The sequence below is a fragment of the Narcine bancroftii genome, chromosome 3 (assembly GCF_036971445.1).
Source record: "Narcine bancroftii isolate sNarBan1 chromosome 3, sNarBan1.hap1, whole genome shotgun sequence".
NCBI classification, from domain to species: domain Eukaryota; kingdom Metazoa; phylum Chordata; class Chondrichthyes; order Torpediniformes; family Narcinidae; genus Narcine; species Narcine bancroftii.
In genome coordinates this window covers 14821504-15109861 of record NC_091471.1, presented here as the reverse complement: position 1 = coordinate 15109861, position 288358 = coordinate 14821504, and the positions used below count along the sequence as shown (strand labels likewise).

The 288358-nt window shown below is 43.2% G+C and overlaps 2 protein-coding genes and 1 pseudogene across 8 annotated transcripts in view; all 3 read left to right on the top strand.

Moving 5' to 3' along the window:
- Positions 1-5121, top strand: part of dnaaf9 (dynein axonemal assembly factor 9) — a 194391-nt gene extending 189270 nt beyond the window's left edge. For all 7 annotated transcript variants that reach the window (XM_069923517.1, XM_069923521.1, XM_069923518.1 and 4 more), the window contains one exon: positions 4905-5121. In XM_069923517.1, coding sequence (XP_069779618.1) covers positions 4905-5011 — 107 coding nt within the window. In that variant the 3' untranslated portion in view covers positions 5012-5121. The remainder of the gene's footprint in view (positions 1-4904) is intronic.
- Positions 5122-135903: 130782 nt separating this feature from the next.
- Positions 135904-282548, top strand: slc4a11 (solute carrier family 4 member 11). Its single transcript, XM_069922730.1, has 19 exons — positions 135904-136065; positions 169675-169824; positions 182438-182481; positions 199059-199296; positions 201399-201480; positions 216389-216512; positions 220312-220515; positions 226541-226625; positions 230764-230889; positions 235160-235273; positions 241189-241321; positions 247435-247508; positions 248279-248480; positions 266988-267094; positions 271006-271174; positions 272819-272992; positions 275030-275225; positions 278042-278211; positions 281749-282548. The coding sequence occupies exons 1-19, from the start codon at positions 136029-136031 to the stop codon at positions 281810-281812; spliced, it is 2493 nt and encodes an 830-aa protein (XP_069778831.1). The 5' UTR covers positions 135904-136028; the 3' UTR covers positions 281813-282548.
- LOC138759641 (U1 spliceosomal RNA) lies at positions 228791-228945 on the top strand (annotated as a pseudogene).
- Positions 282549-288358: the final 5810 nt, after the last annotated feature.

The following is a 288358-nucleotide window of genomic DNA, read 5'->3' as shown; positions in this document are numbered from 1 at the left end:
GTCGTGGAACCCTGCGGAGCAGCGCTATTTCTGCTCCCTGCTCTCCCAGGACCGCACCAGTGCTGCTGTTACAGCAGCTCTGGCAACACCTCCATTTTTCTCCTGCCACCTTTCAATAATCCTACCTGGCATTGCCTATCAGATAGCAAGTGTTACAGTGTAATATTCTGGGAAGCCCAGTCCTGGTTGTTTTGTAGAAGACCCCTTGTAGATAGCGAGGGTAGGCTGAGTGAGAAGTCAGAGGAAATGGGGGAAATTTTGAATGATTTCTTTGCCTCGGTATTCACTAGGGAAAAAAATGTTAAACCAGTTGAAGTAAAGAAAAATAATGGGGAGGTAATGAAGCATATAAGGATAACTGAGGAGGTAGTGATGGCTGTGTTGAAAAAGATAAAGGTGGATAAATCTCCGGGACCGGACAAAATATTCCCAAGGACACTCAGGGAGGCTAGTGGACAGATAGTGGGGCCATTAACAGAGATATTTAGGATGTCACTGGTCACGGGGGTAGTGCCAAAGGATTGGAGGGTGGCGCATGTGGTTCCGCTGTTTAAGAAAGGGTCCAAATGTAAACCTGGGAATTATAGGCCCGTGAGTCTGACGTCAGTGGTGGGCAAGTTGATGGAAAGTGTTCTGAGGGATGGTATTTACAAATATTTGGAGGTACAGGGATTGTTAGGGAGTAATCAGCATGGTTTTGTCAGGGGTAGATCATGCTTGACAAACCTGATTGAGTTTTTCGAGGGGGTTACAAAAAAGGTTGATGAAGGGAAAGCTGTGGATGTTGTCTATTTAGACTTTAGTAAAGCTTTTGACAAAGTTCCCCACAGGAGGTTAGGAAAAAAAGTGGAGGCATTAGGTATAAATAAGGAGGTAGTGAAATGGATTCAGCAATGGTTGGATGGGAGGTGTCAGAGAGTAGTGGTGGAAAATTGTTTGTCCAATTGGAGGCCGGTGACGAGTGGAGTTCCTCAGGGATCGGACCTGGGTCCACTATTGCTTGTTATATATATTAACGATCTGGAAGTAGGGGTGGAGAATTAGATAAGCAAGTTTGCGGATGATACAAAGATTGGTGGTGTTGTGGACAGTGAGGAAGATTCTTTCGTTGGCTTGGCTTCGCGGACGAAGATTTTTGGAGGGGGTAAAAGTCCACGTCAGCTGCAGGCTCGATTGTGGCTGACAAGTCTGATGCGGGACAGGCAGACACGGTTGCAGCGGTTGCAGGGGAAAATTGGCTGGTTGGGGTTGGGTGTTGGGTTTTTCCTCCTTTGTCTTTTGTCAGTGAGGTGGGCTCTGCGGTCTTCAAAGGAGGTTGCTGCCCGCCAAACTGTGAGGCGCCAAGATGCACGGTTTGAGGCGATATCAGCCCACTGGCGGTGGTCAATGTGGCAGGCACCAAGAGATTTCTTTAAGCAGTCCTTGTACCTCTTCTTTGGTGCACCTCTGTCACGGTGGCCAGTGGAGAGCTCGCCATATAACACGATCTTGGGATGGCGATGGTCCTCCATTCTGGAGACGTGACCCACCCAGTGCAGCTGGATCTTCAGCAGCGTGGACTCAATGCTGTCGGCCTCTGCCATCTCGAGTACTTCGATGTTAGGGATGAAGTCGCTCCGATGAATTTTGAGGATGGAGCGGAGACAACGCTGGTGGAAGCGTTCTAGGAGCCGTAGGTGATGCCGGTAGAGGACCCATGATTCGGAGCCGAACAGGAGTGTGGGTATGACAACGGCTCTGTATACGCTAATCTTTGTGAGGTTTTTCAGTTGGTTGTTTTTCCAGACTCTTTTGTGTAGTCTTCCAAAGGCGCTATTTGCCTTGGAGAGTCTGTTGTCTATCTCGTTGTCGATCCTTGCATCTGATGAAATGGTGCAGCCGAGATAGGTAAACTGGTTGACCGTTTTGAGTTTTGTGTGCCTGATGGAGACGTGGGGGGGCTGGTAGTCATGGTGGGGAGCTGGCTGATGGTGGACCTCCGTTTTCTTCAGGCTGACTTCCAGGCCAAACATTTTGGCAGTTTCCGCAAAACAGGACGTCAAGCGCTGAAGAGCTGGCTCTGAATGGGCAACTAAAGCGGCATCGTCTGCAAAGAGTAGTTCATGGACAAGTTTCTCTTGTGTCTTGGTGTGAGCTTGCAGGCGCCTCAGATTGAAGAGACTGCCTTCCGTGCGGTACCGGATGTAAACAGCGTCTTCATTGTTGAGGTCTTTCATGGCTTGGTTCAGCATCATGCTGAAGAAGATTGAAAAGAGGGTTGGTGCCAGAACACAGCCTTGCTTCACGCCGTTGTTAATGGAGAAGGGTTCAGAGAGCTCATTGCTGTATCTAACCCGACCTTGTTGGTTTTTGTGCAATTGGATAATCATGTTGAGGAACTTTGGGGGGCATCCGATGCGCTCTAGTATTTGCTAAAGCCCTTTCCTGCTCATGGTGTCGAAGGCTTTGGTGAGGTCAACAAAGGTGATGTAGTGTCCTTTGTTTTGTTCTCTGCACTTTTCTTGGAGCTGTCTGAGGGCAAAGACCATGTCAGTAGTTCCTCTCTTTGCACGAAAGCCGCACTGTGATTCTGGGAGAATATTCTCGGCGACACTAGGTATTATTCTGTTTAGGAGAATCCTAGTGAAGATTTTGCCTGCAATGGAGAGCAGCGTGATTCCCCTGTAGTTTGAGCAGTCTGATTTCTCGCCTTTGTTTTTGTACAGGGTGATGATGATGGCATCACGAAGGTCCTGAGACAGTTTTCCTTGGTCCCAACAAAGCTTGAAAAACTCATGCAGTTTGACATGCAGAGTTTTCCCGCCAGCCTTCCAGACCTCTGGGGGGATTCCATCCATACCTGCTGCTTTGCCACTTCAGGCTGTCCCTCTGCTGAAAAAGGGTGTTTGTAATGACAAGCCGCTGTTCTGCGCAGAGCTCCAACAGGAGGCGCCCATTGTCGTTGCACTTGCCGACACCATGCTTGCCCAGGATTCCTGGCCAGGTTTCTGAGTCTTTGCCGACGCGAGTGTTCAAGTCGCCAAGGATGACAACCTTGTCGGCTGTAGGGGTGCGTTGAATGAGATTGCGCAGGTCAGTGTAGAACTTGTCCTTTTCTGCTGGTTCTGCCTGGAGGGTTGAACATAGACACTGATGAGGGTGATGCGGCGCTTGTTTTGAAGGGGGAGTCGCATGGACATGATCCGGTCCGAGTGGCCTGTTGGGAGGTTTTCGAGCTTGGAGGCAATGGAGTTCTTTACCATGAAGCCTACACCTGAGAGGCGTCGTTCATCCAAAGGCTTGCCAGACCAGTAGAGTGTGTAGCCTGGCACCGCGTTCTTGGAGGCTGCCTACATCTGCCAGGCGGACTTCACTGAGAGCGGCTATGTCAATGTCAAGTCTGAGGAGTTCATGTGCAATGAGGGCAGACTGACGTTCAGGTCGGTGGCTGTCAGCCTTGTCTCGCATGGTTCTGATGTTCCAGCATGCTAACTTGAGTTTGTGAGCATCTTTTGAGGGGGAGGACGTGGAGGGGGAGGACGTGGACCTGTCCTCGGGCCTGCACAAAGGAGCTTTTAGGTGGAGTGCAGTGTGCGCAGTACTGGCCCCACCCTTTACACCCATGGTTGGTGTGCCGTGGCCAAGCAAGCTGGGACGTGGCAGCGAGGTCCTTGGGTCGTAGGTTTTATATCGGAGTGGCCTTCTCCTATGCAGTTTTCTTACCTGGGCTGGAGGGGCCTGCCTCCCCTCCTAGGTCGGCCCATACTGCCCGGACTGGGGCCGCTGCCTCCAACTCTCTGCCCGGACCGGGCCCTCCGTCTGCCTCACTCGACTGAGGCCGGGGCCTCCCCTTGCTCCTGCCCGGATTGGGGCCGCCGCCGCCTACCCTCTGCTTGGACCGGGGCCGGGGCCGCCGCTGCTCTCCCTGTGCCCGGACCGGGGCCGCCGTAGATTAAAAGGTGATTTAGGAAGGCTGGAGGTGTGGGCTGAGAAATGGCTGATGGAATTTAATACAGATAAGTGTGAGATGTTACATTTTGGAAAGACAAATCTAAATAGGTCATATGCATTAAATGGTCGGCTATTGAGATGTGCAGAGCAACAAAGGGATTTTGGAGTGATGGTAAATAGTATCCTCAAGGCTGATACTCAGGTAGATGGTGTGGTGAAGAAGGCATTTGGAATGTTGGCCTTCATAAATCGGAGTATTGAATTCAAGAGTAGGGAGGTTATGATGAAATTGTACAAGGCATTGGTGAGGCCAAATTTGGAGTACTGTGTACAGTTTTGGTCACCAAATTATAGGAAAGATATAAACAAAATAGAGAGAGTGCAGAGAAGGTTCATGAGAATGTTGACAGGATTTCAGGGTCTGAGTTCCAGGGAAAGGTTGTGCAGACTGGGGCTTTTTTCTCTGGAGTGTAGAAGATTGAGGGGGAACTTGATAGAGGTGTTTAAGATTTTAAAAGGGACAGACAGAGTAAATGTGGATAGGCTTTTTCAATTAAGAGTGGGGGAGATTCAAACTAGAGGGCATGGTTTAAGATTGAAGGGGGAAAATTATAAAGGGAACATGAGGGGAAATTTCTTTTCGCAAAAGGTGGTAGGGATGTGGAATGAGCTTCCGTCAGACGTGGTCGAGGCGGGATCATTGGTTACATTTAGGGAAAGACTGGATAGTTACATGGATAGGAGGGGACTAGAGGGGTATGGACCGGGTGCTGGTCAGTGGGACTAGGAGGGTGGGGATTTGTTACGGCATGGACTAGTAGGGCCGAACTGGCCTGTTCTGTGCTGTAAGTGGTTATATATATGGTTATATATGGTTAAAATAACCATTTTTCATCCACTGAGCAGTTAATGGTTGGATTGTAATTATGGAAAGATGACAAAGACAAATTTCCTTCATGTCGTTAAATAATCAGTGATGGACACATTCATACAAGAATATCTGTCAGAGGTCAACAAAGACATTGAGAAATACAATGCAGAAATTGAACAACGAGGGAGCCAAGACCTTTTTGAGCCATAAAGTCTGATGTGAATTACACTCAACTGGACAACAGTGCAGATAATGAACAGCTCGTCATAAGCTGAATTAGATCTGGTAAAATAAATCTTGTGCATTGAGGTGTTTCAAAAGTGTAAATCGTTTCGTAGAAAACCTGTAGGAATTTACAAATATTTATACCTGCAATCATATGCACAGATGGAATTTTCCACTGTTGATGGTAAGGTGCAAAGGGAATTCAAATCGATGCAGTTCCCAGTTAATTTTAATCCTTGGGACACTTTTAACCCACAAAATGTAAAACTTGACACTTTATTAATCTTTATGCTGCTTGAAGTGAACACAGCCTGTCCCAGAAGAAATTGAAGTTAACATTATTTGCTGTTCTTTTAAAAAAAAAGTGCAGTGCATATGACTTCAAGCTGAAATAATAAACAGGTGTAACTTGAAAGGAACACTAATACATTCGTTGTTGAAATTAATGCAAATTTTGTATTTTTTTAAATGGTAATTCCACCTTTCCAATGGCACACTGGTTTTACTTGTATTTTTCATCCAACTAGGTTGATTGGAATTCATGGTTTACTTTTCTTTCCAAAGTTGTCACTAGAATTCTGTTTAACTGATGCAAAATCTTTGATTAGCATTAATTACTCCACATAGTGGGCCCACATAATTTGGTACACCCTTCATTACAGATTTAGTTTATAAGTTGTTGACAAAGTTATAAATAGGAGTGTGGCTTCAAGAGTGAACTCATGAGCTTGACTAACAAAAAAACATTTAATTTCTGCTTTGGTGCATACTTTTCACACCACATTTGTGTATCTTTATGGTATGAAAGAGAAACATCTGAATCGCTTGTTCTATATGAATTTTTTTTTTCAAAAATACTTTCTTGCACTTGAACTTGTCGGATGTAGTAATTTTACCACAATCTTACCTGGCTCCAACCCTTAATAGTTATGATCAGAAGTGATTGAATTTTGCTGGAGAAAATGGGTTGCCTTCTTGTGAAGGTAATGATTGCTAGAATTTTTTTAATTATTGGATCGGAACCAGCTATTCTTATGAATAAAGTTTAGGATACATTTGCAACAACTTTTTTATTCACAGTCAAAGCTTTCCCTCACTCTTGAGAAGCCTGTAAGTTTTATGGTTTGTAAAATTCTTTAAAGGATCTTTTTCCCATATATATCATTAACTAGTGGAGCAGAATTAATGCTCAATTTCATGAATCCTTCACAATAAGGGAAAGAATAGAGAAGAAAAATGAGATAGAGACCAGGTACAATAACCTAAGCAGTTGGGTTGATGGAATTACTATTTTGCAAAGTCAACTGAAAATTGTGTTCCTGCCCTATTCTCCACAAATAATTTGAATAATATTGTGGCGAGTGGCCTTAACAGCTTCCAATGAGAAGTGATGTATTCAGGTTAATTTGTTCCACATTTACACAATTCCTTTTGAAAAATGTGAAGAAGAAAATGTTTTGGCTGCACTTTGTATCTTGTAGCTTGTGTTATATATGTCAGCTACACTATTCTAGTTAGCATTTGGTTCCCACGGTTTGGAATTTACAAAAATGTGATTGTTTCCTAAAAATAAGCCCTAGTCTGTCCAGACGAAGCTTGTAAAACTGCTATGCATCGTGTCAGAAAATGCACTTATAAGTGCTGATGGTACTCAGCAGGTAAATAACATAACCATATTATCGACCTGTAAAGTGTTTTTATTCATTTACTTGGTTCAACTGTATCCATCGAAGTTGGGACTAGAAATATTAAGTAGACAGAAATTACCTTGGTGTTTGTATCCCAAGTTAAACAGCTGTCAGTTAATGCTGGAAAATTTGATAAATGTATGAGCTTTTGAAAGATTTGCCAGCTTAATAGAGTAGTTATGGATAGATTTTGAAATAATGCAGGAAAGATTTGATGCATCATATAGCTAATATGATCAAGAATTAAAAAGATCTATTTGAACTGCAAGTTTCCCTTGTACTGAAAAATTGCCATGCAGGGAACAAAAATCTTTGCATTTTATATTATCCATTTAAGGACTTAAATGGAAAAATAGTCTTCTCGAATTCAGTATGCATCTCTTAAGGTGTTCTTGGGCTCTTGATTATGCATGTAAATCATCTATATGCACGAAGGAGTGTAGAATACACGAATCTTAATTTAAAAAGTAAACGCGTTCAAAGGGAATGGCTATTAGTGTAGGATCAAGGTGCCATTTACTTTAATGTGCCAGATGATAATACACAGAGAATTGGTTACCAATTACCATTGAATTTCTTCAAGTTCGAACACTTAAATTTAAGTGAAACAAAGTACTGTTACGAGGCTCCTTCAGTATTTTGTTGATTTAGGATGAATTATATCCAACAAACTTCTGAGTTAAATTAATATTGATGATTTAGAATGTGTTTAAAGTGTACAATTTTAAGTGTGACACCATTGACTCCAAATTACTCCAGATTTTTCAAACATTAAATCAATTCAATACATTTAATTACAAAGTAGGAAAACTGCATTTCATTATTAAAAAAACCTGTTGTTACTGGGTTTTGGTAATTGTATACATTTCAACAAACGATAAATGTTTATTTATCCAAGGTTCATGGCAAATTTTAATGAGAAAATAGCATTTCTATTCATCAATACTTGAGGTTAGTACTTCAGGTACTTTTCATGTTTTGCTGCCTTGATGTGATGAAGAATGCTTCCACTTTGCTTCTAAATATATACTGCACATTGAATGTGAATTAAAGTAAATGTTGTACTAACGAGAAAGTTTTTGTTCTAACAATGAGTAAATGGCAGCCGATCAGACCAAGCAGTTCGTGCATGGTTAGATTTAAAAGTAGGCAACTGTAGAAATGTTTTGAAGCCTTCCCCAAAATGTAAACTTTGCATCTGTGCTGTGTTGATATCCTGATGGATTTGAGTGTTTGTTTACCACTATAGCTACAATTATTATTAATGTTTCTGGGACTGCAAAAAAAACTAGTTTTTGTGGGTCCCAATGTAGAGTTGTGATGGACGACTTCAACAGTTTTGATCTGAGATAATATAAGCTATAATAAATCCACAAAAATATTTTTGTGCCACTGAGCTAGACAGCTTCTCCAAAATTTGAGGAGCGATGGATGTCAACATTAATTGGAGAGGTTGCAGGATGATCAAGTCGATCTAAAGGAGATCATTACCCTGCTGTAATAAATCTCTTTTGTGATTTAATCTGAATTCTGGGTTTATCAAAAGAGTGGCACATGATCTGTCTCTATGCATATGATAAAAGATATGATTTTACAGGGATTTGGAAAGGTCGTCCATCACAAAAAATTGATTAGATAAGATGCTTACACTAAGATGGATCTGTGTATTAGGCTACAATAAAACGTTAGTTTAACATCAATTACTTCTGTGATTATAGAGACACAAAAGTGGTCAGTGTATGATGTACCTAATATTTGTATTTCATAAATGAAAAGAATGGGCTCGCTGTGAAAATTTGCAATCACACTTGATCCTCCATCAATGGAGACAATCAAAATTATACCAGATCTTGGCTATTACTGATTTGGTTAGTTTTCTGCAGTGTTACACTGGATGAAATTTTAAATAAAAAATGAAGTTCAAAATATTATGCAAGACATCATTGCTTGCACTTAGGCAAGATAAATTATTGTAAGCTTTATATTTTATGGCTTGCCAGTTGATTAATGGCAACAAACCTTGGGTGTAAATCACCTTTTGGTTTAAAAGGAAACCATGTTTATGATGCCATGTCCAATAGTACTCACATTATAGGATACTGTAAGCTATTAACAATTCTGCCCAGAAGACTGGAGACCCACATTAAAAAATTATTAGGATGTCAACATGTCAATGTATAATTTAAAGTGAAGGGTTTTTTTTTAAAAACTCACTTCTGAAGAATTTGAATTCTTTAATATTTGAGCCTGAAGTTTAACAAATATAAAATTTATTGGTAGAAGTCTCAAAATATCTAGTGTGTGATTTTATGAAGCACAATTAAAACCAAAGTAAAACTTCTAGTGTGCAGATGTGTTAGGCTACTGTAGTTTCTGAGGTTATTCGGTGCTACTGGCATTTGACAGGGCTGAAATTGGAATTCAATGCTAGGTCTGTTAAGTTACTTGCTCCTTCAGTGACTAACAGAAGCTTCTTCTTGCATTAATATGCTTTGGGTTCCTGTGTCTCTTATAATCTGACTTTTAAAGCTTACAATTAAAAGATGGCGTTGGTGAAAAGAATTTAATATCAAGGGAGCAGATGATTTAAAAAAATCTAAATGCCAAGCAGGTGTTTTGATGTTAAACTATTAGCAGGCCTTAACAGTGCGCTTGCATTTTTATTGTTGGGAGAGTGTCTTGTTACTGGTCACTGAAGTTATGGGACATGTATTTGTTGATAGGGACACTGCAGCTTAAATTAGCCTACATTCCCTGGTTAACTTGACCTGAGGGTTAATTTAAGTTATTATTTAATTGTTCCTATTTGGAATTCTAACAATATTTGCACATAATTCAATTAAAGAATTGGTATTCAGTAAAAAGGGAACACTTTATTTGTTGATAACTGTACCGTAATTTGCTACAACTTGTGATGTGATTTTAAACACCAGATTGTTAGCAAAATGACTTACCTCAAATCATAAATTGAAAAAAACAATGGATTTTTACACAATTGCTTGTTCAATTTTTCAAGCTAATTTCTTCATATAATTGAAGAGTCAATTCAGGAATTTATTTGTTTGACTTGAAAGTGTGCCAAATTTATAATTTTCATACTAACTTTAACCACTTTAGTTTGTTTATGGATGGGGGGTGTAATGTCTTTAAATTTAAAAAAAATATTTGCACAAAACTACTGTAACTTCAGTTAAACTGGTTTTGCGTGTGACTGAAGCTTTTTGCATTTCTTGTATTTATTACATGGCAAAAATATAATTAATCCAATAAAGTGTATAAAATAAGTATTAGTTTTTCCATTTATTTTTGTATTTGTTGATGCATTTTTACCTGTAGTTGTGACGTTTTGCTATTTTACATGTAATTTCAAGCAATTGCTTTTCAATTCAACTTTTAATAAAGTTTAAGTTTCACCTGAAATGAAAAGATGTGTCAATTGACTTGCTTTGTTCTGACCTGTGGTACCTCTGTTTCTGTACTTTTCTGGGTGAGGTATTTCCCAGTTTAAATATATTTACATTTCTATTTGTCTGGGTTTTATTCTGGTGTTTGCTTCTTCTAAAATCATAACCCTATGGTATAACCTTGATTCTGGGAGAATTAAATGATGGAAGTGCGATTGGTTGTGAAGGAGGTCAGAAGGCTTTTGAATGCAACAGGCAAACACTTTTTCAAGTTGAAAATAAGGGGCCTGTACATCGACAAAAGTGTGAATAGGAGAAATTATTTTGATTTAAAATTAGTGAAAGAAATGCAATTGGTGTTTGAAGCTCAAAGTGAAGTTTGTGAGTTTCTAGAACCTCAAGGGTTTTAATCACTGGATTACTCCCAGCACCACTTTTTTCTAAGGAAGGTAGGAATAGGTGGGTAGGACAGGTGAAAGTAGATGAGGAGTTGGTGCAGCAGGTTCATATTCTTAAACCCTTGGGATTAATTTTGGGACAGAGGTAACCGTGTAAGAAAGATTGCAACTGAATTGGAAGAAAACCAATATCCTGGCAGAGAGGTTTTCTAGAGCTACTTGGGAGGGTTTAAGCTAGTCCAGTCGGGAGTTGGGACCTAATCTGATAGTGTGGATGATGAGGAAGTTGAGGCAACCATTAGAACTTAAGGCAAGCAAGTCTAGTAGATGGAAGCAGGATGGAATAAGGAACAAAAAAGAATCAGCTGAAGGAATTCAGTGGGTTGAACACCATCAATGAGAGAAGGGGAATGAATTTTGGGCCAGAACCCTTCATGAGAACTGGATGCAGAGGGGAGAGAGCCTGTACAATGGGGACAGGATGGGAGAGGTTGGACAAAATTAGCTGGAGATAGAGGATGATGCCAATACCATCCTTTAGAAATTGGTGAAAAGATCCTTGATTACATAAAATTATTATTGCTAAGTTTACAGATGATGCTGTGGAGTTACAGAATTATATTCATTTATTGACATAGTGAGCAAAGAAATGGATGATGGAATTTAATCTTGAAAGGTGTGTGATGAAAAGTTTTGGGAAGATTAAAGTAAGGCGAGAACATACAATGGTATGAACCTAGGGGACAGAACACTCGCAATCTTTTTTTTTTGTATTACAGTCGTGGAGCTTCCTGAGCTCTTAGGCCCGCTTCTAGAGTTTTTGCTGGCATCTCTGAATGAACAAAGGTGGCCCTTAGATCCTTCGCATCTCTCATCTTAAACCTATGCCATCTAGTTCAAGGGTCCTCTACCCTGGGGAAAACAACTAAGCATTTACTTTATCCATGCCTCATGATGTGTGTATCTCCATTAAAGGTCACACCTCAACTTCCTACATTTCAGGGAATCAAGAACCAGCTCATCTAACCTCCATAACTCAAGCCCTGGTTACATTCTGCTGAATATCTTCTGCGTCCTTTATAATTTATTGATGGTCTTCCTGTATCTTGGCAACCAGAACTGCTTTCTTTTTTAAATGTGGTCTCACCAATGACTTGTACAGCAATGTCTTAACACAAAGTTCCAATTTTTGTACTCAATACCCTGCCCAATGAAGGTTAGCATATCAAACACCCTGAAAACCTGAGTCACCAGTTACAGGGACCTGTACTCTTGGGTCTCCCCTACAACATTCCTTGGTCCTGCTATTTACCGTGCAAGTGTTGCCTAGTTTGTCTAAGCAAAGCGCAACGTCTCACACTTGTCAGTGTTAAGTTCCCTTTGCCATTCTGTGGCCTACCTTAAATGATCCAGATCCCATTGCACACTTGGATAGACTTCCTTACTGACAGTTATACCATCAATTTTGGGTCTGCAAATTTACTATGTTAGCTACACTTCATAAATGTTAAATTCTGTGCAGAGTATAAGAAATGCCTGCCATCATATTAATTTATCACCAACAACAAGGATCCCAGCACACCTCCGGTAATTGGCCAAAACTCAGAGAAGCAACCTTCCACTACTGCCTTTTGCCTTCTTCCTCCAAGCCAAGTTTGAATCTAATTGGCCAGCTCTCCTTACATCCCATGTGATCTAACCTTTGCACGTGCAACTTTGTTAAAATCCAAATAAATGGTGTCTACTCCCCTGCCCACATCCTTCCAGTTGGTCACCAAAAAAAAATCAAATTAATGAGATGTGATTTTCCATGAGCAAAGCTATGTTTACTATCTCTAAACACTCGTTGCCAGGGCAAATGCATGTAGGTCCCATCGCTCAGAATTCCCTGCAATAACTTTCATGCTCTTGACGTTAAGCTTACTATCTTGCTGTTTCTGGGCTTGTCCTTTGTTTACATTGAGCATTGTGTCAGGCATTAGACAATTTAAATGCAGTTCATGAATGCATATATAACTAGTACTTAGAAGGTTTGGCTATACCTGAACAAAGAATCTGGAGGGACTTGATGGGACAGACAATGTTTAGACAGAACCCTTTATCAAGACTAAGGAAGGATGATAGTGGGTATAAGAGGGGGGAGAAGGATGTGAAGGCCGAAGAGGTGATGTATTGGACAGCAGGTGGGAGAGGTGGAGAGGGGGGGTGGTGGAAGAAGAGGGGTTAGTGAGGAATATAAGAATGATGGTGGTAAAGATGAGATGGAACCAGATGGAGGTAGGGATTCACAGTTTTACAGGCCCAGAGGACCACAAAACCCAGCAGCTCAGAAATTCACCAAGACAAATGGGTTACTTAAACAAAAGTTGCTTTTAATTATCGTTAAACATGAAAACAGGATCAAACTCTAACTTATTACTATTAACTTAACCCCCTTCTGATTCTAAGTGCATGTGTGTGTAAGTTCAGAAAAGTTATTTGATTCACAGTCCATTCTGACTTCTCACTCCTCCATGTTCATTGGTTGCAGGCAATTCTTATACTGTGCACAGAATTTAACATTTATGAAGTTCACCAGGCTTTGGTGCTTGAAAGGTAAATGGTTACCGCTCAGGAAGGTTCTTGTCAGTTTTCAGAGAGAGAGAGATTTGTTGCTCGTTGGACGCAAACTGATTCCTTCCAATCAGCCATGTCGGTGTCTTGCCGAAGAAAATTGCCCCATCAGGGTTTTCTAGATGATAACCTCTTTCTCTCAGGTCACCACAGAGTTCCTTTTTGTTTCCCTTATTTCAAGTGAAACATACAACCAGTCATCTCCTCTTATATAGACCACAAGGGCTTTGACCAGGCTGAACTAAACTCACAACCCATCTTCAAAATGGGGTTTTTTCACAAGCTTGCCAGCTTTTCATTTTCCAGTCCCAGTTGTTACTGTAAAACTGTAGAACTCAATTTTTCTCTCTCTGAGAAAAGCCTGCTTGACCAACCACATTACCTTCCCAGAACAGCAAACTGCACTCAGACAGACTGCAGCACTGGACCTAATCTTCGAGTCTGTTCATCAAAACAATAATCCATTACTCCACAGCACACCCAATTAACACCTACCTGTAAAGTTTCTATAGGCATTTTTTAAAGTTTTTTTCTTGCAAAGGCACTCAGAGCCTGGACTGTCCAGCATTTTAAATGAGATGTCTTTTGAAGTGTTTTTGTATCTGTTTGTGACCTAACTAAAACCCCCACAATTTATCTATATACAATATAATTTAATCTGTCACAACAGGCTCTGAACTCTCATCCATATCAGGCATCTGATGTGGGCTCTGCCTCAAGGATGCAGCCAATGTCATAAAGGACCCCTGTCATCCTAGTCACAACCTCATCTCACTGCTACCTTTGGCCAGAACTTACAGAAGACTGAAAACCAGCTCCACTAGCTGCTTCAAGAAGAGGTTCCCCCCCCCCCCCCCAATAGCTATCAATCCCTCTAGGTACACTTATCAGACTGTTCCAACAGCACAGAATATAGGACATGCACGGTAAATGGTATTGCACGGAGGAGTGTGGTAGAGCAGATGGATCTGGGAATACAAGTAAATTACTCTCTGAAAGTGGAGTCACAGGTAGATAGGCTTGTAAGAGGTTTTGGCATGTTGGCCTGCATAAATTTTGGTCATTTGACTACAGGAAAGATGAATAAGATTGAAAGGGGACAGTGAAGATTAATTACGATGTTGCCAGGATTTCCGGAACTGAGCAAAGGTTAAACAGGTTAGGACTTCATTTCCTGGAGCGTAGAAGAATGAAGGGAGATTTGAGGGGTATAGACAGAGTAAATGCAAGTTGGCTTTTTCCATTGAGGAATAGGTGAGATACAAACCAGAGGACATAGGTTAAGGGTTAAAGTGGAAAATTTTGGGGCGAACTTCACACAGAGAGTCGTGGGAATGTGGAACTTCACACACAGATACAAACACTTCAAAACAGATCTCATTTAAAATGCCAGAGCTCTGCTCAAGCCAGACAGCCAAGGCTCCAAGTGCCTTTGCAAAAACTGAAGAATGCTTATAGAGACTCTATAAGGAGGTGTTAATTGGACATGCTGTGGAATAATGGATTATTGTTTTGGAATGCAACAAATGAACGGACTCGAAAAGTAGACATAGACTAGAAGGGCCGATTTGTTTTTTGAGCTGTAATGTTCTACAGAAAGGACTACACCATTGCAAGAAACTTTTTTTGAATATGAATATCATCCATCTTGTGTATGTAGTGTTTTTAATTAGTTTACTATTAGTTATTATTTAGGCTGCAGCAAATGAGAATTTCAGTGTGTATGTACATTGTACAATGTATATGACAATAATTTCAATGTCATTGTCTGAAATTAGAAAAATCTGTTTGTGCTGTTAGGTTTAAAGCCATCCAGAAGGAATAGGATGTGTTGATCCTTAAATTTATGTTGAGCTTCACCCGGACAATGGATGAGGTCAAGGTCAGGCAATGATGTGGGGAATTAAAATGGTTGTCAACCATAAGTTCTAGCTTGGAGCGAAAGATAGATTGCAGGTACATAGAATGTTATTACCTCGAAGGAAAATCAAATAGAAAAAGTGCAGCTACTGAAATTGCAACAGAACATGCTGGAAACATTTTTTTAACTGATCCCGTGAACACAAATCAAAAGATGTAACCTTCCCGTGCACCAATTAGATTTTACTTGGTATTGTAAAGCATTGTTCCAAACGGTAGCATTTGTTGTTTCTTATTTCTCTTGTCACCAACTTTCCTTCAGGTCTTGGAAATGTGTCTTAATTATTGGTTTGTCAATTACTGGCATAGTACATGGCATCCATTGGAGCGCTTTCATCCCTAACGTCGAAGTACTCGAGATGGCAGAGGTCGACAGCATCGAGTCCACGCTGCTGAAGATCCAGCTGCGCTGGATGGGTCACGTCTCCAGAATGGAGGACCATCGCCTCCCCAAGATTGTGTTATATGGCGAGCTCTCCACTGGCCACCGTGACAGAGGTGCACCAAAGAAAAGGTACAAGGACTGCCTAAAGAAATCTCTCGGTGCCTGCCACATTGACCACCGCCAGTGGGCTGATAACGCCTCAAACCGTGCATCTTGGCACCTCACAGTTTGGCGGGCAGCAACCTCCTTTGAAGAAGACCGCAGAGCCCACCTCACTGACAAAAGGCAAAGGAGGAAAAACCCAACACCCAACCCCAACCCACCAATTTTCCCCTGCAACCGCTGCAACCGTGTCAGCCGTCCCGCATCGGACTTGTCAGCCACAAACGAGCCTGCAGCTGACGTGGACTTTTTACCCCCTCCATAAATCTTCGTCCGCGAAGCCAAGCCAAAGAAAGACATGGCAGCAGCAACCTTATCAGAAAAAAATTGATGCATTTAAAGAAGTTTATTTGACGCTATTTTCTCAAGGGCAATAAAAATGTTGTGCTTTGCCAGCAATGCAGAATTAGAATTACGAGAAAATGCGAAGTGGAACTTGCCTTTAACAGTGTTAAATCTTTGAACTAATGCCCTGAACACAAGTCAAAAAAATCTAACCTGGTCATATACCAAGTAGATTTTTTTTATTTGATCTGTAAGATGGTCTACTTGTTCCAAACAGCAGTGCAGTAGCTTTGGGCCAGATATAATAAATACCGGTGATAACACAAGTTCTTATTTGATGGGAATGTAGAACTGCATTCTAATCCTAAAACATAATTGTAACTCACTGGATTTTAAATTTTATTCACAACACAGTAGAAGGTGATTCCAGCCATTTACACTCATGCTGCTCAATTACACCCAAATTAACCTCTCCCCCACCCCCCACCCCCCATACGTTTTAGAGGTGGGAGGAAACTGGAGCACCCGGAGAAAACCAATACTGGCACAATGCAGACTGTACTGGATTCAACCACTTTAAGCTTAACATTGCTTCATTCCATGAGCAATCTGAAAAGTCAACTCTTAATATGCATCCAGCAGTAAAAACTTGAAGACCAAGACCATAATTACAGAGTAGTGTTACAATTTGTACAAGGGCAACTACAATCCATTCAGGACCTGATGGCTGCATCTCAGAAACTACCTTTGAGCCCATTGAAGTGTGATTTTTGCACTCTTGAACCTTCTCGATGGAATGCTGTGTCCAGGATGGGGTGGTACAGGAAGTGTTGATGGAGGGCAGGGAAATTTGTGGAATCCTCGGAGTCGCATTCATCATCTTCCATAGTGTTTTCCAGTCTTCGGCACAGCAGCTCCTGTGGATGCTGGGGTTAAGTGCAATGCACAAAAGTGCCAGAGAATCTCAGCAGGCCACACCGTATGCATTGGAAGTAAAAGGTAACCAATGTTTTGGGCTTGAGGCTTTCACTGGAAACAAGAATTAAACACACCTGAATAAAATGGTGGAGGAAGGAGGAGAAGAGCAGACTTACAAGTAAGAGGTAATAGGTGGATTCAGGTGGGAAAGTAGAAGAGAAAAGCTGAGCAGTGCTAAGAAGGGCAGCTAACAGATAAGAAAGTGGTAGAGAGCTGGAGGAAAGGAGATGAGAAGGAAGAGAGGGTTAATGGAAATTAGAGGTCAATATCAATGCCATATACTTCCAAACCCATCCTGTCTTTGTATCTAATTTTTTAAAAAAATACAATACTACCTGCTTCAACCAGTTATGGTAGCCTCATCCAGCTCTTCATTTCCTCTTAATGAAGCACAGGCCAAAACAATTCACCAGAAGGTTTGTGAACAGAGATTCTGGAATCCATGCAGGGCCCAGGGACCACCTCAGATGGACAACTTAGTCGAAATGGAGACATTGGACCATGCTATGATTCCAGTGCTTTAAGTCGATTGGGGAAATATGGAGGTGCTTACAAGTTACTTAATTGCTGAGATTTAGAAGAACAAGAGGGGATCTGAAATAAACAAAATTATGAAAGGCATAGATAAGATAGAGGTAGGTAAGTCGATTCCATTGGTGGGGGAAGACTAGAACTAGGGGACATAAGCCACTTTCAAGTGGAATAGCTGGGAGGATGCAGCTGTGTGCAAAGTGTCATTCAGGTGGCAGCGCTGAAGGCGCTGTTCTGGCACCTGAAAGGTTCGTAGCAGGGAGAGGTGCCATGGAGCGAGCGCTGGCTCCTGTCGACTATGGCTGTAGTCCCAGGCGCTTTCAGGTGCCTAGGAGGAGCACTCGGAAGCAGAGAATACACCTACCCGAGGAGGGTTGGGTAAGTACTCTGCGGGTCAGGGTTCTCGCATTCAGGTGGCCCCCCCAACAGCCACATTCGGGTATTTTAGGCAGCTTTACGTTGGGGTATTCTGGCCACCTGAAAGTGGCTATAGTCTCAAGATTCAGGGTAGTAGATTTAGGACGAAAATAAGGAGGAATTGCTTTTCCCAGAGGGTGGTGAATCTGTGGAATTCGCTGCCCATTGATGCAGTGGAGACGACCTCAGTCAACATGTCGACATTGGATAGATTTTTACATAGTAGGAGAATTAAGGGATATGGGGAAAAGGCAGGGTGATGGAGATTGAGCTGATCATCGGAACAGCTATGATCTCATTGAATGGCAGAGCGGGCTTGACAGGCCGGATGATCGTCTTCTGCTCCTATTTCTTATGTAAGTTGCATAATAATTTCAAACAAGGACACAATGACCTTGATTAAGCCAAATTCAACTAGTTCAGCATTTCTTCCTGAATTAGCTTGAGGGGAAAAAGATTGTATTTGTCCCTATTTGTTGCCAATTTATTATCCTGGTAATAATAAAACTGTGTCATATTACATGATTCTTTTCCCCTGCTTCAAGGCAGACAGATTCACCACTGGCAGGAATTGCCTAAGCGCCTCTTACAGTCAGTCAAATGTACAGTGAGAGAGAGAGTCCCCCAGAGTCACTGAGTGCCCCCGCAGCCACACAGAATCCATTCCAGACCATTGGCAACCCAGGCTCCAGATGCAAACCTCTGACACTGTCAGTGCCCTCGGCACCTCCTCCCATCTCAGATCCAATACCTGGTACCCCTGCAGCCAGTTTCGAGCCAGTCTCCAGCTGTCCGCAGCCCGGCGTGAGTCTCCCGACAACCGTCTCCACCAGCCCGCATGTGCACAGGCCCCTCAGTTGCAATGCCCCTCCCCCCCTCACTTATCCGCACCCGTGGTCACTGTCCCCACGGGTCAACTCCTCACTTCTCCTCCTCAGGCGGTGCATGATCTTCCCGTCCTCTGGTGCCCTGCTCCAGTCCTCCGCTTCCACAGAACGGGCTGTTCAAAGCCTGTGTGGAGCCTACGGCAGTCGACTGGGTGGTTGGACCCTGAAGGGGTGCTGCATCTCCGCTCCCTCACTCCCCATGCCACCATCTTTATGTTACAATGCAATTGTGCTGTTAATATATTTTGCTGGGCTCTTTCATTCAGTTATACTGTGTGTTAAGATCAAGACGCTGAGATTTGCTTAAACGTCTCATAATTCCAGTCCAAAATTAACGTGAAAGGCTCAGCCCTTGCAATACATGTTAGGGAATTTCCTTGGGGTTTTGACTGCTCTTTTCCCTTCAGTCGTCATTTCAATAGGGACATTTGCACTAGAGGAGTAGAATGATGTGGAGAACAAGCAGGAATTCAGCCTAAGAGCAATTGGTGCAATCATTTGTTATGTAGAGGTACAGAGCCATAGCTCCTCGGAAATGGCAATGCAAATAGATATGATAGTGTCCTTACCTTGTTTGGACAGGCCATTAAGTATAAAGGTAGGGATGAAGATTTCAGCCCGAAATGTTGACCATTCTTCTCCTCTCTCTGAAGCTGCTCCACCAGCGGAGTTCCTCCAGGAGATTGTGTTTAGCTTGGTTAGAAGTAAATAAATCATGTCATGGGGTTTATAAACCATTGGTTCGGCTTCACTTAAAGTACTGTGTGCAATTGAACTTTGAAAGGGTAGAGAAGAGGTTTACCAGGATGTTGCCTGGATTAGACGGGATGAGATCTGGGGAGAGTTTGGACAAATTGGATTGTTTTCTTTGGACAGTCAGAGGCTGAGGGGAAACCTGAAAGATGTTTATAAAATCATTGAGGACAAACAGAATCGTTCTTACAGTGTAAAAGTGGCAAATGCAGGAGGACATGTGTTTTCGGTGAGGGGGAGGTTAAAGTGGATGTGTGGGACAAGCTGCCAGGACTAATAGTGGACGCGTATACAATCCTAGCGTTTAAGGTATTTGTAGAGAATGAAATGCTGGAGGAACTCAGCAGGTCTTGCAGTGTCCTTAGGAAGCAAAGATGTAGTGCCGATGTTTCAGGCGTGGGCCTTTCTTCAGGATACAGCATGAGTAAAGAGCAGGCGGGCACCTTGGGGAGGGAAGAATGGGCAGGGGGAGGAGTACAGACCAACAGATAAAAGGTGGTAATTGGATATGGTTGGGACACAGGAGGCAGGGAAGCTGAGAATTCACTGGAGAAGGGGGTTGTTTAGTGCTCTGTGGAAGCAGGTTTAGGGGAAATGAAACTGAGGGTAAAAAGACAGACAGATAGAGTTAGAGGAAAGGAGTCATAGGGAAAGATTGTGGGGTGGGTGTGGAATGCTAATAGAAACCAGAGAGACTATGTTAATGCTATCTGGTTGGAGGGCGTCCAGATGGAATCTGAGGTGGTCTCAATCTGGTAGTGCATGAGACCATGGACAGACATGTCAGCAAGGGACTAGGTGGCTACTGGAAGATCCTTGTTACTATGATGGACAGAACTATTCGATACGGAGGCTGGTGGGATTGTAGGTGAGGGCAACGGGAATCCTGTCCTTGTTGTGCATGGCATCGGAGGGGGCCAGGGCAGATGTGTGGGTGATGTAGAATATGCAGGTGAGGGCCGAGTTTGTGGTAGAGAGAAAGCCACATTGTTTGAAGGAGGATATCTCCCTTGATCTGGCATGGAAGGCCTCATCCTGAGACCAGATGTGATGGAGATGGAGGAATTGAATGAAATGAATGGAATCCTTACATGGGGACAGGGTGTGAAGAGGTGTAGTTGAGGTAGCTGTGGGAGTCGGTGAGTTGGTAGATGTCAAGAGATTGTCTCCCAATGTAGAGACATCAAGAAAGGGGACAGTGTTGCTAGAGATGGACCACGTGAATTTGAGGTCGGGGTGGAAGTTGGCAGCAAAGTGGATAATGTTGACGAGCACATCATGGGTTCATGAGGCAACACCAAATTAGTTGTTGGTGTAGTGGAGGTGGAGGGAGAGTTGAGGGGCATTGCCTGTGTTGGGTTGCAGCATGGACTACTCCACGTAGCCAAAAAAAAAGATGCTCCTGCTGTGGTCTCCTCTACATTGGAGATACTGAATGCAGGCACTTTGTGGAGCACCTCAGCTCTGTCCCACTGGGATCTCCCAGTGGCCACCATTTCAATTTCCCATCTCATTCCCTGAACGACATGACTGTCAGGATGTCTTAGATAAAATGGTGTTTTTACTTTCTCAGTAAAGGCACTTTTGTGATTCCTGATCCATTAAGGATGACTGTTAATCACAATCTGAAACAGCCACGCAAGGTTCCAGTTTATGTGCAATTAGTGATGGTTATTAATCCCTATCCTCACCGAGGATTCCCATATTCCAGGAAGTAAAAATAACTGGTTGGTTCCATTGAATAGAAAGTAACCAAACATGTTCAGGAGTATGTCCAGCGGCCAATACCTGGCACACATTTCGCACTAGTGTACAAATACAAAACTGTCCGCTCAATAGATGCATATATAAGGGCATAATAAAGTTGGGGTAGGAGTAAGTCTCATAGCTCCTAATTTTGTGATCATTCCAAAAAAAAATACTTTGTCTCAAAATAAGCCCAATGAACTGACCACCGTAATCTTCCAGGATGTCCAATTACAGCGATTCACCACCCTGTGAAAAAAGAAGTTGCTGTGCACCAGAATTATAAATACCCACACCTGCATCTTACCAGGACTGGAGGATTTGTGTTTCACGAGGGTCTCATAGGGACTGGAGGGTTTGAGTTCTACGAGGTTCTCACTGGGACTGGAGGGTTTGAGTTCCATGAGAGTCTCACTGGGACTGGAGAGTTTGGGTATCACGAGGGTCTCACGGGGACTGGAGGATCGGGGTACAGGGTCTCACGGAGATTGGAGGATTTGAGTTTCACGAGGGTCTCACTAGGGCTGAAGAGTTTAAGTTTCACGAAGACCAGAAGGTTTGAGTTTTGTGGCTGGATAGGTTGGGACTTTTTAACTGGAGCATGAGATTCTGAGGGGGTACCTTGCAGAAGTATACAAAATAGTGAAATCTAAAACTGGAGGGTATTGATTGAAGGTAAGGGGAGAGGATTTAAAAGGATCCTGAGGGATAACTTTTTCCACACACTGCATGTGGGACAAGTTGTCAGAAGGAAGTGGTAAAAGTAAGTAAAATTACAACATTTTAAAGATCATGTGAACAGGTGAATGGATAAGAAACAGGCCAGTGGTTCTCAACAATTTTCTTCCCACTCGCATTCCACTTTAAATAATCCCTATGCCATCGGTGCTCTGTGATTAGTAAGGGATTGCTTAAGGTGGCATGTGAGAAGGGAAGGTTGAGAATCACTGCTCTAGACCCAATTACTACTGAAATATCTTGCTTGAGAAAAATTGTCATTGGCCCATTACCTTTGGAGTTCTGAAATAGTGCACTTAACGAGTCAATTAGGTACGATTAAAACAGTGGTTTTCGACTATTTTCTTTCCACCCAGATACCCCCTCACTAATCACAGAGCACTTATGGCAAAGGGAATATTTAAAGTGGTATGTAAATGGAAAGAAAAAGGTTGAGAACCACTAGGCTAGAGGGATGTGCCAAGCGCAGCCAAATGGGACTAGCCCAGGTGGCCAACTTATTTGGCATGGAAAAGTTGGGCTCAAGGATCTCTTTCTGTGCTGTATAACTCTGTGACTCTAACAAAGCCTCTTCATTCAAAATTCTCCCTCTTGTGAAAACAGCTCAATATCTACCCTGTTATGCACCCTCAGGATATTATGTTTCATGAAAGGGCGACAGGGTTAGCATAATGCTGTTACGGCACCAGTGATCCAGGTTCAAATTTGACGCTAAGTTCTCCCTGTGACTGTGTTAGTTTCCTTCCGGTTTCCTCCCACCCTTCAAATGTACTGGGTGCTGTTGGTTAATTGGGCTCGTGGGCCAGAAGAGCCTGTTACAATGCTGTATTCCTCAATTTAAAAAAATAATTAAATCATCCCTTATTCTTCCAAACTCCAAAGAATATAGATAGAACATTTTACAGCACAGTACAGGTCCTTCAGCCCACAATGTTATGTTAACCTATTCCACAACAATATAATTTTCCCTACCTCACACTCATTACCCTCTATTTTACTTAAATCCATGTACCTGTCAAAGAGTCTTTGAATGTGCCTATTGTAACAGCCTCCACAACCGTCCCCGGCAATGCATTTCAGGCCCCCACCCTTCTCTGTGTGAAAAAAAGTACTTCTGACGTCTCCCGTAACCTTATCTCCACCCACCTTAAACAGACAACCTCTAATTTCTTTGGCCCCTTGTGATCTGCCAATTCTCCCCTCTAAGGAATTAGCCTAGTGTATACAGGGGACGGAGAGCGAAATCGCAAGTCAGCTATTAAATAGTCAACAGCCTTCGAATAATTAGAATGTCACATCCGGATGGAATTCGTCCAAGAGTACTTCAGGAAATGAGGGCTCAGGCAACAGCACTGAGGCTGAAATACTTCGCAGTTCATTGAGTACAACGAGAGGATAACTGGAAAATAACAAATGTTGCTGTAGCTTTGTACAAAGGTCAGAAGGGGGATTCTGGAAGTTGTAGAGCTATTCCCTTGACCTTAATAGTGGGAAAGTTATTACAACCCATTCCGAAACAAGTTACTTAAGAGCTTTTTAATGAGACTACAGGCAATATCACTGAGCCAACATCACCTTTTCATAGCTGCGTGCTACTTAACAATTTTATTGCGTGAACGGTATTTAGGTTGCTTTTTATCAGTTAGAAACTGTGGAGCTGTACAGTCCAAGCTTAGGTCCTTCAGCCCATCTCGCCCAAACTGACTACAACCATCCAGTTACACTACATTGCTACCTTAATCCCACTTCTTCTTTTGTTTTCATAGAACCTGGGGAGATTTACAACAGAGGGGAGCACTCAGTCATGGAGTGTGCAGATGCTGTGATTGTAGAGTGCTGGAGAAACTCAGCAGGTCACTCAGCTTCCATGGGAAGCGAAGGGATATAACCAATGTTTTGTGCCTGAGTCCTTTGTCAATCTATGAGTGGGTTAGGGTAACTCAAGTTTATGTTTGGAGATGGTGAGGGGAATTGAAATGGATGGCAACTGGAAGTTCAAGCTTCAAGCCAGATGTTGGGCAAAGTAGTCACGCAATCTGGTTTTGATCTCACTAGGCCCTTTCGAACTGTCATGTAAAATGGGGTTAACTGGGCAATTTGCCTGGTTAGCACCCCAGTTACAAAGCAGTTTGAAAGGGTCCAACCGGGGTCCCTGACCAACCTCAGAGGTAGTCAGGGAACCCAGTTAAACTTACCTAGGTATCGTAGAAAATCTGAACAGGAAAATGGACGACCCGCTTATTCCGGCGATGTCAGCACTTGCGTGCATGAGTCACCGGACAGCCAGCGTCTGAAAATCCAGCGGTACTTCCGGAGAGTGCGTGATATGTCATTGCAGGGCAGGGATCCCCCTTAACTCACCAGGTCAGCGATTTAGTGGGTCGATCCCCCTGCAATTTAAAAAATACCCCAGTAATCGCACTCATATCCCAGGAGGACTACCCTGGTGCTGCAGTTTAAAAGGGGCTATTGATGTAGAGGAGGCCACACCAGGTCACGAAATGCAGTGGAAAGATTAGTTGATGTGCAGGTGAAGCTCTGCTCACCATAAAAGGCAGAGCTTCCCCTGAATAAACTCAGTGTCGAATGTACTCTACTGATCTGCATGCCTTCTTTCCTCCGCAAGTTTCGAGCTACACCGCAGGAGTTAGAACAGTGAGCTATAACCTGGCTGTAGCAATAGTGACCCCACTACAACTTAAACAAAAGTTGCTTTAAACATAATAATAAGATCAAACTTTAACTTATTATTAATAACTTAACCCCCTTCTAATTCTAAGCACATGTGTATGTAATGTGTATATGTTCAGGAAAGCTCTTTGATTCGCAGTCCAATCATTCATTTCTCACTTCTTCAAGTTCACCAGTATCAGGCAATTCTTATTCTGTGCACAGAATTGAACATTTATGAATCTTCACCAGGCTCTGGTGCTTAAAGTTAAATGGTTACCGCTCAGTTTCAGTGAAAGATTTGTTGCTCATTGGACACACACAACTTTATTTCCTCCGATCAGTCACTTCAGTATCTTGCCAAAGAAACCTACCCCATCATGGGTTTTCCAAATGATAACCTCTTCTTCCAGGACACCACAGAGTTCCTCATTTCCCTTATTTCAGGAGAAACACTCTAGCCAGCCATTTTCCTCTTGTAAGGACTACAAGGGTTTTGAACAGGCTGAACTCTGAACAGGAAAATAGATGACCCGCTTATTCTGGCAATGTCAGCACTTGCATGCATGCATCACCAGGCAGCCAGCATCCGAACATCCGGCAGTACTTCCAGTGAGTGCGTGATACGTCATTGCTGCCTTGGGTAGAAGCTGCATAAAATCGCCATTGCCATCCTCTAATGTAAAAACAATTCAATAGCCAATTGCTTCTTCTTGCGTGAAAAATTCCCTGCTGTAAGCTGGTCTACAGCCACCATACAAATATTTTTACACTGGTTGTGACACGAGTTATTGCTCTTGCTTGAAGGTGGGATGGGGTGGGGGTATTCAAATCCATTGTTCAAGAGCTTCAGACTTCAGATGGGTGCGATTAGGAGAGATTTAATCAGGGTGGAGGTTTTGATTTAATTCATTCACTGGTTGTAGGTGTTGTTAGCAAGGCCAACCTTTAGTGCCTTCCTGTTATTGCCCTTGAGAAGGTGGTGATGAGCTGAATTTTTGAATAACTGCAATCCATCTGATAAAGGTACACCAGAGTTCTGTTGGGAGGGAGACTTACAGTTTGGGCACAGTGACCATGAAGGACCAGTGAATATTTCCAAATCAGGACCAGGTGCAGCTTGGATAGGAACTCACACATGATGAACCCTAATTAATGAAAATGGCAATAAATATTCAAAACTGCTGGAAGAACTCAATCTATTGAGCAATGTCTGTGGACGGAAAGGAACTGTCAAAGTCAAGACCCTGCACTGGAGGCCTCCATTGGATAAAATGTGCATGTGTGAATTAGAAAAACAACAAGGAGAAATTCCATGGATCAATTCCAGAATCTTCAAGTTTATGACTTTACCTGGTTACAGTTCACAAGAGGATGGAAATGGGTATTTTCTTTTTGAGAAGTCTCTTCTGTTCTCCACATTGTTCTGTTTTGCTGAGACTGTGATGAGAGAGGGTGGTTCACCAGGTTGCTTCCAGAGGTGAGGGGGTTAGCCATTGAGGAGAGATCAAGTCGTATGGGACTGTACTCACTGGAATTTAGAAGAATGTTAGGGGATCTTAAAGAAACATGAAAAAATTATGAAAGGCATAGGTAAGTTGTTTACCTTGTGGGGGAGAGCAGAACTAGGGAACATAGCCTCAGGATTCAGGGTAGTAGATTTAAGATGGAGATGGAGGAACTGCTTTTCCCAGAGGGTGTGAATCTGTGGGATTCACTGCTCATTGAAGCAGTGGAGGTGACCTCATATTTAAGACAAGGTTGAATAGACATTTACATAGTCAGATAATTAAGAGATATGGGGAAAAGGCAGGTAGGTGGAGATGAGCCCATCATCAGATTGGCCATGATCTCATTGAATGGTGGACCAGGCTTGATGGGCCAGATGGCTGACTCCTTTTCCTAGTTCTTATGTACTGATGAGAGAGTTCAAAATTACTACAGCGCCAGCCACCCGGGTAAGAATACAGTGCTATCTGCAAGGAGTCTACATTCTCCCCGTGTCTGCAGGGGTTTTCCCCTGGTTTCCTCCCACTCTTCAAAATGTACAGGGTTGTAGGTTAATTTGGTGAAATTGGGCGGCACGGGTTTAAATGGTCAGAATCAGATTTCACCAAGCTGTAAATAATTTTAAAAAAAATGACTGTACAGTGGAGATAGAAATTCACTCAATAGCATGGTTCATTCTGGAAAATAAAAAATAAATTGACCTGATGTGGGGCCATAGCAATGCAGAAGCCACCTGGATCGTTCTGGAGCATCAAGGGATTGAGAGTTAGGTTCCTGTTCCTGTTCCTGAAGTAATAAAATAATGCTTCTCACTTTCAAAGTTCAGATTTATTGTCAGAGTAGATGCGTGAAATTGCAAAACAACCCTGATATTCTTCTTCCTGCAGGAAATGCAGAATTTTCTACTGATCGGTAACTGTAAACAGGACTCAAGAAAAAAAACAATATACAAAAGAGAGAAATGTAAACAAAGAAATAAATATAAACAAACTGACTGTGCCATACAGAAGAAAAAAAATATTCAAAGTATTACTAAGGAGGTTGACGAGGTGAAGGCTCTGGATGTTGTCTATATGGATTTTAGAAAAGCCTTTGACAAGGTTCCACACAAGAGGTTAGCTAGGAAGGTGAAAGCATTGGGTATTAATGTTGAAGTAGTGAAATGGATTCAACAGTGGTTGGATGGGAGATGCCAGAGAATAGGGTGCAAAAAATTGTTTGTCAAGTTGGAGGCCAGAGACTAGTGGAGGGCTTCAGGGATCGGTACTGGGACTATTGTTGTTTGCCATACATATTAATGATCTGGATGATAGGGTGGTCAATTTGATTAGTAAGTATGCAGTATGTTGTGGACAGTGAGAAACGTTTTCAAAGCATGCAGTTGGATATACGCCAGTTAGAAGAGTGGGCTGAAAGATGGAGTATAATACTGAGAAGTGCGAGGTGCTATGTTTTGGTCGGACCAACCAGCAAAGGTTATAACATTAAATGGTAGACAATTGAGGAGAGCAGTAGAACAAAGGGATATAGGAATTCTGGTATTCAACTTCCTGAAAGTGGAGTCACATGTAGATAGGGTGGTGAAAAAAGTTTTTGGTGTGTTGGCCTTCATAAATCAGAGTATTGAGTACAGGAGTTGAGATGTTTTGTTGAAGTTGAATAACGCATTTGTGAGGCCAAATATGGAATATCGTGTGCAGTTTTGGTCGCCAAATTAGAAGAAGGATATCAACAAAATAGAGAGAGTGCAGAGAAGATTTACAAGAATGTTGCTTGGGTTTGAGTTACAGAGAAAAGTTAAACAGGCTGGGACTTTATTCCATGGACCATAGAAGATTGAGGGGTGATTTGATAGAAGTATTTAAAATAATGAGGGGGATAGATAGAGAAAATGTGGACAGGTTTTTTTTCCATTGCGCATGGGGAAGATTCCAACAAGAGGACATGGATTGAGATTGAAGGGGAAAAGTTTAGGAGAAACATGAAGGGGAATTTCTTCTCTCAGAGAGTGGTGGGAATGTGGAATGAGCGTCTGGCCGAAGTGATAGATGCAGTTTGATTTTAATATTTAAGGAAAAATTGGATTGGTATATGGATGAGAGGGGTATGGAAGGTTATGGGGTGGGTGTGGGTCAAAGGGATGAAGTGTTTGGCCTGGAGTAGAAGGGCCAAACTAGCCTGTTTCTGTGCTGTGATCATTATATAAAAATAAATTTTCGAATGTGCAAATTAAAAATCCTTAAACAAGTCTCTGATTAAGTTTGTTGTTTAGGATTCTGATGGTGGAGGGGTAAGGGTAGCAATTGTTCCTGAACCAGGTGGTATGAATCTCATGGCACCTATACTTTTTTCATGATGGCAGTCATCCTGAATGGTGTGGGTCCTTGATGATTGCTGCTGCTCTCCAATGGCAGCATTCCTAAGAGAGCTTCACCTGTGATGTACTAGGCCATGTCCACAAGGCCTGAGGTATTGGTGCCTCCATACCAGGCTGTGATGCAGCTGGTCAGCACACTTTCCACTGCACATCCATAGAAGTTTGCCAAGGTTTCTGATGTCATACCAAACCTCTGCAAAATCCTGAGCTTGACTCACAATTCTTGGGTGAACTGCTTTCTTGTATCAAGCAAAGCTACAGCATTCAACACGGGAATAAGCTAGTCTAAGCCAAGATTGCAAATGTCCAGTGAAAACATTGCCCTCTTAAATGTGGGAGCCACTGAATGTCAGGAGCGTCTTAGACAAACCAATTAACAGGACCCTTCCAGTTCCAGAAATGTGAACTTGGAACTTGATGGGTGGAGGAAGGGAGGCAGGGATAGGGAAGGAAGGAGACTGGGGAGAGGATTAATGGGAAGTGGAGAAGTCAACATTGATGCAATCTGGTAGAAGACTGCCAACAGCTTTAAGATGATCCGCCAATTTGAAGCTGGCCTCAATTTGACAGAATGAGGGCATGGACAGTCATGTCAGTGTGGCAATGATGTGTGGAATTGAAGTGGTTGGCCACCTGGAGGTCCTTGTTGTTCCAGTGGACAGAGCTTAATGAAGCATTCTCTCAATCTGTGTCCAGTCTCCCTGATGTCGAGGAAGTCTCATTAAGCACTTTCAGGTGGCCAAATGCCCCGCTTGTAAAGCCACATATTTTGGCAATATGCAGCTGTTCGGAAGCCATGTGAATGTGCAGGAGGCGCTTGCAAGGCGAACTTTGTAACCCGCCTTCGAGAGGGACAATCGTCGCAGCACAGTGACCACCCCAGCCATCTGAATGTAGCTGCCTAAAAGCGCACAGGATGACAGTCAGCTGATGGGCACCTGACAGCTCCTCTCCCAGCTGCTCCTACACCCGGCAGGGGCAGCTGGCTGGGCTGTCAGCACGGGGACTGCGGGGCTAGAGCGGCCGGCGGGGGAGAAGGGGGCCGGAGCGGCCGGCGGGGGAGAAGGGGGCCGGAGCGGCCGGCGGGGGAGAAGGGGGCCGGAGCGGCCGGCGGGGGAGAAGGGGGCCGGAGCGGCCGGCGGGGGAGAAGGGGGCCGGAGCGGCCGGCGGGGGAGAAGGGGGCCGGAGCGGCCGGCGGGGGAGAAGGGGGCCGGAGCGGCCGGCGGGGGAGAAGGGGGCCGGAGCGGCCGGCGGGGGAGAAGGGGGCCGGAGCGGCCGGCGGGGGAGAAAGGGGCCGGAGCGGCCGGCGGGGGAGAAGGGGGCCGGAGCGGCCGGCGGGGGAGAAGGGGGCCGGAGCGGCCGGCGGGGGAGAAGGGGGCCGGAGCGGCCGGCGGGGGAGAAGGGGGCCGGAGCGGCCGGCGGGGGAGAAGGGGGCCGGAGCGGCCGGCGGGGGAGAAGGGGGCCGGAGCGGCCGGCGGGGGAGAAGGGGGCCGGAGCGGCCGGCGGGGGAGAAGGGGGCCGGAGCGGCCGGCGGGGGAGAAGGGGGCCGGAGCGGCCGGCGGGGGAGAAGGGGGCCGGAGCGGCCGGCGGGGGAGAAGGGGACTGGCCGAAATAATGCCAGTACCTGACTCAAGCGCCGTACTCATCTGCCAGCTGCTCCACCCTCCTTCTCCCCCTCTGGCCGCTCCAGCCTCCTTCTCCCCCACCGGCCGCCCCAGCCCCCTTCTCCTCTGCCGGGTGTCAGAGCGATTCCACGGGGGATGTCCCCACGCTGAGAGCCCACACTGGCTGTCCCAGCTGACAGCCAGCCATCCTAACTTTACAGCTTAAGGGACAGGAGCCGGAGTGCACTCAGATGTACATCCCGGTGCGGCTGTCCTTTCAGGTTGCCAGCACTACGCTTTTAGCGCTGCCATCTGAATGGCAAATCAAAGGGCCGCTTTCTCTTCTTCAGGCACATTCTTAGCAGAGAATCCACCTGAAGAAGGATATTGAGAGTACCAGATGCAGTAGGTATGAGACCCTTCCTCAGCTCCCCACTCCCTTACCATCCTTCCGTCGAGAGAGCCTCTCTCCTCATCACTTCTCAGTTTCCTTGGTTCTCCCCTCCCACCTGTATCAAACCATTACCTCTTACCTGTTATCCTGTCCTCCTCCCTCTGTCATCCCCCCATTCCAAGAACTCATTATTCAGGTTTTTCAATATTCTTGATGAAGGGCTCAAGGCCGAAACCTCGACTTCCTTTTACAGCACTAAATGGTGTGTGACCCGTTGAGTTTCTCCAATACGTTCGTGCACTGCATTGCACCCCAACAACTGCAGACTTTATTTATCAGCTGCTCTACTCGCTGTGCCCCAGCGACCCTTACGGTCAACCTGTGCCATAGGAATAGTAGAGAATCGCAGCCTTTTGGGTCCTGGCAATTCTTTCTCAAAACAATATTGATTTAGTCCCACTCAGATGAATCCAATTGACACATCATGAACAGCTCCTGTTGAATGTGGGTATTACTCCACAGAGAAGTGTAATCATTTCCAGCCTAGCTCAAGGCTTTTTTCATTTGGAGCTGATGAAATCCTTTCCTCCCAACATTACCTAATCACTTCCAGAAAGAGGGCATTATTACTTTTCTGCTATACTTTTGATTCGAGTTCAAAGGGCTACACTTTCAATTTGTAAATCTCTTAACTCTATATTGGCAAAATAAAAGGCTCATCCAAATCGGTTTAATCGGGGCAGGTCAAGTTCCCTGAGAATAAAAACACATAGCCTTGATGCTTCCACCACTCAGTAGATACGATTTGGTGTTAACATAACATATAACATAACAATTACAGCACGGAAACAGGCCATTAGGCCCTTCTAGTCCGCACCGAACCAAACACCCCTTTCTAATCCCACCTCCCTGCACAATGCCCATAACCCTCCATCTTCTTCTCATCCATATACCTGTCCAACCTTTTCTTAAATAATACAATTGACTCCGCCGCCACTATTTCTCCCGGAAGATCATTCCACACAGCTACCACTCTCTGAGTAAAGAAGTTCCCCCTCATGTTACCTCTAAACCTCTGCCCCTTAATTCTTAACTCATGTCCTCTTGTTTTAAACTTTCCTCCTCTTAACGGAAATAGTCTATCCACATCCATTCTGTCTATCCCTTTCATAATCTTAAATACTTCTATCAAATCCCCTCTCAACCTTCTACGCTCCAAAGAATAAAGACCCAATCTGTCCAATCTCTCCCCATACTCCAGATGCTTAAACCCAGGCAACATTCTGGTAAACCTTCTCTGCACTCTCTCCACTCTGTTTATATCCTTCCTATAATTAGGCGACCAGAACTGCACACAGAACTAAAAATTAGGCTGCACCAACGTCTTATACAATCTCAACATCACCTCCCAACTCCTATATTCCATGCAATGATTGATAAAGGCCAGCATACTAAAAGGCTTCTTCACCACCCTATTCACGTGAGTTTCTACCTTCAGGGAACGATGTACCGTTACTCCTAAATCTTTCTGCTCTTCTGTATTCCTCAATGCTCTCCCATTTACCACATATGTCCTATTCTGATTCTTCTTACCAAAATGAAGCACCTCACACTTATCAGCATTAAATTCCATCTGCCATTTTTCAGCCCACTTTTCTAAGCAGCCCAAATCCCTCTGCAATCCTTGAAAACCTTCTTCATTATCCACTATTCCACCTATCTTAGTATCGTCTGCATATTTACTAATCCAATTCACCACCCCATCATCTAGATCATTAATGTATATAACGAACAACAATGGGCCCAATACAGATCCTTGAGGCACACCACTGGTCACCGGCCTCCAACCTGACAGACAATTATCCACTACCACTCTCTGGCCTCTCCCTTTCAGCCAATGTTCAATCCATTTGACTATCTCAAAATTTATACCTAAAGACTGCACCTTCCTAACTAACCTTCCATGTGGTACCTTATCGAAGGCCTTACTGAAGTCCATATAGACAACATCCACTGCGCTACCCTCATCCACATTCCTAGTCACCTCTTCAAAAAATTCAGTCAGATTGGTCAAACATGACCTTCCTCCCACAAATCCATGTTGAGTGCTCCTGATCAGACCCTGTCTATCCAGATGTTTATAAGTACTATCTCTAAGAATTTTCTCCATTAATTTACCTACCACAGACGTCAAACTTACAGGCCGATAGTTGCCAGGCTTCCTCCTTGAACCCTTTTTAAATAACGGAACCACATGCGCAATGCGCCAATCCTCTGGCACTATCCCCATATCTAATGACATTTGAAAAATTACCGCCAGAGCCTCTGCTATTTCCTCCTTCACTTCTCTCAATGTCCTGGGGAAGATCCCATCTGGTCCCGGAGACTTATCCACCTTTATATTCTTCAAAAGCCTTAAAACTACACCTTTTGTAATCTCTATATTCCCCATATTTACCCAATTTGCTTTTTTTATCCCACATCTCCCAATATCCTTCTCCTTAGTGAATACCGAAGAAAAGAAACTGTTCAATATCTCCCCCATTTCTCTAGGTTCCACACACAGTTTTCCACTCTGATTTTCTAAGGGACCAATTTTGTCTCTAGCTTTCCTCTTACCATTAACATATTTGTAGAACTCTTTTGGATTAGTTTTCACCCTGCTTGCCATAGTTTTCTCGTACCTTCTTTTAGCTTTCCTAATTCCTCTCTTAAGATTCCTCTTACATTCAATGTATCTTTCAAACATCTCCTTAACTCCATGCTTCTTATATCTAATGTACGCCTCCCTTGTTCTTCGAACCAAGTTTCCAATATTCCTTGAAAACCACGGCTCTCTCAAACCTTTTGCCCCTCCTTTTAACCTAACAGGAACATAAAGCTTTTGCACTCTCAAAATCTGATCTTTAATCTGATCTTCTGCCTTATCCAAGCGGCTGTTCCGTAGTAACCCTGGCGCGAGGTTCACCTGGAACAAATTTTCAAAGACTTACCTGCACATTTCTTTGGAAAGGCCGGTGTATCCAGAGCCATCAGCCCTTCTTGATTCCAGGACCTGTTCAGAAGTGTGCGCCTGCTCTGGGATCATTCCTACTGAAGTTGGAGCAGATAAAGTCTTCTTTCACAGGACCAAAATCAATTCTCACCTCTCCTCCAATTAACATCTTCTGTTGGTCTGGACTCCTCCCCCAGCCAATCTTTATTCAGATGCCTTCTTGTTCTCTGCTCATACCTGAAGAAGGGCTCATGCCCAAAATATCTAATCTATCTTGACCTCCTGTGCACACTATGAGACCAGCTGAGTTCCTCCAACACTTATGTGCATTTTTACTATAATCATAGTATCTGCAGACTTTTGTTTCACTCCAAAGTATTTTTTTTAAATAAAAAAAAATAGACTTTATTCACAATAAATTATTTACAAAAGAGAAAAACATTTTCACAGCTACAGTATCAATTATATCTATACATTCACACCAATGTATGTTGTTACATTTGTTCTCTAAATACACAATTACCACCCTTGAGGCACCTTGTTGCCACTCTCCGCTCTGTTCATTGAGGGGTATCCCCCTCATTCTCAATCCCTCAGTGCATCTCTCAGCGCTTTCTCCTGCAGCCTGGATTGTGCCAGTTGGCAGCGTTCCCTCACCGATATCTCCATGTGCTGAAAGCCCAACAGGTTACATGATAGTGGAATTAGGGGATATGGGGAGAAGGCAGGTAGGTGGAGTTAGGTCATAAATTAGATCAGCCATATTGAATGGCGGAGCAGGCTCGATGGGCCATTTTTGGCTACTCCTGTTCCTACTTCCTCTGTTCCTATGAAGTGTGTCTTTCACCGAGTTGATGGTCTTCCAGCTGTTCTGGATGTCCCAACAGAGTACCTGGACATAATGTCACAAACTTTATGCCCAGACCACTAAGATTGGCAATCCTACCACACCAACAACACATTAACACTATGGCCAAGAAAATGTACCATTGTAGCAGCTGCTACACATAGAAAACACCACTGGGCTCAGTGGGGTTTCCAGTAGAACTGTTTATTTGAATTTTGTGCGCACCCCTTTAAGGCTAATGGGAATTCCGCCCCATGCAACGGTGATGTCATCACGTGGCCCGGGACACGAGCTGTGGCCCAAGCCACGAGGCAATGTGCAAGCCCTGACGATGCCATCTTTTACAGCTGCCCCAACAGCACGGCAGTACAAATGGGGTTGGTTCACTCACAGAGATGTGCGCCGCCACACCATCTCCTTTACTTCCTTGGACACCCCAAGGTCATTTGACACATCCTCTGTAATTTTTATTTATTTATTTACTTTAAAGATTTTATTTATAAATTTTAAAACCACAAAAGAAATTACAATTATATAATACTACAAATCTGTTACAATCAGGTGTTATCTATATATATATAGAAAGAAAAAAAACCCCTCTATTTTCTCCCTCCCCCAGGATGTGAGACCCTCAACAGAAGTACTCCTTACTACAAAATTTCCTATAATATGTGGAGACCAATTAGGAGAAAGGAAATGTCAGAGTTTAATTTAAATATTTTTACCAGTACTTTGTAAATATCAGCTCCATATTTTATAAAATATAATATTTATCTCTTAAATTATGTAATTTTTTCAAGTAGTATACTACTCCAAACTTCTGCATGCTATCTCTCCAGTCCCAAATCCATATCTGATTTCTAAGTTAATGCAATACATTTTCTCACTATTGCTAAAACAATTTTAACAAATTTCACTTGGAACATGTTCAATTTTAATTTGGGTTCAACTCCCTTAATATCACTCAGTAAAAACAATATTGGGTCCTGTGGAAATTTAACTCCAATTATTCTTCCTAATAAGTTACCAACCAAAAAGATTTAATTGTAGGACACTGCCAAGTAGAATGCAAAAAAAGTAAAAAGGAAGTTGGTACATCTAAAACATAAATCTTCAGTAACTTTTATTGACACACCATTTGCAACAGACTTCCCAATGGCTCTGCCCAACAGTTACAACAACACTGAAGAGTTGTGAACACAGCTCATCCCAACCAACCTCCCCTTCATTGACTTCATCCACACTTTCTCAGGAATCCAGCCAACATATTAAAGGACTCATCCCATCTGGCAAATGATGCACGAGTTTGGAAACCAATTTCTCTCCTCCTGTTATCAGATTTTTGAATGGACTTCTCATGAGTAAAAGATGACCTCTTGACTTCACAAACCTGCTTTTATTTCGGCTCTGGTGGTGCTGGCTCGGATACTCCTGTATCTCTTTCCTGATGGGGGCAGCTGAAAGATGCTGTGTGCGGGGTGGAAGGGGTCTTCAATTATTTTGTGCACCTCTTCAGACAATGATTCTGGAAGATCACATTGATGGGCAGGTGGTGGATGGGAAGGGAGGGAGGTGCCAGTGATCTTCTCAGCCACTCTTATGGTCCTGTGGATTGACTTCTGATCCATTTCTCTGCAGTAACCATAGCACTCTGACATAGCTGGCCAAGATACTCTCAATAGAACTCTGTAGATGTCCTCAAAAGAGCTCCTATAGAATGTTGACACCCCCCCACCCACCCACCTTGAAGGGACATGCAAAATTATCAAGAACCCTCTTCCTCCCTGCACACAGCATTTTTCAACTGTTCCCATTGGGAAAGAGATACAGGAGTATCCGAGCTAGCGCCACCAGGCTGAGGAATAGCTTCTTCCACAGGCAGGGAGAATGCTGAACGACCAAAGGAACTGTTCACACTAACCATCTGACACTCTAATATGAACAAAACAAATATTTATCTGTATACTGTAGATGAAATACTGGTCCTGCAGATGTATTGATTGTCATGTCCAGTTGAGTGTCTGCATATCTTGCACTGAGGACCAGAGAACACTGTTTCATTGGGTTGTACTTGTGCAATCAGATGACAATAACTTGAGCTGGGAGGCAACACGTCATCCCAAATCTTGGCCTAATCCATAAAATCTCCTGACTGTTCTTCTAACCATAATCACCATCACTCCCATCTTCTCCCCACTTCCCTTCTGAGCCATAGAGCTGGACTCTGTGCCAAAGAGTGGGCTGCTGTGGCTTCTCGCTGGAAGATCATCTCTCTCAACAGTTTCAAAATGGTGCACTTGTTATTGAGTGACAGCTAATGGGGTACCTTACACTGACTGCCTATTCCCATTTCCCTCTCCTGATGGTCACCTAGTTACCTGCATCCCAGGTGTGACTGCCTCCCTGCAACTCCTGCCTATCAATAAAAAGACACAAATGCTGGAGGAACTCAGCTGGTCTCAGTGCTCGTAGGAGGTGAAATATATAGTATTACCAATGTTTCAGGCTGGAGCTCTTCTTCAAGGTACGAGATTTCAGATTTATTGTCAGAGTACATACATGCCATCACATACAACCCTGAGATTCCATTTTCCTGCAGGTGCGACAGAGTTACCGCTAATTGGTAGTGCAAAAAAAAATGCACAATGTAAACAATCAAAAGAATTGTAAGCAGACAACGAATGAACCACCCTCCATTCCTCAAGCACCTCATTTTAAATATTTCTGGCAGAGCCCCCACTCTTTGTACATTAACCTTCCTCAGGGTCCCAGGGACTATCTTGTCAGGATCTGGAGATTTATCCACCTTTATTCTCTTTATAATAGCCAATTCTACTTCCTCATTAATCTGTATATTATCCATGACCTCCCTACCAGATATTGTTTTACTTAAACCTGGCTCAATATTCTTTTCCTTAGTGAATACTGAAGAAAACCATTTAAAAATTCCTCCATCTCTTCTGTCTCCTCACATACCCTCTGATCCTCAAGATGCCCAATTTTATCTCTCATTCTTTTATTTTTAATGTACCTGTAGAAACCTTCTTGATTTATTTTTACCTTGCCTGCCAAATCATCCTCAGATCTCCTTTTAACCTTTCTAATATATTTAAAAAAAAACATATTCCTCAAGCAAATCATCTATTCCCAGCTTTTTATATCTATTGTACGCACCCCTCTTCCTTTGAACCAAATTCCTAATATCCTTTGAAAACCAAGGCTCCCTATATTTCCTAACTTTTCCTTTAATTCTCACAGGGATATACCGACTCTGTACCCTAATAATTTCCCCTTTGAATATCCTCCATTTATCTGTTACATTCTTCCCTGAAAATAAATGATCCCCATCCACACCCTCTAAATCCTTTTGTATCTCTTTGAAATTTCCCTTATTCCAATCAAGAATCTCAACCTTAGGCCCAGCCCTATCCTTCTCCATAATTAATCTAAAACCAAAGTGTTCCCCAACACAAACTTCTGTCACCTGACCTATCTCATTTCCTAATAGGAGATCCAATATTGCCCCCTCTCTAGTCAGTTCTTCTGTCTACCAATTTAGAAAATTTTCCTGAACACATTTGACAAACTCCAACCCATCCTGCCCTTTTACAGTATGAGCATCCCAGTCAATGTGTGGAAAATTAAAATCTTCTACCATCACCACCTTATATTTACTACACACATGCATGCTATCTCTTTACAAATTTACTCCTCTAATTCTCTCTGTCCACTAGGGGCTCTATAACACACCCCCATTAGTGCTTTCATGCTTCTCCCATTCCTCACTTCTACACAAATAGTCTCACTGGACAAGCACCACCGTAATCTTTTCTCTAACAAGCAATGCGACTCCTCCACCTTTTATCCCCACTGTTCTATCACCCCTAAAACAGCAGAATCCTGGAATATTTAGCTGCCAATCATGCCCCTCCTGCAACCAAGTTTCACTGATGGCTACAATATCATAATGTGTCAATTCATGCTCTAAGTTCATCCACCTTTCTTTCTTACAATGCTCCTTGCATTGAAATATATACACTTGAGAGAATGTCCCCACAATCACTCCTTTGATTGCCTTCTACTTTTACCACCCCACCCCCCCCCACCCCCCCCCCCCCGCAACTCCATCATTAACTTTAAACATTCTGGTTCCTCTTTCCTTTCAAATCCAGGTGTTCTTCCACTCTAATCTCTGCACTCTCATTCTGATTCCCCCGCCCCCCTGCCAACTAGTTTATTTTCAGGTGAGTTGGTTCCCCAAAAGCTCCAGTAAACCTGCCCGCCAAGATATTGGTTCCCCCTCTAGTTTAAGTGCAGCCCATCTCTTCTGTACAGGTCAGACCTTCCCCAGAAGAGAACTCAACGATCCACAAATGTGAACCCTTCTCCCCAACACCAGCTCTTTAGCCACGCATTCATTCGCCACATCTTCCTGTTCCTACCCTCTCTGTCATGTGGCACAGTCAGCAATCCCAAGATTACCACCCTTGAGGTCCTGCTTTTTAACATCTCCCTTAACTCTTTCTTCAGGATCTCATCCCCACTTCTATCTATGTCATTGGTCTCCACGTGGACCACAACAGCAGGTTGCTCATCCTTCCCCTCCAGAATGCTGTGTACTTGATTAGAGAGATCCTTGATCCTGGCACCTGCGAAGCAACATATCAACCAGGAGCCCCGATCTCATCCAGCAAACCTATCTGCTCCCCTAACCAGTGAATCCTCAATTACAAGTGCTCTCCACTTTTCCCTCCTTCCTTTCTGAGCCGGGGCCAGCCCCGATGCCAGAGACCTGACCCCAGCAACTTCTCCCTTGTAGATCATCTTTTCCCACCCCCCAATCCCATCAACAGCATTTAAAACAGTATACTTATTATTAAGGGTCACATCTGTAGGGGTACCCTGCACTATCTGTCTCCCTCCCTTCCCTTTCCTCACAGTCACCCAATTAACTGACTCGTGTCTGTTTGGGGTGAGTGTCTCCCTGTAACTCCTATCTACCACTGCCTCTGCCTCCTTTATGATTCAAAGATCATCCATCTGCAACTCCAGTTCCCTAATATGGTCTCCCAGGAGTTGCATTTGGATGCACCTTTTGGCAGTGTAGTCATCAGGAACATTTGTGTTGTCCCTGGCCTCCTACATCCTGCAATTAGAGCACAGGACTTCCCGAAATGCCTCCATAAACTACTCTTAAATTAAATGAATTAAAATAAACTTACTAACCTTACCTCACTGGGAGCATTACATCAGCCTCTACTTGCCAAAGCCTCAAAGTTCCACTCCTACACTGTGCCACTCACACACTGGGCTGCTCCTTCAACTCCCCACTTTTTATTGGTCCTTGCCAATTAACTCAATTACCCAATTACTAACTCTCCCAAATCAACTCTAAATTGGCTTATCCATTTTGCCCTACACTCCCTTTTTAAACATTTCCCCCCCCCAAAAAAAATTCAAACAAATCACTGTTTACTCACCAGCCACTTGGCCCACTCCACCAACTCACCTGAAAATAAAACTCTTACATTGGGACAAGACTAAGTTGAATGTATGAAAGATCCTTCACCTTCACCACACCTAAAACATTGATCTGATAAATCTGATTTCAGTCTATTCATCTTCTGTGGTATCAGATAAAACTGATGTAAAAAATTATATTGGACTAGTCTATATCTTACATTAATAGTATTAGTCAATCAATCCCTAGATAAATCTTCCCATATTTGTACATCAATTGTAATATTTAAATCTGTTTCCCATCTCTGTCTAGATCTTCAAAGTCCTTATTTGGGAGTTCCTGCTTGTAATAATGTTGCACAAATGACATTAATTGACCCCTTTCATAACAATCTTCAACATTTACAATACCCTCATGAAATCAGATATTCAAAAACTGATTATCCCTTGAAAAAGCTTTTAGGTGATTTTGGATCAATGGAATTTTATACAATAGAGACTCTCTTACACCAATCTGATCATTTATTTTGTTCCCAGTGTTAAGCAAATATTTTAATAATGGTGTCTCCTTGTCAGCAAACATCAATTTCAATTCCCGCTTACATACAAATCCTTCTGCTTTCCTCTCTCCTACTTTATTCAGTTCTATATTAATCCATGCTGATTTTTTTACTTTCAAAAAAAAGCAAGAAATCTCATTTGAGCTGCTCAGTAATAATTTCTAAAATTATTACTGTAGACTTCCCAGTTCATATTTCCATGTTAACTTCTCTATAGAAACCTTTGACATTTTACCTTTCCAAAGTAATTTCCTTTCAAGTTTATTTTCTCTAACAAGAATCCTTCTCCATATATCTATTAAATTCAAATCTGTCATCAAAAACCAATGTAGCTTTAGTTGCTTTTGTTCTCATTGTTGCTCAGGTCGATCTATCTAACAATGGATTGAAATAAAAAATGAAAATCCCCCTCCTATTAAAATATTTTCACGTGCTTCTGCCAAGTTAAGAAATGTGTCTTGGATGAATTTCTCTTCATCAACATTTGAAGCCTACAAATTCCAAAAAGTCCACATTTTCAAAAAGGTTTGGCAATGCACCATTACATATCTCCCTGCTGAGTCTGTAAACACATTTTGAACTTTAATCAGAAGATTCTTTTTTTTATCAAAATTGCCTCACGTCTTGCCTTAAAATTAAATGAAGATGACATTACATATCCCTTTTTAATTAATTTTGAATGTTCTTTTTCAGTTAAATGTGTTTCTTGAAGAAGAGCTACATCAACTCCCAATTTCTTAAAATATGTTAATACCCTCTTTCTTTTTATTGGCCCTATTCCTCCTGATCTCTGTCCTAAATTTATTCCCCTGAATCATGAAGCTGTGTCCCCGAGTTCTAAAGCCCCCCATCATTGTGAACAACTTACCTACCTCTACCTTATAAAAGCTTTTTGTTGTTTTATACATTTCTGTAAGATCCCCACTTATTTTTTTAAATTCCAGCGAGCACAGTCCCAGATGACACAATCACTCCTCAGAGGCTAACCCCCTTATTTCTGGATTCAAGCTGGTTAACCTCCTCTGGTCCCAAAGGAGACCAGAACTGCAGGCAGCATGCTAGTTGCGGCTTCACCAAGACCTTGTAAAGATGCAGTATAACCTCCCTGTTATCAAGGAAATCAGGATGGAGAAGGAATGTGGGTTTGAGTCAGAGGACCTGGGGTGATCACACGGAGGGATGGGACAGGCTTAGCAGCAAAGGTGGCCCACTGCTCATTCTGATTTGCATGTTTGTTATTATTATAATACAATATAGGTCTGAGGCTGTGAAATTTTCTTCCCACTCGCTCTCCTCTGTGAAACCACTTCTTATAACCTGCTTGTTCGGCCTATCTTTTGATCATAAGTCCCATCTCTCCCAAAGAATTATGTCTTATCAATGTCCTTTTGAAGTAAAATTGGAGGTTGAATAATGATACTGGCTGATAATTGGAAGAGTGACAAGGATTTAAATGATCCTGTTCTCCACTCAGTATTAGTGTACAATCAATCTCTATGTCACGGAAGAAGGTGACATTTCAATTTGTCATTTCATTTTTCTTGTGAAGCCTTTGAGGGAAATTAGCAAATAATCGAGATAGTTGCATGAGCCATTTTTATGCTTCCTCAAAGTGAAAGTGCAAGTTACCCACAGAATTGTCCCTGGCTCATATAACTTCTCAAAGCACAAGGTCAAGAGGAATTATTTTGTTGTCGGCTTTTCTGGAATAATCATAGTTTTGTTTTTCATCAGGATGTCACTGTAAAATATTGCCCACCTGGAGAACGCAAGAACACCAAAAAATTAGACCAAGAGTAGGCCACCAGGCCATCAAAATTATTCTGGCGCCGATATGATCATAGCTGATCTAAGCTATGATTTTCACTTCTCCTGACTGCTAGACTCAATGGTCTGAATTAAAGTGTCTTTTCCCAGGGCAATGATAGAAAGTAGCAGAGGACATCTTTTGCAGGTGGGTCGAGGAAAGTTTAAATTTAATTTTTAATTAAAAAAAATAGACCCTCAACAGAGCAACAGGCCATTTCAGCCTGAGTCCGTGCACCCGATTTACACCCAATTAACATATACCAGCATATGTTTCGAACAGTCGGAGGAAATCTGAGTCTCCAGGGAAAACTCACATAGTCACAGGGAGAATGTGCAAACTCTTTACAGATCGCTGGTGCCATAAAGGCGCTGTGCTAACTTCTGTGCTGCCCCAAACATCAGAGAGAACATCTTTTACACAGAGAGTGGTGGCTGGTTGGAATGCATTGCCGGGGGTGGTGGAGGAGGCTGGTTCAATATGGGCATTCAAAAGACACTTAGATGTAAGAAAAATAGAGTTATGGGTTAGAGATAGGGAAAGGTGGGATTGTTGTGGAGTAGGTTTACATATTGTTATGAGCCCAGAGGACCCATAAACCTAATAGATATTCACCAAGAAAAATGGTTACTTAAACAAAAGTTGCTTTTAATTATCTTTGAACATGAAAACAGAATCACACTTTAACTTATCACTATTAACTTAGTTAATCTAACTTAACCCCCCTTCTAATCCTAAGCGTGCATGTATGTAACGTGAGTGTAAGTTCAGAAAAGTTCTTTGATTTACAGTCCAACCTCACTTCTCATTCCTCCAAGTTCACTGGTTGCAGGCAATTCTTATACTGTGCACAGAATTTAACATTTATGAAGTTCACCAGGCTTTGGTGCTTGAAAGGTAAATGGTTACCGCTCAGGAAAGTTCTTGTCAGTTTTCAGAGAAAGATTTGTTGGTCGCTGAACACCCACAACTGATTCCTTGTAACCAACCACTTGCTGAAGAAACTTGCCTCATCAGGGTTTTCCAGATGATAACCTCTTTCTCTCAGGTCACCACAGAGTTCATTTCTGTTAATTTTATTTCAAGTGAAACATTAGGCATCCAGTCCTCTCCTTTTGTATGAACCACAAAGGCTTTGAACAGGCTGAACTAAGCACTCACAATCCATCTTCCAAATGGGGTTTTTCCACAATCTTGTCAGCTTGTCCTGTTCCAGTCCCATCTCCTGCTGCTGAACTGTAAAACTGCAGAACTGAATTTACTCTCTCTCTCTCTCTCTCTCTCACACACACACACACACACACACACACACACACACACACACAGAGAGAGAGAAAAGTCTGTTTGACTCTCTCCGCTTGCAAAATCACATGACCCTCTAAGAACAGCAAGCAGCATTCCAGACAGCCTGTGGCTCCAAACTCTTCCTCCTATCTCTTTCACCTGTTGCTTTTCAAAACAACAATCTATCCCCAGAGATTTTGCAAAGGCACACAGAAGGTGCCCTCTCTGGCTTGAGCAGAGCTCCAGTATTTTAAATGAGATCTGTTTTAAAGAGTTTGTATATGACCTACACTAAAAATCCTGCCCCAATTTATCTCCCAAAATCATATCTATACTCTGACACAATAGACAAGCCCATTGTGGGCCAAAGGGCCTGTTTAGTTTTATAACGTTTGGTGTTATATCGTCCAAAATCAGGTAAGGATGAAAGATTTGGAAAACAATTAAAATTGCAGATGTGGGAATCCAGACCAAAAACAGGAATAGTGGGAGAATTTAGCCAGTTGAACAACATCTCCAGAAAGAGAAACCTGTCAATGCTTTGAGTCAGGGACCTTTCCTCTGAAAGTATTTACCTTTCCCAAAGGAAATTTTGCAAATCCATGGGTTTTTACAACAATTTAGTGGTCTTATAGTTACGGAGATTGAATTTCTGTTGACGTCAGATTCGTAGAATGACTTGAATCTAAATTCTCCAGCTGATGTTGTGGGATCAGTAATTTAATCACTGTTAAACCTTAGCCTGTCGATATTACTATTTGTCTAAAATTGAACCCCCCCCACCATGACTTACACTCAAAATGTGCTCATCGATTGGAGAGAAGTTTCTTGGATATAGAGAGAGCTCTCTCTTACCCTCTCCTTTGTGTTGTGATGGCCTTTGTGCGGTTGTGATATTCTTTGTCTTTGGAGCTACTGATTTATGAGTCCTTCCCTCTCACAGTCTGACCTTTTGATCATTGAGCAGGACTGGATCCTGTCAGAATAATGTAGAGGCATAGAACACTACAACACAGAAACATCCTTGTGGCCTCTATGGTCTGTGCTGAACTATCAGTGTCTTCTCTCAAGTGCAACACCTCGTACTTGACCACATTAAATTCCATCTGCCATTTTGCAGGCCCTTTTTCCAGCTGGCCCAGATCCCTCTGCAAACTTTGAAAGCCTTTCTCACTCTCCACAACACTTTGCTGATCCAATTTACCATTTAATCCTCCAGATTGTTGATATAGATGAGAAACAACAATGAACCCAACCCCAATCCCTGAGGCACACCACTAGTCACAGGCCTGCAGTCAGATATGCAAGCATGTACTACTACCTTGGCTTCTCCTGCAAAGCCAATGTTTAATCCGATTTACTACCTCATCCTGATTACTGACCAACTGAACATTTTTGACCAAAGTTCCATGTTGGACCTTGTCAAAAGCCTTTTTGGGATGTATTTCAAATGGAGATGCTCTTCACTCTCTTGGGTTCTTAAAGTTCCCCAAACTCAATCGGTTCTCCGACAGTGTGCATTCATTTTAAACTGGAACCCTCCTGACTTATTCCTTCTTCCTGGAACTTTTAATAATATTGTCTGATGGGCACTACCAGTAACCACAGAGATTACCCTGAGGGAACGATAGGCTCTAATATACAGAAGAACTTTGCTGGCCCGGATCCAGGTATAGGAATGGAGGGAAGGGAGAGGTGGCTTGACCTTTATGGCCCAGGACCACGGGGGAGAAGTCATAGGTATGTCATCAGTGGGCGGGCCAGCTCCATATATACAGTGGAGGAAACATATACTCACTCTGTCATCTTCCGAAAGGTCTTTTTCCTACATGCTCATACGTGTTTTTTTTTTTGGCTGCTCTTTCTGAAGAGTGCCAGAAGATATTTCATGGAGGTTTTTAGGATTTAAATTGCCAGGCCTGAAATGTCTGTAATATATCTTTACATCTTATGGATACTGCCAGACTGATTGAGTTCCTCCAGCATTTCTATGTTTTGACTGAGAATTGATTTGATAGTGGTATTTAAAATCATGAGGGGGAAAAGTAGAGTAAATATAGATAAGCTTTTTCCCACTGAAGGGAGGTGAGATACAAACCAGAGAACATGGGTTAAGGTCAAAAGGGGAAAAATTTAGGGGGAACACAAGGGATAACCTCTTCACACAGGGAGTAGTGGGAGCACTTCAGTGCTAGCTGAAGTAGTGAATGCAGGCTCAATTTTAACATTAAAGAATTTGGATAGGTACATGGATGGGAGAGGAATGGAGGGCAATGCACTGGGTGCAGGCTAGTGGGACCATGCAAAAAAAAAATTAAAAATTGGTTTGGCTCACAATAGCAGGGTCGAAAGCGTCTGTTCTTGTGATGTAAATATTCTATGGTTCTTAGACATCACAAATATCTCTGAGATTGTTTTTCCTTTGGGCAAGGCAGAATTACCACTTATTTGTACCGCAAAAAAATACTCAGTGTAGACATGCGGACAAATAATGAAATGTATACTGTTACGAGCCCAGAGGACCCCAAAACCCAGCAGCAATAGATATTCACCAAGACAAATGGTTACTTAAACAAAAATTGTTTTTAATTATCTTTAAACATGAAAATAGAATCAAACTTTAACTTATCTCTATTGACTTATTTAACTTATCTTAACCCCCCTTCTAATTTTAAGCACACGTGTATGTAATGTGTGTGTAACTTCAGAAATGTTCTTTGATTCACAGTCCAATCTCACTTCTCATTCCTCCAAGTTCACTGGTTGCAGGCAATTCTTATACTGTGCACGAAATTTAACATTTATAAAGTTTCCAGGCTTTGGTGCTTGAAAGGTAAATGGTTACCGCTCAGGAAAGTTCTTGTCGGTTTTCAGAGAAAGATTTGTTGGTCCTTTTACTTCCATCAGGCACTTCAGTGTCTTGCTGAAGAAACTTGCCCCGTCAGGGTTCTCCAAATGATAACCTCTTTCTTTCAGGTCACTACAGAGTTTCTTTTTGTTTCCCTTATTCCAAATGAAACATCAGACAGCCAGTCCTCTCCTCTTGCATGAACCACAAGGGCTTTGACCAGGCCATCTTACAAATGGGCATTCCATAAGCTTGCCAGCTTGTCCTGTTCCAGTCTCAGCTGCTGTCTGCTAGCTGTAACACTGTACAAGTGATCTGTCTCCCTCTCTCTCTCTCTCTCTCTGAGAGAAAACCTGTTTGACTCTCTCTCTGCTTGCCAAACCACATGACCCCCTTACAACAGCAAGCTCTCTTGCAGTCAGCATTGGCTCCGACTTTCTCTTTCCTCTGTTGCCTTTTGTAAACAATCCATTAGTGAAGTCTCTTGAGCACTCTTCAAAGCTCTTGCAAAAGCTGTGAGGACCCCCCCCCCCCCCCATATGTCTAGCATTGGGCAGAGCTCCAGTATTTCAAATAAGATCTGTTTTAAAGTGTTTGCATGTAACCTACTTTAACAAACCTTTCCCAATTTATCACCCAAAAACATCGCTATATATCCTCTGTCACAACACAAACTGATTATCCACAACAGAGAGGAAAAAAAATCAATAAAGTGCAAAAGTAAGAGTCCTTAAATGAGTCTCTGATTGAGTTTATTGTAGTGGAGTGTGTTGGTGGGGGTGTAGCAGCTGTTTCAGAACCTGTTAGTGCAAGCCTAGTGGCACCGATACCTCTTTCCTGATGGCAGCAGCAAGAACAAAACATGTGCTGGGTGGGGCGGATCTTTGCTGATTGCTGCTGCTCTCCGACAGCAGCGTTCGATGGTGGGAATATTTCTGATTTCTGTTCTATGGGCTGTTACTTTTTCTTGAGTCTCCTGCTGGTTGGTCTCCATGTTACCATTCCACATGAAGCTGCATTGGTATTTGCCTACTTATCACCAGAAAACTCTCTACCCTGCTCCAAAACACATCTGTTCCCTGCTGTGTATAATGTGAAGTAGAATAACCTTAAGGAAATATGTACTCTAATTTAAAAAAAAAGTCCTGAATTGCAAAGCACACTTCAAAGATCTCTTGTAGTTATCACTGTGGAAATATACAACCAAATAAAGGTGTAAACCCTGCTTTTCCAAATATTCGTTTTATGAAAATTCACTTTTTCGAAGAAACCTATGTTCACTTTTTTGAAAGAATTTGAATGTGTTTTTGCTTTTATGGAAATAGCCTTGAATGGTAGTGAATTCTTACGAAAGGTTTCATAGGAGCCCTCAAATTTTGTAAAATGAGGCATTCTCATATACCAGAATTTTACCAGCAAAGCAATGTTCCTGTATGGTTTTTTTTTGGAAAACTTTATTTATAAGTTTAAGATACATGCACAAGAAAACCCCTCCCACCCTCCCTCCCCCAACCCCAAATAACCCCTCAAGGGGATCAAAAAAAGCATATATCAATTAATACGCTGTGTGATGTGTCAAAGAAAAAAAATAAGATATTTCCAAGCCCATAAATTTCAAATAAGGAGACCACATCTTAACAAAAAGGGGTCATTATAAATTATACGTTATATTCTCCAAATAAATACATTATGCATTCAATTCCACATGATCTTTCCATGTAATTGCAATACATTTCCGCGCAACCGCCAATACCAGACGAACAAATGTCATCTGAAACTTATCCAACCTTAAACCAGAAGTCAAAGATACAGTGTAACCCAACAAAAAAGAATAATGGAGCCAATGGTAATTTAATTTTAAATAAATCTTCCAAAAAGTTTTTAATTTTTATCCAAAATGGTTGAACTTTGTGACAAAACCAAACTGCATGTAAAAACGTTCCAGTGTGAATCCCACATCTGAAACACAAACCTGAATGACTCACATCATATCTTTTTAACTTTTCAGGAGTCAAATATAACTGGTGTAAAAAATTATAATTGACTCAACTATATCTTAATATTAATCAATTTAGTCACACTCTCTTGAAACATAACTTCCCACTCCTCCTGGGATATATCAAAAGATAAATCATTCTCCCATTTAATTCTAGATTTACTTAAATCTGGTTAACTCATCTTGTAACAAAGCATACATTTCTGAAATAAATCCATTTTTTGATGCATCCAAAATTAACGTCTTGAACTTAGTTAATTTAGGTAGCATAATTTCTCTTCCACAATTATCTATCACTAATGCTCGCACCTGATAGTATACAAATAAAAAATTAGAAGGTATCCCAAACTTCTCCCTAAGTCTAGTAAAGAAACTGTCCATCTTCAAACAATCATCCACCATTTAAAACCCGTTCCTATCCAGTTTAGAATGAGAATCAGAATTAGAATCCGGTTTATGATCATGAACATGTGTCACGAAATTAATTGTTTTGTGGCAGCAGTACGGTGCATAACAGGTCCAAAAATGATTATAAATTACATCTTATTAAATACACTATTTGAAAATAAATAATTAGTGCAAAAGAAGGGTAAAAAGTGAGGTGGTGGCGGTGGTTCTTCGTGCATTCAGAAATCAGATGGCGTTGGGGAAGGAGCTGGTTTTATAATGTTGGGTGTTTGTCTTCGGCCTCCTTCCTGAAGCAGTGAGAAGAGGGCACGGCCTGGGGCCTTGAAGATAGAGGCTTCTTTCACCATCTCTCAAAAATGTCCTGATCGGGATTCTGATTTTTATTCCTTGGACCACAGGAGGATGAGAGGTGATTTCAGAGAGGTGTACAAAATCATGAGCGGAATTGATTGGGTGAATGCAGGGAGTCTTTTGACCAGGGTGGGGGAATCTATAATGAGAGGAAGGGAGAGAGAGATTTAACAGGAACCTGAGGTGTAACTTACTTACACAGAGGGTCATGAGTGTGTGGAACAGGCCGCCAGAGGAGGTGGATGCTCAAGAAAGAAAACTGGATTCAAAGTTAATAATTGATGTGAAGGAGGCACCTTTGATTAAACATTTGGAACAAGATAAATTATGAAATCTGAACAATAGAAAATATATCACCTAAAGCACCAAAACAATCTTTACGAAAGATAACACATTTAAAAATATCTGGTTTTGCAACGGTATTAAAAATGTAGAAGATTGTTATGGACAAGGTCAATTGATGTCATTTCAGCAGGTTAAGAAATAAATACATAAGAATTCCAAATACACTTTTTTGCTATCTTCAATTTTTCAATTACAGGAAAAATTAGGTCCAATAATATATTTATCGGCTTGTAGGGATTTGGAGGTTCTTATCAGGGAGAGGTTATATTAAGAAATTTTTTTCCGCAATGTATCGTTTACTACAAGCGGGTAACTATTAACAAGGGAATTCCTACACCAGACAGAAATGGGAGGTTGATTTAAATATTACAATTGATGAGAAAAGATGGGCAGAACTTTGTCAAGATTGTGTGGCGAATATTAAAGATACAATTTAGTTCAATCTAATTATTTACATCAATTATATTTAACACCGCAAAAATTGCACAAATTGAAATTGGATCAAAGGTTTGATAGGTGGTGAAGAAATAGGAACCTTTTTGGCACTCGTCTTGGTCATGTTCTAAAGTTAGAACCTTTTGATGGATTTAAGAAAGTTTTTAGAACAGACTATTGGTATTGTTATTTCACAATACCCAGATTTACTTTTGTTGGGGAATATAGAAGGAATAAGACCTAAATTGAAACCATAATTTTAATCAAGTCAAATTTATCAAAATAACATTAGCGGTGCCAAGGAAGTGTATTGCAGTGCCTTGGAAATCAGATGCACATTTGGGTACAGTGAGATGGCATTCGGAAATTCAAAGTTGTATTCCTTTGGAGAAAATTACCTATAATTTGAGAAATAAATATTCAAATTTTGTATAAATTTGGAGCCTGTATATGCAAAGTTTAAGGATAAATATGTAAAAATTTCCTTCTGGCCTCTTAAGACCTTTAATAATCTTCTTTTCTAAAGTCGTTTAATATAAATACTGTAAGATCTCAGTGAGGGAGTTAATCCTTTGTGCAATCTAGATTAATATGATTTTTTCATTATATTTTTATTTCTATTTTTATATAATTCTTTTCTATAATAATATATTGTATCTACTGTTATTATTATAATTTTTATAGTGGAGGGGTTAAGGGGGGGAGGACAGGTAAGGAGGAGGGGTTGATACCATGTAATCATTGCAATTTTAAATTTTAATTGAATATTGACACTACAGTTATAATTACATGGATGAACATTTGAAATTTTAAAAAAATAGATGGATACATAGAGGATTATGGGCCAAATGAAGGTAGTTGGAATGAGTAAAAGTGAAACATTTTGATCATGGGGAAGTTGGGCTGAAGGGCCTGATTCCACACTGTGTGACTCTGAATCTAATAGATGACACCTGGTCTAAATGCTCCAGGTATACACAACATAGGACAGAACAGCACAGAAACCCTTTCAGCCCACACTGTCTGTGCCAGCCATGATGCCAGCAATTCTTTATCTGCTCAAGATTCCACCATCTGCAGCCTTTCTGTTTTTCTCAACTAAATCTCTTCTGCCTGCACATGATCCTCATCCCACCATTCCCTGCATATTCACCAACCCCTCATCATTTTCACATTGTTCCTCGAGGGAGTACACTGCACCGCAGTCTGGTATGCCCCTGAGCATTAAAAAGACTATGAAAGGTAGTGGACACAGCCCAGGACATCACAGCAAAAACCCTCCCCACCATTGGGAACATCTACAGGGAACGCTGCTGTCAGAGAGCAGCAGCTATCATCAAGGATACACACCTCTCAGCACATGCTCTGTTCTTGCTGCTACCATCAGGAAAGAAGTACAGGTGCCGCAGCACTCGCACCACCAGGTTCAGGAATAGCTGCTCCCCGTCCACCAACAGACTCCTCAACAACAAACTCAATCAGGGACTCATTTAAGGGCTCTTACTTTTGCATTTTGTTGATATATTTTCTCTCTCTATTGCACAATTTGTTTTCATTTCTTTATTTGTTTACATGGGTACATTGAGTACAGTTTTTTGTACTACCAATTAATGGTAATTCTGCCTCTCCCGGAGGAAAAAGAATATCAGGGATGTATATGATGTCATGTATGTTCTCTGACAATAAATCTGAAATCTGAATCTGAATCTGAAGGAACACCCAGCAGCACAAGGGACAGTTTCTTCTCTGCCATCAGATTTCTGAATGGACAATGAACACAGACACTGCCTCAACTAAATCCTCTTTATTTTGCACTACTTATTTATTTTGAAATGTGATTTATAGCGATATTTGCCGCAAATCAACACATTTTGTGACAGGTTTGTGCAATAAATTCTGATTCTGAATGCAAATTGGCAGCCTCGTTTCTCACAATTCATGTCTAAAGCACTTCCTTGGAAGTCAGCCACTTGGGGAAGCCGAGCTCTGGAGAGGCAGTTTTTTTTTTCCCCCTCTGGTCAGCTGAGACCCTGCTGATGTTACCTGTGCAGTCATGGGAAACCCACAGGCAAACTGAAATCATCACCTACGTCTGTATCTGTTGTGAGGTTAGACCTGCTACCTGCCTTCAAACTCCTTGACCCTGATCCTAACAAGTTCCAGATTATTAGCAAATGATTGTACGTATACAACCTAACAAGGAACAGAATATAAGATCAGGGGTGTGATGTTGAGACTTTAGAAAGACCTGGTGAGACCTCGCGTAATATTCTGAGCAATTTTGGGCTCCTCATTTCAGAAAAGAGCTGATATTGGAGAGTCTTCAAAGGAGGTTCACAAGGATGATTGCGGAATTGAAATGTTTATCATATGATGAGAGTTTTACAGCTCTTGACCCGTATTCGTTGGAATTTAGGAGAATGAGGGAGGATTTCATTGGAACATTTCGAATGTTGAAAGGCATGGGCAGAGTAGATGTAGAAAGGTTGTTTCCCATAGTGGGAGAAAATTGAACAAAAGGGTACAAATTCAGGATTGAAGGGTATCCGCTAAGAACAGAGATGCAGAGGAATTTCTTCAGCCGGCAGATGGTAAATCTGTGGTATTTACTGCCACAGATGGTGGTGGAGGCCTGGTTATCGGGTGCATTTAAAACAGAGATTGATAGATTCTTGATTAGCCAGGGCATCAAAGATTATGGGGAGAAGGCCGGGCAGTGGGGCTGAGTGGGAAAATGGATCAGCTCATGATTGAATGAAGGGGCAGGCTTGATGGGCTGAATAGACTCTTTTTGCTCCTATGTCTTCTGGTCTTATGGAAAGAGCATATCTCCAGACCAGAGACACACAGTACACCCTACACAAATGATGTATATGATGCAAAATAAATATATGTAAAATAATTTTTGAAGTTCTCAGGTTGTTCAATGGTCTCACCGCCTGTAGGAAGAAGCTGCTTCCCAACCTGACAGTTCTGTTTTTTATGCTCCTGCACCTCTTGAAGGTTATGTACTGTCACCACGAGTTGTTTGCTCGGAGTGATGTACGCAGGAAGTGGTACTCAAACCAAGCCGACTGCCATCGGTAATGTGCAGCCTGTCACCATTGGTAACACGTACGCTCAGTCAGAGCAAGGGATTGTGATGATGTGTATGTGGATGAGCCAATATGCAGGAAAGGGTGGTGCAAGGGATGTGGTGGGAAGAAGAAAGGAGACCGTTGAGAATGGTTGCAGAGCAGAATAAAGAAAGGCAGGCACCCCCCATCTTATGGATGTTAAAACTTGTGAGTATTTGCTTTATTTTTGGAGGGAAATTTAAAGCTGCATGACTTGAACATGCAGCTTTCTGATCTGATTCTTTCATTAACACAGGTTTGCACCTAAAAGATGTTCGCCTAGATGACTCGGGCGAGATATTAGCGTGTGACTTTTCCACAGGTCGACCAAGGCCTTTTGAACCCATGACAATGCAGCAAGAGGTTTTCATGGCCTCCAGGCATAAAAGCATTGGTAATGTTGATCACAGAACGCTTTACCTGGCCTCGTGTCAAGCGGGATGTTAGAGCATGGGCAAGGACGTGTCTGCCATGTCAGCATTCGGAAATCTCGAGACATGCAAAGTCCAGGCTTGGGAATTTTTCTGTTCCAGATGTTCATTTTGCGCATGTGCACTTGGATTTGCTCAGTCTGCTCCCTCCATCCAGAGGATTCACTTATCTACTTAAATGCAAGGACTGAGCTGTTAGATGGCAGGAGACCATTCCTATCATAAACATCTCTGCGGAGACCGTGGCTCAAGCTTTCGTTGGTCATTGGGTTCCTTCTTTTGGGGTTCTAGATGCTATTACCACAGATCGAGGAGTCTAGCCTGGATTGGCATTGCTTCGAGCTCTCACAGATCTATTTGGCACCACCCGCTTTCATACTACAGCCTACCATTTGCAATCCAACAGACTGGTGGAGCGTTTCCACTGACAATCGAAGGCCGCATTAAAGGCAGGGGGCGGTGTGTCTCTTTGAAGTGAGCTTTGGCCTGTGGTTCTCCTTGCCATGCACACGGTTATAAAAGGGGGCCTTGGGTGTTCGGCATGGAAGGAACCACACTAACTCTGCCTGATGAATTTGTTGAGCCATGCATTGGGACTCTGTATGATCCATCAAGTTATGCCCATTCTTCAGGAAAATATGAGGGCATTAAGATCAACTCCTGCCCGATGTCCATCATGTACGGCACGATTTGCAAACCTGTACGCACGTGTTCATGTGTCATAACACGGGGGTTTGGAGGCCACTCCAACAGGTATATGAGACATGAAATGACATATGATCCAGTGGAATGGTAATGCTGACTGTTTCCAATTATTGTTTCAAGTCTGCGAGTATTGACGCCCCGTTCACTTTATCACTGCCAGCATTGGAGAGGCATTTGAACCTCTGCCTACCTGGCAGTACTGGGCTAGATTCGGATGGATTGTCTGCCCACCTGACCAATTTGTAGCGGGGCAGATCCAGTCAGTCGCCTCCTAAAGACTCGGAGTCTGGGGTGGGCTGTCGCGGTCTCGTAGCTACCTGGGCCTGGCGCCACGAGTTGTTCACTTGGAGTGATGCACCCGGATGGTGATGCGCTTCATCCATTTGAGGCCTAATTCCCGGATGGTGATGCGCTTCATCCATTTGAGGCCTAATTCTTTACTTCTTATATTACTTAGAAGAAAGTTCTCTGGATTTTTTGGTATGTTGCTTTTTGTGATTTTATTTAATACCTGATTTATATCTTCCCAAAACTTTTCCACTTTCTCACATGCCCAAATTGCATGTACTGTTGTTCCCGTTTCCTTCTTACAGCGAAAACATCTGTCTGATAATGTTGGATCCCATTTATTTAACTTTTGGGTCATGGTATATAATCTGTGTAACCAATTATATTGTATCATGCGTAACCTCATGTTTATTATATTCTTCATAGTTCCAGAGCATAACTTTTCCCATATTTCAATTTTTATCTTTATGTTTAAATCTTTTTCCCACTTTTGTTTGGGTTTATAGCTTATTTCATCATTTTCCTTCTCTTGCAGCTTGATGTACATGTTTGTTATAAATCTTTTAATTATCATTGTGTCTGTAATCACATATTCAAAGCTGCTTCCTTGTGGTAACCTCAGACTGTTTCCCAATTTGTCCTTTAAGTAGGTTTTTGTTGATGGTATGCAAACATTGTACCATGAGTTATTCCATATGTACTTCATTTGTTCAAATGTTAATAAATTATTTCCCAAAAAACAATTTTCTATTCTTTTAATTCCTTTTCTCTCCCATTCTCTAAAGGAAAGGTTATCTATTGCATCAATACTAATTTTGGTAGTTGGTAATTTGTTTTTTTCCCTTTCAACGTGAATCTTCTTCCATATGTTGAGTAAATGATGCAATACTGGTGAACTTTTATATTGCACCAGTTTTTCATTCCACTTATAAAGTATATGTTTCGGTACCTTCTCCCCCATTTTATCTAGCTCTATCTTAGTCCAATCTGGTTTTTCCCTTGTCTGATAAAAATCTGATAAATACCTTAATTGTGTTGCTCTACAATAATTTTAAAGTTTGGTAACTGGAAACCACCTTGTTTGTACCACTCTGTTAATTTATCTAACACTATCCTCGGTTTCCCCTCTTTCCATAAGAATTTCCTTATTATTCTCTTTAGTTCATTGAAGAATTTCTCTGTTAAGGGAATTGGTAATGATTGAAATAGGTATTGTATCCTTGGGAAGACATTAATTTTAATGCAATTTACTTTCCCTTTCAATGTTAGTGGCAATTCTTTCCAAAGTTCTAGGTCATCCTGTAATTTCTTCATTAATAGCTGATAATTTAATTTATATAGGTGGCCTAGATTATTATCTAATCTAATACCTAGGTATGGGATTGCTTGTGTTTGCCATTTAAATGGTGATTTTTTAAAAATTCTGTGTAATCCGCATTATTCATTGGCATCGCTTCACTTTTATTTGCGTTGATCTTGTACCCCGATATTTCTCCATATTCCTTCAATTTCTTATATAGTTCTTTTATTGATATTTCTGGTTCTGTTAAGTATACTATGATATCATCTGCAAATAGACAGATTTTATATTCCTTCTCTTTCATTTTTATCCCTTTTATTTTATTTTCTGTTCTTATCAGTTCTGCCAATGGTTCTATTGCTAAAGCAAACAGTGAGGGAGATAGTGGACATCCCTGCCTAGTTGACCTACTTAATTTAAACTGGTTCAATACATATCCATTTACTGTTACCTTCGCCAATGGTCCCTTATATAATGCTTTAATCCAATTAATATATTTTTCTGGTACGTTGAACCTCTATAATACTTTGAATAAATAATTCCATTGTACCCTGTCAAAGGCTTTTTCTGCATCTAAAGCAACAGCCACTGTTGCTATCTTATTTCCTTCAACTGCATGGATGAACTTACAGACATTGTCCGCTGTTCGTCTTTTCTTAATAAATCCAGTTTGATCTAGTTTTACTATCTTTGGTACACAGTCGGCCAATCTGTTTGCTAATAGTTTTGCTATTACCTTATAATCTGAGTTAAGTAGAGATATTGGTCTATATGATACTGGTGTTAATGGATCTTTCCCCGTCTTTGGTATTACTGTAATTATTGCTGTTTGACATGAATCTGGCAAGTTTTGTGTTTCTTCTATCTGGTTCATTACTTCCAGGAGATGAGGAATTAATAACTTTTTAAATGTTTTATAGAATTCTATTGGGAGTCCATCCTCTCCAAGCATTTTATTGTTCGGCAGCTTTTTTAATATATCCTGTAATTCCTCTATTTCAAATGGTTATAAATTTGTTTTGCTCCTCTTGCAATTTCAGTAGGTAAATTTTAGCTAAATACTCATCTATTTTGTTTTCTTTCCCCTCATTCTCAGTTTGGTATAATTGATCATAAAATTCCTTAAAGTTTTCATTAATCTCTGTTGGTTTATATGTAATTTGTTTGTCCTTTTTCCTTGATGCTAATAGAGTTCTTTTAGCTTGTTCTGTTTTAAGTTGCCAGGCTAATATTTTGTGCATTTTTTCTCCTAGCTCGTAATACTTTTGTTTTATTTTCATTATGTTCTTCTCCACCTTATACGTTTGTAATGTTTTGTATTTTATTTTTTTGTCAGCCAATTCTCTTCTTTTTGTTGTATTTTCCTTGTTGCTAATTCTTTTTCTGTACTTACTATTTCCCTTTCCAGATGTTCTATTTCCCGATTGTAGTCCTTCTTCATCTTAGTTACATAACTTATTATCTGCGTTCTAATGAAGGCTTTCATTACATCCCATAGTATAAATTTGTCTTTCACTGATTCCATATTTATTTCAAAATACATTTTAATTTGGCGTTCAATAAATTCTCTAAATTCCTGTCTTTTAAGTAGCATGGAGTTTAATCTCCATCGATATGTTCTTGGTGGGATGTCCTCCAGTTCTATTGCTAATAACAGGGGTGAGTGATCTGATAACAATCTAGCTATATATTCCGTTTTCCTAACTCTCCCTTGAATATGGGCTGACAACAAAAAAACATATCAATCCTTGAGTATGTTTTATGCCTACTCGAATAATATGAATATTCCTTCTCCCTTGGGTGCTGCCTCCTCCATATATACATAAGTTTCATTTCCTGCATTGATTTAACCATAAATGTAGCCACTTTATTCTTTTTGCTAGTCTTTTGTCCAGTTTTATCCAACTTTGGGTCCAAATTAAGGTTAAAGTCCCCTTCTATCAATATATTCCCCTGCATATCTACAACCTTAAAAAAAAACTTGCATAAACTTTTGATCCTCCTCATTAGGTGCATATTTATTGATCAAATTCCAGAATTCTGAATATATCTGACACTTTATCATTACCTCCCTGCTGGATCTATTAGTTCCTCCTCTATTTTGATTGATACATTTTTATTGATTAATATAGCTACACCTCTGGCTTTTGAGTTATATGATGCTGCCGTTACGTGCCCTACCCAGTCTCTCTTTAATTTATTATGTTCCACTTCAGTTAGATGCGTTTCCTGCACGAATGCTTTATCTATTTTTTTCTTTTTTCAGTAAATTTAATAGCCTCTTCCTTTTGATTTGGTTATGTATTCCATTAATATTTATAGTCATATAGTTCAACGTGGCCATCTCATACTCTGTTTACACTTCATTTCCGCTTCCTCACCACCACCTTTCCCTTTTTCCCCATTTTCGTCTCTCAGTTTTCCCTTTTTGAACTCAATGTATGACAACACTTCTAAAACATAAAATACTTCAATCACTCCCACATCTAAAATTCCCATAACCCCAAGTGTCCCCCCCCCTCTCTGAGTTGCCGCTTGTCCCACAACTCCCCTCTCCATTTGGGTTGCGAACCTGCTCGCAAGTGACTGTTACTGTCTCCCTCCCAACCCCCTCCAGAAAAGACTTTTATCTTCACATAACAAAGTTCACCCTCTTTTTTCCTCCTTTTTTTCTCCCCCTTACTTCCCTTTTCATTCCCTTCTTTAGTTCTTACTTATACATTATTTTTCCATCTTTATATGTAGTTTGTCATCATTCTTCATTCTTGTTACATCTCCTCATTTCTCCTTCTGTCCTGCAGGCGTTCTGCAAATGCTCGTGCTTTCTTGGGATCCGAGAAGAGTCTGTTTTGTTGCGCTGGGATAAATATTTCAAGCACAGTTGGATATCTTAACATAAATTTATAGCCTTTTTTCCATAGGATTAATTTTGCTGTGTTAAACTCCTTCCTCTGCTTTAGGAGTTCAAAACTTATGTCTGGGTAAAAAAATATTTTTTGACCCTTGTATTCCAATGGTTTTTTGTCTTCTTTAATTTTATTCCTTGCCCTCTACAATATATTTTCTCTTGTCATGTATCTCAGGAATTTTACCAAAACGAAACTTGGTTTTTGTTGTGGCTGTGGTTTTGGGGCTAATGTTCTGTGTCCCCTTTCTATTTCCATTCCTTCCTGTATTTCTGGCATTCCCAGGACCTTTGGGATCCATTCTTTTATAAATTCTTTCATATTTGTGCCTTCTTCATCTTCCTTTAGGCCCACTATCTTTGTGTTGTTTTGTCTACTATAGTTTTCCATTATATCCATCTTCTGAGCTAACATCTCTTGTGATTCTTTAACTTTTTTGTCACTGTCTTCCAATTTTCCTCTTAAGTCATTCACTTCCGTTTCTACAGCCGTTTCTCGTTCTTCCACATTTTCTAATCTTTTCCCTATTTCTGTTACGACCAGCTCTATTCTACTCACTTTTTCTTCTGTACTTTTCATTTTTCTTTTCATTTCACTAAATTCTAATGTCAACCATTCTTTTAATGCTTTCATTTGTTCGTGAAATTTTTTTAAATCCCTCTACTGACCATCTATTTTACCTTCTATTCCTCTGTGCAGAGCTTGGTCTTCCTCTTCTTCTTCTGTGTCTGCTCTTGGGTTTGTGTCTTCTACTTCTCTTCCTTGTATCTGTGTCTCCTCTGACTTTCTTGTTGAGCTGCTTGCCTCAGTTTGTTGGGTGTTTTTTTGCATAGCTTCTTCTGGGCTAGTTATCTGATGGGCCTCCTGTTGCTGTTTTGCATCCTTTCCTGTTCTCTCAGCTGGTTGCGCTGTGTAAGTTCGCTCCTCAGCTGGGCCCCTCTCCCGTTGGTGTTTTCTCTTTCCTTAGTGTGCGCATTGCGCACTTCTGTTTGGCTCAAAGAGCCATTTTTGCAGTCCAGTGGTCGGGAGGTCGCGACTCTGCAGGGTCGCCACTAACCTCGGGAAGCGGGCTCCTCTCTCCATGATGGCTCCTTTCCTCTTCATGCAGGTAAGGCCTTTCTCTTCCAGCGTCTTTTCTTCTTTTTTTCCCATTGTTTTTGGTTTTTCATTCTTGGGTGCCATTTTCTTTCTTTTCTCCACACCTTTATCTTTTATTTGTTGTGTTTTGTGTTTCTTGAACTTTGTGTTTTCTTCACTTTATTTCTTCTTTTCTGGAGAGGGCTGGTATTCTCCTACCGGCCACTACTCCATCACGTGAATCCACCAAATCTTGTCTTATTAACTCTGCTAAAGGTTCTATTGCTAAAACAAACAAAGCTGGAGATAAAGGACATCTAAAAACTCTCTTAGAAGAATGTGGCCACGTCGAATAACAAGTGTACAACTGTGATGAAACAGGCCTCTGCTACAAGATGACCCCAGACCGTGCGCTGTCTAGCAAAGATGGCACCCATTGAAGTGAGGGGTTCAAACAACGCAAAGATCGCATGATGTTGTTTTGTGTAAACACACAAGCTAAAACCTCTTGTGATTGACAAATTTTGCTCACCCCGCTGTTTCCACCATGTCAATATGAAGTCCTTACTGTTCGAATACACGCACAGCAGCAATGCTTGGATGACAAATGTCATCTATGAGGGTTGGTTTTACATAACGTTTGTCCATGTTGTCTGTACTTAATTCCATAAGCAAAATCTAGAACTCAAAGCTCTTCCTTTGCTTGACAACTATCCTGCCTTTCTGGCAGCTGCCAATCTAGTAAGCCATGACGAAAAGATCTGAGTTTCTTATCTCTCAAAGAACACTACATCTAAGATCCAGCCCTAGATCAGGGGAATCATCTTGTATGCAAGCAGAATTAATCTGTAGAATTGCAGTCGAATCAACAACGCTGGAAGACTATCTGATAAAAATGAATGTTAAGGATGTTTGCCACTTAGGTGGGAAGGTCTGGGCAGCAGTCAGCTCATCATGTGTAGAAAAATGCTGGGAGAAGAGTTTTGGTCTAGGCTTTTCAGCATGTCAATCCACCAAAGAAGATGAAGAAGATGATAATGAGCAAGAATTCTACGGCTTCACAGATGAAGAGGTGGGTGTGGCGCAGAGGCTGATTGAAATAAGCAGAGGATTTTCACCACTGATACTTTGCCCATGACAAATGCCCAACATACGAGCACCTGATGGACTCTGAGATCTTCCATAACATTACTATAGCACCTGTGGTGAACTGCTGTATTCCTGATCACCTGGTTCCACCCCGTCCTGTGACTGTACCTTTGGCCCCTCCCTCTTTTGACCTTATATAAAGCCTTTAACGCCTTGACCCTTCCCCAGAAAGCCCAGGTCTCGGCACAGGATGAGGTCCTTGTCCATTGTTAATAAAACCCTGTAGATCAGTGACACAGTCTCAGCCTCTCGGGTTATTTACTGCGTGTCAGCACTGGTGGAGGCAAGTGACACCGATTCTCGAACTACAAGAGGATGATAATGAAGAACCTCCAGCCCCACCCCCAAAAATGTCTGAAGCCATTGAGCACCTCATGGCTAACCTCCGTTAGCTGGAGAACCAGGAGGTGGGCCACATAAAAATCCTCCAACTCTGAAGCATTCTGGAATGTTGATTTTCTTGAATCCCGATTTAGCGCGACCCAAACGATTGTGTTATAACAGGGTTTCACTGTACATCCTGTCTTTTATGTGGCATCTTATCGAATGCCTTCTGGAAATCCAGGTAAGCAATGTTCATCTCCTCCTTTCTATCTACCAAGCTTATTAGATCGCCAAAGAACTCCAGTAAATTTGTCAAACAGGACCTGCCTTTGTTGAATCACCCCCTCAGCTTCCTTGACTCTAGAGAAACCAAGCCCAACCTGTTCTCTCTTGCCATAACTGAACCCCTCCAATTCAGCCACCATCCTAGTGAAAGAAAATTGGCACCCGGAGGAAAACCATGTGGATATGGGCAGAATGTACATACTTCCCACAGACAGCGGCGGATTTAAACCTGGGTTATTGGTGCTGTAGTAGTATCATGCTCACCCCTATGCTTACTGTACTACCCCCATCCTCACATCAAGCCAAGACTATATATAGGAGCAGAATTAGGCCATTCAGCCCATCAAGTCTGTCCTGCCATTCCACTGTGGTTGATTTATTACCCTTTTCAACTGCATATGCCTGCCTACCTCCATAACCCTTGATTCCCTTCCTAATGAAGAACTTATCTACCTTGAGTATAAATTTCTTGGTGTCCATACAGGGGGCCACCTATTCTGGACCCACAACACCTCTTTATTAGTCAGGAAAATGTAGCAGTGCCTACACTTCCTAAGGAGGGTGTGAGTTACTTTCCCCCATCTTAACAATGTTTTACAGGAGTACAAAGAGAGTGTCTTGTCCATTTGCATCATTGTGTGGTATGGTAGCTGCAAAGCATCAGATCAGAAGTTAATATTGTTACAAGCCCAGAGGACCCCAAAACCCAGCAGCAATAGATGTTCACCAAGACAAATGGTTACTTAAACCAAAGTTGCTTTTAATGATCTTTAAACATGAAAACAGGATCAAACTTTATTTTATCATGATTAACTTAACTAACCTAACTTAACCCCCTTTTAATTCTAAGCGCACGTGTATTTAATGTGTATGTAAGTTCAGAAAAGTTCTTTGATTCACAATCCAATCTCACTTCTCCTTCCTCTAAGTTCACTGGTTGCAGGCAATTCTTATACTGTGCACAGAATTTAACATCTATGAAGTTCACAAGGCTTTGGTGCTTGAAAGCTAAAAGGTTGCCACTCAGGAAGGTTCTTGTTGGACAGAGATTTGTTGTTCACTGGACACCCACAACTAATTCCTTTTTAATCAGCCACATCAGTGTCTTGCTGAAGTAACTTGCCCAGTCAGATAACTTCTTTCTTTCAGGTCACCACAGAGTTCCTTTTTTTTTCTTATTTCAAAGGAAACATCAGGCAGTCTGTCCTCTCCTCTTGTATGGACCACAGGGGCTTTGACCAGAATGAACTAAGCACTCACAACCCATCTTAAAAATGTTTTTTTTCCACAATCTTTCCAGCTTGACCTTTTCTAGTCCCAGCTGCTGATTGTAAAACTGCAAAACTGATCTCTCTCTGAGAAAAAGCCTGTTTGACTCTCTCTGCTTGCAAAGCTACATGACCATCTTAAAACAGCAAGCTGCATGCCAGACAGCCTGCAGCACAGAACTACTCCTCTGTTCTCTTTCATCTGTTGCTTTTCAAAACAACAATCCATTAGTGAAGTCCCTTGAGCACTCCCCAAAGTCTTTCCAAAGGCCCCCCAGGAGCCACCCTATCTGGCTTGAGCAGAGCTCCAGTATTTTAAATGAGATCTGTTTTGAAGTGTTTGTATGTGACCTACACTAAAAAACCAGCCCCAATTTATCTCCCAAAAACATATCTATTATACAATACAAACACAACATAATCTGTCACAATACAGAGGATCATTAATACAGTAAGGAAGTTCACTGGGGGCTCCCTTTACTCTATTAACGATGTATATTGGGAATGTTGGTTAAATAGGGCACAAAGAATTATTGAGGATCTTTTTCATCCATCACCCAGGATCTTTGACCCACTACCATCAAGAACGAAGTTCAGGAGTATCAACATCAGATCAGCTAGGCCGGCAAATGCTTAACTTGTTCCCACAGGCTGTGAGATTGATGAACAGTATCCTGTTACTAAGTAAATAGTTCAAAAATATTTATATTATTTATTTTAAATTATTTGCTGTGCGATTACTATGTGCTGTGTATTTTTTAAATTTTATTTACAGCACAGTAAAAGTTAATTCCAGCCATTTAAACCCTTGCTGCCCAAATGCATGAAAATTAATCTATAATCCTATTCGTATTTTTTTGAAGGGTGGAGGAAACCATATCGCCCGGGAAAACTCATTCTTAGTGTATCTTTATCTTTTAGCCACTTTCAGGTTCTCAGACGCAGATAATGCGCCGGCAGACGCGGCTGGGGGACTGCAGCTGGGACGTTCAGGTGGCCGCAGAGAAAACGCCTTTCTGTCACCTGAACGTGGTGGCTGAAGGAGAGCCGTGTCCAAGCAAACATGGCTCCTGTGGACTGTGGCGGTAGTCACTGTTGCGTTCCCTTCCCCTCTCCAAGCCCTGTATCTCTCTTGAGATATCTTCAGATCTTTAATTTTGACCTCTTATTTATGTCAGCATTTAATTGTGCCAACTTTTGCAGCTCTGCCTTTAGCTGTCAAGGTTCTGAGTTTTGGAAGCAATGTACTATTTGCTATTGAGTTTTTGGTTATGTAATTTAATGCCCCAAAACAGTTTTTTTTAAACCTAATAAATGCTTTGTGACGCAGCCCCATAGTCGTGCGTTGGCCGCCCCAGCCCCATAGTCCCATGCTGGAGGGCTGTCAGGCAGTGGGGAGGGTATGTGTCGGCAGCGGAGATGGTAGCTTTGCCTTGCTGCTTTCAGGTGCCTAGATGGAGTTCTCCAAGCTGGAGATTATACCTCCCCAAGGAGAGTTAGTTAAGAGCTCATAGGGGCTGGGTTCTCCACTTTCAGGTGGCCTCCCGACAGCCGCATTTGGGTATTTTAGAAGGCTTTACATTCGGGTATTCTGGCCACCGAAAAGCACCTTCTGCCATATAAAGTTCACTGTTTGACCTGCTGAGTTCCTCCAGCATTGTGTTTTTACTTCAACCATGGTGTCTGCAGACTTTGCATTTTACTGCAAACACGGGGAGAACATAGAGACACCGTCGGATTTGAACCCTCCCCGCCATCGAGAACATCTGCCATCGGAGAGCAGCAGCAATCGTCAAAGACCCTCACCACCCAGCACATGCTCTGTTCTTATTGCTGCCATCAGGAAAGAGGTCTAGGTGCCACAAGACTCGTACCACCAGGTTCAGGAACAGCTGCTCCCCCTCCACCATCAGACTCCTCAATGGTGAATTCAATCAGAGAATCATTTAAGGACTCTTACTTGATTTTCTTTTTTTAAATTCTCTCTGCATTGCTCAGTCAATTTGTTTATGTTTGTTATCTGTTTATGGTTCTTTATTTGTTTTGTGTGTACACGCTGTGCACAGTTTTTTTGCACTACAAATAAGTGGTAATTCTGCCTCGTCCACAGGAAAAAGAATCTCAGGGTTGTATGTGATGTCATGCATGTACTCTGACAATAAATCTGAAATCTGTAAACTGGTATGACAATAGTGTTGCACTACCTAATGTGTGAGCATGTGTTTGCAGCATGGTGCACGGAAACACTGTTTCGTCTGGCTGTATATCTATAGTTGAAATATACCCTAAATATTCTATTCCTTATTATTGAGGCTTTGATCCCTTTTTCAAATAATGGGGAAACCTCCAGGAGGCACAAGAGCCTGCAGAGAAGCTGTGGGAGGAGCTCAGCAGGTGGCGCAGTGTCAATGAAGAGAAAGGGAATTGTTAACGTTTTGGGTCAAAACTCTTCAACATGACTTCCTCCCTGCTTTGGCCCTGTCGATCCCACTGAGAATCAATCCACTATGGCTCAGAGTGGAGCACTCCTTGCTGACGCTTCCCCTACTTCCCCTGCTTTGGAATGTTTGACATAGCCATGGCAGACCAAGATTTTGAATTGGAAAAGTACAGGGCAATTGAATGAGCAAGTGGTGGGGGGTGGGGGGGGGGGGGCAAGGGCAGGTGACGCTTCTACAAAATGACTATTAACTTATGATCTAACATCTCCCCAAACTGCCTCTGCTAATCTAGAGAATAAAAATCTTGTTCCTTTAGCCAGTCTCTCCAGTGATTAAAGGCCATAACCATTTAAAACAAGTTAGTCATTAACTGTACTTTTAATGTAGCTGCTGAACCCATCCAATAATCCACTGCGTAGGTCAATTGCATTTTACCATGACTAACAGTCTAACAGAATTGATGGACAGCAGGACTTTAACTCTGGAGCTGCCAGACCCATAGTGAGTTGAGCTGGTTGGCAGGCAGAGAGTCATAGCCCTTCGGCCCAACTCATCCATACTGACCAAGTTGGCATTTTGGGCAAGTCCCACTTGCCTGCATTTGGTTTATGTCCTCTAAATCTTTCCTATCCATATATCTGTCTAAATGTATTTTGAACATTGAAATTGTACCCACTTCAATTGGTTAAACCAATGCAGGACTTACTCGGTGAGGGTAGGATGCTGGGGGTGGGGTTGGTGGTCTTGTGGAACAAAGGTACTTGGTGCTCAACTCCTCCAATACCTTCTTTCTCCCAGGGCATGAATAGCAAACACTAGAGGACATCTGTACAAAGTGAAGGGAAGAAAGTTTAGTGGAGATGTCAGGGTAGGTTTTTTACACAGGAAGTTGTGGTTGCCTGGAATGCATTGCCAAGGGTGGTTGTGGGTGGAGGCAGAACATAATGTGCCATAATGTTCTATTTTCTCTGTTTTACAGCTTGATACAGGTACAGAATACCCATTATTTTTTAAAAATGTAGATATACAGCACGGTAACAGCCTCTTTTGGCCCATGAGTCCATGCTGCCCAATTACATCCAATTGACCTACAAACCCTGGTACATTTTGATGGGTGGAAGGAAACCGGAGTACCCGGTGGAAACACATGCAGACACGGGGAGAACATACAAAATGGTTTCCTCTCAGGCCCTCCCCGCCCCCCATCCCGAACCCCTTCCCTCTCCCAATCCGAACCCTCTCGGATTGTCTGCCCTGTGAAAAGAAAGACTGTGGCATTCACTGGAACTACGATTCTCCTGACTTTATGAGGTCACCCCTCAGCCTCCTCTGCTCCAGGGAATAAAGACCCAGTCTGATTCTTTGAGAAACCAGGTTCTATCCAAATTGTAGTTCTATTATACAGGACTAGTTCCTCCTCTAGCAGCCGCCAGAGTACGTTAATGGCTTTAATAGCAAGTGGCAGGTTTTGCTCAGCTGCAATCAATTATCATGATTAATGTCAGTTATGTACAGTAACGGGCCATTTCTGCCCACGAGTCTGTGCCGCCCAATTAACCTACACCTCGGAACGTTTCGTATGAATGATAGGAGGAAACCAGAGCCCCCAGGGAAACCCATGCAGACATGGGGAGAACGTACAAACCCCTTACAGATGGCGTGGGATTTGAACCCTGGTCCCAATCGCTGGCACTGTAAAGGCATTGCACTAACCACTACCCCAACTCTGCTGCCTGTCTCTTTATCTTTGCTATATCAAGGACACTGTTTGACCTGCTGAGTTTCTGCAGCATTGTGTTTTTATTTCTTTTGCAGTCAATTTCTCTCTGATTCAGCTGCATATGGCTTCAAATCCTATCCAGGGCTTTTTTTTTATCCCAGTGCAGAGGGAATGATATTTTGTCCTTTGAAAGTTGAATAAAAGTTTACTTAGGTTCAATTTGGATTATTAGGTACAGTTCTGGTCAACAGAAAGATATGTAGGCTTGCAATGGGCACAGAAGAGTTTCACCTGGATGTTGCCTGGATTTGAAAGTGTTATTTACAAGGAAAGGTTAAACCGATGCAGGACTTACTCAGTGAGTAGTAGGACCTGGGGAGGGTTGAAGAACACAGATACTTGAAAGTATTATTTACAAGGAAAGGTTAAACCAATGCAGGACTTACTCAGTGAGTAGTAGGACCTGGGGAGGGTTGAAGAACACAGATACTTGAAAGTGTTATTTCCAAGGAAAGGTTAAACCAATGCAGGACTTACTCAGTGAGTGGTAGGACCTGGGGAGGGTTGAAGAACACAGATACTTGAAAGTGTTATTTACAAGGAAAGGTTAAACCAATGCAGGACTTACTCAGTGAGTGGTAGGACCTGGGGAGGGTTGAAGAACACAGATACTTGAAAGTGTTATTTACAAGGAAAGGTTAAACCAATGCAGGACTTACTCAGTGAGTGGTAGGACCTGGGGAGGGTTGAAGAACACAGATACTTGAAAGTGTTATTTACAAGGAAAGGTTAAACCAATGCAGGACTTACTCAGTGAGTGGTGGGACCTGGGGAGGGTTGAAGAACACAGATACTTGAAAGTGTTATTTACAAGGAAAGGTTAAACCAATGCAGGACTTACTCAGTGAGTGGTAGGACCTGGGGAGGGTTGAAGAACACAGATACTTGAAAGTGTTATTTCCAAGGAAAGGTTAAACCAATGCAGGACTTACTCAGTGAGTGGTAGGACCTGGGGAGGGTTGAAGAACACAGATACTTGAAAGTGTTATTTACAAGGAAAGGTTAAACCAATGCAGGACTTACTCAGTGAGTGGTAGGACCTGGGGAGGGTTGAAGAACACAGATACTTGAAAGTGTTATTTACAAGGAAAGGTTAAACCAATGCAGGACTTACTCAGTGAGTGGTAGGACCTGGGGAGGGTTGAAGAACACAGATACTTGAAAGTGTTATTTACAAGGAAAGGTTAAACCAATGCAGGACTTACTCAGTGAGTGGTAGGACCTGGGGAGGGTTGAAGAACACAGATACTTGAGAGAACAGGCGCTTAATTCCAAACACAGGCGTGCCTACACTTACTAAGGGGTTGAGCCACTGGCTCACATTTTGATGACATTTTATGGGAGCATAATTGAGAGTCCTGTCTGGCTGCATCATTGTGTGGGATGGTAAGTGCAAAGAATTGGACTGGAAATTAATATAGAGGGTCAAGAAGATCACTAGGGTCTTCCGTTCCTCTCTTGGTGATATTCACCCAGTCTGTTGCTTAAATTGAGCTCAAATAATTATTTTTGAGGATCCCTAAGATCAATTGCACAGGATCTTTGACCAATTACCATCATGAAGGAGGTACCGGTGCATCAAAATCAGGACTGCCAGGCAGGGAAAGGCCTTCTTCCCGCAAAGTGTGAGATTAATGAATGGTATCTGTTACCATGGGTCTGTTAGAATTGAAACGGAGTGAATTATTTCTGCATATTTGTTTTGTCTAATATTGTTATTGTACTGACAATAACCACACCAGCAGTGCGAGTATAAGGCAGTTATAATAAACTAATATGTCCACTAAGAGGTCTTGTCTCTCTGCAAGACGAACCCAGAAGGCTAGACTGTCGCTCTGGACTGCTTTATGGACAAGGTCACCGGGATGACCCCTGGTGACCTAGTGGTATAATTACATAGCACTACCGGTGTGCATGTGATTATTATGTGCAGAGCCTGTGGGGAACATATTATGTGTGTGCGTGAACCGAGGTCTGGAGAAACACTCTCGTCTGATTATATAGGTGATAATAAACTTGAACTTGAAAATGGTGATGTGGGTGGACAGGGTGATGAAGAAGGGGTTTGGCATGCTTGCCGTCATTGGTCAGGACATTATGTACGGAAGCGGGGAGGTCATGATGCCACGCAGAGTACAGAGTACAGGTGAGCCTGCGCTTGGAGCATTGTGTGTATTTCTGGTTGCCTAATCATAGGAAAGATAATATTAAGAGGGAGATGGTGCTGTAAAGAGTCACAAGAATGTTACCAATGTTATAAGGAGAGGCTGAATCAGCTAAGATCTTTTTAGATCAGATGCATTCATGGGAGACATCAGAGGTAGAGTTGTGAGTGCCTGGAATGCATTACCAGGAGTGAATGATGGTGGAGGCATTTAAGAGACTCTTAGACAGACACACAGATGAAAGAAAATAGAGGGTTGTGAGATAGGGATTTTTTTTGTAGCTCAGGACAACATCATGGGCCGAAGGGCCTGTACTGTGTTGTAATATTCTATGTTCTATAGAGCTTTAAAAAATCATGGGCATAGAGAGTGACCCCATCCTGACAACATTTTACAGGAGCGCCACGGAGAGGGCCCTGTCTGGATGCATCATTGAGTGGTTCGGTAACTGCAGAGCATCGGACTGGAAGTCAGTACAGAGAGTCGTCAAAACAGCCAAGAAGGTCACTGCTGTCTCCCTCTCCTCTACTGATGATACTTATTAGGAGCGTTGCTTAAATAGGGCTCAAAGAATTATGGAGGACCCTTTCCATCCAGCACACAGGATCTTTGACCCACTACCATCAAGTAGGAGGTACAGGAGCATCCAAATCAGGACGGCCAGGCTGGGGAACGGCTTTTCCCCACAGGCTGTGAGATTGATGAATAGTATCCTGTAACTGAGAAATCATCCCAAAATATTTAAGTATATTCATTTTAAATTATCCCTCCATGTATATATGTAATTATCATGCACTTTGTATTATGCGTGCATCGCGGTTCGGAGAAATGCTGTTTCAACAGGTTGCATATGCAAGGACTGCCTAAAGAAATCTCTTGGTGCCTGCCACATTGACCACCGCCAGTGGGCTGATATCGCCTCAAACCGTGCATCTTGGCGCCTCACAGTTTGGCGGGCAGCAACCTCCTTTGAAGAAGACTGCAGAGCCCACCTCACTGACAAAAGGCAAAGGAGGAAAAACCCAACACCCAACCCCAACCAACCAATTTTTCCCTGCAACCGCTGCAACCGTGTCTGCCTGTCCCGCATCGGACTGGTCAGCCACAAACGAGCCTGCAGCTGACGTGGACTTTTACCCCCTCCATAAATCTTCGTCCGCGAAGCCAAGCCAAAAAGAGAAAAAAAAAGATATGCACAGTCAGATGGTTATAAACTTATTCTTTTTTTGTTAAAGTTTGGAACCCGTATATGAGGTTATATAGGATTGAATTTGTAATAGGTTTTTTTCCCACAGTTGTTGGCTTTGCACTTAACCGTGGCAATAGCTGGAGGTTGTTCTGTAAGTTGATCTCTTCTATTCTCTTTTTTCTTAATTTTGGGGGAGTTGGGAGGGGTGGGTGGGTAAAATATTATGTATTTTTATTGTGTGACTTATTTTGATAAATAAATAAAATTTGCAAAGAGAAAAGATGGTAATAAACTTGTAAATGTATATAGTCATAACTTATTACCTAGAACAAGTGAATCTAAAAGTAGGTGAGGAGGGTAAAAGATTTAAAGGGGACCTGAGGGGAACCTTTTTCACCAAAGGGTGCATGGAATGAGCTGAAGGAGGAAGTGGTAGAAGCGGAGACAGTTGTAATGTTCAAAAGGCATTCATAGGGACGTTTTAGAAAGATTTGGACTCGCTTGGTCAGCATGGATGTTGGGCTGAAGAACTCTAAGGGTAGTCACCATCGGGGTAACGTAGAGTTAACACAAGATGTTACAGTGCCAACAGTCGAGACTGGGGTTTGAATCCCAGACTGACTGTAAGGTGTTTGTATGCTCTTCCCGGGTCTGTGTGGGTTCTCCCTGAGGACTCCAGTATCCTCCCACCTTTCAAAACGTACTGGGATTGTAGGGTGTAATTGGACGACATGGGCTCGTGGCTGAAAGGGTGACTAGAAGCCTTGACCTAAGATGCAGCATAGACTGAAGCCCTATCTAATGATTATGTACATGGATATGAATAGTGTTGAGAGAGAGAAAGATACCCTTTACCTTCAGCACCATATTGATCAGTTGGAAAGATGGAGAAAGAAAATACAGATGCAATCTCATCCTGAAATATGCGAGGAAATTGAGTTATACATATGCAGTGGCATTCCAGGAAGTTCTGAGGAGCAATGGGGTGTTCATGTGTGTGGAACAGTACAGAACAGGAACAGGCCCTTTGGCCCACAATGCCTGTGTTGATCACAATGCCAATTTAAACTACACATCTGCTCACACCTGGTCTATGTCCCTCCATTCCTTGCCTGTCTACGTGCTTGCGTGGCACAGTTAGTGTAGCAGCTAATGCAACACTATTACTGTGCCGGTGACCCAGGTTCCAATCTGGTGCTGTCTGTAAGGAGTTTGCATGTTCTCCTCTGACCTGTGTGGGTTTCCTCTGGATGCTCCGGTTTCCTCCAACTATCAGGATTGGTTAGCTAATTGGCTGTAATTGGCCAGCATGGTTTCATGGGATGGAAGGGCGTTTTAACGTGTTGTATTGGTAAAATTATAAATAAAATTAAGCTCCGTCATCATATCTGCTTTCACCACTTTCTCCTGGCAGCGAGCTCCTGACTCTCTCTAGGGTAAAATAAAGCATTTTGTGGCTCTCCTTTAAACTTGCCCCCGCTTACTCTGGGAAATCACTCCAACTCTCTCATCTATATGGGCAAGGATTTCCCAAAGCTGCGGTGTAAGCAGGTAAGTTGGTTGAGAAGGATTACGGGATCTTTGCCTTTATTTTCCGGGGCATTGAATACAAAAGTTGGGACGTCTTAAATCATTAGATTTCAGATTTTTTCAGCTTTATTGTATGACCACATACAACCTTGAGATTCTTCTTCCTATGGGTGAGGCAGAATTACAAATTTTTGGTAATGCAAAAAAACTGTACTGAACATACATGTAAACAAATAAAGAGCTGTAAACAGATAACAAATGTAAACAAACTGACTCTGCAGTATAGTGAGAATTTTTAAAAAAGTACTAAGAGTCCTTAAATGAATCCCAGATTGAGTTTGTGGTTGAGGAGTGGAGGGGGAGCAGCTGTTCCTGAACCTGGTGGTGCGAGTCTTGTGGCCCTGACACCTCTTTCCTGATGGCAGCCACGAGAACAGTGTGTGTGTGCTGGGTGGTGTGGATCCTTGATGATTGCTGCTGCTCTCCATCAGCAGTGTTCCCTGTAGATGTTCTCGATGGTGGGAAGGGTTTTGCCTTTTTCAGGGCTTTATGCTCAGGGGAATTGGTGCTCCTGTAACAGACCCTGATGCAGCCAGTCAGCACGTTTTCCACCACACCTCTGTAGGAATTTGCCAGGGTTTCCGATGTCATACCAAGCCTCCACAAACTCCTGAGGAAGTAGAGGCTTTTTTCACGATGCCATATAAATATCTATAGATATATGTTTATACTGGCCAGTCTCTGAGCTGCATGACTCTATGGCTCTGTAACTTGAAAGATAAGTTGGTGTGCACAGGGTTAAGAGAGAATTAATATGGCTATTTCTATTGATGGCTAACAGGTTGATAATATTCCAGGCATCTCTGTGATTGGCTGGCTAGATTCCCCTTGTATTTAAGCTGGAAGGTCTCAATATTGTTGTTGCTTTCCCATGTGCCTTGACCGGGCCACCTTGAGAGTTCGACCTGAGGTAAGATTGTGCCCTTCGGGGCTTATTTCTTTTCTTCTTTAAATGGTACTCTTGACAGACTAAGAATGTGCCTCCTCAGGAACAAAAACAGCCACAGAAGGAGCTGACGGCGGGGGTGTCACTGCACACGGTAAAGTTTCTGATAAAGAATTATAGCCCAACTTTTCCCCAGTACACAATGACAGCCCGGGTCAAAATAATGCTCTGCGATGAAAGGCCAGATTGTTTGAAAAGAACGTTTCCAATGTAGGTCTTGCAGATCTTCTGTTTCTGGTTGCATTATGCTGTCAGTGGGAGTTGAATCTGTCTGGACAAAGGTGGAAATAATTAATTGAAGGCTGTGCTGAATTGTCAACACCAATATATGCTTAGTCTCTATAATTAGTGGTAGGTATGCTGAATGTATCAATCTATATTTTCAAAGGTAATTAGGCTGGATCTGTATCCTCATGTTCAAGTTTATTTGTCATCTGATTGCACCAGTACACAACCCGACGAAACAGCGCTCTCCAGTCCACGGCGCAGAACAGTGCAAAACACACCTTCTGTCATAATGTACATTACAAACATATGTACATATATTAAAATAAATATTCTTAGTAAATAGTAGAGTTACGGAGAGTTGGTTTTTTTTTACAGTCATTCAGGAATCTCATTGTCCGTGGGAAGAAGCTGTTCCTCAGACAAGTCATTCTGGCTCTAATACTCCTGTATCTCTATCACGACGGGAGTAGATGGAAGATGCCGTAGGGGTCCTCAAGTGTTTTGCATGTCCTCTTTAAACAACGATCCCAATAGATCATGTCAATGGGGGCAGGGGGTGTCCTTTGGATTAACCTTCAATCCAATTCTCTACAGCAACCATACCACACTGTGATGCAGCCGACCAGCACACTCTCAATAGAGCTCCTGTAGAATCAGTGGTGATTATAGCCCCTTTTCCATGGGCATCCCAGTTAATTGGCTGTGCAGTGCCCTGGGATAGGAAGCCCTTTGTGCCATTTCCACAGGGCCACCCTTAACTGGAACACTAATTGCTTTTCCACCGAACACACTCATCCCTGGGGATCGGAGTGTTCTACCTTCAACTGGAAACAGGTGACTTTCTGCTGCCCCTTTTCTACTGGTTTTATCAGCACGTTGGCATCAGCAAATAATGGGGATACAAGTAGGGGTAGAGGCGGTTAATCCCCGGTGTGAAACTAGGTCATATGATGCTGGAGTTTGGACAGTGTTCCTTTTCCACTGGACCCTGTCCCAGTAAATTCCCTGTTAATTCCTGGGACAGGGTGCCTATGGAAAAGGGGGTCATGTTTTTTCTGAATTTGTTTTGTCAGTGCTAGTTAAGCTGAACCATATCATCAATGCTAATCATACTTGATCCATATATCCACTGTGGTTATGCTTCCCAGCCCTTCATTTGTTAGCTTGAGGCTCTAAGCATTGAAGATAATCTCCAGGTTGATAAACAATTCCTGGAGAAAATTTGAGGCATAAATTCATAAATTCATTGATATGTTTGTGTTTTGCAGTTGAACTACAGGGCTTTTAAGATCATAAGGAGCAGAAATAGGCCATTCAGCCCATTGAGTCTCTGCTATTCAATCACAAGATGATTCATTTTCCCACTCAGCCCCATTGCCCGGCCTTCTCCCCATAACCTTTGATGCCCTGGCTAATCTCTTCTTTTTCTCTTTCTTCTCTTTGGCTTGGCTTCGCAGACGAAGATTTATGGAGGGGGTAAATGTCCACGTCAGCTGCAGGCTCGTTTGTGGTTGACAAGTCCGATGCGGGATAGGCAGACACGGTTGCAGCGGTTGCAGGGGAAAATTGGTGGGTTGGGGTTGGGTGTTGGGTTTTTCCTCCTTTGTCTTTTGTCAGTGAGGTGGGCTCTGCGGTCTTCTTCAAAGGAGGTTGCTGCCCGCCGAATTGTGAGGCGCCAAGATGCACGGTTTGAGGCGAGATCAACGGTGGTCAATGGGGCAGGCACCAAGAGACCAAGAGATTTCTTTAGGCAGTCCTTGTACCTCTTCTTTGGTGCACCTCTGTCACGGTGGCCAGTGGAGAGCTCGCCATATAACACGATCTTGGGAAGGCGATGGTCCTCCATTCTGGAGACGTGACCCACCCAGCGCAGTTGGATCTTCAGCAGCATGGATTCGATGCTGTATCAATCTCTGCCTTAAATGCACGCAATGACCTGGCCTCCTCAACTGTCTGTTGCAACAAATCCCATAGATTTTGCACCCTCTGGCAGAAGAAATTGCTCTGCAACTCTGTTCTAAGTGGACACCCTTCAATCCTGAAGTTGTGCCCTCTTGTCCTAGACTCTCACACCTTTCTACATCTACCTTTATACATCTACTCTGTCCATTCCTTTCAAAGTTCAAAATTAAAAATAAATATATTTATAGTTTATAGATTCGAACTTTACAAACTTTATAGGGGATCAATCCTCCACTTTTACAGATTGTTCTTTATTGAGTCTTCTGTTTCTCACCCCCCCCACATTTCCTCCCTCCATCCTTCACCACCCCTCACTCCAACATCAACAAAGACAAATATATCAGTTATTATAAGTAACGATACAAATGTGTGAAATAAAAACAAAAAAAAAGAGGGTATCAGCCAGGTCTCCAAATGATCTCCTCATTCTCAGCATTTCAGGACTTGTGTGAGCCTATTGTCCACTATTTCCTTTTGTCTTGCAAGTATGGCTGCATACCTTAACGAATGTGTCATATTTCCCTCTTAAGCTATAAGTGTTGTGTTGGGTTCACATACACACAATAAAGACCACTTTGAACTTAACGTTCAGAACCTTTACTGAAAACATCCCCGTCGTACACTTTTCATGCGAGGCCCTTCCTTCAGCTCCATCGTCCTCGTCTGGCCTGGAAAAAAACACAATACTGAAGCCCGTCAACAGGTCAAATGCCAAACTAATAACATTGCACCATATCCCCCTTAAGCTCACAGTTAACCTTAGGTGTGGCTTCTGCTCACTTCAATTAACACGAAAAACATTCACAATACATATTTCCTTTGAACTCTTTTTTTCAGTCTCTCACACGCTAAACCTCATTCTCATGACACCAGACGTACTCTGGAATTTTGTTGCTGGTAACAGAGTCCCTGAACCTGCTTCTGCAGAAGTGTCCAATTCTGGCATGTGCTCCTGTATATTCTTGCCCTGAGACTCTGGCGTTGGTGTAGACACGAGATGGTGACGATTCCTCCTCAGTGTTCCTTTTGGTCCACTGACCAGGTACAACTATGGTTGTGGTGTATGGACGTCACTGTGCCTTATGCTCTTGAATCTGAGATTTAAACCTGGTGTCCGGGTGACAGCTTTGCAAGGTCGCTTGTTCTGTGGCTCTTATTGAAATGTTTGGCATCCATCCATCATTTCTCCCTCTCCTTGTGATGGAGTTGTAGCAAGCCTGGGAGAGCTGGCTGCAACCTCTCTGGAAGGGTAGGCAATGTGGTGTGAAGACGACATCCCATGAGTTACTGCACAGGGCTGTAACCGTTGCTCAGAGGCTTGCAGGCCAATAAGGCACGACCGGGATCTCTGGCCTTTTTAAACAAGTTTTTAATAGTTTGAGGAGCGCGTTCTGCCTCACCATCACTCTGGGGATATTTAGACTGCTGGTTACATGCTTAAAGCCATAATCAGCTGCAAAGTCCTTCATTTCGTGTCCAGAGAATTGTGATGCATTGTCACTTATGAATGTCCCTGGGATTCCATGTCGTGCGAACACAGATTTCAGATGAACAGTTACATCTATGGACCTTGTTGGACTGAAGAGCACTATTTCTCTTTTTTCTTCTTTGGCTTGGCTTCGCGGACAAAGATTTAAGGAGGGGGTAAAAGTCCACGTCAGCTGCAGGCTCGTTTGTGGCTGACAAGTCCGATGCGGGACAGGCAGACACGGTTGCAGCGGCTGCAGGGGAAAATTGGTTGGTTGGGGTTGGGTGTTGGGTTTTTCCTCCTTTGCCTTTTGTCAGTGAGGTGGGCTCTGCGGTCTTCTTCAAAGGAGGTTGCTGCCCGCCAAACTGTGAGGCGCCAAGATGCACGGTTTGAGGCGATATCAGCCCACTGGCGGTGGTCAATGTGGCAGGCACCAAGAGATTTCTTTAGGCAGTTCTCTACATCTAGAGAAATAGTCCACCACTAGCAAATAGGTACTGTCTCTGCACCTAGTTTTTGCCAGGGGCTGTCCTGGAAGTTTTGTTGGCATCAGAGTTCTTTTGTATTTGCCCTTTCCTTAATACATTCTCTGCATTTAAGGACAAGCTCACTTATCTGACTGTTTAGTCCAGGCCCCCACGCGTGTTCCCTGCACTTTACTACCCCCTGGTGGCCCTTGTGTATTTTCTCAAGTACATGATTTCTCATGTTAGCAGGAATAACTAACCTTGTGTCACGCAGGCGAAGTCCATGATGCACCCTTAGAACTGCCCTCACATGCCAGTAGTGTTTGACTGGTCCCTGTGCCAGCTTTTATGAGGCTTTTTCCAGGTGTGTGTGAGATTGTGTACCTCATCTAGTGCATCCCAAACCTATATTTGGCATTAATGACTCCTGTCCTGCTGACCCAATAGAAGTTGGACCAGCATCGTTCATGAATTGATGTTCCTAAGGCTGACTCCCATCTTTGCTTCGATTTATTGAGACCCGGTTCTGAGCCCACATTTTGGGATGGTAGATACATAGCAGAGATGAATTTACATGTGATCTCCTTTCGAATTAGAGTCTCCATGACAGTATACCACAGCAGCACCATAGATGGGCTTAACTTATCCCTGAAAGAGGATCTTAATTGCAGAAGAAGGTCTTATTTGATAAATCAAATCTGATTTTTAATTGCTCGAATGACATGAGCTGCCCCTTCTCATAACAGTACTCAACACAGTTGATCCCTTTCTGTCACCAGGTGTCCAGGATCTTGTTACTCATTGTCATAGGAATTAATTTATTCTGGGTTAGGGTTATTTTGGGGGGCAACCCTGCTTTTGGCCGAATAATCTGCTTTATATTTTGCCATGTTTGAATTATATGCTTTACTACAGGGCTGTTTGTTTTATTTTGATTATTGATTTAGTATCCCATTTTTATATAATTTCTCCTGCTATCTTCTCCCCTACCGTGTGTAGATCACTTTGTGCCCAGGAAGGTATACCATTGCCCTCAAAGAATGAGGTGATAATCCTCGACTGGGCCACCCTATAGTATTTTTTGAAGTCTGGGAGCCTCATTCCTCCCAGGCTATAATCCCAAGTTAATTTCTCCATGGAGACTCTAACTACCTTGTTCCTCAAGAGAAGTTTCTGACACATCTGTTAAGTGTCTTAAAGAAACTCTGAGGCATGGGCAAAGATTGAAAGAGATATTGTAGCCTTGGCATCATGTTCATTTTAATGCAGTTAACCCTGCCCACCAAAGTTATGGGCAGGATTGTCCATCTGTGGAGGTCCTCCTCAATCTTTCTAAGTAGCAGGAGATGATTCAGTTTATAGAAATATTGTAGGCTCCTGTCTACCCTTATCCCCAGATACTCAATCCCCTTTTGTATCCAATTAAACATACTCTCTTATTGATATTCCTCATTATCCCCTTTCCTTGGTGGCATAATTTCACTCTTATCATAATTGATTTTGTATCCAGATATTTTACCATAATTCTCCAGTATAGTCTGTAACCTCACCAATGACCCTACCTGTTCTGTCAAATATCATCCGCAAATAAGTTCATTTGTGTTCTTCCTGGCCCACTCTAATCCTTTGATGCCTGGGTCCCAGCAAATGACCTCTGATAATGGTTCAATAGCCAATGTGAATAAAGCCAGGGATAGTGGACAACCCAGTCTGCTAGATCTGGTCAGTGCCCATTAGTGACAATTTTAACCCTGGGTTTATGACATAGTACCTTCACCCAATTTATGAATGATTGTCCCAACCCAAATTTTTCCAGCACTATCTCCAAGAAATCCCACTCCAGTCTATCAAAGGCTTTTTTCTGCATCCAGTGCCACAGCTATACTTGGGTCCACCCTTGACTGTGCCATATGTATTATATTAAGTAGCCTACTCATACTGTCTGATGATTGCCTTTTCTGCACAAACCCCACCTGATCTGGATTTATTAACTTTGGTAAATACTGAGCCAGTCTGTTTGCCAAAGTTATTTTATAATCCATATTCCGAAGTAAGATTGGTCTATTAGGAAGGTGGATTTAATGGATCCTTGTCCTTTTTAGAAATTACTGTAATTATTGCCATTAAAAAGACTGCAGGAAAGCATGAGTCTTAGCCGCCTGTTCCACCATGTCTATGAACAGTGGCATCAATAGGTCCTTGAATTTTATGTCAAACTCTGGAGGGAAACCATCCTCCCCCGGAGACCTGATAGTTTGCAGTGAGCTCAGTGCTTTTATTATTTCTTCCTCGGAGAATGGAGTATCTAATCCTTCCCACTCCACAGGCTTTAAATTTGACAATTCCAAATTAGGCAGGAATTCCTTCATTTTATCAAAATCACCTGTTGACTCAGATTTATATAATTGCATATAAAACTACCTAAACCCTTCATTTATTTATTTTGGTTTATAAGAGGTTCTGTCTGCCTCTTTCTGGATTGCTTTAATTGTCCTTGTGGTTTCCTCTGCCCTCAACTGCCAAGACAGTACCCTATGGGCTCTTTCCATCACTTCGTAATACCTTTGTTTAGATCTTAATATCGCTTTTTCCATCTTATATGTTGGCATAGAGTTGTATGTGAGCTTTTTGTTATTAACATTCTATATTTTCCCTCAGGGCCCAATTTTTTGGTAGTTCTTTTCTAGTTGAGTTATTGCATTCCAATTTGTTGACCTCCCTAATGTACTCTTTTTTTTAATGCCTTTAGTATATCCAATTATAGATAGGCTTTTAATGTATCGCATATCAGAAATTTGCTGGCAGTAGTGGTACAATTTGTCTATCAAAATATTTCCTTTTGAGCTCTAATTAATTACAAAATAGCAACTGGTTGAGGTGTCACCTGTGCACCATAGCTTGTTTGTCTGGCATGGCCATGGTTAAAGTCAAAGTTTCTACAATTCTGCCCTTTAGCTGGGCTGCGGCTGGAAATAAGTCAATTCTAGTGTAAGAATCATGTTTCAAGTAGAAATGTTTCAATGAGGTCCCCCTTCAATAAATTCCAATGAATATGGATCAAGAGCTATCAAACACTCCTCCTATAATAATTCTTTCATTCCCAGAATCATTGCTGTGAACCTCCTCTTATCTCTTATGTCAGGAATTCCTTTCTCAATTGAAGAGCCCAAAACTCCTCACACTACTCCAAGGGAGGTCTCACTGGTGCCTTATAAAGCTTCAACATCACATCCCTGCTCTTATATTCTATTCCTCTGGAAATGAAGGCCAGCCTTGCATTCACTTTCTTCATTCCTGACTCAACCTGCAGGTTTCCCTTCAGGCTGTCCTGCAAGAAGACTCCCAGGTCCCTTTGCGTCTCCCATTTTAAAAACAGTCTGCCCACTTACACTTTCTGACATTGTACTTCATTTGATCGTGTTTAGTCTGTGTGCTTCTGCACACAGGAGCAGCCCGCACATTAAGGGCATTGATTGGGTGATACACAGGACACTGTGAATGCTGCCATGGGTTGAGGAGCATCAGTGGGAGAAGAATCAGTCAGGATGAAGTTTTCCGGCCCACAATGCTGATTTTTTTTTCTCCCACTGATGTAGCTCGACCTGCTGAGCTCCTCCAGCAGATGTTGCGGCTCCTGCTCTATTGGGCTGCAGGTTGGTGCTGAGGTTAGAGGGGAGGTCCATGAGTGAAGGAGGAGACTCAAGCAGAAGGAGTGAATACGGCAAAAAACACACACAGGAAATGCTGGAGGAACTCAGCCAGTCTCGTGGCATCCAGAGGAGGCAAAGATGTTTTGGGCCTGACCCTTTCTTCAAGCTATAAGCAAAAACCAGGTAGGAGTTTTAAGATTGAGAGAAAAAGGTGGAAGAATGGGAGGGGGAGGAATCCAGACCAACAAACAAAAGGTGTTAATTGGATATGATAAGAGAAAAGGTGAGAGTACCTTGTGAAAGAAAGAGGGAAATGGGGAGGGGGGAGGGGGGTGGAGAGAGACAGAGAGAGAGAGATTTATATGGAAACCAGAGAGGTCAATGTTAATGTCATCTGGTTGGAGGGTGCCCATATAGAAGCTGAGGTGATATTCCTCCAATTTGTGGGTGGCAGTGTATGAGACCATGGACAGACAAGGGAATGGTATGGGGAACTGAAATGAGTGGCCACTGGGAGATCCATGCTATTGCAGCGGACAGAGCTGAGGTGCTCACCACCCAGTCTCTCTGATATAGAGGAGGACTGCAACGGGAGCACCGGGTGCAGTAGATGACCCCAGCAGATTCACAAATGAAGTGTTGCTTCACTTGGAAGGACTGTTTGGTGGAATGGTGGTGAGGGAAGAGCTGTGGGCGCAGGTGGAGCATCTCCTTTGGTCGCAGGGGTGGGTGCCAAGGGGCGGAGAGGGAAAAGTGCAGGAGGGAGTCATGGGGGAGCAGACCCTGCAGAAGCAGAGAGGGGAGGAATGGGGAATATGTGACTGGAGGTGGGAATCATGTAGTAGGTGGCAAAAAGCAGAAGGAGGCCTTGTTTGAAGGGCTTATTGGTCTGGGGCTTTTCTCCCTGGAGCTTATGAGGTTAAGGATACACCTCTTAGTGGGATGTAAAATCCAGAAGAGCAAAGATAAGGTAAATAGTCTTTTTGCCAGAGTAGGGGAATCTAAAACTAGCCTGATAGCTGTTGGGGAAAATAATCTAGTGGTCCCAGATTTCAGGCTTCTGCACCTTTTGCCTGAAAGTAGCAGAGAGAAGAGGGACCAGGGGAACAAGGCTCCTTTATGATGTTGGCTGGCTTCTTGAAGCAGCGCCTCACATAGATGTCTGAAATGAATGAGAGCTTGGAGCCTCTGATGGACGTGGCCATGTTTGTTCCTTCCTGCAGCCTTTTGAGTTCCTGAGCACTCGAGTTCCAAACCAGGCCATTACGCAACCAGTTAGGGGACCCATAGAGGTTCGGTAGATATTTGATGGCATGCCAAAAATTTTCGCAAAGCCTTCTTCATGGTTGCCTCGACATGCTGGCTCCAGGAAATGTGGACTCCCAGGGACGTGAAGGTACCAAACCCTCTCAGCGCTGTCCTGTCAATGAAGGAAAATGCGTGATCCCTCAATCTCTGCTGCCACTGGCATGGACCCAGGAGAGCAGGGAGTAGAGATGTAGCACTCTTCTGTGGGGTCCTACTGCCCAGTCGTTTTGCTAATGGCCCTGTACAGGCTTTAAAGAGACTGTCTTTTTTAAACATAAAACCCACTGACGTCCATGCCCAAATGATGGCAAGCAGAAAATGAGGGATTGTGAACTTTGGGGATCAGTGGACCAGAGCAGGATATCAGAGTGGGAGAACATCCCCACTGTGAAGACACCTGGGAGACGATCCTACCAAGAAGGTGATCACAACAGCGGACCTGTGAGGGGCTCGGTGGCCGCAAGACCCACGCAGCCTACGGGCTGCTGGAGACCAGCTTGCAGGATCAGGTATCGGGACAGAAATTCGAGAGGGTGCTGAGGGCAAGCAGGGCTCCCTCATGGTCATCAGGTGCTGAATGTATCATAGATTTGGATCTGGCAGCTTGGATTCGCCAATGGATTAAACAGGAGTTGAGTGACTTGCAGAGGCTACGAGAACACAGGAGGCAAATCTACAGACACTCGATGACTCTGAAGGAATCCTTTTCTTTTTCTTTCTCCTATTGCTGGAGGCACCAGGCAAATGGCACCTCTTTTATGGCAGGATTTTGTGGACCGTTGCATTTAGTGTGTTAGTACATGGCAACAAAGGAATATGGAATCTTGAAACTCCTTGGTGCTGCTGACGTTGAGAACAAAATAGTTGTTCTGGTACCACCCAACCTGATTTTCGATCCTCATCCTGTATCCTGTCTCACCATTACTCGTTATTTGGCCAACAACGGTGGTGACGTCAATGAATTTATAGATTGCGTTAGAGCTGAACTTGGCTCTGCAATAAATCACTCTTTGTATAAAATAATTTCCCATCAAATCTCTTCATAACTCCTTCGTCTGAACTTAAAAATTTTCTCAACCGCCATCATGGAAAAATGTTCTGTCGACCCTGTCTCTCCCTTTTATTATTTTATAACAGGTAGTTGCCGACTTACAACCTATTCGACTTATGGCTATCCGTACATATGTCCAAAAAGTAAAATAAAATAAAGAAAAAATATATGTACATATAAAAATAGTAGTGGCCTATGTATGGAAAATAACTTCTCCTGTCTACCCCTCCTACATGACCCTACCGTAGCACATAAAGCCACTGTCTCCAACACCATCTCCAACCTCATCACTTCTGGTCACCTCCCCCTCATGGCCACCAATCTCATTGTCTCCCATCCTGCACTGCTCACTTCTACCTTCTACCCAAATACACCATTTGGGTAGATCCATTGTTTCTGCCTGCTCTTACCTCATTCAAGTTTCGTCTTACCTTGACTATCTATTTTCTCCTGGCCCAATACCTCCCCACCTACATCTGCAACACCTCACATGCCCTCCATCTCTTCAATGACTTCAGAATTCAAGAACTGGACCACCTCATCTTCACGATGGATGTCCAATCCCTTTATACCTCCATTCCCCATACCGCAGGTCTTAAAGCACTTCGCTTCTTTTGGACCAGAGACCAGACCAGTCACCCTCAACCACTACCTTCCTCTGTCTGGCAGAACTTGTCCTCATTTTTAACAACTTCTCCTTTAAGTCATCTCACTTCCTCCAAATCAAAGAAATAGCCATGGAACTCACATGGGTCCCATCTACGCCTGCCTGTTTATTGGGTTTGTGGTGCAATCCATGCTGTAAGCCTACACAGGCAAGACCCCTCAACTCTTCCTCAGGTATAGCAATGACTACATTGGCCTGCCTTATGCACTCATGATGAGCTTGTCACCTTCCACTTCATGATCAACTTCCACCCCGATCTCAAACTCACTTGGTCCATCTCCAACAACACTCTCCCCTTCCTGGATCTCTCTGTCTCCATCTCGAGAGACAAGCTTTCCATCAATCTATACTACAAACCCATCAATTCCCACAATTACCTGGACTACACTTCCTCACACCCTGTCCCCTGCAAGGAATCCATCCCCTTCTCTCAATTTCTCTGTTTCTGCCGCATCTATTCCCAAGATGAGGTCTTCCGGTCCAGATCTTCCAAAATGTCTGCCTTTTTTCACAAACGTGGCTTCCCGACCACCACCATAAATTTAGCCCTCACCCTTATCTCCTCCATTTCCAATTCATCTGCCCTCTGCTCCCAGACGCAGAATCTCCCTCAACCTCACCTACCACCCCACCACCCTCCGCATCAAATACATTATCTTCTGGAATTTCCAGCACTTACTTCATGATCCCACTATAAGACACATCTTTCCCCTCCTCCCCTCTCTGCATTCCATAGGGACCGCCCATTCTGTAAGTTCCTCGTGTAATCATCCCTCCCCACTAATTGCTCCCACCCCGGCACCTTCCCTACTTTATATAGGTATTCTATCAGAATCATATTGTAATAATAGACTATGAACTGAAGCTCCTCTAATTAGTCTTTCTTATTATTAATACGATTAATGTATATTGTAATGAAATACTTGGGAAATAATTGGTAAAATTAGAGTAGGTTACATACATACACACATATTGAGGTGGATCTTATTTGAAATGCTGAAGAATTCATATTCAGTGACTACAGAAACTATGGAGAATGCTATGCACATTTCACAATGTGCTATGCACATTGCTAATTGAAATGACATCATAAAATGAATAGACCATTGTTTCGGAATAGAGACACTCTGGCTGTTTGCAAGTATCTTTAGTGCTCACAGAAAGATCACCCCTGGGTTTTATTTACCTAAAGTAACAGATGGGAGCAGGAAGTCATGTGATGGAGCAGTGACTGGTAAGAAAATACCAGCCCTCTGCAGAAAAGTTAAAAAAAAGTAAAGAAAAAGCAAAGCCACAAACACAGAAACCATAGCAAATTAAAAATAAAAATGTGGTGAAAATGGTAGCAAAGAAAGAAAAACTAAAAACAACGGGAATAAAAGAAGGAAAGACGTTGGAAGAGAAAGGTGAAGGCCTTACCTACACGAGAAGGCCCGCTGTGGAGAGAGAAGCCCGCTCCCTGAGGTCAGTGGAAACCCTGAATGCAGGACTACAAAGATGGCTCACGGAGCCAAACAAAAGTGCACAACCGCGCTTGCGCGAATCCTTGCGCTTGCGCAAATTCTCGTGCATGCACAATGCACAAGACAAAAACAACACCGACAGGAGGGGGGACCAGCTGAGGAGTAAATCTTCCCAGATTAAACAGACAAGAATAATACGACAGCAAGACTCCTAACAGGAAAACAGAAAATAACGGGATCAAGAAGAGAATAAAAACAAGAAATCAGAGAAACAACAGATGACCAACCCAGAGGAAGAAAACCAACACCAAGACACCTTTAATAAAAATAATAAGAACAAAAATACCCAACAAAATAAAATCAACAACCCAACATGAAGATCAGAAGAGACGAAGGTAAAGGACACAGATCCTGGAGTGGACTCAGAAGAAGAGGAGGGAGTGTTCTACACAGAGAAATGGAAGATGAATGGATAAAAATTTTTTTAAAGAATATATGGAAACATTAAAAGAATGGTTGACACAAGAATTCAGTGAAATAAAAAGAAGAATAAAAGGTACAGATGAAAAAGTGAATAGATTAGAGATGGTCATGATAGAAATAGGAAAAAGAGTAGAGAAGGTGGAAGAACGAGAAACAGCCATAGAAATGGAGGTCGATGACTTAAAAAAGAAATTGGAAGAATCTGATAAAAAAGTTAAAGAAACACAGGAGCTGTTAGCTCAGAGATAGATATAATGGAAAATTATAATAGAAGAAACAATATAAAGATAGTGGGCCTTAAGGAAGATGAAGAAGGCAAAAATATGAAAGAATTTATAAAAGAATGGATCCCCAGGGTCCTAGGAATGCCAGAATTACAGGAAGGAATGGAAATAGAAAGGGCACACAGAACATTAGCCCCTAAACCACAACCACAACAAAAACCAAGATCCATTCTAGTAAAATTCCTAAGATATACAACAAGAGAAAACATATTGGAGAAGGCAATGAAAAAAATAAGAGAAGACAAAACAACCACTGGAATACAAAGGCCAAATTTTTTTTTCTATCCAGACATAAGTTTTGAGCTCCTGAAGAAGAGGAAGGAGTTTAATGCAGCAAAATCAACCCTATGAAAAAAAGGCTATAAATTTATGTTAAAATATCCAGCGGTGCTTAAAATAGTTATCCCGGGGCAGAAAAGCAAACTGTTCTCGGATCCGGAAAAAGCACGAAAATTTGCAGAACACCTACAAAACAGAAAGAGAGATGAAGAGATGTAACAAGAACAAAAATGACAACAAACTATCTAGAAAGAAGAAGAATAAAATATAAGTAAGAACTAAGAAGAGAAAGAAAGGGAAGAAAGGAAGTAAGGAGGGAATTAAGAGACTAAGCTTTGTTATATATGAAGATTAAAATCTTTTCTGGGGGGCTGGGTTGGGAAGAATAACAGTCACTGTGATTTGACGCTTGCGAGCGGGTTCGCAATCCAAAGGGAGAGGGGAGATGTGGTTGCCCGATAAGGGACAAAGGGCAACTCAGAGAGGGGAGGGAATAATGGGGTTAAAGGAATTTTAGATGTGGGAATAGTGGAAATATTTTATGTTTTAGAAATGTTGTCTTACAATGTGTTCAAAAAAGAAAGCAGAAATGGATAAGAAGGGAAGGTGGTGATGAGGAAACGGAAAGGAAAGGTAAACAAAGTATGAAATGGCCATGTTGAACTATATGACTTTAAATATTAATGGAATACATAACCAAATCAAAAGGAAGAAGCTGTTAAATTTACTGAAGAAAGAAAAAATTGATATAGCATTTGTGCAAGAAACACATCTAACTGAAGTGGAACACAAGAAATTAAAGAGAGATTGGATAGGACAAGTAATGGCAGCATCATATAATTCAAAAGCAGAGGAGTAGCTATATTAATCAATAAAAATGTACCAATCAAAATAGAAGAGGAAATAATAGATCCAGCAGGGAGGTATGTAATGATAAAATGTCAGATATATTCAGAATTTTGGAATTTACTCAATGTATACACACCTAATGAAGGAGATCAAAAGTTTATGCAAGATATCTTTTTAAAGGTCGCAGATACACAAGGGAATATACTAATAGGAGGGGATTTTATCCTTAATTTGGACTCAAACATGGATAAAACTGGAAAAAAGACTAACAGAAAGAACAAAGTAACCAAATTTATAATTAAATCAATGCAGGAAATGCAACTTTTGGATATATGGAGGAAACAACACCCAAAGGAAAAGGAATATTCATATTATTCGGGTAGACATAAAACATACTCAAGGATAGACCTATTCCTGTTATCAGCCAACATTCAAGGAAAAGTTAAGAAAATGGAATATAAAGCTAGATTTTTATCGGATCATTCACCCCTGTTATTGGCAATAGAGCTGGAGGACATCCCACTGAGAATGTATAGATGGAAATTAAACTCCATGCTACTTAAAAGACAGGATTTTAGAGAATTCATTGAGCGACAAATTAAAATGTACTTTGAAATAAATACGGAATCAGTGAAAGATAAGTTTATACTATGGGACACAATGAAAGCATTCATCAGAGGACAGATAATAAGTTAGGTAACTAAGATGAAGAAGGACTACAATCGGGAAATAGAACAGTTGGAAAAGGAAATAACAAATACAGAAAAAGAATTAGCAATAAAGGAAGATATAACTAAAGGAAGAGAATTGACAGACAAGAAAATAAAATATGAAACACTACAAACATATAAGGTGGAGAAGAACATAATGAAGACAAAACAAAAGTATGATGAGCTATGAGAAAAAACGAACAAAATACTAGCTTGGTAGCTTAAGACAGAACAAACTAAAAGAACGGTATTGGCATCAAGGAAAAAGGACAAACAAATTACATATAACCCAACGGAGATTAACGAAAACTTCAGGGAATTCTACGAACAACTATATCAAACTGAAAACAAAGGGAAAGAAGACAAAATAGATGAATTTCTAACTAAAATTGAACTACCGAAATTGCAAACAGAGGAGTAAAATAAATTAATAAAACCATTTGAAATAGAAGAAATACAGGAGATATTAAAAAAACTACCGAACAATAAAACACCGGGAGAGGATGGACTCCCAATAGAATTCTATAAATCATTTAAAGACTTATTAATTCCTCCTCTCCTGGAAGTAATGAATCAGATTGAAAAAACACAAAACATATCAGATTCATGCAAAACTGCAATAATTACAGTAATACCAAAGATGGGGAAAGCATTGTATAGAACAATATCTCTACTTAACACAGATTATAAGATAATAGCTAAACTTATAGTAAACAGATTGGCCGACTGTGTACCAAAAATAGTAAAACAAGATCAAACTGGATTTATTAAAAGACGAACAATGCACAATATCTGTAAATTCATTAACTTAATCCATACAGTACAAGGAAACAAAACTCCTACAGTAGTGGTTGCTTTAGATGCAGAGAAAGCCTTTGACAGAGTAGAATGGAATTATTTATTCAAAGTACAGCAAAAATTCAACTACCAGTGAAATATTAATTGAATTAAAGCATTATATAAGGGACCATTGGCAAAAGTGACAGTAAATGGATATATATCAAACCAATTTAAATTAAGCAGATCAACAAGGCAGGGATGTCCACTATCTCCCTCACTGTTCGCGTTAGCTATAGAACCACTAGCAGAACTGATAAGAACAGAAAATAAAATAAGAGGGATAAAAATAAAAGAGAAGGAATATAAAATCATTCTATTTGCAGATGACGTTATAATATACTTAACAGAACCAGAAATATCAATAATAGAATTACATAAGAAATTGAAGGAATATGGAGAAGTATCAGGGTACAAGATCAATGCAAATAAAAGTGAAGCAATGTCAATGAATAATGCGGATTTCACAAAGTTTAAGGAAGAATCACCATTTAGATGGCAAACACAAGCAATTCGATACCTAGGTATACAACTAAATAATAATCTCGGCCATCTATATAAACGAAATTATCAGCCATTAATGAAAAAATTACAAGACGACTTAGAGCACTGGAAAGACTTACCACTAACACCGATAGGAAGGATAAACTGTATTAAAATGAACATCTTCCTAAGGATACAATACCTATTTCAATCATTACCAATTCACCTAACAGAAAAATTCTTCAAGGAGCTAAAGAAAATAATAAGGAAATTCTTATGGAAAGGGGGGAAACCGAGGATAGCAATAGATAAATTTACAGAATGGTACAAACAAGGGGGCTTACAACTACCAAACTTTAAGAATTATTATAGAGCCACACAATTAAGATACCTATCAGATTTTTATCAAACAAGGGAAAAACCAGATTGGACCAGATTAGAGCTGGATAAAATAGGGGAGAAGGTACCTCAACATATATTATATATATATATATATATATATATATGGGATGAAAAATTGGTGCAATGTAGGAATTCACCAGTATTGCACCATCTGCTCAACATTTGGAAGAAGATTCATGTAGAAAGGAATAAAATAAATTATCAACTACCAAAATTAATATTGACACAAAATCAACTAATCCCTTTCACAATAGATAACCTTTCCTTCAGAGAATGGGAGAGAAAAGGGATCAAAAGAATAGAAAATTGTTTTTTGGGAAATAAATTATTATCTTTTGAACAAATGAAGGACAAATATAGTATAACTCTCGGTACAATGTTTGCATACCACCAACTGAAAACCTACTTGACGGACAAATTGGGAATCAGTCTGAGGTTACCAGAAGGAAGCAGCTTTGAATATGTGATTACAGACACAATGATAATTAAAAAATTTATAACAAACATGTACATCAAACTGCAAGAAAAGGAGAACGACGAAACAAACTGTAAACCTAAACAAAAATGGGAACAAGATCTGAACATAAAGATAAAGAATGAAACATAGGAAAAGCTATGCTCCGGACTATGAGAAATACAATAAACACGAGGTTACGCATGATACAATATAACTGAATACATAGTCAATACATCACACCCCAAAAGTTAAATAAATGGGACCCAACAGTATCAGATAGATGTTTTCGCTGTAAGAAGGAAATGGGAACAACAGTACATGCAATTTGGGCATGTGAGAAAGTGGAAAAGTTTTGGGAAGATCTAAACCAGGTATTAAATAAAATCACAAAAAGCAATATACCAAAAAACCCAGAGATCTTCATCAAAGTAATATAAGAAATAAAGAATTTGGACTCGATTTGAATGGAGCACAAAAAAGATTTATTATGATAGCCTTAGCTGTAGCAAAAAAATATATTATGTCAACCTGGAAATTAGAAGAGAACCTGAGAATACAACAATGGTACATAGAAATGAATAAATGTATTCCATTAGAAAAAATAACATATGATTTAAGAAATAACATCACAATATTCGAACAAATATGAGAACCGTACATGAAACGCAATAGAGAAATCCTACCCGGACCTCCACCCCCTAAAATGACAGAAGGAGAAGACAACAAAATGAACTGACTCAGTGGGTAAAAACAAAGGAAATCATTCTGGACTTCAGGAAGCACAGATCTGACCCGCTCCCCCTCTACATAGATGGTGACTGTGTGACGAGGGTCCACAGCTTCACCCTCCTGGGCATCAATATCTCAGACGACCTCTCCTGGACTGTAAACACTTCAGCAGTCATCAAAAAGGCCCAGAGGCGCCTGTACTTCCTGAGAATGCTCAAAAAGAGCAAGGTGGGTCAAAAGCTGCTGATTACCTTCTACAGTTCCACCAGACAGAGCATCCTGCTGTACTGCAATACAGTATGGTTCTCCCATTGCACTGAAGAAAAGCGGCAAAGACTTCAACGGGTGGTGAGGGCAGCAGAAAAGATCATTGGATGTCCCCTACCCTCCCTGAAGGATCTCAACACCTCTCGTTGCCTCAGTAGAGCACAAGAAATAATAAAGGATCCCACCCACCCTGCCCTGCATCTGTTTAACCTACTACCCTCTGGCAGACGCTACAGGTCAATCAAGACAAGAACAAACAGACTCAGAAACAGCTTTTTCCCCCAGGCTGTCACTACACTGAACACACAAATTCCCCTCTCTGTCCTCCACATCTATTATACATACAGCCGACACCCCCCCTCCATTCACATAAAGGACATATACGGCACTGTAAATAAAATTTTTTATTTAACTTCTGTGGTGCTGCCTGTGGTTGCGTCGCTGCATTGGTAACCTTGTACTTCTGTCATAAATCTCGTTGTATAACTTGTACAATGACAATAAAAAGCTATTTGATTATTTGATTTGATTAAAAGACAAAAATTTCTTGTTTATTTTTATTAAGTGACGACATTGTTTAACGGGTTTAATGTATCATATAGATTGAACTTTGAATAAATGGGAAGGGGGGTGAGGGAGGGAGGGAAGGGAGGGGGGAAAAATGGGAGAAAATGACACTGTATATATTCAAGAGAAAAATGTCTGTATGTACTTTGGTCAGTATGGTTCAGAGTGTGAAAAATAAAATTTTGTTTAAAAATAAGTAACAGGTGGGAGCAGAAGAATAACTTCTGTTGTTTGCTAAAGAAGGTGAGGGTTTTGTGGCAAGTGATAGAATCACATGGGCTTTCTAGCAGTCTCAGTTGGGGGCGGTGAGAGTGAGTGAGAGAGAGAGAGAGAGAGAGGTGAAACAAGCTCTCTCAGCTAGTATGTGTGACACCGAAAGCAGTTGAACCGTGGAAGCCAGGAGAAAAAAACTGGTTGGAAACAGAATGCTCCAGAGAGGTGGATGGCTAGAAATGCTATCTGTCTGATGTTTCTCTTGGAATAACAGATCTAGAAAGGAACTCTGTGCTAGCCTGAAAGAAAGAGGTTATCATCTGGAGAACCCTGATGGGACAAGTTTCATCAGCAAGGCATTGAGGAGACCAACGGTGGTACCTCAGTTGTGGAAATCCTGGAACAACAAATCTCTCTCTTCAAACCTCCAAAGAACCTTCCTGGGCGGTAAACATTTATCTTTCGAGCACCAAAGCCTGGTGAACTTTATACATGTTGAAATCTGTGCACAGTATAAGAATTGCCTGCAACCAGAGAACTTGGAAGAATGAGAAGGGAGATTGAACTGTGAACCAAAGAACTTTTCTTATATTTACACACACATTACATACACGTGCGATTAGAATTAGAAGGGGGTTAAGTTGGGTTTAGTTAAGTTAATAGAGATAAGTTAAAGTTTAATTCTGTTTTCATGTTTAAAAATAATTAAAAAACAACTTTTGTTTAAGTAGCCATTTGTCGTGGTGAATATCTATTGCTGCTGGGTTTTGGGGGTCTTTTAGGCTTGTAACAATATATTACATGGCTATGTAATATTACCTTTGCCCTACTGAGTTTCTCCAGCATTGAGCTTTTGCACACTCAACCACACAGGAGCTGGTGAATTCTGTGGCATATCATTCAAGTTTGAAGACGAGTCCTGGTATCTGGTCCAGTCCACATCCAACACATTGTCCTCCGCTTCCCTTGCCCACCACTAGTGCTGTAAATTCAGTCTCTGATTGTATGCTGAGAGGAGTATAAATACAGCCAGGTGATCAGACTTGTTAAAGTGTCGTCGTGGAATCGCTCGGTAGGCATTCTCGATGGTGGTGTAGCAGTGGTTAAATATGTTGGCTCCCCTTGTGCATGGGTAACGTTGAACGGGTGTTGGAGAAGGGATCAAGTTGATTGGAGATTATATAATTGTCTGAAGCAGCTTCTCCAGTATTATTTTCAGCCACTCTGATCTGCATGAGTCAGCCTTGTAAAACTGATCTGGTGCTTCATGGTCCCTGAAGATTCTTGTCCTCACTTGAACTTAACTCCCATTCTGTCAGCCCAGCTATGAATAAATATTGAGGATCAATCATCAGAAATTGACATTGGTCTCGTTGGGAACTAATGTTGGGAACAAAGCCTCCACTTTATTAGAAAATGACAGAAGTTCAGCCATGACCCCCTTGTCCCTTATCAACTTTTACAAATGCACCATGCATGGTACATCATTGCTCAAGCTTGAAAGAAGTTACAGAAGGTGGTGAATGCAGCTCAGAACATAAAGCAAGCTTTCCTTCCCTCCATGGACTCCACCTACATCTCCGGCTGCCTGGAAAGAAGAGGTAAAACACTGAAGGACCCATCATACCCCTGATACACTCACTTCTCCCTCCTCTCATTGGGGAGAAGAGTTGGATTTTCACTATTTCCTATGAACAGGCAGCTCTTCCTCACAGCCATCAGGCTCCTGAATGAACCCCACAACTGTGCCATCGAAATTCCCTTATTTGGTGCTAATTGATGACTTTTTTTCCTTGTAACTCTCTACCCTGGAAATTGTGTTATTTACATAGAAATAACCCATTAGTCTGTTTGAAAAACAACCCTTCTCACTTTACTGGGTGGAATGTGACATATGGAATGAAACATGAAGACCTGCAGATACTGTGATTGTGGTAAAAACACATAGAAATTAATATTTAAGAAATTAACATTGAAGAAATTAAATTTAAAATTTAAGAAGAATTTTGACAGGTTCATGGATTGGGAGAGGTATTGAGGGCTATGGACTGGGGGCAGGTCAGTGGGACTAGGCAGAAAAATGGTTCAGCACAGACTAGAAGGGCTGAAGGGGCCTGTTTCCATGTTTCTATCTAAATGCTGGAAAAACCGTTGGTCTTGCAGTGCCCAGGCAAGTAAAGATACATTACCGATGTTTCAGTAATGAGCCATTCTTTGAAGTAAAAGCAAAGAATAGGAAGGGATCAGAATAAAGACTGAAGAATGGTAGGGGGAGGAGTCCAGACAAAAAAAAGGTGTTAATTGGATAAGATAAGAGGAAAAGTGAGAACTGATGTTAGCTCTGTGAAAGGAGACAGAGGGGAAAGGGAAAAGAGAAAGAAAGAGAGAGAGAGAGAGAGAGAGAGAGAGAGAGAGAGAGAGAAAGAAAGAGCGAGAGAGAGATGGGGAAAGGCAATGCAGGACAAAGGGGTGGGGTGGTTTGAGAAGTCGATGTTAATACTATCCGGTTGAAGGGTGATGAGGTGTTCTTCCTCCAATCTGCAGGCGATCTCAGTCTGGCAGTGCATGAGACTATGGACAGACATGCTAGCAAGGGAATGAAATAGGGAATTGAAATGGTTGGCCACTGGAAGATCCGCGTTATTGTGGCAGACAGAATCACAAGGCGATTTCCCAGTCTGCGCCCAGTCTCTCCGATGTAGAGGAGTCCACCACAGGGAGCACTGAATGCAGTAGATTACCCCTTTTGATTCACAAGTGAAATATGACATATAATGAACATCAGGCTGTTTTGCCTGTATATTAAGCCTACTCTATCAGATGCCATTTCTCCTGAGACTGGAATAACTTGCTTTGTAACTCAGACGTGTTGTAGGAATCCAGACCTCCTTCATTTCTTTTAGCAAATAGACTGTGTACTTTCCCCATTGTGGAAAACACAACATGTTCTGAGTCAACTGGTGATAACTGCTTCCTGTTTGGAAGTTTGGGTCATGATTAATTTTTATTATCTGAACAAGAGGTTGGGAAGCAAACAAACTAATAGAAAATGTATAGGTCTGGCGAGGCATTGATTTCTCAACCCCTGACCATACTGACCCAGACAAGAAAATAAACCCTTCAATTCCTCTTTGGAGAAAACATTTACTTGGTCAATGCGTGATTTTTCACATATTGAGCTTCCTTTATTAACAAAGATGGAAATTGAATCACATTTGCCTTTTTTAATAGCATCAGAAAGATGTCACAATGCCTAATTCTAGGAACCTGTGGTGGCTGCCTGGGACCCATACCAGGTTAGTAAGAGAGTGCTCCCCTATATGACGCACTTCCGGAGCACCTGGAGCACCAAAGAGCTTGAATACGCCTGAGATTGTCTCATCTCGGAAGATAAGCAGGGTCAATACTTGGAGGGGACACCGTCAAGGAACATCAGGTGCTATAGGTTTCTGTGAGGGGCACTGGACAAAGTGGTGACTCTGTCTGTCTTATGATGGGAAAAGTCCAAGAATGTCATGCATATTACCTTCTAAATGTAGTATTATGTGACAATAATGGAACTTTTACCTTTTACTTTAAATGGATCCCAAGGATTTGGTCAGACCCACCATAGATTGTGGTTTTGAAACCACCCTTCATCATGATGGAAAATTTGGGGTCTGGGAATTCCTTCTGTTACGAGCCCAGAGGACCCCAAAACCCAGCAGCAATAGATATTCACCAAGACAAATGGTTACTTAAACAAAAGTTGCTTTTAAACATGAAAACAGAATCACACTTTATCACTATTAACTTAACTCACCTAACTTAACCCCCCTCTAATCCTAAACACATGTGTATGTAATTTGTTTTTTGTTATTTGAGGTCCAATCTCACTTCTCATTCCTCCAAGTTCACTGGTTGCAGGCAATTCTTATACTGTGCACAGAATTTAACTTTTATGAAGTTCACCAGGCTTTGGTGCTTGAAAAGTAAATGGTTACCGCTCAGGTAGGTTCTTGTCAGTTTTCAGAGAGAGATTTTTGTTCCTCAACATAAACTGATCATTTTTAATCAGCCATATCAGTGTCTTGACAAAGAAACTTGCCCCCTCAGGCTTCTCCAGATGATAACCTCTTTCTTTCAGGTCACCACACATTTCCTTTTTGTTTCCCTTATTCCAAGTGAAACATTATGCAGCCGTTCCTCTCCTCTTGCATGAACCACAAGGGCTTTGACCTGGCTGAACTAAGCACTCACAACCCATCTTCCAAATGGGGTTTTCCACAGGCTTGTCAGCTTGTCCTGTTCCAGTCCCAGTTGCTGATGCTGGCTGTAGCAGTGTAGAACTGAATCCCCTCTCTCTTTCTCAGAGAAAAAAAAACCGTTTGAATCTCTCTGCTTGCAAAACTACATGATCCTCTTAGAACAGCAAACTGTACTCCCAGACAGCCTGCGACTCAGAACTACTTCTCCGATCTCCTTCATCTGTTGCTTTTCAAAACAACAATCCATTAGTGAAGTCTCTTTGGTACTCCCAAAATGTTTTGCAAAGGCCCCCAGGAGCCACCCTGTCTGGCTTGAGCAGAGCTCCAGTATTTTAAATGAGATCTGTTTTGAAGTGTTTGTATGCGACCTACACTAAAAAAAACCTGCCCCAATTTATCTCCCAAAAACATAGCTATTATACAAACACAACATAACCTGTAACACTTCACTCAACTCAAAAGAGCCACATTCTGTTTTGCAAGACTCTATAAGTATTTGAACTGTCGGTTGACTCAAAAGGAAAAGTGAAATGCGGGAATAGTCAACTAATAATGGTAGAATCTTGCAGAACTGAGAGTGGCGATTTGGTTCATCATATCTATGGTGATCCAATTCATCCTGAAACTTTCCTTCCTCCAGCACTGAGATTGTTTTTGCTTTTCATATATAAGTCCCATTTCTTTTAATTAGTTTCTGTTGATTCATTTTCCGGTGTGAATGTTTTGAGATCCTAACTTGCTGTGTGAGAAATAAATTTCCTTTCCTTTCTCCTTTGTTAATTCCCTTAAGATTTTACAATGTAACAAAGTATTGGAAGTACCCAGCAGGTCAGGCAGCATCCGAGGAGCAGTCTTTCAAAATGTTCTTGTTAACTTTAGCAACTACAAAGGACACCCGGAAGTGAAGAAGAAAATATCCCTGGACCACTCTTTAGCTGGTGTGCCTTTGTGTGTCAACCACAAGTCATACATTTACAATAACACAGAAATTCAGCCAAAATGATCCATTCCAGTTCACAAGAGAATAATTTGCCTTCTCCTTACTTAGACTACTTCCACTTTCTGTCTCTTTCGCATCCCCATCAACTCCCCTCAGCATCCACCAAGTCTCTGGGAACCACACTAAGGGTCCTGTGTGGGGACGCTGATGGAATCTACAGGGGCTACACTGAGGGCCCTATGGGAAAGGCTGATGGAATCTACAGGGGCTACACTGAGGGTCCTGCGGGAGAGGCTGATGGAGTCTATAGGGACCACACTGAGGGTCTTGTGGGATATGTACGAAAAGTCTATCCACGTCAAGCATGATGGGGGAAGACGGTGATGGAAGACGGTGTTAACAAAAAGAGCCTGATGACAGACTGGGAAGGGGGGGGGGACCAGAGCCAGGGAATTTATGGGTCTAACCAGAGTAATGATCATGTCATATTCCCCTTGGGAAGCCACTGTTATTTTTGATGTATCTGTCACGTTCATGTTCATGCTAATATTAAAGTTGAATGCAGCCGTCATCAAGATGAACCTTGTACCATTTTTTCCCCTTCTGCTATTTCCACCACGTCCACCTTACTCTGTCTTCCCAAAACAGAATTGCAATAGAACTTGGAACATTATAGCAGAGGCCCATTACCTACGATGTGGTGTCGATATGCTCTTCAATCCAAGCAACTTCCTGGTATGTCTCCTCTGCACCGTCACCAAAGCATCTACATTCATCCTATAATGAGGTGACCAGAACTGAACGCAATACTCCAATACTCTTTACCCTACCTGCCTTTTCATGCAGCATATTATCTTTCACCATTTCCACCAGTTCCAACATGATCCCATCAATGGCCTAATTTCTCCTCCTCTCTCACTTTCTCCTTTCTGCAGGAACCACACTCTTTGTGCCTCCCTGATCCATTCATCCCTCCCCATCCTCTGGCACATTACTCTGCAACCATAGGAGGGCAACACTCATCCCTCCACTTCTTTTCACACTAACCTACGTGGCTCTTTCCACTGAGGTAGAGGTTCATTTGTGCCTCTTCCAACCAGGTAGACTGGAATCGGTGCTCACCTTGGGATCTTCTCTTCACTGGAGAAACCAAGGTGGATGAGGTGACTGTCTTATGGTCTGTCTGCAGCAGCCAATTCAACCTTCCCATTGTATGTCATTTTAACTCTCTTCGCCTCTCCCACACTGACCTGTCTGTCGTTGGCCTTCTCCATGCTGTGGAAACTCAGATTGGAAGAACACTATCTAATTTTCTGCTTGGGTAGATAAACAATACAGTGGTATGAATAGTGAACCCAGCCATGAGTGTAGGAACTGCTGCACGTGCCCACACCTCCTCCCTCACCTCCCTTTGGGACCCCAGTCCTTCTAAGTGAGGCAACACTTCACTTGTGAATCTGCAGGGGTCATCCGCTGCATTCGGTGTTCCTCTACATCAGAGAGATTGAGAAGTCACTACATGGAGCACCTTCACTCTGTCCACTGCAATAGCAGGGAGCTCCCTGTGTCCAAACATTTCAATTCTGTGCCCCACTCCCTTGCCAACATGGCCTTATGCATTGGCAAAATGAGGCCACCTGCAAATTGGAGGAACCATACCTAATATTCTATCTGGACACTCTCCAACCAGAAGGCATTAACATCGACTTCTCCAATTTCAGTTAAGCCACTCCCTTCTCTCTTCTCTCCTACCCTCTATCTCTTTTCCTACCTCTCCCAACCCCTTTCCCTCTCCATTTAGAGAGCTATCCCCCTCCTCATCACTTTCCAGCTTTTTTTCTCCTGCCCTCCCACCCATGACGTATGTATGACCTGTGACCCTGTGCTCCTCCCCTGCCCCTACCCCTACCGTTTTAATCAGGCTCCTGCCTGCTTTTAGCTTATACCTTGACAAAGGCCTCAGGCCCGAAACATTGGTTATGAATTTGCCATAAAAAACGCTGAATGTCCTGTTGTGTTTTTCAGCAATTTCCTGTTTTGAACTACAATCTCTGTGTCTGCAAACTCTCTTGTTTAACAACATTGAACCCACATCTGGGGTTCTTTGCTCATTTGTCCACAGTTCCTTCTCCCTTTGCTCACCTTTCCATCCCATTCAATCTTCTGCCCATTTTCTGGTTTCACTTACCCCCATCAGCCCCTCTCCCTCATGTTGTACCCTTGTAATCTGTCCTCTTCCCTCTCGATCCTGATGCAGGGTCTCGAACTGAAATGTTGACTTACACCTTTGGCCTCCATGGATGCTGCTCGACCTGCCGAGTTTTTCCTGTGTTCTTTCTTTTTATCCCAGATTTCTGCATTTATATTTTCTATATATTCCTCATCTTGAAACCTTACCCTTGTGTGCTGTGATTATGGTACATTCTGAGGCACGGTCTGTTTTCTGGCAATGCTTGTACATGAATCATGAAAAGTTGGGTTGCAGGTGCAACAGCGTATCAAGAAGGCAAATGGAATGTTCGTGTTCATTGCTAGAAGGATTGAATTTAGGAACAAGGAGGTGGTGCTGCAACTGTATAAGGTAATGGGGAGGCCGCACTTGGTCTACTTACTTGAGAAAGGATGTACTGGCTTTGGACATGATGCAGAGGATGGACTGCAGAGATGAAGGGGGTTAGCCTACGAGGAGAGATTGAGACATGCACTTTCTGAAATTTAGAAGAATGGGAGGGGATCTTATAGAAATGCATCAATTTGTGAAAGGCATAGATGAGTTGTTTCCGTTGGTGGGCGAGACTAGAAGTAGGAATAAAGCCTGAAGTTTCAGGGGAGTAGATTTAGGATGGAGATGAGAAGCCAACTGCTTTTCCCAGAGGGTGGTGAATCTATGGAATTCACTGCCCATTTACATATTTAAGACAAGGTGGATAGATTTGTACATAGCAGGGGAATAAAAAAAAAGTGCAATGCCTTTACAGTATCAGCGACCAGCACTTAGGTTGCATATCCTCCCTGTGACTGCATGGGTTTTTTTTCTGGGGGCTCCAGTTTCATCCCACCATTCAAAGCACACTGGGCATGTAGGTTAAAGGGGTGTAATTTGGGTGGCAAGTACTCATGGGCCATGTTACCATGCTGCATGTCTAAATTTTTTTTAAAAATTACATTTAAGGGATGTGGGGAAAAGTCAGGTAAGTGGAGATGAGCCTAATCAGATCTGCCATCATCTCATTAAATGGTGGAGTTGGATGGCTGACTCCTCCTTCTTATGTTCTGTAGGTTGGTATCGCAACAATTTGGCAGAGTACAGACTCAAAAACATTAATGAGATCAACAAGCTTTGTGTGGTGTGGTTGCAGTTGTGGGGGAATAGTGGGGAGAGGAAAACTTCAAAAAACTTTCTATTCTTTCAAACAAGATTTGATTCAACCCACCTCCACCACCAAAGCATTGCAAGGAGCTTTGGATTCAATTAGTCCATTTCTTTCATTTCTTTTTGGACCCACATGCGAGAGCGCTGGAATGTGGAGCATGAAACAATCGTTACGGGACAAGTTAGAATAGTTATGGGTAAAATATGTCTTTAAAAGGGATAGATTGTGGGGGTTTAGTGTAGGTCACTTCACAAACAGAGTAACACTTCAAAAGACATCTCATTTAAAATGCATAAGTTTTGTTGAAGCCAGACATGAAGGCCCTGGTTGAATTTGCAGAAGCAATGAAGAATGCTGATCTATTGTGTATGGGCAATAATGTCCAGGTTCCGAGATACTGATAAAAATCTTTCAACGATTGGGTTTGGAGACTCGTAAGAAGTAATTTGGTTTTTAGAAGCAGAGAGAAACACAAACAGGTGATTTCTCTTTTAGAGAGAGAGAATTAGTTGAGGCTGCAAAATGGCATGCTGGCAGGCTTGTTGAAAAACCCCACTTTGAAGAGTTCTGAGTTTAGCCTGGTGAAAACCCTTGTAGTCCTTACAAGAGGACATGGCTGGCTAGAGTGTTTCTCCGGAAATAAGGAAAACAAGCAGAACTCTGTGGTGACCTGGAAGAAAGGGTTACCATTTGGAAAACCCATGATGGGACAAGTTTCTTTGGCAAGACACTGAAGTGACTGATTGGAGGAAATCAGTTGGTGCGTGTCCAACGAGCAACAAATTTCTCTCTGAAACCAACAAGAGCCTTCCTGAACGGTAACCATTTAACTTTAAGCACCAGAGCCTGGTGGAAATTATAAATGTTGAATTCTGTGCACTGTATGAGAATTGCCTGAAACGGTGAACTTGGAGAAGTGAGAAGTGAATGACTGGACAGTGAAACAGAGAGCTTTCCCGAACATATACACGTGCGCTTAGAATTAGAAGGGGGTTAAGTTAGGTTAAGTTAATAGTAATAAGTTTAAGATTGATTTTGTATTATGTTTAAAGAAAATTAAAAGCAACTTTTGTTTAAGTAACCATTGTCTTGGTTAATTTCTATTGCTGCTGGGTTTTGGAGTCCTTTGGGCTCATAACACAATCTTCTGCAGGAACTCACAGGCAGCAGAGCAGCATCAGTGGGGAAAAAAAATGGTCAAAGTTGCGGGCCAGAACTCTTCATCAAAAAAAATCTTCCAGTCTGAATCTAATCCCACTGATGAAAAGGAGACCGCATCAGGGTGATTCCACAGTAATGCTATTTGTTCCATTTGTTCTGTCTCTGTGTGTATGGCTGGCCCATCTCCTTGATGACTAACCCTGTGACTCCTCCCCCTTGGAATTCCCTAATAAAAGTGCTTATGTCCAGTACAAACCCTGGAACCAGGCCAGCAACAGGAATGCACATTCAGTCTTATGGGAATAAAAGCCTGTTGTCTGGCAACTTCCAGTCTTTGAAGTTACTGCTGATGGATCAGTAACATAAATATTTTTAAGGTTTTTGTATGCAGTCGGTCGGAAAGCAGTACAGAAGAAACCAAAATTGAACTGCTCCACAGGGAAGGGCTCCATAAACTTTGAGCAAAGTCCAGGGGTGGGTGGGGGGGTGGGGGACATTACCAGAAAAAAGGTTGAGAATAGCTGCAGTATATGACCCCTGCAGATTCACAAGTGAAGTGTTGCTTCACTTGGAAGGAGTTTTTGGGGCCCTGAATGGTAGTGAGAGAGGGGGTGTGGGTGTGATTGTAGGTTTTAAGGGGGCAATTCATGAAAGCTCAGGAAAGCGGAGAGGGGAAGACGGGTCTGGTAGTAGGATCCCACTGTAGGTGGCAGAAATTGCGGAGGATGACATGTTGGATTGTTTGCTGCTCTTTATGGATACTTTATTGCACTGATTGCACAACCTTGGCTGCGTGTGAGGAATGATTGACGTGCTCTGTCAAAAGCATTATTGAGCTCTTTGGAACTCAATGAAACAGCCAGATGAAGAAACAAGCTGTAGTGGCAGCTACATGGCTACTGAAAGAACACACAACCAGATGGGTTGAGCTCAGTGAGCAGAAAACTGGTTTATCGCTGGCTGCCGGGCTGGGTTTATACTCCCAGCCCGGTCCTGGCTGAGAACCGCACTGGGGGGGGCACCGACGTCATCACTCAGGCGTCACGTGGTCCCCCAGTGCGGGCTTCTGAGCCCGGTGCTGAGAAGAAGGGGAAATCCCCCACCAATGGCGCCATTTTGGCCGGCTGCCCTGCCGCGTGGATTACAAGCGGGGCCAGTTCGCCTGCCTAGTGCCATGCCGCCACACAGCTCCCCCCCACCCCCAGAACCGGCGCTGACGTACTTTTTAGCTGGGTGGCCTCACTTCTTGGGCTGGGCCACAATCACTGGTTTGGTGGGGTCGAGGTGAGCTGGCTTCAGCCTGTCCACAGTAAACAGCTCCCACCTGCCGCCTATGTCCAGTGTGAACGTAGACCATGAATGCTGGACAACTCAGTACGGCCCCTCATAAGGTCTCTGGGCCCCATCAAATAAAAACATACTCTGCGGAGTGCAGCTCGCTGGAGACATAAGATGGTCGTGTGCTGTTCTGGGTGGCGGTGGGGGTGCAAAAGAGTCCAAGTGGGCCCGGAGGTGGGGAAGTAGCTTGTGCGGTGACCACTGGGGGTTGTGAGGTGCGTTGATGAAATACTGTGCAGTGCCAGCGGTGCGCCATAGACCAGCTCAGCTGATGACGCCTGTAGATCCTCCTTGGGCGTGGAGCGGATGCCCCGGAGCACCCAAGGCAGTTCGTCCACCCAGTCGGGACTGGTGAGTCGGACCATCAGTGCCGACTTAAGGTGGCAGTACAGACCCTCGACCAGCCCATTGGCCTGCGGGTGATAGGCCATAGTGTGGTGTAGCTCTATCCCTAGCCTGTTGGCGAGCTGTGCCCAGAGTGCAGAGGTGAATTGGGCACCCCGATCGCTGGTGATGTGATTCGGAATGCCGAACTGGACGACCTAACCATGCAATGGTGCTCAAGTCCAGGAGCCCGTGGAGGCATCTGGCATTAGATTCGCCTCGGGCCAACGAGTGGTCCAGTCTACCACTGTGAACAGGTAACGGTTGCCCCGGGAAACTGGTAAGGGCCCAACTATGTCCACATGAATATGGCTGATCCGTTCCCGGTCAGAGTCAAACTCTTGCACGGGTGCCCTGGTGTGCCAGTGCACCTTGGACATCTGGCAATGGGTGCATGTTCTGGCCCAGTCCACGATCTGCTTCCGCAGCCCATGCCAGATGAACCGCTCTGCCACCATACAGACCGTGGACCTGATGGATGGGTGCGAAAGGTTGTGGATGTGATGGAAGACTTGCCTGCGCCACTGCTGGGGAACCACTGACTGTGGGATGCCCATGGAGACATCACACAGGACGGTGCTTTCACTGCTAGGAGTCGGGAGGTCTCAGAACTGCAGGCCCGTGATGGCAGTCCTGAAGGCTCGTGTCTCCTTGTCAGACTTCTGGTCCCGGGCAAGCTGGTCGAAGTCGAGGCCGAGTGTTAGCGCACAGATGGCCGGTCATGAGAGTGCATCGATGACCACGTTGTGCCGAATGTCGGTGGTAAACTCCGACACGAAGGAGAAATGATGCTGCTGGCGGGCTGACCATCGCGAGTGCCTGAATGAGGGGTTTATGGTCAGTGAAGATGGTAAAAGTCCTCCCCTCCAAGAAATAGTGGAAATGCCACACCGCCAGGTACATGCCCAGAAACACATGGTCAAAGGCGCTATACTTGCGCTCTGGTGGGTGGAGAAGCCGGCTGATAAATGCCAGCGGCTTCCATTGTCCATTCACCTACTGCTCCAGGATGGCGCCGACGGCTGTGGCAGAGGCATTGACGGAGAGCGCCATATGCAGGTCGATGTGCAGGTGGGCGAGCATGGTTGCCTTTATGAGGGCATCCTTGGTGGCTTCGAATGCACTACAGGCCTCTGGGGTCCAGGTGAGTGTTTTGTGCTTGGCTGTGATGTGGGTGAATAGCAGCTGCATGATGCTTGCTACTCCTGGGATGAATCAGTTATGGAAGTTGACCATACCTGTGAACTCCTACAGCCCCTTGAGGTTGTCTGGGTGTGGGAACTCCTTGATAGCGGTGACGTTCATAGCGGCGGGTGTGGCTCCTTCGGCCGTAATGGTATGGCCCAGGAACTGCATGGACTCTTTCCCGAAATGGCATTTGGCTGGGTTGATGGTGAGGCTGAAGTCGGCCAGCTGGGAGAAGAGGGTGCGCAGGTGGGCCTTGTGTTGCACCTGATCCCTGCTGGCAACAAGGATGTAAATGAAGATGAAATCCATGTCCCTGCCCACTGAGTCCATGAGGCACTGGAAGGTCTGAGCAGAATGGCATTTGAAGGAATTCGAACAAGCTGAAGAGGGTGATGATGGCCGTCTTGGGAATGTCCTCAGGGTGCACCGGGACTTGGTGATACCCGTGCACCGTCAACCTTGGAGAGAACCCTCGCACCATGCAGGTTGGCTGTAAAGTCCTGGATGTGAGGGATGTGGTAACAGTCAGAAACTGTTGCCTCGTTGAGCCATCGATAGTCTCCACAAGGGCGCCAGTCGCTGGAGGCTTTTGGGACCAGGTGGAGTGACGATCCCCATGGGTTGTCAGAGTGCCGAATGATCCCCAGCTCCAGCAGATGCAAAAACTCTTCCTTCGCCATCTGGAGCTTATCAGGCAGGAGCCGGCGTGCCTTTGCGTGAACTGATGGACCCTGGGTGGGGTTGTGGTGGAACACCCCATGGCGCGGTGAGGCAGCAGAGAACTGTGGCCTGAGGTGGGCCAGGAACTTGTCCAGGATTCACTGGAACTCATCTCTGGGTGTGCTGATCATGGCCATCTGCGGCTGCTCTGAGCGGGAGGCGTCAAGGCGAATGGCCTGGAAAGTCCGGGTGTCTTCCAGGTGCCTACCTCGAATGTCCGCCAGGAGGCCATGGGCGAGGAGGAAGTTGGCACCTAGGATGGCAGTTGGAAGGGACGAGAGGGTGAACCTCCACGAGAACTTTCGCTGGCTGATCTGGAAATGGACTGTCTTGTTCCCATATGTCTAGATCTCTATTGCGTTGGCCGCACAGAGGGGAGGTCCTCAAGGTCGGTTCCTGGACTTGATAGCCACGGCCGGGTTGACATTGATCTGGGCCCCAGTGTTGACGAGGAAGCGCCGGCCGCTGACTGAGTCCCACAGGTAGAGGAGGCTGTGTCCTTGGCCAGACGCCGCGGCCATTAATAATGGCTTGTCTGCTCGTTTCCCTGGACAAGCAGGGCTGATGATACTTCCAAGCCTTGGCCCCCCAGAGTTGGTGGTAGAAGCAGAGGCCCGGAGCGGATGCCGTGCCCCTGGTTATGCTCTCGGTGGCCCCTGCTGGGGCCAGGTATTCTACCGCAGAGCTAGGGGTAGGCTTGGCATGGTCATGCCCGTGCCTCGTGACCTGCTGGACCACCGAGCCCTCCGGGAATCGCTCAAGCCATAGTACTTAGGTGTTCTGAGCAACCTTCCTCAGGTCGGTAAAGCTCTCTTGGGCCAGTAACGGCTGGATATCGTCGGGCAGATGCTCGAGGAAAACTTGCTCAAAGAGTGGGCATCTCGTCCATCAGCTCCACCGGGGCCCTGTGCCCCAAGGCGGCGATGTGCAGCATTTGAGCGGCACGCTGACGCCTGGATAGTCCGAGGGATCCGGTAAGCATTCACTTGATGGTCCCATATTTGTCTTGAGCGGGCGGGTGTTGAACGAGGTGCAGCACACATTTGGCAGTGGCCTGGTCCAGGGCAGTGACCACATGGTAGAATTTGGTCATGTCGGACGAAATCTGGCGGACGTGAAACTGGGCCTCCATGTGGCTGAACCCGGTCTCCTGCTCCTGAACCCAGAAGTGAGGCAGCTTGACGGCTATAGCACTGATCTCAGGTTTGCTCATGTTGGGTTTAAAGATGTTTGAACCAGTTGGGGTCACCAATTGTAGCGGCAGCTACACTGCTACTGAAAGAACCAACAACCAGGTGGGTTGAGCTCAGTGAGCAGAAAACTGGTTTATTGCTGGTTGTCGGGCTGGACTTATACTCCCAGCCCAGGCTGAGAACCGCGCTGGGGGGTGCTGATGTCATTCGGACGTCACGTGGTCCCCCAACGCGGGCTTCTGAGTCCGGTGCTGAGAAGAAGGGGAAACCCCCGACAGCGCCATTTTGGCCAGCTGCCTCGCCGCGTGGATTACAGGTGGGGCCAGTTCGCCTGCCTAGTGGCATGCCGCCACAAAGCTTTCATTTTGCAGACGTCTGACTGATTCATGGCCCTGCTGTGTAACAATGATGGATAAGTGCCAGTTGCCTCTATAGCACGCTGCTTTGCCGAGATTCTGTCCACAATGCATGCACACACGTGCACTGTCAGCTCCTTGCTCTATGCACAAACCTACTGTTGTAGTGACCTGCTCAAGATCAGCATTCAATCTGAGATGCCCCAGAGGAATTCTCATGCCCCGAAAGAATTTTTAACTTTGGAAACCTGCTTGAGATAATTCAAATAAAAGTAATTAACAACAGGTCACAGGGTCACATCCTTTTGAACCACTCTGTCGGTTGGGGCTATGTCCGACTACAATATGTTTAAAGCAGCTTATGGAAACTCGATCTACACAAGATGTCATTTTCGATTAAATGTTCTCACTCTTTTCTGCCTGATGAGGTCAATTTTCGATGATATGTCAGCTCAATATAGATCTATCACCACAGCCAATCAGGTCACGGTGGGTCCAAGGTCCAGTCTTTAGTCCCTTGTATCTGCTCACCCTTCAGTGCAGTACTGAGACGTTGTGCTAGGGAAGGTAACATTTTTTGTGACTTCCACAAAAAGCACAAGATGGTTAGCGCATCACTATTAAGGAGTCAGGTTCGAATTTGGTGCTGCCTGTTCCCATGTCTGTGTGGGTTTTCTCCCAGATGCATGGTTTCTCCCATGTTCCAAAGTCATACGGGCTTGGCTATTTAATTGGATGCATTTGGACGGTGCAAGCTCGAGGGCTGTACCTCTAAATTAAGAATGGTTATTTGCCAAAGATCCATCAGCAAGGAACACCACCAACTGCAGTTTTCATACCCCAAACATCTCATTGTTCCTTCATCATTGCTGGTTTAAGGCCTGAAACTCCTTATTCAAAAGAACCTTCACCAGGATTTCAATCTCATATCTGACCACATCCTTCTCAAGAGGAATCAGGGTGGTAGGTGTTTTAAGAGTGGCACTGAGGCACAAAGAGGACAACAGTTGTCTCACAGCCCCAGCCACCTGGGTTCAATCCAGTTCACAGATATTATCAGTGTGGAGTTTGCCGGTTCTGCAAGTGACCGTGTGGGTTTCCTCCGGATGATCCTGCACATCCCAAAGTTATGCTTGTTGCCAGGTTAAAGTTGGCAGCTGTAAATTACATCTGGTGAACGTGTGAGTGGAGCGAAAATAACGTACGAAATTAAGATAGGATTAGTTAATGGGTGGTTACTAGGTGGGATAAAGGCCCTATTTCCATGCTGCATCCCTCTGTGGATAACTCTGAATGCTGGCTTTGATGGAGACAAGCAAAGAAAATAAATTGAAGAGATCTCCAACCGGATGGCATTTGTTATGGTCACGTACATAACGTTCGTCGAGAAAAGGAGAGCGAGACTGTCAGGATCACCCATGCGGTAGTGAGCCAATATGAAGGTCAGAGGAGTTTAGCTGGATGGCGTTTGGGGAGTTGAAGAATCCAATGTTATGCCTAGTGAATAATAAAATAAGAAAATTGACTTTGTGGTGTGCAGAAAGAAATGAGTGAGTGTATTCTTTAATTGTTTGTAAGCTGTGGTATATCAGTGCAGTTACAAGAGGTGACCCCGTGAGTTTCACAGTACCTTCTAACTTAAAATGGAGAGTGATGAGAATAAGCCCCTTACAGGAGCGGTTGGGGAGGGGGGTCAAACTAAAGATTCACTCCTTTTTATTAATAATGCACCAGGGTGGTTCACAATCCTCAAAGTACGTTTCTCTGTGACGAGTCAGAAGACGAAGCACGGGTTTACTTGTGGAGCATCTTCCAGAGTAGTTTGCCTGTGAAATGGAGGATGTCTTAGTGGATCCGGATGGTCATCTCCCATACGACATGCTTAAGGCAGCTATTCTACATCGTGTTCAGCCATCGAAGGGAGACTCATATTGCCCAATTACTAGCTGAAGACAGCCTAGACGATAGGCATTCATCACAGATGTTGAGGAGGTGGTGAAGGCTAGCTGGAACAGACCCTGTTGAAGGCGAATTTTGGAAACAAAAGTTCCTTCGATCTTTACCTCCTCATGTTCAAGAGCATTTGGTGAGTGCCTTTCAAGTGTCCATCCTTGATCAGTTGGCGGATCATGGCGACTGTGGTAGAACATTTCGGGTTAGGACTCTTCATCGAGGCTTGAGTAAAGGGGGTGATCTTATGTTTCTAAAGGGGGGAAGCCAAGTGGTGTGAAAGATGAAGAGACAGGGAGAGGAAGTTGGGAGGAAGGTTAGAGAGGGTCAGCATGGTTAGCAGAGGGGGTGGCACAGTTAATATAGTGGTTAATGCAACACTATTGTAGCACTAGTGATTGGGTTCAAATCTGGCATTGTCTGTAAGGAGCTTGTATGTTCTCCCCATGTCTGTGTGGGTTTCCTCCCATCTTTCAAAATGTATGGGGGTTGTAGGCTAATTGGGGTATTGGGAAGGTGTGACAGAATATAGATAAGTTTTTGGGAGATAAACTGGGGAAGGGTTTGTTAGTGTAGGTCACATACAAATACTTTAAAACAGATCTTATTTAAAATACTGGAGCTCTGCTAATGCTAAACATGTTGGGGCCTCAGAGCCTTTGCAAAAGCTTTGGAGAGTGCCCAAGAGACTTCACTAATGGATTGATGTTTACAAAAGATAACAGGTGAAAGAACTTGTCGGAGCCACAGATTGTCTGCAGTGTGTGTGTATGTGTGTGTGTGTGTGTGTGTGAGAGAGAGAGAGAGAGAGAGAGAGAGAGAGACACACACACACACACACACACACACACACACACACACACAAACACACACAGATCAGTTCTACAGTTTTACCATCAGAAGCATCAACTGGGACTGGAACAGGACAAGCTGGCAAGCTTGTGGAACACCCCATTTGGAAGACGGGTTGTGAGTGCATGATCAAAGCAAGAGAAGAGGACTGGCTGTCTAATGTTTCACTTGAAATAAGAGAAACAGAAAAGGCACTCTATGGTAGCTTGAAAGAAAGAGGTTATCATCTGGAGGAACCTGAGGGGGCAAGTTTCGTTAGCAAGGCATTGGAGTGGCTGATTAAAAAGGAATCAGTTGTGGGTGTCCTTGAACAACAAATCTCTCTCTGAAAACTGACAAGTACCTTCCTGAGTGGTAACCATTGACCTTTCCAGCACCAAAGCCTGGTGAACTTTATAAATGTTAAATTTTGTGCGCGGTATAAGAATTGCCTGCAACCAGTGAACTTGGAGGAGTGAGAAGTGAGATTGGACTGTGAACCAAAGAACTTTTCTGAACTTACACACACATTACATACACGTGTGCTTAGAATAAGAAGGGAGTTAAGTAAGTCATTAGTGATAAGTTAAAGTTTGATCCTGTTTTCACGTTTAAAGATCATTAAAAGCAACTTTTGTTCAAGTAACCATTGGTCTTGGTGAATATCTATTGCTGCTGGGTTTTGGGGTCCTCTGGGTTCGTAACAAAGGCATGTAGGCCAGAAAGGCCTCTTACCATGCTCTATGTCTAAAAAATAATTCAGAAGTATACGGAGGAGTGGGTAAGGAAAAGATACAACCTAACATAAGAAAAACCAATGTTTATGCTGCTAGTTTTCAGGCTGTCCAAGAGGAACATGATGCGTTATTCCTTAAATTTACATTCATAAGGCATTTGGATAAATATTTAGATAAGAAAGGTAGGAGCACTGCAGTTGGAAGAATTCAGACACAAAGTTTGTAGACTGTACAAACAGGCTTTAATCTGCTTAAACTTGTGCAGGATAAGGTCTCTGTACCTTCCTGGCTCCACGTGCTTGACTGACTACCAAAGGGACCGGCATGAGTCTTTATATGGGCCGGTGATTGACAGCGAGTAGGTGGGGGCTAGCCTCCCAGGTTCCCTACCCGCAGGTACAGTGATTGCTCGCTGCAGTCGTCCGGTAGGAGTGCGGCCCGTGTAGTAGTTGGGATAGCAGAGGAAGATTGGCATGGTTGAGGTAGACAGAAAGAGCCTGTACTCAATCATTCTATGATTCACTTGGACTGAAGGGAGATCTTTCTTTGGTGTTCCCTGAGGATATGTTGCAGACATCAAATATCCACTGCAATTGTTAACGAACAATTACAAAGGGAGACTCATCTGTAAGTGTTCAGAAGTTGCGTCTGAGGGTTTTCTGATGTCATGGTGGTGGAGATCTCTTGTTACTCAATTGTTTAAGCCTGATACAGATAGCAGCGATAACTTGGCAGGCAGTGGTCCTCCCTCAGATGGAAATGATGTTGTCATTTGGCCTGAAAATAAACAAAAATACGGATGATTGAAGAGCGGCCAAATATCCTGAAGGAAGGACAAACATCAGACAATGATAATGCAATGTAAAATTGTTCACTTATTTCTAATGTACCCTTCCGAAGTGGAATGTGGATAAAAGTTCAAGCATAACTGGTTCAAAGATATTAAAAGACATGAACGCAGACTAAAAGACAATGCTCATCCAGCGTTAAAACACGATGCTGGAGGAACTCAGCAGGTCTAACAGCGCTCTTTATATAACGAAGATAAAGGTAATATAGCCGATGTTTTGGGCTTGGATCCTTCATCAAGGAATGAGCAAAATATAAGCAGGCACCCAAACAAAATGGTGGGGGCAGGGGCAGAGGGAGGAGTGGGAGGGCACAAGAGAAGAAAAAAGCTGAGGTGACAGGGCGGTGGTACAGCTCTTTGAATGGAGAGGGAAGGGGTGGAGAGCTGGGGGAAAGGGAGAGGGATGAGGAAGAAAGGGAGCTAGGGGAGTGGTCTCACAGAAACCAGAGAGGTCAATGTTAATGCCATCCAGTTGGAAAGAGCCCAGATGGAATATTAGGTGTTGCACCTCCAATTTATGGATGGCCTTGGTTTGGCGGGGCATGAGGCCATGGACAGACCTACTGGTGCAGGAGTGGTGGGTGGAATTCAAATGGTTGGCCACTGGGAGAACCTTCGCCATTAGATGGATATAATGCAGGCAAATAGGGCGAGGCAGTTTGGTTGGCATGGATAAGCTGGGCCACTCTCCCTGTGGTTGTGCGTGATCATCTGGGTTATCCAGTTTCTTCCCACAGCCTAAAGGATAGCAGTTTCATTAGCTACTGCAAATGATCCAAAGAGTGAGTAGACCGGGTGAGTCTGAGAAAGAGAATGAGTTGCAGGGAGCAGATGGGCTGAATGGCCTCCTTTCATGTTTGTTAGAAAATGTGAGTTGATTGATAGTTGCTGGTTGAAGAAAGACCCCGGCTTGCACTGCAGACTGACAGAAGATCATAACCGTGGGCACCTCGATTAGCGTGGCTATTGCAGCTCCAGTGTCCAGGGGTCTAATCCATCGCTGTCTGAAAGGACTTTGTACATCCTCCCCGTGACCTCCATAGGTTTTTCCTGGATGGTCCTCCAAAACGTATGAGGTTGTAGGTTAATTGGGTGGCCTGTGTGTCACTAGCCAGAATCAGCTTCTGTAAATAATTTTTTTTTAAATTGCAGAATTTGGTTCCATGAGGAAAATCTCCCAAAATGATGACTAAATACATTTATCTGATGCCTCGAACAAAGCAAAATATATCTTAAGCCAACTTCAAGTGACATGGGGTAATGTTGCAGCTCTGAAAATCTCTGGTTAGACCTCCGCACTTGGAGTATTGTGTTCAGTTCTGTCCACCTCATTACAGGAAGGATGTAGATTCTTTACAAAGGGTGCAGAGGAGATTTACTGGGATGTTGTCAGGAATGGAGAGCAGGTCTAATGAAGTAAGGTTGATAAAGCAAGGGTTTTTCTCTTTTGAACGACAAAGGATGAGAAGTGACTTAATAGCAGTACATAAGATTATGAGGGGTTCCGATAGGGTGAATAGCCAACATCTTTTCACTGGGACGACAATAGTACGTATCAGAGGACTTATTTTAAAGGGTGAGTGGAGGAAAGTTCAAGGGAGATGTCAGTTGTATGCTTTTTACTCAGAGAGTAGTGGTGCCTTGAATTTTCCCCTGCAGCCGCTGCAACCGTGTCTGCCTGTCCCGCATCGGACTTCTCAGCCACAAACGAGCCTGCAGCTGACGTGGACTTTAACCCCCTCCATAAATCTTCGTCCGCGAAGCCAAGCCAAAGAAAGAAAAGAAAGTGGTGCCTTGAGTGCATTGCCAGGTGTGGAGGTGGAGGCTGATACAATAAGGACTTTCAAAAGTCTCTTAGATAGGCACATGGATGTGAAAAAAATAGAGGGCTATGGGTCTGAGGTAGGAAAGAATTAGATTGCTGTAGGTTTACACAGGTCAGCACCACATCATAGACTGAAGGGCCTGTACTGTGCTGTAATGTGATCAGTTCTGCATTGTGGACTGAAGGGCCTGTACTGGGCTGTAATGTGGTCAGCACCACATTGTGGACTGAAGGGCCTGTACTGTGCTGTAATGTGATCAGTTCCGCATCGTGGACTGAAGGGCCTGTACTGGGCTGTAATGTGGTCACCACCACATTGTGGAATGAAGGTCCTGCAATCTGAAGCTAAACACAAATTGTCCATGTTTTGGGCTGAAACCCTTTATCAGCTGAAACCTCGACAATTCTTTTTTCTCCCGCTGATGTTGCTCAACCTGTTGAGTACCTCCAACAGATTGTGCTTAGCTTCAAGTCGCAGTGCCTTCAGTCTCCTGTGTGTCTCCAATAGGAGATCAATACTTCCATTTGCAGACTAAGTTCCTTGGATTTCGCTTAACTACTGGTCTATCGTAGACACACATCTTCCTCGCTCGTCGGGAAAGTGCACCATTGACTCCACTTCCTGAAAGGTCAGAAGCAAACAAAGCTTTCTACAGGAGCTCTATCGAGAGCGTCCTGGCTGGCTGCATCACTGTGTGGTACGGTTGTCACAGAGAAATGGATCAGAGGTCAATCCACAGGACCATGAGTGGCAGAGAGGATTACTGGAGTCTCCCTCTCCCCCACTGACATGATCTACTGGGATTGTTGTCTGAAGAGGGCGTGCAAAATAATTGAGGACCCCTTCCACCCTGCACACAGCATCTTTCAGTTGCGCCCATCAAGAAACAGATACAGGAGGATCAGAGCCAGCACCACCTGGCTGATGAACAGCTTCTTCTCACGGGGTGTGAGAATGCCCAACGACCAAAGGAACTGCTCACACTGACCATCTGAGACTCCCATATTCATGAAACAAAATGTAATTGTTTAGTTATATGAATATTTGTTGTGCATATGTATTGTTTCTCTGTCTGGTTGAGTGTCTTCGCGTTTTGCACCCATGGACCGGAGAATGTGGTTTCGTCAGGTTGCACTTGTGCAATCTGATGACAAATAAACTCGACTTGACATATGACACTGAATAACTAATACTCCAGAGTGACTCAAAGCACTTTATAATTTCTTTAACTACGAAGATTTTTGTGTGTAAAATGAAGCTAATCGTAAAGGCAATCACAGCAGGTGATGGAAACTCCTCAGGTCAGACAGTGAGTCTGTAACTACGTTTGAAAGCAGTGATTGAGTGAAGGCAGATGAATCAGGATTTTCATTGAATAATGTCAAGGAATTCTTTTCAACATCCAGCTGATAAGGAGGGGACTGTAAAACATCCAGCAGTTAAACTCCTGCACATAAAATTATGAAATAAATTCCTGAGTGCAAAATCTTGGCACGTGGATGGCTTCCTTTTGACCTGCCTTGTAGCACATCCACAGAGCTAATGCCAATGGTGGTTCTTTTCTGGGATTGACTCAGGTTTTGTAGAATATAAATCTGTGGGGAATTTGTGTGGGTTAGGAAATCAGAGCCTTCTGCTTCAGTTAAAGGCTTTATTGATCAGAAGACCCAGATGTGCCTCTACACGCTGCTGGCTCACGTCCAAGGCAGGTATGAGGGAGGAGACTTTTGGCTCTTGGCCTTTATTAGGAGATCTTATGGGGAGGGGATACAGGTACAGCAGGCGGGCCAGCCTGCCCAGCCCAGTGAGGACATGCCTGGACGAGCCCGCAGTACCATGTTCCACCACATTCACCCCTCCTTTTTTGAATGAAGTCCGGCGGGTTGCTGCGGGGCATGCCCATCAGCATGGATTTTGTTGTCCATACAGTTCAAAGGTTCAGCCGCTCCGGCGGTATTATTTTGAGCTGAGCTCTCTGAAGTACCACTGGCTGTATCTTTGGTTCCAGTAGAACGGTGGCTTGTTTGCTCAGCTGGGTGTTGGAAGGCTGAACAGTGTCTATGTCTACCAGGTCCATAGGGGGTGGGGAATTTGTTTGTAACAGTGGGGTGGGGGAGACACTCCAGTGATGGGGAGCACTCAGGGGGCCATGTTCGAGATGGGATCACTACTTCATCTATCAAGGTGATCCCTGGTGATGACTGGTCGCTGCCTGGGGGATATTGGGTGCACCTCCCATGCCAGTGCTCCCACACACACCAGGTCCCGAATGGACACTGTATTCTTCTGTCTGTCTGGGTACCTTACCAGCACATACTGGGGGCTTCGCACACAAGGGGTCCCCCTTGTGTATTCTAACATGCTTCCGGAGAAGCACTTGCCCCAGGGTCGTCAGCCAGACTGGCAGCATAATTCACGATGCCGTCCTCCTAGCGAAGGAGAATAATTTTTCACGTGGTCTTGCATTAGTTGCCATGCAAAGAAGGGACCTGGTGGCATGCAGCGCTTCTGGAAGGACCTCTTGTCACTGGGATACAGGCATCCCTTTCGACTTGAGAGCCAAAAGGACTGCCTTCCAGATCATTCTCCCTCTCCACCTGCCCATTCCTGTGGGGTTGTAGCTGGTGGTTCTGCTCGTAGCTTTGCCCCTGGAAAGGAAGTATTGCCGCAACTCCTCACTCAAGAAGGCGGATCCCCGGTCACTATGAACATAACTGGGATATCTGAACAGAGTGAATACTGTGCTGAGTGATTTAATGATCATTGATGTGGTCATGTTGGGGCAGGGGATGGCAAATGGGAAATGTGAGCACTTGTCCACAACGCTCAGGAAATAGATGTTCCGATTTGTGGGTGGGAGGGGCCCCTTGAAGTCCATGCTGAGATGTTCAAAGGGATGAGTGGCCTTGATTAGTTGGGATCTCTTTGGTCTGTAAAATTGCTGCTTGCATTCTGCACAGACCGGGCAATTGCGAACCAGCTCCCTAACTTTCTTCAGTGAGGAGGGGAGGTTAATGGCCCTCACAAAATGGTAGAGGCTATTGTGGAGAACATGGAGGAAATCAACTTGCACCTGGTGCAGGTTCCTTTGGACAGGGCATCAGGTGGCTCATCAAGCTTGCTTGGTCAGCACAAGATCTCATAATTATAGGTGGACAGCTCCATTTTCAACCTCGTGATCTTGTCATTTTTGATTTTACCCCACTGCTTATTGTTAAACATAAAGGCGACAGCTCTCTGGTCCATCAGCAGAGTGAATGGTCTGCAGGCCAAGTAGTGCCTCCAGAGGCTCACAGCCTCCAATATAGCTTGTGCCTCCTCCTTGATGGCTGAGTGCCTGCGTTTGGGGTCTTGGTGGGTGCAGTAAAAATGCCACTGGCCTGCCTGCTTGGTTCAATGTGATGGCCAGGGCAAAGTTGGAGGCATCACTTTCCACTTGGAATGGGACGGATTCATCAATGGCGTGCATGCCTTCCTTGGAAATCTTGTCCTTGATGCTTTCAAAATCCTTACATGCCTCCACCAATGGGGGAAAGGAAATGGTTTTCACTAGGGGTTGGGCCTTGTCTGCATAGTTGGGGATCCATTGGGCATAATTTGAGAAGAGCCCCAGGCTCCTTTTTAAAGCCTTGGGGTTCTGTGGCAGAGGTAATTCCAGAAGGGGCCACGCGCTCAGGGTTGGGGGTGATAACATCATGCTCCCCAGGATTGCCAGCTACTTGGTGCTAAACACGCACTTTTTCTTATTATATGTGAGACGGCGGGTCTTTGTAGTGGTCAGGAACCTCTGCAGGTTTTCGTTGTGTTCCTTCTAGTCATGGACACAGGTGGTGACATTGCCCAGATATGGTGACATAGCTTTGTCATCCACCATGCGGTCCACCGACACCCCATTCATGAGCCCAAATGGAACCCATAGGAAATGGTAGAGTTGTGTATGGCTGGTCTTTTGAGCGAATTGGGATTTGGTGATACGCTTCTCCCCACTCTTCACCACCACTACTTATGGCTTCCAGGGATTGTTACTCCATCTTAATGAATTCCCTGTCCTCGGGGCTATATTGCCTGCCCTTAGTGGCCACAGGTTTGTAGTCCGGAGTAAGGTTTTGGAGCAGCGGAGGAAGAGGGAAAGAGGGACCTCGAGGGTGGCCAGGCTACAGGTTGGGAGCCAGCCCAGCATTCAGCTGCGTTATTGGGCCTCTTTGGGGGGACCGGAGGGTCCTCCCGGACTTGGTTATTACTGATGGTTGGGGGGGGGGGGAAATGGTGGGGCCAGTCAAACTGCATCAGCACACCCTTAAGCTGGGACTGGAAATCCACCCTCAATATGATGGATGTGCACAGAGGTGGGGCATCAACAGCAGTTTGAACTTTTTATATTGTGTACCCCCCACAGTTAGGGTGATGGTGCATCTCCCGTGGATTTCCATAAAAATGGATTTGGAGGCTAGTGCTATCTTGCACTTGGCTGGGGACAAAGTCAGAGAATAATGTTTGGCCGTCCCTGGGTGTATGAAGCTCTCGGTGCTTCCCATCTCGAACAGGCAGCCAGTGGTGTGACCATTTAACTCGATGTCCCAGCTGGTGTGGTCTACTCTGGTCCAGCACCATGGAAGCTAACATCAGTTCACTGTCTGAGTTGTTGCTTCATGTTGCTGGTTTGGCTGTCACCAAGATAGCCACCCGGGAGATCGTGAAGATGGCTGCTCCCATTGATTGCACGTGGTGGATTCTGGAAGTGGAGCCAGTTGTGACATCCCTCCATGTCATCGTACCCTTAGCCCAGAAGTTCAGTTCTCAGCAATTGGAAATGGCAATGCAGGTCGCGGTCCGCACGTGGCACTCCAAGAGTGGGGCTTAGAGTGACATATCCTGGCATAGTGTCCTTTCCTCTGGCAGTTCGAGCAGGTCACGCTACGGGCCAGGTGGTACTTTCGTGGGTGTTTGCTTTCACCGCAGTAGTTGTACCTCATGTGCTCGCCGGTGGCAGCGGGAGTCAGAGACCCCTGAGTCCCAAGATGGTGCCACCCATTCTCCACACATGGTGGCCGTGTGGCCAGTTGAGTAGGCCTCCGTGTTCTTTTGGGCAGTCTTCATCGTTCGGGCCATCTGCACCACTTTCTGAAGGGACCAATCGCGTTTCTATTTGATGGGAGCGGAATCCAGCGACTAGCTCGTTGCGGATGAGCTCCTCCTGGTAGGTCACTGCAGTCATGTCCCAGCACCCACAGTCTCATCCTAGCTCCTACATGACCCTCACAAAATCGTCGACCGACTCACCTGGCATTGGGAGACAAACTGGGAGAGTAGGGCCATTGTCTCTTTGTATGCGGTGCAGTTGCAAATTAATTGGTACGCTCAATGGTCCACCGCTGTGAAGAGCAGGTCGTACCGATCATCAGCTGTGATTTCGTAGCACCTCAGGTAGACCTTCAAACAGTGTAGCCGCATATCATACTTTACCTAGGCCTCTGGTTCCTTTGGATCAATCTCCAGCTTCTCCAGATCGCCTTATCCATGGCACTTTAAAATTCTGATCAATAAATGGTGGCGCAATCAATGACCACTCACAAACACAAAGCATGTAGTCAAAGGCTTTATTGAGCAGAAGACCCAGACATGCCTCTACATCCTGCTGGCTCGCGCCCAAGGCAGGTATGAGGAAGGTGTCTAGGGCTCTCGGCCTTAATTAGGCGATCTTATGGGGAGGTGGGGGGCTACAGGTACAGAAGTTATGCCAGCCTGCCCAGTCTAGTGGGGACATGCCCGCAGTACTGTGTTCCACCACATTTCCAATATGAGATCAATACTTCCATTTGCAGACCAGGTTCCTCGGAGTTCACTTATTTATCTCCCCACTTCTCAGTAAGGCCCAACAGTGACTGCACTTCCTTCGAAGACTGAAGTGGGTAAGGCTGCTGCCCACCATTCTGTCAACTTTCTACTGGAGCTCTATTGAGAGTGTCCTTGCCGGCTCCATCACAGTGTGGTATTGGTTGCTGTAGACTAGAGCATTGGATCGGAGGTCAATCCACAGGATCAGAGGAGTGGCAAAGAAGATCACTCGGGTCTCCCTACCCTCCCCCATCAATGGGATTTACTGGGATCATTGATTAAAGAGGGCGTGTAAAATCAGGGAGGACTCCCTACCATCCCGCACACAGCAGTTTTCAGCCACTCTCATTGGGAAAGAGATACTGAAGTATCAGAGCCAAAACTACCAGGCTGAGAAGCAGCTTCTTCCCACAGGCAGTGAGACTGCTGAACAACTCCTAAAACATCTCTGGTACTCTCCTAATTAGTAAGAATACTTATTTTAATATAGTACATATGCAGTATCTATATGTATCGTTGCCTGTATGTGTGTCATGTCTGGTTGCACCAAGAACGCTGTTTTTTTCAGGATGTACTTGTGCAATTGGATGACAAATAAACTTGAACTTGAAGCTGAAGTCAGGAGTAGCCAGAAACATCATAAACAGTTCAGGAAGGACACCCCCCCCTCCCCTCCACCCCCCTCACCAATCTTTACGTTCCTTGGAGTAACTTTAAGTTCACAGGGGTAAACACCCACATCAACATAATGGCCAAGAGAGGGCACCAGTGACTATACTTCCTTAGATATCTGAGGAAATTTGGCAAGTCACCTGTGCCTCTCAACAACCTTCTCAGAAATGATCCTGTCAGGAGGTGGTATGGGAATTGCTCCACCCAATTCCACAAGAACCTTCAGAGGAGCGGTCTAGAATCACATTTAGATATTGATGTAGGTTAAAGTTTATTTGTGACATATCTGGAACAGTGAAAACCTTTTGCAAGTAGCGTAACAGATTATCTCTAATATTTATACAGCTATATAAAGTAGAAGGGCAAGAACACAGTTACAGAGCATAGAGTTACAATGAAAAAGATCATTTAGTGTAATACAGAGGGGGTAAGAGGGCACTCTATGGGGGGGGGGGTCATTCAGGATCCTGATGGCTGTGGGGAAATGGCCTTGAAGCATGATTTCACACTCTTGAATCTTCTCTACATAGAGAGGATGAAGAAGAGAGCATGCCTGGGATCTACAAAAGAGTTGGAGAAAGAATGCAAGGTCCATGTATCATCTATTGGAAGAAAAAGGCAGTCAACATTTTGGGCTTTGCTAAGGGGCTTAGGCCTGAAACATCGACTGCCTTTTACTTCCAATGGATATTACATGACCTACTGAGTCTCTCCACCAGGTTTGTGTCCTGCACTTGACTTCAGCAAATGCAGATTTGCTTTTTTTTGTGGTACAATGGGTTCTTTGGTACAGTGCTTAGGTCAGATCAGATGAAGATGGTGGTATTCCTTTCTCGAAGCACACGTGAGACAAACACAGATGCTCCTCAACTTACGAAGGGGTTACGTTACGATAAACCCATCGTAAATGGACAAACTGTAAGTCGAAAAAGACTGCTGAACATTGTAGCCTAGCCTTCCTTATATGTGCTCAGACCACTTACCATAGCATACAGCTGGGCACATTTATCTAAACAAAGCCCATTTTATAATTAAATGTTGAATTCCTTTTATTCCACATTGAAAAAAAGAACTTTTAATTATAAAATATAGCGCCAGCCAAAGCATCCATTAGCTGTTATTGCGCGGAAACCAATAACGCCAGTCACACCAACACCATCATGTGGCGAATTGTGAAACTACAGAACCAAGTGACCATGGACAGATATTTTCATTAGAAAGTGTATCGCTACCATACCATCGTAACTTTGACAAATCGTAAGACGAACCATTGTAAGTAGAGGAGCATCTGTACAAAAGAACATGGCTCTGAAATGTCAATTGTTGCTCCTTCAACAGAGACCGCCTGATTTGGTGAGGTTTTTCCTGCATTTCCACCTTTTGTTTCAAATTTCCAGCATCGGCAGTTTTTAAAAAAATGTAGATTTCTCTTCCCAGCTCTGTGCTACAACGGTGACCTTTGCAGGCACGGCTTGCAACCCACCCGAGATTTGATTACCCTTCTGTTGAATGGATCTTACCTTTAGCCTCAGGTGGGTCTTGGGAGCTCTGAGCTTGGACATCAATAAGCGGAGCAACTCACCGATCAAAAATAAAGGAAGCCAGTGCACCCATGTCCAGTAATCCTCCTTGTCTTGTCACTGAGCAGCGCCAATAGATTTTGTTACATTTTTGATTACTTTAGATTACTTCTTACTGTCATGTACTAGAACACAGAATGTAATTTTATACACAATTTGTCAACCTTTACCTGCCTTAAAAGCAGCCCTAGAATTTCCCAGTACCTGCAATAATAAGAGAAGCAAAGTGAATCCCTTCAGAGTCAGATTGTCCGCGGATTCTCCTCCAGTGCTTCCGCACCCTCTGCAATCCGCAGAGACTCCTGTTCGATCCATTGGCAAGCTGAGCTCCAGATCCAACTCTCCGAGATAATCAAGGAAGCCTTCAGCTCCTTTGGAGCCCTTCTTGTCTTCAGCACCCTCTTGAATCCCAGCTCTGATACCTGCTTCCCATGAACCAGTCTCCAGAAGCTCGCAGCTCAGTTTGATCCTTCGGCCACCAGTCTCCTGCAGCCTGTGTAGGTCCTTTAACTGTTGTGCCCCTTGCCGATCCACTGGCATTGACCCCTTCCCTGTAGGATCATTACCCAGGCTTCTCCTTCTTGGGGGTGGGTGGGGGTGGGTGGATAATTTTCTCCACTCTGGTGCCCTAAACCTGTCTGCTGATACTCCAGAGACTGCAATCTTCATAGACCGTTGCCAAGCATGGGAAATACCACATTGGGTACTGACCTATGTGGTTTCTAGATGATAAAAAAACACTGCCCTTTTACCAGGCTGTTTAATTCCTGTTTAGGACCAGAGACACTATAACCAGGCCAATGGTTCTCAACCTTTTTCTTTCCACCCACATACCACTTTAAGTAGTTCCTATGCAATAGGTACTCTGCGATTAGTAAGGGATTGCTTAAGGTGGGATGTGGGTGGAAAGAAAAAGGTTGAAAACCACCATTTTAATTGTACCTCATTGATTTGTTATGTGCACAGTTTCATAACTCCAGAGGAAATGGCCCATTGACAATTTTTCTCGAGCAAAATATTTCAGAAACAATTTGGCATAAAAATAAACCAAAACAGGTGACTCAACCGTGGATAACAAGGGAAATTAGAGACAGCATTAGGTCCAAAGAGAGAGCATATCAATTGGCCAAAAAAACTACCACAACCGAAGACTGGGAGCAGTTCAAGATGCACCAATGGAGGACAAAGGGATTAATCAAGAGAGCAAAAATAAATTACGAAAGTAAGCTTGCGGCAAATATAAAAACCGACTGCAAAAGCTTTTATAAATATGTCAAGAGGAAAAGATTGGTGAAATCCAGAGTAGGTCCTTTGCAGTCGGAATCAGGGGAATATATAATGGGGAATAAGGAAATGGCAGACCAATTAAATTCTTACTTTAGTTCTGTTTTCACAAGAGAGGATACAAATAACCTCCCAAGGATGTTGGGAAACATAGAGACTAATGCAAGGGAGGAACTGAAAGAAATCAGTATCTCTAAGGACATGGTCTTGGGGAAATTGATGGGATTGAAAGCAGCTAAATCCCAAGGGCCTGATAATCTACATCCTAGGGTACTTAAGGAAGTGGCCATTCAGATAGCAGATGCTTTAAGAATTATTTTCCAGAACTCGATAGACTCAGGATCAGTACCCATGGATTGGAGGGCAGCTAATGTTACCCCACTATTTAAAAAGGGGGGTGGAGAAAAAGCGGGGAATTATAGGCTGGTGAGCCTTACATCAGTAGTGGGCAAAATGATGGAATCCATTATTAAGGATGTAATAGCGGAGCATATGACTAGCAGAGAAGGGATTGGACAGAGTCAACATGGATTTACAAAAGGTAAATCGTGCTTGACAAATCTATTCGAATTCTTTGAGATGGTGACAGGTAAAATAGATGGGGGAGAGCCAGTGGATGTGGTGTACCTGGACTTCCAAAAGGCCTACGATAAGGTCCCGCATAAACGACTGGCTTCCAAAATCAAGGCTCATGGGATTGGGGGCAAAGTATTGATGTGGATTGAGAACTGGCTGGCAGGTAGAAGACAGAGAGTTGGGATAAATGGCTCATTTTCTGAGTGGCAGGCGGTGACCATTGGGGTGCCACAGGGATCTGTACTGGGACCTCAGCTGTTCACAATTTACATTAATGATCTGGATGAGGGGATTGGATGTAATATCTCCAAATTTGCAGATGACACTAAGCTAGGAGGGGTTGTGTGCATGGAAGAGGGGGTCAGGAAGCTCCAGTGTGATTTGGATAAATTGAAGGACTGGGCAGATACATGGCAAATGCACTACAATGTGGATAAATGTGAGGTTATCCACTTTGGTAATACAAACCGGAGGGCAGATTACTATTTGAATGGCAATAGATTAAGAGATGGGGAAGTGCAGAGAGACCTAGGGGTACTTGTACACCAGTCTCTGAAGGCAAGCATGCAGGTACAGCAGGCGGTTAAAAAGGCAAATGGTATGTTGGCCTTCATATCAAGAGGGTTTGAGTATAGGAACCAGGATACCTTACTGCAGCTGTACAGGGCCTTGGTGAGACCCCACCTGGTGTATTGTGTACAGTTTTGGTCACCTTATCTAAGGAAGGATGTTCTTGCAATGGAAGGAGTGCAGAGGCGATTCACCAGGCTGATACCTGGAATGGCAGGAATGACTTATGAGGAAAGATTGCGCAAATTGGGATTGTACTCGCTGGAGTTTAGAAGATTGAGAGGGGGATCTCATAGAGACATATAACATTCTGGCAGGACTGGACAGAATGGATGCAGATGGGATGTTTCCAAGGATGGAAAATCCAGAACCCGGGGCCATGGTTTGAGGATAATAGGCAAACCATTTAGGACCGAGATGAGGAGGAATTTCTTGACCCAGAGGGTGGTGAATCTGTGGAATTCATTGCCACAGAGGGCAGCAGAGGCAGGTTCATTAAATCTATTTAAGAGGGAATTAGATCTATTTCTTCAGTATAAAGGTATTAAAGGTTACGGAGAGAAGGCGGGGACGGGGTACTGAACTTTAAGATCAGCCATGATCTCGTTGAATGGCGGAACAGGCTCGAAGGGTCCAATGACCTACTCCTGCTCCTATCTTCTATGTTTCTATGGATCTAGAGCAGTGATTCTCAATCTTCCCTTCCCACTGACATCCCACCTTAAGCAATCCCTTACTAATCACAGGACCCTGATGGCATAGGGATTACTTAAAGTGGGATGTGAGTGGAAAGAAAAAGGTTGAGAACCACTGCTTTAGATTGAAAAACATCACTTCCTTTTTGATTCTTCAATCTTGATTGGATGATCTTGTCTTTGATTCATCCAAGTACACCACTCAATTATGTTCCATAATGAAATGTTGTGGGTCAAACAGGTGGTTTCCATCATGACAGGTAGGATGAACGCTCACCTCTCTGTCCACTACTTATGAATACATTATGTTAGACATGGTTGTGTGTTGATCTCTTGTAAAGAGGGGTGGAAAGGAATTGGGAAGCAACAGGAAAATTAAGGGAGAACTGGTTTATTCAAAACTTAGTGTCAATCAAAATGGGACAAATGAGAACTAAAGCACAGAAACAGGCCCAATGACCTTTCCAATCTGAGCCAAACCATTAATCTGACTAGTCCCACTGACCTGCACCATTCCATATCCATCCATACCCTCACACATCCATGTACCTCTCCAACTTTTTCTTAAATGCTAAAATTGAGCCCGCATTCATCAACTCAGCGGGCAACTCATTCCATACTCCCACCACTCTCTGCGTGAAGATGTTCCCTCCCCTGTATTTCTCCCCTTTCACCCTTAACCCATGTTCTCTGGTTTATATTCATCTCGCCTCAGTGGAAAAAAGCTAACTTCCATTTCCAAATAATTTGGTCACATAGATATAGGAAAGATAATGTAAAGTTGGAAATTTGTTGGCAGAATTAGGGAAGTTGAGTTATCATGAGGGACTGGAAAACTTGACTTATTTTTCTTCGAGTGTAAGATGTTGAGAAGGATAACATTGCGGTCAATAAAATCATGAGGGGGCATAGACAGGGCAACTAGTGATGGTTTGTTTCCTAGAGAAGGAGAATTTAAGATGAGAGGGTAGAACTATAAAGTAGTGGGGGAGGGATTTAGAAGGAACGTGGGGGGGACAGTTCCTCTTAGGATGGTGTGGATAGTGCTGCCAGACCAAGTGGTGGAGACAGTTTGTTACCTTCTTGAGGAAACATTTCGATAACTATGTAGAAGGGAGGGGCTTGGTAGGGACCTAATGTGAGCAAATGGGACGAAAACAGAAGGGCCTCAGTGTTGCAGGACTCCAATGACACAAATCATTAAGGCAACAGCTGCAATATAATTTTATTGAATAAAGAGATTTTTAACTGCAATTTGAAAAAAAAATCACACAGCTAATCTTTAAAATATGAGCCATAACATTTTTTTAAAAATGTATATATTCTTGAAATGTAGTTGTGTGACTATCTACTCTTGACTGATTTCAAGGTAATTAACGTTGACCTAGAATAGTTGGAGGAGTGATGAGTTCCAGTCCCTGAACTACATTCAAGTTTATCATCATTTCACTGTACAACCCGTTTAAACAGTGTTTCTCCAGATCAAGGTGCACACACAGATACCCACAATTCAGAGTACATAATCGCACGTGTACATAAAGATGAGAGTTAAAATAAATATATATGAATATTTTGGGATGATTCCACATGATAATTTACTGGCATGGTGAACTGGAATTATTGAATATATTTTCACAGCTGATGTAATTTTTAAAATTTTTAATTAGAAAGATTACAAAAAGCAGGAGAGCTTTTATAAGTTGGGGGGTGGGGGGGGGGAAACAAAGACATTTACACTGAGTATACCAGGCCTGAGAGAATTTAATAGGCCTGGTCTCCTTTTTCTCAAACAGAGAAAACCAAGAGGTGGCCTGTGTATTTTACACCATGAAAGAGGTTTGGTAGAGGAATTCATGGATTGCCCAAAAGCATGACATCAGCTTTTATGCCTTAATGTAAAAATACCGATATCACTGATCCAATGCACTCTCACAAGCTGCCCAATCCGCAGCTGTCCCCTGCACAATCAAGCTGAAGCTCTGGAACATCTGTGTATTTCAACTATTAACAAGTTCGTCTACTTTAAGATATTCAAAAATCTCATCCTAAGTGGTGTAAGAGGTTCATGAATTCTTAATGTCGTAATTCACTCACTCCCAAATAAAAGATGTGTATTATCATTTTTGACGATTATATCAAAATCTAATTTTTTAAAATTTATTTGTACTAAGTTTAAGTATGTGGTTTTGTGGAGATCAAATGTAACCAACTCATTCAGTGATATATTCTGACCCCTGAACGTCAGATCGGGATCTCCCAGATATTCATTGACCTCCTTTCTTCTGTAGATCATAGGCCTCCATATCTCCAATTTTACCTTTTAAGGATTAGGCTAGTTTGCACTTATTCTGATTTCAGAACATTTAATGAAAATTCTTTAAAAAAAAATGTCCTCTCCAATTCTATGAAACATGGAAATCTGCAGACACTGTGACTGTAGTAAAACACATTGAAGAAGGGCTCAGGCCCGAAAAATTGGTTATATATCTTTACCCTGTGTAGATGCTGCGAGACCTGCTGAGCTCCTCCAGCATTTTACTGTCATCCTTTTATTCTTTCCATTTCTGTTCCTGTGCTTACAAGACGACACTTCAGACCTGGAGATACAATTCCTTTTTGTCAAACATAGAAAGTTAAAGATGGTCTAAGGATTTTACATCATGAAAGAGAATTTGGTAGAGATATCTATGGATTGCCCAGTAGCAAAACACCAGCATTTATACCTGCAGGAGATGTATGGGTACAGTTCAAATTCCACCCAGTTCGCTATCTTCAGAAAACCGTTTGAGGCAGAAAATCTTATCAGGCGGATGCAGAAGGCTGCACCTTTGGAACCAAGTCAATGTAGTCAAAACAATGCAAACCAGGCTCCTTAATTTCCTACCCATTCTAAGCAAGATACCACACCTTCTGTTGCAAACCCACGGAGCAAGTTTGCATTCCCACGGTTCCTCAAGCCGTCAGTGGCAAACTGATCTGGCAAGTTGCATATTAGTTTAAAAAAAAACACTTAAAAAAAAAACAATTGTTTTCAATTATTCACAAGGGCCAAAATTACCTTGAGAAGGTAATGAGGAGCCATCTTCTTGTCCGTGTGGTAAAGGTACACCAAGAGCTGAAATGGAGAATTTCACTGGGTCGAGCAGCATCAGAGGGAGAAATAGCAGCATCAAGATAAATAGTTCCGGCCTGAAGCGTTGATAATCCTTTTTTTTCCCCCCTCCCATTGATGCTGCTCGACCCAGTGAGTTCCTCCAGCAGATTGGGTTTAGCTTGAGATTCCAGAGTCTGCGGCCTCCTGCGGGCCCCGAAGGCACTCCTATAGTTCTCTCGGATTGAGGAGAGCTCGGAATTTGTCCAACATTGATGTAGGATTTAGTGCTTTATGATTTGGAGGCAAACTTGCATTCCCATTCACCTGATGACCTTCCAGGCAGGAGAGGGCAGGGGTGTGTGGAAAGGATAGTAGCCAGTTGTGGCAGTGGATAGTGGCAGGGGATCACCTCTCATTCTCTGGCATATTTCAAACTTTTCATAAGTTGTCCCGGGAATAAACTGGGTGAATATTATCTCCATGATCTCTGACACCAGTATATCTTTTAAATGAATATGGAGTACAAAAACTTATATAATACTCCAGCCATGATCTCACCAATGTCTTGTAATATTTACTTTAACATGTTTCTCCTTGCATTAAATGCCTCCATTCCGTTACGATGCCCTAGGTGCTCTGTGGTTAGTAAGGGATTACTTAAGGTGGTATGTGAGTGGGAAATAAAGGGTGAGAACCTCTGAATTAAGTGGTATCAGCTGCTCTCAAACCCTGGCAATTCACTGACTGACATATTTATTATTTGGTTGGCCACTTTCTCTTTATATTTCCTTCCTTGTTTAAGGGAACGGGGACAAAAGAGACGGCAGGGAAGTTGGTTAATTTTACTTGAACTCATTTCAAATGCACTGCCTGACCAATAATGAAACCGGATTCAGCAGGAACTTTGTGAAAGGAAATTGAATGAATATTTGAGCAATAAAATTGCAGGACTCCAGAGGAGGGATGATTGTTCAAGTGAATCATGGTTTCAAAGAGGCAATCCAGGAAACTGATGCACCTTTCGTGCTGTGTCAATCCGCGAATGTCATCTTCCTCTCATTCTTGGTGACAAGAAGATCCTTCTCAACCCTGGCTAGGAAAGAGTTGAACCCTTTCACACTGCCAACCCTTCTAGGAAATGGGTAAAGTTACCAGGCATGCTGCACCCGGGAGCCCATTGCACTGATTCATCAGGAACCCGGGATTTTAAGGAGGGTCCCAAACTCCAGCAGCAACGTCACGAGTGACGTATTACGTACTCGTAGGGCAGTGAAATCGTACAGGGAATAATCTACTGCAGTGGACTGTTCAAACTTTGGACAAACCCACAGCTTGTCATTATTACCTCAACAATAAAGTATAACAAATATTTACATAGCATTACATTAGGAATTAAAAGTTGTGATAATCTAAAGCACAGGTACGTGCCAATAGCCCTGTCGGCTGCACTCTGACAGCCCCACTAGCTGCACAGTTACATTTCACAGTGTGGCTGGCCGCGCTCTGACAGACTGATGCAAACACACAGGAACTGATGGTGCCTGATAACTTGTTCATCACACTGCCATGGAGTGATGAACGAGTTAACTCGGCCGGGCTGATGCTTGCCTCCGCCAAGAATCAGAGCCCGGTTGATTTTTACTCGCCCTGCCCGGGTTGGTACGTTTCCCACCGCACGATTACCGGGTACAGACCCGCTAAATTACCCAGTGCAACCCACATGTACTTAGCGGTGTGAAAGCGGCTATTGTCACAGTTGATAATTATTCCTCAACCATAAACATATACTTTGGGCACGTCTTGAATTATTATTTGTGGGTTCTTGCTGTGTATACCACTTGCTTTACCTTTGTTTTTGGTTTAATATTTGCTGCTTTTTAATGACAAGATCATCTGTGTATGTTGCTCCATCGGGTCATAAAGTCACAGTCATGCAGCGTGGAAACAAGTCCTCCAGCCCCGCTTGCCCACACTAGTCCCACCTGTCTGAGTTTGGCCCCCTAAACCCATCCAATCCAATTTTCTTAAACATTGTAATCGTCTCTGCCTCAAAAACCTCCTCAGGCAGCCCTTTCCAGGCACCTACCACCCTCTGTGTCAAAACATTACACCTCAAGTTCCTGTTTAATCCATCTCTCCTCCCCTTAAACCTACATCCCCTGGTTACTGATTTCCCCGACTCTGGGCAAAAGACTCTCTGCATTCACCCAATCTCTTCCTCTCATGACTTTGCTTAATGAAGTGTAAAAAGCCTGAAAAACAGCGATAATTGACACAAATGGACACAGCTGGAAATCAAAAGAGAAACAGGACATGCTATAAAGTTAGGCAACACCTCCACAAAGAGGAACACAGCTAAAGACCCTCTCTTAGAACCTATTTTGGTCCCTTATTTTGGATGGCCTAAACACAATTGGGTGAAGGGGTTCCTTCAGATCCCTACATATTTGAGACTATAAAAAGTTCATTCTTTCTTTCAACATCAACTATGCTCTATATGACATCCTGGCATTCTTTAAATGAATAAGTCGATGACAATGCCTCGGACTCCCTGGAGACACTCTTGAAGGAGTATTTCTGCCAAAGTCTTCCAGAGGAAGCATCAATCTTCTGCTAGTGTAAACTTCCAAGTAGGCGATATGGGGCAGGGCATTGTGAAGAGGCAATTTGCACCCGATATGTACCTGAGAGAGAGACATAGTGGCTGACAAGCGCCATTGTGAATGGAATGCTGGAAAGAATGGCTTGTTTGGATGTTGCTCACTTTGCTTTTTTCATCTTATTCCTCCCGGTAACTGCACATCTCAAGATTCGAAACTATTTTATTGTCATGTAATAAAACAGAAATTGGGATATTACAGGAAATTTCCTTTAGTCCACTGTAAGGCAGTCAAACCATGGGAGACACGGTCAGTGTAGAGGTTGACGCCACGCTGTTACAGCGCCAGCGACCAGAGTTTGAATCCAGCCTTGTCTGTAAGGAGTTTAAACATTCTCCCTGTGTCTGCTCTGGTTTCCTCCCATTATTCAAAATGTAAAGGTCAATTGGTCGGCACGAGCTCATGGGCTGGAAGAGACTGTTATCGTACTGTATGTCTAAATTTAAATTTAAAGATTTACCATCGGCAGAAATTGCTCGGCACCCCTGACTTACAGGGAAAGAGAACACCCCCCCCCCCTCCAAAAGTCTGCGAGTGCTGTAGATTTGCCAGCAGTGCCTCCACAGCCTTGTGTCCAAATCATCAATGACCTGAGCTCCAAATCCAAACCTTTGACACTATCAGGAAGGCGTCAGGGTCCTCAGCTCCTTCTCGCATCCTGATTCCAATACCTGGAATCCCTTCAGCCAGTCTCGAGCCAGTCTCCAGCAGTTCGCAACCTGGCCAGAGTCCCTTGACTGCAGTCGCCATTGGCCCACAACCTGCATGGCTTCCTCTCTTTCCTCTTCCCCTTCACTCGGCCGCTGCTGTGGTCACCATCCTGTGGGCCATTGAGGCCCAGGATTTGGAGTTTGCTGATCAGTTTTTTTGGGGATGATGGTGTAGAATGCCGAAATGTAGTCAAGGAAGAGCAACCTGACATATGTGTTTTTGTTATCCAGGGCTTTGTGTAGGGCCAGTGAGATAGGCAATTTGCAATGCATGATTGGCAAATTGCTGCTCAGACAGGAGCTGATATGCTTTAGCGCCAGCCTCTCAAAACACTTCATTACTGCGCGTGTGACTGCCACTCATTTAGGCAGGTTACCACACTCTTCTTGGGTACATGTAAAATTGAGGCCTGTTTGAAACATATAGGAACAATGTACAGTTGGAGTGAGATGTTGAAGAAATCCATGAATACAATGGGAAATTGGTCAGCACAGATTTGCAGCATTTGACCATCCAGACCAGATGCTCTCCTGAATGCAGCCCATACATCATCCTCGGATACTGACAGTAAAGGGTCATCAGGGACATAGGGGTGTGCAGTGCTCTGGTGGTCAAATCAGGCATTGAGCTAATGATGCAATGAAGCTTTGCTGTCTCCTATTGTCCCGGATTTAGTTTTGTGTCAATTGTGTCATTGAGGCCCTGCCACAGCTGTCAAGTATCCTTTGATGCTTCCATTTTTGTCCAGAATCTCCATTTTTGCCCAGGAGATCATATACCAAAATTCCTTGGACTCTGGGCAGGTCCCGGCAGACTGGAAGACAGCAAATGTCACGCCACTTTTTAAGAAGGGATGTAGGCAGAAGACTGGAAATTATCGGCCAATTAGCTTGACGTCTGTAGTTGGAAAAATGCTTGAAGCCGTCATTAAAGATGAAATAGTGAAACGTAAGGGTTCAATCAGGCAGACGCAGCATGGTTTTAGAAAGGGAAGATCTTGTTTGACAAACTTGTTTGGATTCTTTGAGGATATAATGGGTGCGGTGGATAGAGGGGAACAGATTGATGTTGTGTATTTGGATTTCCAGAAAGCGTTTGATAAGGTGCTGCACAAGAAACTTATCAGTAAGTTACAGGAAAGTGGAGTCCGGGGAAGTCTATTGGCCTGGATTGAAAATTGGTTGTCTGACCGGAGGCAGAGTCGGGATAAGTGGGAGTTTTTCAGGTTGGCAGAGAGTGGTAAGTGGGGTGCCACAGGCGTCAGTGTTAGGCCCACAACTGTTCATCATTTACATTGATGACTTGGAGGAGGGGACAAAATGTGGTGTAGCCAAGTTTGTGGATGACACCAAATTGAGTGGAAGAGCAAATTGTAATGAGGATGTGGAGAGTCTGCAGAGGGATAGAGTTAAGCTGGATGAGTGGGCAAAGGTCTGGCAGATGGAGTACAATGTTAGTAAGTGTGAGGTTATCCACTTTGGCAAGAAAAATAAAAGAGCTGAATATTATTTAAAGGGTGAAAAACTACAGCATGCTGTTGTGCAGAGGGACTTGGGAGGGCTTGTGAATGAATCGCAAAAAGTTAGGTTGCAGGTGTAGCAGGTTATTAAGAAGGCAAATGGAATGTTGGCCTTCATAGCTAGAGGAATTGAATTCAGGAGTAGGGAGGTAATGTTGCATCTGTATAAGGTACTGGTGAGACTGCACCTGGAGTACTGAGTCCAGTTCTGGTCTCCATATTTGAGGAGACGGTCCAGAGGAGGTTTACTAGGTTGATCCCTGGGATGAAGGGGTTGACTTATGATGAAAGATTAAATCGTCTAGGATTGTATTCGCTCGAGTTCAGAAGAATGAGAGGAGATCTTATAGAAACATATAGGATTATGAAGGGTATGGATAGGATAGACGTAGGAAGGTTTTTTGAGCTGGCCGGGGAAACTAAAACGAGAGGACAGTCTCAAGGTTCGGGGGAGTAGATTTAGGACAGAGATGAGGAAAAATAGTTTTTCCCAGAGAGTAGTGAATGTTTGGAATTCTCTAACCAGGGAAGTGGTTGAGGCTGCCTCATTAAACATGTTTAAAATTCAGTTAGATAAATTTTTACATGATAGAGGAATTAGGGGATATGGGGAGAAGGCAGGTAGGTGGAGTTAGGTCATAAATTAGATCAGCTATGATCGTATTGAATGGCGGAGCAGGCTCGATGGGCCATTTTTGGCCTACTCCTGTTCCTACTTCCTGTGTTCCTGTTTCCGTATGTCGTACCTGCTCCTTGTGCCGTGTTCTGTATCTCCGGAATTAAATGGCTCTCAGCAGTTCCGGATTTTGATGTCCATCCAGGGTTTCTGTTGGGGGGGGATGGGGGAAAACCTTGAGTGATTTTGGCGGGGACAAACTCGTCCACAGTTGTTTTGATAAAGTCTGTACTGACCCTGGTTTAATCATTCAGATCCTTAGCTGAGTTCTTAAACTCTGCCTCGAGGCAGTGGGATGTAGATGAATGAAACCAAAGAATAAATGAACAGGGAGAACATCGCATTTACATGCCTGATAGACTATATTTTAATGTAAGAGGCATTGATTGTATAATTATATTGCAGTGGCTACTACGGTAGAGCTACTAAAGAAATACAAACACACGCCAGATTAGTCAAATCTCAAGACTGATTTATTCAGGGTTTACAGGCTTCTTTTATATACTGTGTGTCCCGGGCTCCATGGGACAAGGTGGGATGTCACTACGAATTTGCTACTGATCCGTGGGACCGACAGGTTTAAATTCAGCCCTGTAAGTATCCCGCGCCTTCCAGCAGGAGACTCAACAGCTCAACGTGCTGTTCCTCGGCACTCAGTATCCCTCGCGTGCGGTCCATTAGGTAAGTAGGGTTTCGCACGCCCGCAGAACCGTGCCGGCGACAGTTTGCTTGGCTGTGCGCCCGCTCGGCCCGCTGTAGTATATTCAACATCTATGACGTAATGAAATATCAACTTGTTTGATATAGACAAATTGAGCCAATGGGCCTATCTATATCCACGCTTTGAAGCTCTATATGCAGAGCTATACTGCATGGAAAAAAAGGCCCTTTGGCTTAATTTGTCCATATCTGCACAGAACACAGAGCATGTGTCTGTGCTGAACTAAAATTCTGCCGCTTGCATTCGATAAACATTCTTCCATTCCCTTCACATTTATGTTTCATAATTTTTAGTATTTTGAGGTTCATTCAGTGTTTGTGCTAATTTTTGGAGACACTGACCATTAATTAATTTATTTCAGGTACCCGTATTAACAGATTGCAGATAGAATTATCTAAACTGCATCAATTAACCAATCTTAACTGAGCTCTTGGCACCCTGCTAGTTGCAAAACACTTGAGGTCATTTGGAGGTTAGAACAGGCGCCCTGTCAATCCAAACCTCATCAACCTGTCCTTCTGCTTTTAAAAAAATAGTTTAGACATACAGCATGATAGCAGGCCATTTCGGCTCACAAGTCCGTCCCACCCAATTACTCCCCACTCCCAGTACGTTTTTGAACAGTGGGAGGAAATCGGAGTCCCCGGGGGAAAACCCACACAGATGCAGGGAGAACGTAAAAACTCTTTACAGACGTCGCGGGATTCGAACCCCGGTCCCAATCGTTGGTGCTTTAATAACGTTACACTAAGCGCTATGCTAACCGTGCTACCTGTGACCACATAACTCAATGGGTACTTCCCCCTGGATAGAGAAACACAACCCCAACTTAGTCAAACAAGTGAGATGCTGGAGAGTTACAATGGGTCAGTAAAAACAAAATGCTGGGGAAACTCAGCAAGTGAAACAGTGTCCTTTATACAGCAAAGATAAAGGGGTTTCGGGTTTAAACCTTTCATCAAGATACAAGCAAAATGTAGGCAGGTGCCCAAGCAAAATGTTCCGGGGATACAGGCAGGGGAGAAGCACAGTCCCACAGGCAGAAGTTAACAGGTGGATAAGGGAGGGAGGGCACACCAGCAAACAGGAGGGGAAGGGGGGATAGTTCCGTGAATGGAGAGGGAAGGGGCTGGAAAGTAGGAGGAAAGAAGACAGAGGGATAGGGACGAAAGGGAGAATGAAGAGTAGGCTGGCCAAAACCAGAGAAGTCTATGTTAATACCATCCAGTTGGAGGGTGCCTGGACGGTGTTGCTCCTCCAATTTACAGATGGCCTTGGCTTGACAGTACAAGGTCATGGACAGACATGTGAGTGTGGGAGTGGGGCACATGATTGAAATAGTTGGCCACTGGGAGGTCCTGGTCATTGATGCAGACAAAGCGAAGGTGCTCAGCGATCTCCCAGTCGGTGTCCACTCCCTCCGATGTAAGGAAGGACACAGTGGGAACACCGCATGCAGTCGACAATTCCCGCAGATTCACAACTGCTTGCGGCCCCAAGAGGCGGCGAGCGAGGTGGCGTGGGCGCAAGTGTGGCACTTTCTGCAGCCGCAAGGGAAGGTGCCGAGGGGGAGATTAGTGGGAAGGGATGAGCGAGTTACGCAGGGAGCCATGTCTGGTGGTGGGATCACGCAGGTGACAAGACATTACGGAGGATGTGGAGGCTGGGGGAGTGGTAGGTGAGGAGAAGGGGAATCCTGTTGTTATTGTGCCTGGGGACAGAGGGGAACCAGGGCAGATGAGAAGGAAATGGAGGAGATGTTGGGAAGGGCTCAGTTGATGGTGGTGGAGGGGAAGCCACGTTTCTGGAAGGAAGAAAACGAGTTTCAGATCAGTTCTCCTGATGGACACGATTCTCTTTAACTAGTTTCATTAACTGACATCCCCAATTAATCGGCCGCCTCCTCGTTAACTCGAATCATCCGCCTGCAATGCTCCTTTCGCCCATCCCATCTTGCCTCGTGGTTCAAATTAGCAGAGACATTTGTTTTTTTTCATTTTCACGCGAGCTTGGGTTCGAGGGTCGCTTATTACCCAACGCTGCGGCCCGAGAGCCCATGCAGGGTTTACGAACGCCAGCCAGCCCGTCGATTTCAGGTCGGGTCCACTGAACCCCGCTCGCCCAGTTCCCGAGACACAGATGCGGGAAAACCTGAGCACACCGCGAGGAACTCAGCGGGCCAGGCAGCATCCGCGGGGAGAGCTGGTGGGCGGGCGAGGGGGATGCCAGAGAGGGGTTAAAAAAAGGGTCCCAGACCCCCACCCCCCAAATCGTTGACTGGACCCGGTCTCCAACGTCTCACTGGGTCGTTCACAAGGTCCCAAGCCTCCAAATCAAGTTTCTCCACCTTGGCATCCCACTGACCTCCATTAGTTCAGTAAAAATGGAGTTACCTTGGGCTTTGGAACCTGAGAGGATGAAACCTCTTTCACCCGCGATGTTTGAAGCTCCACATTGAGTTGGGTTGTTACACACGTGGTGCAGCCACTTTCGTTTTGTGGCACCGGTTTTATTCCCCCCTCCCCCACCCACCCTTTCATTTCAGGGGAGGAGGAGGCGGAGGTTAGACCCTGGGGCGTTGCTTGGACCATGCGGAGCGTTCAGGGCTCGGTGCTGCTATTAAAGGGCGCCGGCGGTGGGCTGTGAGGCTGATCGTGTGTGCGGAGCGCGGCGCACCCACCCACCCACCCTTCACTCACTCACTCACTCACTCACCGGCCGGCCGGCGGGCGGGCATGGATCACACGAGGCTGGGTCACCTGCCGCTCTCGGGTAGGGCGATGTAGTGGTAGTATTCCCACCCGGGTACATCCCAACTCGCTACATCAGTGCCGCCACGGCGCGGGAATGTTTCCTCCCAGCGAACGGGGGTGGGGGGGGGGTAGTGTCTTTAACTTAATGGGTGGGTGGGGGGGGGAGAGTGTCTTTAATTTAAAGGGTGGGGGGGAAGTTTCTTTAATTTAAAGGGTGGGTGGGGGGTAGTTTCTAATTTAAAGGGTGGGTGGGGGAAGAGTGTGTCTTTAATTTAAAGGGTGGGTGGGGGATAGTGTCTTTAATTTAAAGGGTGGGTGGGGGGGGAATAGTGTGTCTAATTTAAAGGGTGGGTGGGGGGGGAATAGTGTGTCTAATTTAAAGGGTGGGTGGGGGGAGAGTGTCTTTAATTTAAAGGGTGGGTGGGGGATAGTGTCTTTAAAGGGTGGGTTGGGGAAGAGTATCTTTAATTTAAAGGGTGGGTGGGGGGAGTGTGTCTTTAATTTAAAGGGTGGGTGGGGGGAGAGTGTCTTTAATTTAAAGGGTGGGTGGGGGGGGAATAGTGTGTCTAATTTAAAGGGTGGGTGGGGGGAGAGTGTCTTTAATTTAAAGGGTGGGTGGGGGATAGTGTCTTTAAAGGGTGGGTTGGGGAAGAGTATCTTTAATTTAAAGGGTGGGTGGGGGGAGTGTTTCTTTAATTTAAAGGGTGGGGGGGATAGTGTTTCTTTAATTTTAAATGGGGAGGGAGTAATAGGTTAAATCACGGGGCAATTTTGTAAAACAAAAAGGAACACTATCTCCGACGCTTTGTGGAGGTGTTAAACTCCCTTTAGACGAGTTTGGGGGGGAGGTTGAAATTAACACACCAGTTCGCGGCGGTGGGGTTGAGAGAGGTGGCGAGCGGGAAAGGAGTGAGCCAGCAGCCCGACCTTGTGAGTTACATCTCCCCCTCCTCCCCGGGATAGAGAGAGAGGAGTGGGGGGAGGTGGGGTTAAATATTTTTTTTGTGGGGGGGGAGTGGAAGTTTCCTAATTGCGAGATCATCCCGTATTGAAGCCCCAAAGACGGGTTAATCCTACCTGGGGGGGGGGGATGGTGATGGAACCAGGTGAGTCCTGAGGAAGGAGACTTCTGAGCGGGCTCTTTAAAACACACACAGTCGGAGCTGTTGCCTCCTGCACAAGGTGCCCAGTCAAGTGATTTTTTTTGTTTTAGAAACAATTGCAGGTTTTCAGAAGTTTTGTAAAAAGTTGTTGGCTTTGAGGTGCTTTGCTTCACCCTGACAGAACTTTGGAAGCGTTTTTAATGGGTGTTTGTGTCTAAACAGTGATAAGGAGGGCTGAGGGCACTGGTTGAGATATGAATGACCTTTGGTGTTGACAGATGGCAGGTTTGGGGTGGCCCTCTTGCCCTGGGGAGTGATTTGCTTCTCCCCACTGATGTGGTTTCACTGGGTCTGAGCTTTGCAGCCTGGAAACAGGCTGGTGGCTCATCCCAACTCGTCCAGGTTGACTTGCCTCTGCCCGCCTGCTGCCCCATTATCCCTCCAAACCTGCCCAAGTGTCCTTTGATGAAGTTATGCAAGTCATTGAGACCGAATTCGGGGCATTGTGAAAGTTTCGGCTGCCTGACTCGGGTTGACCGAGAGCAGAGAAGGTTGACAAGGATATTGCCTTGACTTGAGGAGCTGAGTTACGGGGAAATGTTAAATCAGTTAGGGCTTTATTTCCCTGGAGTGTTGGGGATTGAGGGGCAATTTGATAGAGGTATAAATAGAATAAATGCAAGCCTGCCTTTTCCACAGGTTAGGTGAGACCAGGTGCGCTAAGGGTAAAAGGTGAAATGTTTAAAGGAAATGCAGAGAGTGGTAAGAGCTGCCAGTGGAAGTGGCAGATGGGGGCTCGATTTCAATATTGAGGAGAGATTTGAATAGGGATGTGGATGGGAGGATGTGGAGGGCTGTGGGGCGGGCGCATGTCAATGGGACCAGGCAGAATGATTTGACTAGATGGACTGAAGGGCCTATTTCTGATTTTGTGTTCTCTGAATGTTATAATGGCATTTGTCCCTACCCACCTCAGCAATTGCCTTGACAGTAATGTAAGGAAAAATTTAGGAGACATGTGTCATTGGAGGAGTGTTATTTTCAAACTCAATGAGTGATGGGAGTGACACAATATTATTATAGTCCATTAGTAGTGGGGTTTGTCACATGGGAGTGAACCCTAAATTCTTTTGAAGCTGTAGTTTGCATCAGTAGTGAGTTTAATGGCTGTTGATTGAACTCGATAAATTGATGAGGGATTATAGAAATGTAAATAGTCAAAACTTTCTCCAATGGTATGGGTATCGAAGCAAGAATGCACATATTTAAGTTGAGAGGAAGGAGCTTTGAAGGTGATTTGACAGGGTAAATTTTTATTTGCACAGTGATGGACCTTGTGTGGGCACATGGGATTAGTGTAGATAGACAAAATGATGGACCAGCTTTATGTGCAGTGAAATGTACGACAATCTGGGCAGCAAGCGAGCTTGTTCTGAGTGGAGTTTTGAACCTCCAATTCCTCTCATGCAATAAAGGAAGAAAGACTCGTGGCTTGGTGTTGTCATTGCTTCAAGGCAGAAAACTGACAGCCCACTTTGTTTGGTGCAAGAGGTTCTGGAATGGATGCAATAGGCATCTGGTAGATGCTTACAATCTGAGCTGAAGAAGTTCACTTGTGGTTATCAATCATTGGAATTCTCGATTTCCCGAGGGTTTTGGTTGGGTGCTCTGTCATTGAGACCGATTTTTTTTTTTTTGTGAAGAAAATGAATTATTTGAAATGAGGGCCAAGCAGGGAAATGGAGTTTGTGTCGAGGTTCTGATCGACAATGATCTTGTTGAAGAGTGTGGCATGCTCCTATTTCCTGCTTTCTCTCATAGAAACCAAGTTGAATGTTTATAATACCCTTCACCAGCACCTGCATGTTAGAAAAACTTTGCAGTCGATAAATTTTATTTTTGGCATGTAATTGCAAAAAGGAAATGTGGTGTTAATTTGCATATAACCATGTGCAATAAATGGTCGGTGATATTAACTCCATCAACCTTATTTAGTGGTGAATTGAGAGATGCAATATGACCAAGGCAATGAATTTTCTGACTTTGTGAAATCAGATTCTTTTTTCCACTCTTGAGGGCAGAAGTGTGGGCCCTTCTGGTGACTGTTCTGGCCATTCTGTTACCTTGACTGATCTACCAGATGTGGCCAATCGAGAGTTTCCATAATTTTTCAGAGGATTCACTCAAAAAAAAATCTCTTACTGTCGATTGTTACATATTTGTTCTTTATGCATTGGGCAATAGGTTAACTATCTTGCAGCAAAATGGCTTCCAGCACGTTTGACCCGTGCAGGGTGACTTTGACATCTTGAAGACTAATTTCAAACTTCCTTTATTTTAATCTAAGAAAAGACAGATTCTCCATCAGCAGAAATTGCCGGGTGCCTCTTGCAGCCAGATTTAGAGATGCAAAAGAGAGTCTCCCCAGAGTTACCAAGTGTCTGTGAATTAGCTTCCAATGCTCCCACAGCCTCTGCAACCACACAGACTCGTGTCCAAACCATCAGCAACCCGAGCTCTGGATCTGAACCTCCGACACATTTCCGGACCCTTCAGCGCTCTCAGCATCCTGGTTCTGATACTCCTTTCTGACAGCCTCAGTGAGGATCGTTTCCAGAGGAAGATTTAATGATACGAGCAAAAGGTAGATCACTTTGTTCCAGGAAAGGACGGCTTGAGAGGACTGTGGCTCAGAAGAGTGTTCAGTCCACTGTGGTCTGCGGTGCCTCTTGGAAAGTAGCTTACATTAGTTTCATGCTCTCTTTCAAGCCAAACCCAATCTGCTGGAGCAATTCCGTGGGCCGAGCAGTGTCTGTGAGAGAAGAGCGGTGGATGTCATGGGCTGAAACCCTTCAAGAAACCTGTTCCCTCTACATTGTCATTGTTGACAAAGGGCTGAAACATAGACTATGCTTTTCCCCTGAATGCCACTCAATCTATTGAGTTCCTCTTGCAGATCTTGTTTCGCTTCAGATTCCAGCATTTGAAGTCCCCTGTGATTTCCTGCTCTCTACTTGTTTTTTTTGATGTATATCTATTTTTTTTCTTTTAGATGTTTCTCTTTAATCTGCTTCCATTTCCAGCTGTGTATTTTAACGACAGTGGCTTATTGCATTAAAATAGCCCTTGTACTATTTTCTTAAAAGCCTATTTGAATTTCAACACCAGCAGGGTGAGTGAGCTTTTTGAAACATTTGATAATTGGCAGTGGGCAAGAACAGAGAGGTAGGGTACTTTTCAGAGCGTATGCAAAAGCCTGGATTAAGCCTATTGGGCGATGTGTGCCTTCTCTGTTCTGTGGTTCCACATTGTTAAAGGGTCAATAATGAAGATAAATGGGTTGATGGGGGGTGGGGGGGGGGGAGGGAGGCAGGTTTGGGGAAGGGGGGTGGGAAGTGGGGGAAGAGAGGACAGGTTGGCAGAGTGGGGTAGTAGTGAGTGGGGAGAGGCAGTAGAGGGGTGGAGGAAAGTGAGGGGGAGGTCAGTGGGGGGGGGGCGAGTTGGCAGGGAAATGGGGAAGGGGAGGGAATAGATCATGGTGGCCATTGAAGGGGAGGGGGCCATTGAAGGGGAGGGGGCCATTGAAGGGGAGGGGGCCATTGAAGGGGAGGGGGCCATTGAAGGGGAGGGGGCCATTGAAGGGGAGGGGGCCATTGAAGGGGAGGGGGCCATTGAAGGGGAGGGGGCCATTGAAGGGGAGGGGGCCATTGAAGGGGAGGGGGCCATTGAAGGGGAGGGGGCCATTGAAGGGGAGGGGGCCATTGAAGGGGAGGGGGCCATTGAAGGGGAGGGGGCCATTGAAGGGGAGGGGGCCATTGAAGGGGAGGGGGCCATTGAAGGGGAGGGGGCCATTGAAGGGGAGGGGGCCATTGAAGGGGAGGGGGCCATTGAAGGGGAGGGGGCCATTGAAGGGGAGGGGGCCATTGAAGGGGAGGGGGCCATTGAAGGGGAGGGGGCCATTGAAGGGGAGGGGGCCATTGAAGGGGAGGGGGCCATTGAAGGGGAGGGGGCCATTGAAGGGGAGGGGGCCATTGAAGGGGAGGGGGCCATTGAAGGGGAGGGGGCCATTGAAGGGGAGGGGGCCATTGAAGGGGAGGGGGCCATTGAAGGGGAGGGGGCCATTGAAGGGGAGGGGGCCATTGAAGGGGAGGGGGCCATTGAAGGGGAGGGGGCCATTGAAGGGGAGGGGGCCATTGAAGGGGAGGGGGCCATTGAAGGGGAGGGGGCCATTGAAGGGGAGGGGGCCATTGAAGGGGAGGGGGCCATTGAAGGGGAGGGGGCCATTGAAGGGGAGGGGGCCATTGAAGGGGAGGGGGCCATTGAAGGGGAGGGGGCCATTGAAGGGGAGGGGGCCATTGAAGGGGAGGGGGCCATTGAAGGGGAGGGGGCCATTGAAGGGGAGGGGGCCATTGAAGGGGAGGGGGCCATTGAAGGGGAGGGGGCCATTGAAGGGGAGGGGGCCATTGAAGGGGAGAGAAAGGGAACAGACCATGAGGGGGGAGGGGAAAGGTGGGGCAGATGCACCTCTGATTCAGAAGGCAGAAAGGTAACACAGCAGATACAGGTTACCTGTAATGAGAAAATTCAATGTTGATGGCTCTGGTAGAATATTAGGTGCTTTCCCTCTAATTTTCTGCTGTCTTGTTTAACTTATTTGTCACATTGTACTTGGTAGGGTTTTTCTGTGAGCAGACTCAAGTTATCGTGAACAGTTATACAAAGAGCATAATCTATAGGCTACAATGTTACACGCAAAAGAAAGATCAACTAGTACCAAGCAAGGGCAGCTTGAGAGCACTGTTGTGGGGTTTATTCAGGAGCCTGATGGCTGTGGGATGAAGCCTATTGGTGAATCCTTTCACACTCTTGACGCTCCACCCTGTGGGAGGAGAGAGGGTGTCCGGGGGTGATGGGTCACTCGGCCCTTTCATCTTCTACGTTGTGTGGTTTTATTGTTGAGAGGTGCCAGGTTCCTAAGCACCCTGAAATAAGTTTTTAAATCTGTACCTTCCTTTTATGTACAATCTTTAGAATTCACAAAACATTTGCCTTTAGGTTGACGAGGGATGAGAGGTGACTTAATAAAGATGTATAAGATTGTGGGGGAGGGTGGAAAGCCAGCACATTTTTCCTAGGGAGGCAATGGCCAATACTTCAAAACAAGACCAAGTGAGTAATTAGATTTCAGATTTATTGTCAGACATGAAAACGCGTACAACTCTGAGGTTCATTTTTCCTGTGGGTGAGGTAGAATTACCGTTTACTGGTAATGCAAAAACTGACTCAATGAACACATGTAAACAAATAAATATAATCAGCCATACTGAGAGAAAAAAAATTAAAAAATGCCAAAATCAGAGTCCTTAAATAATTTCCTGAGTTTGTTGCTGAGGAGTCCGATGGTGAAGGGGTAGCCGCTGTTCCTGAACCTAGTGGCGCGAGTCTCGTGGCACCTGTACCTCTTAAAGGTGGCAGCAAGAACAGAGTGCCTGCTGGGTGGTGTGGATTCTTGATGTTTGCTGCTGCTCTCCAACAGCAGTGTTCCCAGTAGATGTTCTTATTGTGGGGAGGGTTTTGCTTGTTATTTCCTGGGCTGTGTCCGCTACTTTTTGGAAAGCTTTGCACTCCGGGGTCTTGGTGACCCGTCCCACACTGCAATGCAGCCGGTCAGATGAGGTGGGGTGCTGGCATGCGTTCTTCACTTGAGCTTGTAGCCAATAAAAAGAAGCTAAAGTGGTGAGAAGGCCAATACAGTGCTGGCATTCATTTCCTGCGGAATAATATACAAGAGCAGGGATGTGATGTTGAGGTTTTTTCAGGCACCGGGTAGACCTCACTTGGAGTATTGTCAGGTTTTTGTTCCTCACTGAAGGTGAGGGTGGAGCGAGTTCAAAGAAGATTCATTTGGATGATTCTGGGGAGGAAAGGATTGTTACATGAGGAGTGCTTGACAGGTCTTGGCCTGTATTGGTTAGAATTTAAGAAAGTGTGAGGGGAATATAATTAAAATCTTTCAAATGTTGAACATCGACAGAGTAGATATTTCCCCTTGGTGGGAAAGTCGAGGACAAGATGGCACAACTTCAGGATTGAAGGGTGTCTGCTCGGAACAGAAATGCAAAATAATTTCTTCAGCCAGAGGGTGGTAAACCTATGGAATTTGTTGCTACAGGTGGTTGTGGAGGCCAGGCCATTGGGTATATTTAAGACAGAGAGTGAAAGGTTCCTGATTAGCCAGGGTGTTAAAGGTTATAGGGAGAAGGCCAGATAGTGCGGCTGAGTGTGGAAATGTATCAGCTCATGATTAAATGGCAGGGAATACTTGAGTGGATGAATAGCCTATTTCTGCTCCTATGCCAAGGACGTATGGAAATGTCTCTTGTAAGAGTACGACCTGGAGGCTTTGGCTTAAGCTTTGATAAGCAGAGGCTTTAGAGGGAATTGGGTAAGACCCTTAATCCTTCCTCTTTAAACCACTTGGACACTTATTGTCACGAGGGTACGTACTTTTTAAAAAAAAAAATATATTTTTTAAACAATACCCACCCTCCCCACCCACCACAGACCCCTCGAGGGGAGCAAGAAAAAAGATGTGTATCAGTTAATTACATACGCTGTGTAATGTATCAAACTTGCAATAAAAAAAATTAAGATATTTCCAACAAGATCTCAACTCATTATGCCTGCGGACTATATTTAATTCCACATTGTCTTTCCATTTCCGCGCTACTGCTAATGCCAAACAAACAAACGGCATCTGAAACTTGTCCAACCCTAAACCAGAAACTAAAGATACAGTATAACCCAACAAAAAAAAATTAATGGGTCCAATGGTAATTTAATCTTAAATAAATCTTTAAAAAAAAATCTCTTTCAAAATGATTGAACTTTATCACAAGAAGAGGGCATGTTCTTGAGACTAAGTAAGGATACTTGCAAAATAACAATTCAATGATGCCAAATTACAATATATTAAATAAACTAGGAATGCAGGTCCAGGTGATGTGCTGTTCAAAGTTCAGATTTATTGTCGGAATAGATGCATGGCATCACATACAAACCTGAGTAAAACATGAAAGTCTGCAGCTGTCGTGGTTGAAGTAAAAACAATGGTGGGGAAGCTCAGTCAGTCAAACGGAGTACTTTATACAGCAAAGATAAAGATGTATTCCTTCAGTCTTTCATCATTTAATGCAAACCTACGATTCTTTTCCCGGCAGGCCAGCCAAAATTTCTACTTGTCGGTCGTGCAAAACACTACTGAAGACCAGATGCATATACAAAAGACAAATGTAAACAAAGCAAATGATGCAAACAAACTGTGTAATATATATTTAAGAAAATCACTAATAAAGAGTGTGTAAAGTAAGAGTCGTTAAATGTTTCTGCATGATGTGGGAGCTTGTGGATCCTGTTGTGGTTCCAGGTGACCAGATATGCAGCAAATGTTGGTCACTTGAGGAATTCTGGATCAAGGTTGATGATCTGGAATCTGAGCTTCAAACATTGCCACGCGCTGGCGGGAGGAAAGAATTACCTGGACACTCGGGTGGCAATTGTGCTTATTCGATTCAAATTTGGCCTGTGATCAAGAGGATGTGATTGCTGGGAAGGCAGGGAGGGGATCCAAGAGGTAATGCTGGAGGAGCCTCTGCCCTTGAGTTTGTCCCTCAGGTTGGTGATTCTTATTTCCTGTGTTGGTGAGAGGGAGGGATGAGCAACGTATAGTTCAGGGAGCCATTCAAAAGGTGGGGGGGGGGAAATAAATGTATTAGTATGGGGGATAGTGGTGATGGAGGAAGAGACACTATCGTCTGCAGCAAGGATTGAGAGGCCTGAAGGCTGTGTTTTCTGCCCAATGACTGGGTTTGGGTCATCTCACCTGAACTGCAGAGAAATTTGGAGAGGGAAGGGAAAAGATCAGATTGTTTGTGGTCCATATAGGTTCCAACCAACCATGCAAGTAGAACTAGGAAAAGGGTAATTTGAGCAGCGAGAGACTAAATTTAAAAAGAACTAAAAAGGTAATGCTTTCTGGATTGCCTTTTGAACCAAATGCAGATAGGGAGTTAAACGTGTGGCCCAAAGATTGTGGTGGGAGAAGAGGGTTTGACTTGTGGGACATTGGCACCAGTGTTGGGGAAGGAGGGAGCTGTTCCAATGGGATGGGTTCCACCTGATCTGTGCTGGGACCAGGGTATAATGTCTCCTGAAGGTGGAGTTGAGAAAATGCTTCGTTTTAAAAACTCCAATTGGAGTTGCATACAAGCCTCCAAATAGCAGCCAGGATGTAAATTACCGCAGAAAAGGCACGTAAGCAAAGGAGTGAAACACAAGTCTGCAGATGTCGTAAAAGCACAGAAATGCTGAAGGAACTGAGCAGGTCTCTGGTATCCCTTTTACACAGGGAATTCAAGCCGGTTATTATCCGCTGTGTGATCGGATTGAAGGCGGATGGGGGAGGTCTGAACTTGTCCGGCTTTTATCTGCCAAAGTAGATAGTATCAGAGGTGGAGCATTGCTGTGCTACATGTTCTGGTTCTTTTGCTTCAGGAAGCTGGCTTGCTGAGTATAAGAACTCACCGACCCGGCTTTTCTTCTGTGTGAACAAGCAAGCCACTTCCAGAGACAGGTTGTGTGCTTGGCAATAACGCAGCTTTTCAGTGTTTTAAAAACTCCAGAGGAGTTTGTATTATCTTTACATCCTGTGACTGCTGGGGACCTCCAGCATTTCTGCGTTGCTACACTGTAGGAAAGGCAATGTTTTAGCAGTCATGGGGGAAATTTAATATGCAGTTTTACTGGGAAAATTAGGTTGGCGCTGGATCCAAGAGAAAGAAGTTGTGAAATACCTACAAGATAACTTTTTTTCGGGTAGCTTGTGGTTATCTTGCCATAGGTGCTCTGTGGTTAGTTAGGGATTGCTTAATTTGGTACGTGAGTGGGTAAAAAAGGTTGAGGAACATTGGATTAGATTAATATGGAGTAGCTTTGTACAGGCTGGCATAGTTTCATACACCAAATCGCCTACATCGTTCTATCAAAATGTCTGAAGAAAATTGGCACAGAATCATGCAGAGAGTTGATCAAAAGTAAGGCAGTTGTAGATTTTAAACCTTGGTGGTGCTCTTGTCACTTCAACCCCCACTCCAAACATGACCGCGGTTCACACTTCATAAATTGTGTGTGGGGGAGTGCTGCAGTGTTTTGGATTTTGACATTTTAAACTGGGACCATGTCTTTCTTCTATGGCCAAGGAGTTCTTGGCATCCTGGTCAAAGTTTGTCCCTAACTGTTATAACCAACAGGTTCTTGACTTACTTTTTAAATAACTCCTTTTACTATCACAGCCAATAAAGTACATGTGTTGTCGCCATTTGAAATGTTAAAATCGGAGCCAACTTGGAGAAGGCACATTTCCACAAATAGCAATAAGTTCAAATCTTTTGGTTTTCTTAGCAGCTTGGGGGAGAGGGAGAGGCAAAGAGTTCTAATATTTTAATGAAGGACTTGGACTCTGAGAGCTCACCTCCCAGGAGCTTCATTGCTGGACAATAGGGATACTGTACTCTTCACCTGTCATAAGATGCTTAGTACAGTTGCAGTTAATACTGTAGCTCCGTGGTTCTCAACCTTTCTCTTTCCACCCACAGACCACCTTAAGCAATTCCTTACTAATCACAGAGTAGGTAGTCTTAACAGGTTATCTCCACGTGAGGCGCGGGCTGCCAGCGACTGTGGTCAAAGGACTCACACCAGGCTGCGGACTGCTTGAGACAGGCCACGGGGGTACCAGGTATTGGAAACAAGATGTGAGCAGGTGCTGGAGGTTTCCTGATCGTGTCCATTTGGATCTGGAACCTGGGTCGCAGATGGTTTACACGGAAGCCTGTGTGGCTGCAGAGGCACTGGAGGCGAAGCCATTGACATTCAGTGACTCCTGAGGGGACATTTTTGGCTTCTCTTTCTCTGGCTGTAAGGGGCGCTGGGCAAATTCTGCTGATGGTGAATCTTTGTCTGCCTTACTGAAGGAAATTTCATGCAATATCAAATTTTCTTTTTTATTACTTGACTATAAAATCTGGAATACAGCCATATAATGAGCACAATTTATAGAGTTTAGAGTTGCAACAAAAATAAATTTTGGTTGGTACCAAGCAACTACAAGGCCTATTCTCAGGACCTTGCAGTTTCTGAGAACCAAAAACTACTTTTAGTAATGTTGCTGTTGCAATGTGGGAACCTTGCCTGAGCTGTGCACAGCAATTTAAAAAATATATATTATTCTACCCCCTTCCTCAGAAACCAGCAGTGTTTCAAAGATGAGCTGATCTATTGTGGTGATTGTTGGCTGGATTGCATCTGGTGAACACTATTATCTTAAATGATGCCAATGGATTCTTTCGAGAGCAGATGGAAACTTGGTTTGGTGTTTCATCTAAAAGACAACATCTCCCAGCATTACAGGGCTCCCTGAGCCTTCCATTGGGCAGTGGGGTTAGCATTACCAGTTAGCACAGTGCTATTGCAGCTCCAGAAATCAGAGTTTGAATCCGGTGATGTCTGTTAGGAGTTTGCACGTTCTCCCTGTGTCTGCATGGGTTAAAACACAACGCTGGAGAAGCTGAGCAGGTCAAACAGTGTATTTTATATATCAACATTTCGGTACATAACCATTAAGGTTATGGTATGTCATTAAGGTATGAGCAAATGTAGGCAAGAACCTGAACCAAATGGTGGGGGGAGAGGAGTACCTGTTTGGGTACCTGCTTACCTGCTCATACTTTGATGAAGGGTTCAGGCCTGAAATGTTGGTTATGTACCTTTATCTTTGCTAAATACAGTACACTGTTTGACCAGCTGAGTTTCTCCAGCATGATGTTTTTACTTCAGCCACTGTGTCTGTAGACGTTCATATTTTACTTCCCCCCGCCCCCCAGGTTTCCACCCACCCTCCAAAACGTAAGGGATTGTAGTTAATTTGGGAATGATTTGTCAACATTGGCTTAAATGGCCGGAATTGTCTTTTGTCACATTGGAATGACTTCATCACCAACATCGAAGTACTCGAGCTGGCAGAGTCCGCAAGCATCGAATCCACGCTGCTGAAGATCCAACTGCGCTGGGTGGGTCACGTCTCCAGAATGGAGGACCATCGCCTTCCCAAGATCGTGTTATATGGCGAGCTCTCCACTGGCCACCGAGACAGAGGTGCACCAAAGAAGAGGTACAAGGACTGCTTAAAGAAATCTCTTGGTGCCTGCCACATTGACCACCGCCAGTGGGCTGATATCGCCTCCAACCGTGCATGTTGGTGCCTCACAGTTCGGCGGGCAGCAACCTCCTTTGAAGAAGACCTCAGAGCCCACCTCACTGACAAAAGACAAAGGAGGAAAAACCCAACACCCAACCCCAACCCACCAATTTTCCCTTGCAACCGCTGCAACCGTGTCTGCCTGTCCCGCATCGGACTTGTCAGTCACCAACGAGCCTGCAGCAGACGTGGACATACCCCTCCATAAATCTTCGTCCGCGAAGCCAAGCCAAAGAAAAGAAGAAAGAAGAAAAAGAAAATAAATTTAAATTGGATTGTGAGGCTGACTGTGCTCTCGTTTCTCGAGTGAAGCTTGTTTACTTTAATTGTTGCATTATACCTGGCACAGTAAGAAGGGTTCTTCAAGTAATCTCGTCGGTTAACTCTAATATTCATACAACAGTATGGAGACCAACATCAAAATTGAAAGAAAAGATCAATTCGTGAGAAGCACGAGAGCACGGTTGTGGGGTTCATTCAAAAGCCTGATGGCGGCAGTGAAGAGACTGTCTTTTGGCCTGTTGGTTCACGAATTCACACTTTTGAATCTTTTCCCCAGTGGCTGGAGGTAGAGGTGTTCTCAGGGTGGGATGGGTTTTTTTATTATATTGGGCAATACCCAAATGGGGTGGAGAAGCTCAGCAGTTCACGTGGTATCCATCAGAAGTAAAATTAACCTGTCCCCAGGCTCAACATTGGTTGCCTTCTGCTTCCTTTGGATGCTTTGTGACCTGCTGAGTTTGTCCACCATGTTTTTGTATTGCAGTCGACCCCAGCATCTGCAGAGTTTCATGTTTGGCTCCGTCAGTATGCTGGCTATCTTTTCTGGCCAGCAGGTGATGTGGATGGCACCATGGAGAGCAGACTTGCCCGATGCATCAGTGTGGAACGGGAGCTACTCTGCTTAAGATGGAGTCCCTGGAGGGAAGGGAAGTTTGACTGATGTTCTGAGCTACATTCAAGCTTCTGATTCACCCAAGAGATCTGGCAACTGAAGCGAGTTTGCCATCTTGTAATCCCAGCTGTATTGCTGTTTTTTTTGTTGTTGCATGAATACTGTTTGTTGATTAAAAGTTTGAAACAAATGGGGCTTCTTAATTGGGTTATCTTTAATCCAGTGGTAATCGACCCTGTAGTGCAGATTGGTCTTGGGCAGAGTAGATGGTTGAATTTTAGCTTTGCTAGTTTTATTTCTGCCTGCCCTGTGAAGCCAGCCAATGTACACTTGTGTTAAATGTGATCCATCTGAACAGAGAGTGCCTGGTGTTGGTTAAACTTCACAGTTGAGTGGCTGTCCAGTACAAGAATTGGGTTGCAGTGTGCTCTTTGTTTCATTAAATAAAATCATTCCCAGGTTGTGCCTTAAATGTCCTTGCGCATAAAATTAATAGTTGGTTAAACAGTAAAACTTGCTGTTTATATTATCCCGAAATCCCAATTGTTGTCCATTTGGTTCATTCAGTCCCGTTTCTTGCACTGCCCTTAAGCGTCCTGAGTTCCCATTTCCCACATTCCTTCTAAACTCACCAGGAACCATTTCCTGCGTTCCTGTAACATCTTTAAAAATCAATTCAAAGTGCATTGGGGCATTTTAATTTAGACATGCAGCACGGTAACAGGCCCTTGCAGGCCACAAGCCCGTGCATCCCAATTGACCTACAACCCCTCGTACGTTTTGAAGGGTGGGAGGAAACCCACGCAGACACGGGGAGAACATGCAAACTCCTTACAGCCAGCACTGGATTTGAACGTGTCACTATTGCTGCAATGGCATTGTGCAAACTGCTGCGCTCATCGAGCTGGCGACTGACGAATGGGACTAATATCCAGCACTGACTGTGCTAATATCAAAATTCTGACTGTACCAGATGAGAAAGGATTCTGTAAGTTAACTGCATAGCATTATCTGACAGTCGAATACCCTCCTACTCCTTTATCGGGGTTGAAAAGTTCCCACCCTCCCCTTCTTCTGGCTAGAGGTTGCAGCAGACAGGTGAGCTCCAGGGATGGTCAAGTTGTCATTGCCTCTTCTCTCCTCTCTCCCCCACTTCACATGTTGCCAATTTGGGCAGTGTTTAGTATTCTTCCCCAGTGGAACAAATGACCTCTCACGTGAGGCCTTAAGAGGTGGATTTTGCTGCTGTGAAGTTAAGATTTCAGACTTCACATTTATCCTTGAAGTACGTTCATGACACCGCATACAATTCTGAAATTCTTCTTTTTCCTGCGGGCTAGGCAGGAAAAAAAACCCTGACTCAACGTACACATGTAAACAAATAAAGAAATGTAAATAAACTGTGCAATACAGAGACAAAAGATAATCAATACAGTGGAAATGTAAGAATCCTTAAATAAGTCTGTGATTGAGTTTATTGTTTAAAAAGTCAGCGTTGCCCGTAGATGTTCTCAGTGGTGGGGAGGGTTTTACCTGTGACGTCCTGGGCTGTGTCCACTACCTTGAGCAGGGCTTTGCACTTGGGCATTGGTGTCACCATACCAGACTGTGATGCAGCCGGTCAGAACAGATGAGGTTTGTGTCATTAGCCTGCAGTTAGCTTTTGCAATAAATCCCAGAGGGGCAAACGTTTTGTAGTGACTGGAACACTGCAATGAGCTGTCCAGATTTTTTAATGCTATTCCAAGGTAGAGAACATGGGCTTAACTGAATATAAATAATAAACAGTTTGAGTACGATTGCCAATTCCGTCATTTAATCGAGTCATGGCTGATCTTTTACCTCCATGTTGTATGTCTAAATTAAAATGAAATTTAAAATATCCCAACACACCTTGAATTCATTTCTTTAGATGTTACAGAATAGTTTAATAAATGTTTCAATGAACATAGAGTGGAAATAAATATGTAGGAAATTAGATCTAGTAAGTTTTAGAAGGAACGTGGGAAATGGGAATGCTGGACCTTTAAGGATGGTATTTGCTGTTGTGATGTACTGTAACTGCCTCACCTCTTGATTTCCTTCCATTTGTAAAGAAAGTCTGTTCTAAACTGGGGAGAGAATTGATTTGTGGTGACTGTGAATAGAATGATCTCCTATCCCAAAGGATGTATTTTTTTAATGAGAAGCACGAGAGCTAATTAATTATTGGAGCAAATAAAGCTGGATAAATCCTCAGGGCCTGACAAGATATTCCCTTGGCTCTTCAGGGAGTCTAGTGTGGAAATTGTAGGGGTTCAGGCAGAAATATTTAAAATGCCATTAGCCACGGATGTGATGCCAGAGGATTAGAGGGTAGCTCATGTTATTTCCGTTGTTTTAAAGAAAAGGAAATTATAGGCCCGTGAGCCTGAAATCAGTAATAGGCAAATTATTGGAAGGTGTCCTTAGAGATTGGATATTCAATTATTTGGATAGTCAGAAACTGATTAGGGATGGTCAACATAATTTTGTATATGAAAGGGTGCGTTTACCTAATCTTACAGTTTTTTTGAGGAGGTTTCCAGGAATGTTGATGAAGGAAAGGCTGTGGATGTTGTCTACTTGGACTTTAGTGAGGCTTTTGACAAGGTCCCTCATGAGAGGTTAGTCAGGGAGGTTCAGAAGCTCCGTATTCATGGTGAAGTAGTAGTAAACTGGATTCAACATTATATGGGCGAAGCCAGAGAGTGGTGGTGGATGATTGCTTCCCAGACTGGAGGTCTGTGCCTCACGGATCAGTGCTGGGAATATTGTTTTGTCATCTATCTCAATTGTGGGGGAGGGGGTTTGGCGAAAGAGAGAGTGCCTTCTCTCAGAGAGAGTGGAACGCGGTGCCAGCAGGATTGATTTCAATGTTCAAGAAAAATTGGATAGGTATGTGGATGGGAGGGGTATGCAGGGCTCTGGTCTGGGTGCAGGCCATTGGGACGAGGTGGACTAATTCTTTGGTACAGACGAGATGGGCTAAAGCACCTGTTCCTGTGCTGTGGTTTATTCTTTCACTCCTGATATGAGAATAGTTAGAAAATTGGCTTTGCCAGTCTCGATTAAATGTTGAACCCATGTGGCCAGAAGGGCTTGTTACCATGCTGTATCTCCAAATTAAAACCATCTCTCTCTTCCCCATTCCCTGCTCTCAAAATTATAAACTCCCTCACTACTCTTCAAAACACTACCAAAGCAGAAACCTAATAATTCAAAATGTTATTTGAAACCCAGTTGAAGCCAATTCTGCCCAATTACACCCAAATTAACCAATGTTTTGAAGGGTGAGAGGAAACCTACGTAGGTCACAGTGAGAAGTGAAACTCCTTAAAGACAGCACTGGATTTGAACTCTGGTTACTGGCACTGTAATGGCGTTGTGCTAAGTGGAACGTTAAAACACTGCCCATTTAGTACAATTGATATGGCCAATGGAGAATTAAAAAAAAAAATGCACGTACATCATGTGTGTTGAATTCCTTCAGCATTGGAACCTGGATTTTTCTTCCTTGAAGTTTTGTACAAGACTGCATCAGTAATGTCTGATTTGGTTAGAAATGTTGCCCATTGAACTCCAGCTAGAAGAACCTGTTAACAGCAATTCAGACCATTCTCCACCTTTGGAGAACATTCATGTCATTAATTTTCAGATCTCATGACATCACATACAACACAGATTCCTCTTTCCATGACCACCATTAGCAGTGCAAAAAAAAAGCTGTACTCAATGTCCACGTCTAAACAAACTGCATTACAGAGAGGAAATACAAAGTGCAAAAGCAAGAGTTTTGTTATTGAGGAGTCTGATGGTGGAGGGGTAGCAGTTGTTCCTGAACCTGCTGGTGTGAGTCTTGTGGCACCTAGACCTCTTTCCTGATGGCAGCAGCGAGAACAAGGTGTGTGGTGTGGCTCCTTGATGATTGCTTCTGCTCTGCGATGGCAGCGTTCCCTGTAGATGTTCTTGACGTTCCCAAAGATGTAATTTTAAACTGTTTTGAAAGCAATTGGCTTGATTCTTCCAAGGATGGACGTATACTGGGAGAAAACTTGCTTCTGAGGTAAAATGGCAAGGTGAGCTTGTTCATTTTTGCTTCTGACTGTTTGCATGAAACATTTGTGCAACGGTGTACTGGAAGTATAATTTCCAATTTGTATGTTTGCTCCTGTGGATGATCTTTCCACTGTACAGCTATGGAGTAGGGGTGAGGCGTGCATCGTTGGGGTTTGGAAAGACATTAATTTAATAGCAGCAATGATAGCAGTACTGGGATTTCAGCAGGAGGAGGTTAAATCCAACAAACCTCACTGATGTGTCATCTTTCAAAAGGATAATGTTTAGCAACTTGAATCAGCGCCGCCGGTAGGAGGAGAGGCAATTCTTTTAAAAAAGCGTAAGATGCTTCCAATATTTGAACTGCTTTGAATTGTTGGGAATTTCTATAATTTTTTTTTTGCAAGCCAATTTTTTTTTTCTTTCTTCAGTTTGATATTAAAGACCATAGTGCAAGTAATTGAATTAAGTGAAACGTGGAAGTCTGCAGATGCTGTGATTAGAGAAATGCTGGTGGAACTTGGCCTCGTCTCGCAGCATCCGCTGGGGGTAAAGATGTATTACCAATGTTTCGGGCTTGAGCCCTTCAGGGTATAAGCAAAGAACAGGAAGGCGTCAGAATAAAGACTGAAGACTGAAAGGGAGGAGACCAGACTGACAAAAGGTGTTAATTGGATCTGATAAGGGGGAAGATGAGAATTGATTTTTAATGAACTCACCTTGTTTCATAAACTTTGTTTCTATCAACTGTGCATTTCTGATTTACATTATAATCCTTCAAAGTTTTCCAGGAGTAAAATCTCAACCCAAGATGGTGCTTTGGTTTGTGTTTTGTTGAGTCAAACTTCCATTATTCTTGATGAAGGGCTCAAGCCCGAAACGTTGACGTATCTTTACCATTGCTACATAAAGGCACTGTTTGACCTGCTGAGTTTCTCCAGCATTTTTTTTCATTTAACCATGATGTCAACATAATCCTGTGTTTTATCCCTTCCATTATACAAAGATCATTTTGCTTTCTGTGGGGGAGGTGCATTGAAACACCTCTGGGGTATGTGCAATGGAGTCTTACCTGGTGAGGCTTGACCATGAGCATGTTACTCTTTTTGTATGTTAATTAATCATTTGCCATTTGCTCATCATATCCTTGACATTGTTTCCTGGAGTCGACTCCGATATTGACTGATCAAAGTTAAGGCGAGTACTGTTATTGTCCAATCTCACCTTTGGTAATGCCTCCCATTAATCTTTTGACTAAGTCTACAGTGTTGCGGTGTAGGAAGGCAAGTCGCAGATTTGTGTTTGGTGACATTATGTGCAGGAATGGAAAGATGACTGTCCTTCATCTCCTCTGTCATTCACTGAGGTTGTGGGAGGTTTTGGAATCTTGATTGCGGCGTCCGTATCCTTTGGGATGCTGGAGAGAATTTACTTGCCCTCTATTTTTAGAATGTCATTCTCCAAAGTGGGAGGTGATTTGACTTTTTTTTTAAAACAAAAAGTGATATTGCTGGCTACTTAACTGCATTGATTTCATCTTTAGATATGGAAACATGTAGTGCCTGGAGTGTATCTTGAACTAATAGCCTCCTGACTTGAGGGGTGATTGAGCCTTAACATTTTTATTTTTGGTCACCTAAGTTTAGGAAGGATATGGAAATTACAGAGAGGAGATTTACCAGGATGTTGCCTGGATTGGAAAATAAGTCTTGCAATACAAGTTAGCGAAGAAGGATGAGAGGTCACCTACAAGATTGAGAGGCAATAGGCCCTTTCAAGGAAGGAAAATGCCAGACTGTAAAGGCGGAGGTTTTGTGCCTTTACGTTGGGAGACTTGCCTTTCCAAATGCACTATAGCCGACTCAGAGGCGCTGAATACAACCCTTCTTGGGGAAGGATATTCGGCAGTGCTCCACCACCCCATTGCAAGCGGCTGGTTAGGGGTCAGCCCATGACCCATCTCCCCACTCATCTCTCTCCCTCCATGGCCCCCTCAAGGGAGGGGTGGCCGGCGGGAGGGCAATCAGGAGGTGGCCGGTGTGGGATGTGACAGCCTCACCGGGCCGCTTCGGCCTTCGGGGCTGCTTTCTGTGGCTCAAAACGAGGCAGAGCAATGGCTGTCTTCCCTTCCTGTAATCCTCCACACAGCTGGAACTGTTCTGGGAAGTGCAGAGCGGTTCCAGCTGTGTGGGGAATTGTGGGTAGGGAAGATGGCTGCGTATTTATGATGGGTGGTGTCGCCCTGCCTCCATTGGCTCCGGAGGGTGCTAAGAGGCGCCGCTCGACGTGAATGCGATGATGGAGCAGCCTTTTAGGGTTGCTCTATGAAAAGAAAGTTTTTATGTTTCCCCTCCACGCTTCCAGCTGATCTCCAGGTGGAGGCCTGGCATGAAATGGCCTATAGATAAGGTAGACAGGACAGGAAGAGAACATTGTACAAAATGAGGGGATGAAAGTTTAGGGGAGATATTAGGGGTAAGTTTTTTTTTCCCCAGAGTTGTGGATGCCTGGAATGCCTTTGTGGGGGAGGCTAAAATATTAGGGTAATTTAAGAGACTCAGACTGGCACTTGGATGATTCGTGTTACAAGGTAGGAAGGGGTTAATATTTTTTGTAGAAATATTTTGGTCAGCACCACATCGAGCCCTGAAGGGCCTGTGCTGTACTGTAATGTTCTTTGCTCCTCAACATGGCTTTGCCTTCTGCAAACCTATTTCATTTTGACCTGTGCATTCATTTTGGAGCATGACAGCTCAAATCTGTCTCTTTTCATTGTTAGCGTGTCAACAGGCACTCTCTGGTAGTATAAACAACATTGTTGACAATAACAAGCTGCGTTAATATCCCAAGGTGTTTGGCTGAAAGGGGCAGTGAACAGACAACTACCAGTCATGGGCAGATAAGATTAGGAGTGGTGTCTAAATTAAGGTCTAACTCCACTCATTCTGAAGTAATGTTTGGAAGTTTGAGTTTGAAGTTGGTGGATCAAGATCATCAATAACTTGCCTCATTGAAGAGCAAACCTATGTTGTTGATTGTGAATGGGGAAGGTGTGTGGAGAATCCAATAGCTTTGTTTCGGGATGGCAATGAGGTAATTGTTTATTATTTGATTCCCATTAGTGGAGGGAGAAAAGACGAAGGAAATATGAATCCTGTTTTAAGCAGGTGTTGTCACAATAGACTTTGTAAAATTCCAGAGTTTGGCAGTGGTAGGCAAGGGGTTAATTCTCATCGGCATTTTAAAGGTGAAGTAACTTGTGGGTCCTTTCATCATCGGAAATATTTTGCCGCCTTGCTCTTCAGTCTGGACTAGAATCAATGATATCAAGTCTTTGTAAATTGTGCAATTTTAGTAATCGAAAATGCATAATGTTTGCAGAACTCTTCTAGCTAGGGATGTGTACTTGCATCGTACATCTTTCAGATGAGATGTTAAGATGAGATTGAATTGGCACACTTTGAGAAGAGCAAGAGACTTTTCCATGGCACTCTCATCCCAACAATATGAAAGATGGACGTTCTGATTGTTGCAAACTGAACTTTCGTACTTGCAAGTACAACATCAGTAAAACACAATTCTGCAGACCTCTCCATTTGAGTTCTGTGTCACACTCCCACACTTGCATGATTGACCGTAGGCCTATGTACTGTTCTACCAAGACCACCTGCAAATTGCAGGAACAACACCTGATTTTTCCGTCTGGGCACTCTCCAGCCAGATGGCATTAACACCGACTTATCCATTTTTCTGTTAACCTGTTCTCCTCTTTCCCCTTTCCAGTTCTCCTCCCTCCCTTCAGCCAACCATCCCTCCTCCCCTAGATCGCTGCTGTCCCCCACCCCCTCCACCTATCACATCCTGCCTTTGCGACTACACCTCCTCCCTGCTCTTTTATTCGGACAGCTGCTAACATTTTTCCATACTTTGATGAAGGACTCCAGCCTGAAACGTCGGTTATGTATTTTGCTATAAAAAGGACCCTGCTTGACCTACTGAGATTCTCCAGCGTTGTGTATTTACTTTGGTACTTGCAATTTGTTAGTCCTGTAAATTTTGATGTGTAGCTCAGTAACAGGACTCTACGCCAAAAAAATACATAAATTAATCTCCAAATCCATATTTTTTCAAAAAGGTGGGAGGAAAACGGAGTGCCCGGAGCAATTCCATGCCGACCCAGAGAATCTCACCGTGTCAGATTTGAACTGGGTCATTGACACTAATAACCTATGTTTCAGTAGTGTTTCACTGACTGCAAGGTGATTTGAGAGGCTCTGAAGCTGTGTGTGGGGGAAAATTTAGAGAAATTTGCAACTAAAATTCTTTAAACAAAACATTTTTGGGTGACCATAAGTAATAGGAGCAGGAGTCGGCCATCCGGCCCGTTAAGCCCACTCTGCCATTCAATAAGATCAGGGCTAATCTGGTTGTGGACTTGGCTCCACTTGCCTTCTCCCCATATTGTTAATTTGCCTACCCTTCGAAAGTCTCTCTATGTCTGAAATTCATGTAATGAGGCACCCTTTCCTGCTTGCTTTGTTGGAGAATTCCACAGATTCTGAGAGAAGCAGTTCCACCTCCCCTCTGTTGAATCTACCCTTCCCGATTTCTGAGGCGATGTCCCCTAGTTCTCATCTCTCATCAGTGTTAACCTCTTTCCTGCTTCTCTCTCATTCATGCCCTTCATAATTTTGGTCTAGTTCTATAAGATTCCCTCATATTCTTCAAGTTTGCAGTGAGCACATTTCCAGGCAACTTAATCTCTGGTCATAGCTAACCCCCTCAATCTCCAGAATCAACTTGGTTAACCTCCTCTGAATGGCCTCCAGGGCCGAAATAACCTCTCTAGTAGAGGCCTGAGCTGGCCACGGTACACCAGGTGCAGCCTCACCAGTACAAATGTAGCAGGACCTCCTTGATTTCAAATTCATTTTCTCCAGCAGTGAAAGCCTTCTTGAATACCTGTTCCACCTGCAAATGGACCTTCAAGCACTCTCAAGTCCCTCTGCCCAGCAGCATGCTGCAACCTTTCACCATTTAAATAGTAATCCAATCTATTTAATTTCAAAGTGGACGACCTCACTCTTGCCCACAGAGAATTCTACCTGCCTGACACTTGCCTCCATCTCTCCATCACTTCCTCAGCACAATTTGCTTTTCCACTCAATTTGGTGTCGTTGGCAAACTTGGGTGTGCCACATTTGGTCCCCTCCCTGTAAATCACTTGTGCGTTTCTGAGAAGTGTAAATGATATGAAGACTGACCCTACATGGTAGGACTGTGTAGTTTTGATCATTTCCTCCTCTTAACCATTGATGTATATTGTGAAGATTTACTGCACTGATCCCTGTGACACCCTGTTTAAGGTTCGAGGGCAAAAGGAGGTTTGCTGGGAGTTCAAAGTAGGAGTAAACTGTTTCAATTATAGGGTTCAGCAGCCAGAAAATGTGGATTTGTTTTTTTTAAACATACAGGACCTTTTGGCCCAATTGCACCCAAGTAGCCGCCATCCCCTGTACATTTTTTTTTTAAACGGTGGGCGAAAACTAAAGCATCTGGAGGAAACCCATATAGACCAGGGGAGAACCTACAAACTCCTTACAGACGGCGCTGGATTTGAGCCCCGGTTGCTGCACTAACCACGGCACAAACTGTGCCACCCACTGACTTCAGAAAACGTGGCTAGAGAAGCAAAAAGCATCTGGTGACGCCTGTTGTGTGGACTGTGGTCTGAGAGAATGACAGGAGCAGACTGCATGGTAACTCCAAAAGGGAGCTGCTGTAAGTGGGGGAGAGGAGTGGGGGGGGGGGGGTGGGGGGGAGGAGAAAAAGTGCAAGAAAATTGTGAGGGAGAAAGGCTAATTTAAATGATACTTCATCGAGCTGGAACAGATGAGATGGGCCAAATAGTCTCCTTTGAGCTCTCACTTTTTGGAGTGAGGTTGAATTGTTGATCCTGTGTTAGTGTTTGAACTTGTCTCTGTAGCTCATCAACAGTCAGCTGGAGTTCTGTAGCTTGCTTTTTGCATTGGCAATCCTATCCCTCCCCTCGAGGTGCTTTTTGCATAGCCGTAAATAGGACAAAAAAGTGGATGTTGAGCCACACCAGGCAAATCCAAGTTTCTATCAGTGGTTGCTTGCGTAGTGTCATTTGGAGAGGATTACACTTTCACAGCAGGAATTCCTGGAAACAGGATCCCTCTGGGATTGAAGCGTTGGGAACAGGAATTGGGCTTTGATTTATAAACTGGGGGGTTGTGGCCTTGTGCAGTGGTCTGCAAGGCAATGAAATGCAAGTTACTATTGCAATATAGATATAGCAGCTTATTGGCACATAATAAACCTGTAACAGCGACGAGATCCATCTATTTGTGCTATATGCTAAAATGTTGGCTTTCTCAATAAGGATAAATGCTCGTGATGAGTCCTGGTAAATGAAACCTTAGCAATCCTTTGCACTGCACGAGACATTAAGTGAAGCCTTTTGTGCTCAATTCTCAGGAGTGGTCTCTGATCAGATACCATAGAACATTACAGCACAGAAACCGGATCTTTGGCACTTCTAGTCTGTGCCGAACTATTTTTCTGCCTTGCCCCACTGACCTATACCCGGTCCATAGCACTCCATATTTCTCCCATCCATGTATTTGCCCAAATTCTTAAATGTTAAAATTGAGCCACTTCAGCTGGTAGCTCATTCCACAACACTTCCACAACAAGTTCCCTCCCCCCCCACCCCACCTTGTGTTTTCCCCCTAAATTTTTCCCTTGTCACCCATAACCTACGTCCTTTGGTTTGTAACTCACCTACCCTCAGTAGAAAAAGCCTACCTACATTTATCTACACCCCTCATAATTTTAAATACCTCTATCAAATCTCCCCTCATTCTTCTATGCTACAGGGAATAAAGTCCTAACCTATTTAATTTTTCCCTGTAACTCAGTCCCTGAAGTCCAGGCAACATCCTAGTAAATCTTCTCTGCACTCCTTCTATCTTATTGATATCTTTCCTGTAGAGAGGTGATGAAAACTCAACACTCCAAAATTGGCTTCACCATTGTCTTGTACAACTTTACCATAACATCCCAACTCTTGTACACAATATTTTGATTTATGAAGGCCAGTATGCAAAAAAACTTTTTTTTAATAACACCACCAATATGGTCAAATTGATATTTCATCTCTCTGCAGAGTTAACACTTACCAGTAATGAAGCTATAGTTATCAGAAATGAATCTGGTATAAAGAATTTACAAAGCCATAAAATATAGGAGCAGAAGTCAGCCATTTGGCCCATTGAGCCTACAATGCCATGGCTGATGTATTCTTTCTTTCAACCCTGTTCTCTTGCCTCCTCCCTTTGTTAGCTTTTGCTAATAAAGAACCCATCAAACTTTGTTTTTAAAACTTCCCAATGACGGCTTTCACAGCTGTCTGTGACAACTAATTGCACACATTCACCACCGGCCTGAAGAAACTTCTCATTCTCCCATCCAAAGGGACCCTTTTATTCTGAGATTGTACCCTCTGGTCCTAGACTCTCTCGCTACTGAAAACATAATCTCCACATCCGCTCTTTCTGTATTCAGTAGGCTTCAATGACATTCCATTCCCTCCACCTCACCCTATCCTTTTAAGCTCCAGCAAATAAAGGCCCAGAGCCGTCAAACACTCCTCGTGCATTAATCCCTGGGATAATTCTGGTAAATCCCCTCTCCAAAGTTGGCACATCCTTGTATCCTACCTATTCTAGTTTTGGAATCCTGTGCATGCCAGAAATGCTACCAATCATGTCACATCAAATTTGGAAATGCACTCAAGATTAGAGGAGGAATGAAGTGTTAACTAGGTATTTGTTGGACTGAGGGAGGAATGAACTGTTGCCTTCCCTCCACCAAATGGAGAGATCTTTCCATTGACGGGCACAGACCATAGCTTGTGTATTTTTCCAAAAAGATGTTGCGTGGCTCACATGTTTGGCTGGAGGAATTCGGCGGGTCAAGCAGCCGCGGGGTGGGGGGGGGTGTGGGGAAATGGTCCATGTTTTGAGTCTAAATTCTTCATGAGGAATGGTCAAACCAATCTAGAGTTTGTGGCTGAATGGTTCACCTTCCTGCCTTTGTGGGCCTGGAGTGTTGGGCCCATTTTGCCATCTCTTTGTGTGACTACAATGCTTGCTGGGAGCTGTACTGCTTGGAACATGGCATCCAGCTTGATTTTTCAGATGCCTAGTGATGAGACCAATGGGATTGTGATGATTCCTTTAATGCATTCTTCAGTGAGACAGGAGCAGGCAAGCATGAACCCAGAGCAGTGTTTGTTTACCTGGAACTAACAGTGATAGATGTTCTATGTTGGGAACCTGTGATTTTGCGGGGCCTTTGGGATTGTCCACTTCATCTCCAATCCTACAAGAAGCTCCTTGGGTGCCCATCACTATGAAGGTCTGTGTGTGTCTTTCCTGCCCTGACCCAAGGGTTGTCACGGGTCACCTGGCTGTCTAAGTGTTGTGAGGAAGCTCCTTTGTGACCTTGGTGAGTTGAATTTTCTGAATCCTTACATAATAGGGAGAACTGTAAAAGTAGTGGTTGAAGAATAAGCAAGTAATGTAGTAAAAATCAGTTGAACAGTGCAGAGGGGGATGGACAATGGCGCTTTGAAAGGGATGAACATTCTGGTTATAGAATTATAGAGCATGGAGCAGGCCTTTGGCTCAAGTCGTCCATGCTAACCAAAGAGCCATAAAAGACCATAGCACAGAAATGGGCCTATGAGACCAAGGTGAAATATTATTCTGCCTTGTTCCATTGTCTTGCATATGGACTGCAGCCCTCCATACACCTCCTTAGGGGCTTCCTCTGGCAGCTCATTCTGAACAGGTACTCTGCACTTTTTTTTAAAAAGTTGCCGCTCAGGACCTTAAACCTTTCCCCTCCATCTTAAACCATTTTACCTTGCTGAAGCTCAGAACATTGGTTATGTATCTTTATCATTGCTATATAAAGCACACTGTTTGACCAGTTGAGTTTCTCCAGCATTATGTTTTACTTCAACCATGGTGTCTGCAGACTTTGTGTTTTACTTGCACTTTAAACCAATGGTTCTCAACCTTTTTCTTTCCACTCACATCCCCCTTTAAGTAATCCCTATGCCATAAGTTCTCTGTGATTAGTAAGGGATTGCTCAAGGTAGTATGTGGGTGGAAAGAAAAAGTTTGAAAACCGCTGTTTTAATCGTACCTAATTGACTCGTTATGTGCATGGTTTCATATCTCCAAAGGAAATGGGCCAATAACAATTTTTCTCAAGCAAAATATTTCTGTGACAACTGGGTCTAGAGCAGTGATTCTCAACCTTCCTTTCCCACTCCCATCCCACCTTAAGCAATCCCTTACTAATCACAGAGCACTGATGGCAGAGGGAATACTTAAAGTGGGATGTGAGTGGAAAGAAAGAGGCTGAGAATCACTGCCTTAAACCTTCACCTGCTACTTCTACAATTGCTTCGCCTGGAGTTGGGGAGGGGGGAATAACTGAATGTTCACTTTATCCATGCCCTTTGTGATTTTTATAAACTCAATTTATGAGGAGTGGAAGAGCTTGAAGATGAGACACTACAGCCATTCTCATTATGGGCGACTGCTCTAATTTGTTGCTTTTACTGCAGCATCAAGTGTGAACGGGTACTATCTGCAGAAGAGTGGTGAATAGACCCCATTTTATTCCCATCAGTTAACATAATGCTGGCACGTTGCTCGTGAGTCGAGACTTAGATTGGATACAAGGCTGTTGGAGAGGTAGTTTAAGTCTGGCCCTTGCACAGCTGTAGGGATGGCATTGTATTCTCAAGCTGTGATGGTGAGTGACGTCGAGGGTAGCATATGGATGGTGGCATTGCCAATGCCTGCTGCCTGTCCTTGTTGGGAGGAGGTGGATCTTGTCAATGGTACACACTGCAGCTGTTGTATTCTGCTGCTGGTAGGAAATAATTTTTTTGTGTGGCTGCCAATTGGGAAGGGTGCTATTTGTCTTGGTGTTGGACAGCTTGTGTATTATTGGAGGAAACCCATGCAGACACGGGGAGAACATACAAACTCCTTACAGAAAGCACTGGGAGTGGTGGTGGAGGCCAGAACAATGGGGACATTTAAGGTACTCTTAGGCAAGTATGTGGATGAAAGAAAAATGGAGGGTTACGAGGTAGGGAGGTTTTTTGGTCAGTACAACATCGTGGGCTGAAGAGTCTGTATTATGCTGTAATGTTCTGTGTATTCATGTCATAGTGGGGTATGTCTTGGTGAGGTATTTGTTTCTCTTTCCTCTGTCTTCTGCCCTTGTTTTTATATCTGGTATTTTTCCCCCATGGAACATTATTGCATAGAAATAGGCCCTTTGGCCCTTCTTGTTTGTGCCCAGCTATTATCCTGCCTAATTCCACTGACTTGCTTCCAGATCATATCCCTTCATATTCCTCTTTCTATATATGGATCTTTAATTAAACAATAAAGCCCCAAGGCCATTGGGACATCTCAGGAAAGGCAACTGCATTTTCAATTACACTTCCATAATCTCATCATTAATGTTTTTTAGACTGCAATGTCAGGAAAATCATCGGAAAAAAAATAACATAATTAGTACCTGTGTGTTCATTCACCCTGGGCCCCTCTTTAGACTGCAAGTACCTGTGTGCAAAGGTCCTGGTGGTTGGACGTGCAGTAGAGTGAATGACTGACAATAAACTTTTCCAGTACAATTTACACTGTAGGCTTCCTCCAAAAATTTCTAGAGGTCCTGCAGGATAAATCGTGGTGCAAGAATTGACTCAAAAATTTCCTGCGCATTCCTTTTTAGATTGCCCGTGTAGCGGCAAAATTCCTTGATTGTGCCAATACATGCCTACAGTCTACCCAGAGAAGTGTGAGTGTGAATCTGTGGAATGCTCTGCCACAGAGGGTGGTAGAGGCAGATTCGCTGATTATGTTCAAAAGAGAGTTAGATAAGACTCGAGTGGGCAAAGGAGTTAAGGGTTATGGGGATAAGGCTGGAAAGGGGTACTGAGAGTAGTGATCAGCCATGATCTGTAAAATGGCGGTGCTGGCTTGACGGGCCGAAGGGCCTACTCCAGCTCCTATTGTCTATTGTCTAAAAACCCTACTTGTCTCGCATTGCAGGGCTTGAGGGGATCGGCAGCATTTTGAAATGGATGGAAGCTAATTAGTGGGATCTAGTGATAGATTTCTGACTTTGCTGTTATGGGCTTGAGTTTTCTCTTCCCATGTTTTGTAATCACTTAGAGCCTTAGATCAAAGAGGGATCCTTTAGTTCCATCGCAAGTCTTGATGTCCCTGGCCATCATCTATCCTTGAACTTGTAAGGCAAAGTTGGTATGGCGACTAGCGCAACGCCTGTACTGCGCCAGTGATTGGGACTGGGCTTTGAATCCCACGCTATCTGTAAGGAGTTTGTATGTTCTCACCATGTCTGTGTGGTTTCCCTATGTGCTCTGGTTTCCTCCCACCATTCGAAACATAGGTTAATTGGGTGTAAATTGGGTAACATGGGCTGAAATAGCCTGTTATCCTGCTGTATGTCTCAATTTAACTTAATTTAGTTTAACATTTATATGAAAAAGGACTGATCTCTTGACTGGTTGAAATTATTCTAGCTGGAAAATAAAACCTTCTGTTTGCAATAACTGAGACGAGACTAGCTCAGAATGCCAACCTCCCTGTTCTTGTTCTCTGTTTATATTCTGTCTTTATGAACTAAATGAATGAAAATGTATTTAAATTGGACATAATTTTCTAAACAAAGTGTTGTCTTTTGAAACTGGGCCACTGAGAATGGATTTAAATGGAAAAGTCTGCAGATGCTGTGATTGTAGGTGTTGAGGGGACGATCACCACTGACAATGGACCTAATTAAAGTGTGCATTAAAGTTAGCTGGCTGTAGGACGCAATATCTACGTGCGTTGGAGCTGGGAATGCTATTGTGTATCCCTGTGTTAGATGAAAGAATTGGGGATTCTTTTGGAGTCCAGTGAGGTGGCCAAAACTAGGGACGTAAAGACCAGGTTATCGTCGACTGATCCAGGAAGTGGATTTGGAGTGAATTTGTCACGCTGCTAGTTGAGGGCCATTAGTATCCATGAACTTGAGTAGAAGGGAATGGGAAGGGATGGTATTGTTGGGAATAGGAGACAACTCATTGGGTACACCACAAAATTTGTTTGTCACATTTTACCTTTTACATTTCCTTAAAAATTGCTAGTGATGTCCAAAGGCTATTTGATTGATGGTTGAGCTTGTTGAAAGGAGGAAGTACAGTGTCGAATTTTTATTGTGGTAAAGTCCAATGTTTGGGTTTCAAATGCAGCAGGATGATGTTGGTGGCAAGGCTTGTTCCCATTGAGAAATCGATGGGGTGCTCTCAGAATATTCCAGGCCATTGGTTCTCGATCTCCCACCCCCCCCCCCACATCTTCTTTGGCTTGGCTTCGCGGACGAAGATTTATGGAGGGGGTAAAAAGTCCACGTCAGCTGCAGGCTCGTTTGTGGCTGACAAGTCTGATGCGGGACAGGCAGACACGATTGCAGTGGTTGCAGGGGAAAATTGGTTAGTTGGGGTTGGGTGTTGGGTTTTTCCTCCTTTGCCTTTTGTCAGTGAGGTGGGCTCTGCGGTCTTCTTCAAAGGAGGTTGCTGCCCGCCAAACTGTGAGGCGCCAAGATGCACGGTTTGAGGCGTTATCAGCCCACTGGCGGTGGTCAATGTGGCAGGCACCAAGAGATTTCTTTAGGCAGTCCTTGTACCTTTTCTTTGGTGCACCTCTGTCACGGTGGCCAGTGGAGAGCTCGCCATATAACACGATCTTGGGAAGGCGATGGTCCTCCATTCTGGAGACGTGACCCATCCAGCGCAGCTGGATCTTCAGCAGCGTGGACTCGATGCTGTCGACCTCTGCCATCTCGAGTACTTCGACGTTAGGGATGTAAGCGCTCCAATGGATGTTGAGGATGGAGCGGAGACAACGCTGGTGGAAGCGTTCTAGGAGCCGTAGGTGGTGCCGGTAGAGGACCCATGATTCGGAGCCGAACAGGAGTGTGGGTATGACAACGGCTCTGTATACGCTTATCTTTGTGAGGTTTTTCAGTTGGTTGTTTTTCCAGACTCTTTTGTGTAGTCTTCCAAAGGCGCTATTTGCCTTGGCGAGTCTGTTGTCTATCTCATTGTCGATCCTTGCATCTGATGAAATGGTGCAGCCGAGATAGGTAAACTGGTTGACCGTTTTGAGTTTTGTGTGCCCGATGGAGATGTGGGGGGGCTGGTAGTCATGGTGGGGAGCTGGCTGATGGAGGACCTCAGTTTTCTTCAGGCTGACTTCCAGGCCAAACATTTTGGCAGTTTCCGCAAAGCAGGACGTCTAGCGCTGAAGAGCTGGCTCTGAATGGGCAACTAAAGCGGCATCGTCTGCAAAGAGTAGTTCACGGACAAGTTTCTCTTGTGTCTTGGTGTGAGCTTGCAGGCGCCTCAGATTGAAGAGACTGCCATCCGTGCGGTACCGGATGTAAACAGCGTCTTCATTGTTGGGGTCTTTCATGGCTTGGTTCAGCATCATGCTGAAGAAGATTGAAAAGAGGGTTGGTGCGAGAACACAGCCTTGCTTCACGCCATTGTTAATGGAGAAGGGTTCAGAGAGCTCATTGCTGTATCTGACCCGACCTTGTTGGTTTTCGTGCAGTTGGATAATCATGTTGAGGAACTTTGGGGGACATCCGATGTGCTCTAGTATTTGCCAAAGCCCTTTCCTGCTCACGGTGTCGAAGGCTTTGGTGAGGTCAACAAAGGTGATGTAGAGTCCTTTGTTTTGTTCTCTGCACTTTTCTTGGAGCTGTCTGAGGGCAAAGACCATGTCAGTAGTTCCTCTGTTTGCGCGAAAGCCGCACTGTGATTCTGGGACCACCGGCTGGTTCGCTGCAAGCTCAACCTTCACTTCAAGCCAAAGCCCAGGAACAATAAAGCCCCCCCTCACATACCACCTTAAGTAATCCCTTACTAACCCCAGACCACCTATAATATAGGTTCTCTGTGGTTAGTCAGGGATTATAGTGGTATGTAAGTGGGGTGGGGGGAAGGGGGAAGGTTGAGAAGTGAGAACCACTGGCCTAGGTGACTAAAGGCAGTGCATTTTGAACAGTACAGAAACTGGCCCTTTGGCCCATGTTTTGGTGTTGAACTCTTTGCCCAAATTAAACTAAAACTCTGCTGCATGGACTTGATAGAAGTCCTTCCATCCCCTTCATCTTAAGTACTACTATTGTATCTGTTTCCACGGCCACACCTAGCAGCCTGTTCTAGTCATCCACTACTTTAATATAGTCATCCACTATATTAAAATAAAATTGCTCCATACGTTTCCCTTAAATGCACGTCTTCTCATGTGTGATGCTTTTACCCAGGTGAAAAGTCCTGACTGTCTATCTGATCAATACATCTCCTGATTTTGTAAATATTAGCCAAGTTGCCTTCTCAGACTCCTATGCTCTGGAGAAAATGACCCAAGTTTGGACAAACTCTCCTGGTAATTCTTGCCCCTTCTGGTAAAGCCTCTACATCCTTCCTGTCATGAAGCAAACCGAACTGCACACCATATTCCACATGAGGTCTAACCAAAATATTTTGCACAGCTACAACATGATCTCCTTACCTTTCAACTCGATCCCCTGCCGAATGAAGCCAAACATACGATGTGCTTCCTTTAGCACTCTTGTCTATTTGCAAAGCCACTTTCAATGAGCTATATACGTGGAATACGTATATAGAACCTCTGCACACCAATGCCGAATGAAAATCTACACGGAACCCTGCAGTCGGAGAGCGGCAGCATTCATCAAGGACCTGCGGCAGCCAGGATATGGTCTTTATTCAGGAAGGAGGTATAGGTGCCATAAGACTCGTAGCACCAAGTTCACGAACAGTCGCTACCCCTCCACTATCAGACTCAACGACAGATTTAATCAGAGACCCATTTAAGGATTCTTATTTTGCACATTATTCATGACTGAATATTTATTTATTTTCTTCTGTATTGCACAGTTGTTTGTTTACATTTCTCTTTTGCATACGTATCTTGAGTATTGTATTTTTTGCATGACCGATAAATATAAATTCTGCCTTGCCTGCAGGAAAAAAGAATCTCAGGTTTTCATGTGATGCCATGTATGTACCCTGACAATAAATCTGAACTTTTTAGACCCCAGCCATTAACTATACCTTCGCTTTACATTTGACCTCCCAAAGTGCAACACCTCACACTTGACTGGATTATACTCCAACAACCTTATCTCTGCCTGTATCTGCCTAGTCTGTTTCCTGTTGTAGTTTCTGATGGCCAGGATAGTGTAAGCTGCAGCTACTGTGCACTGCTGGTGGATGGGAAACCATTAAAATGAGCTGCTTTGGGATGGCTGACTGATGAATTGCAAGGAAAGGTTGAGCAGGTTTAGACTTCACTCCCTGGAGTGCAGAAGAATGAGGGGAGATTTGACAGAGATGTACAAAATCGAGGGGTATAGAGCAAATGCAAGCAGGCTTTCTCCACTGAGGTTAGGCGAGAGCAGAATTAGAGGTCCAGGCAGGAATAGCAAACATCCAGAGAACATCAGAACAAAGGGAGGAAGGTTTAGGGGAGACAGAAGAGTTGTGGGCACTGAAATACATTGCCAGGGGTGGTGGTGGAGGCTGAAATATTAGGGGCATTTAAGAGACTCTGAGAGAGGCACATGGATGAAAGAAAAATAAATGCTTGCGAGGGAGAAATGGTTTAATTTTTTGCTATGAATATGTAGGTATTGAGAGCCAAAGGGCCTGTACCGCGCTGTTATGATCTATGAAACAATAGGGGGAACTTTTTGATTCAGAGCCTAGTAAGTATGTGGAATGAGCTACCACTTGAAGGGGTGAATGTGGGCTCAATTTTAATATTTAAGTAACATTTGGACAAGTTAATGAATGGGAGAGTTATGGAGGGCTATGGTCCGGGTGTAAGTCGACCGTGCTAGGCAGAATAATTGTTGAGCACAGACTAGATAGGGTGTAGGGTCTGTTTCTTTTCTGTGTCCAACTGCAATGCCTAAACCTAACTGTCCCAGCTACTGACTATCCTTTTCTAAAATGCAACTGCTATTTGCTCCAAGTTGTGGGCAACACATTTTGATAGAACTTTTGTTTATCTGCTTCAGACAATATGACTCCTGGATGTGAAGATGACAGTGAGGGGCGAGAGAACGGCACCGACAAAACATATGAAACAGTAAATGCATCGACCATCTCCGACGACAGCATTCGGTTCTACGTCAATGTGAATGTCGGGCTGGAAGCAAACGCAGATGGTGAGTAATGAACATTTTTGCTGTCATCTAGTACTCGGTGACTGAATTTTTCTTCCTTTATACCAGTTGGTGTTTACTGCTAGGCAGATGGTAATGCAATTGAAATTGTATTCATTGAGAATTTAGATTAAATTTATTTATTGTCACTTTGCAAAGGAAGTGAAAAGCAAGTCTTCTGAGATGATAATGGTTGAGGATCACTCAATTTCTTTCCATGCAGCGTCCACTGCCACCCATGGAGTGAGCACTATTTGTTCCTATATTCTCATGTGTAGAGATTTCCAGAATTCAAAAGGGTAAACATTTTGTGGAAAAAAAAAATTGGGAGTGCAAAGAGCCTGATTGGTCTTTCAAAGGGCATAATGGGCTGAATAGCTTTTTTTTAATCTAAAACTATTTCTTTCAAACTTATTACAACACAAGTATTTTGCCCCCTCTTTTGAGGTCCTGATTACTCCCTAATCGGGCAATGATTCAAGGCTTTGCAACAAAAGAGGACTACAAGATTATGAGAGGCATAAGCCACTTTCAGGTGCTCGGACGCAGGTAATGCGCCGGCGGACACAGCTGGGGGAGTGCAGCTGAGACGTTCAGGTGGCCGTGGAGAAGACTCCTTTCCATCACCTGAATGTGCCGGCTGAAGGAGAGCCACGTCCGAGCGAACACCGGCTCGTGTGGACTGTGGCCGTTGTCCCACTGCTGCCTTCAGGTGCAACGGGGGATTCTCCGAGCCGGAGAATATACCTACAGGAGGAGGGTTAGGTAAGTGCTCCTCCTGGCCGGGTTCTCCACTTTCAGGTGGCCACCTGACAGCCGCATTGGGATATAATAGGCGGCTTTACAGTCTGGTATTCTGGCCACCTGAAAGTGGCTATAGATAGGGAGGACAGCCAGCGCTTGTTTCCCAGGGCAGGAGTAGCAAATACCTGAGGACCTGTGTACAAAGTGAAGGGAGGGAAGTTTAGGGGAGATATCAGGGTTAAGTGTTTTTTTTTATGCAGAGAGCAGTGGGTCCCTGTAATGTCTTGCCGGGGGTCTGGTGGAAGCTGAAACATTAGGGGCATGTAAGAGACTCTTTGACAGGTACATGGATAGAAGTAAAATGGAGGATTATGAGGTAGGGAAGGTTTTAGTACTTTTTTTTATTTGCAATATTTTATCATTTTAAGTATATTTAACAATCAACAACCAAAATACTAAATGTCTTGTTGGGCAAGTTGTATTTCTTTTTCATCTGTTCAAATTACATGAAAAGTCCTCTTCATAGCAAATTTCCAGACATTGTATCCCATTATGATACCAGGCCTCTAGATTCTTGTTGTTCAAGTCATGGATATGAGTAAATTTTGTCTTGTAGATGCTGCCAATCCTCTTCAGTCTGGAGCCTCCACAGATCTCGCCCCATATCCTAACCAAGTGTTTTAAAATGGGGTTGTCTGTCCTGTGGCTATAATTCTATTTATAAATAAAATCATTGCACACCTTCATTTTTAGGGAGCATAATCCAATTTGTACCAAGGAGGGGGTATCACCACCCTAAAAAAAAATGAAGAAATAAATCTTTTATTTTGTAACTGGGCAACCAGATGCCTCCTAATCTATAATCCCCTGTTAACCTTTCCAAGGATATTCTGGGTACTTCACAGTTCCATATAAAATGCCCAACATGCTTATTAATGATTTTGCAAAAGGTTTGGAGTGGTAGAATGGGGAAGGACTGGAAAAATCCTGCAATCTTGGCAATGTATTCATCTTCACACAGTTGATCCTGCCAAATAGAGTGATGGGCAATTTCACCCACCTACCTACTCAATCCTTCAATTTTACGAAGTAGCAGGAGGTAATTAAGTTTTTATAAATGCTGAAGATCATTATCTACCATTATTCCAAGGTATTTAATGTCCCCCTGAGGGCTACATGAATGGGCTTGTTTGTCGGTACTCAGTGTGATCAAAATATGTTAGTGGGTTGATTTCACTTTTTTCCCAGTTTACCTTGTATCCTGAAATTTTGCTGTAAGCTTTTAATAAAGTCTGTAATTTAGTGAGGGAATTAACCGGATCTTTAAGTACAGGATTACATCTGCCATAAGATTAATTTTAGGGGTGGTCTGTGTGCTCTTCTGTGGATGAACGCATACTCACTCTGCTGCAGGTCGTGGGGTACAAAGGAGGGTGCTGCTCCATGGTGGGATGGTGGAACTGGAACCAGGGACCCTAGTCTCTCCCAGTGCTTGGACAGCACCTCTCTCTGTGTGACTCTTTGGCCGTGGGGTGCTGGCATGAACTCGCTGGGCAGTGTGATCAGTGAAGCATAAACCAACTTGGTCGATGATGCTGCTAGGTCTTCTCTGGGTGCTGTGCGGATGCCCAGCAGGATCTGAGAAGCTCGTCTACCCAGCCGGGTCCTCGGAGTTGTGCCATCAGGCCAGACTTTAGGTGCCTGTGGCAACACTCTGCCAAGCCATTCATTTGAGGCTGGTATGCAGTTGTTTGATGTAGCTGGGTTCCCAGGAGCTGCACCATTGCAGACCACAGGGTTTAGATGAACTTCTGTCTGAAATTATGTGGGTGGGGGTCGGGGAGGCCAAACCTTGCCTGCCAGGTTGTGATCAGCGTCGTGGCACATGTCTCTGTTGTCAAGTCACTGATTGGAACAGCTTCCGGCCACCTCATGAATCTGTCCACCATCATAAATCGGCATCTCGCCCCTCTTGAAACAGGTTGTGGGCCAAAGATGTCCATGTGCACATGTTCAAACCTCCTGTGCTTTGGCTGGAAGGGTTGTAGCGGTGCCTTCACGTGTCTCTGGACCTTGGAGGTTTGGCAGTGTGTGCTCTTCCTGACCCAGTGTCTGACCGATTTGTGTCGGCTGGGTGGTCACCCAGGTGGAATGGTGGGCCAACCCGTGTAAGGTGTTGAACACTTGGCACGTCCAGACGGCTGGTACAATGGGCAGCTGTTGCCCTGTGGTGGAGTTGCAGAGGAGTTTGTTACCTCTGGGCTCGATGGGTATGTCTTCAAGGTGGAGGCTGGTATTTTACTGTCCTCCTGTGCATCTGCTAATGCTGTATAATCCATTCCTGGGGCCGGGGCTTGCACTGACTGGATGGATGTTTTTGACAGTGTGTCTGCCACCGTGTTATTCTTCCCTGAAACATGTTTGATTGCGATGGTGATTTTGGACACGTAGGACAGGTGGGCTGACCAATAGTTGGACACTTTTGTGAAGGTGAGGGGCTTGTGATCTGTGAAGATCATGAACTCTCTCCCTTCTAGGAAATGCCTGATGTGTTGAATGGCCAAATACAGGGCTGGTAGTTCCCCGTGGAACAAACATGCTGTACTTGACTTCCGGGGGCCGCAGGTGTCAGCTGAGGAAGGCGAATGGCTTCCGTTGATCTATTAATTGTTTGAGTATGCTGCTGACTGCCATTTTGGAGGCATCCATGGTGATGTACATCTGGGGATGGACCAGGAGTGTGGCATTGACTAGCGTGCTATTGGCCTGGTTGAACACTGCCGTTGCTTCTTCCGTCCAGGCAACTTCTTTAGCTTTGCCGGTATCAAACCATGGGTGCATAATTTGGGCTGCCGAGGGAATGAACCGATTGTAGAAGTTAACAATCCTGACGAATTCTTGCAGACCATTGACCATTTTGCGTCTGGCAAATTGGTGAATGGCCTCCAGTTTTTCTGGCAGGGTAACGGCTCCATGATGGTCGATCCAGTGTCCCAAAAGTCAATGGTGAACAGGCCGAACTGGCACTTGGCAAGGTTAACTGCTAGTCCATAGTCACAAAGGCAACAGAAGAGGAGGTGAAGATGGGTCAGATGCAATTGGTGGGAGTGGCTGGCTACCAGGATATCGTCCAGGTAGATGAACAGAAAGTCCAAGTCACGTCTCACTATGTCCATGAGGCGCTGGAAGGTCTGTTCCGCATTTTTAAGGCCTAACAGCAGCCTCAGTCGTTCAAACAGGCTGAACAGGGTTATGATGGCTGTCTTCGGGACATCTTTGGGATGGACTGGCACCTAGTGATAGCCACGCACCAGGTCTATCTTGGAAAAGATGCATGCCCTGTTGGCCATGAAGTTCTGGATGTGTGGGACCGGGTGACTATCGGAGACAGTTGCATCATTCAGCCTCCTGTAGTTGCCACATGGCCTTCATCCTCCCACGGACTTGGGCACCATGTGTAGAAGGAAGGCCCATGGGCTGTCTGAGCACTGCATGATTCCCATCTCCTCTTCCTTGTTAAACTCCTCTCTCATGAGCTGGAGCTGGTTTGGCATTAGCCTGTGGATCCGGGTGTGCAGGGGTTGCTCTTGTGTGGGGATGTGGTGTGTCACGCTGTGTTGAGGTTTACTGGGGTGTGACAATGGACGGGAACACTAACACCCTGGCAAATTCTTTGTCTGAGCATGTGATAGAGTCGAGGTGTGGAGCTTGCAATTTGGCCTCCCCAAGGGGAAAGGTCTTGAAAGAGTTAGCATCAACCAGCCTCCATTCCTTCAGGTCCACCAGCAAACTGTGCACGGAGGAAGTCTGCCCCCAGCAATGGCTATGACACTGTGTCCTGTGTGGGTATCCACGTGAATTACAAGGGGGCAGTCACTGTGCCATAAGTGCGAAGGGTGCTGCCATTAGCTCCGGCCGCTCTAGTTCTGGTATCATGGCTCGAGGAGAGCAGGACACTGATTTCGACTCCTGTGTCTACTAGGAATCTGCCTGGAGTGTCTGTCCCAGACGTACAGGAGGCTATCGTGATGGCCAGCTGCCATAGCCATTAGTGACGGCTGGCCTTTTCGTTTCCCTGATAAACTAGCATGGCGGTTGGCATTGGTGGGCCCCAGATCCCCTTCTTTGATGGTAAAAAGCACTAAGATTCGGAACTGATGTCGTTGCTCGGTGCAGTTGTTGCAGGTTTAGCTGATGGGGTGCATTGTGGTAGGGTTCATGATGTAGCACTAATTCCGATGCTGGCCCTGCTGTCTGGTTTGGCATGCCACGAAGCATCCGGACAAGTAGCCACTTTTCACGGGTTGGAGAGATTCTCGTTTGCTAGTAGGAGGTGGATGTCCTCTGACATCTGCTCTAAAAAGAGCTGTTCAAAGAGTAGACACTGCTTATGGCCATCTGCTAGCCCTAGCATGTCACTCATTAGGGCTGACAGTGCCCGGTCACCTAGAGTGTCCATCCTTAGCAACCGCGCAGCCCGTTTGTGGCATGAGGCCGAATGTGCGAACTAACGGCCTTGAGTGCCTCATAGCTGCCAGCCTCCGGATGCTCCTGTCAATTCCTGGTCAAGTGCAGCCAACATGTAGTAATATTGGGTTTCACCTGAGGCAATGTTCCTGACCTGGAAGTGGGCCTCTGCCTGCTGGAACCAAATGAGGGGTTGAGCGTTCCAGAAAGTCGGCAGTTTCGGCGAAACTGCGTTTTGAAAAGTTGAGTCATTCACGTTACTCATGCTGAAGAAAGGATGTGCTAACATTGAGAGTAGATTCAGAAGAATGATTCCTGGAATGAAGGGATTCTCATACTGTAGAGTGCGTCGAAAGAACCAAAGACTTGTTGATCCAAACCAAGGCTTTTATTAACTAAAAGACTGGAGCATATCACAAGTAGGTCGACCAGTCCAGAATGACCTGGTCTGGCTAGGAGCAATCCTTTAAGACCTGCCAGTAGGTGTGGCTACACTCTCAGCCAATCACAGTCATCCTACACTACCATCTGTACATGTACACATTGGTGATAGAATCTGTACTATCACACATACGAGGAATGTTTGACATCTTTAAGTCGGAACTCCTTGGAGTTCAGAAGAATTTGGAGGTTGGGGAGAGACATCATTGAAGCATTTTGAATGTTGAAAGGTCTGAAAAGTGTAGATGTGGCAAAATTGTTTCCTCATGGACAAGAGGGTACAATGTCAGGAGTGCCAATTTAAAACAGATACTGAGGAATTTCTTTAGCTAGAGAGTGGAGACAGGGCTGATTAAGCTAGTGCGTGGCCTGTTGCTATGTTACAAAGGGGCCCTAAATTTAAAAAAAAACTCATAAAAATATTAAAACATCTAGTAGTTTAAAAGAGAGAATGAAAGGAGCAAGTATAACCATATAACCACTTACAGCACAGAACAGGCCAGTTCGACCCTACTAGTCCATGCCGTAACAAATTCCCACCCTCCTAGTCCCACTGACCAGCACCCGGTCCATACCACTCTAGTCCCCTCCTATCCATGTAACGATCCAGTCTTTCCTTAAATGTAACCAATGATCCCGCCTCGACCACGTCTGCCGAAAGCTCATTCCACATCCCCACCACCCTTTGCATAAAGAAATTTCCCCTCATGTTCCCTTTATAATTTTCCCCCTTCAAACTTAAACCATACCCTCTAGTTTGAATCTCCCCCACTCTTAATTAAAAAAGCCTATCCACATTTACTCTATCTGTCCCTTTTAAAATCTTAAACACCTCTATCAAGTCCCCCCTCAATCTTCTACGCTCCAGAGAAAAAAGCCCTAGTCTGCTCAACCTTTCCCTGCAACTCAGACCCTGAAATCCTGTCAACATTCTCGTGAACCTTCTCTGCACTCTCTCTATTTTGTTTATATCTTTCCTATAATTTGGTGACCAATACTGTATACAGTACTCCAAATTTGGCCTCACCAATGCCTTGTACAATTTCATCATAACCTCCCTACTCTTGAATTCAATACTCCGATTTATGAAGGCCAACATTCCAAATGCCTTCTTCACCACACCATCTACCTGAGTATCAGCCTTGAGGGTACTATTTACCCTAAATCCCTTTGTTGCTCTGCACATCTCAATAGCCTACCATTTAATGCATAAGAGCTATTTAGATTTGCCTTTCCAAAATGTAACACCTCACACTTATCTGTATTAAATTCCATCAGCCATTTCTCAGCCCACACCTCCAGCCTTCCTAAATCACCTTTTAATCTACGGTAATCTTCCTCACTGTCCACAACACCACCAATCTTTGTATCATCTGCAAACTTGCTTATCCAATTCTCCACCCCTACTTCCAGATCGTTAATATATATAACAAACAGTAGTGGACCCAGGACCGATCCCTGAGGAACTCCACTGGTCACTGGCCTCCAATTGGACAAACAATTTTCTACCACTACTCTCTGACACCTCCCATCCAACCATTGCTGAATCCATTTCACTACCTCCTTATTTATACCTAATGCCTCCACCTTTTTTCTTAACCTCCTGTGGGGAACTTTGTCAAAAGCTTTACTAAAGTCTAAATAGACAACATCCACAGCTTTCCCTTCATCAACCTTTTTTGTAACCCCCTCGAAAAACTCAATCAGATATTGTCAAGCATGATCTACCCCTGACAAAACCATGCTGATTACTCCCTATCAATCCCTGTACCTCCAAACATTTGTAAATACCATCCCTCAGAATACTTTCCATCAACTTACCCACCACAGACGTCAGACTCACGGGCCTATAATTCCCAGGTTTACATTTGGACACCAAATGCCAGAGGAAGCTAAATTTGGAGGAGAGGGATGAACTCAAAGGGATTAAATCATTGCAAATGCAGCCTTGTGCATTTTAGGAATGGATACAAACTGATGAAGCAGGTTTCAAGGGGAGTAGGTGGCCAGGCAAAGGGGAGCAGGGTGAAGGACAGAGTTTTCAGCTGAATATCTGGTGATGGGCAACAAACTCCAGCAAAGGGGCTTGTCAGGTGCGCTGCAAGTGGCTGGAGACCTGCCTAGCCATCAGTCCCAGTGCCCATCCCTGTGGTATCATGTAGACTCCCTGCTCTTGCTCTAGGGAGAGTTGGGCTTGAATTGTAAGGAAGACAGTTCCCTGAAAGACGGTGTCTACTTTGAGCCCCAAGGACAACATCAATGCGGGATCCACCAGTAAGTGAACGTATCGCCCATGGTGTTGCATCAACAGCAAGGAGATCTTTAGCTTGATGTTTTATTTTGAAATATCGCGACTTGTTCTTAAAATTAGCTGCTGCATTTTTTACACTAATTAACAAAGAATCCTTTATCAATGGACTTGAATTGCATACCTCATGCCGATAAATGTATAAATGGGCACTTCCCCCGTGGCCAATGACATTTTAAATATTTCTGTCGATGCCCCCATTATTTGTTCACTAACCTCCCTCAGGGTCCTTGGGAATATTTTGTCAGGTCCTGGAGATTTTTCCACCTTGATTTTTGTTTAATGTAACCAACACTACTTTCTCATTAATCTTTATTATCCATGAGCTCACTACCATATTTCTCCACTTCATCTGGCTCAATATTATTTTACTAAGTGAATACTGAAAAAAAATTTGTTTAAAATTTCACGCATCTCTGACTTCTCATGGAGTCGATTCCCCCTGATCTTCAAGGGGACCAATTTTATTTCTCACTATTCTTTTACTTTTAATGAATCTGTAGAAACTCTGGATTTATTTTACTCTGTACTCTTCGCCTTTCTAATTTCTTCAAGATTTTTTTATACCCTCTATTCCTCAAGCAGTTTATACCTGCTCTACAAACCAAGTTCCCAATATTTTTTTTTACTACTCTCTATTCCTCAAGCAGTTTATACCTGCTCTACAAACCAAGTTCCCAATATCCTCCGAACCAAGTTCCCAATATCTTTTCAAAACCAAGGCTCCCTACGGTTTTTAACCTTTCCTTGAATCCTCACGAGGACTCATCAACTCTGTGCTCTCAGAACTTCTCCTTTGAATATCGTCCATTTACCTTCTACATTCTTCCCTGAAAATATCTTAGAACAATCCGCACCCTCCAAATTTGCTTTCTTCCAGTCAAGAATCTCCACCTTTGGCCCACTGCTATTCTTATCCATTACTAGCATAAAACAAATAGTTTTGTGATCGCTAGACCCAGTGTTCCCCGACACAAACCTCTGTCACCTGACCCATCTCATTCCCTAATAAGAGATCCAATACTGCCCCCTCTCGAGTCGGTTCTTCTGTGTACTGATTAAGAAAACTTTCCTGAACACACTTAACGAACTCTATCCCATCCAGCCCTCTTACTGTACGGGCGTCCCGGTTAATGTTTGGAAAGTTGAAATCTCCCACAACTATCACCTTGTGTTTATTACACATATTCACAATCTCCTTACAAATTTTCTCCTCTAATTCCCTCAGGCCATTTGGTGGTCTTTAATACACTCCCATTAATGTTTTCATGCCTCTGCCATTCAACAATTCTACCCAAATAACCTCGCTGGATGATCCCACCAAACCTTCCTGCCACAGCACTGCTATAAAGTTCTCTCTAATAGCACTTCAACTCCTCCACTTTCTATTCTGGAATATTTAACTGTCAAACATGCCCTTCCTGCAACCAAGTTTCACTGATGGCCACAATATTGTATTTCCATTTGGCTATCCATGCTTTAAGCTCATCTTCCTTATTTCCTATGCTTCTTGCATTAAAATGTATGTGTTTGAGAGAATGTTATCCTCTACCTTTACCTCCTTCCCTCCTTCATTTATTTTTACATTCTGTTCCCTCCATTCCTTCCAATCCAAGTGTTCTTCCTCCTTAATCTCCACACTCTCATTCTGATTCCCATCCCCCTGCCAAATTAGTTTAAACCCTCCCCAACAGCTCGAGCAAACCTGCCCACCAGGATAATTGTTCCCCCTTTAGTTCAAGTGCAGTCTATCCCTTTTGTACAGGTCAGACTTTTCCCAGAAGAGATCCCAATGATCCAGAAATCCCCTGCACCTGCTCCTGAGCCACACATTCATCCTCCACTACTTTCTATTTCTACCCTCACTAGTGTGGCACAGGAAGCAATCCTGTGATTGCCACCCTTGAGGTCCTGCTTTTCAACTTCTTCCCTAACTCGTCCCCACTTCTAACAATGTCATTAATCCCCGTGTGGACCACAACTTCTGGCTATTCGCCCTTTCCCTCCAGAATGCTATGGACTCTATCAGAGACATCCCTGCCCTGGCACTTTGGAGGAAACGCATCAACTGGGAGCTCCGATCTCATCCAGAAAACCTTCTATCTGCTCCCCTAACCAGTGAGTCCCCAACTACAAGAGCCCTTCTCTTTTCCCCCTCCTTTTCCCTTCTGAGCCAGGGGTCCAGCCCCTGTGGCAGAGACCTGACCTCCATGATGTCCCCTATAGATCATCCCACCCCAACCCTATCTAAAGCTGTATACTTGTTGCTGAGGGCAATGGCCGCAGGGGTACTCTGCACTGCCTGTCATCCCTCTTTCACTTTCCTCATAGCCTGACTGTCCTGACTCCTGATTGTTAGGAGTTATAGGGAGATAGTCACTCGTATTCATCACTGCCTCTGCCTCCCTCCAGCAACAACTCCAGTTCCCTAACCCGATCTTCCATGAGTTGCAACTGGATCCATCTTTTGCAGCTAGTCATCTGGGACATCTGTGCTGTCCTTGACCTCCCACATCCTGCAATCGGAGCACTCAACTGCCCTAATTGTTGATTCTTTTGCATCTGCACCTTTCTCTTGAACATTTATTATCCGTTCTTTGATTGACGGTGTTACAATAATCTAAAAATTACTGTGATATACATGTATAAAAACTGCAGGTATATTAATAGAGGAAATGGATTATTATAGTAATAGAGCAAGCATTTAGCTCAGGGCCCTTGAAAATGCAGCATTTGCTGCCACTTCAATCTGTCACTGAGTGGGGAACCTCTGGAATTTGCTATAATGGGCAGTTGTGGAGGCCAGGTCATTGGGTGTATTAATAGTCGGGTATCAAAGGTAATGGGGAGAAGGCAAGGGGAGTGGAGCTGAGCAGGAGAATGGACCAGCTCATAATGGAATGGCAGAGCAGATCTGATGGGCTAAATGGCCTACTTCTATATTGTGTGGCCTTATTCATGCGAATGGGCTGCATTTACCAAGCCTCCCCAGTATAAAAGCTGAGTGCTGGATGTACATCAGTGCTTTGTCATTGAACATGTGGCTGGATGCAGCACTGGGAAGCTCTGTAGCGTGCTTCTGACTGCTGGCTGCTTTTGGTGATAATGCTACAAGGAAATGATTGGAGTCGTGTGGAAGAAGAGATGAGCTGAGCCTTGAGGAGGTGGTTCTCTTGGGAGTTTATTCAGGCCACTCTTGTACATGCCTGAGGGAAACAAACCCACTTGATGTATTGCAAACACCATTGTTTAATGGAGTTGCCTATTTGTTTATTAACTAGAGAAATGGAAAATGGGTGATTCCTGCTGGTCATGGCGCCAGAGAATCCCTCTGAGAGCACTCTCCAATGACAATAGGCCTCTGTTGAATAGGGATAATTCTGTACACAATGAAACTGTTTCCTTATATTGACTATTAAGGGCTATTTTATGTCTATTAAGCACAATACTGGCACACTGTACATCAGATAGCTTATTTTAGAACTTTGATGTTATAGGGCCTTGAATTACTGACCACTTCCCTTCTGGAAGAATGTCTTGTGGATCAGCTGCTTGCACGTTTGTCAAGGGCTTGTGTTTTTAAAGGCCATACTAATCCATGGCAAGATATTTGAAAACTGCTCTTTTATTTGTATGGTTTGAGGGTCGTGGAAAGTCCAACTTAAAGTCTAAACAGAGTTAAGACCATGAAGTAGTTGAGCAGAAGTAGGTCATTTGTCCCATCGAGTCTGCTCTCCCTCTCAGTCCTACTCCCCTGCCTTCTCTTAACCTTTGATACCCTAACTATTCCATCAATCTCTCCCTTAAAAAACACCTGGCCTCCACAGCTGCCCGTGGTAGGAAATTCCAAAGCCTCACCACTCTCTGGCTATATTTTGTAGTGTCCAGGTGTTCTGACTGATGTCGAACTGGATGTGTATCTAACTGCTGTTGGGAATTGGAGCAGCTAAAGTCACTTTCATTGTTCAATACTGTCATGGTCAAAGTTGTGCTGGCTGGAAACACGTTCTTCACCCCACGGAATTATTGCCAAATACTTACTGATCCTAATGCATTTCATTCTCTCCACATTCCCATCAACTCTTCTAGATTTCCCTCATTCTATTTACAGTGGCCAGTTAACCTACCAATCCATGTTTGGAATAGGGAATCTGGAAGAAACCAGCACATCTGGGGGAGACCCCCATGGAGTCACTGCAAGAATGTGTAAGCACTGCACGGAGAGCCTCGGAGGGCAGGATTGAACCCAGGTCACTGCAGCTATGAGGCATCAACACAGTGGTGTGTCACTCCCTGCAAGGCTGCATTTTCCCATTAATTTTTCTGTTCTGTTTTTAGTTTTGGTCCACTTGGATATCCAGCTTGCATGATCGACCAAAATAATGACTTCTTGTCTCAACACAGACGCTTGGCTGCTCGGGACACTGGAATGTATCTGGCTTTCTTTGACAATTGGTTGACATCCAGAAATGGACTGAATGAAGATTGAACTGGCTATGTTGTTTCTCTCCAGTCACAATTATTTGGCTATAAGCAAAAAGTGATGGTTTGGATGAAATTTGCCTATATGGCATCCTGTTGGGCAATCTAGATCTTTTCCTTGTGCTTTCTGATTTGCAATTCTTGAATATTGTTCCTCTTTTCTTTAAAATACAGAAAATGCCAATGCTGGATGTGCCTTGCTACATACCTCCAGAAAAGTAAGTGAGCTTTATCTCTTCGAGTTTAGGTGATGGTTGATTTTTATCCAAGCATCTCAATGTGGGTCTGGATGAGGAAACCTATTTTCTAATGAACAAAATATTGGGGTTAGATGCTGTTTAAAAGATGGTTTATTGACATACTCATTGTCCAATGTACATTTGCAATGATAGTGGAGCATATCAGTGGGTGGCATGGTTAACGCAGTGCCATCACGTCACCAGCAATTGGGATTGTGGGTTTCAATCCCACGCAATCAGCATGGAGATTGTATGTTCTTCCCGCATCTGTGGGTTTCCTTTGGTGGTTGGGTTTCCTCCCACTGGTCAAAAACCTACTGGGGGTTTTGGGTCAACTGCATGTAATTGGGCAGCAAGGCTCATGGGCTAAATGGCCTGTTACCGAGCTGTATGTTTACATTTTAAATAAAAAGAGGAGTGGAAAATGAGAACATAAGAAATAGGAGTAGGCCATCTGGCCTGTCAGTCTGTTCCTCCATTCAATGCTGATCTAATCCACCTACCTGCCTTTTCCCTATATCCATTAATTATCTTGCTATGTAAAAAATCAAGTCAACCTCATCTTAAATGTATTTAGAGGCATTGCTTCATTACAGGTGCCAACCTATAAACCTACTTAAGAATCTATCCTTCACTACCTCTACCTATAAACCCTCTATATATTTTTTTCTTGCATGCATATGCCTGTCCAAGAGTTTTTTAAATGTTCCTTCTGTACCAGCCTCCACCACCACCCCTGGCAAGGCATTCCAGGCACCTACTACAAAAAAATCTTAGCATGAAGTCTCCTTTAAACGTTCCTCCCCTCATCTTGTACAGATGACTTCTGGTATTTACTACTGTCACCCTAGGGAAAAAGGTGTTTGTCGTCCATCCTGTTTCCAAGCTGCACCCCTCTATGCTTTGGAGATAGTTCTCATGATTGTGTAGACCTTTATTAAGTCGCCTCTCATCCTCCTTTTCTCCAAATAGAAAAGCTCTAGTTCTGTTAACCTTGCCTTGTAGAACACTTTCTCCAATCCAGGCAACATCCTGGTAAATCATTTCTGCATCCTCTCTAAAGCTTCCACGTCATTGTAATGAGGAGACCAGAACTGTACACAATACTCTAAATGTGGTCCAACCATAGTTTTAGTGCTGCAACACTACCTCTTGACCCTTGAACTCAATCCCTCTACTAATGAAGGCCAGCATTCCATAAGCCTTCTTAACTACCCTATTGACTTGCATGGACATCTTGAAAGACCTATGGATTTGGACTTCAAGGTCCCTCGGTCCTTCTAAACTAGCAAGAATCCTGCGATTAACCATATACTTGGCCTTCAAGTTTGACCTTCCAAAATGAATTCCCTTCACACTTGTCCAGATTGAACTCCATCTGCCACTTCTCCACCCAACTCGGTCTATATCCTGTTATAACCTATGGCAAACTTCTACACTGTCCGAACACCTCTAACACTTTCACTTGCTATAATAACATAAATGTACATCATATTAAAGGTGGTTTTGATCTCAATCATTTTGGAGTAAGCGTTGATTGGGGAATCAAAGAGCTGGGCCACGCAGTTAGTGGAGCCACTGCCTCAGCACGGGGGACCTGGGTTCAATACCAGCCACATGCTGTCCATGTGGAATTTACCAGTTCTCCCTGTGACCACGTGGGTTTCTTTTGGGTGTTCTTGTTTCCTCCCATGTCCCAAAGACATTGGGGTTGGTAGGTTGATTAGTTGCTGGAAATTGTTCTTGGTATATAGCCAAGTAGTAGAATCTGAATGAATTGATCAGAATGTTGGACGAATAATTTAAAATCCATTGGTGTAAATGGATGCTTGATGGTCAGCATGTACTCAAGGGGCCAAAGGACCTCTTTCCATGCTATTACCCCTCTCTGCCCAGGAGCCAGCTCTTCACCAGTGCAGGATCATTTCTCCTGTCTTTCTCCACAGATCTGCAGCCTGTTTCCCTTTTCAAATACAGTAAAACCCCTGTTAACCCAAATTAAAGGAACTGGTAACCTCGAGCAACTGGCAAAAAAAAAGAAATTAAAATAAAATAATAGGTAAAAGTATGCAATTTTAAATTTGTAAAAGTAAATCTTCTCAGAAGAAACACAACATTTTGAAGATGGGAGCAAGTATTCAGCCAGTGGAGAGTCTTGGACAGGCTGTGCTCATAGCAGCTGTTTGAATAAAGTTGTGTGTATCAGCAATGGGATCACCCAGGATGGAGAGCTGGTTGATGCCACTTCCCGTTGGGGTGACTCTTTTAAAGTTTTTCCTAATCTCTGTTTAGTATGTCTTTTTATTAGTGTATTATTATATTAGGAAGGCTTTATCTGTAAACTTGGGGGGTGGGGGAAAATGAGGGTTAGTCTTTTGGGTGGCTCTGTAGAGGGGGGAGGAACCTGAAGATGCTGTGCTGGTTAAATGTTTCAAAGAACGTGACTAAAAATAAAGTAAAATGCTTTGTTTGCATATTACTGCAAGTGAAGTTTGTTCAGTTTCAGTACAATTTTGTTTGTCTTTTGAAACTATTTATTCTTATTGCCGGTGTATTAGTTAGACGTTGTAAGAGTGGTCTCAAGCAACTAGAAAACTTGCTTATCCAGTATCTACCAATGGCCATTGACGTCGGATACTAGGGGTTTTACTGTACACGTTTTGCTCTCTCCCTATTGAAATGGTGTTGGAAGTAAAGTCAGACACAGTGTTCCAAATCGTCATGTCCTGCATGGAAGCATTTATCCTGTCTCCCATTTGGATTTTCTTGCCAATTGCCGTCAATCCGTGCCCTCTTGTTCTCTGCCCTCTTGCCATTAGCTCAGTAGGTATTTGTGATTTGGGCAAGCACCAAAGATTCTTTACAATTTGGCACCCAAATCCTGCACTCCATGCTGGGAAGCACATTGATTGCTGGTGGTTTTGGGGCAGGAGCAGATGGCCATCTTGCCCACAGCTGTGGGAGACATAGTGTTGGCCTCTAATGTAATGATTGCATTTTGCCAACTTCTCTACATGTGCTCAACATTCTGGTGCCATTGGAAAGCAGAAATGTAACAAAGATTATTCAGAAAAGAATATGGGTCCCACTGACCAGACAAAAAGATTTTAAGGTGCTAAAAAATCCATTGGACCAGATTTATAGGGCGAACACACAAGTCTGTACAATGTAAGAGGTCTGGAAATGACCCCAATTTTTCCTTGCACCTCCTACACGAGCTGATCCAAATGTGAATGTTTTCTCTCGAGTGATGGAGTCTCAGGGGTGATTTGATATAAAGTTTATCAAATTTGAAGAGGTATTGATAGGGTAGATCTTTTTCCACATGAGGAACATTTGATGGTTTTTTGGCCTGTACTTGTTGAATGTGGAAAGGTGTGGACAGAGTAAATGTAGAAACATTGTTTAGCATGGTGGGAGAGGCCAGAGCAAGAGGACACACTGAAGAACAGAGGGTGGTGAATCTGTGGAATTTATTGCCACGGGCAGTTGAGGAGGCCAAGTCATTAGGTGCATTTAAGGCAAAAGTAAAATGGAGTGGACTAGAAGGGCCAATATGGCCTGTTTACATACTATGGTGATATGGGGAGTAGGCTGGGCAGCAGTAGGAAAGTGATTAAATGGTGGGGCAGACTTGATGGGCTGAGTAGCTCCTCTTATGGTCAGGATTGAAGCCTCGTTGCTGGAGCTGAGAGCAGGAGCTTCATGAGTTGTGCCACCTAGCTGCCCCTCTTTCACAATTGTTCTTTGGCAAACTAGTAACCATTGGGTGGAGTGAATGCAGAAAACACTCAACGCATCTGTGAAGACAAAGTAAATGATTAAGACCTCATGCTGGTGGTCTTGCATCACCACCAAATTCATTATCTTCTGAATGTACATCCACAGCCAGATGAAACAGGATTTCTCCGGGCCACACGGTTATTACAAATATGTAATAATGTAAAATAACTATGCAAATACTTTGGGAATATTAACTCTGGTAGTTAGATAATCGAGTTTACTGGCATGTGTGAGTTGCAGTGAGAAGGTGAGGAGCAGGAAAGGTTGGCGATTTTGCCCATTTTGAAGGGGAAGGGTGGTGTGAGCAAAAGGGGAGTTTGTCAGAGGATGGTGAAAAGCCACAAACCTGTGTTTTTCACCTGCACACATGAGAGGATTGGGGTGAATGATTTACCTGTGCAGTGGGGCTTGTGTTCCTTCATGAATGAGTGGGAATTTGTCTTTTTAAAAGTTCATTGTATAGGTGCAATGAAAGTCTTAATTGCTGCATCTTCCCAGATTCATAAACCACTCCAGCAACAATTTAAGGATATTTAACTTGCAACATGCCACGAAAAGAAATAAATAAATACAAAAGGAGGGAAAAGAATGAATAAGTATTTGCAGCTGGCGGGGTGTGCAAGAATTGAATGTATTTAAAACCTGGCATCTACTTGGCACTCCCAACAGATTGCTTCAGTGCTTTTGAGACCTCTCCCTCCCCTCCAGTAGGTTATTTAAAAAAAAAACTGAAACAAATAAAAAATCCATTTTGAAATTTGAGTGATTTAAGACAACCCTTCTGGCATCTGCCTCTGGTCTTTTCTCAGATTTGCATTTGACCGTCATTCTTCATTCCACTTGTTTGACTCTGCCCTCTACTCAGTTGCACACGCCGGAGGAATTGTTTCCTTGTGGCATCTGCTTAACCCTTTATATCTGGTACTGTCCGTGTGAAGTTTTCATCTTCCCTTGTGACTGTGTGGCTGCTTCCTGGTTATTATTTTCCCTCTGGAATGGATCCAAAATTGTCTTCTGTCATAGCAGACAGAGGTAGTAGTTGTGGTGGGGCGTTTCTCTGACTGGAGATCTATAACCTGTGGTACTGGGACCTCAGTAATGTCGGTTAAAATGATTAGGATGAAAATGGAGGTGGTCTGATTTGTGGGGTTGCAGGCACAGAAACATGAAAATTAAGAATTGTAATGTCATGAAGGTTCGTCAAAGGATGCAGTAGAACATAGATCAGTTGAAAATTTGTGTGGCGAAATGGCAGATATTGTTCAATCCGGGCAAGAGTGGGGCATTTTGGGAGGTCAAATGTCAGAAGAAAGTACAAGTGAATGGCAGGAGCCTGGAATCATTGAACAGGAGGATCTTGTGGCGTGTCCATCGTTCCCTGAAAGGAGCAACACGCAGGGTGGTAAGGAAAGGGGATGATGTTTGAAAGGCACTTTCAGTAACCACAGAGACTAGACTGAGGAGTAGGCTCAGGCAATAGGCTTTAATATACAGAAGAACCTTGCAGGCTCGGATCCAGGTATAGGAATGGAGGGAAGGGAGAGGTGGCTTTAACTTTATGGCCCAGGACCATGAGGGAGGAGTCATAGGGTATGAGTCATCCATGGGTGGGCCAGCTCCATTTATACAGAGGTCAACAATAACTATATACAATGGAGGAAATGTATCACCACAGTGTTCAAGTCTCATCAATTGGTGTGTTGACTATAAATGTTGCAGATTCATGTTGTAGCTATTGATTAGGCTACATATGGAGTATTATTGTGTGACGTTATGGTCACCCAATAGGAAGAACATGGAAGCTTTGGAGAGGGAGCAGAAGAAGTCCACCTGGATTGGTAAGTATTAGCTATGAGGTTAAAGATTTTCGTGGCTTTTCACTATATTCTGACAATAATAATAAAGCCGTCCCCTTTTCTTGCTCTCCGCTTCTCTAGAATTCAAAATGTTAAATTTCTAACCTTTCCTATACACCCCAATTTTTCCTTGCACCTCCTATACGAGCTGATCCAAATGTGAATGTTTTCTCTCGAGTGATGGAGTCTCAGGGGTGATTTGATATAAAGTTTATCAAATTTGAAGAGGTATTGATAGGGTAGATCTTTTTCCAAGTGTGGGTTTGATAAACAGAATGAGTGATGAGAATCTTAATACAGCTCATTTGTTGTGAAAACCTCTACAGGAATTGGGACTGGACCGGATCGGGATCCTAATCCCATGCTGTCTGTAAGGGTTGGTACATTCCCCCTGTGTCTGCGTGGGTTTTTCCCAGGGGCTCAGGTTTCTTTCCACCATTCAAAAATGTATTGGGGCTGTAGGTTAATGGGGTGTAAATTGGGCATCACGGACTCGTCGGCCGAAATGGCCTTTTACTGTGCTGTCTCTCTAAATCAAAAATTAAAATAAATTAAAAACAGGCTTTGTTCAACAAAAGTTCTTGATGTGCTGGACTGGTAATTCTTGACTGCTTTTGGTAGCAAATACAAGTGACTGGACTAGCATTCAGAGATGAGTGTTCAAATCCCATTGCAGCTGTTGGGGAATTTAAATTTGGTGAACTACATTTGGATTAAAACCCTTTCGTTGACTAATGCCTTAAGGGAAGGATCCTTCCTTTGACCTGCCCTTCTCATTCTGTGACCCCCATCTCCACCCCCACTGGGGGCCACAGCACATTTAAGTAAAATCCTTGTTTTCTTTTAACATCGTTTAACATTTTAAAATGTTTTTTGATAAAATTGAGAGGAGATGAGTACAGAAGAAACCAAAACTTGATTGCTTCATGGGGGAGGGGCCCATAAACTTGGAGGAGAGTCTGAGGGGACAGAGCTGAAAAAGCTTGAGAATGGAAGGTTTAGACCATGCAAGTCCAAACTCTTTGGTTGAGGCCAAATATAATTGGAGATCAATAAATACTAGGATTGGCTCTGATCACTGAATAGGTTGATGACCATTCTCATTAAGGCAAATTAGAGATATTAGAAATATTTTTTGTCTATTTTCCATGTAACAGTAGCCAAGAGTTTGTGCTTTATTATTGAGCAAGTAGTTGTCATGTGATTGAGTTGCCTTCTCCAAAAGTACATTGGCATGAGGTGTTGGGTTTTCACCTGTACCCAATATTATGGGCACAGATGAAGACCATATATAATGAGCATATAACAATTACGACACAGAAGCAGACCAATTGGGGCCTTCTAGTCCATGCCGAAAACCTAGTCCCACTCCTTCTATTCCTCTTTCGTCCATATACTTATCTCAACTTTTCCATAAATATTAAAATCGAACCCACATCCACACACCCACCACCCTCTGAGTGAAGAAATTTCCCCTCATGTTTCCCCTAAACCTTCCTCCTTCTATCTCAATCCATGCCCTCTTGTTTGAATCTTGCACTCTCTCAAAGGAAAAAGCCTGTCCACATTGACTCTGTCTGTCCTCCGCATCATTTTAAATACCTCTATCAAATCGCCCCTCAATCTTCTATGCTCCAAGGAATAAAGTCCCAGCTTGCTCAACCTTTCCCTGCAACTCAGACCCTGAAACCCAAGCAACATTCTTGTAAATCTTCTCTGCACTCTCTCTATTTTGTTGATATCCTTCTTCTAATTCAGCGACCAAAACTGCACACGATATTCCAAATGTGGCCTCACCAATGCCTTATACAACTTCAACATGACATCCCAACTCCTGTACTCAGTACTTTGATTTATGAAGGCCAACATACCTCTGATCCTCAAGGCACCCAATTTTATCCTTTACTACTGTTTTACTTTTGGCTTTTATTTTTACCTTGCCTGCTAAAACAGCCTCATCTCCTTTGTCTTTCTAATTTATTTCTTAGATTTTTTTTGTACTCCTTCTAATCCTCAAGTACCTCATCTATTCCCTGATGTTTATACCTATTGTACACATCTCTTTTCCTCAGAACCAAAATCCTTTGAAAACCAAAGCTCCCTATATTTTCTCACCTTTAATCCTCACAGGGGCAAACTGACTCTGTGCTCTCAAAATTTCCCCTTTGAAAATCCTCCATTTATCTGTAACATCCTTCCCTGAAAATAATTATTCCAATCCGCACCCTCTAATTCCTTTGGCAGTTCCTTGAAATTTTGCCTTATTCCAATCAAGAATCTCAAACTTAGGCCCAACCCTCTCCTTCTCATGATTAACCTAAAACTAATAGTATTATGATCACTGGTCCCCAAGAGTTCCCCAACACAAACCTGTCGCTTGACCTATCTCATTCCATAATAGGAGATCCAATACCACCCTCTCTCTAGTCAGTTCTTCTATGTATTGATTTAGAAAACTTTCTTGAACATTTTGACAAACTCCAACCCATCCAGCCCTTTTAGAAAATGGGCATCCCTGTCAATGGGTGGAAAGTTAAAAATCTCCTACAGGCACCACCTTATGTTTACTACACACAGATGCTATCTCCTTAGAAATTTGCTCCTCTAATTCTTTCTGCCCATTAGATGGTCTTTTATACACTCCCATTTTTCATGCCTTTCCCATTCCTCAATTCCACCCAAATAGCCTCACTGGATGAGCCCTCCATTCTATCCTGCCATAGCACCGCTGTAATATTTTCTCTAACAAGCAATGCAATTCCTCCACCTTTTATCTCTCCCCTCCCCCCCCACCTTGTTCTATCATGTCTAATATAACAGAATCCTGGAATGTATAGCTGCCAACCATGCCCCTCCTGCAACCAAGTTTCACTGATAGCGACAATATAATTTCCATTTGTCAACATTCTGGTTCCTCTCTCCCTTCAAATCTTGGTGTTCTACCCTAATCTCCATACTCTCATTCTGATTCCCACCCACCTGCCAAACTAGTTAAACCCTCCCCAACCTCTTTAGCAAACCTGCCTGCCTGGATATTGGTCCCCCTCCAGTTCAAGTGCAGCCCATTCCTTTTGTACAAGTCAGACCTGTCCTATAAGAGTTCTCAACGGTTCCCAAATGTGAACCCTTGCCACACATTCATCCACCACATCTTCTTATTCCAGCATGTGACACAAGCAGCAATCCCGAGGTTACCACCCTTGAGGTCTTGCCTTTTAACTTCTTTCCTAACTCCATATACTCTTCAGGACCTCATCCTTACTTCTATCTATGTCCCAACTTCTATCCCCACGTGGATCATGAGACCTGGCTGCTCGCCTTCCCTGTCCAGGATGCTGTGAACTCGATCAGAGATGTGGCTGACCTGGGATGCAACGTCCCAACAGAAGCCATGGTCTCATACAGCAAAACTCCTATCTGCTTCCCTAACCAGAGAATCCGCAATTAAAAGAGCGCTCCTCTTTTTCCCCCTTCCCTTCTGATCTGAGGCGCCAGCCCCTGTGCCAGAGACCTGACCACTGCAGCTTTTCCCTGATGGGTCGTCCTCTCAACAGTATCTAAAACAGTACACTTATTATTGAGGGGAACAACCGTAGGGGCACTCTGCACTGTCTTTCATCTCTTCCCCCCCCCTCCCCTTTCCTTAGTCATTTTATCTCCCTTATGATCCAAAGCTCATCAAATTGCAACTTCAGTTTCCTAACGCGTTCTCCCAGGAGCTGCATCTGGATGCACCTTTTGCAGGTGTAGACATCAGGAAAATTTGTGTTGTCCCTGTCCTTTCACATCCTGCAATTGGAGCATAGAACTACTCCAACTACCTCCATAACCTACTCTTAAATTAGATTAATTAAAGTAAACTTACTAACCTTGCCTCACTGAGAGCACTTCCTTAGCCTCTGCTTGTCGAAGCCTCGAAGTCCCACTCCTTCACTACACCATAAGACAAGTTGTGGTCAGTCTCGAGCAGCCATTCTCAGCCATTTTTATTGTCCATGGCCCATTTGGGACTCTGCTCAAAGTTTATGGGCCAGTTTCCCTGTGTAGCAGTCAAATTTAGTTGGTTTCTTCTGTATTTCTTTCCAATGGACTACATTTTAAAATAAAAATAAAAATTGTTTTACGATTGCGCCCATTGAGAATGCAGTAAAACCTATGGAGATTGGTAGATGCCGGATAAGCATATTTTCCAGTTGCTGGAGGCTTGCTCTTACAAGGCCTGAGTAATACTACTGCATTAGGAATAAACAGTTTAAAAGTAAAAAATATCATATTTCATTTATACTGAACTTGCATGAATATATACTGTAAATATTTGAGTATAATGCGAAAAGTTTTCCCCCCTCAAAAATAGGGGGGGGGGGGGTCGCAATATACTCGAGTAAAGTTTTTTCTGCAGGCGAGCGGGCATGGTAGACGGCAGCACGACTTGGGCGGCCGAGGGGATGGGGTCGTGAGAGACGGCAGCGTGACTTGGGCGGGCGAGCAGCTGGAGAGATGGCAGCACGACTCAGGCGGGTGGGGGAGGGGATGGCATTATACACTAATATTTACGGTAATCCTTAAAGCAGTTTGCTTTATTTTCAGGCACATTCTTAAAAACACTTAACTGTTGCTGCATCTGCAGGTTCCTCCCCCTCCTTGCAGCTGCCAGAAAGTCGAATATAAATAATTAACCCCCCCCCCCGCCCCCCACAAAGATAAAGTTTCAGACTGGGATAAGGAGACACTTTAATAGTCACCCCAATGGTGAGCAGGTAACAACCAGATCCTCCTGAGTGACACCACTGCTATTTCACACAACTCTATTTAAATAAACGCTGGTGGAGCGTTGTCTCCGCTCCATCCTCAACATCCATTGGAGCGCTTACATCCCTAACGTCGAAGTACTCGAGATGGCAGAGGTCGACAGCATCGAGTCCACGCTGCTGAAGATCCAGCTGCGCTGGATGGGTCACGTCTCCAGAATGGAGGACCATCGCCTTCCCAAGATCGTGTTCTATGGCGAGCTCTCCACTGACCACCGTGACAGAGGTGCACCAAAGAAAAGGTACAAGGACTGCCTAAAGAAATCTCTTGGTGCCTGCCACATTGACCACCGCCAGTGGGCTGATAACGCCTCAAACCGTGCATCTTGGCGCCTCACAGTTTGGCGGGCAGCAACCTCCTTTGAAGAAGACCGCAGAGCCCACCTCACTGACAAAAGGCAAAGGAGGAAAAACCCAACACCCAACCCCAACCAACCAATTTTCCCCTGCAGCCGCTGCAATCGTGTCTGCCTGTCCCGCATTGGACTTGTCAGCCACAAATGAGCCTGCAGCTGACGTGGACTTTTTACCCCCTCCGTAAATCTTCGTCCGCGAAGCCAAGCCAAAGAAAGAAATTTAAATAAACAGCTGCTATGAGTGAAGCACGACCAAGGCCTTCTGCTGAATATTTGCTGCCATCTTCACCAAAAGTTTGTGCTACTTCAAAAAACATTTAGTTGTGTATGTTTTACCTGTTGTTTTATTTTAATTTTTACATGTTTTATTTTGCTGGTTGCTTGAATTCTGGATACCAGGGATTTTTATTGCAGCTGATCTGAAAGGGATGGCTGCCTTGTGTATGTAGGGTCCTTGTAAGCTTTAGATCAGTGGTTCACAACCTTTTTCTTTCCACTCACATACCACTTTTAGTATTCCCTATGCCATAGGTGCTCTGTGATTAGTAAGGGATCCTGCAGCCGCTGCAACCGTGTCTGCCTGTCCCGCATCGGACTTGTCAGCCACAAACGAGCCTGCAGCAGACGTGGACTTTTACCCCCTCCATAAATCTTCGTCCGCGAAGCCAAGCCAAAGAAAGAAAGAAATGTGGGTGGAAAGAAAAAGTTTGAAAACCACTGTTTTAATCATCCCTAATTGACTCGTTATGTGCACGGTTTCATTAACTCCAAAGGAAATGGGCGAATGACCATTTTTATCAAGCCAAGTATTTCAGTAACAATTGAGTCCAGAGCAGTGGTTCTCAACCTTCCCTTCCCACTCACATCCCACCTTAAGCAATCCTTTACTAATCACAGAGCACTGATGGCATAGGGATACCTAAAAGTGCTATGTGAATGGAAAGAAAAAGGTTGAGAACCACTCATTTAGATGATCTGCTTTACCCACTGGCCATGACTGAATAACTTGTACTCCCAATCAGAATAAGAAACATAACATTCTGTCATACCTTTTTCAATTTCATTGAGACGTAACGTGACAAAACTTTGAACTATTTGAGTAATCTTTTCCTTGAAGTATGTGGGAGGGGGGAAGGGGGGGTTGGAGAAGGGTGGTGGAAAAGGCTCTCTAAGCCCCATTCGTCAATTATTCAGGATGTTCTTGTTGCTTAACATAATTACTTGTCTTCACTCTTTCCACTGCACTGGTCCATTGCTGTTCTGGCTTCAGTCCTGTTGGTGCTTTGTTTTCTGTAAAAACTGAGAGGAACCCTTCTCCGGCCATCTTTAACCTTCCATAATATATACTCTGTTCTTGGTCCATCAGTAAACTTTAGTACGAACACCAGAACAATGGTTGGGTATAAAACCAGTCCCAGAAATCTGGGACATGGAGTATATGCGTTTGTTGATAGTTCCTGAAAACAAGGACTGGAATCCAAAGGGTTAACCAGCACTTTTATTCAGTTTCAATTTTAACTTCCTTCAGCGGAGGAACTTTATTTTGTATTCACTGTGGATTTTGGTATCTTTTTAGTTGGTTCTCTGTCCTAATGTACGGAGATCATACAGAGGCAATGCTGAATGAGTTTTTGTGTATGTTATTCCCTATAGCTTTTTACTCTCATTAATAATGATCTGGATTCCCTCAGCTCACTGGTCTTCTTCCTTAGATCTGAGGTGATTCTACATTGCTGGATGATCTGTCTTTTGGATCCCTCTCAGAATATAGTTTGATTAGTGGAGAGTTGCTTCTTTGATGGCCAATGCTCATGCTAGAACCCCTCACTCTTTGACTAGCTAGTTTTGTCGATGTAGTGTCTTGTGTCCAAATTGCTCTGGTGTCTCTTTATTGACAATAGTAGTTGGGTTTTGAATGCGTTTGGATGGTGGGTCCTTTGGGAAGTTTTTAAAAGGACCTGAAATGCACGATACAAATACCATTTACTTTTCTCCCCAAACTGGGTGAATCCGAGATGTTATCAGCTATTTTTAAGGCTATTGTTCTGAGAAAGGTGGTAAACAAAGTCTGCAGATGCTGGGGTCTGGAGCAGTCCACAAAAAGGTTGGAGAAACACAGCAGGTCATGCAACATCCATAGGAGATGTAAGGCGGTCAGCGTTTTGGGCCTGAACCCTTCCTCGGGAATGCAAAAACTCCTGAAGGGCTTGGGCTCGGCAGAATGTTGCAGTTTCTCTAGAAGCGTCTCATTTTTAATGGTTTGGGTTTGCCTGTTACGTGTTGTGCCAAAGCACTTGCTTCGGTGATAAATGAAATCAACGTACATTAAATATACTCTTTCAGATCTCTTTGTGTTTACATTGCCCTTTACTATATTTGACCCCTTTCTCAGTAATGGAAACGTGCTGATTTGAAGAGTAATTTGTGTTCCCTTCAGATACTCTCTTTTTAAAAAAAAAAGCTGTTTTGAATTATTCATATTAAAGGGAATTTTTTATATTTTATTGCAGTGCAGGGAAGCTAACAGCATGTAAATATTCTGTCCTGCCATTGAGCAGCTTATGAAAGAGAGAAATGCCAAGAGTTGATTCAGAGTTGACTCTGCCAGATTAAAGAGGAAGGTTTTGAATTTTAGGATGAAATTAAAACCAAAAAAAATCTGAATTTCAGTTCTTGCAAATAAATTTGTTCCTCTATGTTTGTTGCAACATTAGGAGGGATTGTGAATATGGAGGAGGAGTCAAAGGGATGTAGACAAGCTGAGAAAATGGGCAAGAACACAACAGATGAAATATAATATGGAACAATGCAAAGTTACCCCCTTTAGATATGTGGGTAAAAGGACCTGGTTATCCTTGTACAGGTTACTGAAAGCCAACATGCAGATGCAATAAGAACTTGGACAAATGGTTTGTTCACCTTTATAACTCGAGGATGCGAGAGTAGGATTGGAGATCTCGTTACAATTGTATAGGGTTGGCTGAGGTTCTACCTGGCACAATTGCGCACGGCTTTGTTCTCCTTCCCTAAAATAAGACAAAACGCCAGGGCTAGGATGGCAGTCTGTTCAATGAGGAAATGAAGACTGCATAGACTTGAGAATAATGTGAGAAGAGCTCACTGATGCATCCAAAAAGGTTTATGGGGAATGGTGGTGGGGTGGGGTTCAAGGTTAAGGAGTTTCAAACAAAGGTTCCTTCTTACAAAGACAGAGGTGAGAAATTTTGAGGACATTGTCATTCAGTTCTTTGCAAACAGAAATCAACATGGGTTAAATTTAAAAAAAACTATGGGTTAAGGATGAAATATTGAAAGGGGACATTGGAAACGGTGAGAGTGTGGAACGAGCTGCCAGGTGAATGTGGGACTGATTATTTTTAAAAAATATTTTATTTTAATTTTGTATTCAAACATGTATCAAGAAATCTTTGGCTTGGCTTCGCAGACAAAGATTTATGGAGGAGTAATGTCCACGTCAGCTGCAGGCTCGTTTGTGGCTGACAAGTCCGATGCGGGACAGGCAGACACGGTTGCAGCGGTTGCAAGAGAAAATTGGTTGGTTGGTTGGGGTTGGGTGTTGTGTTTTTCCTCCTTTGTCTTTTGTCAGTGAGGTGGGCTCTGCGGTTTTCTTCAAATGAGGTTGCTGCCCGCCGAACTGTGAGGCGCCAAGATGCACGGTTTGAGGCGATATCAGCCCACTGGCGGTGGTCAATGTGGCAGGCACCAAGAGATTTCTTTAAGCAGTCCTTGTACCTCTTCTTTGGTGCACCTCTGTCTCGGTGGCCAGTGGAGAGCTCGCCATATAACATGATCTTGGGAAGGCGATGGTCCTCCATTCTGGAGACGTGACCTACCCAGCGCAGTAGGGTTAAACCTTTTTGGTAAGAAATAGGTAATTTATTGGAACGAACAATAGGTTTAAATCCCTGTAAGACCCAGTGTTATTTTTATTGAGTGATGTTGAGGGTGTTGTACCTAAATTGAAACTGAATATGTATCAAAAGAAGTTTGTTCAAATTGCTTTAGCAATAGCAAGAAAATGTTTTGCCATAACTTGGAAGTCTACTAAGGATTTTGGTATAGAAAGATGGCACGCTGAAGTTCAGAGTTGTATTCGACTTGAGAAAATTACTTATAATTTCAGAACTAAATACTATACATCTTGCAAGATATGGTGCCCATATTTGCAAAGCATGGGTGCAAATATTTAAATAAAGCTCTGGACTTTACCTTTCTCCTTAAGTTCTCAGTATATTAAAAAAAAACTTTAAAGTAATAGGCGCCCCTGTTGGGGGTCTCTTGTCTCTTTTCTTTTTAGTAGGAGTGGTATATAGGGGGTGGGGTTTCTTTGTATTTATTGATATATATGCATGTATGCCACATGTATTTGATTTGTATTATTAACTATGTGAATTTTTTATGGTTTTAAATTTATGAATAAAATTTATATTTAAAAAAAAATCCCATGCCACGATTGTGTTTTGAACTGCATCTGCCAATTGAAAAAGGTTTATTTTACAAATTTTTCATCCTCATTTGGGACATATAAATTCAACAGGGTTCAAGATTTAGAATATATCTGACAATGTTCCTTCACATACCTACCTGCCGGATCAGTTACAACATTCTGTATTACAACTTGAAGATTTTTCTTAATTTAAGATTGCCATTCCCCTTGCTTTAGAATTGAAGGGTGATGCTATAACCTGGCCCACCCAATCGCTTTTCAATTTTTGATGTTCCTTATCAATTAAATGTGTTATCTGAAGGAAGGCCAGGTCTGCTCCTATTTTCTTAATAGGTGAGAGACTTCTCTTCCTTTTCCAGGATTATTTAAACCATTAAGATTAATACTAATGGACTTTACCATATTTACAATTATCACATATTATTTCTATGTTGATTTCTTGTTATTCTTCATCCCATCTATTTCCACTCCCACCCCCAGAGATCCATATTTCCTTTTTTTCCACTGATGCACCCAAACCTGCTGACAGTTCCAATAGAAAAAGATCAAATAGAAGAATAAATGTGGGTTCAATTTTTGACACTGAGAAAAATGTGGATTGGTACGTGGATGGGAGGGATATAGAGGACTATGGTCTAGGTGCAGGTCATTGAAACAAGACAGAATAATAGCTCAGAATAGACTAGATGGCCTGAAGGGCCTGTTTCTGTGCTGTAGCATTTGTGGTTCTATAAATATTGAAGGATATGGGGAGACTGCAGGAGTATGGTGTTAAGGTACATGTTAAGTTGGAGCAAGTTTGAGGGGTTAAAGGGTCTCTTTTGCACCATCCTTCCCCCTTTCTCCATCTATATGGTGATCTTCGTTCAGCAGTTGACCCTAATTTGGGTTCCTGAGGTATATAGGCTCCTGGTGTCAACGATGGCTCAGTGGGTAACAGGGAAAAGGCCTCAAGGTGAAGATCAGGAACATTATATTGATGAAAGGCTCAGTAAACATGAGAGGCTAAATGGTTGTTCCTGCTCCTGTTTGGATAGATTAATAAGAATATAAGAAGTAGGAGCAGAAGTAGGCCATCTGGCCCGTCGATCCTGCTCTGCCATTCAATAAGCTCATGGCTGATCTGATCATTGATCATACAACAAATGGGACAAGTCCTTGAAAGGGTCCTGATTGTGTGTCCACAGGTTTCTGTTTTGAGATGCTCTGCTAACATCTTTGAAGATGCAACTTTGCTTTGGCACCTTTTTGTTTGAATGTTTGTGATGTTTACTTCTTATTCCAGTACCTAAAGTTGAAGAACTTTGAAGAGGAGGTGCGAGCGCACAAAGACTTGGATGGCTTCCTTGCAAGGGCTGGAATCCTGCTGGACGTGACTACCCTGTCACTCGATGACATTTTACAAGAGATGGTCAAGCACATGATGAATGAGTCAGAGGACATGGTCCCCAGTTGCAACTTGGATCAAGTCATGGGTGGTTTATTCACAGATTCGAATGTGTCTCGGGAGGACGGTGCAAATGGTAATGTTTTGTTGCGTTAAATTGAAATTTAGACATGCAGCACGGTAACAGGCCATTTCGGCCTACGAGTCCGAAATATATATATACCCACATGTAAAACTCCTTCCAGACAGCACAGGATTCAAACCCCAGTCCCGATCGCTGGCATTGTAAAGGCATTGAGCTAACCACTACACCAACTGCACTTTGATGTGTTGGCCCTGAATGTGAACCTCCGTTAATCTTGTGTCAGATATTTGGCCCCCTTTGATTCTGGCTTTTGAATTTTCTCCCTTTAAATTTGGCATCGGCTATCTTGGGCCTCAATCATTTTATGCCCACAGTTCATAAATCCTATTTTGTCTCTTCCGGTGATAGATGGGAGAGAAAGGTGTGAGGTCTGCAAAGGGTTATGTAATCAGACCGGAGCTCCTGGGCATTCACAAAACTTTTACTATGCATTTAAATGCAAAGGTCACATGCAACATGGAGTCTGTCAGACTTTTGGGTGTAATTAGGCGGGACGAACTCTGGGGCTGAAATGGCCAGTCAATGTGCTGTATGTCTAAATTTAGAATTTAAATTTTACAGCACAGAAGCCGGCAATTCAGCCAATTGCCCACCCTTGTCAAGTTGCCAACAGGCGTTAGTCCCATTGGCCTGCATTTGGCCAAAGTGTCTCTAAGCCTTTCCAATCATTTTCATATTTCTTTTTGAATATTGTAATTTAACGTATCACTTCCTTTGCCAGGTTGTTCCAGATGCCCTCCACTCTATCTTATGTTGGGGGTGGGGGGGGGTTTGTTCCTCAGATCCCCTTTCAGGCATTCTTCTCTCATCTTGCATCTAGTTTACCCTGCTTGGGGAAAATCGTTATGACCTTATCAATGCCCCTTGTGATTTTACAAACCTCTACAAAGGTTAGTCTCAGCCTCCTCTGCTCAAGGAGAAAATTCCCAACCTATCCCTATATCCTTGTAACTCAAGCCCTCCATTTAGCCTTCCACAGTTAGGTGGCAAGGCTAGTTGTAAGGAACATGGAAATTCGGCAAAGGGTTCAGCAACTATCTCTGGGGCATCTGCCTTTAAATTGTGTTGGTCCCATCATTTCCTGTCCTGTTTTCCTTGAAACCTCATGTTCTGGTCTTTTCCACAGGTGGTGTATCTTCCTTTTTTGTTCTCTATCCTTGCCCAGGTATTAGTTAGCCTTTAGTGCCAATTATTCTTGCTCTCGCAAGCTCCTAGGTTCCTTAATTTTCTTCAGCTAATCAAATAGTCTGAAAGTCCAAAATATTGGAATGACCGAAGCCAATTTTGGCACGGCCAAACTCCCAAACAGTCCCTCTGAGAAACGGTTAACGTGATGATATTACTGTGCTCGCGACCCAGGTTTGAATGAGAGGTTGTACGTTCTGCCCATATCTACATGGATTTCCTCTGGGCGCTGTAGCTTCCTATCCACCTTCAAAATGTGCGGGGTTGTGGTTCATTTGAGTGTATTTGGGCAGCACAGATTTAAATGTTTGGAATCAATTGTTACTGTGGTGCAAATTTAAACATTTAAGAAATTAAAAAAAAAAGACTTGCACAGGAATGTCAAAGGACCATTGAGAAGGTGGAGGGACTTGGTGGTTCAGGCAGTGTGTATGCAGGGATGGTTGGTCAACCTTTTATTGAGTCCCACTGTTGCCCCATTGTTAATATTCATTCCAGATGTTGAAAAAGCTTGGATTGGCAGGCCCTTATTGCCAATAGGCTCCATTCCTCCACCCCCCCCCCCCTAAAAGAAAAGTTCAAAGCACTTGTGCAGGGGCACAAGAAAAAGTTGTTACAGAATAACATGTTGAGAACACAAGAGCGTAAATAGGAGCAGGAGTCGGCCATTAAGCCAGTTCCGCCATTCAATGAGATCCTGGCTGATGTGATCATTGACTCAACTCCACCCACCTGCCCTTTCCCCCCATATCCCTTAATTCCTTTTTTTTTACATTTTTGTGTGATCTGGGCAGCACTGATGGAGAGCAAACAGTTTGAAGGAGAACTGGATAGAACAGGATATGCTGGCAGATCTGTTGAGGTAGGACAAACACTATAAAATAACTTCTGTTTGATTTTCATTCCAGTGCACCTCCTATCGAACACTATTCAAGGAGTTTCAGCTACAGCAACGGGTGTTCAGTACCAGCAGTCATGGCTCTGCCTCCTGTAAGTGCCCCCGTGAGAGTTTGGTAAGGATGTTCTAGCTTGGTGTGGACAGATGCTCTGAGCCATTGCTCTGGCTGGATGTTGAACCGAGGCTCCAGTGTGTTAGTGTTTGTGGTAAACCTGGAGAGTTTTTTTCCATCCTGAATGGATCTGGCTCTCATGGAGTTGTGAAGTTTGAGGGCTTCATCCAGAGCAATTGGTGGTGATTTAAGTCGAGTCAAACCAAGTTTATTGTCATCCGATTGCAGACGTACAACCTAACTGAAGTGTTCTCCAGTCCTCAGTGCAAGACGCACAACCAGACACAACACACATAGAGACAACAGACATATGCAGGGCAATTACAAATCAATGAATATTGTTTAATGAATATGACTGTCTCGGATGGTCACTGCAGTGGGAAGAAGCTATTCCTCAGCCTGGTGGTACTGGCTCTGATTCTCCTGTATCTCTTTCCCAATGGGAGCAGTTGAAAGATGCTGTGTGCACATCTGAAGGGGTCCTTGATGATTTTGTGTCCCCTTTTCACGCAGTGATCCTGGTAGATCACGTTGATGGCTGGGAGGGAGACTTCAGGGATTCTCCCTGCCACTTTTATGGTCCTTTGGATTAACCTCTGACCCATTTCTCTGCAGCAACCATTTAGCACTCTGATGCTGCTGGCCAGGATGCTCTGGAGCTCCTGTAGAAGGTTGACAATCATGGTGGCCGGTAGCCTTGCCCACTTCAGTCTTCTCAGGAAGTGCAGATCTATTAAAGGAGTGTGGAGTTTGAGTCTTCAGTCACTTGCAACCTCTGGTGGGTGGCACAGTTAGTTAGTGCAGGGCTATTACTTTGCCAGCAACTTGGGTTTGAATCTGCTGCTGTCTGTAAGTTCTCCCTGTGACCACGTGGGTTTCCTGCAGGTGCTCTGATTCTTCCCCCAAATTTCAAAGTATATTAATTAGAAACATAGAGCACTGCAGCACATAAACAGGCCCCTTCAGTCTCGTCTGTTCCAAACTTTTTTATTTCCTAATCCCGCTGACCTGCACCCAGTCCATAGTCCTCGCTACCTCACCCATCCACGCACTTGTCCAAATTCTTCTTAAATGTTAAAATTGATCTTGCATACAACACCTCAGCTGGCAGTTCTTTCCATACTCTCACCAATTTCTGTGTGAAGAAGTTCCCCGAAACTTTTCCCCTTTCACTCTTAACCCACGATCTCTGATTTGTATCACATGCCCCTAGTGGGGAAAAATACTCTCTACATTTATTCTGTCCATATCGGTCATAATTTTAAATACCTCCACCAAATCTCCCTTCATTCTTCTACACTCCAGGGAATAAAGTCCTAACCTGGGCAATCTTGTAACTCAGTTTTAGTCTGGACAACATCCTGTTATGAGCCCAGAGGACCCATGAACCCAGCAGCAGTAGATATTCACCAAGACAAATGGTTACTTAAACAAAGGTTGCTTTTAATTACCTTTAACCATGAAAATAGAATCACTCTTTAATGTAACTCTTTTTACTTACTTAACCCCTTTCTAGTTCTAAGCATACGTGAGTGTAATGTGTGTGTAAGTTAAGAAAGGTTCTTTGGTTTCACAGTCCAATCTCTCTTCTCATTCCTCCAAGTTCACTGGTTGCGGGCAATTCTTATACAGAATTTAACATGTATAAAGTTCACCAGGCTTTGGTGCTCGAAAGGTAAATGGTTATCGCTCAGGAAGGTTCTTGTTGGTTTTCAAAGAGAGAGATGTGTTGTTCCAGGGCATCCACAACTGATGTACTTTCATCAGTCACCTCAGTGTCTTGCTGATTAAACTTGCCCCATCAGAGTTCTCCAGATGATAACACCTTTCTTTCAGGTCACCCCAGAGTTCCTTTTTGTTTTTCTTACGTTGCGAGCCCAAAGGACCCCAAAACCCAGCAGCAATAGACATTCACCAAGACAAATAGTTTTTCAAATAAAAGTTATTTTTAATCAACTTTAAACATGAAAACAGAATCAAACTTTAACTTATCTCTATACTTAACTAAACCAAACTAACCCCCTTCTAATTCTAAGTGCACATGTATGATGAAGAAAAGTTCTTTGGTTCACAGTTCAATCTCACTTCTCCTTCTTCCAAGTTCTCTGGTTGCAGGCAATTCTTATAATGTGCACAGAATTTAACATGTATCAAAAGTTCACCAGGCTTTGGTGCTCGAAAGGTAAATGTTTACCACTCAGGAAGGTTCTTGTAGGGTTTGCAGAGAGAGATTTGTTGTTCCAGGATTTCCACAACTGAGGTACCACCATTAGTCACCTCAAGGTCCCGTTGACGAAACTTTCCCCATCAGGGTTTTCCAGATGGTAACCTCTTTCTTTCAGGCCACCACAGAGTTCCTTTCTGTTCCACTTATTCCAAGAGAAACATCAGACAGACAGTACTTCCAGCCATTCACTGCTCTGGAGCTTTTCATCAGTTTCAACCAGCTTCCTGGCTTGCACTGTTCAGCTCGTTTAGTGTCACACACACTAGCTGGGAGAGCTTGTTAACTCTTCTCCTTGGTCAAGATGTTGTCCTAGATAAACAAAATCCAGGAGTGACCTTTCTGTAAGCACTTTGCAGAAAGGTACTTGTAGACAGTTTTTCCCCTTCAAAACTATGGTCTTTCATTTTATGACATCAGTTCAATTAGCACCTACTTGTGAAATGTGTATTACATTCTCCAGATGTCCTGCAATGTTATTGAATATGAATTCTTCAGTCTTTCAAATAAGATCTGTTTTAAAATGTGTATATGTATGTAACCCACTAATCTTACCAAAATCCCCCCAATATTATAATCCATTACACTTATTCCAAGTGAAACATTAGACTGCCAGTCCTCTCCTCTTGCATGAACCACAAGGGCTTCGACCAGGCTGTCTTCCGAAAGCTTGCCAGCTTGTCCTGTTTCAGTCCCAGCAGCTTCTGCTGACTGACACTGTCAAGTGATCTCTGCTTCTCTGAGAGAAAGGCTGTTTGACTCTCTCTGCTTACAAAACCACATGTCCGTCTTACATCAACAAATTCTCCTTTCACACAGCAGCGGCTCTAGCTTGTTCTTTCATCTGATGCCTTATTAAAGAATTATCCATTAGTGACACCTCTTGAGCATTCTTCAAAGCTCTTGCAAAAGTTATGGAGCTAATATGTCTAGTGTGGGGCAGAGCTCCCGTAATTAAAATAAGATCTGTTTTAAAGTGTTTGCATGTGACCTACTTTAACAAACCTTTCCCAATTTATCTCCCAAAAACATGTCTATATACTCTGTCACAATCCTAATAAATCTTTGTTGTGCTCTTTCTATTTTATTGATATCTTTCCTGTAGTTAGGTAATCAAATCTGCACACAATACTTCACATTTGGCCTCACCAATGATTTATTCAAATTTACCATAACATCCAAGCTCCTATCATTTAATTTATGAAGGCCTATATGCCAAAAGTTCTGTTAATAGCCCTATCCACCTGTGACGCCTATTTCAAGGAATTATGTATCTGTATTCACAGATCCCTCTTTTCTACCTCACATAGTAAATGGTAGGACACTGAGGAGTATGTCCTTCCAAAAGGCAACACCTCACACTTGTCCGCGTTAAATTCTATCTGCCATTTTTCAGCCCACTTTTCCAACTGGTCCAGATCCCTCTGCAAGCTTTGAAAACTTTCTTTGCTGTCAAGAGCACCTTAAATCTTTGTGTCATCTGCAAATGTGCTGATCTAATTTACCACATTATCAGGCAGATCGTTGATCGAGATGACAAATAACAATAGTCCCAGCATCGATCCCTGAGGCACACCATTATTCACAGGCCTTCAGTCTGAGAAGCAATCATCTACCTCTACTCTCTGGCTTCTGCCGTCAAATCCAATTCACTACTTCACTGAATACCTAACGTCTGAACCTTCCTGACTAACCTCCCACGTGGGACCTTGTCAAAGACCCTACTATAGCTCATGTAGACAACATCCACAGCCTTTGTCAACTTTCCTGGTAGCCTTCTCAATAAAAGTCCATATAATTGGTTAAACACGACCTACAATGTACAAACCTACGTTGCCTTTTCACTAATCAGTTCCTGGCTATCCAAATAATTCTGGTCCCATATCTTTTGTTCTAACCTGTCCTAGTCCAAGAACTTTTAGATAAAAAACAACACACTTCCTCAGAAGCACAAGAAAATTCAATGTGTCTCTCTTATAGCTTATCAATTTTTATTAATGCAACAAAAAATAACCCCTGTCTGGATACACTGCAACTTGGTACAGGAATTGCTCTGCCCATGATCTCAGGGAACTATTGAGAGTTGTGAATGAAGAAACTAACCTTTGGGGCAAGACTCGAGGCAGTAGATTTAACAGATGAGAAGGAACTGCTACTCGTAGAGAGTCCTGAACCTACAACATTCTCTGCTCAATGAAGCAGTGAAAGCTGCCTCACTAAAGGTACTTTAAAAACACAGATTTTTGAGGAACAGAGGAATTAATGGTTATGGGAAGCAGAGAGGTAAGTGGAACTGTCCACTGCCAGATCAGACGTGATGTTGTTGAATGGCAAGCAGATCCGATGGGCCAGATGGCCTACTTCTCCTCCAATTTATTATATGTTAACCTTTCTTCCTTAAGTCCCCTTCTTCATCTCCCTCTGCCTTAGGAAAGATGCCAATACATTAAACGATGTATCCCACCCTCGTCACACTCTCTTCTCCCCCTTTCCACTGGGGAGAGGATACACAAGTTTGAAAATGTGCACCTCTTGGTTCGAGGACAGTTTCTTTCTTGCTGTTGTCAGACTCTTTTCATAGACCTCCCATTCATAATATTTTATTTAACACTATAGTCTGCACTTTTATATTCTTGCTCTGCCCGTTCTTCTATGTAGGTTGACGTGCCTGGACAGCACAGAACACTTTTTTTCACTGTATTGCAGTATAGGTGGTAACAAATAATTCAAATCACTAAATCAATACTGTTACGTCTCTGTTACTTGGGAGGCCTCTTAAGTAACTTAGAGATGCAAAATTCACAACAAGAGACTTAACTTTTGATGCCTTCTACGCACGCACACACATTCTTGTGCGGTTACAAAACAGTTGACATTATCCTGACTATATTACATCGCTTCTCAAGATAAAGAAAAATTTAGCATTCTTTATCACTTTATTTCCAGTGCAACTGAAGTAACTGAACTTGTGCACTAGTTTATGGACACCATTACTTTTAGTTATCAATATCAAACAGGTGGCAGTGTGTTGATTTGTCATCTTGTGGATTTGGCTGCGACCATTGGGCTCTGTGTTGCTGGTTCACGTGTTGGTGATGGAACTTATTGTGCTTCACCTGACAACTGCTGTGTTGATGTTTCGGTATTTGTGGTTGTGGTCTCTTCACTTGATATTGGTGTTGCAGGCTTCGCTGGTATTAAAGCTTTCTGCTTCATCATGTCTTGTGTTGGCAGGATGATTGCTCAGAGTCTGTCTTGACATTGTATGATCTTGGTGTCTCAGCTTCTCTGATGACCTTTTCTGGGGTCCATATTTTCAACATCGGCTCTTGAATATGCACACGCTGCCCTTTGAAGAGTTCTGGCAATGTTTGTGCATGTTTGTTATAATACTGGTGTCCTTCTTCTGGTTTCCTCCTGGTCTTCTGGAGGGTGTATTTTGCTTTGCAGAGTTGTTTTATATCTCCTGTCATTTAGAGGTTCTGTCGGAGACTTCACGTCAGCCCTTACAGGTGTTGCTCGTAATGATAGAAGAGCAAAGTCTGGGTCATCTTTTGTTTTGCAAAACTTAACCAGTGTGCGTTTCACAGTTTGCACTTGTCTTTCAATGAACCCATGACCTTTGGGGTAGTACGGGGATGATGTATTGATAACAAACCCATATTCTGCAGCCAGGTTTCTGAATTCTTGTGACATGAATTGTGTTCCATTGTCACATTCTTTGGCTTGGCTTCGCAGAAGAAGATTTATGGAGGGGTATGTCAACGTCTGCTGCAGGCTCGTTGGTGACTGACGAGTCCAATGCGGGACAGGCAGGCACGGTTGCAGCGGTTGCAAGGGAAAATTGGTTGGTTGGGGTTGGGTGTTGGGTTTTTCCTCCTTTGTCTTTTGTCAGTGAGGTGGGCTCTGCGGTCTTCTTCAAATGAGGTTGCTGCCCGCCGAACTGTGAGGCGCCAAGATGCACGGTTTGAGGCGATATCAGCCCACTGGCGGTGGTCAATGTGGCAGGCACCAAGAGATTTCTTTAGGCAGTCCTTGTACCTCTTCTTTGGTGCACCTCTGTCTCAGTGGCCAGTGGAGAGCTCGCCATAGAACACGATCTTAGGAAGGCGATGGTCCTCCATTCTGGAGACGTGACCCACCCAGCGCAGTTGGGTCTTCAGCAGCATGGATTCGATGCTTGTGGACTCTCCCAGCTCGAGTACTTCGATGTTGGTGATGAAGTCATTCCAATGAATGTTGAGGATGGAGCGGAGACAGCGCTGATGGAAGCGTTCTCGGAGCCGTAGGTGATGCCGGTAGAGGACTCATGATTCGGAGCCGAACAGGAGCGTGGGTATGACAACGGCTCTGTACACGCTGATCTTTGTGTGTTTCTTCAGGTGGTTGTTTTTCCAGACTCTTTTGTGTAGTTTTCCAAAGGCGCTATTTGCCTTTGCGAGTCTGTTGTCTATCTCTTTGTCGATCCTTGCATCAGATGAAATGGTGCAGCCGAGGTAGGTAAACTGGTTGACCGTTTTGAGTTTAGTGTGCCCGATGGAGATGTGGGGGGGCTGGTGGTCATGGTGGCTAATGGAGGACTTCAGTTTTCTTCAGGCTGACTTCCAGGCCAAACATTTTGGCCTTTGACACCGTGAGCAGGAAAGGGCTTTGGCAAATACAAGAGCACCTCGGATCCCCCTCCAAGTTCCTCAACATGGTTATCCAACTGCACGAAAACCAACAAGGTCGGGTCAGATACAGCAATGAGCTCTCCGAACCCTTCTCCATTGACAACGGCGTGAAGCAAGGCTGCGTCCTCGCACCAACCCTCTTTTCAATCTTCTTCAGAATGATGCTGAAACAAGCCATGAAAGACCTTAACAATGAAGACGCTGTTTACATCCGATACCGCACGGATGGCAGTCTCTTCAATCTGAGGCGCCTGCAAGCTCACACCAAGACACAAGAGCAACTTGTCCGTGAACTACTCTTTGCAGATGATGCCACTTTAGTTGCCCATTCAGAGCCAGCTCTCCAGCGCATGACATCCTGTTTTGCGGAAACTTCCAAAATGTTTGGCCTGGAAGTCAGCCTGAAGAAAAGTGAGGTCCTCCATTGTCACATATTACTTGCTTGGGTATTCCTTGTTCAGCATGGAGTGCTCTTATTTCTGAGGTGATAGTTGACACTCTCAGGTCTTTCACCCTTTTGACAAATGGAAACTTAGAGTAGTAAAAGGGTACTATTAAACACCACTCTTGATTCTCAGTGAACAAGACTGCTCGCACTGTGTCGTGGCTTGGTAGGTACTTTAGTAATAATTTCCTCTTTTTGTTGCATGTTTCTGTTGATCCTTTGGGAAATCTTCTTCATCTCGATCTCATAATTAACAGAGATCAACTGCAACTCCTGGCAGCTAACCAGATCTAGAATTGTTAGTCCGTCTGCATCTACCATGTAGAACATACAGAGGATGATGTTTTTTTCCATTATGGCAGCCATTGATCTTAGCTCTCCCCAGCTGCTTGATCATGGGTCCACTGTTAATGTGACATTTGGTGTTACCAATGCACTGTCTTTTCGATACCCTTTTATTATGTTCTCTGGGAACATCTGGCGGTAGAGTCTGAGTGGAAGGATGTTGCATTGTGATCCAGTATCCAGCTTCACCTTTAGGTTAAATATCTTAGGCTTGTTCTGGATTGTCCTCTGTATTTGGATCCTTGTGTGCAACTCACTTCCTTCTTTCATCTCGCCTGACATCTCATGAAGGTGTATGGATTCCATGTCCAGTATCTGGTGTCGGAGTCCTCATTGTTGTTTCCTTTTATGTGGTGGGACTTCTCCTTGTCATTTTTCTTCACTGGTATTACTGTTTTCTTCATACCAGACTTGCTCATCTTCACCCAGTGGTTTGCTTCACCACAGGCTCTACATTCAGAAGTGTACGCAGGGCATTTGTTTCGGTCATCAAAGGGGTGTTGTCTGCCGCATTTCCTGCAGGTCTTGGGGGGGGGGGGGGGTTCGCACTTTTCTGATTGTTCTTTATAGCATCAACCCTTCCTTCTCTTTGTGGGTGGGTCTGCATAGATAGATAGATAGGGATTTCACTTGTGTCTTCGTGACTTCTGAGGCTCTGGGTGTGTCTATAGCTTTGGCCAGCTTCAAGCTATCCTTCCCTGTAAGAAACTTTTGCACTTTGGGATGGGCCCTCCCCCATATTAGTTGATCAACTAATCTTTCCTCTATATCCTTAAATCTGCATTTTGCAACATCAATTTTTAGTCTAGTGAGGAAGTTTATCAACAGTTTCCTCAGTCTCTTGCATTAAGCCTTGAAATTCAGCGTTTAATTCTATGATCAGTCCTGGGTTCGAAGTGAGAAAGAAACTTTGCAAATATCTCCTCTGGATCATTTTTCTCCACCTCTGTAAGCTCCCAACTATTTAAATAAATCAAGGCCTCGCTCCCCTGTCCAGAGAAGTATATAATTGACCTTCTCCTCTGCTGTGGCATTTTTAAAATAGCTTTTGAATGCTAAATTGAACTCCTGCTGAAACTTTTTAAACGATTCCACAATGTTGTCAGCCTCCCCGTCCCTCACTGGATGAACTGCTGTTGCTCCAGCCATTTTTTAAAGTAATGTGTTTTCTCTTCTTCCCCTTCATCTTTCAGTGACTTACAATCAATTGTACGGCTTTATTCCTGTTCTCTTATACCGCGCCACCATGTTATGTCTCTGTGTTACTTGGGAGGCTTCTTAAATAACTTGGAGAGGCAAGATTCAATGTCTTTCACCATCTCAGGAAAACTGTTCACACACACACACACATGCATACGCCCCACAGTGGTGCCCTACAGTTACTACAATGAGAAGGGAGTATTCTTGTGTGGTTTCAATATAATTCACGTTATCCTGACTATATAACAGATACCCTCAGGGTTTCCATGGAAACAGAGTAGCCCAGTGCTCAATGTCACAAGATAAGCCAAGAGGCTAGGAATCCTCTTGTGAATGACTCCTAACTCCCAAAAGTCTGTCCAGAAGGCTTGTCCGGAGGGTGACTGAATTCTCAGTTTGCAGTCTCAACAACACTTGGGGAGTTCGGGGGTTCTGCAGAGTGCTCTAGGACAGAAAGACATTGAAGTAAAAGGTACAGTCAAACCCAGGGTATCAGGAAATCAAGCAACCAGCAAAAAAATCGAGGAAAATAACTAAGAATAAAATAATGTTTTAAAAAAAACATTTTAAAATTGTAAAAATAAATGTTCTCTGAAGTAATACAAACCTTTGAAGATGGGAGCAAATATTCAGTCAGCAGAATGCCTTGGTCGGGCTTTGCTCATAGAGGCTGTTTGAATAAAGTTGAGTGAAACAGCAATGGTGTCACCCGGGATGAAGAGCTGGTCGATGTCACTCGCCATTGGGGTGTCTCCCTTAAAGTGTCTCCTTATCCCTGCTTAATAAGAGTCGCCCTGGTAGTAGGCTTCATCTGCAAACTTGGGGGAGGGGGATTAATTATCTATAATGTTATTGTTTGTCATTTGGGAAGCTCCATGAAGAGGGAGGAACCTACAGATGCAGCGATTGTTTAAATGTTTTCAAAGAATGTGACTGAAAGTAAAGTAAAATGCTTTAAGGTTTATATATTCATGGAAGTTCAGTGTAAGTAGAATAATATATTTGTGTTTTAAAAATGCAGGTATATGTTAGTCATTATAAGAGCAAGTCCTAAGCAACTGGAAAATACATTTATCTGACGTCTGTCCATCCCTATAGGTGCCAGATACCAGGGGTTTTACTGTACATAGCTCCATGGAAGTAGTGAGGTTGAGTAGATGGGATGTTTAAAAGGGCTACCTTTCCACATAGAGGGTGGTGGGTATATGCTTTGGAGGGAATGGGGTGAATGCCGACATATGGGAATTGCTTGGGAAGACGATGTAGTAAGCATGGATATTGGACTAAAAGGCCTGTTTCCACTACTTGCATGCACTGCAGACTTGGACAGGACCTTCCACAACCTTGACAAGGGCAGAAAACCCATGGGGAACACCACCTGGATGTGACTGTCCCAAGCCATGCACCATCTTGGAAATAGCACCAGGCTTCTGGCACTGCTGAGTCAAGATCCAAGAACATCCTCCCCACCAGTATTGTGGGTATACCCCCACCACAAGAACTCCAGCAGTTCAAGAAGTCACTGCACTGCCACCTTCTCAAGGAGCACTGGGGATAGGCAGTTAAGTCTCTGAAACCCACCTCCCTTCTATGAATTTAAAAGTGATTCTCAAACTTTTTCTTTCCACTCATGTACCACCTCTCTGTGATTAGTAAGGGATTACTTAAGGTGGTATGTGAGTTGGGGGTGGGGGGGAAGAGAAGGAAGGTTGAGAACCACTGCCTTTAACCCAATTGTTTCTGTAATATTTTGCTTGAGAAAAATTGTTAGTGGCCCATTTCCTTTGGAGTTATGAAACTGTACATAACGAGTCAATTAGGTGAGATTAAAACAGTGGTTTTCAAACTTTTTCTTCCCACCTTAAGCAATCCCTTACCAATCACAGAGCACCTATGGCACAGGGATTACTTAGTGGAATGTGAGTAGAAAGGAAAAGGTTGAGAACCACGTTTAAAGAATCAAATCAAGATCCAACATCACAGTAACGAACCTGTTTATGGGAGCCTTGTGAGCAAATTGACTGAACTGGAGCTTATTCCCTGATTATCTCCTGCTGTCGTTGCAAAACTGCCAACATCCCTGTCAGCTCCAACACCACCTCCCCCCAACCGTTCTCCTTATTAGGCAGGACTTGCGAACACAAACCTCTAGATTCAAGGACTGTTTCTTGCTGCTGTCAGACTCTTAAGTGCATCTCACTTGCAAAAGAAGATGCACTATTTTTAACTGTTCTCTGTTTTTGTACTTTTCTCTTTACCTTGTAATACATATTGCCATACAGATGCTTAAACTGTTTATTTGTTATAATTGCACCACTTGGCGTATTAATTGACTTGGCTGGATAGCACAGAAGACAAAGCTTCGCATCTCTGTACACGTGACAATTCAATTTGATTGGATTGCTTATTGGACCAGTCGGGGATTGTGAGAGCCACCATAGAATTGGTTTATAACAGACAGTCGTTGAGTCTTGCACTACCATATTGCTTTGAATTTGTCGTGACTGGTGAATGTTAAATTTAGACGTGCAGCACTGCAAACAGGCCTTTTTGACTGATGAGTCTATTCCCCAGCACCCCCGATTATACCAATTAACCTCCAAATCCTCTGCCGGTTTGTTGTCCTGGAAGCTGCTTTAGCGATCTCTGTCTGCGTGATGTGCCGGCCCGATCTCCGCAATTGCGGGCCGCCACAGACATTCTTTTGGATTTGAGCGGGCCATTTAAGTATCTGATGACAGTTGGATGAAACTCCTTGAATGCTGAATTTGCGGCAAATCACAATTTGCTGGAGGAACTTGGCAGCATCAGTGCGCAAGAAAGGAATTGTCTGTCGAGTTGAAGCCCGTCATCAAGTTATATTTTCTAAGTGACGTTGTGCAAACTTAAAATTTTCCCCTCTCCCCAAAGTGCCATTTAAATATCCCTCTATTACCTTGTCTGGAGTAATGCAATTTTTGTCCATGCAGGAGGTCTCCCATTAATTATAGGAATGAATTCAGGTGTAGCTTATTGGTCACTTGAACTTGAGGACATACAGGCTTTCAAATGTTTCTCAGTCCATCTCCAGTGTCCAGTGGTAGAAACTCTTCATGGCTCGTGGACAGAATAATGTCAATGCAGTGTGAATTGAGAGTTGAATTTGATCTGCTCAGGTTGATTGAGATGAGCTTGTTATACTTAATATCATGTGACATCTCAAGACTCATGCTTGGAAATGCTCATCCACTGCAGATCGTTGGCACCGTTTCTTGTATCTGCCCAAAGCTATTGTCAAGCTTGTAGTTATTCGAGTTATTTTTCTGTTGGTTCACATATGGATGCACTTATTAGGTAAATATTTTTTATATTTCCAGATTTTTTTGGGAACAATGTAGGCATTGAACGTGGACATCTGTTTTGCATATTCACTCTTCTCTTAACAAAAACTTGATCTGCTTTGGTTGAAAACCAGAATTTCTAGCCAGTCTCCCCAAAATACTGCAATACGTTTTTAGCTTTGCCTGAAAGAGAGCATTTGAAGTAGGGTGGATGGGAGTAGTTGGTAATTTTACCTGCTTTTGCATCCACCAAATCAAATTTTCTGTCCTCCTTGTAAAGCAGGTTGGTGTATTCTCCTGCCTTTTGTATGAACAGGCACACACTCCCATCAGCCCAGGTGCTACATGTTGGCATTTGGGGGGAGGGTTCGGAGTGAGCTGGATCCCATTTGCATCAACCATTTTCCTGTGCACCTTCAAGTTCTAAGCATGTGACTTGTGATCTGCATTTTTTCCAAGTTGAGGCCACCTGTAATTTGGAGGAACAGTGCCATGTATTCTGCCTCTGCAGTCTCCAACTAGACGGCATCAATATTAACCTCCAACTTCCATTATCCTCCTTCCTCAGCTCCTCTCTCCTTTCCTCCAGCTCCCCTCCAGTCGTTGTATCGCGGCATCTGGCTGACCTCTGACCTTCCTGACAGAGCTCAGGCTAGAATTGATGACTGCCTTTCACTTCCTGTTGATGCTGCTGTACGAGCCATGATCTTCATATTTAATTGTCCATGTATCTGTCACTCAGAAGAAGGTGGTATTTGGCCAGTTCTCACTTTACTGCTTTAGCCTGCCATACCAATAGAAACCTGTGATCAAACATGTGGCAGAAATATAGCCACTTAATCATTAACTAGAAGCTCTTTTTCATGGCTCATCCCTAAATGCTTTTGAGCAGATGTTGGTGAATGTCCCGCTTTGGACCATTTCAACCCTTTTTCTTTTCAGGTGACATAAAGAAAGTTACAGTCATTGCTCTGCTCAAGCCTGCAAGAAACTACAAGTTTATATACATTGTCTGTAACTGATTTGGATAACGGAATGGATGGATTCGTATCCAAATGTGTTGATGATACCAAAATAGGTGTTGGGGAGGAGGTGGTGAAGATGGCGAAAGGCTGCAGAGAAGCTTGGATAGATTTAGCTTGGACAGATGAAAACAATGTTAGAAAGTGTACGGTCATGAACTTTGGAAGAAATATCCAAGGAGGCCATTATTGATAATGGGGAGAAAATTCAAAACTCTGAGGTGTAGGATACCTTAAAGGTTAACCTCCAGGGTGAATCGGTGGGAAGAAGGCAAATGCAATGTTGGCATTCATTTCTTGAGGAATAGCATACAAGAGCAGGGATGTAATGTTGAGTCTTTATAAAGCACTTGTGGGACCTCACTTTGAGTACAGCTTTGGGCACCTTATTTGAGCAAAGATGTGGTGCAGTTGGAGAGGGTTCAGATAAAATTTACTAGAATAATACCAGGAATGAAAGGGTTAGCATATGAGGAATGTTTGTCAGCTCTTTGACTGTACTCGGAGTACAGAAGGATAAGATGGATTCTTATAGAGGCATTTCTAATGCTGAAAGTCCTGGACAGAGTAGACATGACAAGGATGTTTCCCATGGTAGGGGAGTCCAGGACAAGAGGGCAGAACATCAGGATAAAAGGGTGTCAATTTAAAACGGATGCAGAAAAATTTCTTTCGCCAGAGGGTTGTGAGTTTGTGGACCTTGTTGCCACAGGCAGCTCTGGAAGCAGTCATTGGGTGTATTTGATTAATCAGGGCATCAGAGGTTACGGGGAGAAAGCCAGGAAGTGGGGCTAAGTGGGTGGATGGATCAGCTCATGATGAAAATGGTGGAACAGACTCGATGTGTTTACTTCTGCTCCTAAATGTTGTGAGAATGGTGAGCTTGCTTCAGACCATCATGTAAATCTCCCTTCCATTGACACTATCTGCACTTCAAGCTGGCCTCAGAAAAGAATTAAAGGATTCATTCCACTCATGACCATGCTCTCATTCCCCCTTTCTCTCCACCCCTGCGGATAAAGGTTCAGGAGTGTGATTTCTTTCCCACGACCATCAGACTAGTCAACCGATCGCACGGTAAAATAATTTGTCCTTAATCCATTCAAACTGATCTCTCACTGTAACTGCCTCTGTTTCATTCTGCTACAGTGTGGATAAATTTGTTGTATAGCCAGGAAAAAAAAAACTTATCACCACACTTGCGAAATGTGCTTTCTCCTGGCACAAGTTGAATCTTTGGTTATTGAGTAAAATAAAATATCTTTACACCAATTGTCATTAAAAAAAAAAATTAGACATGCAGCATGGTAACAGCCCCTTCCGGCCCACGATTCCATGTCACCAATCAACCTACAATGCTCTATATGATTTAAAAGGTGGAAGGAAACCTGGAGGACCCATGAGACATGGATGGGGGAGGGTGGGGGGGGGGGGGGGGAAGGAGAGAGAGAGAGAAAGGAGAAAGAGAGAGAGAGAGAGAGAGAACCTACAAACTTCTTGCAGACAGCGCCGGATTCAAACTTGGAGAAACAACGCTAACTATGTGGCCCAAAAAAGAAAGTTCATGAGGAACTTCTCCCAAGGCAAAATACTTTCCTATTTGTGCATTGTTTTAGCTTTTATTTAAAAAAAATCCCACGATGTTTTCCCTTGCTGCAGGTGCACTGTTACAACCCTCCATAGGCGTCAAGTATGTATAAGTCGACTGGAGAGGCCTCAAAACTGGGGGGAGAATTGCTGTGAGGTGCGCTATGTCATTCTGATCCTGGTGCCAGCCAAAATGGTAATAAACATTTATTGACAAGCTTTGATTTGTGGGCAATGCAGGGGTGCATGGAATTGGGGAGGAGTACAACTTGCTGTGAAAAACACTCATCTGGTGAGTTGTCTGATGCTGCTTCATTGAAGGACTGAGTCAACACCCAATAGCCAAAGGTTTGCATTCTGGTTGAAGATCAAAATGTTCAATATGCCAATTGTACCTTAGTGATATTTTATTGGCCAACCTGCCCAAATAACTTGTAAAGTTATCAGCATTTGTTGCCATGAATTTTGAGGTAAAGGGAGACTTGCATTTGTTTCTCTTTTAATCTCAATGTTTCTAAAACTTGTGTGGGCCATGAAATAAATTAATTTCTCACACTTTGCCCAGTGCAGATGCGAGGGGTTCTCCCCTGAGCGGCCTAATAGGTCAACTCTAGCATTAATTTAGTTGCATAAAGAACGAGCACAATTTCAGTGTGCCACACGTAAATGTGCTGGTCAAACTCAGCAGGTTCCCGCAGCATCTCATGGAAGGATTGCAATCGACCCCAGCAGCCGCATACTTTCTTTTTATCATGTTTACAGACTGGAGTTAGCAATGAAAAGGATCAATTAGTACAAAGCAAATGGAGCAGGAGAGCATTGTGGGTCCATTCAGAAACCTGGCTGATGGCTGCAGGGCAGGAACTGTCTTTAAGCCTAAAGCTTTCTTGCCTTTTTGAGAATGGTGGGGGTGGGGGTGACTGGGGTGTGATGGGTCCTTTATTATCTTTCTTAGGCAGTGGGAGATGGAGGGGAGGGAAGCTTGCATTGTGTTTGTGTGATCTTTGAAGCAAAGGCACTCTGAAGTGTTCTCCTCTCGGCAGGATGGCAACCAAATTATCTTCAGCTGCATTCCATAAATATGTCAGGCAGTCACACATCTTGTGCTGTTGAGTGATTAAACTATTGGCTAGGACAGTTCTAAGCAGCCTTTTAGTTAAAACTTGAGAGTGTGGCCAAGGTTTCAGTTCAAATTCTCAACCAAAGGAGAGTGAGCGTTTTAAGATGCTTTAAATTTTATTTCTTTCTCGCTCACAAGTTGATGAGGTGATTAAGAGAGAGCATAGTTTGCTGGTTTTCCATCATTAGTTTGAGCTTGAGAGTCCTGAGGTGATGTTGCAGCTCTATAAAATTTCAGTTAGAGCATGGGGTATTGCATTTCCTTCTGGAGGAAGGATGTAGGCGCTTTGGAGAGGGTGCAGAAGAGATTGGCCAGGATGTGGACAGGAATGGAGCACGCGTCTCATGAAGTAACTTTGACAGAGCTAGGGCTTTTCCCTTTGGAGAGAAGAAGGTCACTTAATCAAGATGTATAAGATTGAGGGCCATTAATAAGGTGGACAGCTGGCACCTATTTCCCAGACTAATGATAGCAAATACATCTGTTTAAGGTGAATGGAGGGAAGTTTTTAAGGAAGATGCCAGATGTGTTTTTGCACAGAGGTGGGTACCTCTAGAATGTACCCACCACTGTGGCTGGGGTCCTTCAAAAGGTGAGCACATGGATGTAAGAAAAATAAAGGGCTCTGGGTGTGAAGTAGGGAAGGGTTGGTTTATTGTGGAGTGGGTTTACATCAGTTGGTACAACATCATGGGCCAAAGGGCTTGTGCTGTTGTGTTCTATGATCTTAATTTTAACAGAATATGATAGATTTCACACTGGAAGTTTGAATTTCATGTAGTTGATGCACTGCTGTGATATGGATAGACTGAGTTTTAGTACTGGCAATGACCTTCTTGTGGTCAAGATTTCACGCATACTTCAGTACAGTCTTGTTCACCTGACCACATTCTAATCACTCAGATGCTGTTGGCTGCCTTTTGTGTGGGTTTCTCACAGCATCTGATGAGATTAGAGGCAATCTTGGGCATGCCTTGGGAAGATCACTGAGAGTAAAACATCAGCTTTGGATTCTGACTGAACTAGCTCCTCTCCTGTTCACCTATCCCATTGCCTTTTGTCTATTGGCCTGTACTGCTCCCCCTGCCCTTTCTTCCCTCCTTCCTCAGCCTTTTTATTTCAGGCGCCCGCCAGATTTAAAACTTGGCGTTTAGAGTGAACTAAACAACTCAAAGTACATTTCAATCATTATTATTAGTCTTCCCTTGAGCTTTCTTAACTATCAGATCATCAATTAATCCTTGTGAAATGCTGAAGTCTGCAGATGCTGTGATTGCAGAAACAGCATAGAAATGTTGGAGGAACACGGCAGGTCTTGCAGGGTCCATAGCATGTGTCTCTCTCTGTCTTTCTGTCTCTCTCTCTCTCTCTGATATTTTCGGGCTGAGCCCTTCTACACGGTATAAGTAGAAAGCAGGCAGGCATCTGAATTAAAAGAGAGGGTGGGGGAGGGTGGGGCAGGAGTACAGACCAACAGACAAAGGGTGTTAATTGGATATAGAGAGGCTGTGGAAGTGGGTCTGGGTGAGTACATGGTCATGGAGCTTGAGAGCTGCGGGGTGTGCAGATAGGGAGTACTGAGACTGCCACAGAACTCCCTTCGAAGAGAGAAGGAGAACTTCTTCAGGGTAGGGATCCCTCAAAGAGATTTTGAGGTGGAGCAACTGAATGGAGTGAAACCTGAAACTCTGGAGATGCTGTGATTGTTATAAAAACACAGAAATTCATCCTTTCTCATTCTATAGAGTGTGGATATCTTCTGGAATGAGCTGCCAGAGGTGAAGGCACAACTTTTAAGAGGAAACTAGGAAGGCATCAGAATAGCCAGGGCATAGAATGCTGTGGACATCATGTGGGCAAGTAGGATCAGAGATTGGTCTGGATGTAGTGGGCTGCAGAGCTGGTTTCTATGCTCTACCCCCCTGACAATACCACATTTAAAATGGTCTCTTCCCATTGTATTGAAATGCTTATCCCACTCTCTAATGAATGTTGTTTCTGCTTTATGTTAACTGATCTTTCTTTGTCGCACTGCATTCTGCCCTGTTTTTAATTGCTGTACTATGCATGGGTTGACGATCTGGACTACTCGCAAAATGAACTTTCTCACTGTTCTTGAACTTCCGTTAGCAGAAAAGGAAAGTGCACCAGATGAAATCCAGTTGGAAAGATCATAATTGTGAAGAAATTTGGAAGTAGATGTAATTGCCACAATTAATGTTGAAATATATAACTTGTAAATCTTGAACCTCGTCATGCAGACTAGATTGTTCTTGATCTGACCCACTGTTTATGCAGCCCAACAGGAGCAGAAATGGGCTATTCAGCCCATCCTGTCTTCCCCACATTTAATCATTTGCTGATCCATTTTCCCACTCAGCCCCACTGCCTGACCTTTTCCACATACCCTTTGATGCCCTGGTTAATCAAAAGCCTATCAATCTCTCATGAGTACAATGGGTCAGGCAGCAGCCTATATTGACCAACTCTTTTATTCATCAAAATTTAATTTATTTTCAACGTGGTAAAAGCTGATTCTGATCATTGGAACTCGTGCTGCCCAACTAACCTACCAAATCCATACGTTTTCTAAGGGTAGCACGAAACTGGAGCACTCAGGGAAAAACTCACTTGGGTCACGAGGAGAATGTTTTTTTTAAAAAAAAATCTTCTTGTAGACAGTGGTGAGTTTGAGCCCAGGTTGCTGCCTGCTGTAATCTCAGGTGTGAACAGGTGACTGATGCCACTACTTGGAAACACCCCCCCTCACCAAATTCAAGTGATTGCTCTTGCATTGGGGTTTATTCTGTGTTTGCTGTTCAGTTTTAATGGCTGGTCATTGATCTTAATTAATCCTTTCCATTCCCCATGGCAGAAAAGCACAAAGACTGCCATTGAAGTTGGAAGAACCTTTGCCACAATGTTTGCTGACCTGAACTTCCGTCAGAAGCTCTCAGAAGCTAAAAACAAGGAGGAGTTCAAAGAAATTCTAATTCTGCAGCGACACCTTCTAACGGTAATCCATAAGGAGACAAGCATTCACGGCGATTCAAAGGAAAAGCAAGACAAACGATCTCAGGTATTCGGATTTGATTAGTTGGACTATGGTGCTAAGAATTAACTTGCAGTGCCAGGGACTGGAGTTCAAGCCTGACCCTGGTTTCTCGTCTGTCTCAATTTTGCACCCTGCAACCACTTGCATTTAATTTGGGTTGCCGACATTTCTCCTGCATCCCAAAGACTGCGGATTGGGAGGTTAATTGCAGATTGGCTCCAGTTTTGTGAGTGACTGGTAGTATCTGGAAGAATTGATAGGAATCCAAGAATCATAATGAATCAAATGGAATCGGTGCAGGGCTGGTGTGAATGAGTGACTGAAGCACCCATTTCCAACATGAAGCTTTTCTTTCAGCATCTTTGGGGAAAGCTGAAAGAGATGTGCTTTTTTAAAACAAAAATCTTCTGTCTGCTTTATGTACCATCTTATGCTGGGTCCCAGATGTGTTTTTGAAGACGATTACATCCTTATTAACATGTGAAGAGGAGAAGGAAAGAAACTGGCCAAACATTTAGACATTGTGAATTTGCATCTTGAAGTAATTGCTTTTGAAAAGGTGCTGTGCAAATGTTCCTAGGAGAGCCAAGTATATAACAAGGGAGATGTTTGTTCATTGGAACTGATATTCTTCACTCATTTGTGTGTTATGTAAGTCAGACAAAAGATGTGCAGAACCTAAAATAGTGTTACCCAACAGCTTGGAAAACCCATGGCCAAATGGTTAATTGATTGCAGGTTCCAGGTACCTTGTGCTATGCCAGCTTGGGCATGCAGTTCATGTGGGTAACCACATTGCTTTTTATAAGACAGAAGTGGAGCATTTAGCCCATTGAGTCTGGTCTGCCATTCAAATCATGGCTGATGTATTTTCCCCTCCCCATTTTCTTAACTTTTCCCCAGGATCTTTTTCACCTTTACTATTCACAATTTTTTTTTAATGTTTGGCTGAATGACAACAATGCCCTGTGCTTTGTTTTCAAGTAGATTTTTAAAAATCTTGTATTTTGTCCTTCTAGCACTACTAAGATTTGGATTCGGTGCTAGTGTGTAGATTTTGCATGTTATCGCCAGGTTAGGAGGTTGTATGCTCTGGATTGAGGCTGATCTTCCAATGTGGTGCCATGGATGCTCCGTTATCAAAGGATCAGTCTTTTTGTTGAAGCATTCGACAGTCGACAACCTCCATGGAGGTTCTTCCAATATGCTGACAAATATTTTCTAATCAATAGAAAAATAGGAGATGGGTGGATCTGGCCTGTCAAGCTGCTCCACCACCACTCAATAAAGATATGGCCCTAGACTCTGCTCCACTGACCTGGCTTTTTCCCATAATTCCCCCACTATGCAAAAATGTTTGTCTTCAATCTATTCAACGAGGCAGAGTCAACTGCTTCTGTGGGCAGGGAGTTCCACGGATTCATTGCTCTCTTTGTCTTGTTTCTGTTCCCCCAGTTCTGGAGGCCATGTCCCCTAGTTCTTGTCCCATGTATCAGTGAAAACACCTTTGTTGCATCTGTTATATAGACAAGAGAGGCAGGATATAAATTTTGTTTCTGCAAGATTAATATTATTTTTTTTTATTTTTTTTAAATTTTTCACACTATGAACCATATTGACCAAAATACACATAAACCTTTCCCTCTTGAATATACACAGTGTCATTTTCTCCCCTCGTTCCGTTCCCTCCCTCCTTCCCACCCCCCTCCCCACCCACTCAACATTCAACATATATGATACATTAAACCCGTTAAACAATGTCATCACACAGTGTTATCTACTTTTACCCACTGGGTCAGTTCATTTCGTCTTCTTCTCCTTCTGTCATTTTAGGCAGTGGAGGTCCGTGGTAGGACTTCTCTGTTCCATGTACAGTTCCAAAATTTGTTCAAATACTGTGATGTTATTTCTTAAATTATATGTTATTTTTTCCAATGGAATACATTTATTCATTTCTATGTACCATTGCTGTATTCTCACGGTACAATGTTTACATACCACCAACTGAAAACCTACTTGAAGGACAAATTGAGAAGCAGACTGAGATTACCACAAGGAAGCAGCTTTGAATATGTGATTACAGACACAATGATAATTAAAAGATTTATAACAAACATGTACATCAAACTACAAGAGAAAGAGAAAAATGAAATCAACTGTAAACCCAAACAAAAGTGGGAACAAGATCTAAACATAAAGATAAAGAATGAAATATGGGAAAAGCTATGCTCCGGAACTATGAGAAATACAATAAACACGAGGTTACGCATGATACAATATAATTGGTTACACAGGCTATACATCACACCCCAAAAGTTAAATAAATGGGACCCAACAGTATCAGACAGATGTCTTCGCTGTAAGAAGGAAACGGGAACAACAGTACATGCAATTTGGGCATGTGAGAAAGTGGAAAAGTTTTGGGAAGATCTAAATCAGGTATTCAATAAAATCACAAAAAGCAACATACCAAAAAATCCAGAGATCTTTCTTCTAAGTAATATAAGAAGTAAAGAACTTAGCCTCGATTTTGGATGGAGCACACAAAAGATTGATTATGATAGCCTTAGCTGTAGCAAAAAAATGTATTATGTCAACCTGGAAATTAGAAGCCAAGTAATTATTGAGGAAAATGTTGCACAAATTTGATGGTCACCTTCTGAGCATTGCCGCAACTATGCCTCAGAGCTTATTTCAATGGGCACGCAATGCTTTGGTATATCGTGAGGCCGTGAAATGTTAATCTGCCTGAAGTATGTTGGCTTCTGGGAGAACAGTTTGTGCATGGTCTCAAACAGTGCCTTATGCATGGAACTAGGTGAGCAGATACAGGTAGCGCCAGGTAAATAGGGGCAGCGGCCCTATGTTGTGATTTGGAACCCATGCGCAGATTGCTTTCAAGCATGCGCTCCCCCTTCCCAGTGATGGCAATCTGCGCATGGGTTCCAAAGCGATCTGCGGGGACCGAATGGACGGAAGCATTTCCTTCAGAGAAGGGAAAGCAACCATGTTACCTTTATTCAAAACGGATTCTGAGTATCGTAACTTCAAAATGTCTTGGTCTATCTGTAGTACTTTCCCAAAACGCTGCAGCACCTGATCACAATGAGACCTGGGCAGAGATGATTGCAGATCTGTGGTACAACAATCCCCACTATCTAACAGCATAGAGTCGCACTACATTGGTGCTGTCCTTGATCTTGAAAGGGTTCAGCTGCTGTGCAGAAACCTGGAGCTCCTAATATTGCATTCCATCGTGGAAATGTTTGTGAGTATTGTTAGGCATTACTGAGAGAGAGTAACCACAGGAGTTATCAGACTGTTATAGAATCTCCCGTTCTTCAAAGGGAGCCTACGGCGGATCTTGTTTGGTGACTTTAATCCCAGATGTGTGATTAAAGTGTGACACCTGTCGCAAACTTTAATTTAGGGAGAATTATTCATTTAGACTTGGTTTCCCACAGCCAGAGGCTGTTTTCCTTTTCAAGAATTCCTTTTAATTTGTAGATGGCAGCCTAGTTACAGGCCATTCTGGACCACGATCCTGTGTTGCCCAAATGCACGCATTTGAACAGTTAACCTACTAAGTCCATTTGTCTTTGGTACATGAAGGAGAACAGAGCATCCAGGAAATCATCTAGACACGGGAAGAACGTACAAACTCCTTACAGACGGCTCAGCCTGGAACACTGGTGCTGTATTAGCATTGGGATAATCGCTTCACTAACCTCTTGGTTTGAATTTGCCATTGAATTTGCTTGTACCATTTGTAGAGCAAATGATTGTTGTGTAATTATTTTAAAATTCACTGTTGCTTTAATAATTTCCCAGTTACCCTTGATATCTATAGCTGTTGATTTCCAGATGCACTTGAGCTTCTACTTCTGTCTGGCAGAGAATAATTCCACTTATGTTCTCACCTCCTCATGATAGAAAATCTGTGCTATCATTAGCCAAGGACTGGTGTAACCGTAGAGTTGCATCCTCGCAGCACTTGATCCTGAACCTCTGGTGCAGTCTGTGTGTAGTTTGCATCTTCGCCTGTGTGCTCCAGGTTTTTGCCACGTTTCAGATCTGAATATTGGGCTGTGCAGCACGGATGTGGCCCGTACGACCCATCTCATCCATGGCCACCATGATGCAAGTCTATGCCAATCCAATATGGCGGCAACATAGAACGGGCACTTCAGCGCACCATGCTGTTCAATGGTTTCTTTTATTAAAAATGTAACATGCATGATGTACTTTAACTCGTGCCTGCCGTAAAGCGACGTCATTGTGAGCATTTCCCAGCACCCATAACAATAGGAGAAACTGAAGCAAAAGAAAGTCTCTTCAGAGTCTCTGAGTGCCTGTGGATTTGCCTCCATTGTGCTCCCAAAGCCTCTGCTGCACTGATTCCAGTTCAAACCATTGGCAACCTGACCTCCAGATCAAAATATTAAAAATGATCTGGAAGCCTTCAGCACTCAAAGCCTTTTGAGAAACCTTCTTGCCCTCGGAACCTCTCTAATTCCAGTTCCAATACCTGGTTCCCATGAGCCAGTCTCCTGCAGAGTCCGCAGGCTGTGTGAGTCATTCGACCGCACGTTGCCAAGCTTTTTCTTTCAATTTGTTTTTCTTTAGTGAGCATCTCTGGCAAAGCTAGCATTTGTTCCCTTTTACTAATTGCCTTCTAGCAGATGGTAGTGAGATGCTACCTTGATTCCCACAGGGCAGCTGGGTTGGAAGTTGACGGCCTCTTCCTTCACGCCAAACCATCTTTATCCAGATAAGTGTGAAGTGATGTATTTTAGAAGGTCAAAGTTAAAGGCAGAGTTAATGCCAGATACTTAACAGTGTAGAAGAACAGATGGACCTTATGGTCCAAATCCAAAGATCCCTCAAGGTTGCAATGCAGGTTGATAGGGTAGTTAAGAATGCTTGTGGTGTACTGGCCTTTATTAGTCAGGGGATTAAGTTAAAGAGCTGTGAAATAATGTTGCAGCTCCACAAAACTCTGGTTCGATCACACTTGGAGTATTGTCAATCAAGGAAGTTTCTAGTTGTTGTATTTGTAGTTTAACATTCAAATGTGCTGGAGAAACTAGGCATGTCACGATATGTTCTTAATGGCAAAGATGCACAACCTTGACAAAGGGTTTAGGCCCGAAACGTTGGTTATGTATCTTTGCCATAATGAACACTGCGTGACCGGCTGAGTTTCTCCATTAAACTTGCAATATTGTGTTCAGTTCTGGTTGCCTCTTTAAAGGAAAGAAGTGGAAGCTTTGGAGAGGGTGCAGAGGAGATCTTGCCTGAATTGGAGAATGTCTTATTTCTGCTCATACCTTGATGAAAGGCTCAAGCCAGATACATTTATTATGTTTCTTTATCTTTCCTATTTAAAGTACAGTGTTTGATCTGCTGTGTTTCTCCAGCATTGTGTTTTACTTCAAACAGTGTCTGCAGACTTTGCGTTTTACCTTGGTACACAAGGACATCTTTTGACTCTATAATAGGCAAGTAGATGTTAGGGGGTTACGAGTGTGAGGTAGGAAAGTATTCGATTGAACATAGAACACTACTGCACAGTACAGGCCACAAAGGCACTCAGAGACACCACTAACATTGCCTGGCACCCCCAACTGTAAGAGGTAGAGAAGCAGGGGAAAGTCCCTTTAGAGACACTGAGCACCTGCAGATTTGGCTTTCCAACCACACAGCCTTTCCAACCACACAGCCCCTTATCCAATACATCAGTGAATCTAGCTCCCAGTTCTGAACCTCCAGTGCCAACAGGAAGCCCTCAGCTCCCGAGGCCCATTCGCGAGCCCCTCTCGCCATTGGCACCCTCGTGAATTCTTGTCCTAAAAGCCATTCAGTCCGGAGACGCTGTGCCAAACATCAAGTTCCCAATTACATTAATTTTTATTCTCTAGATTTCCAAATGGAAATTCATTCCAAAGTAGGGAGTACTTTAAGGTATAAATATCTGGAAGAGTTGACTTCCTGCTTGAAGTTCTTGCTCAGCAATCCTGATGATACAATTTCCCTCCCTCCTGAGCAGGTTCACAAGTACCCACGTTTGGGTAAGGGAATGATGGAAGATCTCAGGCGCAGGTTGCCTTTCTATCTCTCGGATTTCACTGATGGTGAGTAAACAGTTTTTTTTAAAAATAGTTTGACCTGTGGATATTGTGGCTACACCCCTGCAGGAAGCAGAAAATTATTTTGGGGAATCGGGGCATTACTGGCAAGGTTGGCGTTCCATGGCCTTCCTTTTCCCCCACAGTTCTGTTTCCAAACAGCATTATGGATGAGTGTGGGTGAAGGCTGTGATGATCATCTGTTCTTGGCCCACGTAATATTTTCCTTTGGTGTAGAATAGAATGTCCGTCCTCCCAGTGGTAGCCAATTAGTTCCATACATTGAAAATGTATATTTAGCTGATTCTTCTCTGATATTACCATTGAATTTGCCCTTTCAAGTGGTACTTTACATCTTCCTTTATCAACCTTTCTCTTTTTTTTCTGGTCACCAACCCTCCTGATACTGAGAAAAGTTCCATTTATTTAATCAGAACTTTCTATGATATCTTAAAATGATAGTACTTAATAGGAAAGGAGGCAGCTTTTTGGCCCACTGGGCTCACATTTTGAATTCTTTAATAGGGAATGCTTTTTAAGCAGATCTTTTCATTAGTCGTTCTCTAGTCTTTCCAGTTCCTGTCTGTTCTATATAATTTGATCTTATAAGGGCCCAATTAATTATTATTTTGCTGCTCCTTGCGTTTCCCAGTTAAATGAGAAAATGTGCAGAGATGGAGGTTGAGCAATGCCCAAACATGCTGGAGAAGCTCTGCATCCATAGGAAGTTTAGGGGGTATCCAATATTTTGGACTTGGGCCCTCTGCCAGGTCAGTACATTGGTTAAGCTTTACTGCCTATGGATGCTAGACTCCCTGCTGCATTTCTCCAACAGGTTTGGTATTACATTGTGCTGAATGGGATTTGGTGGGAGATGTTTTAAATTCTTCTCATCGGCAAAAGCTAGTGAGGGAATGTGTTGGGTTTTCCATCTTTCCATCCAGCAGCTGTGGAAGACCTTGTTAAAATAAAATTATTTGCGTTTTGTTTTAAGTGCTTTCTTGTGTGTGAATGGGCTGAGCAACTCTCAGACTCTTGACCTCGTGGCCCATCAGTTCTCCTGTGCAGCGGGTGTGGTCATGTTTAGCCACAGACAAAGACAACACTTCCAAAATGTCCAGCAACCCCTCCAGTCTCCACTGAGAGCATTAGCCTAGACAAATTATCTTCAGATAATTTGGTCCTTCTTGAGTTGAATATGAGCCCAAAGTCTAGGCTAATGCTCTCAGTGGAGACTGGAGGGGTTGCTGGACATTTTGGAAGTGTTGTCTTTCAGATGAGTGGAAAAAAATAAATGAAACTGCCCGAAATTAAAAAAAAAATGGGTGTGCCTGGAATCTTTGACAACATTCTGGCTCTAAACTTTGGCTAGCCTTCCAATGGATGTTGCGTGACTTGCTGAGTTTCTCCAGCACTTTGGTCTATTGCAGCACTCATTGCTGTCAGGTCCTTGCAAGTCAGACGAACTGGTCACTTCTGGCACCCTGCCGTTCACGAATTGGCTAAGATAGGAATCAATCTTAAGATGGAAGTGTTTTGGGGCAGAGAACACCACAGGACCTTTATCCTTTCTAGTCTGTTCTGAAGCCCCACTGATCTGCACCTGGACCATATCCCTCCTTACCCCTCCCTCCATTCACCCGTTCAAATTTTTCTTCAATGTCAACATTGAGCCTGTGTTCTCCACTTCAACTGGCAGCTCGTTCCACACCCTCATCATCCATGAAGAAGTTGCCCCTAATGTTCCCATTAAACCTTTGCCCTTAACCTATGTCCTCTAGTTTTTTTTTAATCTCTCCTAATCTCGGTGGAAAAAGCCTGGGTGTGTTTACTTTATATATCCCTCTCATAATTTTGTACACCTCTATCAAATCTCTCCTCATTTTCCAACGTTCCATGGAATAAAGTCCTAACTCGTAGAACCTTTCCCTGTAACTCTGTCCCTCACATCTCAGCAACATCCTTGTAAACCTCCTCTGTCTTTCAATCTTAATTTTTAAAAACTTTAACATTTTATTTTGAGCTCAATTGAAGTCTGTTACACGCAAATTGACCTACAACATATGATTTTGGAGGGTCGGAAAACCCATGCAGACACTGGGAGAATGTACAAGCTCCTTGGAATTCATCATTACCACCATTCTTCATTAAGGTCAGGTCACTCGTTTGAGATGCTTACCTGGCAGGGAGAATCGGTGGTCATGATGGCCGATCTCCCAGGACGAGGCTATCCCATTGCACTTTGGGTGTGTTGATGACTGCGATGTCCCCAAATACTCGACTGCAAAATTTGTGGTATGGGGGACTGCGTTCGCGCTCTCCCCTGAAAAGAAAAGTCATTCGTCTGAGTGCTACTGGTACCATTTAACCCAGTACTACGGGTCAGGTTGTCAGCAACTAAACTTGCTCCCTCACCAGGCTTGCCTGGTGCAGAGGGTGGCTGGACACACAGCAGGATGAAAAGCAAGACCTGTCAAAGGGCAGACGAACCCTCATATAGGGTCAACGGCCATCTAGCAAACACATGCAGTGAAGTGTGGAATGGGCAACCCTTGCATTGAAGATTGGTCTGGCCATTTACTGCAGTGGAATTTCTTTTAGCCATCTTGAGCCTCGCCATGCTACTGGATCTGGGAAGGGATGTCGAGAGGGTGGGTTTGGACCTGTGCAATCCCCTACTCCCCTAAATCCATTCACGCACACAATATTTCTCTCTGAGGAGAGGAGTATCCTATCAAACCTTACAAACTGACTGAAAAGAACCATCGTCATCCTATGGTATGGATGGCCAGAAGAAGAAGAAGGGCAATTCATCTGATTAGTTTTCCTCTGAGCACTCTCGCATAAGTCTCTGATGAGAACAGTGTCCACGTTCCATCATCCTGGTGTTGTGACCTGACAGCGGGCTCTTGAATATTTGCCTTGGTTAGATCTCCAATCCTTGGCAAAGGCTAGTCAGAATCCATCCCAGAAAGAGAACTTTAATTTGTATTAGCACCATAAAGTTTTTCCACTCAGAGGGTGGTTAGAATCTGGAACATGAGGACAGTTTGAGGAACTGGTGGAGGTAAGGAGCTATCACACTCTTTAAAGAATGGTCTTAATGGACATTTGAATTAACTAGGCACAGAAGGCTACTGAGATGTGATGTGATCAATGACCACAAGCAGACGTGAAGTGAGCGATTAAAGGCTTTTAGTCTGAAGCATCAGGCACGTCTATACATACTGTTGGCCTGGATCCAAGGCTAGTATGGAGGGAGGAGACGGGGCCTTTCAGCTTTTATTGGGAATCTACAGGGAGGAATTACAGGGGCAGAGGCATGCCAGCCTGTACAGTCCAGTGAGGTCACACCTGCACTACCGTGTTCCACCACAGTTGGAGAGTACTTGATGGATGTGGTTGACAAGATGGTTTCTGTGCCATGTGACTCTAATTTATCATAATGTTAAAACAGCAATGTTAACGTAATTTTACTTTGCCCTCATCCCAAACAGTTTGGGATCTCAAAATTGGGATTGTACTCGCTGGAGTTTAGAAGATTGAGAGGGGATCTCATAGAGACCTATAAAATTCTGGCAGGACTGGACAGAATGAATGCAGATGGGATGTTTCCAAGGATGGGAAAATCCAGAACCCGGGGCCATGGTTTGAGGATAATAGGCCAACCATTTAGGACCGAGAAATTTCTTTACCCAGAGGTGGTGAATCTGTGGAATTCATTGCCACAGAGGGCAGTAGAGGCAGGTTCATTAAATCTATTTAAGAGGGAATTAGATCTATTTCTTCAGTATAAGGGTATTAAAGGTTATGGAGAGAAGGCGGGGATGGGGTACTGAACTTTAAGATCAGCCATGATCTCGTTGAATGGCGGAGCAGGCTCGAAGGGTCGAATGACCTACTCCTGCTCCTATCTTCTATGTTTCTAATCCAACTCCTTGTTTTAGTGATTATTTTATTATTTGTAGAGTAATTGAACATCCAATGGTTCTTCCCTGTAAATGTGACTAAAAATGCTGGAAATCTAATCCCATTTGGTGAAATGTGAGCTTTTAATTATGGTTTAAACTGGGTGAAAATCTCCTGACTTTTATGATTTGGATGTGGCGTCGACATTGAACTCTGAACTCTGGATTAAATGCAGGTATATTTGGAAGCAACAAGTCTATCAGAAAATACATCACCACCATCCTGTTTCTCTACTGTATCTGCCTACTGCCAACGATAGCTTTTGGTTCTTTGAATGATGAGAACACGAGAGGGTCAATCGGTAAGTTTTTGGTTCAGTTGGACCTCTCGATCTCTGGTTATTAAGAAGCCACTCAAAATGCAGCCTCCCAACTCTGCACAATGATCCATTAAGTGGAAAGGGTGACTGGAGACATTTAGCACTAAGGCTGCAAGTTGATCACAGATGCTGGAAATCTTGGAGCAACGTGCAAATGCTGGAAGAACTCAGTGGGTCAGGCAGAATCCATGGTAGGCAATAGACAATCAATGTTTAGGGCTGAAAAACTTAATCTGGGATAGCAGGAAATGGCCTAATAAAAGACTGGGTTGGCAGGTGATAGGTTAATATGGCGTGGGGGAGAGGGAAGAATTATTTTGTGCATTGCACCAGTTTTCCAGTATCTGTTGCCTATCTTTACCTCCATTTTGCTGCTCTACTATGAAGCCTCTTCGAGGGATGCCAACCCTGAAGAGGGTTTTCCTCCTCTCTTTGATGGCTCTAACAGAACTACCAATCTCATTGTTCCCCCTTTGTGATCTCTACTGCTCTTGAGCTCTCTGGCCATGTAATCACCCAGACTTGGTTCGTTAGCCATGTGTCCTTCCTGCCTACTTGCCTCTGCCACCATCTTGTGCTCAGTTTACAGCCCTCCCAGTTTGGCCCCCACACGGGTACTCGCTCCCATCTGTAGTCACCTGTCACTTTAATAATCTGTTCACCCACCCTCTCCCCCGCCCCCCACCCCAAACGTCCCAATCCCAACATTTCATTCAGGCATCTGCTATTTCTTGCTATTCCTGGTGAAACATATTCTGCCCAAAATGTTGACTATCTGTTGCCTTCCGCAGATGCTGCCTGACCTGCTGAGTTTCTCCACAATTTTGTGTGCTGCTCTTGCAATAAGAGAATTTGGGATGAGGAATTTTGAATGGCAAAATATGTCAGATCATCTAGATTCATTTGATTAAAAGACAAAAAAATCTGCAGACACTGTAGTTGAAGTAAAAACACAAAATGCTGGAGATATTGTGTTGTTTCAAAAAGATTATTTGGGGGATAAAAAGATAAAGATACAGCTCAGTAGCAGGATCTTCTGCCCACAAGTCTGTGCTGCCCAATGCACCCATGTGACCAGTGAAGATAATAACCCTGTGCGTGTTTGGAACCTGGGAGGTAACGAGCGCCTGAAGGAAAGGTGGAGGCACAGGTGGAATGTACAAACTCTTTGCAGATGATGGCAAATTTGAATCCAGATCACTGGTGCCGTAATGGCGTTGTGCTGATTATACCGCCCATTTTGTTCACCCCCCAATAAGCCTTTTGCATGCAGGACACCAGGCCTATACCAATGTGGTAGAAGAAGCCAAGCAAGTTGGTTGGGGTACTTTTGGAATTGACAATAAATGCTGGCTTTCCTTTCATTTTCTACATCTCTTTAGTTTGTTGGTATCCAAATGAAAGAAGACGAGAATTTGTAAAGCAGCCTGAAATCAAAATGGGATATGTTGCCAATACTCATCAGGTCGGGCAGTGTCTGTGGAAAGAAACAGTTAATATTTTGGATTGAAGGCCATCATAATCTTGTGTTCCTTGATTTCCTTAATTTCCTTTTTATAATAATTGATTCTAGTTTTGAATAGAATTGGACTGAATCACCATAGCTCTGGAGAATTTCAAATATTCTTCAGCCTCGTGCTGCAAGTTCTTCTTGGCTCGGTCCTAAATGTGGCCACTTCAGGACTGTTCCCAACTTTTAGACTATCCGTATCTGTCTGTTGATAATCTTGCATCTGTCAAAATTTTTTTGTGTATTTGTGTATACATTAATTCAGTCCTCAGTGTGTGTATATATATATATATATATATATATATATATACATATTGAGCTTGCAGCGAACCAGCCAGTGGTCAGTGTGGCATTCCGCGCTGGGCATGACCCTGGTGTGGAGCACATCTCGTTTGTCACTTTCTCGCACCAGGATGTAGTCCAGGAGGTGCCAGTGTTTGGATCGGGGATGCATCCAGGTGGTCTTAAGGCTGTCCCTCTGCTGAAAAAGGGTGTTTGTAATGACAAGCCGCTGTTCTGCGCAGAGCTCCAACAGGAGGCGCCCATTGTCGTTGCACTTGCCGACGCCATGCTTGCCCAGGATTCCTGGCCAGGTTTCTGAGTCTTTGCCGACACGAGCGTTGAAGTCGCCCAGGATGACAACCTTGTCGGCTGTAGGGGTACGTTGGATGAGGTTGCGCAGGTCGGTGTAGAACTTGTTCTTTTCTGCTGGTTCCGCCTGGAGGGTTGGAGCATAGACACTGATGAGGGTGATGTGACGCTTGTTTTGAAGTGGGAGTCGCATGGACATGATTCGGTCCGAGAGGCCTGTCGGAAGGTTTTCGAGTTTGGAGGCAATGAAGCTCTTGACCATGAAGCCTACACCAGATAGGCGTCGTTCATCCGAAGGCTTGCCAGACCAGTAGAGTGTGTAGCCCGCGCCGCGCCCGACCTGTATACATATATATACATATATACATATATACATATATATATATTCATAAAAATTAAATAAAATATAAAAAAAGTTGATGTTTGCCTTCCCATTTACTTGCTGAAACTCAGCAATTAGTTTTATTTTGTCCAAAGACCTCTTCCACTGTTAGCCATGCATTTCACTCTCTCACCATTTTTTTAAATCTTAAAAACAAATTTGCCTTTTTTTTAAACCAAAAGAGGAGGACCTGGCAATTTTTCTGTTATTAGTTTGTTTTTTCCCTTTCATTTACACTGTATCTGATGAGCCTATCCAAAACTTCTTGACTTTGCATAAAAGAGCCCAGTTTGTTGAGGATGTACTGTTCAGTATGCCAATGGTTTGGATAAAGTAATTGAGAAAGAAAGTGAATGGGATATTAATCCTTTTATTTGGGAGAGGTGGAGTGGAAAAGGAGAAAACTGTTGCTATGACTGGACAAGGCATTGACGAAACCTTTTCTGGGATATTGGAGTCTTGGCCACTTTGCAAAGAGGGGATGTACTTCCATTCGAAACAACTCTGAAGGCTTGCTAAATTAGTTTGGATGTGGTGGTCATTTTGAGGAATTTTGATGGAGTTCACAATCAAATTCCAATCATACTATGGAGAGGCTCCAATAGCTCAGTGGTTAGACCACTGGCCTTGGGGTTGAGAGTTGGGGCCACATTTCTGCGAGGGGCACTGAACAAAGTAATGACTCAATCTTCCTTATGGCAGACAAGGTTAAAGAATTTCATGTATGTTACATTCTAAATGTAGTATTGTGTGACGATAATGGAACCTTTACCTTTACCTCTGGGTCAATTGTTTTGCTCAGAGGGTACTGAGTACATGGAGCAAGCTGCCCAAGGAAAGAACAAGGAGACTGGAACAAACTAGGTTCAAAAGACATTTAGACAGGTATGTGGTTAAGGAAGGTTTAGAGGGCAATGAACCAAATGGGTCCAGCTCAAGTAGGGAACATGGCCAGCATGAAGACAATAAGGATTTGTCATTTGACAAAGACAAAAAAAATTCTTCACTTGTTCATGGATTTTTTTTTTCCCTGTGGCCTCAGTGAGGCAGAACTATTTAATGGTGAGAATTTATTTTAGAAGGGGGTTGCAGAGTAGTTAAGGGTAACTGAGTTTAGACAGCAATGTGGAATTGAGGGCAAAGATTGAATCAGCTATGATATTGAATGGTAGGACAGGATTGAGGAGCCATGATCCAACTCCCAGAACCAAAAAAAAAACCAGCATTGGAGTTGTATTGAATTGGCAGGTAAAGGGGTAACACAGAGCAATTGTGACCATTGGAGAGACTAAAGCCTTGGTGGTGGGTGCTGAAGATCTGGGACCCAAAATGCATTTTCAGGGGAGATTGTCACAGTGTGAATGGGTTCAGTGTTTTATGATGAGGAGGAAATGGTTGATTTGTTTGGCTGGTGATTTGCTGCTATACTTTATATGGGCCAAACTGGTGTTTTCTTCAGTGGCTGATCCGCCAGTTCTAGGAACCGAGGCATTTTCTGCTCTGCACCTCACGTTTGCACTTCATTGATCCTTTGTGTTGTTCTGTAAATGCTATCCTCACTTGTTTCATCTGTGTTGACTTCAAAGAAGCGTGAATCATCTTAAAAGGATCACTATCTTAAACTGGCTAACTTGTGATGATATGGATTGAGTATGAGAGCAAGCAAACCGCTATTCCTGCACCTGCCTCCTGTATGGCAACAAACTCTTACATGTAAATCAAATGCTAACAGACTTTCAGCTTTTGTCCTAACAATAGTTGTTTTACAGATGTGCAGAAAACCATCCTTGCCCAATGCATTGGAGGAGTAGCCTATGCAGTATTTGCTGGTCAACCCATGGGTATAGTTTTAACAACTGCACCCCTGGCCTTGTACATACACGGTACGTTGCACTTACTCACCAATTATTTAAGAGTTTAATTCTCTGTCTTTCAACCTTGAACATTTTGAACGTATCAGATAAGGTTTGTTACAGCCTCAGCAGAATTCCGTCCCTGATAGACTGCAAGGTATGTGGAGAGACATTAAGCCATGGAGTGGAGAAGCTCAGACTGTGAATTGGTGTGTCATAGAGATGCGGTACAGAAACTGGCCCATTGACCAACTCTTCAAAGCAAAGTATGATCCCTGTCTTTACTTCATCCCTTTTGCCCTTGCCCTCAGCTCCTATCCTACCCAAGTATTTGTCCAAATGGCCTTAAAACATAATTGTAACAACCTCTGGCAACTTGTTCTATAACCTTCACATATGTGTGTGTGTGTTGTGGGGGGGTGGAGGGTGGTGGTGTGGGGAAGACCTGCCCATTGGATTCCCCTTTAAATTTCTCGCCTTTAGCCTCCATGTCCAAAATTTGACTTTTGCACTGGGGGAAAAAAGACCATCTACTGACTTTATGCCTCTCAAAATTTGATAGTTAGCCCCTTCAGAATCAATTTATTGTCGTGAGCAAGTCATGAAATTCGGGGTTTTGTGGCAGCGTCATAGAGCAAATATTCATATTATAACCATCTTACAACATTACTATAAATAAATTAAATAGTAGAGCATGAAAAGTAAGTCAGTGTCTTTGGATCATTGATTATTCAGGAATCTAATGGGATCAGGGAAGAAATTGTCCATGTGCCATTGAGTGCTCAACTTTAGGCTCCTGAACCTTTTTCCCATTTGTAACAGAGTGAAGAGGGTATGGCCTGGGAGATGGGACTGCTTTTTTTTTTAAGACACCGCCTCATGTAGATGTCCTCAATGAAGTGAAGTCTGGTGCCAGTGATGTCACAGGCTGAATTAACAACTCTCTGGAGTTTATTCTTGTCCTGAGAGTTGGCGCCTCCATACCAGGCAATGATGTAACCAGCCAAAATGCTCTCCACAGTACACCTATCAAAGAGTTTTTGGTGACATACCGAATCTCCTGAGACTCCTCACAAAGTACAGCCGCTGGTGAGCCGCCTTTGTGATGAATCAACATGGAGGCTCCAGGACAGATCCTCGGAGATGTTGACACCCAGGAATTTGAAGCTCTTGACCCTCTCCACTATTGAGCCCTTGATTAGGACTGGGTCATTTTCCCCTGACTTAGTACTGTTAGTCTCTTGTGTTCCATAGAAAACAATTCAAGCTGATGCTCTCCAATCTTTCAAAAGGTACCCGGGGTTGTAGGTCAATTAGGTGTAATTGGGTGGCACAGGCTTGTGGACCAAAAGGGCCTGTTACTATACTGTATGTCTGAATTTAAAATTTAAAAATTTAGGTCCAGATGAACCTCTTCTGCACTATTCAATAAAATTGCCCTTCATTCGTCCATGAACCTGATCTATTCCTACATCTTCATCACAGTAATTGACCTGGAGAACCTTCTCTGCATTGCCTTTCACAAAATTATTTTGCTCCTTCAATATGGAGAGCAGTCGGTCAACAGTTTTTGAACCGCAAACAGCCATTAAAAACATAATTGTGTTTCTCCAGGACAAGCCATTACTTAATAACTTAATACTATATATATAAGACCAAGCAAAGAAGTGGGCAAAATGGCACTGTAGTAAGGGGCCGCTGTGTGCAACTGCCGCGCCACCATCTCGAACCACAGCGACCAACTTATTCCAACCTCCCAGTTACAATTTTGTCCCTTACAAATTAACAACATAACAATTACAGTATTGAAACAGGCCATCTCGGCCCCTCCAGTCTGTACCGATTTAAGTGATCTCCTCTAGTTTCACTTAACTGCACCCTGCCCATAATCCTCCAATCCCCTCACATCCATGCACCTATCCAAATGACAAAATTGACGCTGCCGCAACCACCTCTTCCGGAAGGTCATTCCACTCAGCCACCACTCTGTGAAAAAGCTCCCTCTCATGTTACTTCTAAACTTTTGGCCCCTAACCCTTAACTCATGACCTCTCATTTCAATCTCACCTACCTTCAAGGGGAAGAGCCTATTCATATCTACTCTATCTATTCCCCTCATAATTTTAAATACCTCTATCAAATCCCCCCCCCCTCAACCTTCTACAGTCTAATGAATAAAGACCCAGTCTAATCAATCTTTCTTTGTATTCTAGATACTGCAATCCAGGCAACATTTTAGTAAATCTTTGCTGCACCCTCTCTACCTTATTGATATCCTTCCTATAATTTGGAGACCAGAACTGCACACAATATTCCAAGTTTGGCCTCACCAATGCCTTGAATAGTCTCAACATCACCTCCCAGCTCCTATATTCTATGCTTCGATTTATAAAGGCCAGCATACTAAAAGCCTTCTTTACCACCCTATCTACATGAGAATCCACTTTCAAAGAATGATGAACCGTTATTCCAAGATCTCCATTTCTCTGCATTCCTCAATGCCCTCCCCTTCACTGCATATGTCCTGTTTTGATTATTCTTCTCAAAATGAAGCACCTCACACTTATTGGTATTAAACTCCATCTACCACCTTTCAGCCCACTCTTCTAAGCAATGCAAATCCTTTTGAAGTCCTTGAAAACCATGGTCACTATCCACAACTACTTACCCAATTTACCACTCCATCATCCAAATCATTAATGTAAATGACAAACAACAAGGGACCCAACATTGATCCCTGAGGCACACAGGCCTCTATCCTGACAGACATTTAACTTTAAAACAAACTACTCACAGAATATTACAAAATGACAGTGAATGGAACATGTTCATAGACCAAGACCAGACCAGTCCATGACTCAGTAAGGCAGGATAGCAATGTCCAAATCAGTACAAAGTTATTCCTTGCTCGCAGTTGCCAGTCTTTCCCACCCCCGCCGCCTCCAAGTCCAGATGCTGCTGCTGCCTTCCGTCACATTGTTGTCTGAGGTTTCTGACCACTACTGGGCCACGGATAGTAGCAAGAGTCCTCCAGACCATTTTATTCCCTCATTCTACAGTTCCTCAGAGCCTTGGCCCCAGCCACCGCTGCACCATGCACTCCCAGCTGACAGACCCACCGTGGGTGCCCAAGCCAGTAGGCAGCCTACAGCTCCAGACCCTCAAACTACCTCCTCGACTCGTAGCCGTTCTTCCAACTCCACAGAGCGCTGCTGCCAGCAGAACATTACTTGTACTCCTGATGTGGTCTTTCCTCCACCATGCATCAAGACTTTCTCACACGTAGTCCACTCCCCTTGAATTAAAGGACAGCATTCCATAAACTTTCCTAATCCCTTGCTATACTGCAAATGTTTGAATACAAACACTGGGAGTCAAACACATTTAGTCCTTTCATCTAATTCAAATCCCTCCACCATCAGACTCAACAACAAACTTGATCAGGGACTCTTGTGCATTATACTGATTTTTTTTTTAATTAAAATTCTGTTTACATTCATTATCTGTTCACAGTTCTCATTTACATGTATATGCTATGTATAGTTTTTTGCACGACAAATAAGTGGTAATTCTGCCTGCCCCAAATGAAAAGGAATCTCAGGATTGTACTCTGATAATAAATCTGAAATTAGTTTGTCTAGTTCACAAAATTTCTATAAATATATTTATGAAGCAACTTCTGGAGTACAGGATATGGATCTGAGGTCATTTGAGCCTGCAAACTATCTCATTGGCTTAGTTGAACAATCTCTGGGCAATTAGTTCATTTGAACATCAAGTCCTTGACTGCACAATTCTGAATACAATTTCCACTGATGCCTGGTATTTGGCCCACGGTTTGTTCTGAAAGAATTTGGTCACAACTGGCCACGCCTAGGAAACTTGGTCTTCACTATTTATTGGAGGGCACATTATTTTATTAGAGATTGATGCAGATTTGTTGTGGGAGAGATGTGTATGTTTCATTCAACCAGTCAATCACTTGTAGGGGATCTGGTAACCTAATAAATCTAGCAAAGCCACTTGCTTCTCAATAGCATCGTTAACAAGATTGTACATGGCATTTCACAGTGTGCTAAGGTGATGAATTTGTAGCAAATTGGATTGATTGGCTAGAATGTACATGACGAGTTCTTCGATCAATGTATTAATGAATAGGAGGCAAAGATAATTGGTCGAGAGATTCCACGGAGGAAGTGCAAAATGTGCAGCCTCCATTACTGGGGGTAAAAGAAAAACATGATGTACAAGACAAGCATGATGTGTGAGAAGGGAGCAGAGTTTATGGGCTAGCGGACATTGTAGATCAGGAGGGGTGAGGCTAAATGAGAACCAAATTACAGGGAATAATTTTGTCTTTGAAATGGCAGGGAATAGTCCAGGTGAACGAGTGAAGATGTTGGGCTCTTAATTGGGTAAAGTGAACACTCAACCTTTCATAGAACAAAGCCACAATAAGTTATTAATCTCATGAGGAGTAATGCATATTGATGGGGTTTAGCTGAGAATTTAATTGGATTTTGAAGGAGATCATGGAAATCAAGGAAATAAGGTGCGAGTCACTGTAACATATTAGAATGACCAGGGAGGAGGTCTTAATAGCCTTGGAGAGTATTAGAATGTTCTTATCCCTGGGGCTGATGAAAATGTATCCTGAAGGTCAAGAAGAAATTGCGGAGACCCATTGCTGAGATATTGTCATCATCTTTGGCCTTGGGTGAAGTGTCAGAAGCCTGGACGATGGATGATGTTGGGCAGTAATTTAAAAAGCAAGGGTAAGCCAGGCATCTGCAGGCCAGTGAGCTTGACATCAGTGGGTGGAACATTGCTGGATGGCATTCAGAGGGGCAGGACCTACCAGTATTTGATCAGTCAGGGACTGATGGCAGGTTGTCAGGATTGTCTCACAAATCTGATGACTTTTTGATGAAGGTTGTTGAATATATGGGATTTCTCAGGTCCCATGCAGCAGGTTAGTCCGCCCGGTGAGGCTGGAAGGTTAAATCACATGGGATCCAAGGTGATCTGGCCCATGTGATTCAAAATTGGCATTTTGGAAAGAGGCAGAGGGTAGTAGAAGGATGTGTTTCTGATCGGAGGCCTATGTCCACCACTGCCATTCAAATCATTAATATACATGAGAAAACAATGTAGTTAACATGAAAATAAATCTGCAGATGGCAACAAAATTGGTGGAGTCCTGGACAGTGAGGAAGGAGATCCAAGTTTACAGTAGGATCTCAATCAGTTTGGGATGGCGGGCCAAGGAGTGGCAAATGGAATTGAACTCAAACAATTGTGAGGTGTTGCGCTTTGGGAAGTCAAACCCAGGTAGGACTTCACCGTGAATGGTAGAGCCCTGGAGAGAGATTGTAAAACAAAGATCTAGGGGTGCAGAGTTTGAAGTTGACATCTCGATTGGAGAAGGCACACTGACCTTCATAAGGTACCAACTTTTGGACTTTATACCTAGGTAGTTCGGCTGTATGTGGCATTGGTGGGACTGGAGTACTGTGTGAGGTTCTGGTCACATAGCTGTAAGAAGGACAACCATAAATTAGATGGTTGCCGAGGATGTTGGTGGGTCTGGAGGGCTTGAGTTATCAGGAGTGTTTGAATTGACGGGATCTTTATTTTCTACAATGAAGAGGCCAAGGTGTGACATTGTACAGGTGGATGCAAATCATGAGTAGTATGGGAAAAAGTGAATTCTCGGTCATTTTCCCCAAGGTAGATGATTCTAGAACTAGAGGGCACAGATTTAAGGTGTGAGGTGGGAAAAAAATGTAGAGGCAGCAATTTCTTCACTCAGAGGACAGTCCGTACCTGGAACGTGCTGGACAGCATCTTCTACCTTGCATTCATCAATCTTCTTGGACTCCTTCCAAAATATAGTTGGCAGTCTTGTTCCTCCCTCTCTTTACACTTATTTTCTCCCTTTGCAGTAATCCAGGACATCTGCGATGACTACAATCTGAATTTCTTTGCTTTTTACGCCTGTGTTGGCTTGTGGAATAGTTTATTTTGCATCATTTATGGTGTTGGTAACTTAAGTTCATTGAAGACCTTTTTTAAAAGGTAAGTGACAATCAGCAAGTTTCAATTAATTATGAACCTCTTTTCCCCACCTTGTTTGTGTGGTTGACAATTATAAGGTGATAATTATTGCTGCTTCATGGTTGATTAGAGCTTCAAGTCAAGTTTATTGTCATCTGATTGCTCAAGTACAATCCGACGAAACAGCGTTCTCCGATCCTCAGTGCAAAACTCGCAGACACACAACCAGACATGACACAAACAATACATATGCAGAGCAAGTATTCTTCTATACAAATTAATAAATAGAGTTTTGTGAATGTGAGTCTCTAATGGTTAGTGTGAGCAGGACCTTTGGTCGTTCAGCGTTCTCACTGGCCGTGGGACAAAACTTTTCCTCAGCCTGGTGGTGCTGGCTCTGATCCTCCTGTATCTCTTCCCTGACGGGAGCAGCTCATTGTGGGGTGAGGCCCTCCTTGAACCACTATCGGTCCTAAGTCTCCACAGTATTATTGGGCCAATAATAATGAATTGAAATCAACAGGTGCGTAGGGATTAATAACTTGAAGGCAATGGGGATAGTGCGGAAATGTGGTAAGAGGTCAAAGGAGGTGAATGTTGAGCAACGCGAGGGACGGTGGAAACTACTCATAACCTTGTTCTTGCATTTTTTTATTTTTAATTTTTTATTTTTTTGTTCTTGCATTTTGATGTAAACTGTCCTCAAGTCAGGAAGCATGGTTGCTGAGGCAATCAGCCATGATCGTATTGAATGGTGGAGCAGGCTCGATGGGCCATTTTTGGCCTACTCCTCTTCCTACTTCCTATGTTCCTATGTTCTAGAAACCTGTTACTATCCAATGTCTTGCTTTAGTTTTGGTGGCAAAACATTCATTTGGTGCCACAATGAAGTCTTGTTTAATCAAGATAGCATCAGGAGGAATGTCCATAGAGCTAACAGATCATGCCTTGAAACTTCAAATTATTTATACATGTTGTATTTATAAAGCAAAAGGAGGCTTTGTTGGCATTCATTTCAAGAGGAATAATGTACAAGAGTAAAGAAGTGTTGATGAGGCTCTATGGGGCACTGGTGAGACCTCATTTGGAGTATTGTGTACAGTTTTGGGCCCCCTATATTAGAAAGGATGCGATGCTGTTGGAGAGGGTACAGAGGAGATTTACTAGGATGATTCCTGGAATACAAGGGCTAATGTATGAGGAGCATTTGGCAGCTCTTGGGCTGTATTTATTGCAGTACAAGAGAATGAGAGGAGATCTCATAGAGGCTTTTTGTATTTTGGAAGGTTTAGATAGGGTGGATGTGGGTAAGATGTTTCCTTTGGTGGGTGAATCGAGGACAAGGGGTCATGGACTGAAAATTAGAGGTTATCCATATAAAACAGAGATTACAAAGAACTTCTTTAGTCAGAGGATCATGGATCTGTGGAAGTCACTGCCATATACAGCAGTGGAGGCCAGATCACTGAGAGTATTTAAACAAGAAATAGATAAGTATCTCATTAGTGAGGGGATCAAGGGATATGGGGAAAAGGCCAGAAATTGGAACTAGTGTAGAGTAGCTTGGTGTAGATTTACAGAACAGACTCAATGGGCCTAGTGGCCTTTTTCTGTTCCTTTGCCTTGTGGTTCAAGGTTCAAGATTCTTTTATTGTCATGTAGTAAAACAGGAAAGGTAATATTACCAGAAGGCTGACAAAGATTTACTAACAGCAGAAATTGCCCTGCGCTCCTTATAATCAGAGAGAGAAAACAAAAGTCACCCCCACCCCCCAGGGTCAGTGAGTGTCCATGGATTTGCCTCCAATGATCCCACAGCCTCTGCAGCCACATGACCTCAACCTGAGCTCCAGATTCAAACCTCTGACGTGATCAGGAAGAAGCCCTCCAGGCCCCCAGCACGCTCTTGCATCTTGGTTCAATATCTGGTACCCCTTAAACCCAGTAGCCCACAGCCTGTGTGGGTCCTTCTCCTCGAGCCCGCGTGCCCTTCAGCCTCCGAGCCCCTCGCTGGTCCTTCTGTTGTCACCAATCCATGGGTGGTCTTCTCTCAATCTCCTTCTCTAACGCGGGGTGATCTTCCTGTTTTTATGGGACCCTGCTCCAGTCCACTGCTTCCCTGGAATCTGCAACTCCCCGAGACTGCTACTGAACGTGGGAGCCGTCATCTTGGGCTAAGAACCCATGGTTGCAGATTTCTAAAATAAACCACCATCGGCCTGTTTAACAGGCCACTTTAAAAACCTATATGGAGCTGACAGCAGTCCGACCGGGCTGTAGAACCCTGCGGACAAGCTGCGGGTCTGCACCAGCGGCAGCGCTGTTATTGCTGCAGAACCGACAGTTCAGCCATTTTTATTACATCATTTAGTTCACAAGTCCATGGTGGTTTTCAGGGGTAGGGTCCTAATTGTCCCGTTTTAAAAAAATATATAATAATAATCGCTCTGCTTATTTCACTGCCCCCTCTCTCTCTTGCAATTCCACCTGGATTCCATTTTTGGTCATTGAGGGGTCTCTTAAGGTCATTAGTTAGCCGGCAAGTGTGTTTTTTTTCTTTTTGGGATGTATGCGGAAATTGGATCTGCCGGTGGGAACAAGAGTGTGCAAACTCCACAGACTGTAGCTGAGGTTAGGGCTGAACCCAGTTCCTTGGAGCAATGAGGTGCCAGCACTCACTGGTGTGGCCAGTGTGCTGTCACATGCTGCTTTTGTTTGCTTGCCCTGCCGATGGTGAATTCAGATTGAACACCAACACGGATGGTTCATAACTTCCTTTCAAACTCTTGCTTTGTTGCACCAAACTGTTACATTGGCATGGTTGGTGGGGTTAAGCTACAAGAGGGCCATTACTAGTGGACAGAAAATGGCAGTAAGGCTGTCATCCTTGGTATATATTGGAGGAAACAAACTGGTTTATTGCGTTGCTAAACTACGAATCCTTTCTGGCATATTGCTCAAAAACTGCATGAAACATTCTGATGACTGGAAGTCAGATGGTTAGGGGACCACTGGTATGGTTTTGCCTTTGGTACAATAGAGATATTAAGCAATCTGGTCACATTTCACTGTCTCGTCCTTGTGTAATCTCCCATTGACTCTCTTGAAAGGATATCTGAAGGTTATTTGAACTGGGAAAAGCAAAGTTGATGCAGCTGAGATTCTGTTTGCTCAAGAATTGAAATGAGAGTTGCCTCATCATATTTTCTTTTTTTTTAAAAAAGGCCCAATTTTCCCTGCAATAAGAATTGTTAACCATTCATCCCATAATGACTGTCCTGAATAAATCTCAAAAAGCGGTTAGTGTAGTGATTAGAGCAATGCTGTTTCAGAATCAATAGCCTGGGTTCGAATCATGTGCTTTTTGTAAGGAGTTTGTACATTAAAGGTATTAAAGGTTACGGAGAGAAAGCGGGGACGGGGTACTGAACTTTAAGATCAGCCATGATCTCGTTGAATGGCGGAGCAGGCTCGAAGCGTCGAATGACCTACTCCTGCTCCTATCGTCTATGTTTCTTTGTTTCTATTCTCCCCGTTTCACTGAACTAGTGACTTATTGTGGACACTCTACGTCTCCTCATTTGTCAGGAAGGGCAACCTCCTGAGAAGACAGAAGTGGGCAAGGCTACCAGCCACCATTACATCAACCTTTTGTGGAGGATGTATCGAGAACGTCCTGGCCGACAGCATCACAGTGTAGCATGGTTGCTGTAGAGAAATGGACTGCAAGAGTGGCAGAGAGGATCAATTAGGTTTTTCCACACCTCCCTTCACCCATTCCGCCTCCATTGATGTGATCTACCGGGATCGTTGTCTAGAGGATGCACAAAATCATTGAGGACGCCTTCCACCCCGCACAGAGCATCTTTCAGCTGCTCCCATCAGATAAGAAACACGGGGATGAGAGCCAGCACCACCAGGCTGAGGAATAGCTTCTTCCCATGGGCAGTGAGAATGCTGAACGACCAAAGGAACTGACCACCTGAGACTCATATTCATGAAACAATATTAATCAGTTTATTTATTTGTATAGATGAATGCTTGTCCTGCATATGTATTGTTTGAATGCATGTGTGTCTGTCTGGTTGTGTGTCTGCGTTGTTTGCCCCGAGGACTGGAGAACGCTGTTTCGTCGGGTTGCACTTGTCCAACTGGATGACAATAGACTTGACAAATGTAATTGTGATAACTCGGGTCAAACGAGAAAGGAAAGTATATAGTGATGGCAGGACCTTGAGGACCATTGATGTACAGAACCTCCTGACCCTGGCAACACCAGTGGATAGGATGGTAAGAAGGCATATGGCATGTTTGTCTTTATTGGAGCATTGAATTTAACAGTCAGGAAATTATGCTGCAGCTGTGACAAGCTTTGGTTAGGCCTTATCTGTATACCATTCAGGTGGCCACAGTAGGTGCTTTTAAGCTGCAGCACCTGGGTAGCCCTCCTGGGACCCAGGTGCGATTAGTGGGACAAAGGTACTTGCAGCACCTTTTAAGCTGTGGGGGGATGGACCCATTAAATCGACAACCTTTCCTGCAGCAGCTACGCTGATCCCCTCTGTCACCACTGATCGTAGCATCCCCCCCCACCCCGCGGCAACAACCTCACTCTCCCCAAATGTGGCCCACCCACTCTCTTCTCTTCCCCCCCCCCCACCCCCGGCGGACACTTCAGCTGGGGTTTCCCTGTGACTGGGTCGGCTGCTTTAGTTTTCAAGCTGTTGGAGGACACGACCTAGGTAAGTTCAACTGGGTCTCCCTGACTACCTCCGAGGTAGGGGAGGGGACCAGTTAATTTTGGAGCTGACCAGGTTGCATCCTTTGAATCTGCCTTGTGAGTGGGACACTAACCAGGCAATTTTACAAGGCAGCTTGAAAGCATTTAGTGTGAAAGAATGTAGAGGTTTTGGAGAAGGTGGTTAAGAGGTTCTGCAGAATGTTGCCTGCATCGGAAGGCATGGGTTACAAGGAGAGGCTAGACAAATTTGGATAATTTTCTCCTGAGTGATAGAGGTTGAGAAGTAACCTGATAAAAGTATGGAAATCGGTGGCATCGGTGATCAGCCTTTTTCCTCAGTTGGAAATGTCAATCCAAGAGGGCATGGCTTCAGGGTGAGAGGGGGAGGGATTCACAAGGCAAGCTTTTTCAGAGTGAGTGGGTAGATCCTGGAATATACTGCTAGGGGAGATGGTAGAACTGGGTACGATAGAAAGATTTAAGGTGCACGTAGACTACGTGCTGGCTGGGAGTAGAGGGATATGAACTTGTATGCAAGCAGATGGGTCTAGTTATGAATGTCTTTGTGGTCAGTGCAGACATCATGGGATGAAGAACGTGTACCAGTGCTGTACTGTTCTATGTTTCTTCCCAGAGTTGTGTTGAATGCCATAATGTGTCAACATCATGGTCTGTCTGCTGGTGGCTCTGCGGAGTCCAGATTCCACACATTCTTACTGTAGAATTGTTCTTTGGCTTGGCTTCGCGGACGAAGATTTATGGAGGGGGTAAAAGTCCACGTCTGCTGCAGGCTCGTTTGTGGCTGACAAGTCCGATGCGGGACAGGCAGACACGGTTGCAGCGGCTGCAGGGGAAAATTGGTTGTACCAGCAGAGTAACGAGGCCTTTTGGCCCACCACCTCCATACCAACCTTATTGCCCATCTATGCACTGATCCCATTAGCATCCATTCTTCTCTACCCGGCCTTTGTAAGGGCCTGTCCTATTGCATCCTATCTGTAGTGATTGCATCAGATTTTGTTGCCTCCTCTGGGGTTACTTTCCAAACATCAACCATTCAGGGTTTGCCAATTTGCTTTTAATGTCCTGCCACTTTCAAAGGGAGTCGTCATGCCACGAAAAAAAATAGCTAATTTGCTGCTTGTCATCAATCCAACTTCTGAAGTGTTCCCGTCTGTGCCTTCCTCCCTTTTCACTGGTCTGTAGGCCTACGAACTGGCATACTCCATAGTCTGCCAACTGAAGAACCATCGCATTGTTGCTATTTTAAGGACTGTATTTTAAAAAAAAAAAATATCCATTGATCTTTCTCTTGGAGAATGCTGAGTGTGTGCATGGCTGCTTCAAGTCTCTCAATAATTAATTAATTATCTGCCCACCGTCCCCTCTGCAGATCAACGGATGAGATCCTGGCCGTCTTCATATCCATTGCATTTGTGGTGGATGCTTGTAAAGGCTTGGACAAAAGTGAGTCTGGCTTGCTGAGGTCCTCCCCCCCCCCCCCCCCCCACCCCACCCACCCTTCAGTTTGTCTTGTCCTCTTTGTTCTCCAGCATTTGGCTACTACAGGAATAAGTTGTGTAAAAGTAGGACTCCACCTTTTTTAATGCTGAGTACCTTTGTGCTGCCTGTGAGACTAAACTGGAACTTCCTGGAGGCAAGCAGTTTAATTCCCCTGACCGCTCCCTAACCACAGTACAGCTGGCGTCTCGTTATCACCCTTCTGTAGCTCAGCACGCTTTAATTTGTCCTTTGCAATTAACTTCCAAGAATAAAATATTCTCTCCTCCTGAAAACGATGTTCTAATTGGCATCTCAACCCTCTGTGCAAAAACCTCATTGTCCACAAGGGCAGTTTTGAAACCATATCCTGTCCCCTTTATTCATATTGACTGAGTCCTCCTGCTTGGGTCCAATCTGCCATCTAGCACGATTAGAATCCAGGCTGACGTGCTCCTCCTGAGACATCCAAACTCCTGCTTCTTATTTTCCGAAGGCTTTACTTTCACACACGTTTCACCTGCAATTAAATCCCAAGCTTGGTATCACTGACAAAAAAAATCGTTCCCAAAAAGAGTTTACACTGTATTTCACATTGAAAACACTTCCTTTAATATCAAAGGAAGTATTTTTCAGAGTGAAATCTTTTCATGAGGAGGTTTTTTATTGTCCGTGCGTGCGGTGCTGGGTGCTGAATCTTGGGAGAAAACCTTGTGATGTTAATTTCCCTTTTTTAGTTTTTCAGGATTATTACTTCTGCTCTAAAATCCACGGTGGGGATGAGGAGTTTGGTTCCCAGTTTAATACCAGCCATTCGCTCAACACTACAGATGCAGCCACTGGGCTTCGTCCCTGTGGCCGGGACAGTGCAGTCCTGAGCCTTCTCCTGATGCTTGGCACCCTGTGGCTGGGGCATACCTTGTACCAGTTCAAAAAAAGGTAAATTCCAAAAAGAAAAACTGCTGGTGGAACTCCGCAAATTGAGGGGCGCCAGAAAGGAATTGTCTCGATGCAGGGTCTCAACCAGAAAAGTTAGCAAATGTTGTCTGATTCCAAAATCCGCAGTCTCTCCTGTCTGGTAAATCATAGGGTATTCCCTGGTATGATCCCTTAATGTGGCGCCACTCAGTTGTCTCCTCAACTGAGTGCAGATGCTCGCCTGGCCCAGAAAACTGAGCTAACTTGGTTGAAGCGACTATTATTTGTAAAAAAAAACCACTTAGATGCTAAGTGGGCCCTTCAGTGTGATGAGTTTGAATAAATTCATGACAAAGTCCAGATAAATTTTAAATTGTTTATTAGTGAACACAAAAGGACTCATAACGCGATAATGTGGTAGCTCCTTTGAACTTGGTAATGATAACGTCCTTGCTAATGTCCAGGTAACAGTCAATCTCTTCGGTAACAGTAATGGTCAACAGAAAATATCAGAGCCCTACTCACCCACCGACTATCCCGCCATTGCCAGTCAACACGGGTTAACGACTGAACCAACCACAACCCAAGACGATAGCGCATGCGTCGTGGAAGCCTCTGAACATGCACAGCCAAATGACAATGGTGAACAATGACCCTTTGGCTCTTCCACCAGTGTTGTCTGTTGCCATGGTTACTACCCTGGGTATGGATGACAAAAGGCAGGCGTGAGGTGCAGATCCTTTTTTTTTTGTTGCCCATTCTGTACAGTGGTTTCTGTGCTGCTACTGTGTACGGGTTGATTAGGTGGATTGCGTGCAAATCGAACCTTTTCACCGAACCTTTCCAATGTTCTTGACCATTGCCATTTGTGGAATTGAATGATCCTTTGTTTAAAAAAATCTGTTACGCAACTTTATTTTTTAAAAAGACTACTGTTTTTGAATGTGACCAGAGTATTTGAGATTTTCTTAGGAATTGTTGTCTGGCTCCCTGGTTGAAGTTGGTCAGTGGCACCACAAATAGCTTCAGGATGATGTGCAGCAGGAGCTGGATAATTAGTCCCTTGAGCCTCCTCAGGCATCTAGATCCTTGCTGATATGTGACCTAATGGTGTGAGGCCACACATAAATTGGAGGAACAGCATTTGTATGATGTCTCGGCAGTCTCCAACCAGACAGCATCAGTATCGTCTTCTCCAATTGTTGGTAACCTCTTCTGTTCCCTCTCCAGCTGTTTTCCCTCTTTTCTCTGGCCCCGTTCCTCCTCCCCCCACCCCCACCCCACGCAACCATCCCCCAAACCTTCACAACCAGCCTGTAGCCTCGCTCTTCCTTCCTGCAGCCCCACCACCCCTTTCCTGCTATCAGAGTGAGCCTTTCCCAGCCCTCGGCCCCTTCCTCAATGACCTTTTTTTTTTTAGCTCCTTCCCCATCCCACCTGTATTCAACTTTCACCTGGTAAACGTGCTTCACCCACCCCCACGCCCCACTTCCCTAAATATCGTTATTTAGCTAAAATTCACCCATCTCAAACTCATATCCTAACTACTCCTTGTGTAGAATTCCTAACTTCTACCATCCCTGGTTGTAGATTTGCTCCCTAGCATTTTTCCTGGATAGAAGAGACCTTGGGCGGTGAGGTTAGTGTAGTGGTTAACGCATGCTATTACAGTGCCAGCGACCCAGGTTTGAATCTGGTGTTGTCTGTAAGGAGTTCGCACGTTCGCCCACGTCTGTGTGAATTTCCTCTGGGTGCTCCGATTTTCCTCCTACCATTCAAAATGTACTGGGTTAATTTGAGTGTAATTGGGGGGGTGGGGGTGCGGCATGAATATAAATGGCCATCATCAGCTTCTACCGGGCTGTGAATAATTTTTTTTAAAGAAAAACTGGCTCTGATTCGACTAACACTTCTCACCAGCAGAAGTGGATCCGATTTGCCCGATAGTTCCTGTAATAGCCATACAACACAGAAGCAGTCCCCTTCATTCATGATCTGCATGTCAACTAATGTACCCATCTCTGCTAATCCCATTTACCAGCATTTGGTCTCTCGCCTTCTCTGCTTTGCATTTTGGAAAACTTCAATGGAATCTTCAACCCAAGAATTTTAACTCTTGCTGTTCAGATATCGTAGTATCTCCTTACTGAGTTGAGAAGCCCAGAAATAAGAACAAAAAATGTTAAGAACATTTAGCAGGATTGGCATCATCTTTGAAAGGACAAATGAGACTGACATTTTGTGTTCAAGACCCTTCGTTTGGACTGGAACTTCTCTCCAGCAACTATGGTTTTCAATGGGCTTTCTGAAGCTTTATTATTAACATGAAATGTGTAGTCTAGACTACCAGGTATATAGACTGTCACCCACCAAGTTACCATTCTTACTAGGGATATTTTAATATGTGGATGTGTGTGGGCAATCTGCTGGAGGACTTCAACAGGGGGAGGGGGAAAAAATTGTCAATGTACCGACAGGAATTCTTCAGAACTGATCATGGTGAGCGGGGGGTGTGTTGCTAGCATGAGGGGAGATGGGTCTTTAAGGGTTAATGGACAGATAGGTATGGAGTTGGGAGATAGCAGGAGTTGATTGACAGGTGCCAGCAAAGAAGTAAAAGATCAAGGAGAAGGAGGATGGTGACCAGAGCTGGTGAAGGGGGATGAGTGTGAACCAAGGCTACTACTGTGGGGATCTGTTGGGGCTGGCGAAGGGGGATAGGACGGCCCATCCATTGGAGCTGGCAAGGGGGGGTGCGGGACGGCCCGTCTGTTGGGACTGGGGAAGTGGCGGGGTGGCGAAGAGGACTGTCCGTTGGGGCTGTCGGACAATAGATGAAAGATTGAATCAGATGTAATCAAAAGGGGGATAAGGGGTGGAAATTAAGGGAAGAAATGGATGGAACCTAACTTGTGAGTGGGATAAAAGTTGGTGGGAGGGTATGGACTGGAGGTGAATGTTGGATCAATTACAATTCTATTGTTCACTATTTTGACTATTTACATTTTGGCTTTTGTGAAATCCATTTATGATTGTGTTACCTGTTTACTTAACGCATCTACCTCTCTGTAATCTCAGATTTTAGTGCATGTTCCTGACATCCTTGTTTCGTGTTGTTATGAGCCCAGAGGACTCCAAAATCCAGCAGCAATAGAAATTCACCAAGACAAATGTTTAATGAAACAAGTGTTATTTTTAATTTTCTTTAAACATAAAAACAGGATCAAACTTTAACTTATTACTATTAACTTAACCCACTTCTAATTCTAAGTGCATGTGTATGTAATGTGTGTATAAGTTTAGAAAAGTTCTTTGATTCACAGTCCAATCTCACTTCTCCAAGTTCACTGGTATCAGTCAATTATTATACTGTGCATAGAATTTAACATTTATGATTTTTCACCAAGCTTTTGTGCTTGAAAGGTTACCATTCAGGAAGGTTCTAGTTGCTTTCAGAGAGAGATTTGTTGGACACACTCAAACTGATTTCCTTTGATCACTCACTTCAGTGTCTTGCTAAAGAAACTTGCCCTATCATGGGTTTTACAAATGATAACCTCTTCTTCCAGGTCACCAGACTTCCTCTTGTTTCCCTTATTTCAGGAGAAATACTCTAGTCAGCCATTTCCTCTTGTCAGGACTACAAGGGTTTTGAACAGGCTGAACTCAGGACACTCAACCCATCTTCAAAATGGGGTTCTTCAACAAGGTTGCTTGCCATGTTGCAGCCTCAATTGCAGAACTGACTTCTCTCTCTAAGAGAGGAATCCTGTTTGTTCTTTCCTCTCTCTGCTTGTCAAAAAAATATCAGCACTTGAGCCTGGACTTTTCCATTTGCACCTGCATTTGAAATTCTTTCTAAAGCAGTTCCATTGTCTTTTGCAAAGCCAACCGGAGCCTGAAAGTCTGGCTTGCAATTTAAATGAGACATGGAGTGTAAATATCTGTTTGTGAAGTGACCAACTCTAAACACCCACAATCTCTTTTAAAAATATAATTTTATATAATATAACCCATAACTGTATCATTTAGCAAATCTCATGATGTGAGTTATTATTAAATTTAGTGATCCTTGACAGATGCCACTAATCGTGAATCTTATACAATGCCGTCCAAGATATTTGTGGGAAAAGGACACTTCACTCCCCCCCCCCCCCCTATTTGTTTTAAAGTGCACATTTCAGATTTTATTCAAGGTTTTGGTTTGACCCATATAGCAACTACAACACTTTTTGTAAATGGCTTCCCCATTTCAGGGGACTGTAATGGTTTGGGATATTTGGCTTCAAAGGTGTTTGTGAGTACTCGGGTAAGTTTAGTTGCTTCATCGATGCAGGAATAAGAGAGCTTGGCTTGCTTCTAAGCTTTAGATCACCTTTGGAGCCTGTTGCCATTTTTCCACACTAGGACCAGAATTGTGTCAATGAAGTTAAAAATGCATTATGAGGCTGACAAGCAAGAATAAGACGGTACAAGGCATCACCCAAACCTGAAAATTACCAAAGTCAACATCTTGGAACATCACTAAGAAAGAGTTCGGTAATCGTTAAGGTCAGTAAAGTAAGACCTCCAGGAGAATTCTCATCATAATGAAGAAAAATGCCCAAAAGCAAGTCCAACTGATCAGAATCACTCTTCAGGAGGCAGGTATGGATATTTTAGTGACTACTGTCCACAGAAGACTTCATGAACAGAAATACAGGGGATACGTTGCAAACCACAGAAACACAAATCCACTGCTAAAGCATCAAAGGAGCTTTTCAAAGCTCGAAGCTTAAAAACTGGAAAATTCTTGAACGGCCAAGTCTAACTACAATTGAGCATGCCTTCTATATGCAGAATTGGAAATTTAAGGGGACAAGTCCCCCCTCCCCTCCTCCAAAACCAGCATTTCAAGCATGATAGCTGCAGTAGAAACCTGGAAGAGCATCACCAGAGAAGATGCTCAGCCCTTGATGTCTATGGATCGCAGACTTCAAGCAGTCAATGCATGCAAGGGATATGCATCAAAGTATTAAACTTTAATAGAATTTTATGATGATCGAGAGAGAAAAATGTGCTGTAATTCTACATGGTCAAACTAAAATGTGCACACATACCGTTTAATGAAATCTGGAATGTGGATTTTAATCACGTGAATTGTTTGATTACAAATTTAAAACTGTGGCGCACGGGCAAAAAAGGGGTGGGGGTTGGGAGTCCTCTTTCTCTCAAAAATTATACAGGGCGCTGTATTCTACATCCTCTGGCTGACGAATTCCCAACCAAGTTGCAAATTTTCCATCAGTTCGATGTCTTGTGACCTCTTGACGGACTTTTTCCCCCAAAGACCTTCTGCAATCCATTTTCCTAGCATGAATACAGTCAGATAATGGGCAGCACGGTCAGCACAACGCCGTGATAGCGCCAGCGACCAGGGTTTGAATAACGTGCTGTCTGTAAGGAGCTTGTATGTTCTCGCCTTGTCTGCATGGATTGTTCCCCCGGGGGCACTGGTTTCCTCCCATCTTTCAAAACGTACCGAGGTGTGTAATAGGGCAGCACAGTCTCATGGGCTGTTACCGTGCTGCATATGCAAATAAAAATAATAATTAAAAAAAATTGGTATGATAAATGTTTGCTAGATTTATGTCATCAGTTGAAAATTTGTCACTCCAGAAAGTTCCTGGCAACTGGTTGAATGGTGGTCTTGATTCTTCAAACAAAAAAAAATGGTTTGCTGGAGAAACTCGTCAGTGGGAGATAAAGAATGTTAATGTTTGGGTGGATCCCTTCAAGTTTTCTTCTATCTCTTGTATTTCTTAATCAGCAGTATGGCATACAATTTTCCAAAACTGCCAAAATACTTGCATACTTCCTTTTAACGACTTGTATTGAAACTGTTATCACCATCCTCTGGGACTTCGGCATTTGAAATGTTTCTGAGATCCCCTTTCATTCTTCTCTACACCAATAAATATAGTGCAAAAGCCTTGCATTCCAGGAATCATCCTGGTACCTCTTCTCTGTACTCTCTCATTACATTCCCCTCTAAGATGAGGGCCTTAAAACTGCACAGTCCTCCAAATGAGGTCTCACCAGTGCCCCATAGAGCCTCATCAACTCCTCTTTACTCTTGGACACTAATCCTCTTGAAATAAATGCCAACATAGCATTTGCTTTCTTTACTGCCAATCCAACCTGGTGGTTAGCCTGCATGAGGACCTCAAAGTCCCTTTGCATGTCCAAATTTTTAATTTCTCCCCATCCAAATAATAATTTGCCTGTTTACTTCCTCTCTCAAAATGTACAACTGTATATTTATCAACATTGAATCTCATCTGCCATTTCTTTGCCCACTTTCCTAAACTGTCCAAGTCACTCTGCATCCTTTCAGTTTCTTCAACACTTCCTACTCCGCCACCTATCTTGTCATCTGCAAACTTGGCCACAAACCCATTCAGTCCATTATCTAAATCATCAATATACATTGTAAAAAGAAACAGCCCCAACACTGACCCCTACGAAACACCACTAGTAACTGGCAACCAACCAGAACAGGATCCCTTTATTCCCACTCTTTGCTGTCTATCAGCCAATGCCCCACCCAATCGAATCTTTCCTGTAATTCTATGCGCTCTCGTCTTATTAAGCAGCCTCTTGTGCAGCACCTTATCGAAGGCCTTTTGAAAATCCAAATACACAACATCTATAGCCTCTCCCTTGTCCATCCTACTTGAGATTTCCTCAAATTCCAATTGGTTAGTCAGGCATGATCTTCCCTTCATGAAACCATCCTGGCTTGGACCTATCATGTCATACATTTCATAACCTTGTCCTTGAGGATTGACTCCAATAACTTTCCAACTACCGATTTCAGACGAATAGGCCTTTATTTTCCTTTTTTCTGCCTCACTCCTTCCTTAAACAGTGGAATTACATTTGCAACCTTCCAATCCCCCAGAGCTATGCCAGAGTCTATTGATTTCTGCAAAACCAATCCCTTCACAATCTCCAAAGCCACCTCCTTCAGAACCCGTGGGTGCACCTCATCCTTTCTTTAGTCTAAAGCACTATCTCTCAAGTACTCTTGACTGGATGAAGTTCTATTCCTTGAGACCTCTGACTATCAGGTATATTGCTGTTGTCTTCCTCAGTGAAGACTTAGTTTCTCTGCCATCTCTATTACCCATTATAATTTCTCCAGCATCATCTTCATTCAGTCCTATATTTTCTCGGGTATCTCACTTACTCTTTATATATTTTTTAAATTCTTTACTATCCTTTTGTATGTTATTTGCCAACTTCCTTTCATAATTCATCTTTCCTAATGACTCTCTTTGTTTCTCTGTAAATGTTTAAGTTTCCCAGCCCTGTTTTTCTACTAATTTTTGCTTCCTTGTAAGCCCTTTTTATTTTTATTTTAGCCATAACCTCTCTTGTTACCTACATTTGTGCAATTTTTCCTGTTATACTTGTCTTTTTTCTTAGAATATATCTATCCTGCACTTTTTTAAAATTTCTTTTAGAAATATTATCCAGTTCTGCTCTGCCACCTCTCCATCTAGCTTACTTTTCCAGTCAACTTGGGCCAGTTCCTCTCTCATACCACTGTAGTTCTCTTTGTTCCACTGAAATATTGACACACCTGATATCGGCTTTTCCTTTTCATATTTGAAATTGAACTCTTATATTATGATCAGTAGTTCCAAAGGGTTGCATAACCTTTAATTCTCTAATCACCTCCGGTTCATTACGCATTAGCCAATCCAAGACTGCCGATCCCCTGGTGGGATTAGCGACAAACTCCTCCAAAAAGCCATCCCATGGACATTCTACAAACTCTCTCCTAAGATCTAGTACCTTCCTGACCTTCTCAATCCCTTTCATATTAAAATTCCCCATAATTCTCCATTTTTCTTATGACACTGTTTTTCTGTTTCAAGCTCTAACTTATAGTCCACTTCCTGGCTACTGTTTGGGGGCCTGTGTATCACTGCTATAGGGTCATGCCACCCTCTCTACCTACCCACCTATCTTCTTTATACACTGTGTACCCTTGGACATTCAGCTCCATCATTAAGCCATATCTCGGTGATGGCCACAATATCGTATCTTTCATCTGTGGGTATTTTATTCCTAATGCTCTGTGCTTTTGAGTATAGCACCCTTAGACCAGTATCTGTAACTGAGTTTTTTTTTTGCTGTATTTCTATTGTACAGCAAATTATCCTGTCTTTTTACCCACCTGTCCTTTTTGTCATCTTTGCTGTACATTATTATTTATTGAATATTTTATTTAACAATTTTTAAACCACAACCATAAATACTTTTCTTTCAATAAAAAGCTTCAGATGTGGGATACAAAATCTTCCCCCTCACTCCCAGACCCTAAAAAAAAAATTAAAAAAGAAGTAGAAGGAAGAAAGAAAGACTGGAGAATGTCAAAAGTGTAAACCATTTAACATAGTTTTTAACTATGTAATCATGCTTGAGGTTACCATGAGAGTCTGTTAAACATTCATGCCCACATTTTGCAAATATGGGTGCCATAAATATCTGATATAGAAACATAGGAGCAGGAGTAGGTCATTCGACCCTTCGAGCCTGCTCCGCCATTCAACGAGATCATGGCTGATCTTAAAGTTCAGTACCCCGTCCCCGCCTTCTCTCCGTAACCTTTAATACCCTTATACTGAAGAAATAGACCTAATTCCCTCTTAAATATATTTAATGAACCTGCCTCTACTGCCCTCTGTGGCAATGAATCCCACAGATTCACCACCCTCTGGGTATAGAAATTCCTCCTCATCTCGGTCCTAAATGGTTTGCCTATTATCCTCAAACCATGGCCCCGGGTTCTGGATTTTCCCATCATTGGTAACATCCCATCTGCATCCATTATTTCATAAATTGTAAGTAATCTTCTCAAGTGGATTATAGCTATGAAGTTCTGCATGCCATCACTCCATCCCAAAATCCATATCTGATTTCCAAGTAATAGCTATACTCTTCCTAGAAACGGCTAAAACAATTCATACAAATTCAATTTGATACATAGTTAATTTAATTCAGGTCTTGTAGTCCTAATATTACCCAATAAAAATAGCATTGGATCACATTATTAGTTCCAAAAAATGTCCAACTTCCAACCAAAACTTTAGGACACTCCCAAGTAAAGTGCAGAAATAATTCAACTTCTTAATCACATCTAAAATACAAGTCTGATAGTATTTGGTTCAATTTTTGAGGAGTTAAGTATAACTGAGCAAAAAATTATATTGAACTAACCTATACCTATCATTAATGAGTTTTGTCATATTATCTCGACATAGTTGCATCCAATCTTTCTCATCTATTTAAATCCACTTCCTATCTTAATCTCAATTTATGTACCCCTATTTCAGGGGCTTCCTTTTGAAATAAATTATACATTTAAAATTTATTCACATGACTATTACGAATCAATAATTCCAATTCACTCTGAGGATGTAATGTCAAACTAGAACCTATCTAATCAGTCAAAAAAGCCTCAACTTGATAATAAAAAGAGAAGTTAAATTTGGCAAGTTAAAATTATTCTTCATTCAAAAGAAATAAATCTCCCAGCTTCAAAACAATCTTCTATTCTCTCAGCATCAATTTGCATCTAACTCTCAGAAATTGATTAAGCTTAGAAAATGAAATGTCTATTTTGACAGACATTTTTTGTGAAATTAAACCTTTAGCACCTATTTCATGATCAATTTTATTCCATAATTCAATCAAAAGCTTCAAAACTGGTGTATTTCTATTTTACAGCAAAAATTTTGAATTCCACTTGTAAATAAAGCCCTATATATTTCTTCTACTTTACTAAGTTCTATATTAGCCCAAGCAGGAATCCTATTTACACCAAACAGTACATTAATAAATCTCAATCGAGCTGCCTTGTAATAATTTTTTAAATGAGGAAGTTGTAAACCTCCTAATTCAAACATCCAAGTCAATTTTTTCCAAAGAAACCCTCACCATTTTCCCTTTCCACTTATATTCAAGACTTTAAAGATTTTTTGTAGAATTGAAATAAGAATTAACTGGAAAAATATTGAACTCTAGGGAAAATATTCATCCTCTCTCTACCTACTAAAGTTATAGGTAAATTATTCCACCTATTGAAATCTTTAATTTTATTAGGTAATGGTAAATAATTCAATTTATATAAATTATTTAAATCATTATCAACTCAAATACCTAAATGTTTAATTCCAGTATCTGTCCATCTAAATTAAGTGGCCTTTTTACGTTGAGTATAGTCACCCTTAACTAAGGGAAAATTTTCATTTTTATCCCAATTAATCTTGTACCCAGATATTTAACCATATTCTTCCAATCTTGTATTTAATTGACACAACAAATTTATAGGGTCTGTCAAATAAAGCAAAACATCATCAGCAAACAAATTTATTTTATATTCTTCTTGATTAACCTTTATATTTTAATTTTAATATCTTGTCTTATCAATTGTGCGAAAAGCTCTATTGCTAAAATAAACAAAGCTGGTAATAATAGACATCCTTGTCCACTTGATCTAGTTAATTTATAAGGAGCAGAAATTTCTCCATTAGATGCCACCCTCACAGATCCGTTTTTATTTATCTCTGTGTGTGTGTATTTGTCTATATATGAATATTTGTCTATATATATGTATTTGTCTATATATATGTATTTGTCTATATATATGTTTTGTCTATATTTGAGTATTTGTCTATATATATGTATTTGTCTATATATATATATGTATTTGTCTATATATATGTATTTGTCTATATATATATATGTATTTGTCTATATATATATGTATTTGTCTATATATATATGTATTTGTCTATATATATATGTATTTGTCTATATATATATATGTATTTGTCTATATATGAGTATTTGTCTATATATATGTATTTGTCTATATGAGTATTTGTCTATATATATGTATTTGTCTATATATATGTATTTGTCTATATATATATGTGTATTTGTCTATATATATATATATGAGTATTTGTCTATATATATGTGTATTTGTCTATATCTATGTGTATTTGTCTATATCTATGAGTATTTGTCTATATCTATGTGTATTTGTCTATATATATGTATTTGTCTATATCTATGAGTATTTGTCTATATCTATGAGTATTTGTCTATATATGTATTTGTCTATATGTGTATTTGTCTATATGTGTATTTGTCTATATGTGTATTTGTCTATATGTGTATTTGTCTATATGTGTATTTGTCTATATGTGTATTTGTCTATATGTGTATTTGTCTATATGTGTATTTGTCTATATGTGTATTTGTCTATATGTGTATTTGTCTATATGTGTATTTGTCTATATGTGTATTTGTCTATATGTGTATTTGTCTATATGTGTATTTGTCTATATGTGTATTTGTCTATATGTGTATTTGTCTATATGTGTATTTGTCTATATGTGTATTTGTCTATATGTGTATTTGTCTATATGTGTATTTGTCTATATGTGTATTTGTCTATATATATATATGTTTGTCTCTATATATGTGTATTTGTCTCTATATATGTGTATTTGTCTCTATATATGTGTATTTGTCTCTATATATGTGTATTTGTCTCTATATATGTGTATTTGTCTCTATGTGTATTTGTCTATGTGTATTTGTCTCTATGTGTATTTGTCTCTATATATGTGTATTTGTCTCTATATATGTGTATTTGTCTCTATGTATTTGTCTCTATGTATTTGTCTCTATATATATGTGTATTTGTCTATGTGTGTATTTGTCTATGTGTGTATTTGTCTATGTGTGTATTTGTCTATGTGTTTATGTCTATATATATGTGTGTATATATGTCTATATGTATGTGTATATGTGTGTGTGTGTATCTCTCAACCAAGCTTTTCCAATACTTTATACAAAAAATTCTAATCTATCAAAAGCTCCTCTGTATCTAATGCTACTGCCACAGTTAAGTCACCCCTTTTCTGAGCTAAATGAATTGAACTAATCAGTCTAGCAACCTTATCATCAGATTGTCACTTTTTAACAAACACTTTTTGATTGACAGGAATTAAATTTGGTAAATATTTAGTTAATCTGTTCACTAAAATTTTCATAATAATTTTATAATCTGCATTCAATAATAATGTAGGTCTATAAGATGCAGGTTTTAATTGATCTCTTTTTTTGGGGGGTATAACTAATAATTGCATTGAAAAAGATTCTGGTAGAGAATGGGATTCTGCTGCTTATTTCAACACCTCCATAAAAGGGGATACCAAAAGATCCTTAAAATTCTTTTAAAATTCCAGCAGAAAACCATCCTCTCCCCGTGCCTTACCACTCTCTAATGAACTTAATACTGTACTTCACTAATTTCTCTTGCCATAAAGGGAGCATCCAAATCTCTTTGGTCCCAATAATTCAAATTAGATAATTTTTTTGAGTGAAAAAAATCTCAATTTCATTCTCCTCACGTGGACTGAGATCTATATAGATTAAAATTAAAATAAAATCTTTAAATGAATCATTAATTTCTTAATGTTAATAAGTAATCTTCTTAAAGGTATTTGTTTTAAAATTTGTTCTTTTTTCACCTGCCAAGCTAGAACTTTTTGAGCTCTTTCTCCTAATTCATAGTACCTTTGTTTAGTTCTCTCAATTAATTTTTCTGTTCTCTAAGCCTGAATCGTGTTAAATTTTTTTTTTATTATTAGGCTGCATATTATTTTTTACTTTTTTCTAATTTCCTCTTTCTTAACCTTAGCACCCTGGTTCCCTTCTACCTTAATCTCTGCACTCACATTCTGATTCCCAATCCAGGCACCATCCTTGTGAATTTGCTCTGTACAGCCTTAAAAATAAATTTGTTGTGTCAATTACATACAAGATTGGAAGAATATGGCAAAATATCTGGGTACAAGATTAATTGGGATAAAAATGAAATTTTTCCCTTAGTTAAGGGTGACTCCACATCCTTCCTGTAGTGAGGTGACTGGAACTGAATACAATATTCCAAGTAGGGCCTAACTAAGCTCTTGCACGGCTGTAACATTACCTCACTGCTCTTGAACTCAATTCTATAGTGAATGAACGCCAACATACCTTAAATCTTAGCAACACTAAAACACAAATGTCTGTAGGCACTGTAGTTGAAATAAAAACATAATGCTGGAGAAACTCAGCCGGTCAAACAGAGTATATAACCAAGCCATCTTGAAGAAGGTCTCAAGCCCGAAATATTGGCCATGTATCTTTGCTGTATAAAATACAGTGTTTGACCAGTTGAGTTTCATTGGCATTGTGTTTATATCTTAACAACACTAAGAACCAGTACAATAGCTTTGAGTGTCCAGTGGACATGGGACCCCAAGATCTCTCATCCACACTGCTCCGAATCCTCCCATTATCATTTATATTCTGCCTTCAAATTTGACCTTTAAAATGAATCCTTTCACACTTGATGCTCCTCCTTTCTTCTACTTCTGATAATGATGGAAAGTAATTATTCAGCATGTGTGTGTATATGATATCAGCCTATATCTCTGGAGGAGAAACATTTGGAAATGATCAAGGGCAAAATTACTATTTAGCCTTCAATGCAGTTGTGTGTGGATTGACTAGGAAAAGCCAGCATAAATGTGTTGAAAGCACAGTGGTTTTTGTCTAACAAGTCAGATGTCTATGGTTACATTGTATAGAGTTGATACAGTGATTATAAACTGCAAAAATGCTGCATAATAAACTTTCCATCAAAATTGAGGCCCAAGGAAAAGATGGCACTGCAAAAACATGGGTAGTGTTACAGAATATATAGATAGATAGATAGATAGAGGGAGGGAGATGTTTTTGGGAGATAAATTGGGAAAGGTTTGTTAGAGTAGGTCGCATTCAAACACTTTAAAACAGATCTTATTTAAAATACTGGAGCTCTGCCCCATGGTAGATGTATTGGCTACACAAATTTTGCAAGAGATTTGAAGAGTGCTCAAGGGACTTCACTAATGGATTGCTGTTTGCAAAAGGCAACAAATGAAAGAGCATGTTGGAGTGGCTGCTGTCTGGAGGAGAGCTTGCTGTGTTGTAAGAGGATCATCTGGTTTTGCAAGCAGAGAGAGTCAAACAGACTTTTTCTCTCTCGAGAGAGATACAGAGATCACTTGACAGTGTTACAGCCAGCAGAAGTAGCTGGGACTGGAAAAGGACAAGTTGGCAAGCCCGTTTGGAAGATGGCCTGGTCAAAGCCCTTGTGGTTCATGCAAGGGGAGAGGACTGGCTGTCTAATGTTTCATTTGGAATAAAAGAAACAAAAAGGAACTCTGTGGTGACCTGAAGGAAAGAGGTTATCATTCTGGAGAACCCTGAAGGAGTAAGTTTCGTCAGCAAGACACTGGAGTGGCTGTTGGAAGAACATCAGTTGTGGATGTCCCGGAACAACAAATCTCTCTCTGAAAACTGACAAGAACCTTCTTGAGAGGTAACCATTTACCTTTCAAGCATCAGAGCCTGGTAAACTTTATACATGTTAAATTCTGTGCACAGTATAAGAATTGCTTGCAACCAGTGAACTTGGAGGAATGAGAAGTGAGAATGGACTGTGAACCGAAGAACTTTTCTGAAATTACACACACGTGTGCTTAGAATTAGAAGGGGGGTGAAGTAAGTCAATAGAGATAAGTTAAAGTTTGATGTTTTCATGTTTAAAGATAATTAAAAGCAACCTTTGTTTAAGTAGCCATTTGTCTTGGAGAATATCTATTGCTGCTGGGTTTATGGGTCCTCTGGGCTCGTAACAGTAGAAAATCAGCCGGAGGATGGAAAATAGTTGGAATAGAATCAGAATTTAGCATAGTTATTATCTCAATGCTGATACAACGCCAGCAACCGGGATTTGAATCCAGCGCTATCTGTAAGGAGTTTGTACGTTCTTCCTCTGTCTGTGTGGGTTTCCTCCAGGTGTTGTATATTAATTGGGTCTAATCAAGCAGCATATGCTTAATATTCAATTAATATGTCTACATTTAATCACATTTCAAAAATTAAGGGTGCAAGAAAATAGGATAAAGGTTCATTGTCTATTCAGAAATCTGATGTTAGAGGGGAAGAAGTTGCCCTTGCGCCACTGGATGCTCGTCTTCAGGCTCCTGTACCTGCTTTCCTGGTAGTGTTAGGTCTGCTTTGTTCATGAATGAGTGAGTCAGACACCAGACTGAGTCGAAATCAAGGTTCTTTGTTCTTTATTACCGGATTGTAACACTTGCAACTAACAGTGTTAGTTGGAGAAGGCGCATTCTGCCGTTATCAGCAAGTGGTGTTTTTTTTTATACCTCAGGATACGTACTTAGTAAATTATCATACCATTACATTGTCCAATGAATAAACTGTTGCAACCCTTCTCTGTTAGTCTGCTGCACATCAGCTTGTTAGTGCCAAGCTTATCTTGAGTGTACAAGGTCACATCTGCATTCTGTTACTCCTTAGTACTGGGTGACTCCTTCTCCGGTCCCATCTCATGATGTTTTTACCGTGTAGTAGTCGCACTGTGATGAGGGCAGTGGGGGTGCTTGAGGATAGAGGCTGCTTTCTTCAAGCACCACCTCTTGCAGATGTCTTCAAAGGAGTGTTGCGAATAGTTATTTTTCTTTTGACTGGAGAGTGTTCAATGGCATAAAAACAGAATATTGGGAATGCTCAGTAGGCCAGGCAGCTTCTGCAGAAATATCTGGACCTGCATTTTTCCCATTCCTCTCTGTTTTGATCATCACCTACCTTTCCATTATTCCTTTTTGCATGCTTTTTGCACTTTCCACATTAAACTCTGTCTTCCAACTTTGTTCCCATTTTCTATCTTGCTGCTGAGTTCCAATATCATTGCTCTAACATGCTCTCCCTCCTATTTTCCTCTCCTCGGCAAACCCTGATAACCCGAACTCTTCTCTCTCCTCCGGGTCATTAAAATATAAATTATAAATGCCAAGAACTGATTTTTGGGAGTAAACTGTTAGTTATAACCTTTTGTTATGAAAATGAGGCAATTATTTCATGAACACACAGAATCTGAAACCAAACACCATCTGCTGGGGGAAACTCACTGGGTCAAGCAGCATCAGTGGGAGAATAAGAATGGTTTGAAATACTAAAGTCTGTGATCATCGTTGAAAAAAACAAATGGTGGAGGAACTCAGCAGGTCTCTCATCATCCATAACCGACATTTAGGGCCTGAGCCCTTCAAGGTATGAGTAAAAAGCAGGCAGGCACCTGGATTACAAGGAAGAGCAGGGAGAGGAGTACAGATAAACGGACGATAGGTGTTAATTGGATATGGACAGGAGGGCAGGAGAGAGGAAAGGTGAGAATTGATTGGTGGGGGGTGTTGGCTCTGTAAATGTCTTCTTTGGCTTGGCTTCGCGGACGAAGATTTATGGAGGGGGTAAAAGTCCACGTCAGCTGCAGGCTCGTTTGTGGCTGACAAGTCCGATGCGGGACAGGCAGACACGGTTGCAGCGCGTTGCAGGGGAAAATTGGTTGGTTGGGGTTGGGTGTTGGGTTTTTCCTCCTTTGCCTTTTGTCAGTGAGGTGGGCTCTGCGGTCTTCTTCAAAGGAGGTTGCTGCCCGCCAAACTGTGAGGCGCCAAGATGCACGGTTTGAGGCGTTATCAGCCCACTGGCGGTGGTCAATGTGGTAGGCACCAAGAGATTTCTTTAAGCAGTCCTTGTACCTCTTCTTTGGTGCACCTCTGTCTCGTTGGCCAGTGGAGAGCTCACCTTAGAACACGATCTTGGGAAGGCGAGGGTCCTCCATTCTGGAGACGTGACCCATCCAGCGCAGCTGGATCTTCAGCAGCGTGGACTCGATGCTGTCGACCTCTGCCATCTCGAGTACTTCGACGTTAGGGATGAATGTAGAACTTAGGGAAAGGAGACAGGGAAAAGGTGAGAGAGAGAGAGCAAGGGAAAATGAGACATCTGGACCAAGGTGCTAACAGAAAGTCAGAGAAGAATGGTGGCTTCTTTGAGCTGAAATCCTTTATATTTCTTCAGTTTTAATGCAAGGGTTTGGCTCAATGATCATTCTTCCACTTTTTTAAGATCAAAAATAAACTACATTCATAATACATTATTTACAAAAAGAAAATCCTTTGTGACGTATCCATGCAGTTCTCTCTCTACATTATTGCAGTCATCTATTTAGCAACATTGCCACCACTGTGGCACCTTGTCGCCACATCCCTTTCTGTTTGAGGGGATTCCCCTCTGTCTCAGCCTTTCACTTAGACTGTGGACCTTTCCCAAAAGCTCATCACAAAGGCATGAATGTGGTGTTTGGATACCCAGAGACTGCGGATGGTGGAGAAACTCAACAGGTTCAGCACCATCAGTGCAAATTTGTCTTGTACGTCAAGACCATAATCGAGAAGAAACTGTTGGAGAGATTTGTTACCCTGAGGACAGATTTAAGACTATTGCAGAAAGAACTTTCAAGCATAATGCAGAAATGTATGGGTGTAGTGAGTTGCGCACAGGTTGGCATTGCAAGGGTAGTGGAAATGGATTCCGTGGTACGTTCCAAGTAAGAGTTCAATAAAGCCTTCTGAGGGGAGGCTTGTCAGTTGCGATTATTTACTGAGTCTTAGTTCAGAGGGGTTGAATCTTTGGAAGTCGCTCTGAAGTTCTCTCATTGAGTTTATTCAAAACTGACCTCAATAGAAATGAGATGAAAGATCTGCTGTGATCAATGAATGGCAGCAGAGGCTTGAAGAGCAGATTATCTACCCCAATAATCCTTCTGGCAATCAGGACATTACATCCTTTCTCCAGTAGCAACAATAGCAAGTACCTATTGTCAGGTGAATGGAGGAAAGTTTAGGGGAGACATGAGAGGTAGGTTTTTTTTTTTACACACAGAGTGATGGTTGCCTGGAATGCATTGCCAGATTAAGTGACTAGTTCTTTCAAAGATCCATCACAGCTATGAATAACTGCCACTGTTCTAATCAGAGGTCATCATTCTCAGTCCTCTGCCCCTCCCCATGACCTCTAAGCTCTTTTGTTCTACTGTATCTACCTATCACCTGTGCTCCTCACCCCTCCCACACTTCTTGCCCCCCACCCAATCACCACATACCTTCTTATTCTGGAGATGACCTGGTTTTTGTCACACCTGAAGGGCTTAGGCCCGAAACGTCAACTGCCTATGGCTTTACTTGGATGCTGCGTGACCTGCTGAGTTGTGCTTCCATTTTTTTTGTATGCTGTTCTCTTCCCTCCTCATTTCCTATCCCAGCGCAGGGCCTTAACCCAGAAGATTGCCTCCGCAGGTGTTGCTTGACCTGCTGAGTTCTTACAGCAGTTTATTCTTTGCCTCCATTAACAATAGACTCTCGTCTGTTATAATGCTTTTATTTAATGATGTCCAGTTAATTTGCAGAGACCTGCAATTGGTTTGAATTTATTTTGTTGAGAGGAAATGACGCCTTTTAAACTTTAATTCAATACAGTGTTAAAAATGGTTTATTTTCTTTGCAGCCCTTTCCTGCATGCCAGAGTCCGTGAAACCCTATCTGATTGTGCCTTGCCGATATCGGTGTTGGTGTTTTCATTTGTGGGATCATTCCTCTTCAGAGACATCAAAGGTATGTTCATTCTTTTCCTTCATCCAACTTTGTTCTAGTATTTATTGAGAGGTTGGCTTTCTTTTGAGTTTATTATCATCCTATTTTACAAATACAACCCAGCACAATAACACGATTGCAGACAAATAATACATGCAGAAATTTATATAAATAATTGTTAAATAAATAGGGTCTTGGAGGGTTTGTAGAAGCAGTTCATCAGTTGTTCAGCCATCTCACTGCCCAAGGGAAGAAGCTGTTTCTCATCTTGGTAATTCTTGAGCGCCCCCTATATCTCATTTCCGACAGGAGCAGCTGGAAGTTGCTGCATGGGGGGGGGTGGTAGGAGTCCTCAATGATTTTTGTGTGTCCTCTTCAGACAACTACCCTGATAGATGGTGTTAAAGGGCGTGGAGGGAGACCCCAGTGGTCCTCTCTAATGCTCTGATGGTCTTGTGTTGCTTTTTTTTTGGAATACTTTCTAAAACTTGTTCGGGTTTTTCTCTGATCTTGCCCCCACCCCCGGCCTCTGCTTTCATTACCCAAAACTTCCGTTTTGTCAGTTGCGATTATTTACTGAGTCTTAGTTCAGAGGGGTTGAATCTTTGGAAGTCGCTCTGAAGTTCTCTCATTGAGTTTATTCAAAACTGAACTCAATAGAAATGAAATGAAAGATCAACTGTGATCAATGAATGGCAGCAGAGGCTTGAAGAGCAGATTATCTACCTTCTGGCAATCAGGACATTACATCCTTTCTCCAGTAGCAACAATAGCAAGTACCTATTGTCAGGTGAATGGAGGAAAGTTTAGGGGAGACATGAGAGGTAGGTTTTTTTTTTTTTTTTACACACAGAGTGATGGGTGCCTGGAATGCATTGCCAGGGATGGTGGGAGGTATCTGGATACAAGATAAATAGAGGATCATGAGTGTTGGTGGAAAAATTAGATTCCTGTGGGGAGGTTTACATAAGTCGTCAGAATATTATGGCTTGCACTGTAATGTTCTTAGTTTGCCAGTTCCTTTATTTACCATTAGCAACAAACTTGGATTTGTCAATTTTTTTTTGCACAAGATCACCTTGACTCCATCTTGTCATGGACCCTGCAATCTCATCCTCAATAGCATTTATGTTGGGTTTGCTGAACGATGGCTCTTTGCTTCCCCTCTTGTGTAAATAACAGTGTTACATTTACTATCTCCGAGTGTGCTGGGACTGTTCCCGCTATGAGGGAACTTTGGTCGCTGCACATGAACGTTATCTCCACAATCACCTCTTCAAGGACCTTAGGATGCATGCGAGCAATCTAAGGACTCTGACGTAATTTGGTTCCTTCTTTGTTCTCTTGACAAGTTTCTCGCGTTAATCTATTGAGGTGAAGGCAAGCTATCATTTAATGCCACAGTTTTCTTCCATGTAGTAATTTCTCTTCCCTCTGGGTCCAGGGGGTACAAATACACTTTTGCAAGCAATATTTTACAAATGCACCAAAAAACCCTTGCCTTTGTTTCCATTCTTGGCATTGGTTCCTTATGTCTGCCGCCGCCATCTCAAACTTCCAGTCTTCAAATGCATTTCAAAATGGAACATATTTTCATTGAGAACTATGAATCGTTTCTTTAATGGTTTGTCATGGTTCATCTATTGGCAAACATATTGTTCTAATTTTGAATCAAGCTCTGCCAATGAGCCACTCATATCTTTTTGAAGTTGTCCTTATTAAGTTCAAGACCATTTTAAACCTAAGTTAATTCAGACTTGCTCAATATAAAATGCCATTATGTTGCAATTTTTTTTTCCTTGATGAGAATGTTTAAATTACCTCATTTCCTGTTAATTCCATGTAAAATTGCTTTCAAAAAACCATCTTAATTCAACTTTTTTCTTGTTTTGTTTAAACATTCTCACAATTATTGTTCTCGCTTTGCTCCAAGCATGTTTAAATCTAGTCTCCAAAGTAACAGTTCAGAGATTTGGAAAGTCTGTTGAGTTTGTTTTGTGTTTCCACTAATTCAGCATTCAGAGCTGCTCCTCATCTTCTCTACCTTTTTCTAAATATGAGTTGAGAGTGAAAAAGGGGGTCAAAAGGAATGGTCTCTATTTTCATATTGAATAGGGAGAAAGATGCACCTCCATCATGAGAAGTTTTTGTGCGAGTTAACCCTTGTTGATCAGGCAATGAAGAGGGAAACTCTTCAGGTACAGATGAGATGTTCAACTTTGCAAAAATGTTACAGATGTAGGAAACTGCTTGGCATGAAAGTATTGAGCCAATTGATGTCCTGGAAGATGGGCGCAGATGGTTCTTGAAATCAAAAGGTGGTCTCAACAATTTAAAAGCTGCCCCTGTAAGTTCAACTCCAGTGACTAAAAAATACATAATTGAAAAAAGTGAAGTGAGAAATATTGGGGTAACGATTCAATAATTTCATGGAGGAAAGAAAGAGCAGCTGGCGTGCTGAGAGACTGGATAATCTAACAGAGATTGAAACTTGCTCAAAAACGAGGTTTATATAAATGGGGTATGAAATTAGTAACTGGTAAGAAAGAAACCCCTTTGCTAAAACATTTTATGAATCTTGGTATAAAATAGAACATGGGGGGGGGGGGGGGGGGGGTTATTCTCCCCAAACCCCTTTGACTCAATAACAGACTTGTATCCTGTACAATGGCTAACCAAATATTTGAAATTTGGTCTCGTAAAGGGATCAGATACTTCAAAAATTGTTATAAGCAGAAGCAACTGATGTCATTTGAACAATTAAAAAATAAGTATGGAATTCTTAACAACACAATCTTCTGCTATTTTCGAATAAGAGTATGTCTCAGGTACAAATTGGGCCCAACAATGTTTTTTTTTAATCAAATCGTAGTGATGTAGAGACTCTTATTCAAAGGGGAAATACAAAGAAATTCCCTTCAGCAAAGTATCAAATGGGAACCCAGGCCGAGACGGGAATCAGACTTGAATGCAAGGCTAGATGAGGAAACCTGGTCTGAACTATGATTAATACGATCGATGTAAGATATTTTTTTGCATCAATTATATCTCACACCACGAAAACTGAATAAATTAAATTCAGTTTATCAGACTGATGTTTTAGATGTGGTGAGGAGGTAGGAACTTTTTTTTTACATTCAACCTGGTCACGTTCTAAAATGAGACCTTTTTTGGGTAGATTTAGGAAGTTTCTTAGAGCAGATTACAAGAATTCAACTTCCACAACACCCAGAATTATTTTTACTGGGTAATAATACAGGGATAAGACCTTAATTGAAACTATCAAAACATCAAACTGAATTTGTTTAAAATGTGTTGGCAGTGGCTTGAAAGTGCATGGCAGTCACACGGAAATCTAATTGACATCTAGGTATTGCCTGTTGGAATGTGGAAACACATTGCTGTATTCCCCTCGAAGATCGCCTTTTACTTAAGAAATAAATACAAAATGTTTTTACAAGTTTTACGTCCGATTTATAAATCTCAAGTGTAAGTCTTCAGTTGTGTTCTTCCTAGCCCTCGAGACCTGTGTTGATCCTCCCCAAAGAAAAATGAAATAGACTATGGCCTATCGAGCCTGCTCCGCCATTCTATAAGCTCGCGATCCGTGAGGTGTGCGGCACTTTTCACCAGTCCATTCTGCTTTCGCTTTTCTTCTTGATCTTTTTCTATATCTCTTTGGGGTCTTTCTTGGGTGGGTGGGGATCAGGGAGAGTGGGCTATTACTATCATGGAGTAAATACTGGATTTACCTTTGTAAATCTGTACTCTAAGTGCAGTCAAGTACAACAGATTTTAAATAAAATGTAAAATAATTATGAAGTTTAGATGGTCTTTGGGAAAGGAGAGTGGGAAGGGTCATGAGAGGGTTTATTTAATTGTTATTATCATGGCATTTTCCTCACAATTTTTGGATGATTTCTATCTTTCAGTTGCCTCATTCAGTTACGATCCAAATAAAGGCTTGTTCAATCTGGCCCCATTTCACCTTCTCTCCGTTGGAGCCATATTTGGTGGGATGGGTTTGGGCTTCCTTCTTTCGATGCTTTTTTACTTGGAACAGAACATTGTGATGTCATTAACGAATGCTCCTCAGAACAGGTAAAGCATCAAAAGTACTAAATTTCATGGTATTCTCTGGTGATGTCAGTGATCCTGCAAAGCTTCATGAACCGAGTTATTTAAAGATTCTGTTGTCGTCTAACTCAGGCACACAGATCTTGATGAACAAGGGTTGTTGATCACAGGATAACTTTGCACAATTCCCTCAAGATACATTGGGCTCTTTTCCTTCCATGTCCCAATATGTGCTGGCTGGTAGGGTAGTTCTGAGTGTAGGTGAAGGGTAGAATTCGAGGTCATTAGTAATATAGAAGAATAAAAATGGGATTGGATTAAATTAGCGACTGATGGTTAGTATATTTGAATATTCAAGATCACAAGGCAAAGGAACAGAACCAGGCCACTAGGCCCATCAAGTCTGTTCCGTAAATCTACACTAAGCTACTCTAGTTCCCATTTCTGGCCTTTCCCCCCATATCCCTTGATGCCCTCACTAATGAGATATTTGCCTATTTTTTGTTTAAATACTCCCTGTGATTTAGCTTCCACTGCTGTATGTGGCAGTGAGTTCCACAGATCCACGACCCTCTGGCTAAAGAAGTTCTTCCTAACTTCTGCTTTATAAAGATAACCTCTAATTTTCAGTCTATGACCCCTTGTCCTCAATTCACCCACCAAGGGAAACATCTTGCCCTCATCCACCCTATCTACACCTTCCAAAATATGAAATGCCTCTATGAGATCTCCTCTCATTCTCCTGTACTCCAATGAATACAAGCCAAGAGCTGCTCAATTCTCCTCGTATGTTAGCCCTTGCATTCTGGGAATCATCCTAGTAAATCTCCTCTGCACCCTCTCCAACCACATCATATCCTTTCTAAGATAGGGGGCCCAAAACTGCACACAGTTCTCTAAATGAGGTCTCACCAGTGCCCCATAGAGCCGCATCAACACCTCTTTACTCTTATGCACTTTCTCTTGAAATGAATGCCAACACAGCTTTGACTGTGTCACCTCTCTTCTGATCCTGGCCTATGATAATTTCCTCTCCACCTCATTGACTCGTAGAGATTTATAGGAGAGAATAAAGCCATTCGACTCAAGGTCTCTGTGCTAGTATTTTCTACCAACTCTTAATCAGTACATTTACAATTCTTCAGGTGCTAATCCTGGTACTTGGAACCATAGAACACTACAACTGTGCTAAACTATTATTCACTTTCATTCTAATGGCTTGCAACTGCACTATAGCCCTCCATTCCCATCCATGTAACTATCCAAGTTTTTTTTTAATGTCAAAATCGAGTCCACATACACCACTTCAGCTGGCAGCTTGTTCCACTCTCTGCATGCAGATGTCCCCCCTGATGTTCCCTTTAAACATCTCTTCTTTCACTCTTGTCCCACCTAACTTCAGTGGAAAAATCCTGCTTGCATTTACTCTATTCGTACTTCTCATCGTCTTGAATATTTCTGTAACTGACTGCATCCTTCCGCGTTCCAGATGCCCATCATTCTGAACTCCTCTAATCCTTCTATGTTCAGGCCTTTTGAAGTGGATACAAAACTGATTTACTAAGATGATGTACCTTAAGCGTGAGATCAGAGGTCAATGGGGAGGGAACTGCCTTGTCATGAATGGACTCCATCTGTTAACTGGTTCCTTGACTGATTTCCTTGCAGACTAATGAAAGGCACAGCCTATCACTGGGATATCTTCCTTGTGGGCCTTATTAACATTGTGTTGTCCATCTTTGGGTTGCCCTGGGTACATTCGGCATTCCCCCATTCTCCTCTGCATGTTCGAGCTCTGGCCTTCGTGGAGCAGAGAGTTGAGAATGGTCATTTGTACGAAACGTGAGTTGACAACCATTCTATTTTTTTAATGGGTGTGAGTTGCTCCTTTTGGTATGGGTTATATTTTTAGCTTTCAAAATGGACATAAACGTTCTAAACTCTATTGGCAGTACCTAAAACATTAATAATGCTGCTGAATGAATCAATCAATTGGCTTCTAAATTATCACTGGTGCAGCCAGGTTAAGTGGTAGAATATCAGAGTTGATGAGAAGGTACAGAGACATGGTTGGAAGATTGTGGAAGCTGCAGAAAGACATGCCTATATTTGAGGGTTTGAACTATGGAGAGTGGTTGTACCAACTTGGTTTGTTATCTTGGCACATCAGAGTCTTGGGAGGGTTGGCGTGGGGGGGGGGGTGATCTGAGAGCTTTATAAAATTGAGAGGCATTGATAGGTTAGATGGTCAAATCTTATTGCCTAGAGTGGAAATTGATAAAGGTAAGGTGGTGGAGATGGTTTCTGTAAGGTGTTTGACAAGGCCTCCCATGGTAGGCTTATTTAGAAAGTCACGACACAGTCAAGGAACTACATGGGTTCAGGATTGGCTTGCCTACATGAGACAGAACTTAGCAGTAGATGGAACATACTCTGCCTGGAAGTCATTGATTGGTTCTGTTCATGCTACTGACCTCTAACTGCATCGCCAGATCCAGCTCCAAGAATGCCATCAAGATGGCAGATGACACAACAGTTGTCGGCCTCATCAGCAACAATGATAAGTCACACCACAGAGAAGAGGTGGAAAATCTTGTGATATGGTGCAAGAGTAATTCCTTGAATCTCAACATTGTCAAGATGAAGGAGATAATTGTGGACTTCGGGAGGACCAGGAACAACGACCCTCTACTAAACATCAACAACTCTGCAGTGGAGAGCACCAAGTTCCTTAAAGTTCACTTAACTAGTGACCTATCGTGAACACCCAACATCTCCTCACTTGTCAGAAAGGCGCAAATAGCAACTGCACTTCCTGAGAAGACTGAAGCGGGCAAACTACTGGCCACCATTTTGTCAATCTTCTATTAGAGCTCTATTGGATGTGTCCTGGCCAGCTGCATCACCGTGTGCTGCAGAGAAATAGATTGATCGGTGGTCAATCCACAAGACCATAAGAATGATAGGGACGATCGCTGGAATCTCTCTCTCCCTCTCTCCGTGGGCCCCTCCACCCCAAAATCAGCATTATTTACTGGGATTGTTGTCTGAAGAGGGCACGCAAAATCATTGAGGACCCTGTCCACCTTGCGCACAGAATCTTTCAGCTACTCCCAATGGGGGAAGGGGTTCAGGTATGAAAGCTAGCACCACCAAGCTGCGAAAGAGTTTCTTCCCACGGGGAGTAAGAATGCTGAATGACCAAAGGAACTGCTCACACTAGACATCCGAGACTCATATTCGTGGAACTCTATTTATTTATCTATGTATTTGTGTGTGTGTGTGTATATGTATATGTATGTGTATAATATATGAATACTTGTCCTGCATCTGTATTTGTACGTGTTGTGTGTCTGCGTGTTTTGCACCGAGGACCGGAGAACGCCGTTTCGTTGGGATGACATCATGCCATCAGATGACAATGAGTCTGACTTGATGATATTGTGCAGGGATCTATTCTGGAACTCGAGTACTATGTGATTTATTTTTACAAACTTCTTGGATCAAGAAGTGTGGAGAGTACTCAGTAAGTCTGCAGATGACATGAAGGATGGGTCAGTCAGTTGGCAGATGAGGCAAATGTTGGAGGTGTTGTGGAAAGTATTGAAAGTTGTTGCTTGTTTAATGGGATACAGACTGGATGCAATGTTGAACAGGGAAGTTGCAGATGGAGTACATGAAGTGATGCACTTTGGAGGGTTGAACTTGAAGGTGGAGTATGCGGTCAACAGCAGGTTCTTAATATGTGGAGGAACAAGGAGATCTTGGGGGCCAGGTCCATAGCCACGGATGTCTTCTGTGGATGGAAGTAATTTACTGTGTCTGAAATCTTCAGAATTGAATTAAACTCACTTGTTAACCCCTTTCCCCTTCTCTCAGGATTGTTCGAGTCAGGGAGACCCGCGTGTCAGCTCTGGTGGCACACGTACTCGTGGGGATTTCGCTTCTGCTCTTGCCCATTCCTCTTCAGTGGATTCCAAAACCTGTTCTGTATGGCCTCTTCCTCTACGTTTCTGTAACCTCCATCGATGGCTGTCAATTTTTTGAGAGACTGGCTCTTCTCTTCAAAGAACAGGTAACTGTATGAAAGAAGGAGACACCGGAGACTGCAAGTGTTGGAACCTGGAGTGGGGAAACAAATTCTGGAGGAACAAGGGTAGCTTCCATGGAGGGAGATGAACAGTGAGCGTTTTGGGTTGAATCCCTGCTTTAGCTCTGAGAAAGGAGAGTGAAGACCTGCAGTATTTTTAAATTTAAACTTAGCCATACAGCATGGTAACAGGCCCTTTCGGTCTACGAATCTGTACTGCCTAAATACACCAAATAATTGAACTCTGTGTCTTTGGAACGTGGAGGAAACCAATGTGGTCACAGGGAGAACATACAAACTCCTCACAACCAATGCCAGATTTGAACCCAGGTTGCTATGATAACCATTCCACCCATTTATTTTGAGAGGCACATATATTAATGGGGGGGGGGGGGGATCAGAAAGTGATAGGTGGATAAAATAGGGGTAAAGGATGACAGACAAATAGAAACAGGCTCCAGGTTGGATGGGTGGATAGAGTAGGGGTGAAGGATGATAGACAGATAGAACCAGGTTCCAGGTTGGATGGATGGATAGATAGAGGAGAGATGAAGGATGACAGATAAAATCAGGTTCCAGATTGGGTGGGACAGTACTAGATAAAGGGGGTGGGTGGGGCAGGGGAGAGGAAAGGCACAATGAAGTGGGGGGGGTACAAAGAGGAGTGGGTGAAGGTGGAGACAGCTGCTAAAGGAAGGAGATTGATGGATCCACGTGAGGGAGGCATGGTGAGTTCCTTCAAATATTGAAAAGTTCTATTAAATTAGATGGAGATTAGAACAAGGTAGAATCTCACTCATCAGTGTTGGTTCACCCCAAGCTATTTAAAAATCTGACAGCTTTGCAGTTGCATTACTACTGTAGTAATGGCGACGTCCTTGACCGCTGGTTATTATTTGATTCTCCAAAGAGTAACAGAGTAACGTTAAATTGAACTAATTGATTGAATCTGGAATAAAAAAAAACAGGGATTAATTATAGAAGCCAACAAGCTATTGAATTGTTGTTGAAACCAATTTGGTTCACTATTCAAAAAAACACATGGTGCAGATGTTGGAAGTCTGAAATAAAAGGTGGAAATGCTGGAGGTATTCAGCAGGTCAGACCGCAGCTGAGGAGTGAGCAATTGTTAGTGATCATGGGTGATCTATTCATGGCAATAGCATAGGAAGTATCTGGCCTGTCGAGCCGGCTCCACCATTCTATAAGCTCATGGTTGATCTGGCTGTAGACTCAGCTCCATTTATCGATCTGTGGCTGATAACCATCAATTCCCCCACTATTCAACAATCCATCTAACTTGGTCTTAAATACATTAAATTGGACAGCAATTCACTACTCTCTGGGGAAAGCGGCTCTTCCTCTTCTCTGAATTTCTTTTTAATGATCCAGCATGGTTGGGTGGCCTAGGTTTCATGGGCCATGAGATTGGACCATGAAACTCTGCCACTCAACCTACTAACCATGTGCTTTTTGGAGATGGGAGGCACCTGGAGTTAACCCATGCAGGTCACATAGTCACTCCTTACAGAGGTGATTTTGGACCTGGGTCACTGGTGCTGTGATGGTGTTATGATAAGCATGCTGCCTGATTTAATCCACTCCCCTGAATCTTGAGGCTCTGCCCCAGTACCTTCCAGTAAAAACACCCTCCTTCTTCTACCTTATCTATTCTTTTCATTTAAAATATTTCTATAGGTGTGTCCAGCAGCCATTCTCCAAGAACCACAGATTATGTAAGGCAGTGGTTCTCAACCTTTTCCTTTCCACTCACATCCCACTTTAAGTAATCCCTATGTCATAAGCTCTCTGTGATTAGTAAGAGATTGCTTAAGGTGGGATGTGAGTGGGAAGGGAAGGTTGAGAATCACCACTCTGGACCCAAATGTTACTGAAATATTTTGCTTGAGAAAAATTGTCATTGGGCTCATTTCCTTTGAAGTTATGAAACCGTGCACATAACGAGTCAATTAGGGACAATTAAAACCATAGTTTTCAAATGTTTTCTTTCTACCCACATACCATCTTAATCAATCCCTAACTAACCACAGAGCACCTCTAGCATAGGGATTACATAAGGTGGTATGTGATTGGAAAGAAAAAGGTTGAGACCCACTGATTTAAGGGGAGCCATGACCTGATGTTATAAAATATGTTCTTTTCTTTATATGTAGTCAGTAGAAGAAAATTATGGAAGAAACCAATTAAACTTGACTGCTTCACAGGGAAAGGTGGCCATAAATCTTTTGAGCAGAATCCTGAGCCAAATAAAGGTTGGGAATGGCTGGTATATAGTCCCATACTACTCTTCTCTCGTTAGCCCAGCCCCTCATTTCCCAAATCAATCTGGTGAGCCTCCTCTGCCCCACCTCCAAAGCCAGTATTATTCTCTCTCCAGTATGGAGACCAGAACTGCACATCATACTGAAGATGCAGCTTCACTAGGTGCACTGCAAACCTGCTCCCTGGCCTCTGCACAACATTTAAATTTTCACCATTTAGTTAATAGTCTGATTTGCTTTTTTTTGTATTTCAGTTTGGCCTTCTTGACGTGGAGGAGCCTGAGCGAGCATTTTGCTCTATATTTGATGAAGGGCTCAAGCCTGAAACATTGGTTATGAATCTTTATCTTTGCTAAATAAAGTACACTGTTTGACCTTCTGAGTTTCTCCAGCATTGTGGGTCTTTTTTTTAAACTTTAACCACGGGAGTCTGCAGATTTTCCTTTATTTACTTTAACCTATGGATGCTAATTTCACTTGTTTTCACTTTTTTTCCCCCCACCCCCAACTCCAATCTAGACTTCTTACCCTCCCACACACTATATCAGGAGGGTCCCACAGAGGAAGATCCATTACTTTACGGGTCTCCAGCTCATCGAAGTTGTCATACTCTGCGGTTTTGGAATGGCCCCACTGCCGTATCTGAAGATGATCTTCCCACCCATAATGCTGGCCATGGTTCCTGTCAGGTTGGTGTTCTCCATTGTATTGGGGTGGCCCTTCTCGAATTCCCTTTCTTGCCCAGGCTTATGGGCAAATCATAATATTTATGCTTGGAAGGTTTGGGAATCATCTTGCCAATTGGTCACACATGAGGATGAAGAATGAAATGGAAAGGCTGTGGTTATTTTGAGCAGTGTGGATAAAATAGCTTGTGGTTCATAGGGATGTGGGTATCTTGGTAAGCCAGCATTTATTGTCCATCCTTAATTCCCTTGAAGATGGTGTGTTGCTGTGGTTCTTGTGTAGGTGCTCCCACTGGTGTGGTTGGGGTGAAGGTGTTCCAGGATTTAAATCCTATGATAAATTCCCAAATCTGGATAGTGTGTGTTGTGAAGTGAACCCTTCGGTTGGCCGTGTTTCCATACACATTGCCCTAGTTTGTAATGGTTGAGATCATTGACCAGCTTAGGTGGCTAACTATAATACGTTATGTAGATGGCACACAGTGCATAATGTGGATTCCTCTATCTGAAGGTAGATCTTTGTCTCCACAGGAACTAACATTTATCTTTTATGATATTGGTGCAGAAGAGTTTTATCAGGACATTGTCTGATGAAGCAAAGTTGATTGATTTGGGGCTTTTCTCTTCGAGCAACCAAAGGATGGGAGGTGTCTCAATAGATGTATGAAAGATTGAGGGATCCAGATAGGGTGGAGACCCAGCATCTTTTACCTAGGACAATAGCAAATCCCTGAGAAGTTCTGTTAAGGTGAGTGGAGGAAAATATTTAGGGGAGATGTCAGAGCCAGGCACATGGATGCAAAAACAATAGGAGTTATGGATACGAAATGGGGAAGAATTAGATGGTTGTGGAATTGGCTTGTATGGGTTGGCACAACATCATGGGCTAAAGGGCCTGAACTGTGTTGTAATGTTCTACGTTAAGAATTGTGCAGCCATCATTTTGGTCAATGCCATCATGGACAGATGATTCTCTCACAGAGAATGAGTGGTGGAATGAGGTGTTGATTCAGTCACAACCCACTCCCTATTTCGATTAGCAATAGAGTCTAGTGCTTCCTGTTTCTTGCTTGCTAACTGACTGTTAGTGCCTGTAAACTGGCTTGTCATCTTCCAGTCCAATCTAAAATGTTGATTGGTCCAATGTGTAGGCTGAGAAGCTACAGACTAAGTTGTAACAACTGTCGGTGAGAGTTAGGTACAGAACAGAGATGCATTACTGTTGAACTAATCTCAATTAATGGGTTATTAATTTCAAACATCACTTAATTTGGATGGGCACTGAGGAGTGCGGTAGAACAGAGGGATCTGGGAATATAGATACATAATCTGTCATAGGTGGATCGGGGTGCAAAGAGAGATTTTGGAATATTGGCCTTCATAAATCAAAGAGTTGAGTATAGGAGGTGGAAAATTATGATCAATTGTACAAGCCATTGGTGAGGCCAAATTTGGATTATGGTGTGCAGTTTTGGTTACCTAACTACAGGAAAGATTGAAAGAGTCTAGAGAAGATTAACAAGGATGTTGCCGGGACTTGAGGAACTAAATTACAGGGAAAGGTTAGGACTTTATTCCCTGGAATATAGAGGAATGAGAGGAGATTTGATAGAGATGTACAAAATTAGAAAGGTTTTTAGACAGAGTAAATGCATGTAGACGTTTTCACTTGAGGTTTGATGAGACGAGAGCTGAAGGACATGGGTTAAGGGTGAAAGGTGAACAGTTTTTAAAGGGAGCATTGGGGGGAATGTCAGAAGTGGTGGGAGTGTGGATCGTGAAGTGGCGAATGTGGGGTCAATTTTAATATTTAAATAAAATCTGCATAGGGTAATGGTACTGGGCAGATCTACCAACCTGATAGGCTGAAGGGCCTGATTCTGTAATGTTCATACTGTTATGACTAATGGTAATTTACTTTTTTTACCAGGAATAGTGGAACAACAGTTAAATTGACCTTGTGCTCAGAGCTTTAAGTCAAGGCATGGTTTCAAATCCCACCAGAGGATCCACTGGGGAATTTAAATTAATTATTAACAATGACTACGTTTAGAAAGTATTTGGGCAATTGGTATTGGATGAGTTCAGAAGGATAGAGACCACATGTTGGCAAATAGGTCTAGCCCAGAATGCCAACTTGGTCAGCAGGGATGATCAGGGCTGAATGGTCTGCTCTCCACTGCATTGGCTCTGTGACTGTGTCAGAAGAGGAATCTACCCACCAGCACCCAGTGAAGATGTGGATCACCAGCTTCTGTGGAGAAGGAGTATCCCCCACCACCATTCAAGCTTGGTACAGTCATCTGCTTTGGTGCTCTTGAGCCTGCCAGACCATAGAAATCATAGAACATTACATCACAGAAAAAGGCCATTCAGTCCTTCTAGTATTTGCCAAAACATCATTCTTCTAGTCCAATTGACTTGCACACGTTCCATAACCCTCCAGACCACTCCAATGCATGTATCTATCCAATTTATTCTTAAAACTTGAGAGTGACCTCATATTTACCACCTCAGATGCCAGCTTGTTCAACTCTCCCACCACTCTCTGAGTGAAGATGTTCCCCTAAACCTTTCCCCTTTCATTCCCTCCTAATCTAAGTGGAAAGAGCCTACTCTCATTTACTTTGCCCACACCCCTCATAATTTTGTAAACCTCTATCAAATCTCCTCTCATTCTTCTACACTCTATGGAATAAAGTCCCAACCTGTTTAATCTTTCTCTGTAACAGACTGAAAAAATGGGGGAGGGGGTGCGGTGGATTTGAATAAATTGGGGAAAGGAGGACAAAAAGGAATTCAGGAGGAGGTGTATTTGGATGACATGATTATCTCACCCCCCACCCCCCACACACACAATTTTTGTGATTTAGAGACACGGTCTTTTGGCCCACGGATCCATGTCACCCAAGTACCCCATGTGACTAATTGACCTACTAACTGTAGCCTGTGGAATGTGGGAGGAAATGAGCACCTGGAAGAAACCCATGCAGACATTGGGAGAAAGTGCAAATTCCTTGCATACAACACCTGATTTGTTGCACTTCTTTCTTTTCTTTGGCTTGGCTTCACGGACGAAGATTTATGGAGGGGTACGTCCACGTCTGCTGCAGGCTCGTTGGTGACTGACCAGTCCGATGTGGGACAGGCAGGCAGCGGTTGCAAGGGAAAATTGGTGGGTTGGGTGTTGGGTTTTTCCTCCTTTGCCTTTTGTCAGTGAGGTGGGCTCTGCGGTCTTCTTCAAAGGAGGTTGCTGCCCGCCGAACTGTGAGGCGCCAAGATGCACTGTTAGAGGCGATATCAGCCCACTGGCGATGGTCAATGTGGCAGGCACCAAGAGCTTTCTTTAGGCAGTCCTTGTACCTCTTCTTTGGTCCACCTCTGTCTCTGTTGCACTAATCACTACACTAACTGCTGCCTATTGTCTGAAAGCTGCAGACTTTTTACACTATTCATTGGCTATAATTATCAGCTTCTATTACTGGTATATAGAGTGGTTGAGCATGGACTCTCACCTTTCTGCTCTCTCCTTCCGCACAGGTGCCTCGTACTTCCCAAGATAATTGAAGCTAAGTATTTGGATGCAATGGATGTGGAGCATTAGAGGAACAGCAGGAATGTTTCTTTCGACCTCGGGGTGATGGGATGTGTCCGGAGGAAAGTCTTTGTATATTTGCTGTTTAAGCACAAAGACTGGTTTGGGTATAATTTAAGAAAGTGATTGGCTGCCTTTGCTATCATGTCAAGCCCCTGAAATTAAAGGGGCTACGTCCTATGTTCTGACATTTTATTGTACGTTTTCGGCACCAGAACTCTCTTCAGAGAAGATCACACAAAGGAGGAGGGATTGAGGGTTTGTGGAAATCACGTTGCACGGTTTTGAAATTTTTATGGCCCAGCCCCACGTTTTTACGATCCTCTTAGCACCTATCCACAGGACACGTTGTTGCCATTTGTAGCCTTCTGTCAGCCGGGGGTGGGGGGGTTTGAAGGTAGTAGCTGGATCCTCCATGCTGTCTGCATAGAAATGGCGCTGGGTACCACAGTGGTGCGAGTGATGCTCCCACAGATAATGCTGCAGTCTGCTCGAGCAGTCTGATAGATTTCTGATTTTAAATTCTGCACCTCTACTAGCACCTCACTGCTCAGTGCCTGCTTATTTAAAGCTGAGAGCCATAAATTTCGAAGGCCTGGGTTGTAGAGACACACATACTCTCTCTCACTTTGTAAATGGGCTGTAAATATCGATGGTTTGTTTCTACTATGGTACTAGAACCCAAACCCTGCATGATGCTGTAAATTATCTTTGTAATATTAACCATTGATTTCTCATTGCCTGCCATTGGAACAGAAAAATTAAAATTCTGGAAATGTTTTCTGAAGTATTCCTTGCTTTTTTTTTAAATTAACTTTGGGAACAGGAATGTGGCACAGCTCGGAGAGCTGTTGGCTCACAGCGCCAGAGACCTGGGCTCATTCCTGACCTCTAGGGGACGTTGGCATGGAGTTTGCATCTTCTGTGTTTCAACTTGATGGGGAATTTCACCTTCCACATCCCATTGAAGTACATGTTGCAAAATCTCCAGCCAGTCAACACGTACAAAGTACCACAGTTAAAAACTATGGCCTTGGTGAGGGGAATCTATTCATTTGTTGGCGGCTTTCTCAAGGCAGCAGGAAGTGCAGAGAGTGTCAGTGGAGGGGAAGTGGGGGAATACGTGCGATAGTCTGAGCTGTGTTCCCAACCCGCTGCAGTTTTTCTCAGTCTTGGGTGGAGCAGCTCTGGTACACCACACAGGGATGTACCCTGACAGGGACACAATTTAACCTCCATTGAATAGAGGACCACAACTTGCCTCCTTGCTATGGACGGCCTTGTCTAGCTTGCTTGGGAAAACACAATTCATCATATGAATGTCTATCATTCCCAAGCCAATGGAACAGTGGAAAGATTTCATCGATATCTCAAGTCAGCCTTGATGGCTCAATTAGATGGCCTGAACTGGGCTGATGAGCTGCCCTGAGTTTTACAGGGCATTAGAACAACTCCAAAGGAGGACCTCAAAGCTTTATCTGTGGAGCTAGTGTCCGGCGCATCATTGGTGGTTCCAGGGGAGTTCGTCCCCTACCGTTCCAAAACCAATGATGACCCTAATGAATTGTTGAGACTGTAGGAAAATTGATCCCTTTACCACCATCCTGACATGGAGAACACTCTTCCTCTGTGGCTGAAGACCTCAAAAACTGCAAATATGTCTTCGTCTGAAAGGGAACACTTGGTCAACCTTTACTGACGCCCTACAAAGGACCTTCTAGGATACTCAGACAAATTAGGTTGACCTGTATTTTGGACATTGGAGGGAAGCCACAGTCTTTCACTATTAACAGGCTTCAACCAGCTGACGCAGACGAGTCTTCCCCACTGCAGCAGCCAGCAGTCCATTGAAGAGGTCGACCATCTAAAAGATAGACAGACCTTTCTGCCGGTTCTGTGGGCGTCCCTGTAGTGGCACTATGGCGGTACCACAACTCCCAGGAGGCATCGAAATGGCCATGTGACATCATTGCCTGATGACATCAGCACGTGTCGAGCACATGATTTTCCTTTTAAAATGTTGCATGGATGATGAAGAGAAAATCTAGAAGTGCCTTGTGTGGTTATTTTGTCATGTCCACTGTGATTCCAATGGCCACAAACCCTTCAAAATCACTCTCGCTAACATTGAAGTAAAGATAGCGGCAAGCACATCCATACTCTTATAGTTTAACCAGTCATCATATCAGTCCCAGTCTGTATCTGATGACAATAGACAATAGGAGCTGGAGTAGGCCCTTCGGCCCGTTGAGCCAGCACCGCCATTTTACAGATCATGGCTGATCACTACCATCAGTACCCCTTTCCAGCCTTATCCCCATAACCCTGAACTCCTTTGCCCACTAGAGTCTTATCGAACTCTCTTTTGAACATAATCAGCGAATCTGCCTCTACCACTCTCTGTGGCAGAGCATTCCACAGATTCACACTTCTCTGGGTAAACAAATGTTTTCTCATCTCCGTCCTAAAGGGCCTACCCTGTATTCTTAAACTATGCCCTCGTCTCCCCCATCATTGGGAACAAGTAATCCGACTTCACCCTGTCTATCCCCCTGATGATTTTGTATACCTCAATCATGTCCCCCCTCATCCTTTTAAACTCCATCGGATACAAGTCCAGTTTTTCTAGCCTTTCAGCATATGTCAACCCTGCCATCCCTGGAACTAACCTTGTAAATCTGCGCTGCACACCCTCTATAGCTAGTATGTCCTTCCTCAAAATTGGAGACCAGAACTGGACGCAATACTCCAGGTGGGGTCTCACCAGGGCTCTGTATAACTGCAGAAGGGCGTCTCTGTTCCTATACTCCAATTCCCTCTTTATGAAAGCCAACATGCTATTAGCCTTCTTCACAGCTTTCTGAACCTGCATGCTAGTCTTCAGTGACTGGTGAACAAGTACTCCCAGATCCATTTGCTCCTCCCCACTCCCTAGCTTGTCTCCATTTAAATAATACTCAGCTTTCGTATTATTGCCCCCAAAATGGATAACCTCACATTTGGTTACATTGAACGTCATCTTCCATTCAACAGCCCACTCCCCCAACCTGTCCAAGTCCCTCTGCATTTTCCTGACATCCTCCCCACACCGCCACCCAGTTTCGTGTCATCTGCAAATTTGCTCAAGTTATTAATAATCCCCTCATCCAAATCATTTACATAAATTACAAACAACTGAGGACCCAATACCGATCCCTGCGGCACTCCACTCGTCACATCCTGCCATCCTGAAAAAGACCCGCTTACCCCAACCCTTTGTTTTCTATTTCTTAACCAATTTCCTATCCATGTCAGCACCTTACCTCCAATACCATGCTCCCTGATCTTGCCCACTGGTCTCCCGTGCGGTACCTTATCAAAGGCCTCCTGGAAGTCCAAATACACCACATCCACTGGCTCTCCCAAGTCCACCCTCTTTGTCACATCCTCGAAAAATTCCAGAAGGTTAGTCAAGCATGACTTACCCTTAAGGAATCCATGCTGACTAGCCCTTATACTATTATTTCTGCCTAAGTGTTCTGCTATTACTCCTTTTATGATAGACTCCAATATCTTCCCCACCACCAACGTCAGGCTGACCGGTCTATAATTTCCCGTTTTCTCCCTCCCTCCCTTCTTAAAAATCGGCACCACATCAGCCACTCTCCAATCCTCAGGGACCTCCCCCGAATCTATGGAACTTTGGAAAATGTCGACCAGTGCTTCCACAATTTCCATAGCAACTTCTTTAAGCACCCTGGGATGCAGCCCATCAGGCCCTGGGGATTTATGTTATGTTATTTATCAGTCCTCAGTCCCAACAATTTACTCACAACCTCCTATTTCTGGATCCGGATATCCATTAGATCCCCTACTTCCCCAGGAAAGTTCCCCAGGTCTCTTGATACAGCATGACCACTACCCCCTAACTGACCATAACCTATATCCTCCTTGGTGAAGACAGTTGCAAAGTATTTGTTAAATTCCTCAGCCATCTCCTTGTTTCCGGTAATAATTTCACCCTTTTCCATTCTTAATGAACCAATTTTAGACCGACCCAATTTCTTCCTCTTCACATATTTAAAAAAGCTTTTGCTATCCTCCATTATATTATTTGCTAATTTCCTCTCGTGCTTCATTTTCCCCTCTCTTATGGCTTTCTTAGTTACCCTCTGATGCTCTTTGAAGGTTTCCCAATCCTCTAACTTCCCACTCCGCTTCGCTATCCTATACTTACTCGCTTTGGATTTGATATTACTCTTGATTTCATTAGTTAGCCACGGCTGCCATTTGGATCTCCTAGAGCCTTTCCTCCACTTTGGAATAAATTTGTCGTGAAACCTGTGAAAAATGTCCAAAAATACCTGCCATTTTTCCCCAGTTGTCCTCCCAGCTAGTGTATCTTTCCATTTTATTTTGGCTAGCTCCTCCCTCATAGCTGTATAATCCCCTTTATTTAACTGCAGTACAGATGCTTCCGACTTCCTTTCTTTTTCCCTTTCTAATTGCAGCTCAAAAGTAACTATACCATGGTCACTATTCCCTCATAGCTCCCCTACATCGAGGTCACTTATTAACTCTGCGTCACTGCACAGCACCAAGTCCAGAATCGTCTTCCCCCTGTATCTCATAGACATTCAATAAACTCAGTCTCTTGTGCTCCTGCTCCCGTCTGATTATCCCAGTCCACCTTCATGTTAAAGTCCCCCATAACTACTGTATTGCTACCACTTTGACATGCCACTCTTAATTCATGATTTATACTTCTACTGACATCTAAGCTACTTTTCGGAGGCCTGTAAATGACCCCCATTATAGTCCTCATGCCTTTAAGATTGAGAGGGGACTTGATAGAGGTGTTTAAGATTTTAAAAGGGACAGACAGAGTAAATGTGGATAGGGTTTTTCAATTAAGAAAGGGGGAGATTCAAACTAGAGGACATGGTTTAAGATTGAAGTGGGAAAATTATAAGGGGAACATGAGGGGAAATTTCTTTACGCAGAGGGTGGTGGGGATGTGGAATGAGCTTCCGGCAGACGTGGTCGAGGCGGGATCATTGGTTGCATTTAAGGAAAGACTGGATCGTTACATGGATAGGAGGGGACTAGAGGGGTATGGACCAGTGCTGGTCAGTGGGACTAGGAGGGTGGGGATTTGCTACGGCATGGACTAGTAGGGCCGAACTGGCCTGTTCTGTGCTGTAAGTGGTTATATGGTTAATTCTATCCAAACAGACTCTACCCCACCTGTTTCAATGTCTTTCCTTTCAAACGCCTGAATTTCATTTCTTACCAACAGAGCTACCCCACCTCCTCTTCCTAACTTTCTGTCTTTTCTATAGGACGTGTACCCTGGAACATTTATTTCCCAATCCTGCCTTTCCCTCAGCCATGTCTCTGTTACTCCGACAATATCATAACCTCCCATTGCCATTTGTGCCTCAAGCTCATCCATTTTATTCCTTACATTCCGTGCATTCATACACAATACCTTGATACCATATCTCCTTTCTCCCTCCACCTTTGTTCTCGATGCACTTGCCCCTACTCTCCTATTCTTTTTAGTTCCCTTTTTCCTTATTGTTTCACCGTCTAACGGAAACACCCCTATATTCACTCTCTTATCTGCTTCCCTATCAGTCCTGTTCCTTTCCCCCTGCCAAATTAGTTTAAATCAAATCTGACAGCATTTTTAAACCTAACTGCCAGTATATTGGCCCCCATTGCATTCAGGTGTAAACCATCCCTCCTGTAGAGGGCTTGTCTTCCCCAGAAGAAATCCCAATGGTCAATGAACCTGAATCCCTGCACTCTGCACCATTCCTCCAGCCACACATTTAACCTCCTGATTTTATTATTTTTGCCCCCACCCATGTACAGCACAGGTAGCAGCCCCGAGATTACAATCCTGGAGGTTCTGCTTCTTAACCTCCTTCTGAGCTCACAGTAGTCCCTCTTCAGGTTCTCCTCCTTCATCTTATCCACGTCATTTGTACCCACGTGTATCAGGACTTCTGGCCGTTCACCATCCCCCCCCCCCAGGATACTCTGAACCATATCCGAGACGTCTCGCACCCTGGCTCCTGGGAGGCAACACACCATACGGGAACACTTGTCAGGTTTGCAGAATCTTTTGTCTGTTCCCCTGACGATGGAGTCCCCAATGACCACCTTGTTCCCCTTCCTTCCGTTCCGCACTACCGGTTCCCTTGGTGCAACCTCTGGCAGGTTATCTTCCCTAACTACATCCAATACACTATATTTGTTGCTAAGAGCAGTAGCCACCGGGGTGCTCACCACAGAGCTAGCAACTTTCCCCCCTCCCCTGACAGTAGTCCACTTACCTGACCCCCCAAATCCAGGGGTAAGCACTTCCCTGAGTGTTGTATCTATAAATTCTTCACTTTCCCTGATAAGCCTCAGATCATCAAGCTGCAACTCCATTTCTTTAATTTTATTTTTTAATGCTTGTGTCTCATTACATCCCCTGCAGGTATGTCCTGTGGGAAGATTTAAGGTCCTGTCACTTACCTCCTCACTCTCTCTTGCGAGCCTAAGGTCATCAAGCTGGAGCTC

Bases quoted from the DNA above. Each gene is read 5' to 3' on its own strand.
- slc4a11 (XM_069922730.1), top strand. From the start codon at position 136,029: ATGGATCACACGAGGCTGGGTCACCTGCCGCTCTCGG. The intron at 216,513-220,311 runs GTAATAAACATT...TCCCCATGGCAG, and splicing joins TCCTGGTGCCAGCCAAAATG to AAAAGCACAAAGACTGCCAT. The intron at 220,516-226,540 runs GTATTCGGATTT...CCTCCTGAGCAG, and splicing joins AGCAAGACAAACGATCTCAG to GTTCACAAGTACCCACGTTT.